This window comes from Amyelois transitella, chromosome 29 (genome assembly GCF_032362555.1).
Source record: "Amyelois transitella isolate CPQ chromosome 29, ilAmyTran1.1, whole genome shotgun sequence".
NCBI lineage: Eukaryota > Metazoa > Arthropoda > Insecta > Lepidoptera > Pyralidae > Amyelois > Amyelois transitella.
Window position 1 is genome coordinate 75001 of NC_083532.1, and position 230695 is coordinate 305695.

A 230695-nucleotide genomic window follows, 5' to 3' on the forward strand; every position below is an offset into this window, starting at 1 on the left:
CGCCGTTAACCTAACCCGCCGTTAACCTAACCCGCCGTTAACCTAACCCGCCGTTAACCTAACCCGCCGTTAACCTAACCCGCCGTTAACCTAACCCGCCGTTAACCTAACCCGCCGTTAACCTAACCCGCCGTTAACCTAACCCGCCGTTAACCTAACCCGCCGTTAACCTAACCCGCCGTTAACCTAACCCGCCGTTAACCTAACCCGCCGTTAACCTAACCCGCCGTTAACCTAACCCGCCGTTAACCTAACCCGCCGTTAACCTAACCCGCCGTTAACCTAACCCGCCGTTAACCTAACCCGCCGTTAACCTAACCCGCCGTTAACCTAACCCGCCGTTAACCTAACCCGCCGTTAACCTAACCCGCCGTTAACCTAACCCGCCGTTAACCTAACCCGCCGTTAACCTAACCCGCCGTTAACCTAACCCGCCGTTAACCTAACCCGCCGTTAACCTAACCCGCCGTTAACCTAACCCGCCGTTAACCTAACCCGCCGTTAACCTAACCCGCCGTTAACCTAACCCGCCGTTAACCTAACCCGCCGTTAACCTAACCCGCCGTTAACCTAACCCGCCGTTAACCTAACCCGCCGTTAACCTAACCCGCCGTTAACCTAACCCGCCGTTAACCTAACCCGCCGTTAACCTAACCCGCCGTTAACCTAACCCGCCGTTAACCTAACCCGCCGTTAACCTAACCCGCCGTTAACCTAACCCGCCGTTAACCTAACCCGCCGTTAACCTAACCCGCCGTTAACCTAACCCGCCGTTAACCTAACCCGCCGTTAACCTAACCCGCCGTTAACCTAACCCGCCGTTAACCTAACCCGCCGTTAACCTAACCCGCCGTTAACCTAACCCGCCGTTAACCTAACCCGCCGTTAACCTAACCCGCCGTTAACCTAACCCGCCGTTAACCTAACCCGCCGTTAACCTAACCCGCCGTTAACCTAACCCGCCGTTAACCTAACCCGCCGTTAACCTAACCCGCCGTTAACCTAACCCGCCGTTAACCTAACCCGCCGTTAACCTAACCCGCCGTTAACCTAACCCGCCGTTAACCTAACCCGCCGTTAACCTAACCCGCCGTTAACCTAACCCGCCGTTAACCTAACCCGCCGTTAACCTAACCCGCCGTTAACCTAACCCGCCGTTAACCTAACCCGCCGTTAACCTAACCCGCCGTTAACCTAACCCGCCGTTAACCTAACCCGCCGTTAACCTAACCCGCCGTTAACCTAACCCGCCGTTAACCTAACCCGCCGTTAACCTAACCCGCCGTTAACCTAACCCGCCGTTAACCTAACCCGCCGTTAACCTAACCCGCCGTTAACCTAACCCGCCGTTAACCTAACCCGCCGTTAACCTAACCCGCCGTTAACCTAACCCGCCGTTAACCTAACCCGCCGTTAACCTAACCCGCCGTTAACCTAACCCGCCGTTAACCTAACCCGCCGTTAACCTAACCCGCCGTTAACCTAACCCGCCGTTAACCTAACCCGCCGTTAACCTAACCCGCCGTTAACCTAACCCGCCGTTAACCTAACCCGCCGTTAACCTAACCCGCCGTTAACCTAACCCGCCGTTAACCTAACCCGCCGTTAACCTAACCCGCCGTTAACCTAACCCGCCGTTAACCTAACCCGCCGTTAACCTAACCCGCCGTTAACCTAACCCGCCGTTAACCTAACCCGCCGTTAACCTAACCCGCCGTTAACCTAACCCGCCGTTAACCTAACCCGCCGTTAACCTAACCCGCCGTTAACCTAACCCGCCGTTAACCTAACCCGCCGTTAACCTAACCCGCCGTTAACCTAACCCGCCGTTAACCTAACCCGCCGTTAACCTAACCCGCCGTTAACCTAACCCGCCGTTAACCTAACCCGCCGTTAACCTAACCCGCCGTTAACCTAACCCGCCGTTAACCTAACCCGCCGTTAACCTAACCCGCCGTTAACCTAACCCGCCGTTAACCTAACCCGCCGTTAACCTAACCCGCCGTTAACCTAACCCGCCGTTAACCTAACCCGCCGTTAACCTAACCCGCCGTTAACCTAACCCGCCGTTAACCTAACCCGCCGTTAACCTAACCCGCCGTTAACCTAACCCGCCGTTAACCTAACCCGCCGTTAACCTAACCCGCCGTTAACCTAACCCGCCGTTAACCTAACCCGCCGTTAACCTAACCCGCCGTTAACCTAACCCGCCGTTAACCTAACCCGCCGTTAACCTAACCCGCCGTTAACCTAACCCGCCGTTAACCTAACCCGCCGTTAACCTAACCCGCCGTTAACCTAACCCGCCGTTAACCTAACCCGCCGTTAACCTAACCCGCCGTTAACCTAACCCGCCGTTAACCTAACCCGCCGTTAACCTAACCCGCCGTTAACCTAACCCGCCGTTAACCTAACCCGCCGTTAACCTAACCCGCCGTTAACCTAACCCGCCGTTAACCTAACCCGCCGTTAACCTAACCCGCCGTTAACCTAACCCGCCGTTAACCTAACCCGCCGTTAACCTAACCCGCCGTTAACCTAACCCGCCGTTAACCTAACCCGCCGTTAACCTAACCCGCCGTTAACCTAACCCGCCGTTAACCTAACCCGCCGTTAACCTAACCCGCCGTTAACCTAACCCGCCGTTAACCTAACCCGCCGTTAACCTAACCCGCCGTTAACCTAACCCGCCGTTAACCTAACCCGCCGTTAACCTAACCCGCCGTTAACCTAACCCGCCGTTAACCTAACCCGCCGTTAACCTAACCCGCCGTTAACCTAACCCGCCGTTAACCTAACCCGCCGTTAACCTAACCCGCCGTTAACCTAACCCGCCGTTAACCTAACCCGCCGTTAACCTAACCCGCCGTTAACCTAACCCGCCGTTAACCTAACCCGCCGTTAACCTAACCCGCCGTTAACCTAACCCGCCGTTAACCTAACCCGCCGTTAACCTAACCCGCCGTTAACCTAACCCGCCGTTAACCTAACCCGCCGTTAACCTAACCCGCCGTTAACCTAACCCGCCGTTAACCTAACCCGCCGTTAACCTAACCCGCCGTTAACCTAACCCGCCGTTAACCTAACCCGCCGTTAACCTAACCCGCCGTTAACCTAACCCGCCGTTAACCTAACCCGCCGTTAACCTAACCCGCCGTTAACCTAACCCGCCGTTAACCTAACCCGCCGTTAACCTAACCCGCCGTTAACCTAACCCGCCGTTAACCTAACCCGCCGTTAACCTAACCCGCCGTTAACCTAACCCGCCGTTAACCTAACCCGCCGTTAACCTAACCCGCCGTTAACCTAACCCGCCGTTAACCTAACCCGCCGTTAACCTAACCCGCCGTTAACCTAACCCGCCGTTAACCTAACCCGCCGTTAACCTAACCCGCCGTTAACCTAACCCGCCGTTAACCTAACCCGCCGTTAACCTAACCCGCCGTTAACCTAACCCGCCGTTAACCTAACCCGCCGTTAACCTAACCCGCCGTTAACCTAACCCGCCGTTAACCTAACCCGCCGTTAACCTAACCCGCCGTTAACCTAACCCGCCGTTAACCTAACCCGCCGTTAACCTAACCCGCCGTTAACCTAACCCGCCGTTAACCTAACCCGCCGTTAACCTAACCCGCCGTTAACCTAACCCGCCGTTAACCTAACCCGCCGTTAACCTAACCCGCCGTTAACCTAACCCGCCGTTAACCTAACCCGCCGTTAACCTAACCCGCCGTTAACCTAACCCGCCGTTAACCTAACCCGCCGTTAACCTAACCCGCCGTTAACCTAACCCGCCGTTAACCTAACCCGCCGTTAACCTAACCCGCCGTTAACCTAACCCGCCGTTAACCTAACCCGCCGTTAACCTAACCCGCCGTTAACCTAACCCGCCGTTAACCTAACCCGCCGTTAACCTAACCCGCCGTTAACCTAACCCGCCGTTAACCTAACCCGCCGTTAACCTAACCCGCCCCCCCGGGCAATTTCGTTTCTTTAGATTGTATTGAACGTGAAACCACATCGCGTGTTACTTTGGTTACAGTGCCATCTAGTAACGAATGTTTGTAAACAAACACGTAGTGATTACATACTCTTTCCGTTGTTCATGTTTGTTTTTGTTTGCCGATTTGTTTGCCTAGTGTTCGTCATCCTTCTTGCGTTAATTTTTGTTAAATTCTCCTGCATCGCGGAGCCCAGTGCCCAGGGTGAGCTATTTGCCTTTTTTTTCCTATATATTAGATATATAGATGCGTTCATTTGATGATTTGTCTACATTATTGATTATTTATGTAGTAATTGTATGGAGTGTAGGTAGTTATTATTACACTTCCATCTATCTAAATATATGACCAACTGAGTGGCGGACAATTAACGCACAGCCCATGTCATTAGATCGAGACATTTGAAATTTGACATGTAGTTTCCTTCTGCAGTCTAAATATGCACTAAGAAATCGAAAGAGGCCAGTTGCCTATTTATTTCAAGTTGTTCCTAAAATTTATTTTAAAAAATACATGTTCTCTTATAATTTATCTCGCTTCATAGTAAAAACCAAAAATTTACGCTTCTTACAATAACCCGAAAATTCCCAATCGGAGTGACACCGAGCGTCGCGTAATCAGCTGCGCGTGGATTAGACAGGTAGGTACTTACATACTACGGGCGGCAAAGTCCGTTGACCGCTGCATTCCTACCATAACTAATTACGAAAATTTTCATTGATAAAGCTAGATCTATAAGTCTCAATTTCTTTGAGTCATAGAATTATACTATAAGTTACATTGTCAGTAAACTTGCATAAATTCTCTTTCATTTCTCGTACCATAGAGTTCAATTCTTGTTGACTTCGAAGCGACAGCGTCACCGAAAACAAGCGAGTGTCGTTGTGACTACGGACATTGTGAGACAATTTATTTGTGTTTGGTATGAATTGTTATATTTTGCTATATCATGCTAGGTCGGCGTTCGCGAATACATAGCAAATGTTATTTTTCAATTTTTTATGGTAAGTCTTGTTATTTCTGTTCACACTCTCAACGCGAGTGCACTAGGCAATCCCTGGCCCGCGTCAGATCTCACGGAATGGGCCATTGTTACGTGAAAAGTAGGAACATATTGACGTACATGCGTATACAATTCCATACATTAATTAAGCCTCTTACCTACTTCTCATCATTCAAATGCCTTTTAAAAACAGCGACCTTATCTATATAGTGTAGCCTCTCGTAAATTCAATGAATTCTTTGTAATTAGACTCTTATAAAAAATGACAAAAAAATAAAAGATTTAAAATATATTTATTGCAATAAACTATGGAGAGCCGTGTGGTTCCCGGCACCAGTACAAAAAAGAATAGGACCACTCCATATCTTTCCAATGGATGTCGTAAAAGGCGACTAAGTGAAAGGCATAAAACGTGGGAATCTTCTTGTAGGCGACGGTCAAGAAACATGTCAATTCCATCATTAAGCCAGACAGCTGTACGTGGCTTTCATTCTTCCCAAGACTGTTGGCTCTGTTTACTCTGCCAGGGATACAGGCGTGATTATAGGTAGTATGAAGCCAAGACTTCCCGCGCCCCTTACGGTAAACTTCCATGTCAGTTGTCACTTTCTTTTCAGGTTATTTTATCTGATGGTGCTCGTTAACGGCTACACTATATCTAAAAGTGACGCGAATGAAGACTCGGCCCCGGACTTTATCGACAGCGTGCACGAGAAGGAAGTCGCGCGCCAGCACCGCCCGCGCCGCCCTCGGCTGCAGCAGGCAGGGGTCGCGGACACCACCCCTCCCGAGCCCGCTACAACCACATACCTGTCTTTGACTTCGAGGCTTAGAAACTTGCCGTTTTGGAAAAAACTCCATCACGGAAAAAAGTGGAAGAGCAGAAGTAAAGAAACTAAACTAGTTAGTGATAAAACAACCACACCGGGCTTCACGGGTGATCTCGGTTTGAAGGATGTTCACAGCAAGGATAAGAACAAAAGGGAAATACCAACAGAATACAACAGCAAGAAATTTGACAAAGTCTTCGTTGGAGATATGCCTGCAAGCCCGAAAGACTTTATAATCAGTAATAAAAATGATAAGATGCGATATTTCAATTTGACGAACTTACTTCCGACATCAGCTCTAAAAAACAATACAAGTTTAACAAGTTTGAAGCCAACGGAGAGATATATGACCAGTTCGACGACTCTGAAACCGACGAGTAGTTCTACCTCAATAGCAAGCCGTTTACGGACAATACTAGCGAATAAACAGAACAAGGTGAACTGGTACACGACAGCCAAGACAACGGTTGTGACCCCAGCGGAGGAGTGGGTGGGCACTGCGCAGCTAGAGATTCTCCTGGACAACATCAAAGCCCACACACTGCAAATCCTCGTAGATCAGAACCCCGCCGTGTCGAACCTCATCACGTCGTCGGCATACGAGGCCAGCTTCGAGGCGGATCCCATCCTCCGCCACTTCGAGAGCACCACGCCGATGCCGCACTCCGCGATACTGGGAGCTCGTGATGTTAATGATATAATTGCACAAGACTCGACAAATAACATCTTAAGTACAGAGGAAACAACACATTATATTGATCGACGATCTTGCTCCGAAGAAATCTACTCTGTAGCGCAAACGCTAGAAGACGCAATTCAAAAAGAAATTAAGAAAGTGTACAAGAAACTGAAATGTAAAGTATGTCAGGGCGCTAAAGCCACCATGAGAATTGCACAAAGTAAAATTTCAGATAATAGCCATCATGCTTCTCTGTCATTCCATTCGAAATGGGGAGCTAAACATTCCAAAACTCCCACAATGCCCATATCTCATGATAAATCAACTGTTTATACAACTCCGGTGTCTCACACAGCATCTAGTGTTCATAAAACATCAACAAGTGATGACAGAACGGGCGGAACAAAAGAGTTGAAGAAAGATAGGCATTTCCGAAAACTGCAACATCGAGTTGCAAAAGCTACGGGTTATCAAAACCAAAAAGCAGTTAAGTCTATAGATGTGAGTGCGCGGCCGAGTTCTTTTGTGGCCGTCATTGATGACGCCACGCTGCTGGGTTTGCTCGAGCAGATGCTGACCAAAACCAATGAGGACAATCTATTGAGAATACTTACGACACCAAATTATTACCGCCCTAAACCAGATATCGATAGACTTTCTAAACGTAATATTGAGACCTTGTCGGATTTGAGGCTGAAGGAGCAAGTGCGAGGCTACGAGCACGGCGACCTCGCGCCCGGCATTTTTGATTATCGTATCGAGAATACGCAGCCTGAGACAACAAGTCCATCGTACTTGGACCCTGATTCTACGCAGCCGCTTAACTGGCAAAGCATAAGTGAGAAAATATCGTACAACGATTACGTCAACGGATACAAATACTACTTGAAGTTCCAGAAGGAGCAGGAACTGGACGACGAGAAGTTCTCCCCGATGGTGCGCTACCAGGCGCACAGACACCACCAGGTGGACGACATCGGCAAGTTCATCTTGCGCAAGTTGCCACAGATCCGCTACGCAAGGAATATTCTCGACGAGATCGACATCGACGACCAAGATGTTTCCACTAAAAGCGACGAGTCCTGGTTTAGGAAGCACTTCTATTTTTTTGTAGACAACACGCCGAGGAAGTTCCATACGTCAGAAACTGTCGCTTTGAAGTCTTTTCAGACCGAAATTCCGCAAAGTGGAAGTACGCTCGCTGAGCTCGGTAAGCCAGCAAATACAGCATCGGCTCCGGTCGCGGACCAGTGGGCCACGATGGCGGCCCACGAGGACAAGGCGGTCACCGCGCAGGCAGGACACAGCGTGAACCTTGACCAGCTGGCGCGCACTCTGAAACACTACAAAGACACACTCTTGACTTCACCACAATCTCCAATGAGTAAGTAGAAATTGTTTCAGCTTTGAGATTTTTCTTTGTTTCTGTAGTCATCAAGAAGTTTTTATAGTTTTTCTATGTTCGTCTATTTGTCTGCAGGGATTTAGAAACTCTTAAACACTAAATGCATAATGTAGCGGGCTCTTGTTTTTTACCGAAATTACACATACATATTTTACTCTCCAGATATAGTGGAAGCTATTGAAGGAAAACCGATAGACCCGAATGAGAATAATTTCATACATAAGATGATCGACCTACTGCTTGGAGATAAGAAACGCCGCGCGAAAAATGCACGGCTTAAGTTGACAAATACGGAAGAAGAAACTGAAGAAAGACCAAAAAGAAATACTAAAAAGTCAGGAAAATATAAAGATAGCCACTTTATATCTCAGAAAAAGACTGAAATTAAACCTATAAGCGAATCTACTGAACACAAAGATAAGCTAAGCAAAATGGGAGTCGTACAAATGATTGCACATCCTACAACGGTAGTCAAGGTACAAAGCAAAAAGAAAAATAGATTCAAATACTTATTAAAGAAATTGCATTTAAGCAGAGATAAAGAAAAGTCATATAAAAAAGCGACACAGCAGCGTTCGAGAAATCGCAGGTTTGTGCCTTTTAAGAAATTAAAAGACATTTTTTTAGGGACGCAGGATAGACACTCCGCAATTTTGCGCACGAGCACAAGTGACTACGACATGATGACGTCAGACATAGACACGTTCAAGGCGGTGAAGTTTGACCGCATGTCAAAAATCGAAGATATTCGTAAAGAAATACCAAATATCGCCGAAGATCTTCTAGCTCCTGACATGTCTGATTACACAACTGGTTCGCACACTTTTGAATCTAGCAGAATGGATGACCATGCTCCTAGGATTAATTCAAAAGCAGTTCAGTCGGATAGCATAGGGCAACAAGAAACTGGTTATCTAGAATCTGAGTCACCGACAAATAATGACATGCCAACATCTCAAAGCAATATACATACATACTCTTCGAGAAAAATGCAACACCAAGAGTCTGGTAACACCATGGAATCTGATGCCGCTCTAAATAGTCAAGCACCATTTCAGAAACAAGAGTCAGATTCTCCGTCAAATAAAGAAAATGAAGCACTTAATACGAACCAATCCAATTCAAATACCGCCGTAGAAAATATAGATTTTATAACCAGCAGTGAAATGGATAGTCGGAACAATAAACTAAAGACAATGACGATGACACAACTTGAGCGTTACTTGTCCGGCTACCGAGCGTCGCTGATTACCAAAGGTGTTACAAAAGGACTACAGAGCGATGGTAAGTACCATACATTTAATATATGAATGGTTCACTCGAGGATCTCCATCTAAATGAGTGCCAGATGAGATCTTACAATATCAGGCCTGCAATCTATTCGAATCCCGATTCCATCAAAGAATCATATAGCTAAGCGTGGCTTTTCAGTCTTTTCAAACTGTTAGCTCTGTCTAACCCGTAAAGGGATATAGAAGTGACTAAATGTATGTATGTATAAATGTACAATCTTGCAGTTTGTATGATGTCTGCTTTTCCGTTTCGTAGTAAACAAGGAACCCTCACAAGTGGTAGAAATCTGCAATTTGATATGTGTATTAATAATGGCAAAAAGATCATTGAAAACAAGTGCTTATAAACTTAAATATAAAATTACGAACTCAGTTACTCACTATTCTATTCTTTTCTATTCTAAGTTTAATTAATATTGTAATGTTGATGTTGTTGAAGAAAATGCTGCAGTGCAGTTTGTTACCGCTTCTTCTGCACTGACGCCTTGGAAGCGGCAGTAAACTTAGTTTTTAAGTAATTTATTTGACGTCAACCAATGTTGTTAAACCATACGTTTTGACAATTATTAAGCGATTTTGAATTGAATTTGAGTTAAGTTTAAAAAAAACATAAAATTAAAGCAAGGTTAAGAATAATAATACTAATGGAATAGTAGGTACCATGTATTGAACTCCATAATGCGCGTCGCCTGCTACGCACTTGATTTATTCCGACACAATATTTAAATAGTCTGAAATAATATAATATTTTTTTTTAATAGGCAAAACGTCACCAAAAACCTTAGACAAAATAAATGTTGAATTTCAAAAAAACGAAAATAAGAAGGATTTGCAAACAAACACTGAAAGGGAAACTGAAGGGAATGATGTGGTGTCTGCCGATTCCTTCACGAAATCGGAAATGGATGTCGTCCGCGAGGAGGTGGACAAGCTTCAACGAAAGCTAACCGAGTACTATTCCTATCCCAAGCGATCTCAAACAGTTAACAAAAAGATGACTGATGCCAATCGTATAGCCAGAGTTATGTTTGTTCCAGAAAGAATTACCCGAGTAACGGAGCGAGCACGAAAAGGTCATGAATCTCCCTCTCCTAATAAAAAGAAAAAAAACGTAGTGAGGTCAGCGTCATTAAATCTTCCACGATCAAAAGATATCGATGTTGATTCAATTGAGCTGCCGGAGATTCCGATATTTTCAAACCAGAGATCTCTAAAAAAGAAATCAATATCATTTATACCTATGAAAAGAGATTCAAAGGATACTAATAATTCTAAAAAAGGAAAAAGTTATTTGAGTAAATATTCGTTGAGTCCGGACCACTACCAGGAACTGCTGATGTGGCACGGCGACATCTTGAACGCGGACACGATCACGACCACCAACTTTCTGTTCGACGAAGAGTTGGGGCTGTCACAGTACACGACGCCCAACGCGCAAGTTCTGGCACACGAGGTGCAGGACATTAAGCGGTTCATGAGTGACTTACAGGCAACATCCAACACTAATTTGGCATCACGTCGCTCAACTCCAGGACGACTTGTCTCGAAAGATCCCGTTATAGTAGGTGAGCACGAAGTGGTGACGCTGGAACAGTCGAATCTAATTAAAAACAAGGAAAATAAAGTGACTAGCTGTTATAGCACTCCAGCAAAGCATGTTCTGTCGCCCGCCACACAAAACAATGGAAAAGATGACAGTGAACTAGTGTTTATGGGTAAATCCCAATACTTATCTATTAGCAAACGTGGAAAAGTCAACGTTGGTTCGGAATCGAACGTGTTGGGATATGCTAATAAAAGGAAAAGCAAATTCACACCGAAGCCGGTCCTTTTCTATGCCGAGCGAATAAGTTCTCATTCTAACTGGTCTAATTTGTACCCGCGGCGTAACATTTACGCTATTTCAACTACCAAGCGCCATGCCACTAGATTCTGGAGAAAACATACTAGCAGTCTTAGTAACATTAAAAAAGCACAAACACTGGTTCCGACGTCGAAGATGATCCGAGCGCCCGAACAGCACTTCTCTACGCCGGTGCCCATGAACTCGACTGATTTCCAGAACTTTCTCAAGCAGTCAAATCTAGATGTCGACTCTGTGACGGCACCATTCACTGAGGCAGACATCAATATTAGATCCGATAACGTAACAGTGTATCCTTCGACTGTACACAATGCTAATAGTGATTACGATGAACTTAACGACGGTGAGTTTTTGAGTAAAGCTTTTAATCAAATGAAGACTAAATCATCTAACATGTCTCATGTTGGGATTCCCAAAGTAATCGATGATACCAGAATTAAAAGACATCGTCTACAATCGCAAAATATTAATCGTCAACTAAGACGAGATAGGAATATTAAGCAAAGAGCTTTACTATTTGGTAAAAAAGAAAAAACATTTATAACAATGACGAATCTACTACCAGATGATTTTACTGCTTCTGCGCCTAGAAAAAAATTAAAAGATGTAACAAATTACGATACCAATGTGTCTGATTATTTAGAGGCCGGTGAGTATCCGACTGTAAGCACTAATGTGGAGACGCCAAAACATAACAATTTGTTGTATTTCTTTGTCACCGGGAACATGACTTCGAAGACTACCATGATGACGCCTCCTGAAATAAGTCCTGAAACGACCACCATGACGATGACCACATTGACAGATGACCAAACGAAGCCTGCAGACGAGTTCAAGCCAAACAATTTCACAATCGACCTGATGAGGCAGCAGACTCCAGACAAGCTGTTCCACCGCTTGGGCTTGAAACCGAAGAGTCCGAAGAGAGTGCGCATCAGTTACCATTACGACATAGTGTATGAGAATAAACCTAAGAAAATTAGAGGACACAGTAAGTTGGTTTCTGCCTATTTTTGTCAAGACCTAATCTACATACATAGCTAGAGGATGTTCGTTAGAGCCGTTCGTATTCTCTATGAAAGTTTTACACTATACTATTCGTACTTCTATCAATAAATTATATAAATTCAGATCTAACAGGGCTTTTTTTATAATTTGTGATAGAATATTTTTCTGTGAAGTCACACACTTGGCGTGTTCTGCATCTAATTTTGGTTTTACTTTGATAGTAGGACTTCTTTTTAGAAAACATAGTTTTAATCTAGTTTCCTTCCATTTATATGACTGAGGTAAATGACGTAGCACATCCATTTCAGCTCGAACCCCAGCCAACAACAGAATGGAGCGCGACAGACTTGACAGTGAGTAAGTTTCCTTACATTATAAGTTCAACTCCCGCACTCGGATAATACATACATAGTTGTGGAAGATGTAACTGAAAATATGCAAAGAGAGAGAACGAGATAGACTGAGAGGCACTTATAGCTGTCAGCATAGCTAAGGTCCAGTTCCAGCCCTCGCAGCAGGGAACGCGCTGGGCCGTTTTTATCGCGCGAGAAACTATCTCTGTTTTGCTTCTTATTATAACTTTTAAATTTCTCTCTCTCTCTCTCTCTCTCTTAGCCAATTTTCAGTTACATCTTCCATAACTCAGCTTCGAGGCCTGGCTACCGCTGGAATGCCTTGCAATCTTTATTCATATTTAAACTAATAATTATAGAGGCGTACCTACTCCTGTTATTTTTGATCTTTACCTCTAGATACTTAATCCTTTTTACTTTGTATTGATTGTATAAACTACAACACACATATTCAAAAGATAATAATATTACTAAAGTTTATAGTGACAAAGAAGAAATGGATAGATTCGGATTCAATCATAAACCAGTAATGCAAAGAGACGACATTGATAACTACGCAGGGAAGGTAAGTACATACATACATAAAGTCACGTCTATATCCCTTTGGGATAGACAGAGCCAACAGTCTTGAGAAGATGTTCAGCTGCTTGGCTTAATGATAGAATTGAGATTCAAATAGTGACAGTTGCTAGCCCGTCCCCTAAAAAAAAGATCGCAAGTTTATAAGCCTATCCCTTAGTCACCTTTTACGATATCCACGGAAAAGAGATGGAGTGGTCCTATTCTTTTTTTATTGGTGCCAGGAACCACGCAGCACAAGGTAAGAACACTGTTTATTTATAATTGCCGAATTCCGAAATCACAAAATATTAAAAATTATTGTATATACATTATACTTCGCTTTGCAGCTTCCCGACGCAAGGCCTACAAGAAAAATATTTAGGCTTAAAAGTAAACAGAAACGTGACGCAACCGCGCCCAGCTCGACCGAGCCCGCGCCGGCCAAGCGAGACGCCAGTGCAGCGGTGTACACCGCACAAAACGTGGCCGCGTTCGAAGTTTACCTGGACGTCGGCCCGGCGACGCCCGCGGCCCTGGCGCCAGCAGAGGGCAACGCGATCCACGTCCACATTGCGCTCCCACATGAACTGCCACATTCAAAAAGACAACTGAACCCTTCCCGACCCATATTTAGTGCTAAAATGTCAGATCCAGTTAATTTGGAATACCGAATGCCGGCTATAGATGAAAAAGTAATCACAACAGAATATGACTCCTTGCTGTCTCCAGGGTTATATATGGTGGTTGACAATATGCTTCAATCGGGGCGTATAGGATTGAAGCCAATTTTGACAGATCTTTCAGTATTAAAATCGCGACAAGCAGCGTCTGTTAAAGTCCCTGCAGTAAGTACGACACAAAAATGCGCCACAACCACCAATGACAATGATTTAAAAAAAGTGACGTTGAATAAGGATTTCATAGCAGCTGTCAATAATCAATTAGTTCAATTGTACAATAATATATCATCCTTAAACCTTAGCAAGAACGATATCAAGAAGAATGCTGTAACTGATCAAAAACCTATAACCAAACGTGACCGGCGAAACATTTGGCCGTCCCTGGCGGAGATGTTCGGCGGCGACCGCACGTGCAGCTGCCACTTCCGGGCGAACCAGACGCTGTGTCCCGCGTGCGTCGCTACCGACAACGTCATCGATGAACTCATTTTTGAATTTAACAACATGGCGAGTTTCATGAATGATCACTGCACGGAAATTCAGACTTATTTTTGGATGAATCCTACAGGAGGAAAGAAGCTTTCAGACGCAGTCCACAAGTTAGATAGCATGTTGAGGGGTTATTATAAACGAGTGAAAGGAAAATGCAAAGGAAAAATGTGTCAAGCGCTTGCTAACACCCTGTCACTCAACAAGCGCGCCGTAAATGAGCGAAGAAGAATGCTTAATGAGGTTAATTTTCAACCTGAGTTCATACAGGATATCGCTAATGATATCACGAAAATCTTGAAACATAGACTACCTTACAATAAACGCTTATTAGAAAATAGTGACCACTTCTTTAATGTTGTAGAGGATTGTTTGCCTGGAGTTCGCAAAAAGGAATATCTTGTTAAAAGTACTCAACCGTTTCATAGTATAACTAACACCAACAAAAAACTATTTCATAAACGCGAAATTACTCAACTTGAAAAACCAGATTTATTTGATAGTGATACAGCGTATCTGTTCGATTACGAAAACAACTTCAGCACAGAAAAGCTAAATCTGGAAGAAGAACTTAAGATTACAACTGATACTACGCTTCATGCTCTTACTCATAGTTTTAACGAATTATTTTTGATGTTTAATAAAATGAATAAAACAGATACTATTATTGATAAAAAGGAAAAGGATAATAAGGAAAATAAGAAAAAGAAATATAAAAAGAGAAAGAAACACAAACATAAACACAAACCCAGAAAAAAGATTAATGACAAAATATTGAAAGATAATACATCGACTAATAAACCAAGGGACTTAGACATCGAGACGCTACTTGCGCCACAAACTGATAATACCCCCACAACTCGTGCTCTTAAAGTGTTTGTATCTAATATAAAAGACAAACCTTCCTTTTACGTTACAGTAGATAACATACAATCAACTGTTAAACCTAAGCTTATACCAATCATCTTGCCTGCCGTTGAGCCACCTATTGACCCGACTATTACACCACCAATTTTAAAGCCAGAAATTGCTCCAAAAATAATGAAAACTAAATGTTGGCCCTGCAAATGTAAAGATAGAGTTCAGGTCAGTGACCAACCGACAAAATTACTAGCGGGGGAGATTATTTTATTTGAAGAAGGTTGTGGCGATAAATATAATTTCTTTCATAAGCTGCAAAGGTTGATGGGTAAGGCGATAAACAGTACAAAGGACGATTTTAATAAGAATTTTGGTGTGAGCTTATCTGGGTTAACCAAAGTCCGCTCTGCAAGGACTCCTAACATCAGCAAAGACAGTATTACAGCGTCTAGTCATAATTATATAGCAACGAATTCATCAACAAACGAAGATACCAAATCCACAACAATAGAGTTTGGTCTTACTAATAATCCTACAATAACTCAAAAAGTTCACGATCCAATTTATGTAAGCGATAAGCAATTATTAGGAGTAAAAAGTGTATCTACAAGTGAAGACGTGATCACTGAAGTAACACTAGCAGAGTACCCCACGATCATAATTATTGACGAAGCGTCGACAGACACACCTACTGATGACGTTAATATATATGTTGTGCCTTCTTGCAACGCGTCGACCTCGACCACGAATCCCAAGGACCTTTTGATTGATGTGCTTACGTTTGTAAATGATAAATTTGAAAAGGATTGGTATAAGGCAAGAGATTCTAGAGAAGCGAACGACAGTATTGGCGAGAAATTTGAAAAGTACTCCTTAACAAGCAGTAAAAGTCCAAGGTAGGTCAAAATAAAAGTGTCAATGACTTAATATTTTTTTTATATGTTTGCATATTGAAGATCCCATATAAAAAGACCCCAACGTAAACTTTCTTTACAACTTAATTAAGATCTCTTTTTACAAATCACCCAACAATCCAAAATCATTATCCACCTACAAAATAATATTCATTATATCTTGTCCAGTAGCTGCAATGGTTCTTGCTAATGAGTTGGGTTCTTTTGTCTAACAGCTTCTATAATTAATTGATCACCACTCCTTTATTATAGCATTCAGCGCCGGGAATCCAGCATGATCCATGATCTCCTCAACGCGATTAATTTTAAGGACAGAATTCTGGGCAAGAACCATCCGAAGATGGACATAACACAGCAGGTACATATATGCTTTAAAAGATTACAGGTAATTTTTACTTTTTGCATTTGCCACCTCGATGGTTACAGATATAAGACATCATTCAATTATCCCATTGTACAAACGTGCAGACAATACGGCGAATTGAGGCATCGAAACGCTCAGCTTGATATTTTTGTTTCTGATTATTTTCCCATATAAAAGATGCTTATTTACCACTTTTAACTTGTAAATGAAATACCTATTCTTTAATTGTACAAAATACTTCGTTTAGACAAAGATATACATATTAATGCATGTGCCACACCTCCGCTAAGCCGCCTAAAGGCCAATAAATCCTGGCTTGACGTCGCTAGGGATCGCCTAATCCCGCTCCAGGTGCGCTCTGTACCGCGGGTGACGGTCGTTACACTTGAGAATAGATACTTAATATATAAAAAAAATATATTTGTTGCCCGCAACTTATTTCGGAGTAAAAGTGAAGACAATCTTTTACCCCCCTTTAAACTCCACTAAAGAAAGACTACAATATGTTCTTCATAAGGGAACTTGTAACTATTTCTGTATCAAATTTCACCAACATCGGTTCGTGGTTTAGACAAAATTCAAATTCAAATTTTTTTATTCATTATTATAGGATATTATTATATCGCTTAATAATTGTCGTATGGTTTAACAACTTGGTTGACGTCAAATAAATTACTTAAAAACTAAGTTTACTGCCGCTTCCAAGGCGTCAGTGCAGAAGAAGCGGTAAAGACATGAAAGTGTATTAAACAAACCAAAAGACAGAGTTACTTTCGCATTATAACTAGCAATTATAATTAGTGATTAGTTTGTGTGTGTTTTATTCTGCTGCAATCATCAGGACACACCGAATTATAATACTTACATTCAAATAATTATCAATCAACTACTTTGTTTCAGACGCCTACAGAAAAGTCTACAACCACAATAGCCCTAACTACATCAACATCATCCCAAAAAAGGCAATCCAAGACTTCGTCAATCAATCCATCGCACGCGCCGCGTGCGCTATCTGTTCCCAGCGAGACCCTGGCGACAACGGCAACACCACTCCAAGTTGACCGAACGAAAGCGAAAATTAAAGTGACCACGGTCAAAGAAAAAAGTAACTCGTTATCGTTGCCTTGTATCTCTTCCTCCTGGCTTTAGTCCCGGTTGGATCCTCATCACTCTGGAGAGGAGCCCGGGGTATGCCTTTAACCATGGGTCCTGGATTGAGTGAGTCAGGATTTTACACGAAACGACTCCCATCTGACCTCGGCAACCTTTGAAGGGGAACTTATTCAACAACCAATTCAAATAGTGACAGATTGATAGCCCATCGCCTACAAGAGGAATCCCAAGTTTATCAGCCTAACCCTTAGTCGCCTTTTATGACTTCCATGGAAAAGATGTAAAGTGGTTCTATTTACCACTGCACTGACGCTTTAGAAGCAGCCAGCAGTAAACTTATAAGTAATTTATTTGACGTCAAAAATTAATTATTTAATAGTGTTTGAAAAATCCCATAATAATTAATAAAATCTTTGAATTTGAATTACGTGCCGAAAACCACTCGGCACTTTAATGCGTTTTAATCTGAAATTAGTAACTAGATAGTTGTTGATGACTAGTTGTAACCTTAATTAACAAAAATGAAACAGTGTGATTTGTTTCAAGAGGCCAGTGACGCGCGTCGCGTCTCCCAGACCTGCGACCTCAGCGCCACCGTCCGACACATCCTCCAAATGAGCCGTTCACTTCCGCGAAGAGACTTCGAGGCGTTTATCAGAAATCTTCAATGCTACAGATATAGAAGAACGCCAAGATATTTCGTCGTAGGGACGCACCAAACATATTCGAGGAGTCCTGTAAGGAATAATACGATGAGATTGAAGTGGAATTGGATGGGAAGCGATAAAAACGCTGGTGAGAAGAAAGATTTAATTACTTCTATTGAAAATAATGCTCAAGAAAGAACTGAATTTAAAGATGAAGCAACGATTGATGATATTGTAGTTAATTTTCTTATTGATGACCATTTTGAGAGATTCTATAAAGGAGAACACGGGATCTACAAAATGGAAGACAATAAGAGAAAGAGAAGGAAAGTGGAAACCATAGATTTGACGAAAGAGTTGTCCGATCTGACTCCAGTGCGGCCGGCGCCAGTAAGAATTCAAACTTATTTTTTTTAATAGTTTCGAGCCAGTAAAAAGATCTTCGTTATTTTATGTGCATTCCCTGTTCCCATATTGCCCAAAATATAGTATAGTAGAGTTAGTATTCCATAAGTCTCAAACTTTTTAGAAGCTAGTTCATTTTATGAAATGTTTCTATCGCTTTATTAATTTTTTCATAAAAGCTCGTCGGTTATGGGTATTGTTGACTTTTTATGACCTTTCTCCATTTGATTCATTTACAGAATGAAATTCTTGTCATGGCTGGCGACTCAACAATAGTGCATTGCAGAGATGCGAGCAGAGATGGAAGATTTGATAGCAATGTGCGATGGGTGAGCGAGCCGGCGGGCCTGCTGCGGAGACCCAACGTGAAGCTGAGGAGGAACAGGATTTACGTCGACCACGCCCGGGCTGACAATGCTGGGGTGTATATCTGCATGGAGGTTAGTGTTAACTTTGTATCGCTGAATCTTAATTTCATCATTAATTCCTCCACTGAAACTGCCTTCGTGTCTGGTGACTATTGGCCCTGTCTACCTCGTTAGAGATTAAGATGTGATAACGATACACGTGCTAGTTTTGTTTTTTTTTTTCAACGTGTTCTAAGACTTATTTTTGGCGATGTTATTTTATCATGATGCGAAGAATCATACTATAGGTACTACACCTATAGTATGATTCTATTACTTTTTAGATTATAACTATCTAAACTCGTTTCTGTGAATATCTGAAACACAAAATAAAATATGACTATTTCCGAAGTTATGTACATTAGTTTGATAACTAACCGATGCTCTTACGATGAGGGAAATAATTGTGAGGAAACCTGCACGTTCAGGCAACTAAATGTGTAACCATATGATGCGATACGAGTTAGCTTCATGTAGAAACCTGACTCCCCCAATCCAGGAGCCATGGTCAAGGGCTTACCCTGGGTCCCTCACTAGTGGGTGAGGATGCAACCGGGAGTACAGCCAGGAAGAAGAGGGTCATAGGCATTATGTCTTTTGACATTATATATTTTGGTTACGACACAGAGAAGAGATGATGTTCGTAGTTCAATTCGGACTTCGATTGTTCAAAGTTACTATCATGACATAAATTTCAGGGTAACAAAGTACATAGAAGAGTCCAAATGTCGGTGGTGGCCGTACCGACGTTCCAGATCGTGTGGACGCCACTGTACTTGGTGCGAGAGGGGACCTGCACACACCACGTCAGTAGTAACTCATTCCAGATTACTTTGATTATAAAAATAACGTAGTTTGCAATAGAAAGATTACTGTTAATCATTTAAATAATTATGAAAAAGCCGTTGCTAGTTTTAATTCACATATTAGGTATCTATTTTTACTTTCGCACCAAAAAAAGACAAGAAAACAAAGAGAAATAAGTATTTTGTCCTATTTTTGTCCATACAGGATTTACGGGCGCTCCGGTCGCTGTCGGCGGCCATGAGCCGGCTGGTGTGCCCGGGGGGGCACTGCTCCGTGGACATGCACGGCCCGCACTGTCTGACAGATGTGGTGAGTGGCTTGCTGGTATGAGGTATTATTTTGCAGCTGGTAAGCTTGCGTGAACCTAACTTACCCACTCAGAAGCATGATCAAAAGACACGAGTATCCCGGGCTCCTCTCAAGTGAGCTTAGGATATAACCAATTACCTGTTCGCTATTTTCTTTTAATGTAGACAATGTGCATTTGACCACAACTTAGATTTATATATATGTATTTGTAATATATGTATATATGTATTTGCTTGCGGTAAAAATGCTGCAGTGTAGTTTGTTCTGCCGCTTCTTCTACACTTGCGCTGTGGAACCTGCAGTAGACTTAAGTTACGTTAACGTCAATACGTGATGAAAAAGAAATCTATTCTATTTTACCTCACTAACATAATTACCGCCAGGAGGTAGAAAAAGACAATCAGGTAAGTCTGCTAGTCGAAAGAATATTGAATTTTGTCGTGTTCAAAGGACCATCGAGATATTCGAGTACGATATAAAATCCACAAATTAAAGACATTGTTGCAGAGCTACCAAAGTGGATAGGCAGCAATTTTGTTTAGTTCTAGCATCTAGCGCCTTACTATCGTGCTATGGAGTCTTGCCATTCAAACCATTCTCTTCCATTTCATCGCAATACGTGACCTATCTTTAGTTGTGCCCTCCATCGCTATGCTTCGAAGTATTACAACAATTCTCTTTCCACTTCCTCCAGTAATTTTAGGACACCACATATTTCGTGTTTATCCATTACTCCATACACACACATGTCGCAGAACGACGGCGCGGTGCTGATCCGCGGCGCGGCGTCCCTGGCGGTGCCCGCGCCGGCGGTGCGCTGCGCCGCGGGCTGCCGGCGCGACCTCGCGGCGCGGCTGGCCAGGCTGGCTGTGGAGGACGTGCCCGCGCTCGTCAATGTCCCTGGTAATCATTAACTCTTTTATCTTATTTTGCCTCAGTCGGTTGACCTCTGACTGTCGATGGTGGCTAGTAACGAAGCCCGAAATCCACTAATGAAAAATATTTCTCGACTTCACTTTTGTCTACTTCAAAAATTTGACAAAAGTTTTGTAAACCTAACAGTTCACGGAAACAGAGGTGTCACATGAGAAGTAGATAGTACAAGCATACTGTATGTAGTTTTAAGTAATAGTATTTCAAAAAACCGTGACAGAAAGAAGATGATAATTGTTTTCAGCCATATCAAATGCAGCATGTGTTAGTCATTTATAGCACAATATTGTTGTGCATTAGCACAAATTAAAGAAACTGAATTTTTTTTAGAAAAAATTTGAAGAAGACCAGTTTATGATTCTTTAAAAAGTAAATCATTTGCTTCTGCTTAGCAACGATACTGAATTCTGATGCTGCGATTACATCTCCTATATGTTGCAGTGTTAGTGGAGGGAGCAAAAAACAAGACTCTGGTGCCGGTCACCAGGGAGGGCCCGTTCACAGTGACCCGCAGACTGAGAAGACGAGGTAATTAAATGACGTAAATCTGTATCAAAGCAGTTTTGGAAAATCTCCCTGAAGCCTTAGGGAAGCAACTCTCTAGAAAGAGTTCGCTATCTTCTACGATACGTATACAAGTCTTCGGTAAGTCTGTAAACCGTCTAATAGAATCATTTATGGGGAACCTGACCATGAAAAGAAAGGCTTTGGTAACACAATCATTTACCATCGCAAGTTTACCTTACGATGTTTGCTATTACCGTTATTAGTTGGAAGTCATATTTAAACACATTCAACTTCCTTAGAGGAAAGTCTATTAGGTAATTTATACTCTTGATTCTGAACAAGTCTATCTCTCGGTTCCAGGGTTCAGCAGCCGGGCCTCGCTTCACGCAGCGTCTCCGGGCAGCGTGGACGTGACCGTGAGCTGTCCGCGCCGGTTCCGGCTGCTGCCTGCTCTCAAGATCTGCGGTCAGTAGCTTTTGTTGAAACACTTAATAGGAATACATACATACATACATACATATGATCACGTCTATATCCCTAGCGGGGTAGACAGAGCCAACAGTCTTGAAAACACTGATAGGCCACGCTCAGCTGTTTGGCTTTGTGATGGAATTGAGATTCAAATAGTGACAGGTTGCTAGCCCATCGCCTAAAAGAGGAATCCCAAGTTTATAAGCCTATCCCATAGTCGCCTTTTACGACATCCGTGGGAAAGAGATGGAGTGGTCCTATTCTTATAGGAATTAGGAATACTGAAGCCTTACGATACATAAGGATATAAAGGAGATACGTAAGCAGCACGTCGGCTGCTCTATAAGCTTTTTCTGATGTTTACAGTTATACATAGTAGTTATACAAAGTCACGCTTCTCCTCAGGAGAGGTATTCACAGACTACATCTTTCCACTTGCCACGATTCGTCCACATTTATCCTTTCATAGAAGGTATAGTTGAGGCACTTTTAGTTCTAACAAAGTCTTTGTGCGAAAAGGAGGAAACGTATGAAGAATTCAAGAAGACCAGTGTCGTGGTTGTCAAATGCCTGGACACACGCTGAGTACTGTTTTACTTTCAATTAGTACTTAGTGTTATAAGATATAACATTTCCTTGATGAAAGCCACAATTCATTCAATTCTTCTGAACATTAGCTTGTTAAGTTAGTAAGATTGAGAGACTAGGATATCCCTAATTTTCTACAATGATGAGTTTGATTTCAGTTGCGGACAGTCCTCCCGTCCCAGCGCGGACACAGAAGTCCAGCGGCCGGCACAAGCAGCGACCGACGCGAAGGTACGATGTACGTAATGTTGATGTGTTTACAGTTTTGTCTTTGCTAAGAAAATATTTATTCCCCTTAAGATGTTTATGTTTTTGGCATACGCTAACAGGGTATAACGTTAAGACTACTACACTAAATATTGTATAACCACCGACAATTATTACCTATACCTACTTATCTGCCTATTTTGTGTTGTGTGTATTTATAGTGTATAAAAGTGCCGTGTGGTCTCCATAAATTTCGAATAGAACCAATCCATCTGGTCTCTAGACCATGATACAAATTGGGTTCGATACTTCATGGAGTCAGAATGAGAATCGCTGTTTTTTTTCGTGCAGTCAGTTGTTCGTGTGCCTGAGTCACGAGGAATTTGATGTGTGTCTTATACAGTGGTGGCGGTCCCCGGCGTGGTGCTGCGTGTGCGGCGCGGCGGCGGCGTGCGCGTGCGCGGCGGGCGCGGCGCGGGCGCGCGCGCGCAGCCGGCGGCCCGACTGCACCGGTCCGTAAGTTACCGTTTGTTATGCCTACTTTTTAGGTATCCTAATAGCTCAAATTGAATTCAGAACAGGACTGTTGTAGTAGCAGGAACACCTACGTGACGTACCAGTAAATAACATTGTTGCACGTAGAACACGTAGTACACTCACAATTTATCTTAGTACTCGGACATAAGCTGTTGATTAATGTTAATAAATATCATTCATTCATATATTTTATCTCTTTACCGGAACTTTGGTTTAATTTACCATCGTCATAAGGACTCAAGGTCGATTAAAACAATAATCGCTTTAGAACCATTTAGTATTCTGCTGCGGTGCTACGATTGTAGAATTGAAGATAGTTTCTCAAATGTACCTAGGCCTAAAGCACCGATGCTCAAACAAACGCACAATGGTGTATAATTGATTCCATTTATTTACTTTTTGGGTTTGCTTATGACTTTGAAACATCACCGCTGACTCTGTCTACCCCATTAGGGATAAAGACGTGATTGTATGTAGTTACAAACAAGCTTGCATAATTACTTTGTGGGTGTATTGACAGGGTGCCGTGTGGTTCCCGGCACCAATATAAAAAAGAATAGGACCACTCCATCTCTTTCCCATGGATGTCGTAAAAGGCGAATAATGGACAAACATGGGATTCTTTTTTAGGCGATGGGCTAACAACCTGTCACTATTTGAATCTCAATTCTATCATTAAGCCAAATAGCTGAACGTGGCCATTCATTCCTTTCAAGACTGTTGGCTCTGTCTACCCCGCAAGGGATACAGACGTGACCATATGTATGTATGTGTTGACAGGAGGGGGTCGTCGGGCCGCGTCGCCTTCGCGCGTCATCCTCGCGCGCCTCTTCAAGAGGTCCCTCTCCGCTTTCGTGAACACTGGTCAGTTCCCGCCTTTACGAAATCTGTTCAAAGCACGCCCTGAACAACCTACTACAGTCAATCGCATATCCTGTTACCCTGCGTGAAACTCGTATGTCGTGGTGATAGAGGCGAATTTGCAGTGCATTTGGTAAGGTTGATATGGTGTTGACTGTACGGTACATACACATAATTTGAAATATTCTGAAAAGCCAATCAGATTCGTCTGCAAGTAAGGCTTGGAATACTTAGCCTAATGTCAAAGCCATTTAATCACACGCATATGTTAGTTTAGGTTTACAATGATTCCATGATAGTTTTTAGCGATGAAAAAAATACTGCCCGCTCCGTCTCTTCCCGCTTGTACAAATCAATCAAAGCTTTTAAATTATGAATTATTAACAGCAATCTATTTTTTTATAGAGCCAGTTTCTTTCCCATTGATGTCGTAAAAGGCGACTCAGGGATAGATTAGGACCTAATAAAGCAATACAGCTGAACATGGCCTATCATTATTTTCAAGACTGTTCTGTTTACTCTGTCTTCCCTGCAAAGGATATAGTCGTGATTATATGTACCTATGCATCTATTTTTGACCTGCCATTGCCTTTGAATCTAAATTCCTTTCCGAAACATGACCTTCGAGCCTGACTATTCGGACTATATCATCTAGACGTATACATAATCTTATTACGAGTAATAACCTATTTTGAAATAATTTTCTTTCGTCTACAGACTCTCAAGAGACGCGATCGTCCCCCTCCAAGCCGGTGCCGCCTCCGCTTCCGCCCATTGATTTTGATTGACTTACTGAGTGGTGTGTGTAAAGATCATGGTATTTACGAGGCCATTGATGCCTCAATGAAACACGAAATATATAAAAACAATAAACACAAGACGGCTGCAGAAGATGAAAAAACACGAAGTTTAGCACCAATGGAGATTTCAAATAAGAAAACAAAAGGACCTATGTATTTGAGTAACAAGGGTAATTGCGAATGAAGAAATAACTAGGAGTGGAAAACCAATGGAGGTAAAAAGTACGAGAAGAGAACAACTGAGTTTTATGTAAAACCAAGAAGTTTGTGACCAATGGAGACTGCGGATGAAACGAGAAAAATAACTGAGTACACGATTTGTTTTGTACGTCCTAGCGATGTTACTTAAATTTCTAGTTAATCGATTGAATATAGACCCATTGTAATAGTAATAAGGCCTATTTCCGCTCAGACCTTGCCAGACACGTATGAAACCAAATCGTGTACAAACTAATTAGTAAATAAAGTGTTTGCTAAATAATGTACTAGTTTTGTATTTAAGAGTATTGCGATCTTTTAGATATAGCGTTGGTTAAGAGGCCTCTAGTCGCTATCTGTATTTTCTAAGTGTTATTTATTGTGTAATGTCGTATAATAAATGTATTTAGTATTAATTTATTGTTTGATTTTATCTCCCCGTGGTTTGGTTTACAAAAAGGCGAACAAAGCGGGAGGCCTTGTTCGCCTCTTTGTAAACAACATAGAGGGATAATTCTGAAGTTTACATTACTGAAGAAAATACTGGAGTGCTTTGTGTAACCGCTTATTCTGCGCTGACGCTTTGGAAGCGGCAGTAAACTTAGTTTTGAGTAATTTATTCGACGTCAACCAATGTTGTGAAACCAAAAGGTATAACAATTATTATGTGATGTTTGAAATGCCCCATAATAATGAGTAAACATTTTGAATGTGAGCAGTTAAACAGTATATAGGCTAATAAAAAGTACATCACCTAAAAAAAGGGAAAGGCTACTAAACTTTGTAGGTTTTCTTCTTGTAGGCTGGCGACCTGCCACTGAATCTCAATTCTATCATTAAACCGCTGAACGAAGACGTGGCCTTTTTGTCTTTTCAAGTCTGTTGACTCTGACTACAATGCAAGGGATATAGATGTAATTTTATATTTAAATCTTGTCCGATTGTCCGTGTGTAGGTACTTCTTAAGTACTTAACCGATTTTAGTTTTGCCTAGCTTGGGCAACATTCAGGGTATTCATTTCCGTTATAAGACACTCACGCGTACCAAGTCGCGGGCAACAGCTAGTGTTTAACATTGCTGTGATCAGTTTGGGAAACGTCGGTTGGCAAAATATGAAATATAAACAAATAATGGATGTTCCAGTTTATTATGTAAAAACAGCTAACATGCATATTCAGCATACATTGCGTACAAAAGCTATCGTTACACACGCTTACATATTGTGCGGTGCAATATGAATGAGAAACACGCAAGAAATATATGAGAAAAAGCGAGAAACTTTATAAATGTAGCGGGAGCGGTGATTCTGGCTCGAGCGCCACAAAGGGAATATCTTCTTCCAGGCTAGTTCTGATGTCTGGGATACCCCGCGACAGATGATGTTATGTCGAAGGTTGTATATATGCTCCAATCTGTGAAATCTTTGCTTGAGCGATTAATACTATTCGCTGTTTTGGACTGATAGCGTCGCGTGATTGGTTGTTGTGACTTGTGGCGTAGAGTTGTCGCCACATAAATATAAAGGCAAAATAACTGGCAAATATTTTCGCAAATTTGAACCATTTCTCGCATGTTTCTCACAACTTTATTAACACATTCTTTTACATTTCTATAGAACCCGTTCAGCGCTTACAAAAGCCAAGCATCAGGATGTTTGGCCTACACTCGATGGGTCGAGCTCATTCGTGCTTCGAGAAGCAAGTCGAACCGATTTAAACTCTAAATGGCAGTTTATAAGTATGTGGAGCTTATGTACAGCTGTCCTTGTCTTACAAATTCGGTTAATATAAGGCAGCCATACTATTCCAACTTTACAAAACATGGTTTAATAACGTGTCGTTTCCAATTCGCTAAAAATAAAGAATTGATTCAATTAACACAGGAATAGATTCCATTTTTCTGAAGCAATTATTTCAATGTTTCAGAAAACCTCTTAAGAACATAATAATTGAGTCATATAAGTAACATTTTAACGTGGAAGTTTGGTCTGCAAATAAATTATTTTGAATTTAATTTCTAGAACTGTTAGCATCATGAGCTTTTGATGTAAAATTTGTATTTTTGCTAACATTTTTACCACCAGAGTTTTGTAGGTCTGAATTTTAATTTTAAAGTTAAATAAAAACATTTGCATTGATATTTGATTTGTTTTAACATCTTGGTCATATTCCCATGTTATTCGCTTATTCACCTCCTAAATGGCGTGCCCACACGCAAATTCGTATAAAATTCCACCGTTCGATCACAAACACAACGCCATGAACATCAACACGACAACCCTACATCACTGCGGCTCTTCATCCGGCGGGGGGTCCCCGTCCTCTTGCACTTCCCCCCGCTCCACCCCCACGTCCCCCCGCTCCACCCCCACTTCCCCCCGCTCCACCCCCACATCCCCCCGTTCTACCCCTACATCCCCCCGCTCCACTAGAACGTCCCCCCGCTCGACAGCCACGTCCAGTCGCTCTGGGGGGACGTCTACTCGCTCTATGGCGGGGTCGGCTGTGGCCTCAGCTAAATTGGTGACCGATTTGGATTTGAAGCATTGGAAGTCCACGTGGCGGCTCTTGGCTTCCTCCTGTGATGAGAGAAAATGAATAATGTGAGAAAAAACATTTAAAAAAATAAAGCAAACCCGATACAATTTTGTCACAGCGTATTTTGATACTCTGAGTCGTAATATGAAATCGGACATTTTGTAGCGGCGGCCATCTTGTACCGCGACTTCTTTCAGACTAAAAACATTCTTGACTGACTTATTGTACTTTCAAGAACTAAATCAAAATCGGTTCTCCAGTTCCCAAAGCCGCGGTTCCCCAGAGATATAAATTAGCCTGATATATGAATACATGTATATAAAATCCGGCCACTTTCCCAGAGGGTAGACAGATTATATAGACTACATCTTTCGCTTCATCCACATTCAAAACTCTGCATGCAAGCTTGTGGGTTTCAGGTACCTTTGACCTGACCTTCGCCGGGACATACCCGATTTGATCAAGGTCCGTTAGACTAGGCCTTCCAATGTTCGCATTTACACTCTCCTAAAGGTACACTCGACTCCATAGCCGTAATATAATTACCTTCTCCCAAGACATGTGTATGAATGGTCTTTGGACATAGTTGTATATGACCTCAGCGCGGCCGCCCGGTCTCTTGCGCACCTTCTCCTTGTACGTGGGGTAGCCCTCCACCCCCAGGCGGATCTTCTTCAGGCCGCGTTCCTTCATCACCTGCTTGGCTACGTCCCTGTAAGATATAAATAGGATATTATAATATAAATAGTTAGTACAATAAAGTTTAAATAAATAAATAAACGTTGAAACAACGTAAAAGTGTAATATGGTTCCTGGCAACAATAGAAAGAAGAATAGGACCATTCCATTTATTTTCTATGGATATCGTAAAAGGTGACTAAGGGACAGGTATACAAACTTGGGATTCTTCTTTTAGGCGATGGGCCAGCAACCTGTCACTATGTGAATCTCAATTCCATCATGAACATGTTTTTTTCAGACTCTACGTATGTATGTGGGTGTGTAGGCGACCTGTTCTCGATGTACTTGAAGAACCTGTAGAGCGGGGTGGACAGCACCGTCTGGCTGTACTCGTCGCCCATCTGCGGCGGGTACTGCTCGTCCCACTCCACCGCGTCGTCGTCCAGCAGCACCACCACGTGGCACTCGCGGTCGCCGCGCTGCGCCGACCGCACCTGGCGACGCACGGACAGACACAATAACACACTTGTATTCTCTATGATTGTGAAGTTGACGTTAGTGAAGAATATGCTGCAGTGCGGTTTGTTACCGCTTAATAACTCCTTGCTCTGACTCCTTCGAAGCAGCAGTAAACTTAGTTTTAAGCAACTTATTTGACGTCAACCCAATAATGTGAAACCAAAAGATTTACAATTTTTAAGTTGAAATGTCCCATAATAATGAATAAAAGAATTTGAATATATAAAACATTGGTTTTCATCTATCAAGAAGTAAGTACATACATACATACATATGATCACGTCTTTATCCCTTACGGGGTAGACAGAGCCAACAGTCTTGAAAAGACTGATAGGCCACGATCAGCTGTTTGGCTTAATGATAGAATTGAGATTCAAATAGTGACGGGTTGCTAGCCCATCGCCTAAAAGAAGAATCCCAAGTTTATAAGCCTATCCCTTAGTCGCCTCTTACGACATCCATGGGAACGAGATGGAGTGGTCCTATTCTTTTTTTTTTATTGGTGCCGGGAACCACACGGCACGAAGTAAGTACATAGAATAATTACCATGAGCGGCAGTATGAGCTTCTCCAGGAACGCCTCGAACTGTCTGCGCGCGCCCTCGTTGGACAGCTCGTGCAGCAGACCGCGGAGATTCTGATACAGACATACTTATATTACTAGTGTTCTAGAGTGCACAGAGATGTTGGGTACTTTTTTAGAAGCGAAGCTGTGGGAGAAATTTTGTTTTTGCTTTTATTTAAATCCTTTTTGTTAGCTGACCTCTTACTTATTTCTATGCTGGCAACATTAAGTGACAGAATAGGGGAATCCCACATGTGTGTATGTATACCACAAATTTGTGGCAGATTCTCAAGATCTAAACTGACGCTACCTACCCTGGAGGTGCTAAATGTATGTGTATGTACCTGACATCGCACAGTATCAGCATCGAACGGCACGAGCAGGTAGTCGCAGGCCTCCCGCAGCTCCTGCACGGAGACCGTGGGCGGGCAGCGGATGGTGCCGCCGCGGTAGTACTCCAAGATGGCCCGGAACACCGTGGCCGAGATACCTTCCGCGACCTCGTACTCGCCTCGTTCGTTCGGGTGGGTGAATTCCAGTCCTAAATTAATCAAATGAAAATCTCTTTAAAACCCTTGTTACTGGGAAACTGACATTAAACACATTGTGATACCATTTGAATCTCAATGCCCTCGTTAAGCCATACAGCTGAATGTGACCTTTCAGTCTTTCTGCCTGTAAGGGCATAAAGACATAATTATATATAGGTTTGTATGTGATATTGGTGCAGGACGATTTTCATTGAAATGCATACTTAAAACTAGACCCACTAGCATTCGTATGCTGAAATTTTATCGCATTTTCTGTTGTATGTCAGAGACAGTAAAATTGTCCCAATGTATATCATAATAACAAAGGCATTTTATGTGAGTTCATTTAACTATAATGCATTTTGTTAACTCCTCACAACTGTAAATAGTAAGTTATCACTATCTGATAACTTACTATTTACAGTTCATGACCTGAATAGTTGGGTACATGTTCTAATTGCAAACATTGTGTCATCATCAAGCTAAAATCGATCGAGCTATGCCATGAACATGAATTTCACTCACCTGAACTAAACATCCTTCCAAGCATGGTGTTGGGGTGGGCGGTGAAGTGTGCCGGGTCCACCACGAACCTGGTGTTGTCCACCACGAGCGTGATGCGCTCCTCACACAGCTGCAAAGGCTTCCCACACTTTTCCTGGATGCCAGACGTGGAAGGCCCAGCCGCACTGGGGCTCTGCTTCAACGAAGGCATCACGGGCGCTCGGCAGCGAATAGGAGGCATGTTTCGCTTGGACAATCTCTTCCTTCGTTCTTCCGCGTCTCGCCTGTACTCTTCCGTGTCGCTACTGCTGTCTGGGTAGAAGAATCTGCTGCGGTCGGTCATGGCCTGTGGGCCATCGAGGTTCGGGTCGGTCATAAGCGCGCGCTCGTCCCCGCGAGCGGTCACATTACGGTCCACGCTGTCTCCCTGGCTTCCTCGCACGTTTTTCCCTTTAGATTCCGTTTTGTTGATCGAAATCAAAAATTTCTTTGTTGTGAAATGAAATTGTACGTCAGCTCAGCTGAGTTGACAAAAGATGACAGGTCACGAAAATTCTACTACATAAATGTTGTCAGATATGATAGGAAGTAAGTACTATCAAAAAACATTACAATACGGAACCAACGAAATAATACAATACAAACCATCCAAATAACAATATTGAAGAGGAAGTATTATCATAATTTACTATTTTGTTTTATCGTATTGAAATAGTAACAGGTTACTTAGCCATCGCCTAAATGAAGATTCCCGAATAAATTATTAATTACTACATAATAAAGTCCTTTAATTTTCTCTGTGTGCGCTAATCTTGGATAGTCATTGACGGATTTGTTGCTGTTGAAAATGTTGCAAAGATCTATACCATATACTACCCTTGCGAAGAAAGGACGGATCGAGCACATTTTGACGAAATTTGTTACACTTATACTGGAAATTCCCAAAGGAGCGAAGCCCCACATAAAAGCTAGTACTACATAGAAGTACTTATGAATTTAGAAAAATTATTTATTTTAATTGTTTTGTACTGTAAAAGTAGAAATATTATTGTTTTGGTATGGCAACATCATAATATATACCATGCGAAAAAACACTAGAAAATCCGTGAATGAAACGGCTGTTGACCTTTCCACTGTCATTTATACGGAAATTGGTTAATTTTGTGAATTAATACTTCAAGAAACCATGGTATTTAGATTTTTAGGCCATTCTGTGATTTCAAATGTGATAACAATTTGCTAACAGCAGTTCTGTGATCCGAAAACCAATAGTTACTCATCGAAGTTCAACTGCGCCTTGTAAGGGCGTTTTACAATTTTTGCTACAAAGTTATTATAAAATGGATCAGAGTGAAGAGTACCACGATCCTGATTACGCGGGTACCTCTGAAAGTGTTAAAGAAGATACTCCAACACTGTCGGAAGACGAAAGAATCGAAAAAATCAAAAAGATAATACGCCGGGAGTTTTCGAATGAACTGGAGGTGCGGGAAAATGAAGTAATGACGATAGATCAGCGGTAAGTACTATGTTTAGGTCTATGAGTGGCGTAGAGGCCGCGTAGGGTCCGCTGACTTGCTGTATTTTGCTTCTACGAACAAAACATGACCCATGTGGCGATGTTGTTTTGGCGGCTTTCTTTGAACTTTCGGTCTTAGTGACGTGAACACCACAAGGCGATCAGCGACCTTGCAAGGTTCTCTAATCAATTGTTTTAAATTACAATGAACTTGCAATGATAACTCTGTACTTATTTATTATGTTTGAATGTATTATCTACATTCATTCATGTAGGTATCTAAATTCTTTATTGTAAAAAATGCAAAAAAATAAATCTATCAACGAATTTACTTGAGTCAAGTTGATATCTTCTTCAAGTTCTAAAATTGAATGAAAATTAATCAAAACCAGTAGAGAGCAGCTTACTCTTACTATTAACTGGAAGATATCCCATCTTCTGATCAAACTTGTTTCTTAGTCAATGTAAATTATTTCATCACATTATGATTGTGCGATTAGACTATTCTTTTCACACTTTTAATGTTAGATCTTTATCCCTTACGGAGTGGACAGAGCCAACGGTCTTGAAAGTCTGATAGGCCACATGCAGCTGTATGGGTTAATGATGGATTGAGACAGGACAGACCAAATAATAACAGGTTGCCATTAGCCGCTGTAACGCTTCTAATCACGCCATCTATTCCAGCATGACTACCTCCCGCCGCCTGCTGCACCGCCTCCGCTACACGCTGGTGAACACGTACTACCGCGAGCAGAAACTTCAGCTCAGCACGGAGCAACTGCGGGACGAGCTCGCTGCCAGCAAGGATGAAGACCGCACTCGGCAAGAGGTAAACTCTGATAGTGAGGGGAGGGTTTTTTGTATATCAGCCCCCGTAGCTTAGCTCGCGCGATGGCATTTTAGATTGCGCGAAAAACTATCGCTGTTTCGGTTTTTATTATGACAGCGCTAATTTTTCTCGCGATAAAAACGGCGTCGCGCGCGCCTTGCTTCAGGGGCTGGTGATGGTAACATCCGCAGGTCTCTAGAGAAGAGCGCGGGATGCTCCTTCGACCACGATTCTGGAACGGCGGTGTAGGAAGTATAGTTGAGAGTTCAGTTGAATATAGGAAAGAAAGAGAACAGAAGAGAAAAGAAATAATCAAATGTAAAGCATTACACTGTATTTAAGGAAAACAAAGAATTTAAAGTGGAAAGAGGTAGTCTCTGCGTTCCCTTCCGGGAAAGAGGCGTGATATTATGTATGTAAAGAATTTAAATATTTTTCCAATGAATTAGATCTGATGTTTTCTCTAACAACATGTCATGACAACCGTTGCTATGACAAACATATATATGTTTGCTTTGCCTGTTAATATTTGTAAATAATATGTAGAATATAAATAAAGTAGGTTGCCTACAGGTGAGTCGGGTTTTTCTTGTACATCAGCACAGCCCCCTTAATTCACGAAGTTCGACAAGGCATATGCATTCTATCTTTCTATTACTTGTGTCAGCAAACATTGTCTTTGCGAGACTGTCGTCTCCGTCCACCCCGCTATGTGTATAGACGTGAGTAAGTCGGGCCGTGTGTCGCGCAGATGTCGTCGGTGCTGCGGTCGAGCCAGCGCCGGCTGCACCCGTCGCTGCGCAAGCTGCTGGGCGCGGCCGGCCTCGCCGAGGTGTTCAGCGCCGGGCCGCGCGCGCGCGCCCGCCCCGACTACTCGGTGAGTGCGCGTCACGGATACACCTATATTACTATTGGTGTAGCGGCCGTTCAGCCTTCATGGACAAACACTTTTTGACTTGACAATTTAGATGACCAAAACTGACTGACAGACTGTGAAAAAAAGGACAATCGACATCGAGACTAAAACGATAAGACGACATCTTGAACAGCCGAAATTCTATTTTATTTAGACACAGACAGAGAGACAACAGACCCGGCCCGTTCAATTGGTAACAAGTAGACGCTCACCTTTCAAAATAAATATGTTATTTCTATAAAATAAAACACATCTTATTTTTAAATTATCTGTTTAGTATACAAACAATGAAATAATAAATAAAAACATACGAGACAAATTATACAGATGTAAGTTCGTGACTTGTGTAACGAAATACTAACTCAACGATACCATATTTTATAATAAGTACTTATATATATAAACATGAAGACTCAGGCCAATCAGAGAAACTTCTTTTCTCATCATGCCCTGGCCGGGATTCGAAACCGCGTCACAGAACATGTATCTGAACCGGCAGGCGATGCTGGGCACCCGCAACTACACCATCGCCGCGGACTCCACCAAGTCGCTGCGGCCCGCCGGCGAGCCGGGCGCGGCGGGGGCGGGGGCGGGGCCGGCCGGGGCGGGGGCGGGGGCGGCGGGGACGGCCGGGGCGGGGGAGGCGGCGGGCCCGTCGGGCGGCGCGCGGCGGGCGCCCCGGCGCCTGGAGCCGCGCCTGGACAACGTGCTGACGCTGGCCGAGCAGACGAGGAACAAGGTCAAGCATCGCTATAGGATCGTTATTGGTGAGTTTTATTTTTATTTCGCACAAAAAGAAATATAATAAACTAGAGGCCGCCCGCGAGTTTGTCCGCATGGAAACCCTATCAATCCCGCGGGAAATCTGGACAAAAAGTAGCCTATGTGTTATTCTGGGTCTTCAGTTATCCATATATTAAATTTCATCGTAATCGGTTCAGTATTTTTTGCGTGAAAGAGTAACAAACATCCATACTGACATCCTGACATAACTCTCGCATTTATAATATTAGTAGGATAACAACAGTCAACAATCATATTATATACCTTTAGTCCCATGTAGACTGTTGGTTCTGTCTACTCCGTAAGGGATATAAACGTGGTGCCAGGCGGCAGTCAATAACTCGAAATAATCTGAGAATAATATAATTCAGTAGACAGATTACACCACACAACCATGTAGTTGTTAACTAACAAATTGTTCCTACTCCCAGGAAATACATCGAAATACGTGCCACCCGCGTCCCGAGCGGACCGCTCCACTCACAAATGGCTGCTGTACGTGCGCCACTACCCCAACCCCGCCGGATCGGATCCCGCCGGATCGGACCCCACCGGATCGGGTTCAACGGAGCCGTGCGCGGGCGGCGTCATCAGCGCGGTGACGGCGCGGCTTCACCACTCGTACGCGCCGCACCACAACGTCACGTTGCAGTGAGTACATTTGTTGGCGAATTCACAACATTACCAAGTTTCTCTTCATCATCCTTAAAGAGGAACTTACACCCATATTCGTAAACGTTGCCTTATAGGCCGTGTGGTTCCCGGCACCAATCAAATTCACAACATTACAATGTTTCTCTTCATCGTCCTTAAAGAGGGACTTACACCCATATTCGTAAACGTTACCTTATAGGCCGTGTGGTTCCCGGCACCAATCAAATTCACAACATTACAATGTTTCTCTTCATCGTCCTTAAAGAGGGACTTACACCCATATTCGTAAACGTTACCTTATAGGCCGTGTGGTTCCCGGCACCAATCAAATTCACAACATTACAATGTTTCTCTTCATCGTCCTTAAAGAGGGACTTACACCCATATTCGTAAACGTTACCTTATAGGCCGTGTGGTTCCCGGCACCAATCAAATTCACAACATTACAATGTTTCTCTTCATCGTCCTTAAAGAGGGACTTACACCCATATTCGTAAACGTTACCTTATAGGCCGTGTGGTTCCCGGCACCAATCAAATTCACAACATTACAATGTTTCTCTTCATCGTCCTTAAAGAGGGACTTACACCCATATTCGTAAACGTTACCTTATAGGCCGTGTGGTTCCCGGCACCAATCAAATTCACAACATTACAATGTTTCTCTTCATCGTCCTTAAAGAGGGACTTACACCCATATTCGTAAACGTTACCTTATATTTTTTTTTTTATTTTATTTATTTATTCGGTAAACAAAAAATATTGTGTTCGAATTTATAAAAAATCTTAAATCTAGGTACTTATAAAAATAAAATATAATGTTACTACTTACTTACATACATTAAATTAAATTAAAATTCACTTAGGGAGTAACAACATTTTTTAACAAGAAGGGCCCTCAACTTTTTATTAAAAATGTTTCGACTGCGTATAGTCTTTAACTCTATAGGCAACTTGTTGAAAAAAACCACTGTTTGTAAACGTACACCTTGCGTTATCACTCTTAGAGTAGGATGTATTCCTGTCCTTAAGTTCTTTCTACGGCTGTTTTCTCTCTCAATCATTTCTTCTTCAGACTCGTAGAGATGCCTTTCTTTATAAAAGTTATTTAAAAGGACCAGGATATACAGACTAGGTACAGTTAAAATTTCTAATTTTTTAAAAAAACTTACACAAGACTCCCAAGGTGGAATTCTCGTCATGGCGCGTATAGCCCTTTTTTGAGCTATAAAGGCTCTTTGCAGATTACATTTAAAACTGTTCCCCCAAAATGCAATGCTATAACGCAGTTTTGACTCGACTAATGCATAGTACACTACCTTCAGCTGTTGAGTTGTCAATTCGTCTCTGAGACTACGGATTGCATAACATGAAGAATTAATTGATTTTTCTACAGCTTCAAGTTCTGTTTTCCAGTTCAAGTCTGAGTCGATATGTACTCCTAAGAATTTAACGTTTTGAACACAATTAATTATTTTATTTTGCAGTTTTATTACTAATTTATCCTTGTTCCGTGATGTTGCTCTAAAAAGAAGAATATTACTTTTGTTGACATTAAGCTCTAAATTATTTATCATAAACCAATTGTTAAACACTGCTATGGTTTTGTTTGCTATCGTTTCTAGTTCATTTATGTTACAACCCGTCAAAACAGCATTTGTGTCGTCTGCAAACAATATAAGTTTTATGTTGGGAATTTCATTATATAAATGTTTTATAACATCATTTATAAAAATTATAAATAATATAGGTCCCAAAATGGAACCTTGTGGTACCCCTCTATTAATTTGTCTCATTTCTGACTTGAAAACGTTTTCAGTTGAGTCATATTTCATACTTCTTATCTCTACAAATTGTCTTCTGTTGCTCAAATATGACTTAAAGAGACTTAATTCTTTGTTTCTTATACCGTAATGCTCTAATTTATGGATTAGTATATTATGATCTATAGTATCAAACGCTGAGCTTAAATCTAGAAAGAGACCCGCGACTTTCTGTTTTTTATTCAAATTTTCATTGATGTCATTAATTAAATTTTCAATTGCATTATGCGTACCAACATTGTTTTGATATCCAAATTGCCTTGGGTTGATAATTTTATTCAAGTTCAAATGCGACATTAATCTAATTTTTAGCAGTTTCTCAAATATCTTTGATAGAACCGGAAGCAACGAAATTGGTCGATAGTTTTTTGGGTCAGATTTAGAATGTTTTTTAAAAATTGGTATTATCTTTGCAAGTTTTAATTGATCTGGGAAAATATTTTTATGTATGCAATCATTAAAGAAATTCGCCAAGGGTTCCGCCAGTATTTCAATATTTTCCTTAATTATCGAAACTGGTATATCGTCAGAACCGCATGACTTTTTGTTTTGCATCTTACTCACAATTCTCTTGATCTCAATTGCATTAGTACGCCAACAAACCATGTCTCTAGTAGTCCTCTCCGTATTTTTTTGAAGTAAGTTCATGGCCTGTTTCAAGTTACCTTGTCCGTTTGAATAACTGCTATGATCAAATATGTGACTAAAAATTTTAACAATTTCTTGTGGGTCGTCAACTATTTGATCATTCCATTCAAGTTTGATATTCTCCTTTGTACTTGTTTTTCTTTTATTTGTAACTTTATTGACGACCTGCCAGATTCCCTTTGACGTAGTTTTTACTTCTTGTATTTCCGACTGTATCACTAGTTTCCTTGCTTGCCTTAGTACTTTTCTATATATTCTTATGTAATTAGATTTATAATTTACCAAGGTTTCATGACTGTGTTGGCTGTTAATTTGTGACAATACTCTTTTCATTTGGCTGGACACTTTGATTCCCCTAGTAACCCACTTAAGTTTATTCTGTTTGCATACGTTAATGTACTTTTCGGTTTTTTTAAAACATTTTCCAAAAATGTTTTTGAATGTTTTTAGGAATGAATTTAACCCTATGTTAGACCAATCTACCTCCAAAAGTTTTTCCTTAAATAATAGCCTATTTTTAAAACTAAAAAATCGAGACTCCACACACAATTTTTTGTTATAGTTTCTTCTTTTCAGTTTTATTGACTTGATACTAACAGATATCCCATCATGTCCATCAGATAAGCCATTATTATCGACTTGAATATTAGCTAGATTTTCATGTTCAATATTTGTGATAATGTTATCGATGCATGACTCTGCACCATTTCTCCTAAATGTGATTTCCTTGACAAGATGCCTATAGTTGTAACTTTCCAGTATATTCAAAAAATCCATATTAATTTGTTCATCTTTTAACATATCTATATTAAAATCCCCGCATATGACAGTCTTCTTGCTAGAAAAATGCTGAAGCAGCCCATCCAGTCTTTCAAGAAACAAAGATGTTTTTGTGCCATTTTGATAACAACAAATTACATTGATACCAGTATCTAAATCTCTAAGACCACAAACTTCAAAATAATCTAATTTACAAAGGTTTTTACATATTTTTAACTCTTCAACCAATCTGCCTTTCTCAATCATTATTAAAGTACCACCTCTTTTTTTATTGGTTCTAGTATAAAATGTTCCTACCTGATAATTGGAAAAACTAAGAAATTTTATAGATGAATTATTCAAAAAATGTTCACTAATACAAACAAAGTGTACTAAGTTTCCAAGCGATTCTAAATATAACTCTAATTGATCTTTTTTTGTATTTATGCCACATACATTCTGATGAAAAACATTTAGCCATCTAGTTTCACAATCAGCATTGTAAGTTAAATTACTATTAGTTGACAAATTAATATTATTTACATGCGTTTGAATAGGATGATTGTGAACGAAAAAACACTTTGCTGTCATTTAATGAAGTTTTCTGATTCAAAAGACCATTATCCAATCTACTTTCATACCAGTTATATTCAGTTCTATATTTAATGTGCATAATAGCTCTCCAGATTGACTTACAGGTTTCTGATCTATTAATGTTATAAGTATTGTCATGAAGTATAACTTCAAAAAGACTCATGTCATAATTTTCTAGACATACTGACTTAACACATATATTTAACATATCCATCTTATCATTAACATATTTTGAGACTTTACCTATGACAACATTAGTATTTTTTAGCGATTCTACAGCACTTAATAAGGATGTATAATATTGATGAGGGTTTTGGTTACTTATATCTGCTAACACAATAACAAAATCCTGTTTCGTAAAGCCGCGGCAGTCCTCATTACACGTATCTAGAATGTGATCTATGGTTGCATACGGTTTAAGTATTGATTTTACATTAAATTTGCATCTTAATAACTTCTGGAGTATGCGCCTTAGATGTCTGCCACTTTCATCAGCATAGATCATAACCTGATGGCATTCATTGGATGTGTCACTGCATAATTTATTTATTTTATTCCTCTTTGACTGTTGGGGTATAGCTTGCACTGGGTCAGGATTTTCACCAATATCAGTATTGCCGGACTCTTCAAGATTTGTAAACTTGATTTTGTTTTTAATCAGACTTGATCGTCTTTTGGTCTTTCTGATGCTGCACGGTGTATCTTTCGATTCAGAGTTACAGATTCTGGTTAATTGATCAATACGAATATCGCGTTTCGCCAATTGCTTTTTCAGGACTTGTATTTCCGATAACAGATTTACTATTTCCTGATCCGAAATCCGTAGTAAATATAGGCCGTGTGGTTCCCGGTACCAATACTAAAAAAGAAAAGGACCACTCCATCTCTTTCCCATGGATGTCGTAAAACGCGACTAAGGGATAGGCTTACAAACTTGGGATTCTTTTTTAGGCGATGGGTTAGCAACCTGTCACTATTTGAATCTCAATTCTTTCATTAAGCCAAATAGCTGAATGTGACCATATGTATCATTGGAGGAAGCGTCAGGGAGTTTCTCAATCTTCTTCCACCTGGCTGTAGTCCCGGTTGCATCCATACCTCTGGAGAGGAGCCTGGTGTAAGCCTTTGATCTTGGATCCTGGATTGGGTGAGTCAGGTTTTAACACGAAGCGCCTCCCGTCTGATCTCCGCAACCTTTAAAGTAAACCTAACCCATATTGGATCCACGGATACACATCCAGTTGCCTGAATATGTAAGTTTTCTCAGGATGTTTTCTCTCAACGTAAAAGCATCAGTTAGTATTCAAACTAATGTACATAACTTTAAAAATAGATTATTGGTACATGGCCAAGGTGGGATTTTGAACCTGTGCCTTTCTGCGCATCACGCAAACTTGCATGAAGAGAGTTATGAATGTGGATGAAGCGAAGGAAGTATGCAGAGATCGTGGCAAGTAGTAAGGCAGTCTCTGCCTACTCCTCCGGGAAAGATGCGTGATTTTATGTATGTATGTATGTAGAAATGAACTGTAACATTCTGTGTGGTCCCAGCAAGCCGCCGTTCCACATCTCGCGGCGCGGCTGGGGCGAGTTCACGGCGCGGCTGCAGCTGCAGTTCCCGCTGCCCGCGCTCAACCCGCCCGCGCACGTCCACCACACCATACGGCTGGACAGGAACTACACCGGCCTGCAGACGCTCGGTCAGAACATATCTTAACACCCATATTGATCAAGGAAAAGATTTTTTTTATAAAGTCCCGTATGGTTCCCGTGTTGTGTGGTTCCCGGCACCAATACAAAAAAGAATAGGACCACTCCATCTCTTTCCCATGGATGTCGTAAAAGCCGACTAAGGGGTAGGCTTATAAACTTGGGATTCTTCTTTTAGGCGATGGGCTAGCAACCTGTCACTATTTAAATCTCAATCATATCTTAAAGCCAAATAGCTGAACGTGGCCTATCAGTCATTACAAGATTGTAGGCTCTGTCTACCCCGCAAGGGATATAGACGTGATTTTATGTATGTATGTATGTATGGTTCCCGACCCCAATATAACATTTCACACATCACTTAATAATTGTCATATGGTTTGGTTTCACAACATTGATTGATGTCAAATAAATTACTTAAAACTTAATTTACTACTGCTTCCGTCAGTGCAGAAGAAGCGTTAACAAACTGCACTGCAGCATTTTATTCAATAACGTCAACTTCACAATTATCTAAACTGAATATTAGAATAGGAATGTGAACGAGAGAACAAATTGTTAGATTAGAATGTCTACCCCGCAAGGGATATGGACGCGATTGTGTGTATGTACCTACATTAGAATTGTAATCGGTCTCGGAAGATTCTCAACAATTAGTAATAATACCACGACCGGCGGAATAATTATCTGACAGTTGCTATTTTTTTTATTTATTTATTTAAAACTTTATTGGTAAGAAAATGTACAAAGGGCGGACTCAAAACCGTTTGGCATTCTCTACCCGTCTACCGGCTGACCAAGCAGATAAAATTTATTTTCTTTTGAATATTTCCATTTAATGATGAAATTGTCACTTTTAATTCCAGGCGCCGAAACGATAGTGGACGTCTGGCTATACAGCACTCCGGAGATGCTGAAATACGCTTTCGTAGACACGGACACACAGCCGGACACACAAGCGGACAAGCCGGCAGACACACAGACAGACAAGCAGACAGACATAGTTCTAGACTTGCAGCCGGTGAAACAGGAGCCGGAGGACAGCTGGATGGACTTCCTCACTCGGGACACGGCGATGGATGTGGACGAGATGATCATTAAACCGGTGAAGAGAGAGCCTGAGGTTGGGGTTGAGGTAATGGGATTTAATTCACAAGAAACTACTACATTAAAACGATATACATACATACATATAGTCACGTCTATATCCATTACGGGGTAGACAGAGCCAATAGTCCCGAAAAGACTGAATGGCCACGTTCAGCTGCTCGGCTTAATGATGGAATTGAGATCCAAATAGTGACAGGTTGCTAGCCCATCGCCTAAAAAAAGGATCGCAATTTTATAAGCTTATCCCTATCCCATTAAAAATAAAATGGCTTAATTTGAAAACATAGAATATCTAGTTTTATAAATCAAGCAAATATACAAAGTTACATCTACATAACTTTAGTATGATAATATACCTATCTACTGAAATCATAAACCTACACGTATAGTTACCTTATAAATTGATAATAAATACTAATAATAAATGAACAATAAAATTAATATTTACAAATAAAGATTCAAACGCCTCGCCGCCTCGCCGTGAGATAGGTGCCCAGTAAGCTGGCAGCATTGGTAATAGGATGGTTTGTTTGACCACCGTGACTTTGTCATGGCATCATACTTTAATAACCATGATGATTAAGATAAGTTTACAGTGGGGGAACTGACGTGGCCCGAAATATGGATGGTTTACAAAAAAAAGTGAAGGTTCTCTGAAGTGTGGCGATCATCATTCAATCCGGGATCGTGGTCACAGGCGCGCCCCACCTACTAACTAAACAACGTTTTATACTGCAACTATTACTTCAAGTTGTAATATTATAGTATGTAAGAATAGTTTCGGTATAGTAAAAAAAGTGGGATAAAATTAAATAAATAATTGGTTATTATTAAAACAATATAATTCTATATTTTTAGGTATTTTGTATGAGGATTTAATAAAGCAAGATTTTCAGAGTTATTATGCTCTTATTTAACTATCAACCTCAATATTCTAAAACTCCCAATTTCCAGGGAGAACCGCAAATAAAAGAAGAGCCGATGGAGTTCGAGGAGAACCTCTTGCGGTCTCCCTCGCGCGCGCGCTCTGTCTCGCTCTCGCACGCGCGCACGCGCATCATGAAGTACCTGGACCCCGACACCGGAAAGATATACTACCTCGAGATGGACAGGAACCTGGACCTCAGCACGGTGCAGGAGATCCTCATCAACAACGCTACCACCAGCCCCGTGAAGAACGGAACAGTCAAAAAGAAAAAAGTGTCACTGCTGAAGCCCGAAGTGAAGAGTTCTTTGAAAACGGACCAAATCAACGCGTGCTTCAGACATATAGCTAACGATCATTGCTATTTAGGGTCGGGTTGGAGTCAAAAACAGTGTAGTGACGACACGGTGTCAGTGTTAAAAGAATCTAAGTTAACGTATCTCCGGTCATGTCTGTGTAGACTGAGTGATGTGCGCACCTCTGTATATTTCCTGCTCCGGAACATTCCACTAGTGGACTCGAGGGCCGCGGACCCGGAGTACAGGAGTGAGTTTCCGTTTGTAGTGGAGAGTGATGAGAAGTATTGGAAGTTGGATTTCGCTAAAAGAAGAAATATTGAGGTGAGTCAAGGCATGCATTTTGATAGCGGCGATGTTATCAAACATAGCTAAACACTTCATCTAATTCAAATTTCAATCTACAATGTTACAGATAGGCACACACAAGGTAGATAATAAAACACACACAGATAGGCGGGTCAGACTAATAACACGTCGTTGTTTTACGTAGGAGTGTAAAAAAATATATATATATGTTTCCAGTGGTCGCGCGCCAAGCTGATCTCTCGGCTGCTGTCGGAGCAGCCTCGGTCCTCAGCGACGCCGGCCTGGAGAACCAAGCAGGTGCTGGTGTTCGCGCGCTGCCACGGCTTCCAGCACGCGCGCCCGCAGCCGCCCGCCGACATCCGGGCCGAGCCCTGGGAGGGACATAGCACGTCTACCATTAAGGAACTGTATCAAGCCAGTGACATTAATACGTTGAGTGTGTTCAACAGTGACAGTTATAAAAGTGAAGTGACGGAAATAGATTTAGTGGAGTCTGATGAGGAGGTGGACGTGGAAGTGGTGGGGAATGCGCGGGGGAGGGGGAGGCCGCGGGGAGGGGAGGAGAGTGGGGAGGAGTTGGAGCCGCTGCCGCCCAGTGAGGAGGACCGGCTGAAGTTCCTGTTCGTGGAGCAAGTCTGTGCGGATATAGGCATCGAGTTGAGGAACGAAGATGTTGGCAATGGGTATTCTTATAGGTGAGTCATTTTGCTGTACAGAATTATGCAAGTACATTAACCACTTTTTTTAGTGACTGTCTATGTGACTTATTGCTAAAAAAATATAATCAATATTTTGAAAAAATGCGTGTCATTGTTGAGAATATTCTATTTTATTTTAATAATTAAATAAACATTAATAATTAGTCTAACTTGTATGAAGATTGCTCATAGTTTTAATAATATTTTACAACTTATGTATTATATACAAGGGTGACATTTAAAACAATTGCATCCTTTTAAACATAGACTATACCCATGCTTCTGAGCTGTTTGAGCCTATTTTTATTTTAATTAAATGTCATCATTTTCACATTTAAAAAACCCTCAATAACTATGTCACACGCTTTATTAAAGACCAATACTACAAAAAGAAATTTAAACTAAACATGTAAATAAATGTCTGAAAAATAAATTATTTTTCTAGTATCAAGATCAAGTAAAGTACATAGTTGTCGAGATCGCTTAGCTGAATGAATTGTGTCGTTGACCTCTGAATCTTACGCGTCGCTTTGCCGCCGGCCGGGGTGATCGTGGATTTTAAAATTTTTTTATTTTTTTTTTGTACTTTCTGAAATATGAACTGATATTTTTCTTTTAACGTTTTTAAATATCCTTTAGACGAGTACACTTAACAGTTAAATTTATACAGTTGAATTAAAAGTCACTCTGTATAACTATATATTACTTACTATTCATGTCATTTTACATTTCAATAAATTAAATATAAGTGATACCTTAGTATTTGTCAAAAATGGTACAATCCTCTTCATGCCTATGTAATGTGTGTCGCGCAGCGCCGTGCACGCCGCGCTGCTGTCGGCGGCGCGCAGCCTCGCGGAGGAGCTGCTGCGCGCCGCGCTCGCCGCCGCCCGCCTGGCGCGCGCGCCGCCCGCCGGCCACGTCTGGGCCGGGTACGTTCATGTATATATATCGCTTCAATTATTTCTTATCTTTGATATCTTTGACTTTTATTTATCGTCGCAGGTAAGAGAGATGAGAGGTAATTTAAAGAACCATAGAAATACGAAAACCATTTTTAGGGCTAGTTCACGTGTCACGTCGTAATAAAAAGCGAAACAGCGAGTTTTTGGGGCTGGCGTGTGTCCCGGTTACGTTCGTGCCTCGGAAATTTCGGAAAATCCATTCTTTACACACAAACACTCAGGTTTCAAATCACTGGACCCAGCGATTCGGATCTTGCTGTAGCAATAAGTCAGTCAGCATCTTCTATTTTTACCGCCTTCAAAAAGGATAGTTCTCAGTTTGATATGCATGTATGATTTACCGCGATTATCTCGCATTTTACTGAACCGATTTTGGGAGGGATTTGTTACGCAAGGAGAGAAGGTTTTAGAAATTTTACCGATTACAATAAAGAAGTGTTATATTCAATTCGATATGTTTTTCCCACAAATCAACTCTCTTCTTTATTGTATAGTGTATTATGTTTTCAAGTCAAAGCGAAAATTTTATGAATATTAATTTTTGTCAAGTTCGTAGAATTTTGTCAATATTGAATGTTCTATAGCAGTGATATAATTTGCAGCTGGTCATCGTCCGGCGCGGTCATCAACCTCGAGCACGTGTACCAGGCGTGCGGCGGCCGAGTGGGGGGAGCGGGCAGTGGTGGGGGGAGTGGGGGGAGCGTGGCGGGGAGGCTGCAGATGTTCAGCGCGCGCGCACTCGGAACGGAAAGAAAAAACACGTCCACTCTATAATAAATTGACTGAAAATGATTTTGTTGTTTTATTTACTTAGGAACTTATGCTTTTAAAGTACCAAGTTATCTGTGTTTCTTCCGAAATATGAACCAGCTACTGACAAATTATTTTATTACTTAATTCATCGTAACAATGTATTCTCTCGTCCACATTTCTATTCTAAGTTTGGATAGTTGTGAAGTTGACGTTATTAAAGGAAATGCTGCAGTGCAGTTTGTTACCGCTTCTTCTGCACTGACGCTTTGGAGGCGGCAGTAAACCAAAAGATATGACAATTAAGTGATGTTCAAGATGTCCCATCATAATGAATTAAAATTTGAATTTGAGATGATAGTCTGAAAATACTGGAAACAACAAAGAATTAGGAACTTGCAAGGAACTCGGGAGTTTTCAAATAATAAAACTAAAATTTTTCGTCAACATTTTATTTTGATACCGCATATTTTAATTCGTGTTGTACATCAGGTCTTGTTATAATTAAATTGCCCGAACAGAACATAACAGGCAGTCGCTTTTTTCTCATTAGAAATATCCACTAGATATTTCTCTATTTTCTATAGTATAGTCAAGTTAAACCCTATATCTGTAATAATTCTTGTGTTTTTATTTTTATACAGTGATGTAACGGCATTACTCGGGACTCGGGGCCCAATGAACGCCTAAACAAATATAAAAAACAACCCTCTTTTTTCCGTCAAGCATTTTAAAGCAATTCGGAAATTTACCAGAACTATTCTCTATTCAAAGAGAATTGCCTGATATTATTTTTTAAATTAAATAATTCAAGTCCGACACTAAGAGTTGTATAGCTTCTTGTAATAATGAACGACACTTCACAAACCATTAATATGCTGTAGTTAGAGTTCCTTATTAAATTAATAATATTCTTAACAAACAGTAGTAGAATATAGCTATGAATATTATAACAGAATCTAAATATATTTTCTTTACCAGCGTGGAGTGCAAAGGAATCGAGAAGTCTTGCTAATTTCTAATTGTGTTTATTTACTCTGTACAAGCTAGACCTTTTTGATTTGTAGGTATTAAAAATTGTACAAACATCACTTTTTTATCCGTTGTAGGGTAGACAGAGTAGACAATAGTCTGCTCGGTATACTACTTTGCAGAAACATTGCTTTATTGAAATGAAACAGCCGAAATAACTAGCTATATTTATTCAACTTCATATTTACATAATATTTACGTCACAATAACCCCAAGTCTTACGAAAAGCGAGTTACAAATGAAATTTTTAATAACCCGAGTTTAACTTCAGATAAAACGAGAACAAAAAAGTCGGTAGTTTACACGTCTAAACCGTTCTACTCACTTTGCAATTTGGTTGCTTACCAAATTGTTCATTCATTCATATAATCACGTCTATATCCCTTGCGTTGTAAACGGAGCCAGCAATCTTGAAAGACTGACAAATTGTTTCTAAATAAGTTAGTGGTGTTGCAAAGTGAGATTTTTGATGCAATTTGATCGCAATAACAAATTAAAGCCATTAAATGAATAGCGAGGCAAGGTGAGCAGACCGTTTTAAAACCCTCTAAATCTTAAACGTCTATTTGCACTGAATAATAATCTTCCACAAAACGTGCACCTCATAAAAAAGGGAAACATAATGAATTTATGTTTTCTTAAAAATCGGAGTAATTTTTACGTGACAAATTCAGTATTGGCATTCAAGACCTTTCTTGTATTTTGGTATATAATTTGCACATCGTGAATTAGTTCAATACACCATGTATTGAACTAATTCACGATGCTAGCAGATCACTCCCTGTACTACACCTTCACAGCAGAAGCACGATACTATTCACATTTTTTTCAATGTTATTTAAACTGTGACAAGTATTTCTATGTAAACGTAACTTTATGTCGCAGTGTCAACGACCTTTATTTAAAACAATAATCTACAAACGCGTGCTCTGTACCGACTATTGGGTTATATTTGCTAAATTTTAACTAATCCATTCTTTTATATGCACTCCATTTTGCACGTATAAATCAAGGTAGAAAAAAATAGAGGGTGTTATGTCATAAAGAAAAACAGGCGCTGTTTTAATGATTTTGATGTGGTTTTCAGGAAACCGTTTATTACACTAAGGAGAAGGATTTAGAAGGCTTTTTGCTTGGCGCCAAAACTACTTTTACAATAAAAAACAGAACACTCAAGAGGACTAGTGAAAAACAGAACTTTTTTCTTATTTTTTTAGGTATTTAATCATTCAGCTTCAAAAAAATTCATGATAATTTCCTCACAATTTATCGGTACAGAGCCCACAGGTCTAGCTACAATGAAAACTCCGTTAGTTTTGCTTATTTTTATTGCTGTGTCGCGGCCTGCAAAATTCTCAGTACACTGTGGCGGCGGGCGTCTGAAACAATACATTTATGTTAACTGGGATGGGTCACTAATGCTAACATATTTTGGCTCTTTTTAACTCTGACATCAAAAGGTTCTCAATTAAATTTTTTTTTTATTTAAAGGTGTAAATTTTTCTTTAAAATATTTATAACTAGCGACCCGCCCCGGCTTCGCAAGGGTGCAAAATTCGGAAAAAATTATACATAAAAACCTTCCTCTCGAATCACTCTACCTGTTAAAAAAAAACCGCATCAAAATCCGTTGCGTAATTTTAAAGATTTAAGCATACATACAAACAGACTAAAATAGCGACTTTGTTTTATACTATATAGTGACGAGGAAGAAATTGCAGAATTGCTCATGGTTTGAAAAATATTGATGACGCAAGAGCATCGGTTAGCACCGAAACGAATGTAGGTGTGTGCGCACTAGGCGGTGGCGGGCAGCAGGCCGGCGTGCGGCGCGGCGGCGGGCGCGGGCGCGGGCGCGGGCTCCTTGCCCTTGCTGCGCTCCGCCTTCAGCTTCTCGCCGTTCACGATCGCCTTGATGTCTTCGGCGTCCAGCGTCTCGTATCTGGCGGAGAGTGACAACAATACATTTCAGGTTGTCTTCTGCACTGACGCCGCGGAAGCGGCATTAAACTTAGTTTTAAGTAATTAGTTTGCCGCAATCAATGTTGTGAAACCAAAAGATATGACAATTGTTATTAACTGATGTAAGAAGTGTCCCATAATAATAAATTTGAATTGGACCTTACTAACGCAAGGACTTTTGCAGTGAGCTGGAATCTACACGGGATTCTTGTTGCGACGGGCTAGCAGCAAGCAACCTGTCACTATTTGAATTTCAATTCCACCAATAAGGCATACACCTGAACGTGGCCTCTCAGTTTTTGGCTCTGTCTTCACCGTAAAGACGTGATTACATGTATGCATGTTGTCAATGTCAACACAATTCTTTCTATCACCAACACTAAGAGATCGTGGCAAGTGGAAAGATGTAGTCACTGCCTACCCTTCCGGGAAAAAGGCGTGATTTTTTGTATGTATGTAACAACACTAACTTGAGCAGGGCTTCGGCCAGCGCCTTGTGTTCCTTGGCGTGCGTCTTCAGGATCGTCTTGGCTCGCTCGTACGACTCGTTCAGTATCTTCTTAATTTCCGTGTCCACCTGTTACACAATAACTAATATGAATAGGAATATAAGTTCCTTAGATTACATACATGTTATGTTCTTCCTAAAATCGTGTACAATGTTTATGAAGATGGCTTATTTCGAACAACTCACTATATACATATCTCATTATATTATTCACATATTTCTACATGATTTATAATATTCGTATTGAAATAATTAGATTTACATTAATTCATGTTTTTTTTAATGTAAACAATGTGCATTCGTCCACGATTTAGATTTAAGAGATCTACAGGGTGACTTTTAATTCAACTGCATAAATTTAACTGCTAAGTGTACTCATTTAAAGGATATTTGAAAATGTTAAAAGAAAAATATCGGTTCATATTTCAGAAAGTACGAAAAAAATTAAAAGTATCAAAATCCATGATCCTAAATACGTCATATCACCCCGGCCGGCGGAAAAGCGACGCGTCAGATTCAGAGGTCAACGACACAATTCATTCAGCTGAGCGATCTCGACAACTCTGTACTTTACTTGATCTTAATACTAGAAAAATAATTTATTTTTCTGACATTTATGTTTAGGTGTGACGTAGTTTTGAGGGTTTTTTTAAATGTGAAAATGATGATGTTTAATTTAAATAAAAATAGGCTCAAACGGCTCAGAAGCATGGGCATAGTCTATGTTTAAAATGATGCAGTTATTTTAAAAGTCACCCTGTATATTAGTAAATAGTGCGGTGAGAGTGTCGCAGTGCATACGCACCAGCTCGCTGGTGGCGGGCCCGAGCGCGGGCGCGGGCGCGGCGGGCTCGAGCGCGCGCAGCCCCACGCGCTCGCTCATGCCCCACTCGCGCACCATGTGGCTGGCGATCGACGTCGCCTGCTGCAGGTCCGACGACGCGCCTGCGGGCACACGCTGTCACTCACACATCTGACATCCGCAACCTTACCCGTATTGCATCATGATAGATGAATGTGTTTATTGCCTTAGTCACCTTTTTATGACATCCAATGGAAAGAAATGGAGTGATCCTATTGTATTGAATAGGGATGTGGACTATTTTTGGGAAAGTGTTTAAATCCATGCATAAGCACCAAATATAACCCAAACTATTTATTATTATTTTTTTATTTCAAATAATTCCTTTAAAATAATTTATTTAAAATTCCATTTAAAATATCGCGCCAAAACGCGGATACCTGTCAAACGGCCGCTGTGACGTCACGCGTTATAAAATATTGTCGAAGTTGTATCTAATGAATAGTTATTTCGTAGTTGTGTGATAATAATATGAATTCAAAATTTTATGAATATTGTGCGGTGCGGCAGTATAAAAGTACAACTATTAAAACACCTGAAAAACTGTTTATTTACGTTCCACGTACAAAAACAATGCGGAAAAAGTGGCATCAATTAGCCCGTCGGGATCCGGCACTTGTATCTACACAAAGTAAAATGTATTTCTGTAAGGATCGTTTTGATGTAAGTTTGATAATATTTGTTACATTTACTTGTATTAAAATAATTTTTCTCTTCAAGTTTTCAAAGACGAAAACTCGAATTTTTAGGTTAGAAATAAAGTAAACAATGTTTCGTTCTTTCATTATAGTTGGCCAATGATATGTCAAAATCATATTATTTCATTTTTAACTTATAATTTATCTTTTCGAGTTTAAAAATACCTACTATTACTATTATAATGTATCTTGAGTATATTACTTACATGGATGCCTTCACATTTTATAAATTCAGCAGAGCAGAAGTTTTTATTTGTTGCGAAGAAATAAGCCACCGTAAAACAATCAATTCTTGGCAAATTTGAACTATCTGCCTTAATATATCCACTTTCCATTATGGGAAAACCTTTAAAAATTTATTCAAATATCAACAAACACCATAGTACTTGACAGCGAAAATTCTTGTATTGCAACGCGTGACGTCACGCATTTTGATTGGTGTTCATTGTCACGTGACTTGAGAGTGATATATTTAATTACATTTTATTAAATAAAAAAATAACCCATTGTTTATTGAAGAAAATATTGTGTTTTTTATTAATTTTACTATAGAAACTACCTTTTTGTGGTAAAATTTTATACTTATTTGAGTACAGTCCACATCCCTATTAAAACATTTGAATTAGACCTTATTAAAGCAACAACTTTTGTAGTTACATCGCGGACATCTTGAAATATGTTTCAAGATGATTCCTTATATTAAGTTTTATTTTTGTTTGTGTTATTTTTTACACTATAATTTTATATTTTATTTAGTTTACATTTAAGTTTATTATATATTTATGGATGACACTCTTGTTGATGAGGTTTGATAGTTATCTCTATTGCTCGTCTTGTAGTGACTTATATAGTTTAGACTGTGACAATGATTCGCAGTTATTATAAAATTGATCTGAAAACATTTCATAAGGATTCAAATAGCATCAAATATATTCTTATTACATTACATTTACATTGATGTACATAAATAAAAATGTATATATATAAATAATAGGTAGTTAGTTACCAGAGGTAATCTTGTCGTTCCCGAAGATGAGCTCCTCGGCAGCGCGGCCGCCCATCATGGTGTCCATCATGGCCAGCAGCTGCTGCTTCGTCACGTGGTATCTGCAACGGAAATTATGTCAACTCCGATTGTACGGACACAAAAATGTCCTCGTATATATCATCACGTCTTTACCCATTGCGGGGTAAACTGCACTAATCAAAAAACACTCACACGAGTATAAATAAAACCTTACACTCTTATATTTACATTTGCAAGAGAAATTATGTTTTTAACCCTTGCTTACTTAGATGTCTTTTTTTTGTCTGTATGGACAAAAAAAGACATCCAAGACAAACCTCACTTGTATTCGTAATATAATAACATATTTGATAATAACATAATTGCGAGAGTGACTTTACTTATAATACGTACCTTTCCTTAGCCGGTATGTACGCCGTGTGTCCCAGAGAGGCCCCCCGCGGGATTATGGTCACTTTGTGAAGCGGGTGGGAGTCCTGGAATCAATTTAACTAAACTTCTTAATACTAGATGTGCCGTGTGGTTTCCGGCACCAATAAATAAAAATCTTATCCTCAAGCCAAAAAGCTGAACGTGGCCTATCAGTTGTTCAATGACTGTTGGCGCTGTCTGTCCCGCAAGGGTACACGTGACTATATGTATGTATGAAAAAAAAAAAGAATACGACCACTCCTCAATTTTTCCATGGATGTTATAAAAGGCGACTAAGGGGTAAGCTTATAAACTTGGCATTCCTCTTGCAGGCGATGGGCTCTCAACCTGTCACTATTTGAATCTCTTCTACATCATGAAGCCACACTGCTGAATATGGCTTTTCAGTGTTCTCGAGCCTGTGGTCTCTGTCCATGTTTATGTACAGCGGTGCGATGCGAGCGCACCTCGGTGTAGTAGGTGTGTATGTGTAGGTACGCACCTTGGTGTAGTAGGTGTGTATGTGTAGGTACGCACCTTGGTGTAGTAGGTGTGTACGTGTAGGTACGCACCTCGGTGTAGTAGGTGTGTATGTGTAGGTACGCACCTTGGTGTAGTAGGTGTGTATGTGTAGGTACGCACCTTGGTGTAGTAGGTGTGTATGTGTAGGTACGCACCTTGGTGTAGTAGGTGTGTATGTGTAGGTACGCACCTTGGTGTAGTAGGTGTGTACGTGTAGGTACGCACCTTGGTGTAGTAGGTGTGTACGTGTAGGTACGCACCTTGGTGTAGTAGGTGTGTATGTGTAGGTACGCACCTTGGTGTAGTAGGTGTGTACGTGTAGGTACGCACCTTGGTGTAGTAGGTGTGTACGTGTAGGTACGCACCTTGGTGTAGTAGGTGTGTATGTGTAGGTACGCACCTTGGTGTAGTAGGTGTGTATGTGTAGGTACGCACCTTGGTGTAGTAGGTGTGTACGTGTAGGTACGCACCTTGGTGTAGTAGGTGTGTATGTGTAGGTACGCACCTTGGTGTAGTAGGTGTGTACGTGTAGGTACGCACCTTGGTGTAGTAGGTGTGTACGTGTAGGTACGCACCTTGGTGTAGTAGGTGTGTACGTGTAGGTACGCACCTTGGTGTAGTAGGTGTGTACGTGTAGGTACGCACCTTGGTGTAGTAGGTGTGTACGTGTAGGTACGCACCTTGGTGTAGTAGGTGTGTACGTGTAGGTACGCACCTTGGTGTAGTAGGTGTGTACGTGTAGGTACGCACCTTGGTGTAGTAGGTGTGTACGTGTAGGTACGCACCTTGGTGTAGTAGGTGTGTACGTGTAGGTACGCACCTTGGTGTAGTAGGTGTGTACGTGTAGGTACGCACCTTGGTGTAGTAGGTGTGTACGTGTAGGTACGCACCTTGGTGTAGTAGGTGTGTACGTGTAGGTACGCACCTTGGTGTAGTAGGTGTGTACGTGTAGGTACGCACCTTGGTGTAGTAGGTGTGTACGTGTAGGTACGCACCTTGGTGTAGTAGGTGTGTACGTGTAGGTACGCACCTTGGTGTAGTAGGTGTGTACGTGTAGGTACGCACCTTGGTGTAGTAGGTGTGTACGTGTAGGTACGCACCTTGGTGTAGTAGGTGTGTACGTGTAGGTACGCACCTTGGTGTAGTAGGGGTGTATGTGTAGGTACGCACCTTGGTGTAGTAGGTGTGTACGTGTAGGTACGCACCTTGGTGTAGTAGGTGTGTACGTGTAGGTACTTACCTTGGTGTAGTAGGTGTGTACGTGTAGGTACGCACCTTGGTGTAGTAGGGGTGTATGTGTAGGTACGCACCTTGGTGTAGTAGGTGTGTACGTGTAGGTACGCACCTTGGTGTAGTAGGTGTGTACGTGTAGGTACTTACCTTGGTGTAGTAGGTGTGTACGTGTAGGTACGCACCTTGGTGTAGTAGGGGTGTATGTGTAGGTACGCACCTTGGTGTAGTAGGTGTGTACGTGTAGGTACTTACCTTGGTGTAGTAGGCGACGATGGCGTGGCCGCCCTCGTGGTAGGCGGTGATGGCGTTGGCCTCCTCGTCGGGCAGGCGCGCGCGCCGCTCGGGGCCCATCAGCACCTTGTCGCGCGCGTGCTCCAGGTGCCGCATGCCCACCGCGCTGGCGCCCTCGATGGCGGCCCTGGGCATCACGCACGGTTATACGAAAATAAAAGTATCAAAATCCACGATCCTAAATACGTCATATCACCCCGGCCGGCGGAAAAGCGACGCGTAAGATTCAGAGGTCAACGACACAATTCATTCAGCTGAGCGATCTCGACAACTCTGTACTTTACTTGATCTTGATACTAGAAAAATAATTTATTTTTCGGACATTCATTTACATGTTTAGTTTTAATTTCTTTTAGTAGTAGTTTTTGAGGGTTTTTAAATGTGACGATTAATTTAAATAAAAATAGGCTCACACGGCTCAGAAGCATGGGTATAGTCTATGTTTAAAAGGTTGCAGTTGTTTTAAATGTCACCCTGTATTTACACTCGCCGCAGATACCCGGTACAAGTGCGCAGTACGCCTTACTTGAGCGCCGCCTGGTTGACCATGTTCTCGAGGTCGGCGCCGGTGAAGCCGGTGGTGGCGCGCGCCAGCACGTCGGCGTCCACTCGCCACAGATACTCTGGTACCTGGTATACAGTACCCAGTACCCGGTACGCAGTACGCCTTACTTGAGCGCCGCCTGGTTGACCATGTTCTCGAGGTCGGCGCCGGTGAAGCCGGTGGTGGCGCGCGCCAGCACGTCGGCGTCCACTCGCCACAGATACTCTGGTACCTGGTATACAGTACCCAGTACCCGGTACGCAGTACGCCTTACTTGAGCGCCGCCTGGTTGACCATGTTCTCGAGGTCGGCGCCGGTGAAGCCGGTGGTGGCGCGCGCCAGCACGTCGGCGTCCACTCGCCACAGATACTCTGGTACCTGGTATACAGTACCCAGTACCCGGTACGCAGTACGCCTTACTTGAGCGCCGCCTGGTTGACCATGTTCTCGAGGTCGGCGCCGGTGAAGCCGGTGGTGGCGCGCGCCAGCACGTCGGCGTCCACTCGCCACAGATACTCTGGTACCTGGTATACAGTACCCAGTACCCGGTACGCAGTACGCCTTACTTGAGCGCCGCCTGGTTGACCATGTTCTCGAGGTCGGCGCCGGTGAAGCCGGTGGTGGCGCGCGCCAGCACGTCGGCGTCCACTCGCCACAGATACTCTGGTACCTGGTATACAGTACCCAGTACCCGGTACGCAGTACGCCTTACTTGAGCGCCGCCTGGTTGACCATGTTCTCGAGGTCGGCGCCGGTGAAGCCGGTGGTGGCGCGCGCCAGCACGTCGGCGTCCACTCGCCACAGATACTCTGGTACCTGGTATACAGTACCCAGTACCCGGTACGCAGTACGCCTTACTTGAGCGCCGCCTGGTTGACCATGTTCTCGAGGTCGGCGCCGGTGAAGCCGGTGGTGGCGCGCGCCAGCACGTCGGCGTCCACTCGCCACAGATACTCTGGTACCTGGTATACAGTACCCAGTACCCGGTACGCAGTACGCCTTACTTGAGCGCCGCCTGGTTGACCATGTTCTCGAGGTCGGCGCCGGTGAAGCCGGTGGTGGCGCGCGCCAGCACGTCGGCGTCCACTCGCCACAGATACTCTGGTACCTGGTATACAGTACCCAGTACCCGGTACGCAGTACGCCTTACTTGAGCGCCGCCTGGTTGACCATGTTCTCGAGGTCGGCGCCGGTGAAGCCGGTGGTGGCGCGCGCCAGCACGTCGGCGTCCACTCGCCACAGATACTCTGGTACCTGGTATACAGTACCCAGTACCCGGTACGCAGTACGCCTTACTTGAGCGCCGCCTGGTTGACCATGTTCTCGAGGTCGGCGCCGGTGAAGCCGGTGGTGGCGCGCGCCAGCACGTCGGCGTCCACTCGCCACAGATACTCTGGTACCTGGTATACAGTACCCAGTACCCGGTACGCAGTACGCCTTACTTGAGCGCCGCCTGGTTGACCATGTTCTCGAGGTCGGCGCCGGTGAAGCCGGTGGTGGCGCGCGCCAGCACGTCGGCGTCCACTCGCCACAGATACTCTGGTACCTGGTATACAGTACCCAGTACCCGGTACGCAGTACGCCTTACTTGAGCGCCGCCTGGTTGACCATGTTCTCGAGGTCGGCGCCGGTGAAGCCGGTGGTGGCGCGCGCCAGCACGTCGGCGTCCACTCGCCACAGATACTCTGGTACCTGGTATACAGTACCCAGTACCCGGTACGCAGTACGCCTTACTTGAGCGCCGCCTGGTTGACCATGTTCTCGAGGTCGGCGCCGGTGAAGCCGGTGGTGGCGCGCGCCAGCACGTCGGCGTCCACTCGCCACAGATACTCTGGTACCTGGTATACAGTACCCAGTACCCGGTACGCAGTACGCCTTACTTGAGCGCCGCCTGGTTGACCATGTTCTCGAGGTCGGCGCCGGTGAAGCCGGTGGTGGCGCGCGCCAGCACGTCGGCGTCCACTCGCCACAGATACTCTGGTACCTGGTATACAGTACCCAGTACCCGGTACGCAGTACGCCTTACTTGAGCGCCGCCTGGTTGACCATGTTCTCGAGGTCGGCGCCGGTGAAGCCGGTGGTGGCGCGCGCCAGCACGTCGGCGTCCACGCTGGGGTGCGCGGCCACCCGCGACAGGTACATCTGCAGGATGTCGCGCCGCCCGCCGAAGTCCGGAGTGGGCACGTGCACCTGCAAACGGTTTTATTTCAATAAAGACCGACACCAACCTATAAATAATCCAATAGAAATACAGTTAGCTAGCAAAAAAGCTAATTAATGGTCCTCGCAAACAAAACACAGAATATGTAACTCAAATTTAACATTGAAAACAGAGTCGAAATTGCAACAGTTACTTTCATATATGTTACCGGAAAATATCTGTTACTATTATAAGTTAAATCATAGACATTAGAAATGTAGCAAATTAATCCCTTTATTCAAAAAAGAAGAGAAAACAGACCTTGGCAATTATAGACCTATTTCTATATTATTTCTGTTCACAGGATTCAGTTGGAGTCTCTTGCGATCTCTTTAAAGCATTTGATTGCGTTGATCATCAGACACTTTTGCGCAAACTTCGTCAATATTTAAATTAGATCGCCAGAGCGAAAATGTAAGTTCTTTACCTAACTGTTTCTCAACCAACAATCTTCTTTTAAATGCTAATAAGACCCAATGCATAAAATTTACCTTTATTCTTAGTTTATTCTATACATTTTTTAAATCATCTATCATTTCTCTTCCCTGCGACGTTTTACTTAAACGGCACAATGAGACGTTCAGTAAGTACAGATCGCGTCATGTAAAAAGAACGCTAACGGTCAAGATGCGCATTAGACGATTTATCGGTCTATTTGGTGGTATGAGGTGAGACGCGGGGCGGGCGAGACACGCAGCGATTGGCGGGGAATGCTTGCAGGATGCTCTATTGGTTTGTCAGTCGAACTTTACCATCCGAGTTGAGGTTACGTTACGTTTGTTCTCGAAATACTATCGCGCACTAAAGTTTTGATTATAAAATGGTATTACATCGACAAGTCAGAAAAATGATTTATGACGTATATTGTTTTATGAAGAGAGAAGCTGATAATAATGCAGTTGATAACTTAAAACAATGCATTAAACGGACTGCAGCGGCAACAAAATGTTCCGAGTCTACAGTGAGACGGATTGTCAAAGGAACAAAAAATTCAGAATTCCTTGCTGTTTTTCGAACTCCCGGCAAAAACAAACGAATAAAGAAAAAGCCCATAACAGACATTGACAACTTTGACCAGGGCGTTATAAAAAGAATCATTCACAATTTCCACATCACAGAAAAAGAATTACCTACTATAGGTAGGTTGCAAAGGAAGCTAAAGGATGACCTAGATTTCCTAGGTTCTGCAGCCAGTCTAAGAAGAATAATAAAAAAAATTGGTTTCAAGTGGAAAAGAACAGAAACCAATAGAAAACTTTTGATTGAGCAGTCGCAAATTCGCTTTCTAAGAATTGAATATCTCAGAAAGATAAAACAATATAGAGAGGCCGGAAAATCTATTATTTACACCGATGAATCATACATTGATAGTTCCCATATATCTCACCATTCTTGGACAGATGATCCCACCAAAGGCATTAAAAAACCTCTATCTAAGGGCAGCCGCTTAGTCATAATACACGCAGGTGGTGAAGATGGTTTTGTGCCGAACGCTCTACTTACATTCAAAGCTGGGACAAAAAGCGGTGACTATCACGACAATATGAATTATGAGAATTACGAGCGGTGGCTCCGTACTAAACTTGTGCCAAATTTACCTCCTAATTCAGTCGTGGTAGTGGACAATGCATCGTACCACAACAAACAATTTGATGCTGCACCAACATCCAGTACAAAGAAAGCAGAAATGCAAAGCTGGCTTCGTCAAAAAGGAATAGAATTTGAAGAATCAATGCTAAAGCCGGAGTTGTATAATATAGTAAAGAAACACAAAGAACAATTTAAGAAATTTAATATCGACGCCATATTGAACGAAGCAGGCCATTCTGTACTTCGTTTGCCCCCATATCACCCGGACCTCAATCCTATAGAAATGGCCTGGTCGCAAATTAAGGGATATGTCGCCAGCAAAAATGTAAGTTGGAACCTTACACAGATAACTGACCTGGTTAATGAAAAAGTAAATTTAATGGGAGCAACAGAATGGGGAAAATTATGCACCAAAGTAAAGGAAATAGAGGCTGATTATTGTAAAAGCGATCATGTTGTCGACATGATGACGGAAACATTTATTATTCGGGTAGGGGATGATGATACTGAATCTAGTGATGATGAAAACTCAAATGATGATAGTGACGACCATGAAATGGCCACCTCAAGCAATAACACAGCCTCCTCGTCTGGTTTTCACGTCACCGATGGCGATTTAATGGAAGGAGTTTCAACATTATTATAATTTTTTATCTTCTTTCTCACCATAGTTCCACTTTATATGCGATCGATAAAGTACCTGCTTAAGTTACTTTATTTTAATTTTATTTTGATTAAACATTTTATACTGAACCAAACAATTCTATCTTATTTTTTTTTTATTTAAACTAATAATTTATGGAAAAAGCCGAGTGCGAAAGGTAAATGTAAAAAAAACAATAGGTTACTACTTTCTTGCGCGAATGTACCGATGCGCAAACACAACCCCTCCACTTTCTTCGAGCGTTCTTTTTAGATGACGCGACCTGTAATACCCAGCATCCAATTTTGAAAATAGATCTATTCTTTATATGTGTGTGTGTCTCTCTCTCTCTGTGTGTGTGTGTCTCTCTGTGTGTGTGTGTCTCTCTGTGTGTGTGTGTCTCTCTGTGTGTGTGTGTCTCTCTGTGTGTGTGTGTCTCTCTGTGTGTGTGTGTCTCTCTGTGTGTGTGTGTGTCTCTCTGTGTGTGTGTGTCTCTCTCTCTGTGTGTGTGTGTGTCTCTCTGGTTGTGTGTCTCTCTGTGTGTGGGTGTCTCTGTGTGTGTGTGTGTCTCTCTGTGTGTGGGTGTCTCTGTGTGTGTGTGTGTGTCTCTCTGTGTGTGTGTGTCTCTCTGTGTGTGTGCGTCTCTCTGTGTGTGTGTGTGTCTCTCTGTGTGTGTGTGTCTCTCTGTGTGTGTGCGTCTCTCTGTGTGTGTGTGTGTCTCTCTGTGTGTGTGTGTCTCTCTGTGTGTGTGTGTCTCTCTGTGTGTGTGTGTGTCTCTCTGTGTGTGTGTGTGTCTCTCTGTGTGTGTGTGTGTCTCTCTCTGTGTGTGTGTGTCTCTCTGTGTGTGTGTGTCTCTCTCTGTGTGTGTGTGTCTCTCTGTGTGTGTGTGTCTCTCTGTGTGTGTGTGTCTCTCTGTGTGTGTGTGTGTCTCTCTCTGTGTGTGTGTGTCTCTCTGTGTGTGTGTGTCTCTCTGTGTGTGTGTGTGTCTCTCTGTGTGTGTGTCTCTCTGTGTGTGTGTGTCTCTCTGTGTCTGTGTGTGTGCCGCCTCACCTCGACGTCGAAGCGGCCGGGGCGCAGCAGCGCGGCGTCGAGGTCGTCGCGGCGGTTGGTGGCGCCGAGCACGATGACGCCCGCGTTCTGGTGGAACCCGTCCATCTCCGACAGCAGCTGGTTTATCGTCTGCCGGACATTACTTTCATGATTATATCTAAAACTTTATCTGTACAACAGAATGACTCCTTAGTGCCGTGTGGTTCATGGCACCTATATAAAAAAGAATAGGACCACTCCATATCTTTTCCATGGGGGTCGTAAAAGGCGACTAAGGGATAGGCTTATAAACTTGAGATTCCTAGGCGACGGGCTAGCAACCTGTCACTATTTGCATCTCAATCTATCATTAAGCCAAACAGCTGAACGTGGCATATCAGTCTCTTCAGGACAGTTCGGTCTGTATACCCCGCAAGGAATATTGCTTACTTATCACGTGCAAGAAGGAATTCCAAGCTTATAAGCCTATCTCTTAGTCGCCATCCATGCGAATTGAATAAAATCAAATCATACTTAATTAAACTGAAAAAACCGCTTGCCGTTCCAATAATAATGTTGCTATGCCCTACAGGGTTCATGATGCACCCATTATTATACCAGTGACTATTTTAGTAGTTACAACTGTAATGTATAAAATGTTATGCCATAAATGAATTTAAATTGAAGGATTGTGGTTCAGTAAAATGTTTGATGTATTTATTATTTATATAGTCATCGTCTACGTATACGACACAATGTATATTGTTTTAGAAATTAAATTAATATGAACATGTATGTAGCCCACCCGGTTCCAGGATTTTAACTTTCACTACCCAAAGGTTGGCTGGAAGAGATTGCTTAGCGATAAGTCCGCCTTTGCTCAACATGTTCATAATGTATGTTTTTACTATGTTTGTATTCTTTTTTTATGGGCAATAAAGATAATTTGTATTGTATTGTATTGTAGTTGTCACCTGGTTGGCGTACGGGTGCAACACACTGTTGGTCCGCTTGGCGCCGACAGAATCAATCTCGTCAATGAAGATCACACACGGAGCGCGTTCTTTTGCCGCCTCTGTAATATAATAAATTAATGGCACCTTTTGTAAACCCTAGTCATAAGCCAATAAATATTCTATTCTAAAATTCTATATACTATTTGCCTTTGGCGCATTGACATCTCCACATTATAAGAACTTTTTACAGCCTCTGTACAGCAGCGGTAGTCTGTGACACCGGAGGTCCCAGGTTCGAATCCCGGCCAGGGCATGATGAGAAACGAACTTTGTCTGGTTGACCAGGGTCTTGGATGTCTATATAAGTAATCATTTTGAAATATTTGCGTTTTTTTTAAAGTATAAATTATGCTAATTTAGATTTTAATTTTATTATTAAATGATTAAAATTTTATTTGATTGAAGTTTGTCTTATGTCTTTTAAGTATATCTTCTGAAGACAGGTAACAGTGACATGAACTGTTTGTAACGTCTTCTCTACCTGTGTTTCTACAAATTCAATTCTCTCTCTTCAATAAAGAGATTTGTATTTGTATTTTCTTCCTCATGAAACGTGTTCCGTGTGCTCTTTGACGCGACGGGCTAGCAACCTGTGTACGGTGTACGATGTACGGTGTACCGTGTACGATGTACGGTGTACGGTGTACGATGTACGGTCGCGTTCATAATTGCAGTCATAGTTCGCAAAACTTTATAGCTTGCAGTCACCGCTGTCACTCACACATTCACACAAATAACACTATAAACAACAAGCGGTGATGGGTTGGGTAACGCGCCATCAAGAAGAGGGTAGTGTAAAAAGTCGACCGCGCAGCGGCCGTCGTCCGCTTATCAACACAGCGACACGCCACACATCGGAGATCCATGGTGGAACAGTACGAAAATAATGGCTTCATACCGACCAGAATATTTGTGGAACAATTCGACACATCAGTGGTCACTGTTCGTCGAGTTTGCACCGTGAGGGACTATTCCACAGACAGCCAGCAAGAAAGCCGTATTTATCCGAAATAAATAAGCAAAAACATTTAGAATTTGCTCGGCAGTATTTGGATTTTTACTGGAACAAAGCGATATTTACGGACGAAAAGTTCGTTTACGTCATAGCAACACGGTAGGCTTCATTTATGGCGAAGAAATGCAACTCGGTATGAAGAAAAAAATATTGTGCCAAATATGGAGTCTGGACGCATATCTGTAAATATGTGGGGCTGGATGAGTGCTGCTGGACCTGGAGAACAGATGTGGATAGCAGGACGCGCTACAGCTGCTCATTATGTGCAAGTGCTGGAAGAAACCATGTTACCAACTGTGCGGTGTATTTATCCGATTGATGGTATGCCAACAATATCATTTGTGCAAGACAACTACCCTGTGCATCGAGTCCATATAGTGCGTGAAAGGTTCTGCCAGTTTATATTAAAACTACTACTTAGATAGTATTTTAAGGACAGCTTCAATATCTTTTCTTTATGAAAACGAATAATTAAGCTGTAACCTTAATAACAGGAGATAAGTAAATGAGAAGTAAATTAGTGTAATATTCTTTATGTATACCTTTATATAATCATCAATATGTAAACAAAACTATAGGTAAACTGTTTCAATAAAATTTACTAATTTTAATTATTGAATGTTTTATTTTGCTCCCTCTTGTTTAATATGTCTTGCTGATTTCCGTGTTTGAAGACACGGGTATTGTAATTCTTAGATATCAGTTAGTTAGTTAGTCAGTCAGTTACTTAGTTCATATGGCACCTTGAAACATTAAAAATTGTCAGTAACAATATTTTTTTTTTATATAGACAAAAATTCCTTGAATAACTTCGGAATAACGCTAGTAACTAGAACAAGCGAGTGTGAGCAAGCGAGATTATCTAATATATCTTAGATCTCACTTGCACACACGAAGTAATAAAATTGTTACCCAATAACTTTCAAAGGAACCACATCTATGTTAGGGTCGTGTGCAGACAAACTTTCAACTTTATTGAAATGACATAAGTCTGGCAGTCGCAGGCTTCCCTCTATAGGCAAATCTTATGCAAATAATGAGAGACGACGATATCTCGATCGACAATAATCGGGCCCAGTTCGGCCATCGTTGATTACCGTCTCTTTCTGTTTTGTTATGTTATATGTCATAGAATAATAAACTGTTTTACTTAGTAATCATTGATATTAAAGACCGTATTCATTTGATGGAATATTTATACTTTTTAAATATGCATGTGTGTGTGTATCTAGTGGAACCACAGTGCACGCTATTTTAACCCGTAAGAATTTTAAAACTATGACTGCAGATATGAACGCGATCGTACGGTGTACGATGTACGGTGTACGATGTACGGTGTACGATGTACGGTGTACGATGTACGGTGTACGATGTACGGCGTACGATGTACGGAGTGTGGAGTGTGGTGTGTTAGTGCATGGAGTACACTGACTGAAGAGGTCGCGCACGCGGCGCGCGCCCTGGCCCACCAGGATCTCGTCGAACTCGGGCCCGGCCGCGTGGTAGAAGGGCACGCGCGCCTCGCCCGCCACGGCGCGCGCCAGCAGCGTCTTGCCGGTGCCGGGCGGGCCCACCAGCAGCACGCCCTTGGGCAGCTTGCCGCCCAGCGACGAGAACTTCTCGGGCGACTTCAGGAACTCCACCTGAAGGTAGATCATGCAAACTCATTTTTAAACTTTCGCGATATATATCGGTATATTTGACTTATAAAGAAGTCAGGTTTTGGCTAGCAACCTGTCACTGTTTGAATCTCAATTCTATCACTAAGACATACAGCCGAACGTGGATTTTCACCCTTTTCAAGACTGTTGGTTTTATCTACTTCGCTAAAGATATATAATAGACTGTCAATGTTATAAACGTCTCTGGCTACCCCGCAAGAAATATATGTATGTAAACCTTCTGCTTCTTCGATTACCCAATTCAGAATTATTGTCAAAACCGCAGCCTTAGTTCCTCTTCACAGAGATGAGAATGTAACTGTGTCTGACGCCAGAAGAAAGAACAAAAATAAGAAAAAGAAGAAGAAGAATAAGAAGATTGAGAAGAAAATAAGAAGAAGAAAAAGTAAAAGAACGACAATGGCTCACCACATCCTGCAGCTCCTGCTTGGCCTCGTCCGCGCCCTTCACGTCGTCGAACGTGACGGAGATGTCCTCGGGGTCGACTTCCACCTGGTTGCCTAGTTGGATCCTGTCAAATAAAACATTCATCCATTTTATATGCAAATTCTATTTACAAAATACCTGTATTTCTTTGTAGGTAGCGCTAAATTCGCGCGGCAGGCTGAACCAACAGTCGGCTGAAAGGCCCCAATTGAGATCTTTTTTAGGTGTTTGCAAAGTTTTGGTATTTTTTTGTTTGTAACAAATAAACACTACTGGATAGATTTTGATTATTTGCCCTTATTTAACTGACTGACTGACCGGAACACGGTGCCGCTGACCGACGCCATCAGACTGACGAAGATGGCCAGGAACAGCACGATGGTCAACAGCTGCTGCACCAGCTTCAGGTACTTGGACGCCTTGGTGCCGCGCGCGTTCTCGGGATGCGAACCTGGGACAACGAGAAGATAGGAGTTACCTTCTGGGAATATTTATGTGCACCTTATGGACTTATAGCAACCTGTCAGAATCTCTGCATCAAGTGAGGATCATGATTCATAACGGTTTTTTTTATTATTTTATTTGTTGTATAGCTTTAAGTTTGTTTCAAAATTCAAATTCAAAATTCATTTTTTTTTTCATTACTATAGGATACTTCATATCGCTTAATAATTGTCAAAACGTATGGTTTAACAACATTGGTTGACGTCAAATAAATTACCTAAAACTAAGTTTACTGCCGCTTCCAAGGCGTCAGTGCAGAAGAAGCGGTAACAAACTAGTGTCTTATTGTCACTAGTGTTTAAAAATTTATCTTTAGCTTTCTGGTTTGTTTGCTATTTGATGCAACTCAAACCCAGTTGGCTAATTTTTTTTAGGTTTGATGACACAAATGGTATTATCCAATACGGGTTAGGTTCCCTGCAAAGGTTGCGGAGGTCAGACGGGGGTCGCTTCGTGTAAAAACCTGACTCACCCAATCCAGAATCCATGGTCGATGGCGTACCCCGGGCTCCTCTCCAGAGAGGTGAGGATGCGACCGGGACTAAAGCCAGGAGGAGACACAATTATAACCTACTAACGTAAAGAAACTATAAGTACCTATGCAATAATTGACGTGAAAGACGAACAAAAAGACACATTATTAACCACCTTAAAAAAATGTATGTTTGCATGTTTGTCCGCGATTATCTCGCGTTTCGCTGAATCGATTTCGATGCGGTTTTTAGGAAAGTGTTTGCTACACTTAGGAGAAGGTTAAGAAATTATGACTTCAAAAAGAGGTGGATATCAATTGGATTCGATTCTTTTTTTACAAAAGTTATCACTTTCATAACGTTTAATTAAATAAGCTATCTCACCGGCCATATACCCTTCAGCGAACGATATCTTCACTTTGTCCTGATCGCCGGCCGCGCCGTCAGTCAACAGGTGAGTCTTCTTGTTCGTTCCTTCGGGACCGGACGCGGTATGCTTCGTGTTACCTTGCGATAGGATTCGCACTTAGCTAAAAGATGGGTGGGACTTTTGTGGGACATGTGTGGGTCTTGTGTGGGGGCACTCGTGGGTAGTTTTGGTCATTTGTGGGTTCGTTCATTAGTGAATCTATATTTGGACATTTTTGGGCTAAGTGTGGAGCATTCGTAAGTCAATATGTTTGTTCCTCCAAGTCTCGCGGTCTTTTACGTTACTTTACGATAGGATGCGCACTTAGCTAAAAGGTGGGTCGGGTGTGAGACGTTGGTAATGTATGATTTGTTGTAAGCAGTTTTGGAAATTTGTGGGTCGTGTGTGGGTTCATCTACGGGTAGTAATGGTAATGTGTACTCCTGGGTATTTTTGTTGAGGGTAATGTCTGAGACATTGGTGGGTAGTATTAGATATTTGACGGCAGACTGTGGGACCTTCGGGAGTTGTACATGAGATATTGTGGGTAAAATGTCGTGTTTTAGTGAGTTGAGTTTTGGACTGGTGTGATTAGTGTTTGTAGCATTCGTAAGTAGTTTTTGACATTTGAGGGTAATTTGTGCGACATTTGTCTAGTGTGATATTTTTACGATTTACCGAGTGGGACTTTCTATGACAGTATTTGGGACCTAGTATGGGAAATTCACGGGTCACACAAGAGACTTCTTTGGGTACCTACATTCGCGAGTTATGTGTAAGTAATTCGCGGACCGCACGTAAGATATACATGGGTCATTTATAGCACATTAGAAGGACCTGTGCGAGACATTCACTGCTCGTGTGTGGGACATCAGTTGTTCATGTGTGTGACATTATTGGATCATGTGTGGGGGAGATGAAAATAGGAGATAGAGGAATATTCAATAATGCATGCATAAAACTAAGCGATATATGGTTGTTGGCCTTTCAAATAAATAAAATAAATAAATTAAATCTCACCAGCCAAGTATCCCTCAGCGAAGGCGATCTTGATCTTGTCCTTCTGCTGGCTGCTGAGGTGGTGCTCCTCGTTCAGCAGCTTCTCCAGCCTCGGGGCCACGTCTGGTCCGGACACCGCTTGCTTCTCTGTGCTCTCCGTTGTGTTCAAGCCTGCAAGAGGGAATGAGGTTATTTAGTATTAACACACATTCGTAAAGTCACATCTATATCCCTCGCGGGGTATATTGAGCCAAAAGTTTTGAAAAGGCAGATGCCATGTTCGGGTGTATGGCTTTATGAAGGAATTGAGATTCAAAGTGACAGGTTGCTAGCCCATTCCGTCGTACAATAACGTCAACTTCGCAATTATCCAAACTTAGAATAGAAATGTGGACGAGAGAATACATTGTTGTGATTTATTGGTTTATACGAAATTAGTAAGTATTAGAAGCGAATTGTCAAAAAAGTGACAGTCAATAATAAACATCCTTTCTGCGCGATAGACATACTGCGACCATGTGTTTTGATATCTCGTCACTTATGTGAGTGAAGTCGCGGGGAGAAGCTAGTCATTCAAAATAACATCGGCCCTTTTTCTAGAACATCGTCGCGTACTATTAACCGTTATCACGCTAACGACCACAAACACTGAGTTGAACCCGCCGACCTTTGATAACACTGTTTTGTTTGAGAATAGAGGCTTGTCAGTAAATTCTTTTCATTCTAATAATTGTACATACCGAAAAAAAGTGTTGTGTAAATTTCGGTTGAGAAAGGATCACTTTACTACACTAATGTCCGCCATTGTACATATTTTTTAATAGAATTAACTATATTTCTTTATATTATTGTATTGTATAGTTGCGCTTCTCTATGAAATCAGAGGTCAAGGGTTCTCATCCTGGCCAGGGCATGATGTGAAATAAACTGTCTTTGATTGGCCTGGGTCTTGGTTTTTTATTGCTAAAAAACATGAGATTATTTATTGCCAAAAAAATATGCAGGTATTGCAGCAAGTGGGAAGACGTACTCTCTGTCTACCCCTCCGGGAAAGAGCCATGTTTTTATGTAGATATAGTACACTAGAAGTCCATACCAACCAAATAACTTACGCAGTCTGTTGACCAGGTTGGGGTTCCGCCTCTGGTCGGCGGTCACCCCGCGCTGGGTTTTGAACCCGCGCAGCTGGACCTCCGGCCGCCAGTGCGCCACCGACCGCGAGAGCACGCCCAGGACAGAGCCTGTTAGTGTTAGTCTGTAAGAGACGAAAAACTGTTTTATTTGACTAGCTTAATGATGTTTAAACAAATGTTTTAGTTAATATCAATAAATAATTAATATAATACATATACAATAGTAACAAAAGATTCTGTACATTTAATATATTAAAGACTACGTAGAGCTATAATTTGAAAAATATCTGTAATTTGGAACACAGGCAGACTAAATCTAGGCAATATTAAAGGCTATAAATCATATAGAGAACTAGAACACCCCATGGAGAACCATGATTTTCCAGCAAAATTCTATACTAGAGAGCGCCCGTGGCTCTGCCTACATAAAACATAAAATCCCTCTATCTCCCGTTCTCTATCATTAGGGATGCTAACATCAAAGCAACTATCTTGTGTAGATAGATCAGTCGGTCACCCTTGCATTTTAAAGATATATATAAATATAAAAATGACACATTAAAACAGTTGGTCAGCCTCAGAGGAACAATAGAAAGAACATTATAAATCCCCAAGAGGACTTGTTGACATTCAAACTGTACAAACTTTGCCAAATCTTTTCCCAAAATATACCTATACAAAGTATCACTCACATGCATTTATTTAGAAGACCCTGAACTTAAAGATAATAGTGAGATGCAATATAGAAATTTAAATACTAACAATATGTGCGATTTCTGGCAATAACAAACTGAAATTAGTGCATAATGTGGATTGTTAGTTCATACATAAGATTCATTAGCTTAATAAACCTACTTAAAGCCCTACCTGGTCTTGCTTCCACCAAATTCGACTGACACAGTCGGAGTGAATCGCTCTGACCACCCATTTTTGTTTTTCTCAAATGAATCCTCAGAAATGTATGAGATTTTCCGGGAAGACGTCCCCGAGAGCGCCGCGAAGGCCGAGGTGGACTGCCGCGGCGCCGTCAGCAGAGCTACGCTCCGCAAGTCCACTCTACGCATCTCTTCTAGGACATTCTTATCCAAATTCCTCAACGTCTCCTCCAAACTTTCTTTGCAAATTGTTGCATCACGCAAATATGAACTGCTCTCCTTTTGCTTCACATCTTTGTGTCGGCCACTACTTTGCTTTTGCCGCTTGAAAACACTGGAATATCGAGACGATAACTGACTAAAACTAATTAGAATCTGCAAGAAGAGAAATAAAGGTTATACAGATGACAAACAAAAATATGTTTTGTTATTGTTAAAGTGTGTTTTACCAAACCGGTACGAAGAAGGAGACTCACCTGATTTTGTGTATTTATAGAATTCAATGAGAACATGTTACATGTAGGTGGTAAAATGTGTGTTTTCGTTTTCTTGAAGTGCACTCGAAAATTTTGTCAGGCTCTTACGTCAATCAAACTTAATTTTCGTAGCAAAAAAATGGCGCATTCTAAAAGTCTAGAATTGTTTATGGAAAAGCTAAGAAAATAATGTATGCGTACAAATCCCCAGTCACGTATTTAAGATTACATGTTGTACGAATTATTTTTTGTCTTTTATCCAATGTATATGAGGATAATTTAACGATTGAAACTTTACTTAGGAGGAGACGGTCATATAACATATTTTAAAATTAAAAATAACTAGACGTGTTTGTCTTGTAGGTATGCAGTCGAGAAATTTTCTTTTACTTTCTGAAAAACGTTCAGTGATTAAAATCTATATTCTCTATGCTTTATTTGGACAGTAAATTCCAAAATGGCGACGAGCGATGACGAGCCTATGCATTTATATGAAGTTTTTCAAAACTGTTTTAATAAAATAGCAAATAAACAACAAGGTGAGTGAGAAATTGCATACCGAGGCTCGTCTCGCGGTCCTCAAAAGAACTTTTGCGGTGTGGTGAAGTGTTTCATAGTGAAAATCAACCAAAGTGATCGCGTGTTATGCCATTTCAGTGTTCGAAATCAACAGCATTTTTTCAAAATACACCCAGTTATCGCTACTTGTTTGTTGAAAATGCATCGTACAACATTCTTTGATATCTAACGCAAGTATTGAATGTGCCATAGTAGCTTTTTTTTATTTCCAATTGGCACAAAAGGCTATGTTTTGATCACAAAGTAGATTGTCAAATGTGGTGGGTCCCATTGTGCCACTGTTGGAATTATGGGCGAATATGAATTGTTTTATCAGTAATATTTACATTGACGTGCCTATTGATGTTTCAAAAACTGAAATCTACCTCTGCATCGTATAGCAAAAGAATTATTTTCTTCGTAAACGTCTGTTCTAATACGATATAATTTGTGAAGCTTGGTGGTGAGTTTTTTTTTTATAAATGCGTCAATGGGTGCCATCGTCGTCATTCAGGGTATGTAGCGTTACTCCTCGAGGTTTCCGATCACGAATCACCGTTTTTACGATCTCTTTATGTCGATGTTTATAGTATGAATTTGTTTATTTACACATGTACTCGCTTCATAGTTCTAGCTGCGATGTCAGTAACAAATCTTGCCCATTGTAAACATTACCAGGCTGAATCAAGCATAATTCTTCTAAAATCTTACTATAAAGATCAGTGAGTCGTAAATTAGTGATATTTTTCTATGGAAAAGGTTTTAAAATTTGACTTGTTTCATGGTTAGTTGAAAAATCATAAAATCTAGACTAGTTTGTAACAGAACTTTGTTATAATATAATATTTATATGAATGTATATGAATATTATAATATTTATTTACAATAAATTATTCTCCAAATCAATGTAAGCATAACATCACCTTCCATGGATTGTATAGTTTGCCAAAAAAAAAAAAAAAAATTCTGAAGAAGTAAACAATCATTAGGCAATTATGAAAACTTTATTACTATTAAATAAAATGCCATAAGCTTACTTTTATGATCATTTAAAAACTGCCTCTTGTTCCAATTAAAAAAGAATTAATTTTTTTTATTAATTTTCAAGAATCCATGGGAAAGAGATGAAGTGGTCCTATTCTTTATTATATTGGTGCCCGGAACCACACGGTACTTAAAATCACACATGTAATCACACCTCTTTCATTAGAAGGTAAACAGAGCCTATATTTTCCCACTTTGCCACAATCCCTGCATATGTCTTTCCTCTCTTCTTACAACCTTAAGGGTACTCTTGAGCTGACATTTGTCAACATAACCCCAATTTGATAAAAACAAAACAAACATACCAAACATTAGGAACATACATGCCTAGAATTGTATTGCAATTGTAAATAATCACATCAAAGTATGCTGTGAAAAAAAAGAATGTATGCTGTGAAAAGAAATGCCTGTGCAATCTCCAGCTTCATAAACTAGCATAGATTAGATATATTTGTTGCCTACCTATTGCTATTCCATGTGGGGCAAGGTTACACTGATTGTGGCAATATTACTTATAAGTTGTTGGAATATTTGTTATTTATAAACTTAGTGATCATAGTATATCACATCTTTATGCTTTACTTGGTAGACGGAGCCAGTCTTATACAGACTCGCCACTTTGAGTTTTAAGTTAATATATATATATATAAGGAGCAGATTACACATATTGAGTTAGCTTCAAAGTAAGTCAAAGACATGTTTTACAAGATATGAACTCAATAATCTTATGATAAATACTTGTATAGATAAACATCAACACTCAAGATCTTCGGAAAAAGTTCATATGTCATCATGCCCTGGCCGGGATTCGCACCCCTCGCATGTCACAGCCAAGTAAGAGTTGTGTGTTTGGTTTAATTTTTTGGGCACACTCATTCCAGAATTTGTCACCTTAGCTGTAATTTTACCTTAAAATTCCAAAAAAAAAACTTTTAAAAGTACCTAAACTAAACTTATGTACTCTGTAAATAAGCCCATGACAAGAATATTAGTTCTGTTCTAATCTACCTACACAGCCCATTCTAAAGCTTATCTGTAATATTTTATTACAAACCTCTTCACATTTTCGGTTTCCAACTAATTAATAAACGGATAAATTATGGTTTATTTGTTCAAGTGTTCGCGAAATATACGCGTATTAATCATACATCCGTTGTTTTAGAATACCGACCTGAAAAAGTGGTGTTATGACACACACACGCTTACAAGTAACCAGAAAATAAGTTGAACCAAAATATCAAAATAATTCACATACAAATGTTCAGTTCCTCAATAGTCATTGACCATAAAAAGTAGCCCACGTAAAAAGTCGGGTCTTCAACTGTAAATAAATAAATTTCATCAATATTTGTGCAGCAGTTTAGCCGTGGGATCATAACATACAGATTTTCGCATCTACAATATTTGTAAGGATAATTGTTTTCACATTTAGTCTGAGGGATAAGGGGTAAAGGCGCCATCCGGCATACTAACATAGAAGAAGCGATAATTACTTTATTGTTAACTAGAGGCCGCCCGCGACTTCGTCCGCATGGAAACCCTATCAATCCCGCGGGAACTCTGGGATAAAAAGTAGCCTATGTGTTATTCTGGGTCTTCAGCTACCTACATACCAAATTTCGTGGTAATCGGTTCAGTAGTTTTTGCGTGAAAGAGTAACAAACATCCATACATCCATACAAACTTTCGCCTTTATAATAGTAGTAGGATTTTTATTTTTAATGATGGTACTCACAGAAAATCAGCGTCATGGCCTAGCCACGACACGTGCTGAGCGAGGACCATTGGTGCATATTTAATGAATAATTTTTTTTTGTGGTCTGTTTAATTACTTTTATATGAATGTACCAAACAATCAATTTTTCTTTCTTTCATATGCAAAATAAACAAAAAACACAGTGTTTCGGTCACCGTCCAATCTACCGAGACTTGTTGACACCGAAACCGCAGCTTTAAAATCTAATAATAAAATGAACTGCCTAAAGACCAATAACAATTTACGATGACAATTAAATGGACGAATAGTTCGCTTTATGACTAAATAATTTACGGATTCGTTGCTCATCCCTGTTGTATCTATTGGCCGTAGTGAATGGCGTTGTCGATAATATTCATATCGATATTTTGACTACGATAACTTTTTTCTTAAGTTACCTACTTTAAAACATGTTTTTGCTTTAGTTGTATAACAAGGCTATCCTAATGTGATGCTAAATGGCTACACATCCACTGCTGCAAAACTTGATTATGCGTTTTACCTAATAATTTTCGAAAAACATTGAGCACATATTTAGCAGTAGCGTGAAAGTACTGGCTTAAATTTGTAGACAAGCAATGCATCAAAATTTTGTTTCAATAATGAACTAATTTTCGGCATTGAAAAATTTTGCTCCATGAATTTTTATTGCTTTGCTAGTTGTTTTATTTAATTTTATCGTCTAAGCACTTCACTTTATAACCTATTTTTCACACTAATTTGTAATTTTGGTTAGAAAAATATTTCCATTCGATTTTGAGGAGGTATAAAAGATATGCCTATATCGTTTGTTCGAATACATTGTTTACAATTTCAACAAACTTAAAAGTATTCGATCGATATCGACAGCCGATACTCGATGCAGAAGCAACATTATACGACGCGTCATTCTATTTATAAGTTTAAATTTCATATGTAATGATTCATTTATTCTCAATTCGAATATTCTACCAGCAACAAGTATATTTTTTAACGTGACTCATGCAATAACTAAATAATTAAATTCAGATGGATTTCAGTTGTTACTTTCGACTGTTGACGCTAAATGGCATTTATTTTTTAAATATACAAAAGAGGAGCTTTATTTTAGTTAAATTAATAGTTAATATATTGGTTATATTTTATTGAAAAGTTTCATGTAAAAATCTAATTTGAATAATTTGTTCAAGATTCGTCTAAACAACTAAATACTAAACATTGAGCGTCAGCGGCCCTAAGTAAACATACAATAACTAGTTCATTTATTCATTCATGTTATCACGTCTATATCCCTTGCGGGGTAGGCTGAGCAAGCAGTCTCGAAAGACTGACAAGCCACGTTTATCTGTTAGGCTTAAGGATATAATTATTGAGATTCAAATAGTGACACGTTGCTAGCCCATAGCCTAAAAGAAACTCGAGAAAAATTACTGATCAGAAAAAGAAATTTAGGAAAGAAATCCATCTATATAAACGATAAATGCGAATGTTATTAGTTATTGCCGTGTGGTTACCGCCACCAATATAACTAAAGAATAGGGCCACTCCGTCACTTTCCCATGAATGTCGTAAAAGGCGACTAAGGGATAGGCTTACAAATTTGGGATTCTTTTTTAGGCGATGGGTTAGCAACCTATCACTATTTGAATCTCAATTCTATCATTAAAACAAATAGCTGAACGTGGCCTTTCAGTGTTTTCAGGACTGTTGGCTCTGTCTACCCCGCAAGGGATATAGACGTGACCATATGTATGTATGGATTTCTTAATATCTCGCCATCTATTTCATTGATCTGTCGCCTAACCCAACGTGCGACAAAAACGCGTATACGCTTCATATACGCAATCAGTCACTCCGTATTAGGAGGTATATAGACAGGCTTCAAAACTTATGGGTTAAGTCAAAGGCGGTAGCGGGAAGCGGTTTTTAATGTAGGGCCCAAGTTTGGTTCCAACACAGCTATGTGCTTAGGCATTAGAATAGATTAGTATAGATTTATTTTCAAAATTAGATACAAGGTATCACTTATTGACGTCACATCACTTAAATTTAATTATAACTACTACCGCTTCTAAAGGTGACCGTATTTGTTCCAGGCTTAAGTTGCTAAACAGTCTTGAAAAGACTGAAACATTCAGCTGTATGGCTCAATTATTTAATTGATATTCAAAATCAATTCTACAAAAATTATCCCAAGTGTATTCGCCATCCTCTTTGTCGCATTTTACGACATCCACAGAAAGTTATGGAGTGGTCTTATTGTAAAATGCCGGGAACCACATCCTACTACTATTATAAAGGCGAAAGTTTGTATGGATGTTTGTTACTCTTTCACGCAAAAACTACTGAACCGATTACCATGAAATTTGGTATGTAGGTAGCTGAAGACCCAGAATAACACATAGGCTACTTTTTATCCCAGAGTTCCCGCGGGATTGATAGGGTTTCCATGCGGACGAAGTCGCGGGCGGCCTCTAGTGCCACTATATATACATATTTAACATTTTTATGATATTTTTTCTTAATAGGTATATGTAAAATCGCTTGTGACTTGTCCCCCACACGAATATGTTCTACAATAGATTGACACATTTTGAACCTGTATGAATTAACGCTCGTACGTGCAATACTGAGGTACAGGATGTTTTTTTTTTCTCGACCGTGAAAAAAGTCTTTCTTATTTTACCGTCCAGTATTTTATTTAGAGTAGCAGTCCCTCTTAAGTATGCGAAAGTTGTGCGGATGTATGTGTGTGTTTGTTACTCTTTTACGCAAAATCGATTTGACGGAATGAAATTTAGTATAGAACACAATCTGAAATAACATATAGAGATATCCCGATTTTCCCGAAATTCCCACGCGAGCGAAGCCCCGAGGTGACAAAAATATACACAACTTGCTTTTACACGCAGATCATTACTATAATTTAGGATCGAAGATAAAATCCAACAATTTGTTTTATCAAGAAAATCACCTCTAATGTAATAAAAAGATAACTTACAAACGATGCTATGTTATTTATATAATAGGTATATTCGTAGGAAGCTGATATGCTGCTGCATTCCACCATAAAGCTATACAGTTGAACTGTATACAAAAGAATAGAAAAAAAAGTGTCGTATAAGGCGACTAAGGGAAAGGCTTATAAACTTAGGATTCTTCGTTTAGGCGATGTGCTAGCAACCTGTTGCAAAAACTACATATTTGAATCTCAATTCTATCTAAGCCAAACAGCTGAACGTGGCCTTTCAGTCTGTTCAAGACTGTTGGCTCTGTCTACCTCGCAAGGGATATAGACGTGTCTATATGTATGAATGTAAGTATATCATGCTGTATAAAGGATAATATTATAATACGTGTCACCAAATATAGCGTGTCACGTAGCGGTCACGTCTGTAATGAGCCGTGGCGCCCGCGCCGTGAGAACTGACCGTTGAGATGAATCTCATTTGGTGTCGCATTCATATACTTCATCTTAAATATTAGGCTTTTCTGTGAGATCATCATCATCACTTGTTTTCAGAAAGGAATCTTTCACCAGGCTGTTGGTGTTTTACATGTTTCAATCTGTGAAAATGCCGTGTGGTTCCCGGCACTTAGAATAGGATTACTCTATATCTTTCCGTGGATGTCGTAAAAGGCGACTAAGGGAAAGGCTAATAAATTCGGTATTCTTCTTGTAGGCGATGGGCTAGCAACCTGTCACTATTTGAATAACGATTCCATCATAAAGCTATACTGCTGTGGCCTTTTAGTCTTTCCAAGACTTTTTGCTCTGTTTACCCCGCAAGGGATATAAACGTGTATATGTATATGTATACGTATGTATGTAATGCGACCTAGTCCCACTTCGCAGTCGGCTCGCAAGTTTTTGTCGTAAATGTCTGCAATAACTTTACGTGCACAATGAATTACAAATGATCAACGTGCGACATATTAGTTATGTCACAATATCATGCTTGTTTCGATGTTAAAATCTTCATTTATCTCATATCTTATACTCATACGGACAGTTGATCTAATAATCCCTAGTTTTTGACATTTGACAGCCTTTGTGGCGCTTGTCAGTGACGTTTCCAAAATACTTATAATTAGTCGTTACAATTATTGTTTTACTTAAAATGTTTATCCTTTCATTATCTCTCTCCTCTCGTTATCTCTTTTTCTCGTTAGGTGTAAGTTCGAGCTGCGTCCTAACTTTTTTTGGAGAGAAGCCCAAAGTGCGTTGGAGAGAAGCACATATCACAGCTATCGTAGATTGGGGCAAGTCAGGTTTTTCACGAAGCGACTCCAACCCTTCTTGAAACTCACCCTTCTAAGGTCATGGTTACACCCAGTTGCCTGGTTGTGCAAGTATCCTGACGATGATTTTGCTCACCCTATACTGTCTGTCTATATTTTATATAAATATGCCTTTAGCACTTACGTATAAGGTAGTTTTCTAATATTAAAGGGTTTTTAAGATAAGGTTTCAGTTAATAGTTCAGTAATTTTTGAGTTTATTCGTTACAAACATATAGAAATAGTGTGGATTGTTCGTATGTTATTAGCATCCCTTTTGACATCTTAAATGATAGACTCCTAGCAGGGCCGCTCGAAGGACCATATATGTAATTTTTGGTCCTTCGAACTAAATATGATATGAACCATATATTATGTATTTCCTATGCCATATGAGTGTAATTAAATATTGAATTAGGTAAGTGATTATGACGACGCAGCTGTTACGTGCCTATCCAAAAGATAGCCTTTTATTGTACTTTTGAACGTTCGCGGGCAGAACTTGTCTGGAAATATGGTGTATATATATATGTTCTAGTGTCGTAGTATATGTGTATCGCTGTCGACTTTCGCCCTGAGCGTCGTAGTAACCCTAAGGTTATCGTAACACTTGTAATTGATAAATAGTTTGCTCTCGGTACTTACTGTTACAATACATGACCATTATTGTTGTGCTGGTTGTACACGGTTTATAAAATGTGGTGACAGAATTACGAAGCTTCGGTATTTGAGTGGTTCATGGCTAAGCGGCCCGTAAAAGCGTGATGCCCAGGTTGGCACAAATTCAACACGTCCATGTATCAATGAGTTTTTTCCGTGTTATGTACATTAGTTACCGTTGCTCTAACGGTGTCGGAAAACCTTGTAAGGAAACTGCACATTTAGACAACTGGATGGGTAATGGAATGGAATCATTATCCAATATGGGTTAGGTTCCTCTGCGACTGTTTAGGAGAGCAGACGGTAGTCGCTTTGTGTACAAAACTTGTGTTACCCAGTCCAGGGTCGTGGGCTTAGACGCACCCCGTACTTCTTCAAAGAGGTGAGGACAGGAGTGGTGACGACAAGCGGATGATGTGACCCGAAGGGAATCCCTAGATTGCTTGTTCATGTCGATGAATGAAAGCAGCAGATACAAGGTATCACTTATTGCCGTCAGTTAACTTAAATCTAATTATACCTACTACCGCTTACAAAGCACATGTGTAGAAGAAGCGGCGAAACAAACTACGCTGCGGCATTTTCACCGGACATCAATTTACAAATAGTATTTGGAAGTGGAAATATGTAGTATTTACCTACTGCTGTATTTTATTGTAAATTGATGTGTCACACAAACTGTACCTGAATAATTAAGACCTATTTTGTAACCATATTCAAGGTACAGTAAAAGCTCCCTATTCGCGCTTCCGTCATTCGCGTTTTCACTATTCGCGGTTTAAAAAAATGCAACCCAATTTCTTTATTCGCGGCTAAAAATTTCTTTATTCGCGGATCTAAAATTTCATACAAAATTCCAATAGGTGTTTAAGGCAATATCTTTTGCAAGTGCCGTCAAATGGTACCGCCGAGCACTTTGACCTAAGCCGCCTTTGTCACATTTGCCGCAAACACCGCGGTTGGCGTTTTTGAAAATGTAAACAAACAGAAGAAAGCAACCTTATTTCTGAAATAATAAAGTATATTTTTAAATGTTGCTGTTCCGTTCTTTGGTAAAAGCCGCTTTGCCTATTTTATTGTTTTATCTTTCACATTCGTTACTTAAAATTGTGATCGAGTAACACATCTCTACTGCTCTCTTCGTTCTTCGTAATTGATAATGTTAACTAAAAAAATTGAAAAAGCGCGTTTTCTACACGAAAAAAATCTGTGTTACTGCTTAAAGTGAAAATAGAAATGCTGGATCGTTTACGCCTTGGAGAGTATCTAGGAACGTATCCCCATAAACCTATATAAATTACCATTCTGTATTCACGGTTTCTGTATTCGCGGCATATTTATGGAACCTATACCCCGCGAATAAAGAGATTTTACTATAAATGATTATGATGTAGTCTATGCCTTAGATTGTTTATTATTATCCATCGGCTGCATGCGGCCCCGTGACCTCACTGAGACGCGGCGGTCACACGCATTCAGATAAAAAGTGAATTAATTACAAACAATTACAGCGCGCGTGTAACTATCATTTTAAGTAATTAATTTGTTAACATGTTTTATTAAATAAACAATTCGTTATTTGTGGTAATCGTGTGTAATCTTGCGATCGTTACAATAGTAAGTTAAGCAACCCTAAAAAATAATAGTCCAGAGTAAATTTATTTACTGTTACGTGGTTTAAATTTTTATATTTATTTATTTATTAGAAGACGGCTGACGTATTTCAGCATGCACATTGATTTTCGATTCTGGTATCAGCATATTGACGAGGAAGTATGCAGGGGTCGTTGCAAAATGTAGTTTGCCTATCCCTCTGGAAAATAGGCGTAATTTTATGCGTGTATTATACTTTGATTTAAAATAATTATCTCGAATCTTAACTATGTGCGACAGCAAACAGTTTAACTCCAAAAAAGTGACACTTTGTTTACAGAACAAACACGGGTGTCGGGGCCTATACGACCCCAACGGCTAACGCTTTCATTTGATAGGGTTGCCAACTATGTAAATTAGTTTATGGGCAAAATCCTGCAAATTTTTTTATAAGTAATGTTTAACCTTAGTCGGTCAATGCATCCTTTGATTAATAAATGAGCTGAAATTGTAAACATCAGGGATATTTTATCTGCATATCGGAGCGCAATACTATAACATAGATCGGTAATTTACGATATACAGCGTTTTTGTATGCTGTAATAACTTAATACTTTTATCTATCAGCACTTAAAGTGCCGTTTTGCCGTCATTAAGCGATACATTGTTCTTCTATTTTGAATATTTTTTTATTTCATGACATGCTATTTACAACTCAGTTTAGCTTGCGGCGTTCGTAGGGTTAACTTAGTGGCCGCTAACCCCGCGCGTGCTCGTGCTCAGCAAACAGAACGCGGCGGTGTTTGCTCGCGGTCCGCAAGCGGGGTATTTGTTGACCCTTTATTTAATTATAATATACTATACAGATTTTTTTTATAGGGTCGGGTCTTCGATCTTGTATTTATAATAAGGCCAATAATCACAGGCCACGTTTATATAAATAGTTTAATGATGTAAGTGAGGTTTTGAGATAGAGAAGAATCAACATATACTATGGTTTTCGTTTTGCAAACATGGTAGAAATTGAAGAAACGTCATATTTATACGATCGTTGAATAACTAAAAAGTATATGCTTACTTTCTACAAGTTACGTTAAGGCAAGAGTGAAAAGACGCTTCTTGAGTTGAAGTCGTGCTAAGCTAAGGTAACCTGTAATACAAATCTTACAAAATATAAAAATATTAATTTAAATCGATACAAAAAATGTATGTACTAGTTAGCTAGAACTATCATTATAATATGTATAGCTTATTATGAAAGCTACATAACCCATTGTTAAGGCTAAAGTACTGGAACAAAGTGGATTAAAAATCATCAAATCTACCCCGGTACTAGTACATGCAAAAGTGCAATAACAAGTCCCCTTCACGGGTACTGTCGCGCACAAAAGACGAGCGGAAAATTCGACGCGATTAATCATAGAGAAGTTACGCCCCCGCCGTATCTATAGTCGGATCCGAAATAATATTTAATATTTAAATAAAAAAAACTTAAAAAATAATAAATTAAATACTTAAAAAAACGACAAGCCCGTGTGAAAACATTGCATTTCAATGCAGATGAAGATTTCATTAATTTATATGTGAATTGAAAATGTAAAGCTTCCTTGACGATTTGGTAGCGAAGAAAATATATTATATAATTTTATGTATTATACATAAATAAAAATACATAGCGTGTACCAGCTGTTTGTCTACCCGTGTGGATGGTAAAAGTTAGTCAAGGGAAAGGCTAATAAACTTTTGATTCCTCTTTTATAGGATGGGCTAGCTAGAAACCTATCACTATTTGAATCTTAATGGCATTTTTAAGCTATACAACCTAGCGTGGCCTTCTAGTCTTCAAGAATATTTGCTCTGCCTACACTGTAAGCGATTTGACGAAATTTTTTTATGGTTCAGAATAAACTCTCACCGTGCGCACTATGAATACGCACCGCGTCGCCCCTGGTAATCACTTCAGTTCACGGTCGGCAATATTTGTTACATTACGACAAATCTCCCCAACTTCATTTTTCCCCGTCTTTGTCTAACACGCAAATTTTTACAAACGTGCGACAGAGACGGCATTCAAGACGGGAGCGGGTCGCGTACGCGTGTAATTATTGAAATTAGCGTGGAGCGACTGAGCTCGACTGTAGTAAAGCTGTATTATTGGGTTTGTCAGTTTTAATTATGTCCGTGTTCTATTTTTGAAATTAAACTTATTTTTACGTTTATTTCGTATTGAAATATTCACCTGAGTTAAAGTTTAACTTATGTATTAACCGTATAAGTTTTAGATAACTTTGAAACTTTTGAGGCGATTGGGCTTACCTTTCACTATAACTGAATCTGTTACTATTGAATTCCTTCAGAAAACTATCCAACTAAATATGGCCCTCAATACCCTTAATATTTACTCTGTTAGCCCTATAAAGTATAAAGACGTGATACGTGTGATTTGGAATTCCCTCCCCGTTACATTGGGAGTTTACACCACCTTATGCCTCATCTTACGTACGACCAGGCAGATTGAGGTCAAACGCACTCAAATTATTGCTTAAATCATACATACATACATATGGTCACGTCTATATCCCTTGTGGGCTACACAGACAGTCTTGAAAAGATTGAATGGCCACGTTCAGCTATTTGGCTTAATGATAGCATTGAGATTCAAATAGTGAAAGGTTGCTAGCCCATCGCCTAAAAAAGAATTCCAACTTTGTAAGCCTATCCCTTAGTCGCCTTTTACGAAAAATCATACTTAAATCATTATTAAAAGAAATGCGTATCCCCAACTTTCGGTGTGTCGCATATTTTAAAGATCGATTATAATGTTCTCTGAAAGTATAAAAGGCGCAAAATAATTAGCTCTTTTTAACTAGTGTCGCCTGCGGTGCCGTCTGCTTTTTATTTCTCCCCGTGATCGGCTCACCGCAGCACCCGTATATACCATCTTAACCAGTCAGTGTTGCCACCTTAGCGCTTTTTGCACTATTCTTTGCGCCTTTTTGCTATGTTCATTTAAATTCGGATTCTAATGCCTAGCGTCTAATTTCAGCAATCTGTGGCATTTTTAAATGATCGGATACCTATTTTAAAATCTAAGGCTTATTTGAGTGCAGAAACGGCAAAGGCGACAAGAACGAGTTATTGAGGAAGTAGTTTTTACTCAAATTACTGTATAATTTGTTACAAAATGGATGAGGTCTTCTTTTGCTTGCAAAAATTTTTCAACAGAGGATGTTGGCAACAGCACAACCATTAAATGAATGCACCGATGGACGGTTCAAAACAACATTGTTGCATCTCTTAAGAAAATATTTTCAATGGACGTGTCATTAATTCTGTAATTTGTTACCGTAATTCGCTTGTGGCGGCTTTTTTAATTCATTTTTCCTCATTTAAACGGATATCTTGTCGATATGTATCATAATGCGATAAGGCCTTATTATGTATATTACCTTAAAATAAGTTTAGGATACATTTATTGTTATTCTTCTTTTGGGCGATGGGCTAACAACATGTCACTATTTGAATCTCAATTCTATCATTAAGCCAAACAGCTGTCGTGGCCTATCAGTCTTCAAGACTGTTGGCTCTGTCTACCCCGCAAGGGATGTAGACGTGATTATATGTATGTTATTGTTATTATTTTATATGCAATTAAGAGTATTATATCTGTCTTATCGGTAGGTATAGTATTTTTTTTTGGTTCTGTCGTTTTTTGTTAACAAGACTGTGAGTCCTCTTTATCAGCTCTTCATTTGGCACCTGTTAAAATGTAGAAACGAAACGATACTTTTTTCGTTCGTATAAGGTTTCAATAAAATGTATGTTTTGTATAGGTATGAAAATGTAGACCATAATTTTCAGTAAAAATAAAACATGGATTTTTGTTTATGTTTAATACTTAACAATAAAAACTATATGAACTCCAATGTAGGTCACACAGAATGTATCAGTAAATATTAAAGAATTTAAACGGCATTAATTCTCAAGAGGAATAAAATATTCACAAGGAATGTGTCGCCGATGTCTGCGATACAATTTTTATTGGAATTCTATCAATGTTGATCTTTTTTTATTTATTTTACGAATAATAAATATTTTTATGCCACATTTGATAGAAACTCTACTAGTCCTTGCCGTGTAGTTCCCGGCACTAATAAAAAAAAGAATAGGACCACTCCATCTCTTTCTCATGGATTTCGTATAAGGCGACTAAGGGATAGGCTTACAAACTTGGGATTCTTCTTTGAGACGATAGGCTAGCAACTTGTCACTATTTGAATCTCAATTCTATCATCAAGCCAAAAAGCTGAACTTGGCCTGTCAGTCTTTTCAAAACTGGTGGCTCTGTTTACCTCGCAAGGGATATGGATGTAGCTATATGTATGTATGTACTACATAGTCTGAACAAAATGACAATTAAAACATTTATGTTCCTGACTGTGTAAAATAAATGTGTTATTTTATTATTGCTCTTACCAAGTTATGGCGACAAATAATTACCACACATTAACCTTCAAAGAACCATAGACAACACTCGAGCCGACGCGCGCCCGCCACGTGCCAAATTTTCTTTTTTTTTTACTCCACCCGCATTGAGGCAAAGGCTCGCCGATTTTACGGCATGATCCTATACAATTTTCCCGCCAATTCACTGCAGAGTTGATTTATGTCATTGTGTATTTTTGACAAACGAGGGTGGGCAGTGTAGTGTATGATTTTGTATTTTTATTTCGGGTTTTAGATAGCGCTTCCCTTACGGTCGTACATATTAATTAGCTTATTTTAACTGATTATCTTTGTCGAGGGGTCGTGTTTTGTCGTTTATTTGCTATTTTAATCGTTTTTAAGATGGCTTTGCGATTGAACGGCATATCCATTTTATTCTGTTTTATTTGTTTATTTAAACTTTATGCACGTAATAGGTACGTACATATTGCTAGTACAATAAGTGGAATTAATGCCACAAGGTATTCTCTGCCAGTCGAACCTTTGGACCAAACTAAGATGGATGTCCGGGTATGTTTCGAGTTTCTAAAAAAATAAATTGTTCATATTCCCATGCCTTACGCTCAAAATGTGTTATTAATCTCATAGTTAAATTGTTTGGTTATAAAACTGTGACGTTCTCACATATATAATGTCACCCGTTTAGCGTGGACGAGTTACCTGCGGCCACGTCAGCGCCTGTCACTGAAAGTATACTCGGCGGTCCTGTCACCCTCGTCGAATTTAATGAAAATGAGGCGATGTAAATTGAAATATTCGGTGATAAGACATTAATATTATTTTTATCTGCTTCGCCCGCGTTAAACAAAAATTATTGTTTTCCTTTTACATTTTCAAAATGAATTACTTGTAGCTTATTTTCGACCACTGTTTATAATTTTTTTCTGGAAAATCCAATGATAATGGCGATAAACGAAAATATTATGACCTAATAATGGCATTGTATTTGCCCGCATTGTCGATCAAATGTGTAACTTTTGCTTTGTCAAACAAATACACTAGTATAAAAACACCATCTTTATCTGACTCGAAAGCTCAACTCATCATTCACAAATTATATAAAGCGAAGTAAATTGACTTAATTATCAAATTGTTTTAGACAATAAGATGGTTTATAGCGCGAATCGCGTTCTCCCGCTAATTCGCGGCAGGCGCAAGCGATTATGAATTAAATTGTAACACATTTGTACCAGAGTGTACAATCTTACTTTGACAGTTCAAGTAATCCTATATTATTCGGTCTTAGAGTAATTTTTATTTTCATACTGGTCTGGTAGCAGAAAAATATACTTTCGACGCAGTTACAATTAAACTCAATCAAGGAAAGATTATAAACTTGATAATCATGTAAGCACGAAACAGAAATTATGTTTCTCTATTACATAAACATACACCCATATTCCTCACGGAGAAGACAGAGTCGATAGACACGATAACGTTTATCGGGGATGGCTTAATGATGGAATTAGAGCGACTCCGACAGACTGCCAACCCATCGGTGAAAAGAAGCCTTTATCTCATTAAATGTGCAAAAAAAAACATACAAAATTAACTGAATTGTTACAAAATAACACATAATATTAGTAACCCTTATAATACAACCGGTTTTGAAACTTCACAGTATCGAGGGTGTATTAAAAAGGATTATCTGATGAATGCGTTTCCAAACAATTAATTCGTTCGCTGACAGGCCGCTGCACCTCAAACTACCAATTTTTATTGTTGTTTAGTATGTAGGTATTGCTTCGATTTAAGGGCCAGTATGTGGACAACGGCACCAAGTTGGGCGCCATTTTTAATATTATTCATTGTGGTTAATCTTTTTTAAATTTATTGAAATGTTACTATGCTTAGTAAAATAATTTCGTAGTTCATTTTCAAAAAATGTTTTGTAAACTTAAGGGGTAGGGGTACGCAGAGACTATGGATTTCCACTTGCAACTACGATCTATACAGACTTCTCCCGCTTCCTCAACACTCATTACTCTTCATGCATATTCGACGATTACGGGTACTCTTATTAACTTATAACTCTTATTTTTCAAGACATTCGAAATTTGATCTTTATAAGTTCGACTAGGCCGGCCCTGTCCCACTTTTACAGTCAGCTCTACCTTATATATTATTAAGTAGTAATCATATTTTTCTTATTCCTTGAATTTTAATTATCTAGGTTTGTGTGCACACATATTCTACCTCTCAAGGCGTCGGAATTATGTTTTTATTTTAATACACAGGGTATGTATGCTGTCTAATTATGACCATTCTGTCGATGTGTCATTTTCAAATAATAATGACCTTAATTAAATATTAAAAAAATATGACAAATATATATGTTACAGTCAATGAAATAGTTTCCAAATTTAAAAGTATGACTTAACTGTAAGCGTATTAAATTGTCGTATACTTGACGATTTCGCGTATATCGACGATGCGTTTTCAACGAGCTTAGAAAATGAGATGGCATAACTCTGCGTCACTTACCACACCGCAATACTCGAGGATCGCAAGACAGAGACATCTACCGTGATCAAGATGAAACATTTCTTTTTTTTTTTTAAATTTGACATTAATGATTTTGTTTCTATTGACAGTCACAGATAAAGCCGGTTACCAGTCGCCATATGGGGGCATGGACAATGGAATGGTGAGTTCTATTTTTAATGATTATTAAGCATGAACCTTTATTTTTTTATTTTTTTTTCTCAAAGTAAATTGATTTAGATATACACAGTTACAGGCAGTATGGAAGTGAAAATTATTACAGGGTACTATAAAACTCTGCTACATCAAAAAATATTTAGCATAGAAGGTATATAATTTTATAATGTTCAATTTTCACTGATAGTTATGTAGACGACATTCTTCACAAAATACGCAGCATACACAAGTCACAAGAAACTCAAAATAAAATGTTTAGGGTTGGATATACATACAAACATATTGCGGGTAGACAGAGCCAATAGTGTTGAAAGGATTCAAAGGCGACGTTCAGCCAGCTCAGTTCAGCTTCATGATGAAATTGAGATTAGAATAATAACAGGTTGCTAGCCCATCGCCTTCAAGAAGGTTAAACATGTTTTGCTATTTCGTATAAAAACGTGTTTCCTATATCAAAAATATTATCCACACTACAGTATCATGATGAAGACCCAAACCGAATGATATATATCCCGGATTTGCATCGGATGTTTTTCTGCGGTAACCTTTTTGTCGCAAACTCCGCGTTTTTAAAGCCGACCGCGCGGATCTCAGTCGGGAAATATACTTACATTGGTTGTGTTAGGAATTTCTTTTATTGTAGATCTTTAGTTTTTACTGAACTTAGCTTTGAAATTTTATACAAATACTTTATCCGCCATTGCAATTGATTTGTTTATTATACTATCATCAGAACAAACATCAGTGAATAATCCTACTCCACAAGTTGAAGATGAACCTGGTTTTAGAAGAAGTTAAATTTTATTTTAATATCCTAACATGCCGTTTGGTTCCCGGCACTAAGAATTGGACCACTCCATCTCTTTTCCATGAATGTCGCAAAAGGCGGCTAAGGGATAGGCTTATAAACTTGGGATTCTTCTTTTATGCGTTGTTCTACCAACCTGTCACTATTTCAATCTCAATTCTATCATTAAGCCAAACAGCTGAACGTGGCGTGTCAGTCTTTCAACACTGCTGGCTCTGTCTACCCCACAAGTGATATAGACGTGTTTATATGAATGAATAAAACGAAGCCAATACAAAATACATGCAATTTTTATTTCTTACGGGGTAGACTGAGCCAGCAGTGTTGAGTGAGAGAGTGTAGTGATAATAAGTGACAGGTTACTAACCTATCGCCTAGAATATTTTTTTTAATAGATTAAAGTTTTCAATAATTCAGCGGGTACTTAGCGCAGTGTGTTATCGCGCAATAAAAGTTTATTATTTATTTACCGGCGGAGGGAGCGCGGAGGGATGTGACTTGCTTTTAATTCGCGTCCTTGCCTTCGCCTCGTAGCCGGTACAGTTGGAGGGAAAAGTGTTGAATCTCATGTTTTTTATAATATATATATAAGCAAAAGCTCCCGTGGAAATTTTCAGGAAGGAAGTTATTTCTGTTTTTGTTTGCCTAATAACATCTTACTACGTGGTTAAGCTTTTCCTAGTCCAAAACAACTTGTGAACATGAATTTATGTATATACGTAATTCGTTAGTATTTATACAGATATATATGTAGGTTTATCCGATGATTACTTTACCACTTAATTTCTCTGCTTAAACCGAATGTTGACTGTATGATAATGCATTTAACATTAAGTATGCCCCATTGTATCAACATTGTTTGGGCAATCAAGTTAATAAACATCAATAAAAGGTCCAAAAAAAAAATGCGAATCTATTGTTTAGTGATGAACTAATGTATAAGTTTGTCACTTGAAAAAAAAGGGGAAATAAGTCGAGATAAATAAACTTGTGATACTTGAAATCAAGAAATCTGTATTATCTCACTATATTTAACACTATTTGTACTTATTTATTATTAAACATTGAAAACATGCACTCGTGAACTATTGTTGTGTTACAATTTTTGAATTATTTTCATTATGTTCCATTATGAAACAAAACATATTAATTTTCTCTAACTGGCCAGTGACATGTAAGGAGGTTGTATATTAAATATTACAAACATTCTGAACATTCCGCCCGCCAAGGACATCTATTGCGGAATGTCCTTTATTTAAACAAAAAATCGTTAATTAAAAATGATGATTAGTTACTAGAAAACTTATTATATTACAGACTTTTGTTATTTAAAAACTAAAATTGTTATATGAAAACATTTTCGACCTAAAAACTAATAAACTTTAAATAATGTTGGTTATGAAATACCTAGCCAATGTACATATTTTAACTATAATTTATCGAATCAACTGTGCCCGATACAATCCAACCAAAGTTTGTGTTTTGGGCTACTAGGGAACTGGATGGAAGCTTATATATACCTTTTTTTAATGCAATGCAGTAAATATCTGCGCCTAGCAAAAGATCTATTTCTTTGGGTGTATCAAACTCAGGATCAGCTAAACAAAAACCGTTGAGAAAAGTCTTATTTAAATTATTTGTAATAAAGTCATGTGCCGGTAGATACGATGTGATGGAGTCCAAAACATATGCGTTAATGTTTAGTTTAAAATTAAAATCTATTCTGGACCCAAGGGTTAGTTTAACAATTCCTTTGACTCTAGTTGACATTTGATGTCCGAGGCCACCAATATATCCACAAAATGGCATTATTTTTAGTGACAAACGTCGTGCTGCAGCTTCACTGATGAAGCAAAATTGTGATCCCTGATCAATTAATGCCCTTGAGATATATTTTGCTCCAGTGCTAGACTTTGTATGTACCAAAGCAGTTGGCAATAAAGTTTGGTTTGGATGTACATGTGGCCGTGCTACATGAGTTGTAAATAAACGAGCATCTCTTAACTTAGGTTTACAATAACTGTCTCGATATCTGGACTTTGCATCATGCAAAAGAGAATGATGACGATTGTGACATATTTGGCAGTTTCCATATTTTTTACATTTATATACAATATGATTGCTACCTAAACAATTTAAACATAGCTTGTTCTGAATTACAAACTTATACCTATCTTCTAATGAGAGTTTATGAAACTTTTTACAAAAGCATAATTTATGAATATCAGTGCAATATTCACAATGAAGTTTTGATGATAGTTTTGTGGCTATCATGGATTTAAATTCATATGAAGGTAAATTTGTGGACTGATATTTTAAAACATTTTGTTCTATCGTTTCTAAGGCTCGAAAATGATTTTCAATGAAAGATTTGAGTTGTAAAAAAGAAGGCATTACATTTGGATCTGAACTGTATGAACTTAACTCCCACTCCTTCCTAGTTTCTAAATCAAGCTTCTCAACAACTATGTGAATGATTATAACATCCCATGTTTCTATATCTACACCTAAATTGCGAAGCGCACTTAAACAATCAATGCTTGTGTCCAAAAGAACTTTTAACGAATCACCTGATTCTTTATTGATCGATTTCTGACCTAATAATCGCTTTAATATACAGTTGATAAGATATTTTTTATTATTGTATCTCTGTTCAAGTTGTTCCCAACATCGATCATAATTTGCATCAGTAATAGGAATATTTCTTATCAACTGTTCTGCTTCCCCAGTAAGATGAGCTTTAAGATAGTGTAATTTTTGAATTTTATCTAATTTACAATTATTGTGAATGAGAGAAACGAACATGTTATGGAACGTCGTCCATTCTAAATAATTTCCTGAAAAGGTAGGTATTGAAACTTTGGGTAATTTGACATTTGATACCGAAGTATTTACGTGGCTGTATTGTGATGTGGAAATTAAAGGGTTAAATTTCTTTAAATATGTTTGCATGAGCGTCTTACACTCTACATAGCTCTCTTCTACTTCATCATACATACAGTCAAGTACATATGATGTGTTCTCTAATTCCGTTTGTAGTGTTTGTATCTAGTAATGGATACAAGACGCTGTCTCACACACACAAGTCGGTATTATAAATGTCAAGTTGACAGTTGCGTGCGAGCGGCAATCGCAGACAGACGTGTACTGGTACTTGGTGTGGTAGTGAGCCGGTGACTGTACGTAGTATAAATAGCATATACTTTACAAGTGGCGACGAGATAAAAGGTAAGTCATATTATTTTGATGCGTGAACATTATTACTGGTTATATATACATATATACACATAATAATTAGATGATGTTTTATCCAATGTACCAGCGGCATGTAGCCAAGCAATCTTTCCGAAATAAGACGTTATAAGTTTACGAAAAATAAAATTTCTTCGACAGTTAAATCATATTTATAATTTTGTTAAGGACTAAATATATGCTTATTAATATATTTTCTATGCATCTTTCATAAGAATGGTAATATACAACAGTATATGTATATATTTGTACTAGTTTAAACTTTGGATTGTTTTAACATTAAGCCACAGCTGGTCGCGGCATTTAATTTTTTTCGAGATTGTTGACTCTGTCTGCCCGTAAAGGATTAGGATGAAATTATGTTTTTAGTTAAAAAACCCTAAAAAAAATTTTCAAATTTGGCGCGAACTCTAAAGTGTAAATATGCAAAAAAAAAAAAAAGTGAACGGGCACAGACAATAGGAAGGTTGCGTTCAAGATACAGCCTATTATTAAAGAGTGCTATTCACAAAATTTCCTATTACTTTAATTTATTAAAAAAAAATGTTTAGCCTACCAAGTCATTATTTCTGCGGGTTAGACAGAGCAAAATTATTATGAGACTAAAATAATACGGTTTTAATAACAACTTCATATAATTATCATGACCTTAAATACTTAATTGTATAAAATTTGTAACTTTTATTGCTTATTTCAAGTATATAAACACCAATTCTTTTTTTTTAAGTGATACATTCATAAAATATATAAAATAAATAAAATAATTTATCTAGTAACAAAGAAATAAATAATAAAATTCAATATTTCTAGTTTTAGGTTTTTCACTGATCAGAGCAATTCTTCGGCGTCCATTAAATTGGACGGGGCGTCCATTAAATTGGACGAGGCATCCATTAAATTGGAAGAAGCGTCCATTGAATTGGACGAGGCGTCCATTGAATTGGACGAGGCGTCCATTGAATTGGACGGGGCGTCCATTAAATTGGACGAGGCATTCATTAAATTGGAAGAAGCGTCCATTGAATTGGACGAGGCGTCCATTGAATTGGACGAGGCGTCCATTGAATTGGACAAGGCGTCCATTGAATTGGACGAGGCGTCCATTGAATTGGACGAAGCGTTCATTGAATTGCACGAGGCGTCCATTAAATTGGACGAGGTATCCATTAAGTTGGACGTAGCGCCCATAGAAGCGTATGTTTAAAGAACAACTGGAGGTACATAACGGTCATAACGGTAAAACTTTACCCCTCCACTCTTACGGGTCGTCCCATAAGACAACATTTTGGATAAACTACCGCCGCCTGATAAACTGGACTTAGAAGGAGACAGCGCTTCTGTTGGTATAAGGTGGGAGAAGTGGAAAAGGTCGTTAGAAATTTATTTTGAAGCAGCCGATATCTCTTCACCTAAAAAGATGAGAGCAACATTACTTGTGTTAGGTGGTGCAGGGCTGCAGGAGATTTTATTTTTCAACCTGCCTGGCTCAAGTGTCGAAGATAAAAAAGGAGTGAATGTTTTCAAGATGGCAATCGAAAAGCTTGATTTATATTTCCGTTCCAAACAAAATAAAATATACGAAAGACACATTTTTCGTCTCATAAAGCAAGAAGAAGGAGAAAGTTATGATAAGTATTTAGTGAAACTAAGGGATCAAGCTGTTAAATGCAAATTCGAAATCACTGACGAACACATTATCGACCAAGTCATCGAAGGATGTATATCTGCAGAACTAAAGAAAAAGATACTGACAATGGGTGATGAAGGAACTTTGGACAAAATTATAATAGAAGCAAATACACTGGAAATTGTGAATCATAAACTGCAAGGGTACGGAAGTCAATCTAAAGAAAATAAAACCAATGAGATAAACGCAATCACAAATAAAAGTACACATCAATCAGGATGGAAAAGTGTAGAAAGAAGGCAGGGAAAGGCTAACGAGAGATGCAGCAGATGTGGGGCTACATAGCACCAATCTCTTGATTTGAAGTGTCTTGCGAAAGGAAAGAAATGTAATGGATGTGGAAAAATGGGTCATTACCAGAGATGTTGTAAAAGTGGTGGTACTTCTAAACTCAATGGACAAAAACGGAAACTGCAACAGCAAGAAAATCAACAATAATAAAAGGGTTCGACAGGACAAAAGGGAAATAAATGCTGTAAATGATGAAGAGATAGACTACATCTTTAACGTCGATAATGATGTTTTGATTAAATGTGAGATAGGTGGGTTACAATTGGAAATGTTGATTGATTCGGGCTGCAAAAAAAAATAAAAAAATAAAAACAATATTATAACGGAAAAATCTTTGGAGAATTTAAAAAGTCAAAAGATCATTTTTGAGAGGCAAATTAGAGAATAAAATAAGGTTATGTTGGCTTATGGCAGTTCGGTTCCATTAAATATAAAAGGTTTCTTTGAGTCGAAAATAAAAGCTAATGGTAAAGGGCTTACAGCTAACATCTATGTTGTAAGAAATGGATCGCGCAACCTTTTAGGAAAACACAGCTATTAATTTAGGTGTTCTCAAAGTTGGCCTTGGAGAAAACCAATTATCGGCAGGAAAGGAACTTTTTCCAAAAATTTAAAGACATTTTAGTAGAGATTCCAATAGACCCATCAGTCAAACAAGTTATACAACCGTACCGAAGGATACCCATTCCTGTTGAGAAGAAAATTGAAGGAAAACTTCAAGAACTGTTAGATTTAGATATTATCGAATAAGTCTATGGGCCTTCCCCCTGGGTTTCACCCATTGTACCCATTTTGAAGGACGATGGCGAAATACGATTGTGAGTAGACATGCGTCGTGCAAATTCTGCAAGCTAGCGAGCTAAAATCATCAACATCTGGCTCGAGCTTGGCACAGGAACCTCGTAATTAATTGTAGTTTAATTTGAACTTAAATCAAAATTTCAGTACACTCTGTACATAAATCTTTTTAAAATTGGCAATCCATAATATATATATATATATTTTTTTCTTTTTTCAATATTAAATCTCATAAATATATAAATCTCCCGTGAACAATGTATTCTCCCGTCCACATTCTATTCTAAGTATAATTTAATATTGTGAAGTTGACGTTGTTGATGAAAATGCTGCAGTGCAGTTTGTTACCGCTTCTTCTGCACTGACGCCTTGGAAGCGGCAGTAAACTTAGTTTTTAAGTAATTTATTTGACGTCAACCAAGTTGTTAAACCATACGACAATTATTAAGCGATATAATAATATCCTATAATAATGAATAAAAATTTTGAATTTGAATTTTGAATTTGAATTTGAATCCGTTGCCCTGTGTGGAACATCTGTTGCCGCAAAGTTGAGAAAGTTCAATTTTTAGGTCATGAATTAAGTTCCAAAGGGATGAGACCATTACTTAAATACTTGGAAGGCATATCTAATTTTAGAGCACCAAAAACTATAGAGGAATTACAAAATTTCCTGGGGCTTGTTAATAACATTATCAAATGGATACTGAATCTAGCTACAAGAACAGAACTGTTAAAAGAACTACTAAGACAGAAGCTGGGTGAAAAGGCTAACGTAGAAAACTACTGGGGAAAGGAACAAGAACATGCATTTCAATTACTTAAGGACAATTTAACTCAAATACGAACTCTAGGATACTATGACGTTAATGACAAAACACAGGTAATATCTGATGCTAGTCCTTTTGGGCTAGGAGCTGTTTTGGTGCAAACAGATAAAAATGGTCAGAGAATTATTGCGTATGAAAACAGGACTCTCAATGAATGTGAACGAAAATATAGCCTAACGGAAAAAGAAGTCTTGGGTTTGGTTTGGGCGGTAGAACATTTCAAGATAGAAATTATTAAAGTAAAAGAAGGAATTCACAATAGTAAGTGGGATGAAACGGTTAAAAACTATAAACTTTTTGAAGACGAGTTATGTTTTTATGAAGACATACTCCTAAGAGGAAATAGAATAGTTATCCCGAGTAGCCTCAGGAAACGTGTATTAGATGCAGCTCACGGGGGCCACCCTGGAGTCGTGGCTATGAAAGGAAGGCTCAGGAGCAAGGTCTGGTAATCGCGAATTGATAAAGACGTGGATAAGTTAGTAAAAAGCTGCAAAGGATACACCCTAGTGAGTTTGCCAAATAATCCGGTATGAAACGCCGTGACCTACCTGAAGAGCCATGTGTGGATGTTGCAATGGATCTATTAGGACCATTACCTAGTAACGATTATTTATTGGTAATTATTGATTACTTTAGCCGTTACAAAGAAATTAAAATTATTTGTACAATTACGAGCACACAAATCATTAACCTGTTAAAGGAAATATTTTAGCCGTTTAGGATTTCCGGTCTCCATAACCGCAGATAATTGGCGGCAGTTTACTAGTCAAGAATTTAAGGAACACTGCGAAGAATCGGGCATTAAATTCTTTAATACTATCCCCTACTGGCCTCAAATGAACGGAGAAGTAGAACGACAAAACAGAGACATCTTAAAGCGGTTGAGAATTATCTATACGGAAAAGAAAGATATAAAAGAGACTGTATGAATATTTGATGATGTATAACTCAACCCCTCATGCTGTAACTGGAAAATCTCCATCAGAGTTGCTTTTCAAACAACAAAATAGAGACAAAATTCCAATGTTGAAAGATATTAATGGAAGAGGTGATGACTCTGAAGTTAGGGATAGAGACAAACTACAAAAAGAAAGAGGGAAAGAGTATGCTGATCGGAAACGAAGAGCTACAGATAATGTGATAGAAGAAGGTGATAAAGTTTTCATTAAAGAAATGGAAAAGGCAAACAAATTATCGACTAACTTTAATCCTACACCACATGTAGTAGAAGAGACCTCAGGTGGAGATATTATTGTTAGTAACAAAGTAACTGGTCAGAAATTACGTAGGAACGTAGTACATTTAAAGAAAATAGAGCGGGTTTGGAAAACAGTCCAATACCTGCAGTTACAGATGAATATAATATTAATAAAGATGATTGTGAAAGTGATAGAGTGGTTATAATTATTGATTGCTGATTTATGTCTATGAATTGAAACTTATTCTTGGTATGTTGATTTTATGAGTAAAAAAGTAGAACAATATATTTGTCTTATATTTATTGAAAAAAATATTAATAAGGAAGGGATGTAGTGTTTGTATCTAGTAATGGATACAAGACGCTGTCTCACACACACAAGTCGGTATTATAAATGTCAAGTTGACAGTTGCGTGCGAGCGGCAATCGCAGACAGACGTGTACTGGTACTTGGTGTGGTAGTGAGCCGGTGACTGTACGTAGTATAAATAGCATATACTTTACACCGTTAATAATAAATTGTACAACTTGTTATCATTTTCCCTGAATAGTGTCCAATCTCGTTCTAAGTTCTCTAATCTAATTTGTATATATTCAGAGGAAAGTTTGTCCTTTGGATATTTATTAAATTTTACATAGGCTTTATCTATTGAACACTTAAGTTTTTTCTGTAAATTGAGTATAGATTCCATTATAACAAATAATAACTAAATAAGTACGTGTAATGACAGAATTAAGAACTAAGCACTTAGTAAATAAAAATATTTAAATCGTTTTCTGTTATGTAACTGGCACTGGCACTATTTTCTTGATGTAATAATCGAAGAAAAGTAACTCACTTTTAACACTGGTTAAAACTTCAAACTGCTCGTTCACTAAACGCGGTAGATGAAGCCCATCTTGGCTGATGTTGCAACTTCTTACTGTAATCACTCCGCTGCACTGGTGTGCCGCCCTGCGACTCTTAACTTGCAGTTGAAGCCCCTTTACGATGGTAAAATATGCGAAAAGCAGTACCTTTTGCACATTTGTTGTGTGTTCTACTTCCGAAGCAAAATATGCACAAAATTATTTACAATTATGTACATCCAGGAGGACTCATGAACTTTCGAAATACACAGAGGATATGTATTTTAATGAATAACCAAAGTTTTCGAAGGACTAAAATGTATGTGGCTCGATTAGGACCAATGTTTAGTGATGAACTAATGTATAAGTTTGTCACTTGAAAAAAAAGGGGAAATAAGTCGAGATAAATAAACTTGTGATACTTGAAATCAAGAAATCTGTATTATCTCACTATATTTAACACTATTTGTACTTATTTATTATTAAACATTGAAAACATGCACTCGTGAACTATTGTTGTGTTACAATTTTTGAATTATTTTCATTATGTTCCATTATGAAACAAAACATATTAATTTTCTCTAACTGGCCAGTGACATGTAAGGAGGTTGTATATTAAATATTACAAACATTCTGAACATCTATTCTCTTAATAATATTATAATTTTTGTTTATTTTTTGTCTTATGTTAATGATAATTGTTGTGTAATTTTGTTAGTTTCAAATCAAAATATTTATTGCATTTCATTATCGTCATACAAAAGCGGATTAAATTTTATTCTTATCGAAATCAAAATTTAGATTTTTCATTTGCAAATCGTTATGCGTAGAGATCTTCTCGAAATTCATACTTATATTTAACTTGTTTCAAAGTACCTATTTACCTACTAACAAACTGAGTCATTACTACTTAATAAATAAATTTCATTTATTAATTCTGTTTTTTTGTTTTTCTTATTTAATCAAAATTGTATTTAATATTTTAAGCCCACAAAGAACCAGTACCTCAAAGTCACTCGACACTCTCGTGCGCGACTGTATGCGGCGGTCATAAAACTGTGAAGTGGGGAGCGTAGTTGCAAGGGGACTTTTTGTTGGTGTCTGTACCCGCGAGTTTTGTGACATGGAGCTGGAGATTCTATCGCTATAAATGCTATGATTTGTTAGCCGACGCTCTCATGGTCAAAAAAGCAAGAAAACACCGTCACTATTAGGCGACAATCTGAGTTTCCCAAAACGTGATATTGTTCCAAGTTAAAGTCCAGAGTGCTGGAAACCGTCGTGTGTGCATGAAGAGAGTTATGAGTACTTATGTATGAAGAGAAAGAAGTAGGCAGTGATCGGGGCAAGTTGAAAAGTGGTCTCTGTCTACCCTTCGGGAAGGAGGCGTCATTTTATACCTTTTATGATGTATGTATGTATGATAGAGGTCATGGACCGTAGGACCGTATTAACGCAAAAAATATGGTATCGTTAGTGCTGGTAATTGGATACACAGTGAAATTAAAATCACAGACTTTTATATAAAGAGAACCGCCTTCAATCGATATCCTCCTTTCTTAAACCTTCTCCTCCTCCTTAGTGTAAGGAATGCTTTCCCGAAAACCGCATCAAAATTGGTTAGCCGAAACGCGATATAATCGCGGACAAACATACATACATACATTCAGGCCAAACTGAGAACAACGGCTTTAAGAAGGCGGAAAAACTTTTCAAAACCTACAGTCAGGCAGCAGACACTTTGATGTTAAAGCCTATTTTTTTCTTCAAGCTTTAAAACTTAAACGCTATTTAGAAACATTACCGATTGTCGTATAATTATAAGAAAAATTCTATGCCCCGCCCATTTCCTTGACCGGCTTTTCAGATATAAATATTTGATTAGCGATTGGCATAATTGTTGTATTGGATTTCTTTGCATAGGAATTTTCGATAAAAGATTTAGGGTTGAATCGGATATACCGCTCAGGTAAAGTGTACCCTAAACGTACGTCTATATCCCTTGCGGGGTAGACAGAGCCAACAGCCTTGAAATGACTGATAGGCCACGTTCAGCTATTTGGCTTTAAGATAGAATTGAGATTCATATAGTGACAGGTTGCTTACCCATCGCCTAAAAGAAGAATCACAAGTTTTTAAGCCTATCCCTAAGTCGCCTTTTACGACATCCATGGGAAAGAGATGCAGTGGTCCTATTCTTTTTTCTATTTAGCTAAACGTATGCTGATGATGATAAGATAAAGTATTCTGGTACCTTGGCAAGCGGGAATATGTAGCCTCTGTCAGTCCCGTCATCAGTCAGTCGTAATTTAACCCGATTTCGTTCAATCACAAAAGTGCTACGCAAGTGGATGGCCAACACTATCGTACAGTCAACAGCAATGCAATCCTATATTAACACACATATAATCAAGTCTTTATTCCTTATGAGGCAGATCTCAGGAGGAGACAGAGCTTAGTCTCAAAAGGACTGATAAGTCACGCAATGAACGTACATGCATCTACATGTTCGTTCATACGCACCAAAACCATAGAGAGACAGGTTTTTTTGGTTCTCATCCTTTGACTGTCTCTCTGCTTGTTCCCGGTCGAACCCTCCACAGAAGTGTTTCGGGGCCCGGGGACCGCCTTCCGACTTTTCTCTCCACTTGATCCGGTTTTCGGTGTCCTCAGATCTCATCCTTTGACTACCTTGATTATTGATTGTTGGTATGGTCAATATACCCTAAACCAACAGGATTGCATGATCTTAAAGACGACGTTGGTACATACATACATACATACATATAATCACGTCTATATCCCTTGCGGGGTAGACAGAGCCAACAGCCTTGTAAAGGCCACGTTCAGCTGTTTGGCTTTAAGATAGAATTGAGACGACGTTGGTCCTGGTAAGAGTTTCCTCTTTACTTTCAATTTTCGGGATCCTCTCCACATATTCCCGGCGTCCTTCCTGTGACGTCACAGCTCGTAATCACATTAGACGGTCGTCGTCCGACCTTTTTACTGCTCACTTACAGGCGTTTCACTTTTACTGCCCTCTCGACACTCGAAACTCACCCTCGTCCTTATATCTTCAACGATAAGGTTCAAGATCCCACTTCTGATGTTCCTAGAGAATTATATCAGTGATAGAGTAATATGGACCTTATAAAAATGAGGGTATAGTAGAATTTCCCTCGGGACCTAAGACATTAGTTACATGGAGGGACGATTTGTTAAAGATAGCGAGAGTGTTGTAGAGCTAGGAAAAAGTAGACATGGTTGAAATAAAAATAAAAGGTATTGGAGCAAAGTAGCCAAATTAAATAGATAGTTATTGCGCCTTAGGAGTTTAACATGACAGAGAGGGTAGTAAGGCGGACTTGTCGCTAATTCAATCTCTTTTACTCTACCTTTGGATGGAAGGAAATCAAACAGGAGATTGGCGTCGGCGCAAAGCACAATATATAAATCCATTAACATAATAACAAATTACGAGGCTATAAAGATTTAGCCACAGTTAGATTTCGCATTTCATTTATACATACATAGATACATGTATTCACGTCTATATCCCTTGCGGGGTAGACAGAGCCAACAGTCATGAAAAGACTGAAGGCCACGTACAGCTGTATTGGTTGGCTTTTTAATGAAATTGAGATTCAAAAATTGACAGGTTGATTTTGATTGTTTAGTAATGAGGCATTACTTGTCTCAAGCATTTTTATCAATTCCCTCGTTAAATAATAGAAGCTAGACGTATCTGTCTCTTCTTAACTCTGTGGGCGGACGGTAAACGGGTCATGTAAGTGTAGTTAAGTAAAGTCAGTATTTAATTCGGAGATGGCTTCGGGACAATTACCAAGTTGTTGGCCCTTCGTAAATATATGGAATTAGATGTCTTATAACACAAGATTGTACTAGCTTTTGTCCTGGGCTTCGCTTCCTTATGTCACTGTTACTGTCATCACGGTCATACATATTTTATGTTTACTTGTTCTTAATTGGAATCACTTAAACTTGTTTGTTTGTTAATTGTAACGAGAAAGAAAACACGATACATTAAACACATAAATATATTATATAGTTGTCTACACTCTCTGCATTTTCCAATATTTTTCACACTTACCATAAAAACTATCAGAAAATTGTCCACATCACCATGCAAATGTTATGTCTCTGTCTGTACATCTGTGTCACCTCTGGGTCACGTTTCCTCCAGTACGGCGTGGCGGCGACCTCGTGCGCGGCGCCCAACGGCCACCACCAGCCCGACAGGCGGCACCACCAACACCACCAACACGCCGACGTGCCACCGCAATGGGTGAGCGGTTGTGATCGTCGCACGAATTGCTTGTTTTTTTTTTTTTTTTAAGTCGGTGTTGCGTACTGTTATTGTTTTGTTTTTGTGGTGTGCTGTTTTTTTTTTTTTTTTGCTAGATGTTTTGGTTTTCAGTTAGTTTTTGTGTGTAGAATGTATGTCACCATCAGATAGATTAGACGCATCACCAACACCCAGCCGTGCCACCGCAATGGGTGATCGGTTTGTTCTTCGAACAAATTGCTTATGTGTTTTAAAGTCATACTACGTCAAATGTGGCTTATTGTTTTGTTTTTGTGGCGTGCTGTTTTCTTTTTGTGTTGTTAGATTTTGCGTAGAATGTATGCCAACACCATATAGATTGAATCACCAACACCATCAATAAGCTGATGTACCACCACTATGGGTGAGTGGTTTACGGGCCGCACTAATACGTTTGCCTCTCTGTTTTTGTAGTGTCTTTTTGTTCATAGACGTTTCTGTTTTCTGTGAAAACTTGTAAAGATTGTATGCCATTACCAGTTGCATTGGAGACATCATCACCACCACCAACACGCAGACGAGCCACCACACAGTGGTTCGATCCGCATGATTGTTTTTCCTTATTTACTTAAACGCCGTTTAGTTTATGGCACCACCAACGGACGAGCTGTGATGAACGTACGAATTAGTTTGCACGACTTTGTCTGTTTTAGTAGTGTTATTTATTTGTTAAATGTTGCTGATGTTTCTTAAAACATTGTATAGATTAGAATTCAGACAATTTTTTTTTAATCTCTCACTTCTCCCGGGCGTGAGGCATCACCGACATGTTAGGTTCCATTTGTATTTTATGGGTTTATACCAGTAGATAGTTTAGTGTAGTATTTATTCGCTTTTTATTGATTACACACAGCAGTTCACAGCACCAGTATTTTGCTGCTTTACGGCACCATTTTTTTACTTCACTTTTAGAATTTAATCTCGTTATCGTTTTATTGTTGTGTGTCGTATATTAATTAGTAGTAATTTTTATTTAAGGAAGTCTTTATTACAATTATAAATATTAATAAAATATAGATTAAAAACGAAGTCGGTTCTAATATACCTGGAATTTTCCAAAACCTGAATTCTGCTGGTCAGAGCTAAGATAATTGATAATTTTGGACAGTTAATACAAACTGTTTATTAATTCATTCATTAGGAATAACAAACAACTATGTGAAAAGACCATATTAAAAATTATTTCCATGTTATAATTAATAACAAGAACGCCCACAGCGTTATTCACAGATTACATAGATACATATAGTCACGTCTATATCCCTTGCGGGGTAGACAGTCAACAGTCGGAATTGAAATTCACACAGGTTGCTAGCCCATCGCCATAATGAAGAATCCGAAGTTTATAAGCCTATCCATTAGTCGCCTTTAACGACATTGAACGGGCCGAGGGTTCTGGTGGGTCAGTCACAATAAAACACCAGATTTCCTATAGTTCAAGGCGTCTTGTCTGGGCGTCGTCTTAGTCAAAAATACATTGTCCTTTTTTCATAAATAAGTCAATCAGTTTTGTTCATCTAAATGTCAAGTCGAAGTGTCTGTCTGGCTGTCCACGGAGGCTGAACGGCCGCAACTGACATCCATGGGAAAGAGATGGAGTGATCCTATTCTCTTTAAAATTTGTGCCGAGAACCACACGGCACGAATTACACAATATCGTCAAGAATTCACAGATTACTTGACAATATTGTGTTCGATCTTATTTCACTGTACACGGAAGCCATCCGATCTATAAGTAATTGTGACAATAATTATAATACAATAACATGAACCCATTGATACCCACTCACCAGCGTGTCGCGGAGATAGCGCACGTTCGGAGCTGATCAACCTTGGAGGTTGAGTAATGTCGCCCATTCAGTTGCGCATAGGTGCGAGATAACAGATTTATTGACGGCCTCTGTGGCGCAGCGGTAGTATGCTTGTCTGTGACACCAGAGGTCCCGGGTTCGAATCCCGGCCAGGGCATGATGAGAAACGAACTTTTTCTGATTGGCCTGGGTCTTGGATGTTTATCTATATAAGTATTTATTATAAAATATAGTATCGTTGAGTTAGTATCTCGTAACACAAGTCTCGAACTTACTTCGAGGCTAACTCAGTGTAATTTGTCCCGTTTATATTTATTTATTTATTCATTAATAACACCAAGTGTCTTCCCCTGCACCAAAAGAAAAAAATATATATGACCACTCCCATGGATGTCGTTAAAGGCGACTAAGGGACAGGCTTATAAACTTGGGATCGTTCTTTTACGCGATGTGCTAACAACCTGTCATTACTTGAATCTCAATCTATTATAATAAAGCTAAACAGCTGAACAAGACCTGTCAGTCTTTCAAGACTTCTGACTCTGTCTACTCCGCAAAGGATATATGTAGATGTGAATGTTCAAGTCAATTAAGGGAAATGCTTTTGAACTTGGGATTCTTCTTTTAGGCAATGTAGCATTCTTCTACCTACTGCCTGAACACAATTACATCATCGAGTGTGACCCTGATGATGATGCTGATTACCCTCAGCCTGACCTGCATCTGCCTACCTTTCGTCTTATAATTTTGTGATGTTCCCGTGGGGGATTCTGATAAACTACAATTTATACGAGCGAACGCATACCTACATACAGTCACGTCTGTCCCTTGCGGTGTAGACAGAGCCAACAGTGTTGAAAAGACTGACTGAAAGGCCACGTTCAGCTCTGTGACTTTATAAGAACGAGCGAATCCGCGGTAAAAAGTTGACTGATATTTTTTTAACTTATTATTATCATGCATATCTCCGACGGAATGCCTTCCGCAGGGTGGGCGGAGCGCCCTTCGAAGCTGTTATCACATTGCGTTATTGTGTCATGATCAAAGTGATTGATATGTGATATAGTAATGAAAATTTATGCTAGCTAGACTTCGCCCGTTAAATTAAAAATTATGTTATTTATATTCCATTCTCGTGGGAAGTTCGGGAAAACTTCTCCAAGTGTACCACTCCATCTCGTTCTCATGGATATCGTAAAAGGCGACTAAGGGATAAGCTTATAAACGTGGGATTCTTCTTTTAAGCGATGGGCTAGCAATCTGTCACTATTTGAATCTTAATTCTATCATGAAGCCAAACAGCTGAACGTGGCCATACAGTATTTTCAAGACTGTTGGCTCTGTCTACCCAGCAAGGGTTATAGAAGTAATCATATGTATGTATGTTTACCTCTGGAGTACACGAGGAACCTTCAAAGACCCAGCGGTTTGGGGTGTATATTGATACGTTCGTCGAGGCCCGAATGAAATTTCGGAAGTTGACAACACCATACGCCCACTATCACCTGCGCGCTATCACCGCGACGTCTGCGCTGTGACCTGCGTGACCACGTCTCCGGCCACGTGACACATGTCATCAGGAACTTGCAATTTTTATCGAGTTGGTCGCCATTGCTACAAAGGACGTGAAGAAAAAATATCTCGGAACGCTTCGAATCATGTTACAACTAGCTGTGCCCGCGACTTCGTCCGCGTGGAATAGTTATTTCGGGCATCATTGAAGCCCTCAAGGATGAATAACTTTGCCCGTTTTTTTCTCATTTTCCATTACTTCTTCGCTCCTAATAGTTGCAGCGTGATGTTATATAGCCTAAAGCCTTGCTCGATAAATGGTGTATTCAACACAAAAAGAATTTTTCAATTCGAACCACTAGTTCCTGAGATTAGCGCGTTCAAACAAATAAACAATCTCTTCAACTTTATAATATTAGTATATAGCCTAAAGCCTTGCTCGATAAATGGTCTATTCAACACAAAAATAATTTTTCGATTCTAACCAGTACTTCCTGAGATTAGCGCATTCAAACAATCAAACAATCTCTTCAACTTTATAATCTTAGTACCTACATATGTATAGATGATCCGTGGTGACCGATAAATTAGGGGAAGGTTACATGCGCGTTTAGTACCTGTATTTTGTAACTAGTATAATGCAATAAGTGCCGTGTGGTTCCCAGCACCAATACAAAAAAGAATGGGACCCCTCCATCTGTTTCCCATGGATGTCGTAAAAGGCGACTTATGGATAGGCTTACAAACTTGGGATTCTTTTTTTAGGCGATGGGCTAGCAACCTGTCACTATTTGGATCTCAATACTATCAATAAGCCAAATAGCTGAATGTGGCCGATCAGTCTTTTCAAGACTGTTGGCACTGTCTACCCCACAAGGGATATAGACGTGACTATATGTATGTATGTATAATGCAACGCGAAAGTTTAACATGAGTTATTCCACCGTAATCCATGGGGCTACCAACCTACCGGTTATACTCGTACGAGCCGAATGGTGGGAATGGTGAAGGCGCTACTCTCGTGTTTGATTCCACTCTCTGGCCTCCGAGAACGGCATCTTGCCTCTGCAAGACCCAGGTCAATTAGAGTTTGTTTGCCGTCATGACTTGACCGGGGATCGAACCCGTGACCCGTGTTTTTTGTTTATTTAAGTCATTTTCTGAGGCTTACATTCATGTTTCTTTTCGTACATAAATTTCTTATGGAATACCAGCGCCCTAGCAAATTCTCACGAAATGTTCTTGTGGTTGCCTGGAAGAAATTACATTATGCAATTAGGCAGCCTTTCTTTAAATTACCTTAACATAAGCTTAGAATAAATCTATTGTCATAATTATTTGTGCAATATAAGGTTTTCTATCTTTCTGTCTAGTACAGACCTCAAAGATATTAAGTTCAAACATTTTTGAACCTAGCAGCGGAGTTGAAAGTCCTTCGTATCAATTCCTCCGTTTATCCGGCGCACGCGAAGTGGTCCCGCTTTTGTGTACCGTATACCTGTGTGCACCCGTTTTGTTTCATAGAGATGTGACGCTATCGATTATTAATTATCGATAGTTAGTCGGTTTCAAGGGTTAAATATTTAGACATAAACCAAAAGCCAACTTTATCAAGTCTTCTTCAACCGCTTGTGTCAGTTAATTCTGTAGCTATTTTCCGTTCAATTTCTGTCAAATCGTCACCCTAACATTAGTCACCTTATAGATAAAACAAGATCATAAAATATCATCATCAGTCTCTTGACTTGCGTTCCAGTTGAGTCCTCTCCTTGCGATGGAGCCCATGATCCTGGAGCGTGCTTGAAAGCGCGCACGCATATGAAGACAAACTACACAGTCTACCGACTCCGAGTAAATTGTATTTTTATTGCAAAACTGGGATTCAAATCCAGATCTTAATTGCAGTTCACAAGGCAAACATTGTGATTAATAGGTACTTACAAGTGAGAAATGTAGCGGAGACTGCCTAAAGCCCGCGGCTGTACGTGTGTGGTCTTATAATCACCATTCACTTCGCAATCAAAAACCGATTTGGCGAATTAATCGACCGTTTTAGCGATCCATAGTCGATGTAACTTGTAAAAATTTACAATGTAAGTTGTGTATAGTTAGATTATAGGTAGACATCAGATCAGTGATAATCTGATGCCTATCTATAATCTAATATTAGATGTAAAAATAAAACTTGCAACAACTTTCAACATGATTTTTCCTTTGCTACTTCATATTGGCAGAAACCAATAAAATACGGAACCACTCGCGACTAATGTCACAGATCCATTATTTTCCTTTTTTTTATAACACAGTCGGCACAAGATCATTCAGACTATTATTAAGTTTTATTTTTTGTGTGAATGAAATCTTTGAAAAAATGTTTGAACTGTAAAAACAGTAAGACATAATTAAATACTGAATGACAAATTTCTTTTGATTTCGGAAACATTTATATTGATATTCTTGAAAGTATTTTAAATAAAGTGTTAGAATTTGAAACTATTACTAAATCTTGCTATACGTAACTATCATATTCAATCTTATCTCCATAAAGCCTTCACCCAGCTCACTTATAAATATTATAATTATTAATTTCAATTCTTTATCTTAATCAAAGAATGTAATCTATCGATATCATCTATCGATATTAGGTCATCCCTAGCAACGAGAGGGGTGCGCGGGAGGCTAACACCTGGCGCGACCCGCCAATCGGCGCTCGCGCACACTTTCTAGGGAAAAATGCTTGGATCATGATACAATGTGTGGATATGTCAGAAAGGGGGTGATTTATTGATATAAAAGTACCGGTGATATATTTCAATAATTTGTTGCGTTTGGTTAGTTAAATGCCCAGAATAGCTTTAATGCCTGAAGCATCAGAAAACTCTTACTAAGTTAGATTCTTATTCATTCTCCTGCTATTATAAGAAACATTTTGTTATAGTTTTAACTAGAAGAAGCGTCTTTACCACACTCCCATATCACAAGGGTCCTATACAAATCTGCCGTGGGTTTCAGACCTGTCAGAGAAGCTATTTTCTTTGTATCAGTCAGTTTGTGAGGTCAGGCCCCGCTTACCCAGCTTGTATCCTGGATTTTGCACTCGTTGAAATTGATAATTCTAATTTGCCGGAAATAGAAAACTGCCAATGTGTAAAGTAGGTTTCAAACGTTCATCAGGTGTATATGACCTGTTCCTGCCATAAAGCCAATGAATTTTCCCCCTCACGCACCATAAACAGTATTGTCTTCAAAATATCGACAAAAAGCACAATAATCTATCTACTCCCTCGGCACCCCAACACAAGAAAGGGACAGAAATATGATGTTATGCGTGTGCGACAGAGTTATATTAAAAGAGGGGTGCGCGCGCGCCGGAATCGAGGCATGTATTCAAACGTGAGCCCTATTTTTAAGAGCGTAAAGTCGTATTCGTTAAATTTGTAGCCAATTCTCATATTATACTTTGAATTCATAGCAAAAACTTTATGTGTTTCGATTAAAACTCAAAGTTGAATGACATAAAAGTTAAAATTGAATGTGTTTGAGTGTGCGAGGTAACCTGTAGGGTGCTACACAGTGTATATCAGGTTCCTAAAGGGAATAATTTACAGTAACATTTAGATAGTGCCGTGTGGATCCCGGCACCAATATAAAAATGAATAGGATCACTCCATCTCTTTCCAATTTAGACATTTTTATGACAATATTTTTATTAGATGAATTATAGACATTTAATAGTAAAAACATTTACAATAGAATAATTGATTTTCAAAATTGGATACAATGTATGACTTATTGATGTTAAATCACTTAAATCTAATTATATATACTACCGCTTCCAAAGCGTAAGTCATGTGTAGAAGAAGCGGCGGAACGAACTACACTGCAGCCTTTTCACCGGACGTCAATTTACAAATATAGATCTCTTAAATCAAAATCGTAGACGAATCCACATTGTCTACATTAAAAAATTTGAATGAATATAAAAATTATGATGTCAATACGAATATTTAAGACATTGACTTAATATTTCAACAAGATGGTCGCTGGAACAAACAACGAAAACAATAATTCTACAGCCCCCAATGAACGAGTTTACGTTTCATCACCTGTTGCTTCGATACGCTGTAATGTAGGTCTTGTCCACCATTTTGTTAACGTAGACTTGACTCTCTTCTTTACCTGCCAGAAGATAATTACTAAAATTATCGCTACCCTATTAAATTAAATACATTCTTTGCCGTGTGGTTCCAAGCACTTTAGAATAGGACCACTTCATATATTTCCTAAGGATGCACACACACAATTTGACACTTTTTAGTTAGTTCATTGGTATGAAAATTCCTTTCTTATTCTTGTATACCTGCTTTATACAAGGACAGATATGTGTGCTTACAAATGTCGCATAGGGAGGGAGCGTTTCGATAGACCTGGCTGTCGATAATATCGATATAATTAATGTCATCTCCCGAATGAATCTTACATGAAGCCTGAACTTCACAAAACGCGATATGTACAACCTCCAACAAATTATATTGATATACAATCTCTTTATAACTGTGTCCAGGAACTTGTGCCAACTAGGCCTTTCCCTCAATCGATAGATCATTGCAAATAATCATAATAATGCACTGTATTTCTGTGACTCCATACAATCGATACTTTAAGTCACGTCCCTACATTCCAGCGTTGGCGGGACAGATGTTCCTAGTGACGTTTATATGCGGGTTCTTTTTTTTTAATAGCACTCAGGGTTGCCGCTTCCTGCCCGCGTGGGAATTTGTCTATATCTAGTCTGTGATGCGTCGGCGTTCATCCTTTTTGCTTTCACCCCCATTTCTCTTCCTTTATTTTGTTCAAGTTCTTCTCTGTTTAGAGTGAATCGATCTTTGATTATTTGGTATTTCAATAAACGGCCAACAGTATGATCTAAGTGACTTGAAAATTTAAACATATTGTCACAAATTTGGGTTTCTGCATGAGTAGACACGTTAAGTTGCTATTCCCATCAAGCGGTTGAGACAAAATATGAAGAACAATCCGCGATTTTGTCGACTAAAACTCTTGGGAATATTGGACCACGAGCCTTTATCTAATATCATTTTAAATTTTATAAATCCGTACAGCAGTCATACGTTTATTAAATAAACTGAAATTCGTTTAAGTTATTAGTATAGGTGAATGTGATTGAATAGACTTCTGATCTTGACATCAGTTCAGGGCATGCAAGATGGATAGCTCCATTCATTAACCAATAAATGAATTCTCAGTCATCCCGAGTCCACGGCAAACGAACCCCAAGCTGAACCGAAAGACAGCAATACGACTTTATTTACTTTCCCACCTCACAATGCACCAGATGTTGCGTTTTGAGACAAAAGACTTGGCAATTTTTTGCGTCCACAATGAGCAGACACTGGAGGTGTGAAACGAGATGGGAATTTACAACAAGGCAGTAAAATGACGTCTTTTTGTTATTAGTTGCACTTGTAAATATCAAATTGTCAAACGAATAACTGTGTGAATTGTAAAACGGAACTTGGGTTCCTCGAAATCTATTGTTATTAAATTGATGAATTGACTAACAATTCGCAGTTTATATGAAGCTATTAAGTTAGTGACTGAAGAACAGCTCGGCTAAAACTTCTGCACATTTGGCATGTTTGATCCTCAGAAAATTCTGTCTGACGTAAGATTAACGGATATCCCACAAGAAAGTTACGCGTGAAAAGCTTAGAGCATAATCAAGTGACTGTATTCATACATACGTATGATCGTATTTACGTCTTTATCCCATCCGGGGTAGACAGCAAACAGTCTTGAAAAAACTTAAAGGTCACGTTCAGCTGTATGATTTAAAGGTCGAATTGATTCAAATAGTGATAGGTTGCTAGCCCATTGTCTAAAAGAAGTAACGTAGGTTTTATAGCCTATCCTTAGTCGCCGTAGAAGTAGAAGAGATGGAGTGGTCCTATTCTAAAGGGCTAAATTACTATACATTTTCATTAAAATACGTTATGGTATTGAACTCTGATTTGCCAGTCGGTCCCGTCCATGTGGTGTCATTCTGGGCCTTTTCCTTCTCCAACGCTACGTATAATATTTATTTATCTCATACAATTTGTACAGTTATCCTTAAAACTAGGCAAATACAAAAGAATGGATTGGATGGGAACTTGTGAGAGAATGGTTTCTGAGATATGTTTCTAAAGAAACCCGTAGTATATATCACGTATATGTACGCATATGACTACAATTTTAACATAACCTTGCCTGGTGTTACTGATTCTAAAACAAACTTGATTTGTAAGTACGCCTCAATCATCCTCACGAACCACTTTGCCTTCTGGCGAAATCTACGTATTTGTTCCAGGTTCAACATTAACAGACCAGCAGACATACAAGAAATTAACAAGATTCATTTCAAAATATTGCAATAAATACATATTTCACCATCAGCATTCGCCGCCGACGACCCACCGTATCAGAACCGAATCACCTTTTCATAAACGCAAATCCTCGAAATCAAAAAAAAGTAATGGTTGTACCGAACCATATGTCTTGAAAGCGTGCTTCCATTGTAAATTGTAATAGGTTCGAACCCGAAGGGCAAAAACTTTAAAACTTTCGACCATCTGCCGTCTACCCGGTCAACCCCTCTCTCTACCAATATGTGGGAGTTGGCGAGTGCGAACGAGACGGAACTAACAAAGGGATGGCAAAAAATGGATGCGTAGGCGCAGTTCGGTGTTCCGTTTCCGAATCTGAGGTTAATCTTTGGAATATTCAAATGATATATGCTCAGCTTGTTATGTTTGAAAGGATTTTAAACATTTCCGAGCTGTTTAACTTTGTTGTCTGCAATTCGCTTAAGACGTGGAGACGTCTCAAAAAAGGAGTTTTTTTGATAAGAAACAGCATTCTGGCATGTAGGAAACCCAGCAGCCACTTGCAAAGTCTTTGCAGGTCGTTACATTTTAGACAGCTTATGTGGACCCGATTGTAGCCAGATTATTTGCCCAGTAAGCTCATTAATGAATCTATTTTATAACAATGCTCTTATTCTCCTGGAGTTAGTTTCTTTTACATCCGCCCTGAGTGTGTCTGTCTAGTAATAACAGCCATGAAGCGATCCCCTCTGATCTCCGTGGTCCTGCTAACTGTTGTAGGAACACCATTATTCCCTTACGATAAAGCAGGATCCAGATTAATATTTGATTAGACAAAGGATGTTCTGGCGAAAGGTCAGATTGCATGAACAGAGTTATGAATGTGGCTGAAGCGAAATATGTCACGATCCCTGGCAAGTGAAAAGATGTGCTTTCCCCTCCGGAAAAGACTCATGATACATTCCGAACTAACATTACAATAATTTAATGATGTCCGTTATTAATGTGATACATTTCTTCTCAGGTAAGTACTCTACAGTTACGACATCCGGCGGACGCGAGCCACGAGCGGTGGCGGGCGCGTGAGTACTAGTTTTAAGTGGACGAAAACCTCTTTTCCAAATTGTCTCTAAATTTCTATTGTTTAATGTTCTGCGTCCGCCCAGCCAGATATTACCCTGCAAAAGTATTACGCATAAGATCTACTTCGAAGAAGTATTACTCCTTTATGCACAAGCATATGCGAGGCATAGCATAGTCTCGTAAATAATAATTCCCGACTCGAGACACCGGGCTAACAGGTAGATAGGGAGAAGGGCTGTAGATATTGCATGTGTTATATGTCACATGTAATCTAGAAGGTGCACAGAGGAAAATTTCCAAAGGATTAATTTACACTGCTCATTCTCTTCGATTTGAATAAGCAGTCAGGGATTGGACTTATTTCGTTCCAATCTAAAATGTTCTGTAAAAATATGTCGGTTCATAACGTTTCTACGAACTCAGTTTCTTTAATGTGGCAGTTATTGTGTGAGCATTAAGATTCTCTTAATTTACTTAGTCGACATTTCAATAATTTTACATACTGTTAATATTAATAATATGTGTTTGTACTGTAGTATTTCATAAGGTTAACGTTACTGCCATATTTTCAGGGACTTTTTCTTAAAATTCGTTGTGAAAATCTAAGTACACCGAATTACACATGTTTTTTTTTCTGTTTACGTCAAGTTTATCCAACTGAATTATGTTCATCAATAGGCTATTTGACTGTATTAAAAATATACATTTCTTTTATGTCATCAGTCTTAATATTATTTTTTTGGAGCGATTTGTAATAACGCGAGATAAAAATATTGCATTATTTAAACAAAATCCGTCTCAGAAAATTAGGTTTTTATATGCAGCTGTCACGTGACTAAAAACGAACGTGATTGGCTATTTCTATTATGACGTCAATTATCCATAAACAGACTGTGGATCGTACCGTTCCTTAGTGTTCGCTATTATTTTTCAAGATTTTATAAGTGTTTGATCGCTCAGGTTTACTCAGATAACATAGGTATTTAATAATGGAAACCAATTCCGCGAAAGCTGACAGTTGAAACCTACCAAAAGTGGACGCAATAATGGTTGGGAAAAGAAATCTGGATTGTCTTCTTCAAAGACAATCCAGATTTCTATGCTGCCGAACTGAGGAATGTGAAAACATCAATGTAAGTATATCTTGGTAACCACTGATCTGAGATCATGATCTGAAACCACTTCTTACGAATATTCAAATCCATCGGCATAGAAAAAAACAGTTTCGTAGGAGATTTTATTGTTGTATTAGTGCATTGAGGCACTGCACAACATTTATAGGAACTCATTTTAATAATTTTCACACATATGACGTGGCACAAGTTAAATAAAACAAGAGGAAATCAAAACTTTTCGAAACACCAACAAGCTTTGTATGATATTTACACGAAATTTACGTCACTGCATGCTATGGTCGCCATATTGCTAAAAGTCGCGTTTTGGCGGCATATTTGAATATTTCATTTTCTTTTTCGATTTTTTAATGAAATAGCTGTAATAAAGACAGAAAAGTATTTTTGTAGGGCTCCTTATAAACAAATAAATACCCTTAGATAGTTTTTAGAACTTTGTCAAATAGCCTATTCTCTCTTCTCTTATAAATTGATCGTGTTTTAATTTCGCCCGGTCGCTCCCTTCGGGCGATAAAGTGTCGCCGGAAATAGCGCGGTCAAGAACCTGCAAAAATTCTGCGCGCGCGCCGTTTCGAGTATCGATATTGTGCGCGTCACTACGGCTTAAAAGAGGAGCTGTATTACGACTCAATAAGGACTGTTATCGATTTCGTCTGTCAGTTTAAATTACTTTGAACATTGGTTTGGACATGACGAAAAGAAAATACACATACATAAAATCACGCCTCCCAATTTAGAAGAATATTACAATAAGTTAGCTATCGCCCACGGCTCCGAATGCACCAAACTTGTCTTAAATTTGCTAAGTAGTACATTAATTTGTAATAAATTGGAGTACCCGAAACCGCCGAGCTTGCATGAAGAGAGTTATGAATGTGGATGAAGCGAAGGAAGTATTCAGAGATCGTGGCTAATGGAAAGATGTAGTCTTTGCCTACCTCCAATAAAAAGGCGTGATTTTATGTATGTATGTTTTTATTGAAAATTGTTTTTTTTTTATATCATTGATAACTTAATATAGATTTTAATTCCATTTGATGGGGACTATTTTGTAACATATTAATTCTTGTATGGTGGTAAGTGTAAATTATTCTAGCTTCGAGTGTAAAGTTTGCTAAGTAGTTCATTAGCCTTCCCTCCACTCCGGACGATCACCCGTAGTCTTATCAATTCAATTATTTGGAATTGGAGCATTGGATGTGACGAGAGGGGCGTATCGTGTCGATACGGGAAAATGATGTGTAGCATGATAATTCTGATTTGTCATACATAAGAGAGAAGAGAATGAGACTTTCAAAATTCCATATCCTTTATCAAAATGGCCGACATTTAGAAAGTCAAATTAAGATAAGTGTTTATTATGTGCGACGTCGTTTTATCGCGCGATGAACACCACACGATAGTTATTGGCGCGCGATAATTAAGCGATAGTTTTTCGCGCGACAAAAACTGCGTCGCGCGTGCGATGCTTTGGAGTCATGAGTTTATTTTTATGAATTTAAAAATATATGACACGCGCACAAGATTTTTTTAAAGATTGTAAACTTGTAAAAACCCCTTTGAAAATCATATTATATCAATTTTCCTTAATATAATTGTACATGATAATACTATTAGCATTTGGGACTCACGCTCAGATACCGCGCACGTGTCGAGAGAGCCAACACGATAACGTTGTACAGTCGGCTACATATTGATCCTTCGTACATTGAATTCAATAGCATTGAATTCTGAATAATACACATTAACAATATTACTAGGCATATTAATGCCTAGTAATATTGTTAATGTGTAAATTTATAATTTGTTTGTTTGTGTTGATATGTGTGTTTTTGTTACGCCTTCACCCAGCAAGTCTTATGAAAATGGATTTTTATGAAAATTTCCAGTAATTTATATAGCTTTAACATTAGTTAAGCTATATATAACTTTTGGAAAAGAAAACCGCTTCTACTCGATATCCTCCTTTTTATGAGTTGGTAAAATTTTTAATATAAGTATTTCCCTAAGTGTAACAAACACTTTGAAAATCGGTTCAGGAAAACACGAGAGAATCGCGGACTAACATAGGGTAGTATGTTAAATTTATAGAGATTTAAGACGGACGAACTCGCGGGCAACAGCCAGTGACAATATTAACATTAAATGATTTCTATCAAACTCTTCAACGGTATGATGTTAAATTGGTCTGGATCAATCATTTTAATGTGCAATCGACCGTACTTGCCCAAACATGGCCAATACTTGTTTACTACAGCACACACAGGTGACGGGATATGGACACTATGAAATTAAAAAAAAACATACATATATATGATTCACCCGATAAATACGATTAAATTATAATGCGTTCGGATAGCAATCATGTGAATAATAATATTAAGAGTTGTGTAATCACGTGGCGCCTAGCGACTAAGAATAACATCTTCTTTTCAGAATAAAGAGACAACGTCAAGTTGTACAAACATACATATAGTCACGTCTATATCCCTTGCGGGGTAGACAGAGCACGCAGTCTTGAATGACTGAAAGGCCACGTTGAGCTTTTAGGCTAAGCCCAACTCTTAGTTATAATTTACGTCAAATTTGAAGAATAAACATCGTCAATCACTCGTCATCGTCAATGAAGGGAAAGGCTTCTAGAAATGGTTCTTATAGGCGATGGGCGAGCAACCTGTCACTATTTGAATCTCAATTCTATTATTAAGCCATACAGCTGAACGTGGTCAGTTTTGACTTTTCCTTTTGTGAAGGATAAGGACGCGATTATGTCTAATATATTTGTATAAATCTGGATAAATGTGATCTTTGCTACACCCAAATCGATAAAATCTGTATAAAATCTTTAAAATAATGGTATGGTCACAAAAATGAACAATTAATAAAATATATCGCTTAATACGACTGTAGGTCGTAACGTGTCTCATCATATGACCGGCGATGATCATAATTCTCTCATTTGTATTCCGACTCGTCCCGGACGAGTCAAGATCAAGGCTAGCGATTTGCATAGCCGCTCTCGGGGCCTTTCTCAATCAATAGGTTGCCAATTTAGACAACGACACGCGAGAAAATGGACGCAATAATCCAATATGAAATCTGAAAATTAACGTCCGGCGAAAATGCTGCAGTGTACATTTTTTCGCCGCTTCTTCTGCACTTTCGCTGTGAGAGCGGTTGTAAATATAATTATACTTATGTTGACGTCATTAAGTGATACCTTTTATTCTATTTTGATATTATATTAGATATAACATAATTTATTGAAATATAAAATTACGTGAAAAAGTGCCTGCAAAGGCCCATTTTTTTAATAATATTTTGATTTTGATTTCTTATATTGTATAAATACTTCAACTAACTAAACAACTAACGGCCGTGGGCTGTACGCCTGTTCTGATGCTTTAAGATATAAAATATGTGCGTCCCTTTGTACGGTACCTCCCGTATGCTAATACAGCCAGGTGCGGTACAACCGGACGGACACACGTTGATTTCGTAATCTATAAATTAATATTCATATTATATCAAAATTGTATTTCGTAATATACATTTTTAAGGACATTCGATGAGAAATGTATCGGAAGGACTTTGTTCTATAGATTCTTTATTGCACCAAGCAAATCAATACATCAAATCATCAAGCATCAAGCATCAATATCGGTGAAGTCGTTTTTGTGATAAACACAATTCTGTCAGTCGTTTACGAGGGCCATGTTCAATTAGTCAAATAAAAGACAAATCTCAATAATAACTCAATATTGGATAGAGCCATATGTTAACCGGCGTTTAATACGAGGACATTATGAAAAAACTTGTCTAATATTTAAACAACAACAACATATTGACCACAACCAGGAGTCGAATAATTGACACCCAGGCATCCTGCGGTCCAATTACCCACTCCGATGGAGAACACTGCTACAATTAACATAACTTGTCTCACACTGTAATGATAGACGCGGGGGAACCAGTAAACGAGGCTTATTTGTACACTTCTTTGAGGAATTTTATTTAGTGGCTCTCAAACTGTGTAACTTTATTTCTCAACTAGAGAGAAATCGCCCGTGTATCACGAATAGTATCTTTAACTTCTGTTCTCTCCATTAATGTCCCAAGACTCACTAAAGTAAGTCACACAGTCAGTAACGGAAGATTTTTATGAATTTAGATTAGCATTTCTGCCCGCAGCAACAAAAATCAGCTCAATGCGCTCTGCTTACTTTGTAAGGAATATAACATGCCTCTCAGCATTCTTATTCCCTTTCTGGTGTTTGTCACAGAGCCCTGGGTCCGCTTCTGATCAGTAATCAGAAGCGGACCCAGGGCTCTGTGAAAACAATGAATACGTTACTACAGCGGGATCGTGATCACTGGATCACGATCCCGTATTAATTACGCGGGACGACCGCCGTAGTTGCCCGGGCTCGCGTATAATGCAAGCGTTGATTTATAATTTTGACCTTTTAATTTTTTTAATATTTTTATTACTTATTATGTTTGTAACTCAATACGCATTACCTGTTAAAGTATTTCTTTCACAGACGGAGTCCCACAAGGCTCACACTTCGGCCCCGCTAAAATAATTCGAACTTTGACAAGCACTGTTCTATCAAACTAGACTAGTCTCTAGGCGCTTATCGACAAGCAATTAGTGTATTATGAGAGACAGGTGCCACCGACTATGTCTGGCCTGGTCGGACGTCCGTCGCGGTCCGGATCGGCCAATGTCAATGCTAAATGTGATCTTGGACATTAAAAACTTCTTTGAATGCTTAAATTCGAGTTGATAATTGGTTGTCTGGTCTCGCCGGTCTGGTCAGAATAAGAAGTTTATTAACTTTGTTAACTGGGGAATGAGAAATTGAGAATATTATCATGCCAATTTGTCCATCTCAACATAGCGTTTTCCCAAATCAGCTGTGTGTTTTATAAAGCTGTCATTCATACTTCTTGTTCTGTAAAAATGTTCGGCGTAGTTTGCACACTGCTTGTGTCTAAAATTTACTTGCCTTGGAGACCTGCCATTTAGTAGCGGTTAGTGCTTTCGTCTTTGACGGCTTTCTACAATCGTATAGTTGTAGCCGTTTTCCGGCATGAAAAGAACTGTTCCATACCTTTCCCATGGATGTCGTAAAGAGCGACTAAGGGATAGGCTTATAAACGGGACTCCTCTTGGAGGCGATGGTCTTGCAAACTGTCACTACTTGAATCTCACTTCCATCATAAAGCCATACAGCTGAACGTAACTTTTCAGTCTTCAAGTCGAATTAAACTTTTGTTTGTAAAATTATTGTACAGAGTAATGAACGAATAGACACGGCCACAGTGTAGCGACCAGCTCGGCCGCAATAAGTTGCGCAACTCGCCACGAACAGGCTCTTGAGCACCTGTTGCACTGACGGGGCGCGCTCACACTATGGACTTTATCAATCTTGTATGTTAGAGTTAAGTTTTTCAATTCCATGGTGTTTAGGAAAATTTTTGTGGGTTTAAAAAAAAACAAACTACCTTTTTCTAAAATTCTGAATGAAAATGCAATCTTATTATATATGCAATGATGGTTGGAATGCCTCTCTCTCTCACTCTCATCTTAGCGTGTTCCCATCCACTGCTTTGTCCGGACTTCCGCGTCCTCTTGTCATGTATGTTGGTTCGCATATGATCATTTACGACATCTAGGCGGGATTTTTCGGCTTGCCTTTTTTTACCTGGGCCCGGCAGCAGCTGTATGGCCAGATATCTCAGTATTGTCCACTTAGTGCTTTTTGTGCAAAATTAAGCGCTATTTGGCGTACGCGGCCTAAATTTGGAATTATTAGCGATCATTTTCAACAAAAGCTTCCGCATGACTTGTCCGAATGTACAAACGTAAGCTCTCTTGTCATTTCTCTTCTATGCCACGGCTGCCGAAAATGAGAGCTTAAATGAATAAAAATAATGCTATGTGTGAGCACAGCCTAACGCCGCCCCTAGCCAATCGGCCAGCTGGGAATCCGGCAATCCTTGTTTTAATTGTTACAGGTTGCTGGCACGCCCGTAATGTGCCACGTTCTTATTGGCGCGGTTTTGTATTCATTTGAATTTGGAATTCATTGCAAAGGTCACTTATAGGAGCTGCCAGACCTGGATTTCTTTTTTTTTTCTTAACGGACTTCTAAAAAGGAGGACATCTATGTATAAAAAAGGACCTGACTGTAAATTCCTTTTTTTATTATAGACCATAATTTGAAATTTATGTGTTCCAAAGTGCACTAAGCGAGGATTTCTCGAAATTTCCGCACAAAAGTCGTGGGCTTACTCCAGTGAGCTGTAAGTTTGATAAAGTAACGTTTCTTACGATTGAATATTCTTTCAAGGGGGAATTGTAAAAAAGTTAACTTATCGAATTTAACTTTCAATATGTATTTTTATGTCTGGTCTTCAATAATTGAGATATTTTCTACAAATATGATGCATCTTTACGTTCCCTATATACCTACTTATTTATTTACTTGTACTTTTAACCCGGTCATTCAACTTAACTACAATTAGGTGGTCTTCTCGATTCAGCGGGGATCTATACAATTTCTTTCAAGTTTAAAAGTCAATTTTAACATCATCAATTTAAAGTCGATTATCGTGTGTAATGCTGATATTAATTTGAATATGAATAAGTTTAATATTAGAGCTATAGTGGGGTTGTATGTCTTTATGTTCGTATAATGGCGTTTTAATGAATTTCTCTCTGTAATGCGGCGCACATTCGGACAAAGGCGTTTTTTTATTGGTTTCACATGAAAAGGATGTTAAAAACGGGAGCAAAAATATGATGAGCAATTAAAGTTGTGTAATTACCAAGTTGCGCGCGGTTTTCTAGTCTTTCTTTTTTTTAGATATAAGAAGCAAGGCTTATAAACTTATGATTTTTCTTTTAGGCGATGGGCTAGCAACATGTGAATATTTGAATCTCCATTCTATCGTTAAGCCTAACAGCTGAACGTGGCCTGTTAGTCTTTCAAGACTGTTGACCCTAAGAGTCTCTGGACAGTAAAAACCCTTGTAATAGATGCCAAATAATTCTAAGACGAAGAAAACCATCCTCACACGGTCATCGACTCGGCTATCTACCCCCAACCCCACCTGTGCAAACGCGGGCAGGTAATAATACCGACGCACGCGCCCCGCCCGGCGACAGATGTTCGCGCTCGGGAGACTTCGGGCGAGTTCGGCCGCGCTCGCTCGCGACGGGGCTGTTCGGGTTATGTCTTCAGTGCTATGGAAGAGGGGAAAGTAGCGAATTTTAAAGTGTTTAAGACTCTTGAAGAATGAGCCATATTCCAATAGCTATTTTTGTGGACTGACCAGATAATAAAAGCCCTAACCAGCGTCTCGGTCAATGAAAATGGCCGCCAAGCGTCTGATCTAGGTAAAAGGTGAGACCACGCTGACCACGACTGTTATGTGAAGAAATTACGAAGAAGAATTATTCTGGCTATAGGGCGATTCTGATTTTAAAAATATTGGTCGTTTGCTATGCCGTGGCGACATCTCTACGCCACAAGTCAATAACAGCGTTAATCTTAAAACGCGCAAGCAATGTTTCTTCAGATTGGAGCATAAACACAACATCCGACTCAACGTCGTCGGTGAGGTAACATACTCGTTTAACCTAGCGGAAGATCTTCTCTTTATGGCGGTCGAGCCTGGACCATCGCTCGCGCTACACTTCCCTTTCATGGAAGCAAGTAGCACGCTTCTTTAAATATGCAAATTTTCTCGTGAGTTCTAAAAATGTGAGATTTTGACGACACACTAACTTGCTATCAAGTTATCTTATTCACACACATTTCAAATCATTGGCTAGCATTGTATAAGATTCTTATTGTGTTTTATTTCGAATAGTAACTGAAAAATTGCGTTGTGCAAAAAAGAAGCCATCTTAATTTTTATATGAAATGAAACTTTTATATAAAAATTAAGATGGTTGATAAATTTCCATCTTAGTGTAGTATATAGCGTTAGCGAACAGATTCGCGGGAATCACTTTACGGTGCGCACATGAGCCCATATATCTCGCTGCCATGGATCGTAATCGCATTTGATTCAACGTATTTATTGAGATGCGTGTGGTTCCCGGCACCAATACAAAAAATAATAGGACCACTCCATCTCTTTCCCATGGTTGTCGTAAAAGGCGACTAAGGGATAGGCTCACAAACTTGGGATTCTCTTTTAGGTGATTGGCTAGCAACCTGTCACTATTTGAATCTCAATTCTACCATTAAGCCAAATAGCTGAACGTGGCCATTCAGTCTTTTCAAGGCTGTTGGCTCTGTCTACACCGCAAAGGATATAGACGTGATCATATGTATGTATATATTTTAGTTGCACAACATTGTTTGACGTCAAAGAAATTACTTGAAACGAAGTTTACTGCCACTTCCAAAGCGTCAGTGCAGAAGAAGCGGTAACAAACTACACTGCAGTATTTTCTTCAACAGTGTCAACTTCAGAATTATCCAAACTTAGAATAGTAATGTGTACGAGAGAATACATTGTTGTAATTGACTTATACGAAATAAAAATGATATTTTTTTTTACGTATTTGATTGATTGATTGTGACAAAACGTACCCTTTACATTTTCATTCGCATAATTTACAATTAAAATTGATTCGAAGAGTCTTTAAAAGAAAGACAGACATGAATCAAAACGGAATTGAAATGAATTCCTAAATTGAGAGCTTTTAAACGGTCGTCCATCGATTACAAAATTACAAAGCCGGCCGTTTCACGATCTGTAATTTAGCGTCCGCCACGAAGGCGGCTTTTGATATCTACCATTTCTATTCTACCTATTTCACTTGATCGTCACTTATTTACATACATCACGCCACGAGGTAGACAGAGGCTACACTTGGCACAATCCATGAACTCATCTTATTCTACATACATACATATGGTCATGTCTAAATCCCTTGCGGGGTAGACAGAGCATTGAAGACTGAATGGTCTGAATTCAGCTATTTGGCTTAATGAGAGAAATGAGATTCAAATAGCGACAGGTTGCTAGCCCATCGCTTCAAAAAAGAATACAAAGTTTGTAAGCCTATCCCTTAGTCGCCTTTTACGACATCCATGGGAAAGTGATGGAGTGGTCCTATTTTTTTTGTATTGGTGCCGGGAACCACACGGCACATCTTATTCCGCTTACTCGTTACCATTCACCAATCTTTTCCACTCCCTACGATCACTGTATACTTCTGACACTGCATTCTTTAATCGAAAAATACGAGTTTCGTCAGTAATCGGAGACGTTCTAGCAAAAGGTCAGGTCAAGAGTACACAAAACGATTAGCTTGCATTGCTAAGCCCGAGTTATGAATGTGGATGAAGCGAAAGAAGTATGCAGAGATCGTGGCAAGTGGAAAGAGGTAGTCTTTGCCTACCCCTCTGGGAAAGAGGCGTGATGGCATATGTTCATACATGAATCAAGCCTCTTTCCCGGATCAGTAGACAGAGACCACATCGTTCCGCTTGCCGCGATCTCTGCATACTTCCATCGCTTCATCCACATTCATAACTCTCTTCATGCAAGCTCGGCGGTTTCGGGTACTTTATGTAGGTATGTATGTACAGGTAATTCATTATACACGAAATAGGAAAAGTGTTTTTTTCACGAACGCAATAACACAAAAGTACAACTTAATGAAGGTATGACGTCGCCTGATATTTGCGCAGGTGCGCGTGCGACGCAAACGGTTACAGATAGCCGGTGAGAGATGCGATTGTGCCGACCCAGGTGGGGATTTTTGGGGCATATTCTGAATTCCCATGGATATTTGACATTTTATTAATAGTCTAAACTTCATTTTATTCAAATTCGACCATTATGTTTTACCTGTTCTGTGTGGTTACATAAAAGAATACATAAAAGAATAGGACCACTCCATCTCTTTCCCATGGATGTCGTAAAAGGCGACTAAGGGATAGGCTTAAAAACTTGGGATTCTTTTTAGGCCATCGGCTAGCAGCCTGTCACTATTTGAATCTCAATTCTATCATTAATCCAAGAGCTGAACGTGGCCATTCAGTCTTGTCAAGACTGTTGGCTCTGTCTACCCAGCAAGGGATAAAGACATGACCGTATGTATGTATGTATGTTATTAATAGTCTTAACTTCTTTTTATTCAAATTCGACCATTATGACTTTCCTGGTCTGGTAGCTAAGAAAGAACATGGTAGGTAGGTATTTACCGTATTGGAATTAACTTTGGTAAAGGGTCAGGTCAAAAGTACCCGAAACCGCCGAGCTTGCGTGAAGAGATTTATGAATGTGGATGAAGCGAAGGAAGTATGCAGAGATCGTGGCAAGTGGAAAGAGGTAGTCTCTGCCTACACCTCCGGGACAGAGGCGTGATTTTATGTATGTATGAATTAACTTGGAATTCTTTGAGGCGATGGTTTGGCAGCAAGTAAACAACCTGTCACTGTTTGAATTAGGGCGTACAGTTCCAATAGGCCGTGTAGTTCAATGCACTTTAGAATAGGACCACTCCATCTCTTTCTCATGAATATCGTAATAAAGCGTCTAAGGGATAGGCTTGTAAACTTGGGATTCTTCTTTTTGGCGATGGGCTCATTAAGCCTTATAGCTGAACGTGGCCTTTCAGTATTTTCCAGACTGTTGGCTCTGTCTACTCCGCAAGGGATATAAGACGTGAATGTATGTATGTATACTCTCTTGAAATGTAAAACTTGAAACGACTTTATGTGAAGTAGTGTGTACAGAGTCCCAATAATTACACGTTCGATGGAATGGACAATTATCGTGGTTATTGTCAGGTGAATGTTTCATGCGAGGGCTAAAGATGGCCTACTTCCTGAATTACAGAAGTATTCCTTTTGAGTCGTGTAGAAAATGTACCGCGCCGTGTGGTTCCTGCCACTTAAGAATAGAATCACTCTTCACTTAACAATAGAAGTACACACGTCACTATCTCTTGATGCTGCAGTGTAGTTTGTTCCGCCACTTCTTCTACACATGCGCTTTGGAAGCGGTAGTAGTTTTAATTAGATTTACTCGTAAGTGATGTAAAATAAATCTATTCTATTCTCCGCAATCCGTAATGAAGCCATCGACCACTTCGAGACTGTGGGCTCTGTCTACCTCGCAAGTAAAAGATGTGACTATGTATTCCTGTTGTTGTTGACTATTTTTGTCTACTCTTTAAGGGATGAAGAAGCGGGAGCGATGTTTCTGGCTCGACCGCCACAAAGGGAAGATCTTCCTGTAGGCTAGGTGTGATGCCTGGGGAACCGCGCGGCAGACGATGTTGAGTCGGAGGTTGTATTTATGCTCCAATCCGTGAAATTTTTGCTTGCGCGATTTAGACTCTTCGCTGTTATTGGCCGATACCGTCGCGTGATAGTCTGTTGTGACTCGTGGCGTAGAGATTTTGCCACAAAGTCATACCCTACTTCGAGTTCGCAGTTAGTCCGGTTACACCTTGTATATGATACAATAGGTATGAAGTCGTTTCTTCTTTTGGTTGGCGATCGATGGTATGGCAACCTGTCACTATTTGATTTCAATTCAAATCAAATCATGTTTAGAATTTAAGAATACATTAGTGTAACATTTCAATACAGTGTTCAGAAATAAATTAATTTAATGAAATGAAATTCTATCCTCAAGCCAATAAGCTGAACGAGGCCTGTCAGTCTCTCAAGACTGTTGGCTCTGTTTACCCCGCAAGGGATATAGACGTGACTATATGTAGGTATGTATGAAGTCGGGGGTTATAGCTACCTGATAAATATTTCGTGTTGGTATTTAGAGGCGGCGGCGTTTCCATGATTCGCGCCGGAATAAATAATGTTGTTACACGGTAAAGTGTTGCCAGGCTGACTCGTTCAATAACCTCTTGAGGGCTCCGAATTTCTTATTTTACCGCCATAAAAGAGGTGGTTCTCATTTTGATCTGTATGTATGTATGTTTGTATATATGTTTGTATGTGTACCTATGTATGTATGACTGATAGGCCAAGTTCAGCTGTTGTTTTTTATTTATTTATTTATTTACTCATTTATGTACACAGAAAACATCAAGACTGATAAACACAAGAAACAAAAGTTGTTTTACTTAATGATAGAATTTAGTCTTCAAATAGTGACAGGTTCCATCCATCGCCTAAATCCCAAGTTTACCAGCCTATCCCTTAGGCGCCTCTTACGACATCCATGGGAAAGAGATAGAGTGGTCCTATTCTTTTTTCTATTGTTGCCGGGAACCACACGACACTATAATATAAGTCGGGATTATTTTTTTATTACTCTAACTCAAGCGATAAATCTGTGTCTTTGTACGATTTTTTCTACCATTATAAACTTAGCCTACATCTTAAGATATTAGAATTCGGCTGGCAGTACAGTGGCGCCCCGCGGCGTCGCTCGTTCATCACAGCACAATGGCCATCCCCGGCACACACCAGATTTATGGGGGTTGGTTACCTTCACCAGCATTATCTCCAAAGTACGGGGGAGGTAGTCATCTAATTTACACACTGACAAACTTTAGATTTGTGCTATTTTGTACCAACTTGTAATCGAGGTGATTGGTCTTTGCGTAAAATTTATTTTTTTATCTATACTAATATTATATAGCTGAAGAGTTTGTTTGTTTGAACGCGCTAATCTCAGGAACTACTGGTTTGAATTTTGCGTTGAATAGACCATTTATCGAGGAAGGCTTTAGGCTATATAACATCACGCTGCAACTATAAGGAGCAAAGAAATAATGAATAATGTAAATGTGTAAAAATTATTCATCCTTGAGGCCTTCAATGTTGCCCAAAATAACTATTCCACGCGGACGAAATTGCGGGCACAGCTAGTTTATAAAATAAGTTACAATGGAAATTATACTATAGGTTGCCATTATAAATATTGTGTTTCATCACAATCATCTTGATTGTAAGGAGGATAAGGTCTAAGGTGGTGAATGCAATATCAAATAATGTCAACCTATAACTATACATTTCTAATTTCATTGAAAGAAAAGCCCACTTTCAGCTGTTTGGCTCAATTATAGAATTGAGATTCAAAAAGTGGCAAGTTGCTAGTCCATTACCTAAAGAAGGATCCCAAGTATACATAATAAGCCTATCCCTCAGTTGCCTTTTACGACATCCATGGGAAAGAGATGGAGTGGTCCTACTCTTTTTCTATTGGTGTCGGGAACCACACGGCACAAACAAAAAAAACATATTTTATTTTAATATCACGTTGATCTAAGTCACAGATTACCCCCAATCTGTGATATAAGTACACACTACTACGATATCGCTTTTCAAAAGTTCACGGAACGCTTTTCAAAACTTTTAAACTCGCCTACCGAGCGGCGCGCGAGCTTCTCCCCAGCCTGCCGTCCCGCTCGCACACATCCCCGTCCCACTCTCGAGGGGAGGACGGGACGGCAACGCGGCATGTTTTGTTTCTGTACTGTTCATACGAGCGTGACCTAGATGTGCGTATGATACTGAGAAGTCGCTATCAAATGAAATAATTATAAGTGTTTTAGCTTATATTAATTGACTTTTACTCAGGACTTTGCCCGTTAGGGAATATCTAGATTAGGTATTTAATTAGAGATCTTGTAGGCGATTGGCTAACAACCTGTCACTAATTGAATGTCAATTCCATCATGAAACCATATAGCTTAACGTGATTACGTGACCTTTCTAAGACTGCTGGCTCTGTCTGCCCCGTAAGGTTTAAAAAGTCGTAATCATATGAATGTAAATTATAGCTATTTAGGAATTTCGGGAAATTTGATTCAGAACTATGATGATACTGTAAGTTAGACTGCAACTTTTTCAGACGAAAGTCATCTGCGAGTTTCGCTTTTTCAAGTCGGCTGCAAATCAGCTGTTTCGCTTTTTATAATGACGTGAAACGGGACAGCGATAAAAAGATACTTACAAGGCCTGGACTGGACTTATAGAGATCATTTCACTTCGACTGGGAAGTGTCTTACATCTTCCTGCAATGAAAAACATGTACACTACTTAACCTACTTACTGGGTCTAAGGTTCGAAAGATTACGTTCATATGAATTGGTTATTTCGAATACATTTATAAGTTGGGATTTCTTAAGAATTGGTTAGGATTGCAACAAAAGAAGCCACGGACACTAGTCTATGTGTTTTATGCTAAAAATAAGTAAAAAAAAAACAAGTTAATAATACCTAAGAGCATATTATTGTGTTTGAAAGAGTTATGAATGTGGATGAAGCGAAGGAAGTGTGCAGAGATCGTGGCAAGTGGAAATATGTGGTCTCTGCCTACCCCTCCGGGAAAGAGGCGTTATTTGATATGTCAATAAAGGATTGCATTTAAACCACACCACGGAGCAGGCTAAAAAAAAGTTTTTTAAATTTGTAAAAAAAAAACTGAACCCACGAATAACACCCCACTAGTTACGGTCAGGGAGTACGAAAGTCCGCGAACAATATCCCCGTTTCCAATAATTGTCGTTACAAGTTCCAATGTTGGGCGCGATGTTGGGGACAGTTGTACGTAATATCGTCGTCGAGTGCGAGTACAGGATGTAACAAATCGATGACATCTTTAATAAGTTTCCATCTATACTAATATTATAAATGTTAAAGTATGTTTTTTTAATAATAATTAGAGTGCATCATCCACATTCTACTCTATTCTAAGTTTAATTGATATTGTGAAGTTGACGTTGTTGAAGAAAATGCTGCAGTGCAGTTTGTTACCGCTTCTTCTGCACTGACGCCTTGGAAGCGGCAGTAAACTTAGTTTTAAGTAATTTATTTGACGTCAACCAATGTTGTTAAACCATACGTTTTGACAATTATTAGGCGATATGAAGTATCCTTGAATAAAATTTTGAATTTGAATTTGAATTTTGAGTTCATCTGACCTCTATCTGCCTGGTGGCAAGCATGATGACTCTTGCCTTTAAAATTACCAATTTGAATGTATCGTGGAAGAAAGATACGGGGATGGAATTCTAAATCATGTTTGTTTGTCAGTTACGGAACTTATCATGAAATTTTGCATAAGTATTATGTACGGACGGAGAGGGACATAGCATATCACGACACCACAGCAGCGTGCGAAAGCTAGTGGAGAAAAAAAAATCTAATTGTATGATAAAAGAAACAAAGAATCTGAAACTAAAAATAATGGAAAGCGACTAGACTGACTAAAATCAAATTGAATAAGCCTATGGAATAAGCTGACTAAAATCACAACTAAATCTGTGTTAGAGGTTTCCTGGGCTCACGCTACTCTGTCGACTAGAAATCTGACTGACCAAATTGAGCAGAAAAGCTACCAGTCTTATCGTGCTGTTGAACAATTAGTCACTGGTCGCCTTTTGCGGTAACTTGTAAAATAGAGCAGTTTTAATTGCGCGAGCGCTGGCGAAATCTCATTGTTTGGACTTGTCACGTTGTCGAGGGCCTAAGGGGCCGTTACCGCATCAAGTGTCCAAAATTACTTTCGTCCAGCGATGCCAAGTTGAGATCAAAAACTACAATGATCACTCCCTTTTAACATGATGATGAGATAGTAATACTTTCCAAATAGGTACACCTTTTGCTCCTGAAATTTCCAGGAATTAAAGTAGGTTATGTTACTCGTAAACATTTAAGTAGTTAGCAAATTAAATCAAAATCATTAGAGTTTTCTCTGAATAAGGTTATATGAGCCGAACACTGCATTTTATTTTGTACTACAATCAAAATCACAACAACCTACCCAAATTCACTGTAATGTCGCTTATATGCGTCATACGAGTTCCATGAAGGGTAACTTGATGTGCGGTTGACTGTATTTCAAAAACTTACAAAAAATTCACTCATATGCATTTAACACAAAACATATTATGTTTTGTGTTAAATGCACGTATCACAGTAAAAAAACAATATCCCATCAATCTTTAACATTCCTTACGGATTCTCCGCGAAAATATTCCGTGCTCAGATTCCGCTGTCAGCAGCACCCAATGTTTCGGAATTGTCCCGTGTTTGAGTCACGTTGCGTCACAAGTCACCCCGCGTCGCCGTGTGCCGGTGATGTAACACCTCCGTTATCTGTTATCTCGTGTGTTATAACACTTGCTTCAACTTCATTGTTTTCATCTGTCTCTCGATTGATCTGATCTTTGTGGATTTCCTCTTTTTTCAGCTTTGATACAGTGATTTACATAGATCCGTATTTGAAGACCTGAAGTAAGATTTTATGTTTTTTTTTTTTGTATATTATTTAGAGAATTATGTGTTCGCCATGAATAGGTGTGACTGTTGTAAAATCCAAATTCATTGACCTGATCTTTCACCAGGTCGGTTCCTTTCTGAACAAGGAATACGTCTGACCCTGTGACTATTATAATATATGAGATTGAAGATGATGTTCTTGAAAAAAATTTTGTAGTGCAGCTTGTGACCGCTTCTTCTGCATTGACGCTTTGGAAGCGGCAGTGAACTTAGTTTTAAGTCATTTATTTGACGTCAACCAATGTTGTGAAACCAAAAGGTATGGCAATTATTATGTGATGTTTAAAATGTCCCATAATAATTAATTAAAATTTTATATAAGGTATTTTGAATTTTACAGATATCCTTTGCTTAGTGGAGATGGAACTCGTAGAAAAAACTACCAAATATCTACATCAGTGTGTTAGCAATTCCTTAAATATGTATATATATATATATATATATCTTTTTTTGCAAAATATCCATTAATATCAATTTTACTGCGATTCCGGCCCCAAGAGACTGAACCTCATTATTTATTATCCAAGTTCCACCATTAATCACTAATCTGCTGGATTTAAAAAGGCTAAGTATTAAACCTCAATGGAGAGCCTTCAAATATTAATATTACGTTCATAAACGTCTTTCCTGTAACTGTTGCCCTTCTTTTAAGTTAACAATTTAATCTCTTTTAAGAATAAAGTTATTCATATAAAAGAATTGATTTAATTCTTTTATATGAATAACTTTATTCTTGACCTTTAGTGTTTCTTATCTATTATTAGGTTCCGATTTTATTCAACAAAATTCATAAGTAAGTAACTTTTTAATCTAATTTTTCCGGCACCTTTATAACCTTTACATCCCTGATGTAGCCGTGATTTAATGAATGTATGCGATAGTATTAATAACTTTTAATCAGGAGTACTTGCTAACATTATAATTCCATTGCTTCAGTCATCGTCATCATTACTGAATCCTTATTTATTTTTAGCGAGGTCATTCACTTGTTTTGGGTGTATATATTAGTAACCCATCCTTTGATTTTAAGATTGGATGTGTAACCATGGATTCAATATGGGTAAGTTTTACCTGCAAAGGTTGCGGGGATCAGATGGGAGTCGCTTTGTGCGAAAACCTGACTTACCCCATCCAGGATCCATGGTCAAAGGCAAACCCCTGGCTCCTCTCCAGAGTGATGAGGATGCAACCGGGACTTCTTAGTTTTTTGATGTTTTAAAGTCGACTGACAAAGTTAAGTTTTAAATAAATGATTGTGACTGATCACTGTTACACTCTCTTTCATAGACATTCATATCTGAATTTGCCCTAATCGCGAAGGGCTTTAAAAGCTCCTAAGTTTCAACCTCGCTCGGCAGAGTCGCGCGGCGGATTGGCAACGCCGCGCCGGGTTGCCGCGTCCACAGAGCTTCCATTACCCGAATTTATGGGGGAATACAAAACGCTAATGGTGAAAAGTTTCTTTCATTGTGATATTATGAGATATTGTGGTGTTGAAATTGATTGACGGCCACTGCGCAGCGGTAGTGCTCTGGTCTGTGACATCGAAGGATCAGGGTTTAAATCCCGGCTAGGGCATGATGAGAAAGGAACTTTCTCTGATTGGCCTGAGTCTTGGATGTTATCTATGTCAGTATTTATTATATACTGTTCTCATTCTTATAATTTTTCTTTGATCAAATATCAATATTTATAAATTATCTACGACAACGCATGTCAGAGGTAAGAACGAAGATAAAAAATAAGCAACTAAATTTTGTAAATCAGTGCGGTACCAAATGTCACATCATTTATAGAACTGAAATATACCATAATAAGTTTATATAAATAAACTAGCAATTTCGATCCCTGTAATTAAAATATTTTAAATTCTCGATTTAAAATCTCCCGCATTAAAATTAACATAATTTCAAATTTCATTTACAAGGAAAATTTCTTTTTTTTTCTGTGTTCTGCTATTGACGTTATGCTTTCATGTAGACCTTTATCACTTCCAAAGCGCAAGTGGAGGAGACTTTAAGTTTATGTCAAACGTGTTTCCATACGGGTAACTCGCACAATAGATACTGGAAACACAGCCGCGAGTGAGCGGCGGCGTAGCCCCGACGACAGTCCCGACAGCGCCGCGAAGCCGCGCGCACGCCGCGTTCCTATTTCAAAAACTTTGTGATGTAACGTGATTGTTAGTGGCCAGTGTTGTTTACGTTCCTACCACGATAAACCTTTTTTCGCCGGATGAATTTGTTTCTGTGAAGTGTTGAGAGGTTTGATGAAAAAAAAAAAATGTAGTTTGTGGCATCATGTGTCTTTGATAAAATTGTTGTGATATTGAATTTGTTACATTTTATCTTTGATAAATTGTTGATTATTCTAAAATATTAGTGAATCATTCTGATTTTTGTCTTGATGTTTATGACGACACTGGAGGTAATGATAATCGTTTCAATTACCTATATAAATTACATTATCAATAGTAAGAATTGTAAAATAAAATATTACAATGGAGGCGAAAATTTCGAATTTTGAAACTGGAACGTAAAAAAATGTTAAAAACAAAAAAGAAAAGTAAGTGGCAAAGGCAGGACAAAAGTTGGGGGACGCGTAGTTTGGAAGTTGGCATCGTAATGGCGGATGCGAAATTGTTAAGTTTCCAACGTTCGAGTTGAGCGTCGCTTGAAATACTGCCACTTCGGAGTTTCATATAAATAACGATACATTTTGGAAGAATATTTTTGAGTTTTTTTTTTTTAATGAACGATGCAAGAAAGTCCAAGAATATGTTATTTTTCAAACGGTAGATTTGGTTTTTTTTCGAATAAGAATGGTTGTTACATACATACACACATAAAATCACGTCTATATCCCTTGTGGGGTAGATAGAGCCAATAATCTTAAAAATACTGGTAGGCCACGTTCAGCTATTTAGCTTAATAATTTTCCATCGAATGTCGTAAAAGGCGGCTAAGTGATAGTCTACATAACAAATGACATAAATAAACGGCAGGTAACCTATACACAATTTACAATTACACGGGTAAAAAATTACGACAGAGTTCTTTCAGACAGGCAATGATTAATTAAAATAATCTACAGTTATTTGCGTAGATAAGTTCAAGATTATTCAAAAGTATAAATGTTGAATCATAATAATGATAATCTTTGCCATACCTTGTGATTCAAACATAAAGTACCGATAACTAAAATAAAGCAGGAATGTTGGTGGATAGTGAAAAACGATAGGATATGGATAAAAAAATTACAATTATGAGAATACTTCTATTCTTCATGTTTCCACTTGGCACGGTCCCCACATTATTTTTCTACTTTATCAGCAACAACTTTTTCAATTCCATTATTATTTGCTATGCGATCTCCTCTTTTGTCGACCCATTGGCAAAATATCTTTTTCTGATTGGCAGTCTCTAAAGCGGTGTATATTTAATCAATCTGGTATATAGATATAGGCACGTCTATATGCCTTGCGGGGTAAACAGAGCCAACAACCTTGAAAAGACTGAAGGGCCATGTTCGGCTGCTTCACTTAATGATAGAATTGAGATTGAAATAGTAACAGGTTGCTAGCCCCTAGCCTAAATCATAATTTCTAGAAAATTTGAAATTTCTTGAAAAAAAAAGTACATTCTGATGATGACTTATCAGTTATCAAAACTATCATAGTTTACATAAGTATCGCATAGTTGGCTGTGGCGTGTCTCCTTATTGTTATTGTTTTAAAATAACGGGCTGAACTATCATAATATTATATGTTATCTTGCATAACTTGCTCAGATGCTGTGGGAGCACAGGGCGGGGTTTGAAACTCATTATAATACCTACACGAAATAACACACTATTATTTGAAGGGCATATAACAGTGCCCAACAGGCGAATTGTTTAAGAGTTGTAAGCTTTGACTAGGATTTCTTTATTTAGAAATAAAATATAGGAATCTAGGGGTAATTATATCATCAAAAAAAATAGCTCAACATATAATGTGTGTTTTCGAATTATAAAGTGAATTAACTCTTTCTGTCTATTCTGCAATAGCTTCTTAATTAATAAAATGTTATAGATATATATGTTTCTTTATGTATGTAGAAGGCAGTCATAGCTTTTACTTTTTGAATATTACTTTTTATATTTTTTGGGACTCTTCTTTAAGGCGATACGTGAACTTGGCCTATGAGTCTTTTCAAGACTGTTGGCTCTGTCTACCCTGCAAGGGATATAGTCGTCATTAAATGTGTATGTATTACATTTTCCATTATTAAATCTTCACTATTCTCGTTATTTTATATAATATAATTACCGGTTGCTTTTTGGAAAACAAGTATTTCGTGGGAAATCAAGCACTAAATTCTTTGAAAAGAAGTGATTATGATAGCTGATCACCTCTTATCAAAACTTTAAATCACTATACGAGTATAATGAACACCCGACAAGTTAGCCCTTTTGACGTGAGACAATCTAAACCTAACCGGCTTTACAGTGCACCAAACAATACAACTATATCAGCGTAACATTCAGGTTTAAACTACAATTTTAAAAGCAGTATATATTTGTAGGTGAACAAGCCCAGTTAACTAGGAAGGCCTTGTGAAAGTGGACCTATAATAGAGCCCTGAGCGACTCCGCCGTTCAAGTTGTACGCGACACAGATTGAGACTTTGAAAACTTTATACTCATTTTATTATCAGCTTATGTTTTACGATAGAAAGATTCTAATGTCGGAATTATGTTCAGCTTATGTTTTACGATAGAAAGATTCTAATGTCGGAATTATGTTGCAGAATCTTTTTTTTTATGTGATCATCATGTTGACAAGTTTATCAAATGCTGTATAGCAATCCTTTAATTAAATTTTTGCCATCGCACATTAGAAGTATGCAGAGACTGTAAACTTCCTCTTGCTACGATCCTCACAGATCTCGCCTGCTTGCTGCTCACAACTCTTTTCATACATACTCGACTATTACGAGTTCTCCTTACATTTTTGACTTAAAATGCAATAAGAAACTGGAACTTTCAAAAATTTAACTTTGAAAATAATGCAATGCGAAAGTTTAAAATCAGTTAAAGTTAAACGTTAACACGTTATGTGTTGTATTACTTGCTATATAGGTAACTATGGAGATTATAATTTTTGTTCAAATTAAATCCAATCAGTTATTCTGAGGTGTCAGAGTCAAGCGATAATGAATTATTGTTATCTTTAACACAACTTTCTACGGTCACGTCATATGATAATTTGATATCTTGATATTTTTATGTAAATGCCTAAAACTTAAAAGTTCTGCTATTTACACCTGTATCATAGATTAATCATTCCAATAAAATAGTTTGATAAAATTTTACTCACATTATTATCGTTTTCAAATGGACAGTAATTATCCTCTGAATCGTTATAGCCTGTTGTGACGTCATTAATATACTTACCGTCTAACGTATCAGGTTGCCGTGGTCATTACCATGTATTAATATTAAAATCGGACAGGTGGCCGCTTCGTCCTCTTGACATTGCCAGTTATGCGAGAATTCGCGAAAAATCATCGATTAGTAATCATTAACTATTTATTGGTCACCTTTTGTCGTCGACGCGTCTCATGATGTCGAAGAAACTTTTTTTTGATTTAATATTAATTGTAAGTTTTAATATTAATTGTAAGGTACCCACAATGTGTTTGGGCTATCTAGGTAAACAAATTCTCTGAACCCAAAGTAAGTTTAATAGTTTTTTTATAGAAATGTATCTGAAACTGAACGATGGAATATATTATTACCAATTACATAATAGATAATCGTTTTGATCCAACTTGAAATAAAACTTGGAACTTGCGGTTCAGAGGCACTGCCACCAGCTACTCCCTCTCTTTTCCTACGGCTTGTTATAAGAATTTGTATTATGTTCACTTGAAGCATGTGCCGTGTGGTTCACGGCACCTATAGAAAAAGAATAGAACCACTCCTCTTTTCCATGGATGTCGTAATAGGCTAACTTAGGGTTATAAAGGGCTTAATTCTTCTTTTAGGCGCTGGGCTAGCAACCTGTCACTATTTGAATCTCAATTCTATCAAAAAGCCAAAAGGCTGAACGTGGCCTATCAGTCTTTTCAATACTGTTTGCTCTGTCTACCCCGCAAGTGTTGAAAATATTTACTGTTAATCCCAAAAGATTAGTTTGTGTTTTGTAAGAATGAGTCTTTCTTTTTTTATTTCCTTTATTTGTCCCTTGTCTAATTCATACTCGTATCTTACATCATTACATCTCCTTTCGTTGTCAGTAAAGCGGTCATGAGAAGAATCCGCAACCCAGTCAGATCAGACGCGCCGGAGCCGGGAGGCCCTCGTGTTGCTGCCACGAATATAAACTTAATCGCTCATACATATTCAACGTCTGCGCGTCCGTCCGTATGTATTGCAACGTGTTAGTTGTATTTAGCTGCGTCGCACGCATTCGACCTTATGGTTTCCGGCAGAGAAGGAAAATCACCACCACTGACTAAAGAACTGTTTAATCTGAAGCTTTGACTGACAGAGAATGTCTTTTGATATTAAGTTCATTGTCTTCTTCCTCCCGGCTTTAGTCCCAGTTGCATTCTCACCACTCTGGAGAGGAGCCGTGGGGTATGCCTTTGACCATGGATCCTGGATTGGGTGAGTCAGGTTTTTACACGAAGCGACCTATGCAGGGAAACTTAACCCGTGTTGGATCGATCATGGTTACACATTCAGTTGCCTAAATGTGTAGGTTTCCTCTCGACATTTTCCCTCACCGTAAGAGCATCGGCTAGTATGCAAACTAATGTACGTAACTTCGAAAATAGTCATTGGTACATGGGCCAAGGTGGGATTTGAACCTGTTCCTCTTCTGCGTATCACACATTTTCACCGGGCACTTTTATCGTTTAGAATCATGTTACAATGGTCTGATGACGCTGTGAGGGGTGGAGTTAAAGACAGACGTTACCTCTCTTTTCTTTCTCTTCATCCACATTCATTACTCATTTAAGCAACTTCATGTAAACTCGATAGTTTAGGGTTCTCTTAACAATCTTAACGTTGAGCCAAATAACATAACCCTTCAAATAGAAACAGTCGAGTAGAAATATAAATTGTTCTACATATAATGACACATTTCCTCGGTGAATTTAATCAAAAAAACACTTAGTGTTAATTAAAAATATAGCAATAATACTACCAATCAGGCACCAATCACGACGAAGCGTTTAACCGGTATACTATTACGGTGTAATTTAAGGCTTATTAAGTCATTACACGTGTGTTATTAAACTCGCATACGGTAAATGTAAGCTTAATATAATTTAACTTTTTCTTAGAGCGAATGCCGTGACCCAAAATGGGTTAGGTCCTCTGCGAACAAAACGGCCTCTGTGGCGCAGCGGTAGTACGTTTGTCTGTGACACTGGAGGTCCTGGGTTCGAATCCCGGCCAGGGCATGATGAGAAAAGAACTTTTTCTGATTGGCCTGGGTCTTGGATGTTTATCTATATAAGTATTTTATAATTATAATAAAATATAGTATCGTTGAGTTAGTATCTCGTAATTCAAGTCTCGAACTTCCTTCGAGGCTAACTCAATCTGTGTAATTTGTCCAGAAAAAAAAAAACAAGATGTTGAAAGCTTGGCTTCAAAGGCGGCATAATTTTCCTATTCTTTTTCTATTGGTGTATTGGGGAACCACACGGCACGGTGATGTGTGACTTAACTCTTTTATCTCTGTCTCATCATTACCATATCAGAACCGATTACAGCCCTGATGATTCGCCTTGGAGAACCCTGAAAAGAACCCTTGTAGTACAGAAAGCCACGTCAGTGAGTCCCCTCCCCCGCCCCACCCTGCCCGTCCCCACCATAAGTACTGGTTGTGCGCTCAAATACATTATTTTCTCTAATGAGACGTTGCTGCCACTAGAGTAACTATATAACTATAAGCGCGATTTTTTTTTACTTAACATTTCTATAGTTTTGTAATTTTAAATTTAAAGTTATAATCACAGTTTCATCAACACAGATCGGTATTAATTTCATTGCAATTATTTTTGAATAATAAAACTGTTCAATTTTTATTGAATTCATTCAATAGGTTTAATACAATACAGGTTTTAATTTGTTTTGTAAAAAATAAAAAGATATGTAGGTAAGTCTTCTATCTGAAATGGCAGACGTGTGATTTTATTATATCGTATCTAATTAAGGTGAGAAAAAAAGCAGATTATGATTTCTTATCTTTTCTGTTAATTTAAACAATAAAAGAGCACTTAATTTTATGAGGATTTCAAGATCATTTGATTTAAAAAAAATTTTTATCTATTAAAAAAAAAGGTGCGCTTGACATGCGACATTGCTTGGCCATATATCTCACGAAAATAGTTTGTTTTTTGGAATAAAAGCCGTCAATATATTATATATTTTACGAGTCAAGACGCGTTCTATGTCGTACGTCTTCTCTGCGGCTTCAGTCCGCCGCGCCGTCCCCGACACACGTCAGTCTTCATGCATTTTAGATTCGTTCGCGAATAACAATCGATTTATTTGACAATTTTATTATCCATTTTAATTATTTTACGAGTCAAGACGCGTTCTAAGTCGTACGTCTTCTCTGCGGCTTCAGTCCGCCGCGCCGTCCCCGACACGCGTCAGTCTTCATGCATTTTAGATTCGTTCGCGAATAACAATCGATTTATTTGACAATTTTATTATCCATTTTAATTGGATAATCGCATTCTGCTAGATGACCGGTACTGGGCCGACGCAAATTATACATTCTGATTGATTTAAGTATCGGTTGAGGAATTGATGATCCACATAAGCGTTTTATAAAGAAAAGAAACACTTTTCGTATTCATTTTCTTTTTGTAGAATTTTATTCGTGAAATGAGAATTTAATAATCTCTCATTGGAATAGAGGACAAAAAAAATGTTTCTTTATAAAAGAGGACATTTACTAACCGTACAGCCCAAACCGCTGGGTCTAGATATTTGAAATATGGCATGGTACATTCCGTACATGTGTTTTATGGGGTCCACTAAGAGAAGATTTACCGAAATTCTCGCGGGAATGGAAATTTACGGAAATATTTGTATTACGCGGGCGAAACCGCGGGCGTACTATAGTGTAAAATATTACACAAATTAGAAATTACTTTAAAAAAATCGCTATTATACGCGAGGTACATACACGACAATCTACTGTATAGTTATACATCTCCCATGTGTTAAGTCGACGCTTACTCATCCCGTTAACGTGACTCATTTTCCGGGACTCGTTCCCGAAACCAAACGGCGGCGTCATAATACAACCGAACGGATGTCCAGACCTTCGCGTGGGAGAGTCGCTGGTCGAACGGTCAAGTCATCAGAAATGTGATGAAATGCACAGGTTTTAAATCCAACCGTAGCTATGCATCATGTTATTCTGAGTTCGATTGTTAAACAATGCTCTTATGATGAGGGTAAATATCGAAACCTGCACGTTCAGGATCATGTTCCAATATGGATTAGGTTGCACTGCACAGGTCGCGGAGGTCATACGGGAGTCACTTCGTGTAAAAACCTGACTTACCATATCCAAGAACGTGGTCACAGACCGTCCTGGACTCGTCTCCAGAGTGAGGACACAACCGGATCCAAAACCACGAGGATGGACTGTACTTTTTTGTATGTCTTTCCCGTAACTATGCTCAGCGCATTATGCGCAAACGCGGCTGCGTCCGCATTCCTACATAATGTGTCGCCAACAGACCTCGTTCATTTATGTCTGTATCCCTTCGTGTTGCCTTGCCTCTCGAAGGTTCTCTGTTCACAGTACCAGCACCTTGAGTCGTGATCACAGGAGTTTGTTTCTTTTACAGGGGAGCTTCTACTGTAGGATATAATACCACGGACAGGGCACTCCAAATAATTGTTTTTGTTTTCCATTTCCCAATTTTCTCGAAAGTTGTAACGAATAAAGGTTAAAACTACTGGACCACTTTACAATGTATACAGGGACAGACAAAGCCTTTAGTAGCATACGCTGTTCAGAAAGAAATTCCCACCCAAAAGCAAGTCTTCAAATAAAAAGTACTCCCGTATTAATTAACTTTTACGTTTGATCCGCATAAGTTTTCCTCATATCCCTTTACGCCTCATACATACAAACATAAAATCACGCCTCTTTCCCGGAGGGGTAGGCAGGGACTACATCTTTCCACTTGCCACGATCTCTGCATACTTTCATCGCTTCATCTCATCGATTTCGGGTACTCTTGACCTGACCTTATGCCAGGACGTCCTTAAAAAACGCGTCATTACCATATTTTATAACAAACGTGACCATCACTAGGTTCTTGTGGTCAGGCCTGCCCATCGACTTGGCGGCTCGCAGTCTGCCATCAGTTCATTGCGCATTCGCAGAGCGACATGTGACGCGACACCGGAATCTAAACACACGTGTTATGCACTCGTTAGATGTATGAGACAATGAAAATATTAAACAATTTTTTTCTTTATATCGTTCATTAGTTATCGACGGCTTAGATTTATGTGGTTAGTTGTAGTACGTAAGTTATATAGTTAGTGTTACATAGAACACGTTGTTACACAAACTACATCGTATTCCTGGATGGGTAGGACCACATCGTTCCACTTGCCGAGAACTCTGCACATATCCCTTTTACCCATCTTTTCACAGTTGGTTTAGAGTAATATTGACCTGACCTTATTCGCCAGGACATCTCCGATTTGACCGAGAACCAACATTCCCATTCGCACTTTTCTTGTACATATTTACGTATACATACATACGAGTATAATCACGTCATTATGCCTTACGGGTAGAGCCATCAGTCTCTTAAAAACAGAAAAGCCACTTTCAGCAGTATAGCTCAAATGTGAAATTGAGATTTTAATAATGACAGGTTGCTAGCCCATCGCCTAAAATAAGAATTTGCTTTGTCAATTATTCATCCACTCCCCATTCCGACCAAAACCAAATGGAAAGAGGAATGCTTGGACCAAACCGTCCAAGCATTCCTCTTTCCATTCCTTTCGCTATATCTTCTTCCATTACAGCATTTCCATATCACCCTGTTTCTCAACCTATTTTTCAAGGCTTAAAATACAAAACAACAGACAATGATCACACTGTACAGTGTGAGCACTCATGCGTAGCCTTTAACGAACCAATTATGGTTGAAATATCCTAGATATGCAACTCGTGGACGTCATCGCATCTGCGCATGCGACTATACACAGCATCCATACTTACACAAACTTATGTACAAAGTAAACTTGGTTTTACTAAGAAGTGTGAACAATAAAGATTCTAAACTTGGGATTAATGTAGGCGATGGACCTATTTATTTTATTGAACCAATCTTCATTTTACTAAAAAGTTAAAAGTGCGAACAATAAGGCTTCTAAACTTGGGATTACTATTTTTTCTTTATTTGGGTCCATTTTGTTAGTAGCCAACACTGGTGTTATATTTTTCAGACCGCCTGAATCATATGACATGGCTTTACAACTGTCTTTAGTGATGGCAGCAGGTTAAACGTGCCTTCCGACTTCTGAAATTTTGTGCTACTTGCGGTCAGCCATCCAAGTGGGGCCTACACCCGTGGTTGCTAAACATGTGTAAGCGGTTCAAACCAGTTCAAACGTTCACGCAACGGGGCTATTTGGCTCCTGAGGTGATGGGGTCACAACCTGTCACTATAGATTCCCCGCAAAACCTCTGTCTAAACCGTAAAGGATAAAATCGCGATATGTGTAGAGACTTGAACTTTAAATGTATCATTCACCAGCATAAAGAATACTTCGGGAAGGGAAAGGGGGGTGATTTTAGAAAACGTGTAAAAAATCCGGGTCATCCGACGCGGGACCGGTCGCGGCGCAGCCGGCGGCAGGTGCGCGCTAAGTGTTGGCCTCGGGTTGGCCCAATGTTGGCCATGTATTGGGCCAATGTTCTTAACAGCCAGCCCGTTATTGGGAGGGAAATGTTTATTATTTCAGTTGAATTTTAATTCAGTTTGATTTAGTAGTCTATGTTGATATGGAAATGTACTGAATCTCAGGGTAAAACAAAAATTTTATTTATTTTTAAGAAATTGGCTATATAGGTACTTTTTATTTTAATTCATTTATTCAAAATACAGAAAATGGTTTCGATTAGGATTATCAGGCGGTCAAAGCGACCGGATTATTATTCTCGAACTATTCGTGAAATGCCTGTATTGAAAAACAGATATTCCTAATTCTAATAAAGAAATCTTATTTGACAACAGGTACGATATTACAATTTTGATTAAAAACCGAGTAAGACAGGCAAAATATACTCATTTGACATTAAAATCTAATTTAAATCGACAACCACCTTACAGCTGTAAGATCGTAACAAGTGAAAACCAATATTCGGTGCAGATCCTGCCAACGTTGGCTCCAACATTGGCGCGGCGGCAGGATGTGACAGCGGCGCGCGCGCAGCGATCATTGACTCTCCGATCAGATGTTATTTGTATGTGAACCGCGATGTATCGCTTTGTTTCCTTCGCTTGAATTCGATGCGGGTTTTTTTATTCGCTTCTGTATGATAATTGTCGCCTGAACACATTTAATATATGTCTCTTCAGAGTGTCTCCTTCGTATACCGATTTAATTCTTCGAACGATATTTGACTTCTTTTCGATCTTCTATATTTTTATGATTTTACAAAAGTGAGCAAAAGTTTGGCTTCGAAGCTCCAGATCATATCTAATTAAACCATTTCCTTATTATTGCCATGTCATTTCCATTTTCCTGAAGAGTGAAGTTCTAAATAATTCAATTCGTAACGTGACGACCGCTGCGTGCGGTGCGGGCAAATGTGCGTTCATATCGCCAAGGGCTTCCTTTTGAGATTGCTAGTTAGACGCGGCGTCACCTTATATTATCAAAATTCAAAATTATTATGAAATATTTCCAACTTAGTAATTGTCATATCTTTTGGTTTCATAACATTGGTTGAAGTCAAATTAATTGCTTAAAACCAAGTTTACAGCCTCTTCCAAAGCGTCAGAGCAGAAGAAGCAGTAACAAACTGCACTGCAGCATTTTCTTCAATACCTTCAACTTCTATTTGAATATCTTTATATTGATTCAGCGTACGGGTTCAGCTTTCCGGAAGCACATGGAACTTTTGGGTTGTATTGAACTCACCCCACGCATTATACCCTCGCATCAGGCCTTCCGAACAAGAACTGCATGAACTTCACATTGTTACCTGTTGCGAAGTGTCCGTAGCCCTCCAGCTCGGAGTAAGCCGATCCAAAGAACCACACCCTGAGAACCAAGCCTTTGTTTCTGCTTTTTTTTGGTTTCTCCTGCAAAATCATTTCCCCCCATGTTTTGTACCCACCTGTCAGTAGCTATCGTGCCAGTTGTGGAATGCTGATGTTTTTGCTAATCCCCCTCGTGACCCTGACCTTTGGTTTCTGCCACTTGTTTGTATAAACAAACATACACCTGCCTCGCACATGTGGTGATTAGAATGTTATACTTATAGGGTTTTGTAAGGAGGAAAATCGTGTGCTCTAAGCCGATGAGCTAGCATGAAGAGAGTGATGAAGTGAAAAGACCTCTGGTAAAGACGTGTGATTTTATATACATATGTAACTATTTATTTATCATCACTCTTCAGTCAGACTGTTACCATGAACAGCAGATGAGTAATGCGCCAACTGATAGCGAATCAGACTTCTAATTTACCAAAATCTCGATGATCTCGTAGAATATTCTCTTGAACTCAGTCTCACATCAAGTTACAGTGTAGTTTGTTGCGCTGCTGCTTCTACACTTGCGGCAACGAAGCGGCAGTAACTTCAAGTAATCTTTGACGTCAATATGTGATACCTTGTATCCAATATCCACATATAGTCCCGTCTATATCTCTTGCGGGATAGACAGAGCCAACAGTCTTGAAAACACTGAAAGGCCACGTTCAGTCGTATGGCTTATAAGCTGTGTAATATCTTCCAATTCGTCAATAATCTTGAAACCATTTCCTGTCACGCCAGTTGTGGAATGCCGGTGTTTTTCCCCTAATTCCTCGCGTGACCCTGACCTTTTGTTTCTGACACTTGTTTGTACATACAAACATACACCTGCCTTGCACATGTGGTGTCTAGAATGGCTGGAACTATGAGCAGGGAATTCATCCCCATGAAAAGTTAAAAGGTCACTTAATTACTGCTTGGGTTGCTTTTGGCTGTAGTACTTCTTTACTTACCTTCTTTCTTCTACACATGCGCTTTGGAAGCGGTAGTAGTTATAATTAGATTTAAGTTATGTGACGTCAATATGTGGTACCTTGTATCCAATTTTGAAAATAAATCTATTCTATTCTACCAGAGAGGGTAATCGCTGTACTTCCTACGTTTCTAGTTGACAGTTGTCCCAATCGTGTGACCTTGCCCCCCCATCTGTCAATGTGTGCGTTTGTTTACACACACCTGTCTCCTGCACAGATGGTGGCAGTTCGACACCCGGTGCAGCCACTTGTGCTGTAGACATTGTAGCTGTAGGTGTGCCTTGTGATTTGGCATAATATAAAAATAGAAAGCTTCCTTCGTCAGGTTAAAAGTACCCGAAACCGCCTAGCTTGCATGAAGAGAGTTATGAATGTGGATGAAGCGAAGGAAATATGCAGAGATCGTGGCAAGTGGAAAGAGGTAGTCTCTGCCTGCCCCTCCGGGAAAGAGGCGTGATTTTATGTATGTTAGTATGTAAAGCTTCCTCCGGACTAACCATACAAGTTCGATTTTAAGAAATAGTTGTTATCGGTGTATACAGTGTCAAATAGACGCTGATGATTGTTTGATTATGGACAGACAGAGATTGTTTATTTATAATGCAAGTTCGTGTGGTTCCCGGCACCAATGGAAAAAAGAAGCTGACCAATCCATCTCGTTCCCATGGATATTGTAAAAGGCGACTAAAGGATATACTTATTAACTTGGGATTCTTCTTTTAGGCGATGGGCTAGCAACCTCTTACTATTTGAATCTTAATTTTATAATTAATCCAAACAGTTGAACGTGGCCTATCAGTCTTTTCAATATTGTAGGCTCTGTCTACCCCGCGAAGGATATAGACGTGATTATGTGTATGTAAGTAATTCTATGAAATTAAATAACAAGTGGATATAATGCAATAGGGCATTCTCTGCTAGTCGACTCTTAACAAAACTGATACGGGTTACGAGTATAACGGCAAGTAGAAAAATATGGTCTTGCACTTTAGATCTAACCAGGATGTATGTGTTGTGTTTGTGGGCTGAATATTGAAAAATATAAATTAGCTTAGCTATTGAACACAGATTATAAAGCTTCGTCAACTCGCCCCCCACGTAGCCCGCCGGCGGCGCGGCAACTCGACACCGGTTGGATCAGCTGAGTGCTCGCGAGCACGCCTGGGAACCGAGCGCGGATGCGTCAGCGCATTCGGGCTGGTATGGCTTCCGTGCGAACACTTTGGAATGGGTTCCATCGTATATTATGTAAAAGAGGACGCTGGCGCCAATATGACCCTTCCAGTATTCAGATCCATGGTACGTCGGAGCTGTTGGGCTGGGAGGATTTACTAATATTCATTCCCAGAAAAAATCCGTAAACCATACCGCCATTCAGAAATGCGAACCATCTGAATTCAGGTATTGTTTTCGTTGTAGTGTTCTGGCTGAAATATCGCTAGGTCTAAGGGTTTGAGACATGTAGGTTCCATATGTGATTAGGCTGCATATAAATATCTTTTTTTTTGTCACAAATTTCAAAATCACGGTCATCTGTTGAAATGAAATTAAAAAAAAAGAACTTTTTCCAACTTCATCTAACTCTCACACAATACAAAACCTGGCATACCTGGTGTGACAATAATGATGTATCGCGAGCTTTGAAAGCCGCCGGTGCTTTGTCGAAAGCTCCAAATTTAGTAGCTTTGTCTGCGTTGTGTGAAGAATTAAAAAAAAAACGCAATGTGCGAAATTTTTGACCTTCACTCGTGTGGAATACAATATATTTTTTTTCTTTAATGGTGTTTTTAGCTGTCTCTTTTAAAATTTAATCCAAGTATGAAATTCTGCTTTCTTATTCATCGTTGCCTTTTCTCGCTCTGTACTTGAGGTCGAAGACACTATACCTTACCTCCAATAAAATGATTTCAGTTTGGAATTTAGTTTTGAATAACTTAACCCGTCATTAAATGTAGGCTAACTTTATGTCGAAGAGTCGATTATTTTACGATTATCGCAAGGTAAAGAGTATCTTAAATGAAAAGAAAGAATGATGAATGTTGATGATACAAAAGATGTACGCAGGGGATAATCATGGTAACTAAATAGTAGATGTGACATCACAAAACATCAACATCTTCATTATCATTTCGAATTCTGGAATGAATAGACACCATTTTGGTTTTAAAAACTGATGTCTGCTACAAAAGCTACCTCAGTCAATATCATTGTATAGCCCTGAAAAAAGACTAATACATAATTATATTGTATTTACGCCCGGCTTTTGCAGACGTGAAATTTGACATCTCAAATGTCACTGTCAATCATAGCCTGGCTGTCTTTGTCATTATGTAACACTATATGTCACTTCCGACATTATTATCAGATTCAAAGCCGAATTATTAAAACCCTATTGATATAAAATTTTTACATCGTATGTATAGCCTCGTATTAAGGTACTCTATGTCGCGGTAATAGGTGCGAAATTGCAGTGGATTTGCGTAGGTTGATGTGGTGTCGACTGTACGACTGTAAATCTGGCTTTACCTGCTTTCTCTGGGGTTACAATTGAAGGGTTAATTCTCACGTCGCAAGGTGTTCCGGTGTCAGTCCCTTGGGTGACTCGCTTAGTGCACGGTGCATCGCGGATGGGTGGTCTCTCTCGATTATCGATATATTGCAATTTTCAATTTTGTCGTGTCACCGTGTCAGTATTAATAACTCGATTCTGTGAATAAAATTTCAATATTAAAAAAAAAAGATGATATGGACATTCGCTAACAAAATGTAAAAAAAAAAAACTAAGAAAGCACTTTATACGATAATTTATAATTTATATAAATGACAGATTCCAAATTCAAAAATATTATTTTGTTATTTTTTTATTGTATCAGTATATTTATGGCCAGGCAGGCTTTGTTATAAGAAAGTATCGTCAACATTTCTAGATATCTCTTCTTCTTAAATTTAAAAGCTATCTCTTGTCGGGGGAGTTAAGTGGAGCGTCCTCCATTCAATTATTTTCTCTGCAATTTTTTGATGATGCGCTCATATTTCCTTTATTTTATCAAAATAATATAGCATTTCAAGATATCATGATGCCCTAAAAGAATTACTCACTTTTATCGTGGAACGGAACGTGAATACCTCATGCTTTCCAGTGGATGTGCGATACGAGCTCACGAGTGCAATGAAGTGTAAAAAATTCAAATTCAAGTGAACAGTGATGTCGCTGCGGCATGAAGTCATGGACGCCTCGTTCCTCCCGGCCGACCCGCCGCCCGAGCAGCCCAAGGACCTGGCCTCGGAGTACTTCAACACGTTCAGCCAGATCTGTGACAACTACAGGCCGGAGAGTGAGCATTTGAGGCAGACGTCGGACAGTCTGCGACTGACTTCAGAGATATTGGACGGCCGGGAGTATGTGGACTATAAGCATAGTGAGTTTGTGACTACGGACTTTAATGAGAAGGTGTTCCTGGGTAGGGAGCCCAATGTGTTCTCGTTCGGGCAGCCGGATGCCTCGGCGTTGCTGAAACAGAGGGCCCGGCGGCGGTACCAGGAGGAGCACGGGCTGCAGCCGCCGCCCGCCACCAGCCAGGAGAGTGGGGTAAGGTCATCATGCAATCAAAAGAGTACTTCTAGTTATAAGTTCAATGTGTTATAAACGACTGTACTCTTAAATTGGTAAGCATTTTGCTACGATGTGTTTTACCGATTATGTTCTTATCAGCTTCATCATTATCTACATGACCCCTCCATCACCCACTGCTGGGCATAAGCTTCCTGTCTAAGTTTAAGAAAAAAATCGATCGTCGAGAGGCACTGGCCAGTTAACGTTTTACGGCCAAATCCCTTCTGGTACATACCTACATACATATATCCCTTGTGGGGTAGACAGAGCCAACAGTCTTGAAAAGACTGATAGGCCACGTTCAGCTATTTGGCTTAATGATAGAATTGTGATTCAAATAGAGACAGGTTGCTAGCCCATCGAATGAGAAATGAATCCCAAGTTTGTAAGTCTATCTTTTTATCGCCTTTCACGACATCCATGGGAAAGGGATGGAGTGGTCCTATTCTTTTTTTGTATTTGTGCCGGGAACCACACGGCACATACTGCCTTCTGGTATAAGATAGCTATAAGAAATGGACTTTGACAGGCATACAGGCATTTTTCTAAAAAGGTATTTATTATCTGGCACGTTTACGCGTAATTTATAATCTATTTCTTTAGGTAATATAGGTAAAGATCTTGTTGACTTGAAAACCGTTTGAAGAATCATACGGTTCCGTCAGCCCAGTGGCTTCATTCAAAATTAATTACTTAATTCAATACACTGCAATTTACTACAGATTATCATACTGAACCTTTTGCATACATACATAAGGTACAAATTAACTCACTTTGTGCTCCGCTATTTCACGCTTCTTCTAAGTAATGTAATTATCTTACTGAACCTTATCTCACATGCATAAAGTACAAATTATCTTACCTTTGTCTCCTCTATTCCCGACTTAGAAGCAATGCAATGACACATAGATTAGCATACTGAACCTTGTATTTACCGGCATAAAGTACAAATTAACTCGCTTTCCTTCCTCACCGCCCGTGACGTCACGCGTCACAAACATGGCCGCTATTTGTACGCGTCTATATTTACACTGTACTACGATAGTAACCGTGGGCGTTTCGGTGTAGGTACCGTTGTTTTTATGGCGATTATATTATTAATTTATCTGGGTCTCGAGACGAGCGCCACGAAATGTTGCATTTTCTCTAAGTGCCGTTTCTGTGTTTTGCATATTGTCTATGTATTTATACATACATACGTACATACATACAATCACGTCTATATCCCTTGTGGGGTAGACAGAACCTGCAGTCTTGTTAAGACTGATAGGCCACGTTCAGCTATTTGGCTTTAAGATAGGATTGAGATTTAAAAAGTGACAGGTTGCTAGCCCATCGCCTAAAAGAAGAATCCCAAGTTTATAAGCCTACCCCTTAGTCGGCTTTTACGACATCCATGGGAAAGAGATGGAGTGGTCCTATTCTTTTTTGTATTAGTGCCGGGGACCACACGGCACACACCAAACCACATTTAGGCGATGGGCTGGCAACCTGTCACTATTTGAATCTCAATTCCATCATTGAGCCGTACTGTCGAACGTGGCTTCTAAGTCTTTGCGAAACTGTTAGCTCTGTATACCTCGTGAGGTATGGAGACGTGAATATATGTATGTAACATGTTGTTATTTTCTTAAGACCTCCATTGCCACTGCTAAGCAAATCACTCCCATCTGCTAACATCTATTTCAATTGTATAATTTTGTAGTACCTAGGTAGGTTTTATTGTAAGTTGATTAAAGTTATAATTTATTTTTGGTGTTTGTAAAATGTGCTTAAGATTAAGAAAATCCCATTGTATATTTATTTCACTATTCTTTATGTGATTCGTCATGTTTTTTATTATTAATATATTATATATTATAGATAAAAATCTTTCTCTTACCATTCCTCCACTCTCGATTCAGTGCATTTACTTTTAAACCATAGGCTAAAAAACAAAATAGACGTGTCAAAATTTATCTTTCCGAAATTTAACTACATTTTTTACCTTTAAAGTAAATTACATTACAATACTAACTTAACAGATTGTTATTGATCACAAATAAAACTTACAATACACCATCATCGATTCCCATCATTGTCTTGAAATCACTTAAAATCCCTGTTATTGCGTGGTACGTCCGGCGTCACCCGATATTTTTCGCCCCTCTAATGGAACGGTAACATGACACCTATCTGTTGTGGGCCCGATGTGTTATAAGTACAGTCGACAGCGAATCGACGTACCAAAATTCAATGCAACTTCGCCTCTGTTACCGCGACAAAGAGTTCCATGCGGGGATAACTTGATATGCAGTTTATTGTTCCGAGTCATTTATTTCAATAGCTTATTGAATGTGTTTTGAAGTCGGTTTGATTGATCTAGTATGAAGATACTATATATGTAATCACTTCTTTATATCTAACGGCTTAGGCAGAGCCGGCAATCTCAAGAATACTGGAATGCCATATTAAGCTTGTCTTCATGTTGAAATTGAGATTCTAATTGTAACGGGTTGCTATCTCATCGCCTAAAAGAAGAATCCCAAGTTAATTAGTCTTTCCCTTAGTCGCCTTTTACGACATCCATGGGAAAATGTTGGGTGGTCCTGTTCAAAAGTGCAGATAACCACACACACCTTTATTTCAGTACCTAAAAAAATTACTGTCTGTACATAATTCTATTCTAAGTTTGGATAGTTGTGAAGTTAGCGTTGTTGAAGAAAATGCTTCAGTGGAGTTTGTTACCGCTTCTTCTGCACTGACGCTTTGGAAGAGGCAGTTAACTTAGTTTTCAGTTTTAAGTAATATATTTGACGTCAACCAATGTTGTGAAACCAAAAGTGATATGACACTTATTAAGTGATATGAAGTGTCCCATGATAATGAATAGAAATTTTGAATTTGAATAACTCACTCCTTTTATAAATGTATGTCAATAAATACCTACTAGTTACACCTAAGGCCACCGAGATACAAGAATCGAATCGACGCAGGCGCGTTATCTCGACGCACAATAGTGTTTACCCCGACCGGGCGCACAATAGCGAGAAAGTGCACTCGCTGGCCGGGAAACTGGTACACTGCTGCAAATGTATGTATGTATAATGTTAAATAAATATAAATAAATATATACGGGACAAATTACACAGTTTGAGTTAGCCTCGAGGTAAGTTCGAAACTTGTGTTGCGAGATATTAAATCAACGATACTATATTTATAATAAATACTTATATAGATAAACATCCAAGACCCTGGACAAAGTTCGTTTATCATCATGCTCAGGCCGGAATTCGAACCCGGGACCTCCGGTGTCACAGACAAGCGCACTACCGCTGCGCCACAGAGGCCGTCAAAAATTTATTTATTATAAAAAAAAAGGATAGGACCACTCCATCTCTTTCCCATAGAAGTCGTAAAAGGCGACTAAGGCTTATAAACTTGGGATTATTCTTTTAGTCGACAGACTAGCAACCTGTCACTATTTGAATCTCAATTCTATCATTGAGCCAAACGTGGCCGTGGCCTATCAGTCCGCAAGGGATATAGACGTGACCATATGTATGTATGTATGTACGGATAATAACGTAGGCATCCTCTAGTAAATAATTTGTTTTAAATTCTTAAAGCTAGATATAACAGCGAACACTGTCGCAGCCCAATCGCCATCTGGTAAGCGTCGACGCTAACGTGTGTATCGCATAAATTCGTTCGGTTTATAGTTTAAAGATACGCGGCAGTATATCTCTTAGCGGGCGATGTACTAGCTGTTAGTATTATCCTACTACTATTATAAAGGCGAAAGTTTGTATGGATGTTTGTTACTCTTTCACGCAAAAACTACTGAACCGATTACCATGAAATTTGGTATGAAGGTAGCTGAAGACCCAGAATAACACATAGGCTACTTTTTATCCCAGAGTTTCCGCGGGATTGATAGGGTTTCCATGCGGACGAAGTCGCGGGCGGCCTCTAGTTATATATATAGGTACTATGATTTATCGCGATATCTAACTGGAACTCACAATGTTTTCGATCACTGGTTTGTCTGATATTGTTTGTATGATCCATCACCACATACATACACACATATAATCACGTCTATATCCCTTGTGGGGTAAAAAATGCCAAAGATCTTGACAATACTGATAGGCCACATTCAGCTTTTAGACTAGAATTGAGATTCAAAAAGTGACAGGTTTCTAGCCGATCGCCTATGGCCTAATGGAAGAATACCAAGTTTATAAGCCCATCCCTTAGTCGCATCTTACGACATCCATGGAAACGAGATGAAGTGGTCCTATTCTTTTTTTTTATTGGTGCCGGAAATCGCACGACACCATCCATCCTACCATCACGACATCTTACATCATATTACTTACTAACTTAGGATAAGTGTATTGTTACTAACAAAAATGAGTCAATGGTCACTTGAATAAAAACATTTATTATTATTACATCATACCTAATTGCGAAAGTAAGTATTATTTATTTTCCTACTGAAGCAGTGTTCTTAAAATGCATGCAAATCAAATGTTTTTGTTCTATATTTTCTTGTCCCCCAAGTGTACACGCGGCGACAATGAGAGCAATCATCGCGTGTCGCAAGTTATCAGCCGACGGTATGGCCAAGTGGAGTGAGTAAGCGGCCTTTTACGGGCGGTCCGTTGGTTCAGAACCAACGGTGTACGCGGACAATCAATCTAATGTTATTTTTTTCAATTTCGTCATTAAAAACCAATACAATTGAACGAACTAGACGAACGTATCTTGATCAAATTAAGGACGTCCTGGTAAAGGGTCAGGTCAAAAGTACCGGAAAGCGAAGGAAGTGTGCAGAGATCGTGGCAAGTGGAAAGAGGTAGTCTCTGCCTACCCCTCCGGGAAAGAGGCGTGATTTTTTGTATGAACGCGGCCTCTTTCAAGACTTTTGGCTTGGTTTACCCCGCAAGGGATACAGACGTGGTTGTGTGTATGTATGTAATTTATTTTAAGATAACACAAAAAACAATTAAGCTGTGTCAAAAATAAAGATAAACTACACCCGTAATATGACACGCGAAGCTACATCGTTTTTATCGCGCGATTAACTATCGCCGTCCCGAAAGCGAAATACTGAGAGCTTTGAACGCGATGAAAACGGCTAGGCGCGTGCCATACGGCGGGAGCTGAATCAAAATCTTACAAAATATGAATGTGAAGGAATCGATAGAATTATTCATGGAAATATATTAATACACGCGTTGAAGCTGAATTGTTTATTTGTAGTCCGTCTGTCTGGCTTTCCCGAGAAATATAAAATACTTAAATTTAACTGGATCATAGAAAATTGTCTGAATTGAATGAGAGGTCTTATAAAAATATATTCAATTGTTTCATAGGAACCAATTGGACCTATGAATCAATTGGATTTTTTTTCTTATTGCTTTATTTCATTGATGTAACTGTTTTATTTTACTTTTTATTAAAAAATTAATTGCTAAATGTTCAATTTGTCACATGTTTCATCACCTGATTACTTAAAAAATACTGATAAGTTAATTAAATTCCTGTGTCGTGTAGGTTAAATAGTTGTGAAAATAATCAATCCATATTTATATTATTAGATAATAAATGTGAAAGTCTGTTTTTTTTAAAGTCTGTATTTCATTGCACTAGCCCGATTTTGATGAAATTCAATAACAACTAATAACTATTCACAGTTACACCACCGAAGCAATTTGGATGTAATTGGTACAAATATAGTTGTAATCTTGGGAAAGAAAACTGCTTTTCCTTTGGTGATTCTGACGGAAACGGAAGAAACGGCAATTTCTATTGGACGCGGTCAGAGCTGCGGGCGAAAGCTAGTAAATAATAATTTGGAAGTGTTTGTAATTAGCCTTTATTGGCTGAAGCAGGATACGTGCTCGCCGCCATTATCTGTATCGTATTTGGCGTATCACTCCCCAGATTAGGACGAACAATGAGGTGACTCAGACATCTTGTGTAATTGTATCGCTACGCCGGCTAGATATGGGAATAATTTGTTGTCTATCTAGTCTTTTAAAGGTGCCGTTGGCCTATTTGTTTTGTAATTGTTTAGCGTTTGTGTACGCTCGCTTATAGTAGTGGGTTCATTGGCGTAAAAGCAGATAGGTAGATAAAATGTTTGAGAGTCACCTTAACAATTCAAAATAATTACCGCAGTCAAATGTATAGGAAATGTAATCTAAATGATCTAGTTTAATCTGGAAGAGATCGCATATGCGATAAAGCCACTTTTGTACATTAACTTAAAATAGTGAAATAGAGGTTAATCTAATTTAAATCCAATAATAACTTGACGTATACCGGCCTGTAGAACTGAATTAAGAACTCCTCGTATTTTCGCCATTGATCTTTATCGAAGGCAATCAATATTCTATCCAAGAGAATATGCTTTAACAATCTGAGCTAAGAGAACTGAGTAAAGTCTGAATCTTGTCGAGAAAGGCTCATCAGATGCCGCCAGATTGACTAACTGTTTCGACTACTCATTTTCGTACTCTCGCCTCTTTATAATGAATACCCTGTAATAATACAAAATAAAATCTCCTAACGTTCATCTTTCTCTCTCTTTCCAGTATGGCAGCGATGAATTCGGGCACGACTCGCCCAGCCGGTTCGCGTCGCCCAAAGGCGCCGGCGCGGCCGCGTACCAGGAGCCCTACTACGGCGGCGAGTGGGCCGCGGGCTACTATCAGCCCCCACCGCCGTACCAACACGACCCTTACGCCACGTCGCCAGGTAAGACTTCAACTTCGTGTATTCCAAGGAAAGATTTCTATTAAAGAGGCTTAAGAAGGAATCAGGAAGAGGGCAGTTACCTTCTTGGTTGGCCCAACTACACAGAATAGTTGGGCGTTCGATAACACTAACTCCTATCACTGAAGCCTGTTTCGATTTTATCTAAAAGTTATTATTTGTATACTAAAGCTGCTACCTCTACGACGTCCCAGCAAAGCAATCCTCGATCGGGTAAGCCAGGTTTTACACGAAGCGAATGCTGCCTTATCTTCGTAACCTTTGCGTCAACGTAACCAATATGTGATCATGTTACTCAAAAATATTGATTTTAAACAGGAACTTCTACTGAACCTAGTATTTGTCATATTCCAGGTATAGCAGGCGGCGCGGTAGGCGAGCCGGCGGGCGGCGGCGGCGGAGGGGAGCTCCCGCTGCCGCCCATGTCCTCGTTCAGAGCGGCCGCGCCTCACCACTCGCCCACAGACCCCATGCTCGTCGCCAAGCCTGCTCTACAGCCGGTGAGTTTGACATATATCTCTCTCACATTCATCAAGTCTTTAACCTTTACGTAGTAGAGAACTCCAGCTAATTTTGTAATCATTCGACTATCATATGATTTAGAATAATTTACGATCCCGTTTACAGCCTCTGGTTTAAAGACTTATCTGTTCTTGAATGGTGGTATTGGAAGGGCATTGTGTTCTCTCCAGTGAAGGTGCAACCGGCCTGCTGGGATGATTTGATCACGATCCTGGACTAAGTTAGGTTTTTACACGATTTCGTTGATTACCAGATCTAAATAGAGTAAAGATATCGATCCGGTAATGAATGTAATGTCTGCCTGTAGATGTACGCGGCGAGCAGCGTGGCGGGCGGCGCGGGCGCGGTGGAGGCGGGCAGCCTGTCCTCGTACGGCTCGTCCCCCTCCACGCCCGTGCACTCCCCCCCACCGCTCCACGCGCGCCTCTACCCGCCGCTGAAGCACTCCCCGCAGCATCACCACGTGCACCATCACAACGGACAGGTTGGTTATAGCTCGTCCCTCTCCACGTCAGTGCACTTCCCCCACCAAGCTAGGATAATAATGACTCGTTCTTAAATAATAAAGTGGCTTTCCTCTGCTGGCGGCCGTTCAGCCTCCATGGACAGACAGATACTTTGACTTGACATTTTAGATGAACAAAACTGTCTGACAGACTGATGAAAAAAAGGACAATCAAAATTTGACTAGACGACAATAAGACGACGCCTTGAACAGCCAAAATTCTGTTTTATTCAGACGCGACCTGTCATACCCTCGACCCGTTCAGCTGGACATGTCCACCTTCGAGCGTCTTCACCTTATGATCCATCATAAATACTTAATCTTTTTAGCATATCAAATTATTTGCATTAAAATTCATTACAATGTTCGAATTTCCTAGTTATCTAATAAATATATTTTTCAAATCCATACCTACATTATACACCGGTACATACATTAGACTACATGACATCATTCTGTATATTTAAAAACATCACAGCCTATTATCTAGACTTAATTTATTATGAAATGTTTCTATACTGATTTAAAATCAGCAATCCAGGTGTCTATAGAGCTTTGTATTACAATCATATGATGATTGATTCAAATCGTATGGCGAGTTAAAGAAACGCATTTGTCAATTTGGACAGATGAGACACATTCGTTCTGGGGTGCATTTCAATTGCAGGTTATATATTTTGTAATTGCCAGATGCTGACATAGATATAAATCTGTTTTTTTTTAAATTAAAGTAGGAGGCCTTTTTTGGTTAAATTAGTTGTTCCATATTGACTAAGATGATTGAATAAGATAGATTAACGTCCACGTGTATTACACGTGGACTTCAATCTAATTGGCAACTGTTCCTTGTATGAATATCCTAATACTCAAAATTTTCAGTTGACACGGTTCTCATTATAAATATTTCCTTGTATCATTATCAATTAACTATTTCATTTCTAATAATTTCCAGCAATCAAGCTGGGTGCCCACCGGCGTGTCATCCCCTCCAAGCGCGTCCACCCCGCACGCGCTCCCCGCGGTGGGGGGCGTGGCGGCCGTCACGGGGGTGGGGGGCGCCGCGGCGGGGGGGATGCCTAACGGACACCACCAGCATGTCGCCGTGTTCCCACCACCGGTTATGGTAAGTGGAGGGTATGTTGAGAGATGGGAAAGTTCAATTGGTTGATAGGGATGTGAAATTGGTTCATACTGAGGTTCAATTTGTTAATAGGGAAGATCAATTGGTTGGCATTGACATGCAATTGGTTCAGAGGGAGGTCCAATCATCCGATAGGAGGTTAAATTTGATGAATAGAAAGGTTCGCATGATAGAACAGACACAAAAAAGAATAGAAATGCCTAGAATTTACGTTAAATATAAATTAGTGCATATTGTAAGACCAGTAATAATAAATACAAGTTGCGATAGATCATTACGGTAAATTGCAAAAGAAAAAAAAATTGCAAAGATGGGGCTCGAAATAATTACATTGTTTGAATTATTAATAGTAAATTTGTTAAACGTGTTACAAAAATAAATTCGATGGATTCAAGGTATCAAAACTGTGATTAAAATGTATGAAATATATAATTAAGTTACCAAATAAGATGAAATCAAGTTATTAATCAAACCAGATATTTAAATATTGTTCTTTAACAAGAACATTTATCTTAATTTGCGAATTATTTAAATCGCTATTTTTCAATACGAAACTAGTTGAAATAATATTAAGAATTTAATTAAACCTGATTGGCTATAAATGCCGCCGTTCTGTGTATCTATACGGATAAAGTACTCATTTAATGATTTTGTGAGTTAATAATTACTTGATTTTCTCCTTTACGATGAGGGCAAACATCTTGAGGAATCCTGCACATTCAGATAGCTGAAAAGTGTGGATGTAGGCCCGCTCTTAGATCACGGGCAAAGGGGGAATAACTTAACCTGTATAAATGTCAGGAGAATCACGAAAATGATTGAAATTTGGTTATGCGAAACAAATCTTTTCATGATTCAATCACTAATTTATATATGTTCGTTGGTCAGTGTATGTGTCTTATTTTGTGCAGTAAGATCTATGGTACTCTAAAGTATAAAACTCCGGCGTCGCCTTCCAACCACCAATTAATATAAAGAGTATTTTCTATTCCTGTCCCGTTATCAACCAATTGAATTTCGGTCTTTTGACTCGACCATTTCGAGCTGCGTAGTATAGAAAATCAGTGTATTAATGTAAATAATTCTAAAACTCTTTTTTTAGTCGCATGCGACGTGCATGTATGTACTATAATAGATTTATTATCTTTTTCCAAATAAGATTGACAACGTGTAGTTTGCCCACGTGCGACACCCATTTTGTTTCTTCACCTTGAATGAATATGACACGTTCAAATATGAATTGAAAATTAATTATTTGTGTATAAATTAAAATAAATTTAATGAAAAATTTTTTTTTTATTTAATTAATCATAGGTTGCGCATGTAGTGGCCTGACTGCACGTTTTATTATTTTTTTGAGAAATTTTTATCGTTTTCTTGAGCTTAAGTAACATTTTACAAGTTTTGTTTTTAGTAAGATTTGAAGATTGACTATTTGTTATTTAGCATTAATATTAGGTGCGGTGCAAACTTTCAATTTTTATTAGTTCAGTAAATGCGATTCATTTCAAATCGTGCAAATTATTTTTAACGACAACCATATCGTGTCATATCGTACTTACTGTTGATACAATTATGAATCCTGTTGTTGTACTGAAAATCATAAGAATTAATGTAATATGAAGTCGAAATAGCAGATTAAATTTGTTGTTTAAAATTATCCGTCTTATTATTGATGTGTTTCTGACGAACGTTTGCGCCGCACCGTGTTTGCGTAACGTCTGTGTTTTGATCCCCCAGCGGGCGCGGTCACGCGACATACACACCTTGTATACATAATCATGTAGTTCAATATTGTGCTAGTATGTTAGTATCGTAGTTAGACATGTTTCAGTTGATTCCGCCATCCTTTATACTTTCAATATGAAACTGACAGTTATATCTGAAGTCAGAGCTAAAACGGAGCGATTTTGTTTCTCCAAAATGGATTCATCTGTTCTAATCACTTCATTTATCTAAGCTGAAGCGTAGTAGTACAAATTCTTTGTGTTTAAATTCCTTGGTACTGTGGTGAAACATTCTCAGTCCTTTCTTATCAAATTATTCCGCCCTTTGGTGTCCTCCCACTGGTTTTGTTTGCCAAATACTTTACTTTTTCTTCTTCTACCATTTCTAGTCATTATTATTGGACATTTCGAACATCGCTTAGTAATTGTCACAACATTGATTGACGTGGAATTAATTACCTTAAGCTAATTCGCTTATTCTTGTCCCACTAAAGACTTATTTTATCCGTTATTGGAGTAGTCTCTCCCCTTTTTGCAGTAACTTCCCCTCCCTAGTAGTAGTCCCCCTGATTTGGGCATTGCCGCCCGCTAGTGTAGTGTGTCGCGCGAGCGCCCGCTGATCGCCGCATGCGCAGGGCGGCGCGGGCGACGCGCGGCAGCTGGACGAGGCCATGGTGTTCCTGCGGGACCACTCCGACGTCGGCGTGAGTACCCCCACTTGTTTGTCTACCCGCGGGAACTACAACATCTTGCTAATTACACCCATTATTCAGATTATTGTTTTAATTTAAGCGACATTGCATTTTTTCCGGATTAACGGTAAAATACAATAAAATTTATAACTATTACTTGTTTAGTGCAAAATTGCTCATTCACGACGGCTGTTACTTATGATTGTGACATTTAAATTAATAAGATGTTTTAGATTCCCCTGTTAATCTATAGCTTTGCCTTAAGGAGTCGATCGACGGAAAGTGATACAAAAAGTATTAGCAAATTTGATAGTAACAGGTTTACTGTATTTGTGTTACTATTGCGAGAGAAAATAAATATATATAATACATAGTTAAAGTATATTTTTACAGTTTTCGATGTTATGATGATGTAATTAAACTTTAAAATGATACATAATTTTATTTTAAAAAATTACTCTTCCGCCGTCGTTTTCTTATATGCAAAGTAAGAATAATTTAGATTGTAAAATATGTGAAAATTCTACGCTGTATTATTTAATTGAAACTTATTCTTAGATTATAAGCATGAGAGTTGAATAGTTTGCAGTGGCCTTCTCTTATTTTGTGTTTTAAAAATCTTGCATTTTGTACTTGTAGAATGTGGAGTTCTAATTTCTATCGCAAATTTTCGTTTTTAAATATTTTAATTAACATGTCCAGTTAAAATATAATAAAAAAATGTATATTTTTAATCTTATTTTATATTTTTTTTATATACGGGACAAATTACACTGATTGAGTTAGCCTCGAAGTAAGTTCGACACTTGTGTTACGAGATACTAACTCAACGATACTATATTTTATAATAAATACTTATATAGATAAACATCCAAGACCCAGGACAATCAGAAAAAGTTCTTTTCTCATCATGCCCTGACCGGGATTCGAACCCGGGACCTCCGGTGTCACAGACAAGCGTACTACCGCTGAGCCACAGAGGCCGTTATAATCTAATTCAATTGATTCATAGGAATTAATGGAATTTACTTTTTATAGTCAATACAATTGACTGTGAAATAATTAAATTGAGTAACAGAATAAATTGGAAACCTATGAATAAATTGGATTATATTTAGTAATTGAAATTGTATGTAGTAATTCAATTGAATTTTAATTGATTGAATTTTTTTGACATATGTAGCCAATACTTGAGTAATAAGGTGACGATAACAGCTTACCATCAGGGCAACGGTTTCAATAAGAAAAGTTGTAAGTTGAGTCAACGACTTATGCCATCACCAATCGGTCGTCCGAATCGTTCACTAAAAGATCTCCAGATATAAAAATCACAAACACCGTCCTATTTTAATGAATTTGGCGGCCTCTGTGGCGCAGCGGTAATACGCTTGTCTGTGACACCAGAGGTCCCGGGTTCGAATCCCGGCCAGAGCATGATGAAAAAAAAACATTTTCTGATTGGCCTGGGTCTTAGATGTTTATCTATATGAGGTATTATAAAATATAGTATCGTTGACTTAGTATCTCGTAACTCAAGTCTCGAACTTACTTCGAGGCCAACTCAATCTGTGTATAAAAACAAAAAAAAAATTTGGTGGACAAAAAGAATGATCTATCACGAATGATGTGTATCATGCGGTGAGTGTGTGTGTGTGTGTGTGCAGGGCGCGCGCATGGAGGAGCGGCTGGACGACGCCATCAACGTGCTGCGCAACCACGCCGAGCCCGACCTGTTCGCGCCCGACCAGCTGCCGCACGCGCCCGCCGGTCTGTCTGTTACCACACTATTTTGTGGCATCATTTTACATGGCATACCTTTGTATAGCCTAATAATTGTTACGCATAATAGTATTTGACATATTTCCTAACCTAATCTAACCTCACCTAACCTGGGTAAAAAAAAAATTAGTCTAAACTATATTTATGCCTATTGAAATAGTATGCCAAAAAACTATTATGACAAATAATAGTATGCGTATACTCTTTATGCCAAACTAAAATAGGTCAAAAAAATTAGTCGAATGAAAGAGATCCCTACATGTCTCGAATTTATGTCTTGTGGGGTAGACACAGTGGATGTCATACTGTGTGACAAGTCTTCTCATTGTGACAGTGAGGGAAATCATTGTGTACAATGCTACACATTCAGGCAACTGGATATTAATATGTATTCGAGGTTTTTCAAGAAATACTTTCGAAGCAGATGAAATTTTTTTGATGGATCTACCCGTTTTTTGATTATTTAATCATTCGATGTTGGATCGTGGATAGCATATCTATAAAACAAATTTATGCCGCCTCCGTGGAGGCTAGGCTGAACTGGAAAACTAAAAGTGATGCTAGCTTGATACTTATAGCTAAAGATGATTTTAGTTAATGGTGTCCATATTTATAGCGTTGGAGGCACAAGTTCAAATCCCTCAAAATTTTCTCGATGGCCTGGCTGCAGTATTTTGTATGTTATAAAATTAAAATGACATCTAAAACAATACTTTTTCTAGGCTAGCTCAATTAATGAATTGTACATATTAATTTGTATGTCTGTGCGCAGTGGGCGGTCGGCTGGTGTCGGGGCTGGCGGCGATGCACGCGGAGCCGCCGGTCAAACTCGAGCGGCATCTGCTGCCCAACACAAGTTAGTATCACGTTTCTTCTTTTTCTTATATTTAATCGTTCTCAGTGAATGTCTCTCTAACGTACAAAAATAGCAAATAATAAAAAAATATCAGAGATAAGAAATTGTTGATAGATAGATATTTTTTATTTGTAGCTACAAAACACATACTAATTAATATAAAAGTAATACAAGTTCGTTTATAGACTGAATGTTCTTTCAGTGATATTGACTGTTAAATATAAATAGATAAATATGAAGATTAAATAGTACGTCTACTTTTTTGACAACAAAATCTTACTCCGTTTCAAATAAAAGGTATTAAGTTAATCAAAAAGTTTGCCCGCGATTTGGAGAAGATAGTCTTAATAGCAGCTTTTTGCTGATGCATGTGTAAGTTACATGATATGATGGTAGTACTATAAATAATATTGATGTTGAATGTCGTTCTGTGTGCAACAGAGAAGCGCAAAGAGCCCCCGGACTCCGGGCTGGACTCGAAGCCGTCGTCGTCGGGCTCCGCCGACCTCAAGTCCGCGCCGCCCGGCTCCAAGCGCGCGAGGAGATAGTGAGTATACTAGGAATATATATATATATATATACGTACACTTACTACAAATACAATACTCGATAATACTGTACTTACACATATAAATAAATAAATAATAAATATATACGGGACAAGTTACACAGATTGAGAGTTACCTTAGAAGTTATACATATTATTGTATATCACTTAGCGAATTTTAAGCCCCGAAGCATAATGGCTTAGGCAACTGGGAACACGCAAATGTAAGAAAGAGAGCTCTAGCTACAAATCTTTCTAGGGATAAAACACGCTTTTACACTCGATATGCAAATTTTGATAAAACAAATGAGTTGCCTTCACTTTTTAACTTCTTTTTAAGTATCATTTTTTAATCTATTTCAAAACGTTAAAGCGTTTAGCGTGTTACTGGTCGTTGCATTAATGTAAAACTTCTACCAATGTTTTGTGCGTGTTGTGGCAGCTGCTCGTCCGCGGACGAGGACGACGTGGACCCTGACACCAAGGCGGCGCGCGAGAGAGAGCGGCGCCAGGCCAACAACGTGCGCGAGAGGTGCGGCTTGTATATGTTGGGTTACAGGCAGCGTAGGGCTGCCGTCCGATTTCAGTTATATTTTGGGGACAGTGGGGGGATAACACTAATAGGGGGCAGCGGCGGGATTCTGTTATACACATGCATAGATATGTCTAGCTCACCATTGTTTTAAAACAAAGAATGTCTAGGCTTTTATGCTCACACCGTGAAATCAATTCTTCAAATAAATTTCGTATATTTAACAGATTTTATACTTGTTAGTGACGTACACCAAGAATGTTAAACAAAAATATTAAATAATTTTAGTAGTAATCCTTTTTCCACGCGACTTACTCGCGAGTACGCTCTATACTATACGCTCATGGGGTCTAGCAGTATATCTATGTTTGTGTCACCATTATATATTCTATCCAATTCATTTCTAAGCTTATTGGAAAATCAAGAGATGTTTCTGTTAAATAATGTGCATATTTCAGTTGTTAAATATTTTTCTTGCAGATTTTCTACATCAGGTATATGTTTTATTTTGTAATTTCTTTTGGAATATCTCTTGATTTTCAACATTTAAAAAGTCAGGATTCCCAAGTGAATGCTATGTACTCAGTAAACTGTATTTTATAAATTGATTATCTTTTCAAGATTTTGTATGTAGACTGTAAAGTAATATTTAAAATTTAGACATTACAAGTTTTGGAAGATAATATAGCGCTATCGAATATACTTGGGAACTCTACGTGTATATGTATTTCCCTGCTTTACCAACTGTCAATCTACTAACAAAACAGTGTATAGTTTTAGTTTCAGCCTCATCGTACTAACAGTCGGGTCACAGTATGTCGAATATCACTTGTATTGTTTACGCCATTTTCTTCTCAATCTCAAGGCACAACGTTCCATATTTCTTTGTGCTAAAATGCACTTTATATGTGTAAAATGCACATGTGATGTGTTACGGCCGTGTCAATGAGTTACCTATGAACCAATTGAATTGGATTCCTATGCGTCAATTGGTTCAAAATAATTGGAACCAAAGATCATAAGACATGAATTGACAAAAGTGAGTTTATTATTTGAGATTGCGTGTTTACCTCACATCTTATTGATTCAAATCTCAAACGCACTAGAAGCCAATAATAAAAAGAACCCACTCCAACAAAAAAAATATAATTTCTTTAGTAAGAGCAAAATTTAATCATAATGAATCCACAGCATACACTTCAGTGAATTGTTATATAAATAAAAAATCGTGAATTTTATACATTGTCTTAATTTTGAGTCTTAAGTTTAAGATTTGTCTGTTTTCCTACTCGTCTCTCGTCATGCTTACATTTACCTGTCTAATATAAAACCATTAAACATTTCTCCATTTGTGACTAATATCATCAAACGTTGACGTCTTCGTACTCGTAATTGTCTCCGCAACTAGTTTAAATCTTGTTACTATTACTCGTATCTAAGAAATTTTGGCGCCGATTTCACATAAGATTGTTTCTTTTATGTTAGAAAAAAATCTCGTAAAGTATCTATTCAATAATAAATGAGAATTATATCACAGATCAAAAACAATGTGACCATGGCATGGAGGAGAAGTCTATTGACTAATATATTTGTTTTTTATAGAAATATCCAGCACCTATACGCAAGGGTTTCTTGTGAATACTGTCTTTCTTGTATATGTTGGTTTTGTGTATCTATCTGTGATCTAAGTAAATGATAGTGGGCATCCAGTGTAAAGTCGGCGCCAAAACAAAATGTCGAAATAAAGAGCAGCACCATCTGCAATCATCAACTAAATTCACACATCATTGTCTATAGTAAGTTTTACACAGGAGGTCGGCGGTTCTCTCTCGCGCGCTGCAGTCGAGGTAACACGTTCGATTCTCTTCCAGGGTCCAGCTGTAGGCAGTTGATATGTGTAAGGCGATGATCAAGTTTTGAAAATATTAATGACTACGATATTTTGTTGATTTCGTATTTTTATGACTTGCGAATAGCTTAGTGTGTATCAAATTACACATACTTTTCCTAATTGCTGTCATAGACATAAGAAAGGTAGGAACTCCGTTCAGAATAGTCTGGTTGAAAATCAAGGTGTCGACAAAAAAAGAGTTCACTCATAGAGAGTATAGGAAATTATAAAATAAAAATTGAAGTACTGAAACAAAACTTGATTAACGCTCTGAAACGCCATCTTACTTTAAGGTAACTCAGTCAATTGACAATGTTGATATCTGACTAGCTGTTCATCCGCGGACGAGTGCGACGATGACGCGGATCCACACGCGAAGGCGCTCCGGGAGAAAGAGCGGCGACAGGCCAACAACGCGAGGGAGAGGTAAATCTTCAAAATAGCAATCAATGATAGGTTTTTGTTACGGCTTATAGTAACAGAAGGCAACAATAGTAATACTATCATGACGTTTGCTGTCAACGTCACTTGTCAGCTTGCGATCGATATCGGCGTTTCGATTTTAATTTACGAACCAGATACGGTTCTATTGGTATGCGTTAAATACTCATTTGTAGCCCAAAACTAATGATCACTTAAGTTATGCAATGAATTTTCGGCTCTGAAACAACATCGTGAAAGATTATGACTTATTCGTTCTTTATATGTACATAAGTGATCTATTGTTGAATTCTTCCCCTTTTAGTAGACAAGAAATATGGAAAATTTTACTTTGATAAATAAACAGAAAGATGTACCAAGTATTGATAACATACTGTGACCATTATTCTTTAATTTTAATGTATTAGTAATGAGTTGTTTTTGCAATTACTAACACGTTTTTTTTTTATTTTCAAGTGTTCACTTCCATTCAAGAAAATGTAAATATTTCTTCGATGTGTTGAATGTGAACTTTAGTAATTTATATTAAATTTTTTTTAGAATCTTATAATAACATTATTTATCATTTAACAAATTGCAAAATCAACGAAAATACAGGCTTGTGTTTCTAAAAAAATTATAAATAAATGACGGTTTGGTGTACAATTGTTCCGTGGGATATTCCAAATGATAATTTCCCTCAGGATACGGATAAGAGATATAAACGAGGCGCTGAAGGAGCTCGGCAGGATGTGCATGACGCACCTGAAGAGCGACAAGCCGCAGACCAAGCTCGGGATATTAAACATGGCTGTGGAGGTCATCATGACGCTGGAGCAGCAAGTCAGAGGTAAACCATATACATACATACATTCATGTCTATATCCCTTGCGTGATAAAGAGCCAGCAGTCCCGATAAAACCAATAGGCCACGTTCAGCTGTTTGGCTTAATGATAGAATTGTGATTGATATAGTAATAGTAATGTCGTGTAAGGCGATATCCATTGGAAATAGATGGAGTGGTTCTGTTCTATTTTCTATTGGTGTCAGGAACTATACGGCACAGAGGTAAATGAATTCTGGAGGTAGACAGAAAAGAAAACAGCGCATTTTTAAAGGCTTTTTGTATGTTTGCTTTCGAAAAAGCGACTACCTTAACGAAATGATGATGATTACCGCAGTTGTTAGGAGTTTGCCCACGAAGTTTGGGGAAAGAACTAATTATACTAATTAGTACAAAATAATGAACGGGAGAAACATGTAATTTTTTCCTTTTACAGTATCTTCTCTCGCCTAGAATTATATCGCTGAACGACTAAGGTATCTTGACTATAAGCAAGAGGTACCCGGGTTCGATTTCCAGAAATGCCACTATAATAATGACGAGGTATTTCTTCCGCAGAACGTAATCTGAATCCGAAAGCAGCGTGCCTGAAACGACGCGAGGAGGAGAAGGCGGAGGAAGCGCCCAAGCTGTTGGCGGCGCCGCTACAGCACTACCAGCCCATGCCGGTACACATACACTCTTCTACGCGTGATCCCGGTTGCACCCTCCACAGAAGTGTTTCGGGGCCCGGGGTCCGCGTACCGACTTTTCTTTCTCTTGGTCCTGTTCCCGGCATCAGTGGCGTATTTTATAATTCAAGACAGACTCCACATTTTAATTCTTTTGAACTAGCAACACTTTCCGAAATACCCGGAACTATTAGAATTAAAACATGATTAAAGGACTAAACTTTACATTATATATACAATTATTTTCCTGTGTGCATTGTCTGTTCACGATAATCTGAACTGTGTAACTTGACAACACTTTCCCGCTCGTGGATCGTGGCGACACGATAGGGACTAGCACATTAAGGATGATGATTTTCTGAACTAACTTGACAATATTTTCTCCAGGGTATGGGCCAGCTCCCCGGGCAGCCCCCCGCCGGGCCGCCGCAATAGCGACAAACAAACACGCACACACACTACGCGCTGCCCTAGCGACACACCGCGGACGCAATCCAATTGAACCAATTGCTCTAGCGGGCCGGTCCAATTGAACCAATTGGACCATCGGGCCGATACAATAATTTTCACCGTGTAAATATAATGACTTATATTTTATCGTACTTATTTTCATTTTTATCAATCGAATTTAATTTTTTTTACGACATTTAGTTATTTTTAAAAGCTTTTATTTTTTATAGTTTAAATTTTTAAGGTCATCGTATTTGATTGTTGCTCCACGGAGCCAATCGGACATATGTAAATGGAAATAAAACGTGAAACGGTGGCACAATTCAATGTGTTTATTTATATTTTTTAACGGCTGTAGAATTAAAAATATATATATTTATGTAATGTCCTTAAATTTTGTAATTTTCAATAAATTTAATGTTAACGGTAAATTTAGCCCATGATATACCAAACTGATGGAATATTTCGGATACTATTCATCAATAAAATTAAGTAAAATATTTATCAAAATTCTTAATCTTTCTGTGATCCAGTTTGCAAATATTATGGATTGAATTTGCCTTTAATTATTTTTTTATATTAAAACTGATATGTATAAATAATTAAATATGTTTAAATCTGTATGTATATAATCAATTGTATTGTCTTATCGTTTCGCGCACCCAAAGAAGCGAGCAGTGTGTAGTGAATGGACTCTAGTGAATAAGAGTGTATATTACTAGCGTAGTCATAGTTCGTCTGTGGTCTCCCGGCGCCATGGAATTTGTAAAATATTAGTCTAGACATACGTTTATGTATAGGTACATAGTTTAATCTATCGAGAAAGATATTTTTAATTACGGTTTAAAATTTTTTTTTCGCTGCCATAAGCGTAGATATAAGCCGCGAGGCGATGCGTTGCCGGGGATATATTGATATTTATAAGATTCTCACATATTTTAATCACACCCTTTTAATAAATTCGTTTCAGTTTAGCCGAGTCATAAGTTGAAAAACATATTATCAAGTATTTTTGTACTTAAATGTCCCCTTGATGATCTGTTTTTGTCGGGCGAAAACAGATAATATTTAAAAAAAATACTGTACAAATCACAAAGATCTAGTTTGCTTGGACGAGATGTTCAATACTCAGTACAAAATGTACAGCTTGTCCAAGTATATTAGACTAATAAAATTGTATCATCGACCAGTCGTGACAATAAGACCCCGGCCAGGCATTTTCTCCCGTTTTAAGAATATTATTGTGATTATTTTGATTGAGAATGGTGCGTTATCGTGTATTTGAGTCGAATATTTATCGATTTGTGGAAATGTGTGAATTCAGTCGATGCGAAGTCGGCGCCTATGAACCAATTGGATTTTTACCTGTGAATAAATTGAATTGCTTTTTGAAAAATACATGTCCCAGTTATCGATGTAAACAGTGAAAAACTACTTACAGTATTATTTATTTATGGTTGACTGGAGTTTCATACATTTTCAAAAGAATGGAATTTTATTGTTCGTTTATTTTTTAATAAAAAGAAATGGCTGCTAACTTACGAAAGTACTTAAGAAGAGTTTTTTTTCTCTTTCGTACCAAGACTCCAGTGCGGATTCGTTATATTTTCGGTTATCTTTTTTCTATTTAGACGTTTTTTTATCGCGTCGGTCCGGGCGACCGACGCTAGTATTATTTTTATACACATTTATATATACTTTAAGATTTATTTGGTAGCTGTTTAAACATCAAATCATGGTAAACACGAATTTTTTTATTATTATTATTGTTTTTTTTACGTGGCCTTAGTTCACCACCTAAATTAAGAATTGTAATACATTTATACCACAGATACAATTTGAATTATGACTTTTCGTTCAAATTTGACAGATATATTTTTAGACTTACAGAGTAATATCATAATTTGTGCGGTGAACTATTGCTTCGGAGTAGCTCAAGCTGTTGACATTGGATCGAAACTAGTTTTAAACCTTACGTTGCCATTATATAAATCAATTTCTCTTATTTATGTATATTATATAAATAAATCATACGTGCCTATATATAATTGACAGTTTGACAAACAAAATGGCGGACTTATAAATGTCAGTTTTGTGTACACATGAAGAAGAAACACATTGTTTTATCAAAATTAGAATTAATAGTCATCCATTATTTGCAAAATGCGTATTCCATTTGACTTGATTCAGATATGTGATTTACCATTTAGCAACTTCTTAACAACAGTGTGCCACTTGTCTGAATCAGTTGACCGATTAACTTGACGTATAAATCTAGTCGAGCGGAATATACATAAGTTCTAATGTTGTATTTACAACATTAGTTAATGTGCGTACAGATTATGTAACAATGTTGTATAACTTTGATGTGCAGCACGTCCGTATTATCTCACATTGTTTTTCAACTTTGCAACCTGTAACAATACTATTTATATTATTATGTTAAATAACATTTGAAATTAACAATAATTACGTGTTATACAGTTAAATACATTTAGTGGCCACATTACATTATATTTATAATCTGTACGCCCCGTTCGATCCACATGTCACCAGCGGCGGCTGTATGACAAAGCATAATGTTGTATATAAAAAGCTCAATTACAGCTTCTCTAAATTATTAGACCCGCTCATGACACCATCATGACACCGCCGGCTACTCGGCGTATTGAATCATGATGAGCGATATACGCCGTTGAGAGCCGGCATTTTAAATTGTATTATATAGATAAGATTATTTCATTTTTGATTTATAAAACTAACGTGGCGTGAGCGTTTTATCGATGTGCTGTTTTATCGACGAGACTGCGACGCCACGTCCGCGGTCGCATCTGTCTTTGTGTGCGGTTTCGACCATGACGCCATCTGTTGTTTAATTTTGGAGTAAAGTATACGTGATTTGTAAATCCGTATGATAACACAAATGTAAAAACAAATGTCAAATTTGACAGATGAAAATCGCCTGAAAAAGAAATATTTGTTCTCACATTTTTTGGAAGAAATTAAAATTTGTAATCAAAGATCGCTGCGCAGTGAAGACACGCGCCGACCGCCGCCTGCGTCGCGCTCCGGCGCGTACCCGAAGTTCAAATATTTTTTTTAATAATCCTAGTTTTAAGACAGCTTACGAGCCACATTTAAGTTTAGTTTTTACTTCTCTTCCAGTTAGCGTTAATCTAAGTTCTTATCGTTTATGCTAAGACATTTTTTCGTATGAGTAATGTTAATTTATTGACTCGGCACTGTCTTGGAATCTGTGCCGGATGAGGCTTTTAATTTTCCAGCCGCGAGCGTTTGGTGGTTCATTCAAATGCATAGATTAAAAATATAATTACAAGAAAGGTCTAATTATAAAAATGAATAATTATAATTAAATGTGCCATGCATTTTGCTAATTTCGTGTTTTATTTTACTTTTTTGTTTGCAGTGTTGATAGTTTGTTTTTTTGACAAAAATGTGGTAGGTATTTTAAAATTATGATGCAAACAGTTGAAAATCAATATCTTCTGTTGCTGAGTGTTAATGAGGAAAAGTGAAAAACCTCATTAAGGAAAAAAAAATAAAAAAATACTATTACATATTGGTCTGATCATAACATCAAATAGCACAATGCTAATTGTACTGTAGGCGTTTTTAGGGAATGGAATGCGCCGAGGGGGTCTCGAACCAAGCAAAGTTGAAGAGTACCTCCACACATATAACCACGTCTATATCCCTTGCGGGGTAGACAGAGCAGTCTTGAAAATCTGAAAGGCTTAATGATTAGCATAGATATTCAAATCCATGGGAATAAGATGGAGCAGTCTCATGGGTGCCGGGAACCACACGGCACTTTAAGAGTGCATAGTTTTTTGATGATTTCAATGTGTTACATAAACACACACACGTGTGGTATTCTTTCGGGATGGAAAGTGCCAATCGTCAAAAGACATGCTATGAAAATGTTTCGAGTAGGTCAACATTGTTACTTTGGTTCTCCACCCGACCCCACCCGCCTTATTTGTTTTAGAATTCAAGAAATGCAGAGGTGGAGGCTAAATTCTTATGAACAAGGGAGAACAATTATTAAAAGTAATATTCTGGTAATAAAAAATGTTATTGGGCTGTAAAAATATACCGACGTGACAATTTTATACTAGGTTCCAGCGAAATCCATTTGTAGTTCCAACAACCCTATAATGTATTAAAAAATTTTATACATACATATAGTCACGTCTATACCCCTTGCGGGCTAGACAGAACCAACAGTCTTGAAAAAACAGAAAGGCCACGTTCAGCTTTTGGCTTGATGATAGAATTGAGATTCAAATAGCGACAGGTTGCTAGCCCATCGCCTTGAATAAAAACCCAAGGTTATAAGCCTATCCAGTCGCCTTTCAAGATATCCATGGGAAAGAGAAGTCTCAATCTTATCTCTTTAGAATTAAAACTTTTGTTTTCTGCAAGTTTCACTTCGAACAATGTTTAAAGAACGCAAAAACAATTGAAAACTCACCAAATCTCGATACATACATACAAACATATAGTCACGTCTATATCCCTTGCGGGGTAGACAGAGCTAACAGTCTTGAAAAACTGAAATCTCGAGCTCTTAAGAAATGTTATATGAACTTTAAATTGCTAGTTTCAAGATAATTTCTGACTGGTTACAAACCATTCTAAGGACAACAAAGTTATGGCGGTTACAAGGGGAGCCTGTTACTTTATTTGTTTTGATAACGGCTTATCAGTAGCGAGGCGATGGCGCGGGCCGCGGTCGCGTGGGCTGTACTTTTTTTGAACTTACATTGTGGCGGTGAGTTATTTTTGACATAGTTAACAAGTGTTTAGCGTTTGTTTATTTTGTTATAACCGTTATATAAGACACTCTAAGCCCGCCACGTCTTCGCCTGTAGAATATACCTACGTCCTACATAGCCTAAAACACGCGCATATAATGTACCCTTTTAACAGTGAGAGAATTTCATGATCCGTTCAGTTGCTCTTAATAATTCCGTATAGTTTCCGTCACTTAAAAATGAGAGCCCTTTATTTCGGTAAATGACCCTAGTTACATATTATTTTATCGTGGAAATAAAATTACATTCACATACATGCATACAGTCACGTCTATATCCGTTGTGGGGTAGACAGAGCCAACAGTCTTTAAAAGACTAACTTATCAATTAAATAGGTACCTATTGCAATATTTGCGAATTGTTTGCGCGATTAAGATTCCTCGCTGCTATTGGCTGAGCGGCGAGCGCGTTAATTTCTTTGCGATGTTTGACAGTTGGTGTTTGACGTTAGTGATGTTTAAGTCTAAAGATGTCTCTGTAAGTTTAACTGTCTACTTAAACCCCTTTACTTACCTAACAGCGTCGAACCCCTCAGAAGAGCCGCCTATCCCGTTCATAGCGTTCCTCACGTCCCCGGGGGGCGGCGTCGTGTGCAGTGCCGCCATCGTGCATGAGAGCTTCGTGCTGACCGCAGCTACCTGCTTCGTTGGTAATACAGGCGAAATGATCTCGTGAGTATAGAATAATTAGTATATCAAGACTATGTCACATCTTTATCTCTGACGGGTTAGACAGAGCAACCAAACTCGAAACTTGTGTTACGAGATACTAACTCCACGATACTATTATTTTATAATAAATACTTATATAGATAAACATCCAAGACCCTGACCAATTAGAGAAAGTTCGCGCGCAGGAAGGAGAGGTCATCCTCCAAGGGGAGAAGACTGACCTACAATATTATCTTAAGTTTCCAGCACAAGATCCTAGTGGATAACAGCTACCGCGCGATCAGCCAACTCCTGCCTCACCCGTCATACCGCCTCCTGACTAACTACTACGACGCTGGTCTTATCAGACTGAAAGACAAGATAATATTCAGTCCGGCAGTGGGCAGAGTGGAGCTGGCCAGGACTGAGATGATGGAGGTCGGAGATGAGATGAAGACCGCTTGTTGGATGATGGTAAGGAAAACTTACATCAGATCATGTTGACAAAACTGTTATTTCCATGCTGTAAAATTCCACTTAAGAGATACCAACGTGATTAAAAACAGAGTCCACAGACTTGAAAAGGCTGAAAAGTCATAGACGTTAAGCTAAATGGATTCGTGATCGAATTGACATTCAAATAGTGACAGGTTGCTAGTCCATTGCATAAAATAGAATACCAAGTTTATAAACCTTGGTTTCATGATGGAATTGAAATTCAAAAAGGCATAGGTTGCTAGCACATCGTCTAAGATAATAAGCTCTCGATTGACTTGTGTTCAAACATCTTCTTCCTGGCTTTTCAGAACAGATGGAAGATTGAATTCGATGAATGAGCATATTCCCTTATCCATGACAAAGAGATAGACTGTTTTTTTAATATTATTCAATATTGCATTAGGGCATTTGTCTTCCATCTCACCTGTTGGTGAGTGACGATGTAGACGAAGATGTTACATGTCACCTACATATTATCTACCTAATCTAGTTTGAGAGCAAGTCAAATATGTATGTTGCAAACTTGACTACGGCAAGATGGCTGCATGCTACATTGGTTTCTCAGGATAACGAAAGGAGCTGGCTCCAGGCCGCGCCGGCGTACATCGTGATGAAGTCCCTGTGCGGGAGCACCCCGCTTGTAGGCTTGTTCACAGCACCCGTCGTTGTTTGCGCCAGCGCCCGTGACGAATGTTTTGTATGTGATGTTACTATATATAGTTTGTTCCGCCGCTTCTTCTACACATGCGCTTTGGAAGCGGTAGTAGTTATAATTAGATTTAAGTTATGTGACGTCAATAAGTGATACCTTGTATCCAATTTTGAAAATTAATCTATTCTATCCTTTTAATTTGGTTTCTTAACATTCTTTTCGAAACTGCATACTGAATGGCTTCATTCGCCCTGGGGAAGACTCGTGCAGAGTTGTATACACGTTATTGATAAGGATATGTCTTCCCTTTTTTATCTGTCTTTATACAACAGAGAGAGATAAGAGTTATATTAATTAAAATTAAGACAGCTTTCTAGTGAGGAGCGTCTTTACGACCATGATACTGGATTAGGTAAGGTTTTTACACGAAGTGACTCCCATCCCAAGTGTCTTCCGAAATCTTTGCAGGTGAAAGTAACTCTTATTGGATCATGGTTACATTGAGTTGCCTGAATGTGCTGGTTTGATCATTCAAGCTGGTTTAGGCATTCAAACTAATATACATTAGTCAGAGTAAAATCATTGGTACATGGCCGAGGTACAGAAATTAGAACCTGTTTCTCCACACGCGTTTCTTGCACATTTTAGTCTAGAACTGAACGAGGCCCTTCTTCTTGTCTATCTTCTTCCTCCTGGCTTTAGTCCCGGTCGCATCCTCACCACTCTGGAGAGGAGCCCGGGGTGTGCCATTGACCATGGACCCTGGATTGGGTGAGTCAGGTTTTTTCACTCTATTAATATTATTTTCAGGTGGACATTGGAAGCCCGCTGTACGAGAGTAATCTGTTGTACGGCATAGCGACGAGACGCAGGAACAACAAAAGTTTGTTCACTAAGGTCAATAACATTCGAGGCTGGATTGTCAATGTTCTGTATCAGGGTCACATGAAGGATTACTTTGAGGACAAGTTTTCTTAGGAACGAGGAGGATTTTAGGACGATTTATATGGTTTTATGCTAGGCCGGGATTCGATCTCCGGTCAGGTCAAGATGGAGGATTGACTTTTTAGATTGCTGTCAGTCAAGTTTAATAACGTATGTCAAAAAATTCGTTTGCACGTTACAAACAATTTCAATTTTAATTTCATCTACATACCTATACAGATTAAAGACTGTCTTTCCGTTCGAGGTCAAACATGAATACCTTCATAGAAATTCGGGAAAAAAGACATCGAAGGCCCGGAGAGATGATAATTTTATATAATTTGATTCATGAAAAAAAAGCATTTTTGTGGGCAACAGCAGATATAAGAATAATAATTTTACTTAAAATATGTGTTAATACATGGCCGTAGAAAGCAGTTAATGTGAATAGCAGCAATTTTGACACAATGTGAACTCCTTGTTAAAATATTTTTATATTTTTTTATAGGCGGTTTTAATAGCGACAGTTAATTATAATGACGTAAAGGTGCAGAAAATAAATCATCAAATTATTTATATAGTTTTATTTTATCAATTATAGTAATTTGACACAATCTGAATAGATATTTAGACACTTCCGACGCCCCTCTTGGCAGCGGTCATTCCCGTTCGTCCCACTGGTGCGATAAAGCTTGGTGGGAGGAACGGGATTAACCCATAATTTTGGGATCGGTAGTAAGAAATTCTGTGCCATGTTCAATCTGCAAGAAGAAAATGCTGCAGTGCAGTTTGTTACCGCTTCTTCTGCAGTGACGCCTTGGAAGCGGCAGTAAACTTAGTTTTAAGTAATTTATTTGACATCACCAATGTTGTTAAACCATACGTTTTGACAATTATTAAGCGATACGAATTATCCTACAATAATGAATAAAAATTTTGAATTTGAATTTTGAATCAGATTATTTGAGTAGGTACCTAGAATCAAATATGTTTTAGGTTGCCAACATAAAATCACAACACGAGTATTTAGTAACGTGACGTATATGCAGGGTATTTTGTTTATCTGTTCCTTTGTTTGAGCATCACGTAAAAATGAATTATGCCACTTAAATCACCTGAGCTTAATCACCTGGGTAAAAAGTCAACCAATCGGTGGACTTGTAAACAAGGGAATAGAGGCTTTAAAGCGCATTTCAAGACTGAAGTACCAGGGTAGCAGAAATTGAAAGGAAGTATATGAGATGGTATGGGATAGTTTTGAGGTGAGTATTCGTATATGTATGAGATGGTGTTGGGATTTTTTTTGAGTGTCGTCCAACCCAACTGATTACTTATTTGGGTTGGATTCTTCGTAGTCAAAAGTACCAGGCTAACATAAAGGTAAATTCAAAATTATTCCAAGATACCTTCTTTCCAAAATCTACCCTAAAACCATCTCATACACTACCTTTCAATTTGTGCTACCCTGGTACTTCAGTCATATACATATTACATATACAGGGTGACTTTAAAATCAACTGCATAAATTTAACTGTTAAGTGTACTCATCTAAAGGATATTTAAAAACGTTAAAAGAAAATAAAAGTATCAAAATCCACGCGTCAGATTCAGAGGTCAACGACACAATTCATTCAGCTGAGCGATCTCGACAACTCTGTACTTTACTTGATCTTGATACTAGAAAAATAATTTATTTTTCAGACATTTATTTACATGTTTAGTTTTATTTTCTTTTTTAGTATTGGTCTTTAATAAAGCGTGTGACGTAGTTTTTGAGGGTTTTTTATATGTGAAAATGATGACGTTTAATTAAAATAAAAATAGGCTCAAACGGCTCAGAAGCATGGGTATAGTCTATGTTTAAAAGGATGCAGTTGTTTTAAATGTCACCCTGTATATAAAGCACCAAACTTGCATTTTTAAATAAACAATCATTATCTTTTAAATACGACCCAAATTTCCGTATTAGTGGGACGAACGGGAATCGTATAAAATATCCTTTTTAACCATCATTCTTGGTGGGACTTGGGAATAAAAATTAAATATTTTATTAAATTCCCGTTCGTCTCACTGGTGGGACGAAGCTTGGTGGGACGAACGGGAATAACCCACCGAACAAATATCTCGTCAGCTTAGTTACAACAAAAAAAAAAACAGTTTTATTACAATTACCTATACACGTCACTGAAGTGAAACAAAAAAAACAACATTTATTTATCCATACTTTTATTAAACAGTTATTTGACACAATATGAATAGTATTTTTAGGCACTTTACAACATCTAACGCCTGTCGGTCTTCCCCACGCCCCGCTTGCCAGCGAACAGGTGTTTCGGCATCTTGGTCCCGATAAATCGATCTGCTTCTCCTTTGAGACCCATCTTCTTGGTCTTCTTCGAGATGGCCACGTGGGCGAGTTTCTTGACTTTCTTTTGCATCTGTTGAATAATTGTTTGTATTAATATTTGTTTTTTTTTTTATTTTTAAGTAGAGAACGCCCCACAGCTCCGTAAAACCATAAATACATTTAATCACGTCTTTACCCCTTACGGGGTAGACAGAGCCGCACATTCTGGCATAGACTGAACGGGCACGTTCAGTTTGACATTCAAATAGTGACTGCTAACCCATCGCCTAAAAGAAGAATCCCATCTCATATCGGGGAATACCTTGTATCCTATTTTGTTAACACATTTATTTCTATGCTAGGAAGATATAAATAAATATTGAATCAAGTGGAAATTGCTCAAAACGGAAACTGTAGGAATTAGGAAATTTGAACAAATTGAGATCTGGGAAGAAACTGGGCCCGAGGCGAACTGGACCAAATGTACAAGACAGTTGGCTTTTTTTTAATACAACACCTCTGAACAGTTGAAAACAAAATCTCCAATATTTTTTTTAATATATGTATATATATTTTTGGGAAGTTTGATCAAATGAAATCTAGGAAGAAAAAAGGCTAGAGGTGAACTGGACCAAATATGCATTCAGTTGGCGTTATTTAATAAAATACCTCCGAACAATTGAAAACAAAGTTAAAATTATTTATTATTTGGGAATATATATTTACTTAATTTTTAAGTTACATAATAGTGATAAGTTTACTTTGAATACTATAAACTTCTATCAACGAACAATCAAACTGAAAACTTCTTCTTCAGTAAACGTAATTTTACAAATCGTACATATCATTGCTGTAGGCATAATTTTGCGAAACATACATACATTTAGGGAGTTAAGTACTAAGGTAGTTTGTAGCTTTTTGACAAATAATAACCTAAAATTAAATTTATCGAAATGTAAAATTACGTGTAAAATTTACTTTCTGAGTTAAATTTTGATTTCGATTCAAAATCACACCTCTCACATTCACAAATCACTTCGTAAGCTTAACAATTCGTGTAAATATATATAAAAACTAGCTGTGCCCGCGACTTCGACCGCGTGGAATATTTATTTTGGGCATCATTGAAGCCCTCAAGGTTGAATAATTTTCCCCGTTTTCTTTCACATTTCCCATTATTCCTTCGCTCCTAATAGTTGCAGCGTGTTATTATACAGCCTAAAGCCTCGACAAATAGTCTAATCAACACAAAAAAAAATTCAATTCGAACCAGTAGTTCCTTCAAACAAACAAACAAACTCTTCAGCTTCACAACATCAGTACAGATACTCACGACAACATCCTTGACGCCGACCTCGTCGCGGGCGGGCCGGCTGACGGAGCGGCCGCGCGCGCGCTTGGCGGGCGGCGCCGAGCGCGAGCGAGAACGAACGCGGGTGAAGTGCGCCTGCTGGCTGGCCGACATGTCCACGCCTGGGGGACCACACACGTACATACATATCGTCACGTCTATATCCCTTGCGGGGTAGACAGAGACAACAGTCTTGAAGAGACTGATCGGCCACGTTCAGCTGTTTGGCTTTAAGATGGAATTGAGATTTAAATAGTGACAGGTTGCTTGTCCGTCGCCTAAAAAGAGAATCTCAAGTTTGTAAGCCTACTTAGGGACAACATTGCAAAGGAATTTACAAATAACCTCTCGTCACGGTACACATACAAATTACATAGTGGAATCCGGTTATAACGACGGTCAAGGGACCAGTGATATTACGTCGTAATAACCGGAAGTCGTACTAAACAATCATTTTTTTTTTAATAATCATATGCAAAATTTATGTACATACGTATTAATACGTATTAAGGTGACTAACAGACAAAAAAAAACATTCACAAAAGGTTCTATTTTGTGTTTATTCTTTTTTATTGTGGATATAGTCGAGTGATTTACACCAAGTTTCTTCGCAATAGTTACATTCGACTCGCCAGCTTCTAAACGTTGTAAAATAAAACTTTTTTCTTCAATAGAGAAACTTTTTCGCTTAGCCATTTTAGTACGCGCACTCACTTGTCACCCGCAAATTAGGAAATGTAACATAAACAAAACAGACAGTCTGCGATGCATGGGCTAGGTAGGTGCGCGGGGCGGGGATAACTTCTATTATGTACCTATAACTTAGATTTGTTTGTAAACACGTCGACGCACGTCGTTATAACCGGACAATGTGCGTTGAATTCCGTCGTTAAAAGCGGTCGGTCGTTATAAGCGGAGTCGTAATAAACGAATGTACTTTCATAGTGGCTCGATACGAAACCAAACATATGTCTATAGTTGCGTCGCTAAAAACGGTTGGTTGTTATATGCGAAGTCGTACTAAACGGATTCTACTGTATATGTCGGATAGTGGGAGCACCTCTGTAGCATAAGTTTCGTATGATCATCGCTAGATGGCGTAGCTAGATGGATTTTTCGCTAAGAAAACATTCAATGGCGTTTGTTTACTTATTTTTTTTGTTATTGTGTTAAATTAAAGATTATTCAGTACTCAATAATATATACCCACTCAACGTCCACGAAATGAATAATGAGAAAACAAATGTTTGCAATGAGCCTCCGAAGTCGCCTCCGGCCACCGTAGACGCGACATATAGATGTTTTTCAAATTTAATAAATAAAACGAATTAAAATGAGTGAGCTGAATGAGAGTCGGCGACCGAAACGGTATGGTGCCCGGTTAAAAAGCACAGAAAGGCACAGGTTCGAATCCCACCGCGGCCATGAATCGCTATAGACATTTCGCGTGCCTCTTTTTTGGAGATTCAGAGTGACATTTTTTGGTAACATTTCATAGCATTTATCGGAAATTCTGCATGATAATGTTAAGACATTTAGCGTAATAATGGACATTTTGCGACACACTTTTAGACACTTACCCAGTTTCTCCATCTCGTTCCTGAGCTTGGAAGCAGAGCGGTCTCTCTCCCTCGCGCGGGAGTTCCGCGGCATCACCGGCTTCGTGGACTGCTTCGTCAGGCGAGACTCGTCCTTCAGTATTGCCTTCTTGTTGCTGGAAGATGAATTATATATTATTAGATTCCTTTTTTAATGGAATGAATCAATTTTGGGTTTTGTGAAATTTGGGGACCTTAAATAAATAAATATATTACGAGACAAATTACACCGAAATATAATCTTGTCAGCTTGACCGCATATCTTGACGCCATTATCTAATCTTGACCAATAACACATCTCGTACAGAATAGCAGCTTAAATTCTTGACAAATCTTGACCATAAAAGCCACTTTTACCACCACTACATCCTTAACCGCTACATCGCCGAGCATTCGTCCAGGTTCACATCTTGACTGTAGTATCCATCTTGACCAGGTGCACATCTTGACTAGTATCCCATCTTTACCAGTTTCACATCTTGACCGTAGTATCCCACCTTGACCAGTTTCACATCTTGACCGCAATATCCCATCTTGACCGGGTGCACATCTTGACCGCAGCGCCGACGTGCACACCTTAAGCTGCACGAAAGCGACATGACGCGGCACACACGTCGCCTTCGTGCAGCTCGCGGCGTACACGGCATCTTTTGTTCTGTGTCTTCTCTTCAGTGTCTTTGGCGAGCGAGCAATGTATGTGTGTAATATAATTCCGCCTTTGCTCAACATATTCATGATGTATGTTTCTTCTACATGTATATATATTTTTTAATGGGCAATAAAGATAATTTGTATTGTATTGCGTGGCGTTGTAGTTAAAACGTCCAAGTAAGAGAAACGAGATATAATAAAAAAAAAATAGAATAAAGACAATCTCTATTTGGACTAGACTTACAAGTTAAAAGGGGAGGTGGGTTTAGCTATAGACACGAGATCCAGCAAGTAGCCTCCAGAGATATTAATGTATATCAGTTTTTAAGATGGACCCAGGCATCCATCTTCTTTCTCCTGGCTTTAGTCCCGGTCGCATCCTCACCACTCTGGAGAGGAGCCCGGGGTACGCCCTTGATCATGGTTTGGGTGAATCAGGTTTTCACACAAAACAACTGTTTTATTAGTTAATTTAGCAGTTGATTGTGACATTGACTGACTGTCTGACTCACCGTATCTGCTGCGCCAGCCGCCTGACCTCCAGCACGGTGTCGTCCAGCTCCAGCTTGGGCACGGCGTACACGCCGCCACTCTCGCGCAGCTCCTCCTCGCGTTCTAGTTCGTCCAGTTTCTGGAAAACATTCGTCAACCAATTCAATATAATATATCTATTAATACATACATACATATGGACACGTCTATGTCCCTTGCGGGGTAGACAGAGCCAACAGTCTTGAAAAGAGTGAATGGCCACGTTCAGCTATTTGGCTTAATGATAGAATTGAGATTGAACTAGTGACAGGTTGCTAGCCCATCGCCTAAAAAAGAATCCCAAGTTTGTAAGCCTATCCCTTAGTCGCCTTTTACGACATCCATGGGAAAGAGATGGAGTGGTCCTATTCTTTTATCTATTGGTGCCGGGAACCACACGGCACTTTATATCAATTTATATCTATAAATAATATATCAGTACCCGGTTGACCGAGCTTTGGTCGGTCTACCAGAGATGGCGCTGATATAGTTTTTTAAAACGCGGTTTTTAAAATGTTTATATATCTTGGGAACCGAGCTTTTCTCGAACCTAGGACCGAAAAGCCCCTAATCTGTAACTTTCATGAAAATCGTTGGAGCCGTTTCCGAGATCCTGATTATATATATATACAAGAATTGCTCGTTTAAATATATTAGATGTCTCTTATATCGGGTCTGATGAAAGAGATTTCTTTTGAAATTTTTGTTTATCAGTCTCGATGTTAACTGTGTGCATAAATTTTAAAATAAATAAAAACATATTAAATATATATATGTATATACAGGACACCGTGTCTTGTGGTTACTGGTACCAATAGAAAAAAGAATAGGACCACTCCATCCCGTTCCCTAGATTGTTTTAAAAGGCGACTAAGGGTGAAGCTTATAAACTACTTCTTTAAGGCAATGGGGCTAGCGACCTGTCACTATTTGAATCTCAATTCTATCATAAACAGCTGAACGTGGCCTTCCAGTCTTTTCAAAAATGTAGACTCCGACTACCACGCAAGGGATGAAGACGTGATTATATTTATGTATGTATGTTTTTAACATCCAAGATCCACGAAAATCAGAGAAAGATCGTTTCTCATCACGCCCTGGCCGGGATTCGAACCCGTGACCTCCGGTGTCACAGACAAGCGTTTCGTTTCACATCTGGCTACTGTCTCACTGGAATAATGTATGTATGTATGTCTCACCTGGAAGATATCCGGATCTATGTAATCGGCAATATTGTGCCCCTCCCAGAACTCCGGGATCGGGTCGTGGCGCTCCTCCTCCGGGATCTCGCTGTAGTTCTTCTGGAGGTCTGAAATGGGCAAAATAGGTAAAATTACATTCATACATATAATATATGCACGCCTTTGTCCCTTACGGGGTAGACAGAGCCAACAGTCTTGCAAGGACTGAATGGCCACGCTCAGCTGTGTGGCTTAATGATAGAATTGAGATTAAAATAGTGATAGGTTGCTAGCCTATCGTCTAAAAGAAGATTGGTGTTACAAAAAGAGGTTCCTCTCCAGAGTGGTGTCACAAACAGAGGTTCCTCTCCAGAGTGGTGTCACAAACAGAGGTCCCTCTCCAGAGTGGTGTCACAAACAGAGGTCCCTCTCCAGAGTGGTGTCACAAACAGAGGTCCCTCTCCAGAGTGGTGTCACAAACAGAGGTCCCTCTCCAGAGTGGTGTCACAAACAGAGGTCCCTCTCCAGAGTGGTGTCACACACAGAGGCTCCTCTCCAGAGTGGTGTCACAAACAGAGGTCCCTCTCCAGAGTGGTGTCACAAACAGAGGTCCCTCTCCAGAGTGGTGTCACAAACAGAGGTCCCTCTCCAGAGTGGTGTCACAAACAGAGGTCCCTCTCCAGAGTGGTGTCACAAACAGAGGTCCCTCTCCAGAGTGGTGTCACACACAGAGGCTCCTCTCCAGAGTGGTGTCACAAACAGAGGTCCCTCTCCAGAGTGGTGTCACAAACAGAGGTCCCTCTCCAGAGTGGTGTCACAAACAGAGGCTCCTCTCCAGAGTGGTGTCACAAACAGAGGTTCCTCTCCAGAGTGGTGTCACAAAAAGATGGTTCCTCTCCAGAGTGGTGTCACAAACAGAGGTTCCTCTCCAGAGTGGTGTCACAAACAGAGGCTCCTCTCCAGAGTGGTGTCACAAACAGAGGTCCCTCTCCAGAGTGGTGTCACAAACAGAGGTTCCTCTCCAGAGTGGTGTCACAAACAGAGGTTCCTCTCCAGAGTGGTGTCACAAACAGAGGCTCCTCTCCAGAGTGGTGTCACAAACAGAGGCTCCTCTCCAGAGTGGTGTCACAAACAGAGGCTCCTCTCCAGAGTGGTGTCACAAACAGAGGTTCCTCTCCAGAGTGGTGTCACAAACAGAGGCTCCTCTCCAGAGTGGTGTCACAAACAGAGGCTCCTCTCCAGAGTGGTGTCACAAACAGAGGCTCCTCTCCAGAGTGGTGTCACAAACAGAGGCTCCTCTCCAGAGTGGTGTCACAAACAGAGGTCCCTCTCCAGAGTGGTGTCACAAACAGAGGTCCCTCTCCAGAGTGGTGTCACAAACAGAGGTCCCTCTCCAGAGTGGTGTCACAAACAGAGGCTCCTCTCCAGAGTGGTGTCACAAACAGAGGTCCCTCTCCAGAGTGGTGTCACAAACAGAGGCTCCTCTCCAGAGTGGTGTCACAAACAGAGGCTCCTCTCCAGAGTGGTGTCACAAACAGAGCCTCCTCTCCAGAGTGGTGTCACAAACAGAGCCTCCTCTCCAGAGTGGTCTAACAAACAGAGACTCCTCTCCAAAATGACGGGCACGACAGAAGCGTAAACCAACTCACCCAGCACGTAGTCGTCCCCCAGCTCCAGCTCGATCTCCCTCTCCAGCTTCCGCTTCCTGTCGGCGCGCTCGCGGCGGGCGGCGACCTGCGGCGGGATGACGGGCGGCCGCGGCTTGGTGTCGCGGGGCGCCGGCATCGCCACGTGGAGGCGGTTCAGGATACCGTCCACCTAGAGTATATCGTGTCATTAATTATTTATTATTATTAGACGGCCTCTGTGGCTCAGCGGTAGTACGCTTGTCTGCGACACCGGAGGTCCCGGGTTCGAATCCCGGTCAGGGCATGATGAGAAAAGAACTTTCTCTGATTGGCCTGGGTCTTGGATGTTTATCTATATAAGTATTTATTATAAAATATAGTATCGTTGAGTTAGTATCTCGTAACACAAGTCTCGAACTTACTTCGAGGCTAACTCAATCAGTGTAATTTTTCCCGTATATATTTATTTATTTATATTTAGTATTTGTAATACATACGTGCAGTGCGGTTCTCGGCACCAATTTAAAAAAAAAGAGAATAGTACTATTCTGTCTCTTTCCCATGGATGTCGTAAAGGACGATTGAATGATCGGCATATGAACTTTAGATTCTACTTCTAGGCGATGGGCTAGCAACCTGTCACAATTTGAATCTCAATACTATAATTAAGCCTAAGAGATTTTATATAATTAATCAATTTTCAGAATATTTATACATATAATTAAAAGAAATTCTTCTTGTAGACAACGGGCTAGCAACCTGTCGCTATATGAATCTCAATTCTATCATTAAGCCAAACAGCTGAACGTGCCCTATCATCAGTCTTCTCAAGATTGTTGGCTCTGTCTACACCGCAAAGGATATAAACGTGATATTATTCATTCATTCATTCATACATATGATCACGTCTATATCCCTTGCGGGTTAGACAGAGCCAACAGTCTTGCAAAGACTGAAGGCCACGTTCAGCTATTTGGCTTAATGATAAAACGTGATATTATGTATGTAAGTATGTCTGTTACCTTCTTGCCCCTCATCTTCTCAGTGACCCTGTGGCCCAGAAGACGCTCGCACGCCTCGATTTTAACTTCTTGCACTCCTTCTCCAGTCAATGTGGACATACGTAGCATTGGCACTTTGGCCAACTCCGTATTTGTTTCTACGCTGTAACAATACAAACACATACATACATACATAAAATGCACGCCTTTTTCCCGGAGGGGTGGGCAGAGACTACATCTTACCACTTGTCACGATCTCTGCATACTTATTTCGCTTCATACACGTTAATAACTGGCTTCATGCAAGCTCAATGTAATATTTAAAGTGAAAAAAAATAAAATTATTTTTTTTCTTTTTGATTTACCGATGCCATTTTTTCACCAATTCATTGGTAAAAAAAAATCGCATCAAATTAATATAATTAACTTCAAATTTTTATGAAAATTAATTTATAATCACCCAAAAATATTTGTCATCATGCCTGTTAGTACAGCTGACCTTTCAGCCTTTTCAAGACTATAGTCTCTGTCTACTCCGTAAGGGATAAAGACGTGACTGATAAAGTTGTCATAGAAAATTGTGTTGGGAGGTTTAGAAAAGTCACGGAGGTCAGATTGTTAGTGGTCAGATGGATATAGGGGCCATAATGTCAGACGTGATTTTTAATCGTGCTACAATGACTTCGCTAATTTTATGAAATTGTGTTGGAGGTCAGCAGAGTCACGGAGGTCAGATTGTTGGTGGTCAAAAGGATATAGGCACAGTTATCATCTGATAATATCAAATAGATAGTCACAATATCAAAGAGAATCACTACCTATATAAATGATAAAGGTGTCATATAAAATTGGGTAAGAGGTCAGAAGGGTCACGGCGGTCAGAATGTTATTAGTCAAAAGGGTATGAGGGCTAAAGACATAAATGTCAGATAGTCAGAGGTCAGACATGATTTAGCCACTTTTTAAAAATATTACTAAAGTCAAATTGATATGGAAAACAAGAGTCAGATTGTGGTCAGACAGTTATGTGGTGCCAGGTAAGAAGGTCACAGAGGTCAAAAAAAAAAATTTTTTTGTCATTTTATCTAAATATATGCAAGTTTCCACGCTATATACAAACAAACAAACAGACGGACACTCACGTGATCAGCCCGCCCCTGTCGCAGGTCTCCTGCAGTTGGTCGAGCAGCGCTTTCCTCTCCGGGTCTAATTGTTCGGGTGTCATGACGTCCATCTTGTTCAGAACTACCAGCAGCGGCTTGTTCGCGAACAGGGGTTTGATGCTTTCTAGAAGAGAGATCTGGGGAACAAGAGATATTTATTAGATGAATTTCTGCAATCCACATTATTAATGAAGAGATTTGTAGGTATGTTTGTGACGAATAAACTCCAAAACATCTGATTTTCACGGAATTTGGAACAGATATTCTATAAAAGATCTTCGGAAGTGACCATAGATTTTTCTGGAATTTCCCACGGTAGCGAAGCGCCGCGCAAAAGCTAGTAAACTATGTACTAAACTATACGACGCCTACGCTTTATATGACATGAAATTTAACCATCCATAATGGTCAGAGAGGTAAAAAGACAAATCACTTACTCTTCCAATAAAATACCATTTAAATAACATAATATATTACCACCTAAAAAAAAGGTCACGGAGGTCAGGGAGGTCACATTACCTGGTCTTGGAGGCTGTGCCCGCACTGCGACGAGATGTCCATGAAGTAGAGCACGGCGGCGCGGAGATGCGCAAGCGCAGTGACCGCTTGCATCTCGATAACGTTGCGCTCCTCCAACGGGTGGTCTAGGATTCCGGGCGTATCTATTACCTAAGAAATGTATCCTATTAATCAGATCTAGGATGAGAAATAATAAATAACATACATAAAATAACGCCTTTTTCCCGGAGGGGTAGGCAGAGACAACGCTTCATCCACATTCATAAGTCTCTTTATGCAAGCTCGGCAGTTTTTGGTACTCTTGACCCGCCTGACCTTTTCGTCAGGCAGGTCAAGACGTCGAGTCCAAGAGGCCAGGACGTCCTTTATTTGATCAAGGTATGTTCGTCTATGCCTTCCCACTCCTACGTTTTCACTCACTCTCCTTGTATATTTGCTTAGTCAACTTGTATTTATTCATCCTCTCCACATGACCAAACCATCTTAACCCTTATAAAAACATAACTTTTGCTAAAACAAAATCAACGCGAACATCTTGCGAGAAAGAAAATTAAATCGACTTTCAATACAAATCTCAATTCTATCATGAAGCTAAATAGCTGAACGTGGCCAATCCGTCTTTTTAAGTCTGTTGGTTCTGTCTACCCCGCAAGGGATATAGACGTGACCATATTTACGTATGTATGTTCAATACAAATTGTGAGTGCATGTTGATATGTCAATCAGTGCCTTCTATTGATATTTAGAATTATTGGTGTCAGCGGTGGGATGCCGATCCACGTCTTTTCAAATAAAACCTACAAATACTAACCTGCCATCTCAGATATTTGTAATCGGTGTGGCCCACATACAAACTCTTTGTTGTGAAAGCGTAAGGCTGGACTTCTACATCTGCTCGGGTTATCTGAAAAGAAATATAGAATTAAGCATCGCCTCATTATATTAACTTTGTACCCAGCTATTACAATTGTTATTTCTTTCTTTATTTCCTAATGGTGGTCCACGGCACTAATAAAGAAAGAAAAGGATCACTCTTTCCCTTTCCCATGTATGTTGTAAAAGGCGACTAAGGGATAGGCTTATAAACTAGGGATTCTTCTTTTAGGCGATGGGCTAGCAACCTATCATTATTTGAATCTCAATTCTATCTTAAAGCCAAATAGCTGAACGTGGCCTATCAGTCTTTTCAAGATGGCTAAAGGCGTGATTTATGTATGTTTAATGTTATTTGTTCTATCTCGTATGATTAAGGTATTAGTTTTCTGTCAGACCAATTTGCCCGCGATTATCTCGCATTACGCTTAACCGATTTTGATACGGTTTTCAAGAAAGCGCTTGTTACCCGTGGGACAAGGTTTGAGAAATTCAACTGACTTAAAAAAAGTAAGAAATCGATTGAAGAGGTTTCTCTGCTTTTAGAAAAGTAAATTTACAACATGGATTTAATATAGTTACCTTGTTTATAAAACTAGACTTTCCAACATTGGGGAATCCGCAAATTATGATGGTCCGAGTGTAAGGATCGATGGACGGCAACCGGGCCAGATGTTGACGGACCTGTTGTAGATAAATACAGATATTAGTTTATGTACTTACACAAAAAAAAAGCAAATTTATTATCATAGATAACAAAATACAACTAAGTACATGTAATAAGATAAAAATAAATAGTAAAATTAGATCTATATTTGTAAATTGAAAATGCTGCAGTGTAGTTTGTTCCGCCGCTTCTTCCACACATGCGCTTCGGTAGCGGTTTTAGATATAATTAGATTTAAGTGATGTGACATCAATAAGTGATACCTTGTATCAAATTTTGAGAATAAATTTATTCTAATCTAGTAGGTTAAAAAGATATAGTAGAATCAGATCTGGGAGAAAGAATCAACTAAGGGATAGGTTAATTGGAGACGGCCTCTGTGGCGCAGCGGTAGTGCGCTTGTCTGTGTCACCGGAGGTCTCGGGTTCGAATCCCGGCCAGGGCATGATGCGAAATGAACTTGTTTGTCTACATAAGTATTTATTATAAAATATAGTATCGTTGAGTTAGTATCTCGTAACACAAGTTTCAAACTTACTTCGCGGCTAACTCAATCTGTGTAATTTGTCCCGTATATATTTATTTAAACGTACCGCCGATTTCTTTTTTGTTTATATACTTTTTTATCAGCATTGTGGATTGACTACAAGTTTTACGTCCGAGGTGTCCGTACCGTGTGATTCCCGGCACCAATACAAAAAGAATAGGACCTCTCCTTCCCATGGATGTCGTTAAAGGCGACTAAGGGAAAGGCTTACAAACTTGGGATTCTTCTTTTACGCGACGGACTAGCAACCTGTCACTATTTGAATCTCAATTCTATCATTAAGCCAAATAACTTAATGTGGCCTATTAGTCTTTTCAAGACTGTTACCCGGTAATGGATATAGACGTGATTATATGTATGTGTGTCCGCAAACACTGTATGAGTTTATCAAGTTCACCTGCTCCAGATAAGTGAGGTTTGCCGCCTGCCGCTTCATGATGGTGGCCATGCGACCCAGAGCCGCTTTCTTGAGCTGCTTGCAGCGGTACAGAGAATCACCATACTTGAGGAGACGCACGTAATCTTTGGCGACGCTGCGAAAATGTTGTTTGTGTCGGAATTTTTTTTTAGTGACGATGTGCGGTTCCCGACACCAATACAAAAAAAAGAATAGGACCACTCCGTTTCTTTACCGTGGATGTCGTAAAAGGCGACTAAGGGTTAAGGCTTACAAACTTGGGATTCTTTTTAAGGCGATGGGCTAGCAACCTGTCACTATTTGAATCTCAATTTTATCTTGAAGCCAAATAGCTGAACGTGGCCTATCAGTCTTTGGAAGACTGTTGGCTCTGTCTACCCCGCAAGGGATATAGACGTGATTATATGTATGTATATAGATTTTTTTAAGTACAAAAGAGCCCTCCTCATTCATAACTCTGTGCTGTATTACAATATTATCTAGTTCCTTTATTGTTTGCCGGTCGACTGGAAGAGAACCCTTCACGGGATAAGCCTGCCATTGCAAGTGATTCGTTTCTTTTATAACTAAGTATGTACTATTTTCTTGTTACTGTGTAAATTTACATACATACAACACAAGAGAATCGGTCAAGCCGTTTCGGAGGAGTGCGGGAACGAACATTGTGACACGAGAATTTTATATATATACGACTAGCTGTGCCCGCGACTTCGTCCGCGTGGAATAGTTATTTTGGGCGTCATTGAAGGATAATTTTCCCCGTTTTTTTTTCACATGTTCCATTATTTCTTCGCTTCTAAAAGCGTGATGTTATATAGCCCAAAGCCTTCCTCGATCAATGATCTCAATGTAATCAAATCTATTTAGCACAAAAAGAATATTTCAATTCGAACCAGTAGTTCCTGATATTAGGGCGTTCAAACAAACTCTTCAGCTTTATAATATTAGTATAGATGCACTCACGTGTCAATAAGATGCCTGGCTGTGTTCAACTGGCCGAGACCCAACTTGTAATGGTCTTTGTCGTACAATACGTTCATCAGGTCCGCGTAGAACGGATGCACATCGTCCAGTTTTGGGAACTCCTGTTGGGCAAAAATTTGTTTAAAATCAATGATACTTAAAATTAATGAGAGTTATGAATGTGGATGAAGCGAAGGAAGTATGCAGAGATCGTGGCAAGTGAAAAGAGGTAGTCTCTGCCAACCCCTCCGGGAAAGAGGCGTGATTTTATGAATGTATTAAAATTAATGATAATACAATCACGTCTATATCGCTGAACGTGGCCATTCAGTCATTTCAAGACTGTTGGCTCTGTCTGCCCCGCAAGGGATATAGACGTGACCATTTGTATGTATGTATGTATATCCCTGACAGGGGAAAGCAGAGTCAACGGTCTTAAAAAGATTGAACGGCCACGTTCACCTGTATGACTTAATAACGGAATTGAGAGATTCAAATAGTGACAGGTTGCTAGCCCATCGCCTGAAAGAAGAATCCCAAGTTCATAAGCCTATCCCTTAGTCGTCTTTTACGATATCCCTGGAAAAGAAATGGAGCGGTCCTATTCTCTTTTTTTTCATTAGTGCCGGAATCGCACGGCAAGAAAGAAGTCAAGAAAAGTTGTTACAAGTAAACATTACTAAGCAGGGCATAATACCTGTCATCTTGGAAAAATTACGGTTCCTTGTCTACAATAAACACACGCAAACACACAGTGACTTGCCGCTTTTTACTGAATTATCTAGTTCCTTTATTGTTTGCCGGTTGATTGGAAGAGATCCCTTCATGGGATAAGTCCGCCGTTGCAAGTGATTTGTTTCTTTTATAACTATGTACTATTTTATTGTTAATGTGTAAATTTATATGCAATAAAGATATTATAATATTACAAAATTAACGCCGCACAACATTTTCTGCTCAACGTTGGAACACAACTGGTATATGTTCCCACGGGAAGAGGTTACACGACCGTCAATAATAAATTGTTTCAATTGAATAAGTGGATGGTAACAGGTCGAGAACCATTGTTGAATAGGAATGGATGTTATTAGCCAATATAAATAAATAAATAAATATATACGGGACAAATTACACTGATTGAGTTAGCCTCGAAGTAAGTTCGAGACTTGTGTTACGAGATACTAACTCAACGATACTATATTTTATAATAAATACTTATATAGATAAACATCCAAGACCCAGGCCAATCGGAGAAAGTTCGTTTCTCATCATGCCCTGGCCGGGATTCGAACCCGGGACCCCTGGTGTCACAGACAAGCGCGCTACCGCTGCGCCACAGAGGCCGTCAAAATATATCCTACTAATATTATAAGTGCCATGTGGTTCCCGGCACCAGTACAAAAAAGAATAGGAAAGCTCCATCTCTTTCCTATGGATGTCGTAAAAGGCGACTACGGGATAGGCTTACATACTTGGGATTCTTTTTTCAAGGCGATGTGCTAGCAACCTGTCACTATTTGAATCTCAATTCTATCATTAAGCCAAATAGTTGAGCGTGGCCTATCAGTCTTTTCAAGACTGTTGGCTCTGTCCCCACAAGGGATATAGACATGACCATATGTATGTATGTCATCCTGGAACAAAAAGGAATGTTCCCGCGGGATCGTTTATGAACGACTATGTTCCGGGCTACACCACGAGAAAAACTATTTGCTTGAAATATAATTATTGTTAAACTGGCATCTTTGTTTTTAAGATAGTGTAGTGAATGACACTTATAGGACTCCCGATAATTGGGTTATTGTGCATACAAATTTGCAGGACAATAATAACTAAAACAATAATAAAGATAGCCAATTAGTATTAGAAGTACTGAGAAGGTCACAAGTAGGTCATAGCTTCTATCTAGAAAAAATACTATTTTCCTAGGATCTGCGCTATACAACAATGTGCATGAGTGAAGCTGCGGGCAACGGCTAGTAATATATATTTTACATACATACATATAATGACGTCTATATCCCTTGCGGGGTAGACAGAGCCAACAGTCTTTAAAAACTGATAAGCCACGTTCAGCTGTTTGACTAAATGATAGAATTGAGATTCAAATAGTGACAGGTATTCAAGTAGTGACAGGACTAATATAGACATTATCTTGACTTTATCCCTTACATAGCAGAGAGAGCCACATACATACATAAAATCAAGCCTCTTTCCTGGAGGGGCCAGAGGTAGCCAGAGACTACATCTTTCCACTTGCCACAATCCCTGCATACTACTTTCGCTTGATTTACAATCACAAGTCTCTTCTTGCAACCACATCAGCCCTTTTTATGATCCAACAGTCTCTAAGGATAATTTGTCTCTTCATGATGATTACATGTGCCGTGTGGTTCCCGGCACCAATAAAAAAAAATGGGACCACTCCATCTCATTCTTATGGATGTCGAAAAAGGCGACTAAGGGAAAGGCTTATAAACTTGGTATTCAATGGGCTAGCAACCTGTCACTATTTGAATCTCAATTCTATTATTTAGCCAAATAGCTAAAGGTGGTCTTTCAACAGTCTTGAAGACTGTTGGCTCTGTCAATCCTGGAAGGGATACAGATGTGATCATATGTATGTATGTATGATGATTACATTTATTTGCAATAAAGTTTTAAATATATAAACATGAACTGATGATGAAAATCTTTGTTATTGAAGATACTTTTCAACATAATAGACAATCAATAACTCAACACCTACATACATCTTTGTCTTGCAAAGTAGGAAGAGAATATTATCTGTTTTTTCTTCTAAAATGAATAAATATATTGAGGATCTCGTTTACCTGGCTGGCTCATGACGGAACAGAGATACACAAATTTCAAACAACCAACATTTATGTAAAACTAAATGTTTAAGTACAGTACAATTTGCACAGTAACTTCTGTTGGGTGCTCTATAAATAGAGTAGTTACTTAGCAACGTGATGAACTCCTTTTGAGAAAATCAATAAAGTCTGATTCAGACGCCATCTATAAATCTTTCACAATTTTATGTAAATTTTATCTTAGTTAGATCTTTTTTTTATAAAATGTATATTAATAAAAATTGTATTGGAATGAAATTGTGTGATAATTAAAGCGAATAAACAGATAAATACCTGTATAATCCGAGATAACCTGTCGTGGAAATTCTGTTGTGTAAATTTCACTTTTCTTATATAAAACGCACGTATTCTTGATATTTTGTAGTGTTTGTGCACTACTGTCGGTGTCTTCCTTTGAGTTTTAGACAATATTATATCAATAAAGTCCTGAAAACGAAAATAATACACGATATTTATAAGGGTCATAATTCGATGCAATACTCGTATTTCGGAGTATGATAATTAGTTAAAAATTAATACCTTGGCCGTAGGCACTACGGCTATTTTCTTAAAGTTGTATAAACTCATTTTGTATTATTTTAACACCTTTTTACAGTATGATAAATAATTTATGTGCATACATCACGTAAACACGTGTTTGAAAAGAATGACACAAGAAAGAAATCTGCCAATGTCATATTATTCAAGGAACATGATAAAAAATCAAAATGCAAGGAAACGGTGTTTAAACGTTTCTCATAAATCGATCGATACACTATTAATAATAAATTCATATAGCCATTTTCATGTTTAAAATTCATATATGGCCGTTCCTTTGGATCGAAATATTGGGCGTTATATATAAGTATATATAGAGCAATATAATCACTACGTTTAAACCAGAAATCGTATTACGTAAATATCTACATACACCACGCCTCTTTTCCGGAGGGGTAGGCAGAGACCCACAGATTTAAAAACATAACACATATTTATATGCCTGAGGAAGAGACCACATCTTTCAGAAATTGTGTTTGGTATATTTAGTAGATATATATGTAGAGTTAGCTGGTGCTAAGTGATTTTGCGGCTTTATCAAAGGATCAAGGATGCCCCAAAATTCCCGCGGGATTTTTCGTATTACATGGTCATAGCCACGCACTAAGAGTAAAAATACTGCCATTTTTTTCAGTAATTCCATTTATTTATTCTGGCAACTTTGCTAGCGTACCGAACGATACTGTCAATGTCAAAAATTATGTGTCAATTTTCCCGTGTCGTGAGCCCATAAACATCTGCGAGGTTATTTTAATTGAACTTTTATAAAAATATGCCGGAAAACTAACAGATCGACAATCGAAATAGTAAACGCTTGAAGTGGTTGAATATCAAATATTTTAAGGAATTTAGATTCAATTTTTATCCAAGTAAGTAATAAAAATTGCATCATATTTGTCATTTGTTTCCGTAGGTGAACCATAGAAAAATTTATACTAATTTATTCTGTTAAACAAAATACATTTTGGTATAACAGTTGGAAAACTTAATTTATGATTAATTACTAAACTTAGATTTATCATAAAATTTCAACCCTATTTTTTGGCGACCAAATCTTTTCTTGCTCTCCAAAAAAATCTTTGAACTACCTACTTCTTGGACCTTTTGTATAAATTGCAACTTATTCTAATTAGTTCCCATCGAAGGAATTAGCATAAAATTTTAAATTATTCCTTGCTTTATAATTACTTAAATTTCCCATAGAATAATAAATGGACCTTGATTTTGACTTTAAAATCATTTCATTAGTTGAATTTGGGATACACTAGTGAGAATTATTAAAACAGTGAGTGCTATGTGTCCTTGCAGGATAAGTGTGGCAATAAAAGCTGAAAAATGTACGCAAGATTCCCCAAACACGGATGGAAACACTTCCGGACACGGTTCTCGTCCCAAAATGCTAGTCCATATAGCAATGGGATTTTAAAAAAGAAAGAAGCAGTCTCCAGGCCCGTTCAACAAGGAAAAGTGCTCCATGGCTTCCTCTGTTCTGAAGTCGAGTTTATTAAAGAATACAACATGACAGCGTACTTCTTAACTCATGAGAAAACTAAAACAGAATACTTGCATTTAGAAAGAGAAGATGCTAATAACGTATTTTCTGTAGGCTTCCGGACCACCCCCTTGGACTCCATGGGAACTCCACATATCCTGGAACATACAGTGTTGTGCGGTTCAGAGAAATATCCTGTCCGTGATCCGTTTTTCAAAATGCTGAATCGGTCTTTAGCAACTTTTATGAACGCTTTGACGGGCCCAGATTATACGTTCTACCCGTTTTCGTCTCAGAATGAAGTGGATTATAGGAATCTGCAAAAAGTTTATTTGGATGCTGTTTTCAAACCAAACTTGTCTAGAATGGACTTTCTTCAAGAAGGCTGGAGACTGGAGCATACAAAATTAGAGGATAAGAAGTCTGATCTAATGTTTAAGGGAGTAGTGTACAATGAAATGAAAGGAGCATTTTCTGAAACAAATTCCCTGTTTGGACAAAAGTTTATTAACACTATCTTACCAAAAGGCACTTATGGCTACGTCTCAGGAGGTGACCCATTGCACATTCCAGAATTGACACATGAGCATTTAAAGAAATTCCATGCTACGCACTACCACCCCAGTAACGCTAGAATCTATTCATACGGTAACTTCCCTCTAGAAGCTAATCTAAAATTTGTAAATGAGGCATATTTAAGCAAATACACTTATTTAGATCCCAAAAACACTATAGTAGCAAAACAAGAGAGATGGAAGATGCCAAAAAAGGCAGAAATTTCTTGCAGGGTTGACCAGTTTGGTGGCCCAATAGAAAAACAGAACCAAATAGCTATAGGTCTTGTCATGTCTGATTTAACAGACATCTATGAGACATTCATGCTTTCAGCATTAGCTGAACTTATGATCCTAGGCCCAAATTCAGCTTTTTATAAAAGCCTGATAGAGAAAAACATTTCAGGAGGATACAATGGGCTAACTGGTTATGATAATCAAATTAGAGATACATTGTTTGTGGTGGGACTAAAAGATGTTGAGACTAACAAATTTGAGATGGTAGAAAACATTTTTGGTAAAACGATTGAGGAGATATTCGAAAAGGGCTTCGAGAAAGATCATATTGAAAGTGTGCTTCATGGATTTGAGCTTTCCATCAAACACCAATCGCCAAAATTCGGATTGAATGTACTTTTCAATTTAATGTCCCTTTGGAACCACAACGGGCCAATATTGGGCGCTCTAAAAGTAAATGATCTGCTCACTAGGCTAAAACAGGACTTGATGAACCCAGCTTATGTTAAAGACGCCATAGAAAAACATTTTATTTTAAATAATCACAAACTTACAATGACAATGACGCCTGATCCCAAATTCGATGATATTTTCACTGATGCTGAAGCAAAGCTTCTAAAGTCTAAGACTAAAGCTTTAACTGAAGAAGATAGAGAAAGGATATATAAAGAAGGAATAGAGCTGTCTAAAGCACAAAAGAAAGAAGAGAATTTAGATGTACTGCCATGTCTAAAATTAGAAGAGATTGCTCTTACTAAAACTGCGCCGCCTCTGAAACACACAGTATCGGGCACTATTCCATTACAAATGTGCGAATCTAATACAAATGGTGTCACATATTTCAAAGGAGTATTAGGCACAGAAAGCCTTAATGAAACTCAAAGACCTTTGCTACCATTTTTCAACTACATTTTAGGCAAATTCGATACGAAGAAGTACAACTATAGAGATTTCGATAAATACGTCAGTAAAACTACGTCGGGATTGGCCGTTCTTACTCACGTCACCCAGCATATTGACGAGAAAGACGCTTACGAACAGGGAATAGTCATTGACAGTCATTGTCTCGACGAAAATCTCCCGAAAATGTTGGATATCTGGCGTCAGATCTTCGATAAGCCTAATTTCCAAAACACCGAAAGAATGTCGATGCTTTTAACGAACTATTGCTCGTCACTATCAAATGGTGTTGTTGATAGCGGTCACACGTACGCGATGCAAGCTGCTAGGTCGCTTGTGTCTGCTGTAGACGAATGCAGAGAAAACCTCCTTGGTATCCATCACGTGATTAAAATGCAGTCAATACAAAAGAATAACATATCTGAAATCCAAAGTACTATAGATGAAATAGCTGAAGAAGTTCTCAAAGGTTCTAATTTACGTGCTGCATTCCACTATTGTAATACAAATAAGGATATAGAAAAAGAGGTCGACGCGTTTTGCAAGGATCTATGCGAAGACGAAGGGAACGATTTGAATCGTATTAATTGGACAGATTGTAAACCTATGCCAAAAGAGAATCGCGGCTTGCAGATCGCAATGAATATACCAGTAAATTTCTGCGCTAAAGTTGTACCAACAGTATCTTATACTGATCCAGATTTCGCTAAGTTGAGGGTACTTTCACGTCTATTAACTTCCAAATATCTTCATCCTATAGTTCGGGAACAAAATGGGGCGTACGGTGGAGGGGCGTCGCTGTCTATCGACGGGAATTTCAACTTTTATTCATATAGAGATCCAAATACGCGATTAACTTTAGACATTTACGATAACGCGTCCAATTGGCTAGCTAATAACACCAAAATCATCGACGACCAAAACCTATTCGAATCGAAATTATCCATTTTGCAGCAAATGGACCAACCGGTAGCAGAATACATGAAAGGAATTGATCTATTTTTAAACGGACTCTCGTATGATATTTGGAAGACTCAGCGTGAAAGAGTATTAGCTGTTAAAAAGGATGATTTAGTTGAAGTCTGTGTAAAATATTTACGCCCAGATAAATGGTCGGGGAAGTGCGTTATTGGGGACATTGATATTAACGTCTTGAAGAAAGGAGATGAAGTTTGGAGCAGAATCAGTGGCCCTCAGCAATAGACAACTGTGATACAAAATTTAACTTTTTAGACGGAGCATTTAATTTTAAAACGCGGGTAGTGCGAAAGATAATGTAACATCAGAATAGTTAATTTTGTCTCAAATGAAGAAAAATAAATAAATAAGGGAATATCTGTGAAGATATCCGAGTTAATAAGAAATTGATCTGTTGCAATACTGAGAGTTTGTGGTACATTTATTAGACGAGAAAAAAGGCGGTCGTGCGCTTAGAATATAAAAATTTTTATCAAAAGAGTTATCGAGATATGATCACGAGCAAGTATAGAATATGTTAATTCACTAAAGTGAAACTTTAATTATATTCGTTGAATAAATAACCTTTTGCAAAGCAGTAGCTTTCTTCAAAAGTAGGTCATAGCTCTTTCTCGGAAAGGTAGGCAGAGGCTTCATATTGCTTGTAAAATTAATCGCTGTAAAATCGCCAAAAGCGGAGCTAATGAAAACTAAAGACAAAAGCACAATTTTGTCATAATAAGCACAAGTTTGAGTTGGTTCTATTCCAAAATTCAGAAAGGGGACTTACAACACAAACATGCGTATAATTTTTACCCGCCTGCCTATGCCAGTATAAATGGTTCTAGGTAGAATGGCTCTAGCTTCGTGGTAGCGTGGGGCGAAGCCTCATTAAAATGCTCTTGGCAATACTTATTTATTTGATGTAGAAAGTCTAGTATGTTAATAAAGAAAACTTATATCTCACCATTTGTTTTATTCAGAAAATTAATTTCAACTTTCTTACGATTTAGAGGCAGGAACACTATATCAATGCGCCAAACAGGCTGTCTGCCAAACAGTGAGATGGCCACTTAACTCGATAATGAGGAAATGCCTGAATGAAGGAGTATTTGTTATGTTAACAAGAACATTACAAGACAAATTGAGATTCTTCATTTAGACGATGGGCTTTCAGAAGAGAAGTCTTTCACTATTTGAATCGCAATTCCATCATTAAGCCGTGGCCTTTCAGTCTTTTCAAGACTGTTGGCTTTGTTTCCCGTTCAAGGGATATAGACGTGGCTATATGTATGCATGTACAAGGCATTGTTTTATTAAACTGGGAATGATTTTCTTTTTACAGAACTTGCCCAATGTCTCTACCTCCTAACAAGACATGCGAAGAATACTTTGAAGAATCCATATCATTTTTCGAAACTTATCAATTTCTATATAACTCTCCTAACACAGATGTACTGATAAATGGGTCTTTAGATAAAATAAATATAGATAATCTTGAAGAAAAAAATGTGTTCAACGAAAACTACAAAATAACAGAAGACCAAGATGAATTTTTGAAGACATTCTTTGATAAATCCTCCAAATTGATGGTAAATTATGGAGAATTTGAGGGTAGTTGCGAAGAAGTCGCAGACGTGCCGGTAAGCGACAAAAAGAGACATGAAATAACATATTTGACGAAAGAAATAATTGATGTTTGTACAGCAAACGAATGCGATACAATCGTTGATTTTGGAGCCGGGCTGGTTAGTATTATAGGTTAGGTACCTATTCTACTCACTTTTTGCACCTACCCTTATTTTTTCTTGTCTTTTTCACGTGTGGTTTAAGAGTGTGGTACACGAAAAGTATTCTAAGATGAATAGTAAGTCCTGTCCTAGCCTGGTGCCCCCAAATTCCTCTGGGTCTGGCATTTTTTTCCTTCCCAGACCTAATTCTCATAATTTACACAAGTTCTCTTGGGAATTCAATAGTTCAATTGGGAAGAACACCAGATTTCAGGCTTGGACGCAAAACACAAGGAAAACCAGCTTATTAAGTTGACGTTACCAATATCTATTTCAGGGATACTTAGACCAGTTTCTTCACCAGAAAACGAATTACAAAGTTCTTGGAATAGAAAGCAATAGTAACCATTACATCGGGGCAAAGAAAAGGCAAAAGAAATACCATATGGACTCAGCGGATCGTGTAAAATATTTAAAACATACGATAAACGAAGATTCACATACAAAAATACAGGAATCTTTGGTAGAAAAGTTTCCGGAAGCAAATAAAGTCTGCATAACTGGCCTCCATGCTTGCGCGGATTTAACTGTTACCGCCATAAATTTATTTTCAAAAATGGCCGCCGCGAAATCTATGGTTTTGATACCGTGTTGCTATCATTTGATGTCGAAAGAAAACGGTAGATTTAAAAACTTCCCGCTGAGTCGGAGTTTGAAAAAGATTGTGGAAGAAAGAAATTGTTATGGTTACTTCGGAATTCCGTTTTTGAGATTAGGCGCTCATCCTCAAGATTTGAATGGGAGCTTGGAAGACATGGTTTTCAATTTGCTTGTGAGAGCTGTGTTGCAACTTTATGCAAATAATCGTAAGTTCATTGTCGATTCTGGTAGATATTTGCGATCCTAGGATCCTTCAGTATGTAGGTGGACAAGATGGAAGTGCTCCACAGCCTGAAGGTAAACGCCACACGGGTGAGGCATATCCTAGCTGGAGCCTCATTTGAATATGTTTCTTACAGTTCATAGCAATGGCAGACTACTACCTACCGAGGCTATAGGAATCAATATCGGTCATGGTTGATCGTGTTCAGGAGAAACTGCTACCCAACTTATCTGTTTTTTTCTTGACTGTAAATATTTGTTATATGAGCTCATTTTAACTAGAACGTTATATCTTAAATCAGGACATGAGTATGATACAATAACAATGTGTTCTTAATTTCAGATAATTGCAAATTGAGAAGAAACAAAAGAAAAGCTGTCAATGTTAAAAACACGGACCACAATTTTGAATCTTACATACAAGACGCGATCACCACTGGTTTCTCTTTAATATCCATACAAAACGATGAAAATATAGTTAACTTCGAGTTGGAAGAACTTAGAGCAATTTGGCGGGAAACCTGTCGAAACTCGACATTTAAAAAAGCCGCCATATTTGTGATGCTGCAAAATTATTTGCAAGTTATCGTTGAAAACTTTATTTTGTACGACAGATTGAAGTATCTGCAAGATATTGGGATAAAAAATTGTAGATTCAAAAAGATATTCAATCAAAGTGTGTCACCCAGATGTTTGGCTTTGATAGTTTGTAAATAAAAAGTATATTAAGTTTAAGTATTCACATTTATTTTATTTCTAACCATGTTAGCTGTTGACTTTGTAATGTGATGTTTTTAATAGATATAAATTTTCTTGTCCAATAGTTGGACAATCAAAAAACATAATTTGGGCCTAATACTAGCAAGGAAACATAATAAATTAAAAAATACAAGACTGCATTACACTAAAAGTAGAAGTGTCTTTGCCCCTTAATAAAAAACATACAGTATACAATAAATGTTTCCAGTCTCATTTATTATACATTTTTAAGTTTAAGCTGCCAATTACAACAACAAACTTACATTAAAAATATTTTACAACAGATATAATATTAAACAATAAACATCAACATTAAATATAATATAATACATACTATATCCAAAAAACAACTATATATCCTTGGGATTTATGTAACAAAAAAATTGTAAAATATTGCCAAAAACCTGAATTGCAATAGAAAGTTGAAAGGAACATATTAAATGAGATAAAATAGGTTCCTTAGTCATACAAAAAACAAAGTATGACAATAATTTCTGCCAGTAAATAAAGCTGCATACATAAAGTATGATTTGTGCTACAAATAGAAATATGAAAACAGACAAGACATTAAAATTATAATGTGGGTTGCATGGATATTGCAATTAAGCCCACATAATAATTAATTTTTGCATTTCATTTTAAACATTGGTCACTGAGTCTTAAATAATTTTAAGTAGGTGTATTTTCCTTTTTTACCCTGATTTACTAGTCAAGTTCAAGATTTTAACGACCTGAGTTTCCAACCCTACTTATTTTTACATTAATTTAAATCTTACAATCCTAAATTAATTCTTTTCAATTAACTGATGCTTTGTCCTTCAACAACCTCTTGTTTATTCACTATATCAGAATTGATATTTTCTTCTAATTTGATATTCGCCTTGGGTCTACCAGGCCTTCTCTGCGTCATCATTTTTTTCTTCCATTCCAAAGTACTGTCAGTTTCCGGATAAATTATTATCTCGCCTGTCGTCGGATTTATTGGATATACCCCTTCAGGAGTATGCTTTTTCTTAGCCATGTCCATTCCATGGCGTCTTTTCATGTGTTTGTTGTAATTTGGCCAATTTGTGAAGTCTCGTTGACATAACTCGCACGAATAAGGTTTTACACCAGTGTGTTGCCGAATATGTTGGTTTAAAATAGTTTTGAAACGGAAACCTTTATTGCAGTACGAACAAACATAAGGCAGTAGGTCTGTGTGGATGATCTGGTGCGACGATAGCTGCTTCTGCAGGCGGAAACATCGCCCACATTGATCACAAGCAAACGGTTTATGACTATCATGTACTCCGACATGGTTACGTAACTGGCTCGCAGTTTTGAAGCTTGCTTTACATATTTCGCACTGATGCGGCCTTGTGTCCTCGTGTAAAATCATATGGCCGGCCAGATTCTGTTTATTTAGGAAACATTTACCGCATTTCTCGCAAGTGTGATCCCGTTTTCTTTCCGTGTGAATTAATAGATGTGTGCTTAGGCTGCCCTTGTGTTTGAATGTCTTTTTACATAATATGCAGGTTAGATTATCATTCAGCGGCAAAGAAGGAACTCCTCTAGTTTTGTGATCCTTGTAAAACGAGTTTATATGCTCGGACATTTGGTCTGAACTCTCAAATAAACTATTGCATCCTTTGCACCAATATTCAGATGTTATATGAGTGGTTTTGTGCAAATTAACTTGATGTGGCGATGTAAATTTCAAAAAGCACTTATAACATGACAGTTTAAGGAATTTTCGATGTCTTTGAACATGCACTAGGAAACTGTCTAGCCGTAACTTTCTGATATTACAATCCGTACATCGATATGCATTACAACTGTTATGATATTGTATCGAGTGCATTTTCAGCTCTTCAATGGTTTGGAACTGAGTTTCGCAATACGAACAGGTCCAGCTGTAATCTTCCCAGGTCAGTTTTAATTGAGCTAAAGGCAGGTTATCTAAACTTGTGCGAGAACAATCTTTATGCTTCCGTTTTAACCGTTTCTTCGTTGCTTTCGGTAATAAATCTTTATTTTCTACGGATTCGTTTTTAAAATCTATTCGCATCTTCTCTGGTTCGGTTTTGATAATAGTTTCATCGCACTTAATATCTTCTGAAGCGTCGTAATCGAAATTTTCTGTGTCCGAAGAAGTAGATTCCTTTTTAATATGTTGAACTAAAACTATGTCGTGTAACACTGTTTGCGCCTGCTCCACACCGGAAACAAACTCGAAAGCCTTCTGTAAAGCATTGATACACACAAAACAAACTGTTTTCGGCAGTAATTCCTCAGTGAGATCCATCGAAATGTTGACTTTTGCAAGTTGGTCTAAAACGTCACGTCGTTTTTCGTCGTCCACGCTCAGATTTATCAGTTTTGAGTGTGTTTTTAGTTCAGCGCATAGTCGGCAAAAGCCAGGCTCTGATTTACTCATTGTGGAAATTCACAGGAAATCGGGTTCTTATTAAAAGATTATTTTATTTCACGATCACAAAAAGACCCTTTCTTGGTTCCTTTTCCTTCAAAAAACCATTTGTTGACATTAGTTAGTTGACAGTAGCCATAGACTAAAAACAAAAAACAATAGTGTAGTAGTGAGCAGCCCATAAGGAAATTAAGTTTTTTTGATAAAGCTGGACATTCAATGTGAACTTTTTTCTACCAAACTTAGTTTCTACTACATTTTCTATTCTGGCAATAGATATGCCAACTTACAGAAAATATTAAAATCAGGTGCTGTCACTCAACAAGCCGTTGTCAATATTTGTGTCAAACTTTGTTGTATGTTTATTTAATAACGAATGAGAAAATATCTAATTTAAATGGATTAATAATGGAAAAGTTAGTAAATACTTACTGTCGCCTTTGTGCAGAACCCAAGAGCCCAGAGAAGCTGCTTAATTTGCGTGAAGACTGTTTAAAACACCAAGAAATCTTATTAAAGTTGACGTTCTTGAATGCACATTACGTCGAAATAAACTGCGACAATATTTTGCCTAAAACAGTCTGTTTCATTTGCTACGACTCTCTAAATAAAGCTTACGACTTCCTCGACAAGGCGAAGAGAGCTCAGAATACATTAGCAGTATTATTTTTGAATAAAAATGCTGCGAAATACGATGACTTATCAGATGATGATCGCATGGTTTTCGACGATTTCCTATCCCAGGAACCCGCAGAAGACCTTAATATTGAAGTTAAACAAGAGAAAATCAGTCCAAAGTTAATAAAAAGTGCCTCGACAGCATTAGAAACTGTAATTGAAGTAAAAAATGAACCTAAAGAAGAATACCCGGAACAGCCTAATTTATCAGATATATTAAACGAAAATGTCACTAATAATTGCGAGCAGACGTTAGATGTCCAAGATATAATAGAAGCGGCAATATGCAATATACCGATGAACTCAAATGTTGAGATTTATGCGAAGGACTTACCAGATTTGGACAAAAGTGTCATAAAGACTTGGAAAGATTATCCATGGCTGTGTGCCTTATGTAACATTGAATTTTTAGATCTGGACACGTTGAGGTTGCACGCGAAGGCAGTACACGGCAAGTGTGCTACGTTCCTGTGTATCGACTGTAAGGTTGCAAGAAAAGATAAATTTACTTCCTTCGTTAAGCATGTTAGAAAACATTGGAAAAGTTTGAGGTAATAAAAATATAGTTTTCTTTAACTACCAACATTCAATCACGTCCTCATCCCGTACAGCATAGACAGGGCCAGCAGTCTTTAAAATATTAAAGGGAATTATGCCAGCTCTGTCTTCCCTGCAAGGGATACCACAATATTATGTGAATAAATGTTTAGATCTTGTGCTGACATCATTAAATGACATATGTATAGTCACGTCTATATCCCTTGCTAGGTAGACAGAGCCGACAGTCTTGAAAAGACTGATAGGCCACATTCAGCCGTTTAGCTTGACAATAGTTGAGATTTAAAAAAAAAAATATGGGTTATTAGCCCATGGTCTAAAAGAAGAATGCCAAGTTTTTGCCTATCCCTTTGTCGCCTTTTACGACATCCATTGAAAAGAGATGGAGCGCTCTTATTCTTTTTTTAAGATATACCTAAGCTCTTGGCAACTATTCTTAAACATTATTCAATATATTCCAGAAATTACTGTTACTATTGCAACGAAATAATCGACAAAACTGAATCATCTGGTACCCACTTGAAGCTACACTTCTTGAAGTCCCAACTGCCTTGCCCTCTATGCGGAGAAATAGTCCAGAACGAGGAAGAACTGAAACTACACCTCCAGGAGTACGGAGCTGTGAAAACTAAGCGAAAACCACGAAGAAAGCCTGGAACACCAATCACAGTCGAAGACCTGACGTGTTCGCTATGCAAAAAGGTCTACAAAAACCCCAACAGCCTGAGAGATCACATGAAACTTCACAAGATTGACAGGAAAAGGAATTACACGTGCGAACGTTGCGGCAAAATGTTTTATAACAAAGGTACTCTAACCTCTCATATAATGTCTCACGACAAGATCAGACCGCATGTTTGCAGGATATGCAACAAGTCGTTTCTCTATCCGAACATGTTGCGGAGACACGTTGAAATGCATTCCGGTGTTAAGCCGTTCTCGTGTGAACAATGTGGACGTTGCTTCAGATTGCAATATCAGTTGAATGCCCACAAAATTGTGCACACAAACTCGATGCCTCACATATGCCAGTATTGCAATAAGGCGTTCCGTTACAAGCAGATTTTGAAGAATCATGAACGGCAACATACGGGTGCGAAGCCTTATTCTTGCCAGCAGTGCGGTATGGAATTCACGAATTGGTCCAATTACAATAAGCATATGAAACGTAGACACAATACGGACACATCGAAGAAGAAAATCACTCCGGAGGGAGTTTTTCCTATCAATTCGGAGACAGGACAGATAATACGGGTTGAGAACAGTTTGGGAATGGAAGAGTGGAAGAGTAAGATCATGATTCCGGCCAAGCGCGGGAAGAAGAGAGTGATAAAGCAAGAAAACAATGATTGAATTATCCCTTGGTAGACAGCCACGTTAAAATTGAGATTCAAATAGTGTCAGGTTGCAAGCCCATCCCCTACAAGAAAAGTTTACGACATACAAGGGAAAGAGATGGAGTTGTCTGTATATATGTATGTATGTTTCACGAGTGAATGTTCAGTTGTAAAGTGCAGTATTTTTTTAATGTGTTAAATTTTATATAAAGACACTTGTACTAATGACGACATAATGTAAGTCTCGAACTTACACTAAGGCTAGCATAATCTGTGTAAATTGTTCCATATATGTATAATTGTATATATTTATTTGTAATATCTTTCTTGCACAGAAATTTACACAGTTACAAGAAATAGTACGTATTTATAAAAGTAATAAATCACTTGCAATGACGGAGTTATCCAGTGAAGGGATCTCTTCCAGTAAAACGGCAAACAATAAAGGAAATAGATAATTCATTTAAAAATTGTCGCATAATATATTAGGATACACTCTTCACGTCTATTCCTTACGGGTTAGACAGAGCCACGAGCCATTAGTTGGATCTCATAAACATAGATTTGAGATCTAGACATGTCTAATGGTAAATATTGTTCTGTGGTTGTTTCATTTTTGGTCAAGATATACTAAACATTATTCTTATTATATTCTGTTCTTTTATTTGTATAGTTGGTTTATAATTTTGTTTATATTTATAGGGTCTAGCAGATAAAACGGCAATATGTAAAATATTTTTTTAATAATTAAGTTACGAATAAAATTATGCCATAATTTATTTTCATTAATTTGTCCTTCATTCATTCATTCATTTTGTAGCGGGAGCGATGATTCGGGCTCGACCGCCACCAAAGGGAAGATCTTCCGCCAGGTTGATATGTTATGCATACGCGGCTCCGACAAACTTTGCTTCCGCGATTTGGACTGCTGTTTTGGCTGATGGTGTCGCATGATTGGCTGTTGTGACTTTTAGCGTAGAGATGTCGCCACAGATATACAGAGTCAATAGTAACAACTAAGTACGTTTATCTGGAACATATTGGCGGGAATTAGGTGAACGAGTATATTCTTTTAGTCGCCTTGTTGGTCTGGAAGCAAAAAGAACATTTCAGCTATACATCCTACATATAATCTGTAGGTGATCTAAAGATGTCCACATTGACCGGAGAAGGAGTGCAAGAAGTTAAAATCGAGGCGTGCGAGCGTCTTCTAAGAAGGTAACTTACATACGTTATGTCAAGTCTATATCCCTTGCGGGGTAGACAGAGCCAACAGTCTTGAAAAGTTTGGCTTTATGATGGAATTGAGATTCAAATAGTGACAGGTTGCTAGCCCATCGCCTAAAAGAAGAATCCCAAGTTTATAAGCCTATCCCTTAGTCGCCTTTATTTCAGCTATATTAAAAGTTAATCTAGGGAAAGGTTTATAGTTAACTTAGATTCTACTAGGTAGTGAAGTAGTAACTTATCTGAATCTCATTAACATCATTAACCGACCCAGTTGAACGTGGTCTTTAAGTTTTTGACTTTGACCTCGTATTGCATTCATGGTTGCGTGCTACACATACATGTGCGTGCATACACAAAAAAAAGGTTTTGTTAACTGTCAATACTGTCATTGTCAGGCAGTTTACCATGAAAAAAAAAGCGTAATGTCAACAAAGCCAAGCTACGCTAGAATTTTGTTAAAAACTTTATAATTTTGTTAAAAATATCAATTTAAATAACTTATTGTTTCAGTTCAAGCTTATGAATGATCTATGTGATTGTGTAAACGTTATCAAAACAGAGACAATAAGGCTACAAAGTAAAATAATGTAGGTACAAAATGGCCTTCCACAACTTACGTTTCCCTTCAACACTACTCGCCTGAATGTTTCTTAAACTGATGCTTGTCTAAAACTGTAATAAGCATGTCAGAAGCTACAGAATTTAACAAAAACGAACAATCGTTCATACCTGTCACTGATTTAAATGATGTGAAAAACATGGATTATGGACAATCTATACGTGAGGAGTCGTCGACGGTGGTGTCCGCAGACACTGCAGGGGACAACGCCAATCCTGCTGAAACAAAATATAGGGAACCACACGACACAAGTCCCGTTTCGCGGGGCCACTGTCGTTTCTGCGCCACCGAAATGGCTTCTGGCGACCTCTTCGACTTGTCCACTGAAGACATCATAGAGAAATATCAAAAACTACTGGTGTACCTCAAGTTGGAGGTAGATTTCTCGCCAACCAACAAGTTGCCTAAACAAGCGTGCGGGTCATGCCACAATACGTGTTTAGAAACATATCGGTTCTTTTTAAAAGTGAAAAAAGCTCAGGACGAGTTGAACGCAATATATAATAATGTCACATATGTTCTGGAAGTGGAAGGAGCTGGCAATAAAGAGGTTCCAATGGAAATTGATGTGATACAGAATATGGTGGTCGGTAAAGGCGTAATAAAAACGGAAGTCGAAGATGGTTATGATGATGCGCACTTGGAGCAGAGCTCGTCCGATGAGGAGGTGCAATTGACAGGTACACAGCACATATTATATACCGTAGGTACACAAGACTTGGCTCTGTCTACCCTGCAAGAGTTGGTTACTCTTCCACGCAAATACTGCTGAACCAATAACGATGAAATTTGGTATGTAGGCAGATGAAGACCCAGGATAACATAGGCTACATTTTATCCCAGATTTCCGTCAAGATTGATTCAATGCGGACGAAGCGGCTGGCCTCTAGTAATATAATCCTTTACTCTTGGTTTTCACAGATTTGGATGACTTAAAACTAAGCAAAGACACCATCACCCAAAAACCTGCATCAAAATCCCTTAAACAGCCAAAAACTGAAGCAACACACGACGTAAAGCCCAAAAGACGAGCCAAAAAGACAGCGTACAAAGTCAAGAAAGTGCCGATGAAAGTTTTGAAATCCGAGACGAATGTTAAGAATGTCAATTTCTCGTGGGCAAGTTATCTGTGGTCGTGTGACCATTGTAAAGCCGAGTTGGATACGATGGAGAACCTGAGGCTGCACAGCAGGTTCTCGCATAACTATTGCTACGGGTTCACTTGTGTGGACTGCAACGATGAGTTTAACACTTTCAACGCGTTCGTGGAGCACGTCCGTATGCACAGGGAGTATTTGAGGTAATTTTAACAGGTGAATGTGGCCTATTACTGACTGTTGGCTCTGTCTGCCCCTCAGGGGATATACCTAGACGTGATTATATATGATGGACTGGTAGCGTAGAGAAAATAGCTGGCAGCAGCTTTAAGTGCAGATCGTAAGAGTCAATCAAGGTATGGGCTTGAAATACTACAACGAGAGTTGTTGCTAGCCCAGGGAATCCCAAGTTAATAAGCCCTTAGTCACCTTTTACGACATCCATAGGAAAGAGATGGAGTGGACCTACTCTTTTTTCTTTTTTCAATTGGGCACAACACAAAAAAAAAATATATTGGGATATTATTAAAAAAGTCTTAAAAATAGAAAATATAAAAGGCGGACCTCCGGCCCCGAAACACTTCTGTGGTCCGGGAACAGGCAGAGATGAGAGAGAGATTTGAATAAAAAAAATCCATTCAAATTTTCAGACTGTACTGCCAGTATTGCAACAAGAAGTTTAGAACCAAAATGGAGTGTGTCGCCCACACTCTCACCCACTGGAGCGACGGTCAGAAGATATGCGAGCTGTGTGGTGAGATATTCCCCAGTCAGGGCGCTCTGACACAGCACAAGAGCTCTTACAGGTATGTGTGTAATTATTTATTTGGAAGACCTACGACTGTTTACAAAAAATAACGCTACGCATGTGAAACAAATGGTCCAATTACATGTTCTCACTGAAAGAAACACTAATATAAATAAAATAAAGTAACATCAATCTCTTTGTGCCGTGTGGTTCCCGGCACCAGTACAAAAAAGAATAGGACCACTCTATCTCTTTCCCATGGATGTCGTAGAAGGCGACTAAGGGATAGGCTTACAAAGTAAGGATTCTTTTTTAGGCGATGGGTAAGCAACCTGTCACTTTTATATGAATCTCAATTCTATCAGTAAACCAAACATCTGATCGTGGCCTATCAGTATTTTCAAGACTGGTGGATCTGTCTACCCCGCAAGGTATATAATCGTAATTATATATTTGTATGAATGTATAATAAAATATAGTATCGTTGAGTATGTATCTCGTAACACAAATCTCCAACTTACTTCGAGGCTAACTCAATCTGTGTAATTTGTTCCTTATATATTTACTAGATGTGCCGGCAACTTCATCTGCGTGGAATAGTTATTTTGGGCATTATTGAAGCCGTCAAGGATGAATAATTTTCCCCGTTTTTTTTCACATTTTCCATTATTTTTTTTGCCTTATATTTGCAGCGTGATTTTATACTATTAGCACGGTCAAACAAACAAACTCTTCAGCTTTATAATATTATTAGTATAGATTTATTTATTTTACTTACAGAACGAAGCCGTTGACTCACAACACGAGGCGCAAAAGACCCAGACTGGTGGAGGGGCATTCGGGCTCGTGGGACGATTACATTTACACGTGTCAAGACTGCTATCAGGTAACGTAATACTACGGCGGCCACTCCAATACGTCACATGCCATTAGCCAATGACAGCGAAGCGTGCGTCGCGGTTAACCAATAAATAAATAATACATACATACATACATAAAATCACGCCTCTTTCCCGTAGGCAGAGACTACCTCTTATAAATAAGTAATAAATAAATATATACAGGACAAATTACACATATTGAGTTAGCCTCGAAGTAAGTTCGAGACTTGTGTTACGAGATACTAACTCAACGATACTATATTTTATAATAAATACTTATATAGATAAACATCCAAGACCCAGGCCAAATCAGAAAAAGTTCTTTTCATCATGCCCTGGCCGGGATTCGAACCCGGGACCTCCGGTGTCACAGACAAGCGTACTACCGCTGCGCCACAGCGGCCGTCAAATAATATAATACCAATAGCGGCAAATTCACGGATTGGAGAATTAATACAAACTTTGACCTAACATCGTCTGTCGCGCGGTTCCCCAGGCATCACACCGGCCTACAGGAAGATGCTCAGCTTATAAACAAAATATCCTGTTAATTGCCGTCTCGAATTCCCACGGGAATTATTTAAATTTTATATAAATCAATTAATTACAACGATGCATTCTCTCGTCCACATTTATTTTCTAAGTTTGGATAGTTGTGAAGTTGACGTTGTTAAAGAAAATGCTGCAGTGCAGTTTGTTACCGCTTCTTCTGGAAGCGGCAGTGAACTTGGTTTTAAGTAATTTATTTCACCAATGTTGTGAAACCAAATGATATGAGAATTATTAAGTGATATGAAGTGTCCCATAATAATGAAAAAAAAATGTTAAATGAATATATTGATTAATATTTTTCAGGTGCCGTGTGGTGCCCGGCACCGATATAAAAAAGAATAGGACCACTCCATCTCTTTCCCATGTATGTCGTAAAAGTCGACTAAGGGATAGGCTTACAAACTTGGGATTCTTTTTAAGGCGATGGGCTAACAACCTGTCACTATTTGAATCTCAATTCTATCATTAAGCCAAATAGCTGAACGTGGCCATTCAGTCTTTTCAAGGCTGTTGGCTCTGTCTACCCCGCAAGGGATATAGACGTGACCATATGTATGTATTTTTCAGGTTATGCCCAACGTACATACATTAAGAAGTCACGTCAGAGAAATCCACATGAAATGCTTTGCGATGAAGTGCGCAGACTGTCTGAGGGTGCATCGGTGTCACGGCGACCTGGTGAAACATGTACACGGACACAGGCCGGGCTTGAAGTGAGTGTAATTACGTTTGAAGTATGTGTAATTACGTTTGAAGTAAGTGTAATTACGTTTGATGTAAGTGTAATTACGTTTGAAGTAAGTGTAATTACGTTTGAAGTATGTGTAATTACGTTTGAAGTAAGTGTAATTACGTTTGAAGTAAGTGTAATTACGTTTGAAGTAAGTGTAATTACGTTTGAAGTAAGTGTAATTACGTTTGATGTAAGTGTAATTACGTTTGAAGTAAGTGTAATTACGTTTGAAGTATGTGTAATTACGTTTGAAGTAGGTATAATTACGTTTGAAGTAAGTGTAATTATGTTTGATGTAGGTGTAATTATGTATTATTATATAGTGCCGTGTGGTTAGCGGCACCAAAAAAAAAAAAAGAACAGGACTAATCCATCTCGTTCCCATGGATGTCATAAAAGGCGACTAGGGATAGGCTTATAAACTTGGGATTCTTCTTTTAGGCGATAGGCTAGCAACCTGTCACTATTTGAATCTTAATTCTATTATTGCATTACCAAACAGCTGAACGTAGCCTATCAGTCTCTTTAAGACTCCGTCTACCCCGCATGGGATATACGTGACTATTGTAGCATTAGTATTTGATCTTGTGGAACATATACACGGACACAGGCCGTGCTTGAAGTGAGTGTAATTATGTTTGTAGTTGGTATAATAATGTTTCATTCGACGGCCTCTGTGGCGCAGCGGTAGTACGCTTGCCTGCGACACCGGAGGACCCGGGTTCGAATCCCGGCCAGGGCATGACGAGAAAATAACTTTTTCTTATTGGCCTGGGTCTTGGATGTTTATCTATATTAAGTATTTATTATAAAATATAGTATCGTTGACTTAGTATCTCGTAACACATGTCTCGAACTTACTTCGAGGCTAAACTCAATCTGTGTAATTTGTCCAAAAAAAAAAAAACATATTGTGAATGTGGATGAAGCGAAAGAAGTATTCAGGTATCTGCCTACCCCTCCGGAAAAGAAGCGTGACTAATAAATTGCTATTCATTCTCATCCCAACAGGAATTACTGCCATTATTGCAACCAGCACTTCACCAACCCTGAGGATATGGACGCCCACGTGGAGGTCCACTTCTCAGGGCCACAAACCGACCGGCCTTGTTTCGGCTGCGGAGAGATATTCCAGAACGAGGACCAGCTCAGGAAGCACATCTTCGAATTCGGCGCTCTGAGGCGGCCGGGCCCTCACTCCGAAGACGAGGTCACTTGCGACATATGCTCCAAGAACTGTGTGACAGTTGGCAAATTGAAGATACACAGGAAAATACATGAATACAAGGAGAGGTGTTTTGTGTGTGATACGTGCGGTAACTCCTATTTCAACTACTGGACGTATCAGTCCCATATAAAAGTGCACGGGGAACGGACGGAGATATGCAAGATTTGCAAGAAAGGATTCCCGACCAAAGTCAAGTTGAAGAACCACGCTAAAACCCATTTGGTGGATAGGCCGTACTCGTGTGAGCAATGTGGCAGCGCTTTCAAAACGAAGACCAAGCTGACTCGTCACCAGATGATCCATACGGATGCTAAGCCGTACGTGTGTGTGATATGTGACAAGAGTTTCAGACAGAAGAACGGTTTGAAAGTGCATTCGGCTCAGCACACCGGTGTCAGGCCGTATCAGTGTGAGTTTTGTGATAGGACGTTCACGAATAACCCTAACAGGGATAAACATATGAGACGGAGACATGGTGTGCCTCTGTACAAGGCTAAGGAGGCTCCCAAAGAGATAATGGACTCGAACGCCAAGGAGTGGTTGAATCAGGTGACAGCGAATCAGAAGAAACGGAAGGATGTTAATGAGACTGTAGTTGAAATGAGTGGTGCAATGTAGTGTTATATTGTCTGTGGTGTGTTTATATCAGTTGTAAATAAACGAGCTGTGCCCGCGACTTCGTCCGCGTGGAATAGTTATTTTGGGCATCATTGAAGCCCTCAAGGATGAATAATTTACCCCGTTTCACATTTTCCATTATTTCACCTAATAGTTGCAGCGTGATGTTATATAGCCTAAAGCCTTCCTCGATAAATGATCTATTCAACGCAAAAAGTATTTATTTTTATATTTTTTTTCATTACCATTTATTTTTCAAATATAAACAAACTTTTCAGTTTTATAATATTAGTAAAGATTAATGTGAAATACAATTAAATGATTTAAGATTAATTATTTTAGCAAACTGTTTTTACTTAATAATTGTATTAACTTACATTTAAACTTTTGTACGTTTACTTGACGGGGTAGGCAGAGTCTTCAATGTTGATAGCAGAATACAGTTTTATTTTATTATATTGTTATAATTATATTTTTATTAAGTATGTACAAAAAAAAAAGTTGTAAACTCTGTTTTTGTCATAGGAATTTGTCATTTGAGGGTAAGAAGTAATCTGTCGGAATGTTTGTTCATGCGTCGTGCAAAAACTATGTTTCGATTTTTATTTTGTTTATAAATAAACTATGAACAAACAATTGCCGTGTGGTTCTCAGAACTATAGACTAGGACCACTCCATATTCTTTCCTTTGGTAACCGTTAGTTGCGACTAAGAGAGATTAATAAATAAACTTGGGATTCATATAATCACGTCGATATCCCTTGCAGGGTAGACAGAGCCAGTAGACTTGAAAGACTGACAGGCCAAGTTCAGTTGTTTGATTTGTGATGAACTGAGATTCAAATAGTGACAGGTTGCTAGCCCATCGCCTGAAAGCAGAATCCCAAGTTTATAAGCCTATCCCTTAGCCGCCTTTTACGGATGTTATGGAGTGATCCTATTCTTTCTTTTTTCGTGACGGGAACCAACACAACAAACTATTCTGCTGAAAAGTTACTAGTTGTAATGTCTGTGTACTTTAAAAATCTTATGTATTTTGTGCAATAAAATGTTTTTCTTAAAATACATGCCTATCTTAGTTTTATTTTTGACGGCCTCTTGTGGCGCAGCGGTAGTGCGCTTGTCTGTGACGCCGGAGATCCTGGATTCTAATCCCGGCCAGGGCATGATGGGAGACGAACTTTCTCTGATTGGCCTTGGTCTTGGATGTTTATCTATATAAGTATTTATGCGCTGTGTGGTTCCCGGCATCTAGAAAAAAGAATAGGACCACTCCATCTCTCTCCCATGAATGTCGTAAAAGGCGACTATGGGGTAGGCTTATAAACATGGGATTCTTCTTTTAGGCGATGGGCTAGCAACCTGTCACTACATATTTGAATCTCAATTCAATCTTTAAGCTAAATAGTTGAACGTGGCCTATCAGTCTTTTCAAGATTGTTGGCTCTGTCTGCCTTGCACGGGATATAGACGTGATTATATGTATGTATAAGTATTTATTATATAGTATCGTTGAGTTAGTATCTCGTAACACAAGTCCCGAACTTGCTTCGAGGCTAACTCAATCTGTGTAATGTTTTCCGTGTATATTCATTAATTTTATTTATTTTCTCTCGTAGTCAGCCTACTGGCGTTAGTTCCGATTGCGTCCCTACCTCTCAAGAGGAGCCCGGGGTCCGCCCGTTAACACTGGATTGGGTGAGTCAGGTTTTTACACGAAGCGTCGAACTACCGTCTTACCTCCGCAAAAAGCAAAGATTTCACGGATTGGAGCATATATACGACCTCCGACACAACATCGTCTGTCGCGCGGTTCCCCAGGCGTCACACCAGCCTGGCGGGAGATCTTCCCTTTGGTGGAGGTCGAGCCGAATCATCGCTCCCGCTACAAATTGTCAAAACACCGACGCCCATCTCTCTATTATAAATTTATACATACATAGTTACGTCTAATTCTCTCGTGGGGTAGCAGAGTAAACATTTTTGAAGATATCAAAGATCTCAAAACTTTTTTATAATTAGGTAAGATGTAGATGATTTATATTAAAAATAGTAAATTTAATCATTGTGAATTGACAAACTAACAATTAATGGAAATAAAACGAGTTTATTATGCATATTTTTTATTTTTATTTCAGTACAACAACCTAACATGAATCTACTATATAAATTATCAACATTTAACTACGCGCATTTCTATAAATAACATTCATAAAATCACGTCTATATCCCTTGGGGGGTAGACAGAGGTAACAGTCCTGGAAAGACTGAAAGGCCACGTTCAGCTGTATGGCTTTATGATAGTATTGAGATTCAAATAGTGACAGGTTGCTAGCACATCGTCTATAAGAAGAATACAAAGTTTTTTAGCATATCCCTTAGTCTTCATTATATAATTATATAAATTTATTAAAAATATACCTACAAATAAAAAAATAACAGTATGTAGGACGCGTCACTTAAATCCACTGATACACAGAGAAAACTATTAAATTTAAGAAAAAAAAAACAATTTTGACATTTCGTAAGTAGTGATGTGTCTAGATGGCCCATCGCCTACTAGAAGAATCCATAGTTTAATCACAACATAGTATAAAGCAACGTCGCTTCTCGCGTCTGTCCCTATCTCTAAGTATGTCTGTATGTATACATCTTAGATCTTTTAAACTACACAACGAATTTTGATGAAGATTTTCTAATATATAGTGATTCAAGAGGAACATACAGGTGAACATGGCCTTTCAGTCGTTTCAAGACTGTTGGCTATGTCTACCCCGCAAGGGATTTAGACGTAACTATAAGTATGCCTGTATGTATTCAATAGGAAGGTTTATATTTTAGCGGGAGCTATTTTTGTGAATTGTGGCGTAGAGATATCGCCATCTTATGTAAAAATGCTACCCGTGGTAAGCCGCGGCGGGTCGCTAGTAAATTTAAATGCAAATCTCTTATCTGTCCATTAACATTTCAAAGCTAAACAGCTGAATCAATTTTTATGAAAATGTTGAATAGAGCAATTATATCTATACTAATATTATAAAGCTGAAGAGTTTGTTTGTTTGAACGCGCTAATCTCAGGAACTACTGGTTCGAATTGAAAAGTTATTTTTGCGTTGAATAGACATTTATCGAGGAAGGCTTTAGGCTGTATAACATCACGCTGCAACACTAAGGAGCTAAGAAATAATGGAAAATGTGAAAAAAACTGAAAGAAAATTATTCAATGATGCCCAAAATAACTATTCCACGCGCACGATGTTGCGGGCACAGCTAGTCAATTAGGTACTGCTGGCCTTTCAGTGTTTGCCAGACTGTTGGTTTTGTCTACCCGGCAAAGGAAAAAGACGTTATTAAATGAAGATGTCTTTTTGCTACCTACATAACTGCTGTATTATAAGCTAGCGAAATGGCGAGAACTCTTCACAAGATAATAAACTAAACAAGAAAATCACAGACAAAGTATCCTATGCGCCTACGCCTACACACTAAACATTTATAATATCTTTTTACAGAAGCATTGCTAAAACACGTAGATATATGTATGTATATTTACATAATTTTCGCTTATTTTTATTAAATAAGTAGGTATAATATTTTTTTAATTAAGAAAACCTTGATTTTTATGTAAATTTACGTAAGTAGCTAAAAAAATAAGTAAATAAAAAAAATATTAACATTTGGAGACGAGAAGATCTAAGTAAAAAATGAATAAAAATATATACAGGTCAAAGTTAAACCCAAAATGTCCTTCCAAAGATTTAAACTTAATGATAATAACATTATTTTTTGAGGTTCATTTCATACCTATGTATTTTTATTCAATGTAGGTAATTTTTAATCTTAACACTAAAATCCTTAAAATCTAGAAACTTATGATATTTTTCTTTGATATGGAAACGATAAACGCAATGTATTCTGATTTAAAATTATCACTATATACCAACATTATTTTAATCAACGATTATTTACTAAGGTATGATAGGAGCGCATAAAAGCGGAGATGTGGATTATTTGTCAATGTAAATTGACCAACATCGAAGTGAAATCTGGAAACCTTTTAATTACATTTTTAAAATTTTAACTTCATTTGAAGTCTGTGAACTTTATTCTATATTTAAGTTTTATAATATGTAGGTACTTTTAATTGGTTTATTTTCATACTTACTTACCTAGCTTCAATATTATTTTGGCGCTAAAGTACACCAGTAGGTATTTATCTATTTACACTATATCTTATTATTTACTAACGAGTATTTTACCTTAAGCTATTGGAAGACTTTCGTGATATTGTTTGTTGCGATTATTCTTGGTTGGCACCATGCAGGTAGAAAAATAGATTTTCTTACATCAAAATGTCAATAAAAACTATAGATTCTTAGGTATATACATTCTTGCGTTAATGAGGTAACTGATAGACAATGTGTATTCAAAACTACTGAGTGTAGGAAGATGGATGGTAGGTAAATTATTTAAGAAAAAGGGAGCACTAAAATTAAATTAAAATATTTATATCCCAAATTCTAACGGGAACGGCAAATAATCGAGATTTAGTTCTGAATTGAATGACACAATTCCCGCCAAAATCTTGTTGATAAGATTCGTGTCACAAGTTCTTTCTTTTTTTTAATGATGTCAGAATATTTTTTTTTCTACCTATTTGGTTCACTACACTATGTTAACCATACACATACATACATCGCACTTTTATACATACACTCGTAATTAAATAAATATAAACCAAATATATTAAAAAATTAGGTTTATGAAATAAAATATAAAAAAAATATTTAAATCGATTACTTATCCGTCATCTTTGATTCATGCAAAGATAAAACATATCTAGTAATGTTTGGTATTACAGCGAAAGTAGGTAAGTTTGCTTAAAATAACGTCATAGTTTGATTAAACTGAACAGCGACTCAACAGCTGACAATACCTAATCAAAGAATGGTGGCAATCCTTAATTGCTGTATTTAGTCAATGTAGAGTTTATACGGCAACAGACATGTCAAAATTTTATTTGCCCGCCGAGCTAAAAAAAAACTGATAACTCTGATTATTAAGGAATTAGCTTACATGTGGAAACTTGAATATTTCCAGAATGTCTTCACTGTTGCGTCGCCTGGTAATTACTTATTTCTAAATAAGAACGAAATTATGATGAAAAGACAAAAACTTAATCGATTAAATAAAATCACAATCATTATTTCACTTTCCCATACATACCTCGTCAAAAATATAATATTCTCTCTTACAATATACTTGCCTATAATGTTTATTTAAGTACATATAATTATATCTTAAGTACTTACCTAGTAATACTTAGGTATTGGATATTAAAATTATGTTACTAATTATGCATATTCTATAACTTTGGGGCACAATCTGGTTCGCATATTTTATAGGGATTCTAATTTTGCAGTGTTATTGTTATGTAAGGCTAATCGATTAAAGAAATTAACTACAAAACTTATATTACATGCTTTTTCACGCGGGATCAAAAGTGCCCACATTTTCATAACTGTTAAATTTAAAAGGTGGTGCTTTTTAACATTTACGATTTATTTTTTAGTATTTTCGACAACTAAACTCAACTGCACTAAACGGTTGCGTCATAAATTTTATTCATGTTTAATAAATTTTTTTTTATGTGTATTAAGTATACTGTTTATAAAAAGTTACGATTATAGACCTGGTCCAAGCCCTTTTGACCCCGACAAGGCTATGTCTCTGTTTCTTATTTACTATTAAGAGAAGTAATTTCTGTCGATTCTATAACTCTATATTTTTAATAAATGGCTAGATCTAGATCATTAGTCTCGAGTGATTTAGAAACATGTGAAATTGTGCGTTGGTTGAACTGGGATTTATTTTGAGGGGTAAGTACTAACTAATTCAATTTTAATTACTTATTTTTAAAAATTTGTAGCACAGGGAATCTATTTGCTTACTTTGATTATGCTTTATTATTGTCCTATCGTTTATTTAATGTGGTTTTGATGAAGAGATCTTGGAGAACCGACTAAAAATGAAGTGAGTCAAGGCAAAGAGACTTTATCTTTACTCTTAATTATTATAAATCGCCTTATCACCTGCATGCAGCAAATTTTTTGAATTAAGTTATATGAAAATTTTGCCTTACAGGAGACTCATAATTTGTATTATTGTGTGTTTCTTATATTTTCGTATCTAATTTATTTATTTAAAGATGCAGTATTTTCAACCGTTATGATCACATCAATAAAAAATATTACGAAATATTCAATGCAAACCAATTTTGAGATACAGAATATAATCGTCAGCTAATTATAGGATTTTTTTTTATTTGTGAACTCGATTTAAAAGTGCACGCTATTTACAATGCGTATAATACAGTTTAAACAGATATTGCACCACCCAATTTTAGGGAAAATTTAGGGAATCGTTGTAAAATTTTCTATATATTATATTGTTACATTGTAAATTTAAGGTACAATATTTGAGAAGAAATTAATATTAACTTAAATAAAACGAAAACTTTTTTATTGTAAAATCCAACGACGTGGTTAAGAAATATATACGAGATCACTTTGGGAATTATCACATTTATCAAAATGTAAACTTAGGAAATGAAAGCAAAATTACTTTGTATAAACATTTAACTTGCAGACGCCTCTTTAAACTAGAGTTTCCTAAATATATTCCTTAAAATTGGTCGGTGTAATTCTTTACCTGAATATTATTATTAATTACCTATAGAAATTGACAAAAACACCAAAACTACAAAACACCTATTTTTTCACTATGACAAATTCGTAAAATTGAAAAATTTAGGGAGTCAAACGAATTTTGTAATTGACTGGTAGGTGAAAATCAAAGGATAAATAAAAAAAAGAAACTAAATGAAAATAAATTTTAATAAGTAAATAAAAAAAAAATGCCTAATTCACATTTAAAATACAGTTTGACACTGATATTTATAAATATAACGATTATATTGTCATTCACACAGTATCTTTTGAAATTACAATTTATACACTTATTTTATGGAATAAACATGATTACTTATTACTTAATTTAATACAAAATATTTTAAGCCATATACATACTTTACCTAGTTTTATTACACTTAAATTGCAATTTTTACTTAATAAAAATAAACGTCTGCTTAATCTAGATAACTTACTTACAACTTGATAAAAAATACTTAAATAAAGTAAATAATATTCAAAAGAATATGCCGGGATAAAATAAAATTAATAACGTACAAATGTATTTTTTACAATTTGGATTTATTAATTTAAAAAATAGTAGATAGTATTTCAAATTCTGAAATGCCTATGTTGGTTTGGTAACGAAATATTTATTCAAGAATATTTTTTATCAAGTGAAAGTAATAAACATAATGTTAACATTGTGTATTATTAACAATATTTTATTAAAACTTTCATATATTTTACTTTTATTGAAAAAGTTTACTAATAAAATCATTTAAAATCGCGGTAAATTAAGATATTTTTTAACATAAAGCAATTAAATTAGAATTATAACAGACAGTATTTCTTTTGAAAAATCGATAAAAGTACAACAATCGTCTTTGTTTCCAGCGGTTAGAACAAATATTTCTTAAACGATAATCAAATCATATTTTTTTTAAACTGTATGAATAAATAAATACACGCAATAGCAATTTAGCCCGACCGTTTCACCCCAATTTTACTGACACAGTCAATGGATGCTTATTTTTTAATTATATAAAAAAATATATTGTACCAATAAAAACAACAGATGTTGGTTCCAGTAATTTAGCCAGACTATTCACACTACATATCTAACCGAAATATGTAGTCACAAAATAGATTTATTTACACCAATAAAAATAATCTGAACGTGGCCTTTCAGTTCAACAATGTTGGATCTATTTACCCCCTGAGGGCTCAAGACGTTATTATTTCTAATAAAAAATGTAAATAAAAAAATGAAAGCTGTGAGTTTAAGTAATTTAGCCGTTATGATATGTTAGTAATAAAAACAATAGGTAGTTGTAGTCTTTAGAAATGAAACCAGATCGATTGACCCCTGTTACTGGAAAGGTGCGCGATCGCAGTTACACGCCGCCCCGCCTTGGCCCTGTCGACATTGCACGTCACACCAAGCTGCCCACCCTTCCGCTGTATCCAACGTCCTGGTCAGAGCCTGTCGGGGCGAAGCGGAAACTTGGTCGCAAACTGGACATCCTATTAAGGAGATAATTATTAATTTAGTATTTATTGCATTATTAAATATTAAGACCATTGATATAAAAAATACAATAGGTGACCTTATCAGGATCTTTTCACGACAGATTTTACGACATCCATGAGAAAAAGATGGAGAGGTTTTGTTCTTTTTCCTATTGGTGTCGGGAACCACACGGCACCATTGTAATTAAGCTCAATATGTATGTTACTACTTACCAAATTTCTATTTGTTTTGAACTATATTTTTTATCAGTAAACGTTTACGACTTAGAAACAATGTACTTACCACCGAGCACATATAGGTCAGAAATGCAAAATGCACTACAGATGGCGCTCCAGTCAATAGTTCCATTGTTTTCCGCGCCCCCCATTAAGGCAGCACAGTGGCATAAGGGGTCACCTGCAACAATATGTATACATACATAATAACGTCTTAATACCTTACGGGGTAAACAGGGCCAACGGTCTTGAAAAGACTGAAAGGCCACGTTCAGCTGTAGGGCTGAAAGATAGAATTGAGACAGGTTGCTAACCCATCGCCTATAGTTATTTTATTATATTAACTTGATGAATTTACCCGACTCGCCTACTTTTGGAAAATGGACATAGATGGACCCCGGGTTCTCGTCCCATTATCATTATCTTTGTAATAGTTTAAATTGCGTTCACAACTCAGAAATCAGAAACATTTATTTTTCAGAATACATTAGATATAAGACCACCGTCCCGGCCACGGTCTTGGCTTGGGTTAGTCAGGTTTTTACACGAAACGAAAACGCAACTATGTTGAATCATGGTTACCTACGGATTCAATTGCAAGAATGTGCAAAACACTAATTAATGCAAGTACAGAAACGTACGCAACTTCGCGGTAGGATTTAACCATTGAGTCACGTTTTTTCGAGTTTCCCGCTTGAACCCAGGCTCTTCTATAGGCCCCGAAAATTTACATACATACATATGGTCATGTCTATATCCCTTGCGGGGTTGACAGAGCCAACAGTCTTGAAGAGACTGAATGGCCACGTTCAGCTATTTGGCTTAATTATAGAATTGAGATTCAAATAGTGACAGGTTGCTCGCCCATCGCCTAAAAGAAGAAACCCAAGTTTTTAAGCCTATCCCTTAGTCGCCTTTTACGACATCCATGGGAAAGAGATGGAGTGGTCCTATTCTTATTCCTATTGGTGCCGGAAACCACACGGCACTTATTATATTAAGCTTTAGTTTTAATTTGAGTTAATTTTAAAGTTAATTAATGATTCATAATAAAAACGTTAAAATGTTTTAACTGGATATGATGAGTTCAAAAAGATTCTTTTAGTATCTTCAAATTGGTGCAGACCCGTTTTCAAACAGCGCCGCTGTTGATGTGCCTCGGGCCTTAAGAACGCCTCTCTTTACCATATACATTAAATTTAAAGATAAAGACACACTCACCCAATTTGTTTTGACAGAGCGTAGGGCACACTGCGTACCGCGGTTGTCCGTAAGCCGAATGGGTTTCATTGGCTGATGATAGAGCTGATTTGAGACCCACGGGCACCAGGTCCTTGCAGGTAGCTCCGCAACCCTCGCCTCCAAGACCTGGGTAGAATATACACACATATGGTCACGTCTATATCCCTTGTGGGGTAGAGCCAACAGTCTTGAAAAGACTGATAGGCCACGCTCTAGCTATTTGGCTTAATGATAGAATTGAGATTCGAATAGTGACAGGTTGCTAGCCCATCGCCTGAAAAAAGAATCCAAAGTTTGTAAGCGTATCCTTTAGTCGCCTTTTACGACATCCATGGGAAAGAGATGGAGTGGTCCTATTCTTTTTTGTACTGGTGCCGCGAACCACACGGCACTAGATATTATTACGGGTAGAATATTTTTATCTTTAATGTAACACTAGCTGTGACTTCGTCCGCGTGGAATAGTTATTTTGGGCACCACTGAAGCTCTCAAGAACTGATCGTTTTAGTGGTAGAATTTATCCACTCTAAAAAAAGGTTGACGACAATGCTTTATAAATGATAACCAGTAAATACACTTTAAAAAATTAGTGTAAAAAATTATATATAATTATTTAATTGTTTTGTTTTTTTAAAATGGGTTTTATTAATTTTGTACTCATTAAATTGAAAAAATAAAAACATAAATCAGAAAAGCCGTCTTCTTAAAAATAAACTGTTAATTTATCTTAATAAAGGTATTTTATAGGCAAATTATAAAATAGTTTTATGTTATTTTTTTGCATGGTTTTCCAATGGCTTAGTTATCGAAACTTTTAAATATTTAAATTAGTTTTTACTATAGAATTAGTTCATTATGTTTATATTTAGTAAGTACATACCAATTTTGTTATATTTTTATTTTTGTTATATTTTAATTGTTTATTTAAAATTTATTGTACAAAATAAAATGTGCTATACCTACAATTTTATCTGACATGCAACCAATGGGTCTGACAGAGTTTTAAAAATTAGAAAAATTAAGATCTAAATTTTTTTAGTTGTGTTTAAACTTATTAATTATTTATATTGAATTTAAATCGTAGGTACCTAAGTTTATGCGATAAACTTTTTTCGGGAACTCTTTTTAATAACTTATGAGGTTGTTTAAAATTTATGTTAGTAGGTATATACAATAAAATATTTGTAAGTATTTTATATCTTCGGTATAGCTAATATTATTAAGATAAATTAACATCTAATCGAAAAATTTAATTATTTTGCAACATCACTTAGAACAAAGAAAATAATTTTATGAAAGATTCTGAATAGGTACCTAATAAAATATCAGGCGTTATTTAACTATGTAGGTAAAATTTATTATACGTGTGCGTGCCTTTTATTTTTGGTGCGTTCTATTCTGCGTAGTATTCTAAGTCCACTTTTTAACCTTAATAATTTCCGTAAGTGTATTATTAATAAATTAATTTAAAGCGAAGTGATTTAAAAATAATTAAAGAGGTTGAAAAAGCATGAATAGAATCAAAATGATTGAGCAGTCGTTGGTAGGTAAAGTGGTTTCACTTATCGTTGTTAATCGTCAGAACCATATATAAATTGAAGTAAAAATACAATACAAATTTCTTAAAAATTACACTGTGTTTCCAAAAATAGTACTTATATATCTTAAATAGAGACTTACCTCCAAAATAAACAAACACATAGGCACACAAAAATTTACACAAGCTTCACAAAACCACAAACGAAAAAGAAAAAAAAAACAAACAAAAACAAAACCAGACCGGCGTGACAGAGGTCCGCACACAAATTCGTCCGCGCGGGCACTGAAGGGACCCACTGCTTCGCGCCCTTTCTAAACTGCGCCAAATATATCCTATTCAGTTCCCCGCCATTATATTTCAATTGCAGAACAACCTCCGGCGTCTCTATCTGACGTTTGTCGATATTTGAATCAGGCGATCCTATTGGATCGTCTCCGGTGATGGCCGTTTCTGATTGGTCGGCGCCGCATGACGCAACCCCTAATAGCGCCACGCCCAAGGCAAAGAAAATAAGAGTTTTCAATCCAGCCATTTCTGAAAACAAAGATTTTCATCTTAGTTCGTGATTAAAAATTGTTGATGGCGAAATCTTACTACTTGATAAAGACTTTGGAGGTAAATGAGTCTGCGCTCCAATTTATTCCGAACTGAAAACGTTTTAAGATTATTTTTTCAGTGAAGGATTTGTTATTCTGAGTTCCGTAGATGGTATTAATTCTCTGAAAATAAGATTGTTTTTTTAAATACGATCCCTATTTTTCAGATAAGTACCTATTTATTTACTACTTACATACTTGCTGCATGAAATATAATAGGTATAAGATGTACCTATTCTAGAATAAAATCACTGCTTGAATAAAGTTACTTTACTCATAAGTAGTAAGATAGGAAAAAATAAAAAAATATAAATTACGAAATTTTAGTGAATTGCTTCAGGATACTGAGAAAAAGGTGCAAAAGTTGAAATGCTGCTGTCTACCTATAGATACGTATAGGTCTGTCTGTAAAATTGGTCTTCTTCCTAGCCTTAGTCCCGGTTAGGTAATCCTCACCACTCTGGAGAAGAGCCCGGGGCATGCCTTTGACCATGGGTATATAATACTAGATTGGGTGAGTCAGGTTTCTAAACGAAGCGACTCCCATCCGAACTTCCCAACCTTTGCAGGGAAACCTAACCCGTATTGACATGGTGACATTGTTGTCTGTCAGTTCATTAAAAACAAAAATAAATATATACGGGACAGATTACCCACTTTGAATTAGCCTCGATGTAAGTAAGAGACTTGTGTTACGAGATGCTAACTCAACGATACAATATTTTGTAATAAATGTTATAGGTATGGATAAACATCCAAGACCCAGGCCAATCAGAGGAAGTTCGTTTCTCATCATGCCCTGGCCAGGATTCAAACCTTGGACCTCCGGTATTTTAATCTCTCCTTTTCACAACGGAACCCTAAAAGTCCCTTTGACATTTCATTTTATGCAACTTCCCGCCAATATTGCAAATGACAACCTGTCAAAATACACTAAAGTTCGCGTGAAGATTGAAAAATTTATGGTCGTATGCTCTCGAATTATTGATAAGTCTACGTATCGACTTGGAGGCAGACGTACATATGATACGTATAGTCACGTCTGTATCCCTTGCGGGGTAGACAGAGCCAACAGTGTTGAGAAGACAGATAGGCCACGTTCAGCTCTGTGGTTTGATGATAGAATTGAGATTCAAATAGTGACAGGGCAAAAATATTTTTATTGTATGTATGTATGTTTGTAACGCGATAACTTTCGAACCGTTGGCTTGATTTTGAAGAAATTTTCATTTTTTCACGATATATTACATTTGTATAGATAAAATAATTTTATTTTAAGCCTAATAAGTATGTTGGTACTTATTTGTCAAAAATTGCCGTGTCGTTTCCGGCACCGTTAGAAAAAAGAATAGGACCACACTATCTCTTTCCCATGGATGTCGTAAAAGGCGTGTATGGTTTATAAACTTGAGATCTGGCTCTGTCTACCCTTAGAGGTAACTAAGGAACCCTAAAACATAAGTACAATTGCACACAAAAGGAATTATTTGATAAAACTTTCCAATAAAAAACTCAAGCTGTCAAAGTTAGAACAAAGCTTTTGTAAATCGAAATTATTTCATAAAAAGAATTGGATTTTTTTCATCATGTTCACAGATATGAGAATGAAAAAAAAAATTGTTGTAAAAGGCAAATAAAATTGTGATTATTCTTTTAGGCAATGGGCTAGCAACCTGTCACTATTTGAATCTCAATTCCATCATTAAGACAAACAGCTAAACGTGGCCTGTCAGTCTTAGCGAGACCTGTTTGACTCTGTCTAACCCGTAATGAAGACGTGAATATATGTAAGTATGTATGTTAACACCAAATGCGTCACGCCAAAGCTTTTCAAAGAAAGAGAGAGCCTACGCGCGGGAAAGGGACAGTAATATCCGGTATTGATCCAAGTTATTAGGTATGTTATGTTACTTATGTAAGTTTACATTATGTAATACCTATGTAGGTATACCTAGTTAACAGGTGAAAAGTTTAAGGTAAATAGATTTTGTTGAAACTAGAGTGTATTTTTCAAACCGACTTCAAAAAAGTCCGTGTGATACATACATACATTTAATCATGTCTATATTTCTTGCGGGGTAGACAGAGCCAACAGTCTTGAAACGACTGATAGACCACGTTCAGCTGTTTGGCTTTATGATAGAATTGAGATTCAAATAGTGACAGGTAGCTAGCCCATTGCATATAAAATAAGAATCCCAAGTTACCCCTTAGCCGCCTTTTACCACATCCGTGGAAACGAGATGGAGTGGTCCTATTCTTTTTCTTCATTTTTGCCGGGAACCACACGACACGCCCGGCACGGCAGGGTCGTGTGATTCTCGGCACTTTTGAGCCCATCGCGTACAAGAAGAATCCCAAGCTTATTTTGACATTTCAGACCCTCCCTCGTCCCTCGGTCACATTTTACGACATCCGTTGGAAAGATGGCCTAAATTATATTTAATTTTTTATTATAAATAGAAAACTTAATTAAAATGACCTCAAATTATTACCATTTAAAATTTAATTTACAAATTGTAGGTACAGTCCCTGCATTGCATCAACATGCTGGAGTGTGCCCAGAAGGCTGGCAGCGTTTCCATTTTGAATGGCAATGCTGATTCTCTGAGCCAGATAATTTCCAGCCCTCCGGTCACGAGATACCTCAATCAGCTTTTTCGAAAAGTGTCGGAAAAGCTGATGGGCAGTTGGGTTCAAAGGTCTCAGAGTTTCTACCCCAAAGGTTCAAATATATAGGTACTTCCTACACCCGCGACTTCGTCCGCGTGGAATAGTTATTTTAGGCATCATTGAAGCCCTCAAGGATTTACAATTTTCCCCGTTTTTTTTTTCACAATTTCCATTATTTCTTTACTCCTTATAGTTGCAGCGTGATGTTATATAGCCTAAAGCCGTCCTCGATAAATGGTCTATTCCTCGCAAAAAGATTTTATCAATTCGAGCAAAAAAATTACGAATTTCCATACAAACTTGCACCCCCTATTTCATCCCCTTGGGATAGAATTTCAGGATAAAAAGTAGCCTAAAGCTTTCTTCGATAAATAGGTTATTCAACGCAAAAATAATTTTTCAATTTGAACCAGTAGTTCCTGAGATTAGCGCGTTCAAACAAACAAACTCTTCAGCTTTATAATATTAGTTTAGATTACTGATACCTACATAAACTATTATTTAAATAATATTTACAAAAAACTTACCTACGTAATATCTTCCGCACTGTGCTGATGTGAATGAGTAAGGAAATTGTTTTGGCGGGCTACCTAAATTTTTCACTTAAATGAATACAGAGTATTATAAATATACAGAGCGGATTCGCAAAACCCGTCTCCCAATCCCAACTTTAACTGATTTTTTTTAGATTAGGTTTAATTGTATTTAGTTTTAGTATATTTTAAATTAGTATGAACTTAACTTACGTATACATACGTTAAATCACGTCTGTATCCTTTGCGAGGTAGACAGAGCTAACAGTCTTGAAAATACTGTGGTCACGTTCAGCTGTTTCGCTAAATGATGCAATCGAGATTCAAATAGTGACAGGTTTCTAGCCCATCGCCTAAAAAAATAGAATCCCAAGTTTGTAAGCCTATCACTTAGTCGCCGTTTACGACATCCATGGGAAAGAGATGGAGTGGTCCTATTCTTTTGTATTGGTGCCGGAAACCACACGGCATCGGCATATAATTTTGAAAGTAAGTGAAGTAAGTGAAAGTTGAAAGTAAATGAAGTAAGTGATTAATATTTGAAATGCTTTTTGTTTGTTTGTTACCTCATTACAGATTATGTACTGATTTATTCTTCTTGAAATATAACTTATACCTATTAAAATTAAGTGTCTGGAGCAGCACATAGGGTGCCTTTCATCCAGGTAAAAGCTGAACCGTGGCCTTTCAGTCTTTCAGAGATTATTGGCTCTGTCTACCCCGTAAATAGGGGGATGAAGACGTGATTATATGTTTGTATGTGTAAAAAAAAGAACAGGCTCTAGATTTTCCCCCTACACTATGTTTAATCTAAGCTTTTTAGCGAAGCTTTCAGCTGATAAGTTATCAGTCACAGCCACTCTTTGATAACGCTGTCATTGATACCGGCCGTGTTAATGCATTCTATCACGTCTATATCCCATGCGGGGTGGACAGAGCCAATTGTGTCGAAAGGGCTGTAAGGCCACGTTTAGCCTGAATGGTTTAATGATGGAATTGAGATTCAAATAGTGACAGGTTGCTAGCCCATCGCCTGTAAGAGGAATCCCATGCAAGTTAATAAGTATTTCCCTTTTTTGGCTTTTACAATATGCATGACATGAAAAGCAGCTGGTACACACTAGTTATGTTTTTGTGGGTGATAGAAATACTTATCCAATTTCTAAGTTTTATATTAAAATAATTTGTAATTATTGAGGTCTTTCATATCTTTCGACACTGTTGGCTCTGCCGACCCCGTAAGGAGTAAAGACGTTATTATATATATGTACATATATATATATACATAGTCACGTTTATATTGTGGGGTAGACATAGCAGTCTTGAAAAAGTGAAAGGCCACGTTCAGCTGTTTGGCTTAATGATAGAATTGAGACTCAAATAGTGACAGGTTGCTAGTCCATCGCCTAAATGAAGAATCCCAAATTTATAAGCCTATCCTTTAGTCGCCTTTTACGACATCCATGGGAACGAGATGGAGTGATCCTATTCTTTTTTATATTAGTACCGGGAATCACACGGCACAAATATATATTTTTTATATGTTGTATGTTATTTAAATTAAGATAAGGAACCTAGTTAGTACCATAATGAGTACTTATTAATTTTGTAGTACTATGACGTACTTACGTTCAAATCAAAGATGGCGTCGGGGGCGTGTCCACGTCACGCCCCCTCAGATCCAGGGGGTGAAACTCCCCCGAGGGTGGTCTAACACGGACTTTCCGTTATTGTAACAAGTTAGAAAGATTTATCATTTAAGTGTAAGTACTATCTTTAACACGATGGTTCGTCCGCGTGGGAATTTTAGGAATTGTTAGGATTCAATTTTGTATTGAATGTTACATACATACATACATATGGTCACGTCTATATCCCTTGCGGGGTAGACAGAGCCAACAGTCTTGAAAAGACTGATTGGCCACGTTCAGCTATTTGGCTTAATGATAGAATTGAGATTCAAATAGTGACAGGTTGCTAGCCTATCGCCTAGAAAAGGATCCCAAGTTTGTAAGCCTATCCCTTAGTCGCCTTTTACAACATCCATGGGAAAGAGATGGAGTGGTCCTATTCTTTTTTGTATTGGTGCCGGGAACCACACGGCTTTGAATGTTTTCAGTGTGCTGTGTGGTTCCCGGCACCAATAGAAAAAATAATAGGACCATTCCATCTCTCTTCCGTGGATGCCGTTAAAGGCGACTTAGGGGTAGGCTTATAAATTTGGGATTCTTCTTTTAGGCGAAAGGCTAGCAACCTGTCACTATTTGAATCTCAATTCTATCATTAAGCAAAATAGCTGAACGTGGCCATTCAGTCTTTTCAAGGCTGTTGGCTCTGTCTACCCCGCAAGGGATATAGACGTGACCATATGTATGTATGTATAATTTTTTATAGCAAAAAAACGTGAAAAATTCTTTTCAACTGAAAAGGTCAAATGTTAAAACACATTTTCCCTACATATTTCCAATTAATAACAACATCTAAAGCTTAAAAAAAGGGTCTCTTAAAGGCACCGGTTCGAACCCCACCTCGGCCATGTACCATACATGTCTATATTCCTTGCGGGGTAGTCAGAGCCAATAGTCTTGTAAAGGCTGATAGGCCAAGTTCAGCTATTTAGCTTTAAGATAGAATTGACATTCAAATAGTGACAGGTTGCTAGCCCATCGCCTAAAAAAGAATCCCATGTTTGTAAGCCTATCCCTTAGTCGCCTTTTACGACATCCATGGGAAAGAGATGGAGTAGTCCTATTCTTTTTTGTACTGGTGCCGGGAACCACACGGCCATGTACCAATGACTATTTTCGAAGTTATGTACATTAGTGAGGTAAAACATCGTGAGAAAACCTGCACATTCAGGCAACTGAATGTGTTACCATGATCCAATATGTGTTAGGTTCCCCTGCAAATGGTGCTGAGGTTAGACGGGAGTCCCTTCCTCTAAAAATCTGATTTTTGAAAAAGCGGACCTAGCTTGGGTATTTTTGTTGTAGATGCATACTACATATAGATACATACTCATACATATTCACATAAAATCACGTCTATATCCCTTGCGGGGTAGACAGAGCCAACAGTCTTGAAAAGATATGAATGAAAAGAATGATAGAATTGATAAACGTATCACGTCTTCATCCATTACAGGGTAGGTAGGAGCATACAGCCATATTAGAGAATTCTCCAATTACAAAATTTGAGCTGCTGCCAAATGTGG

General features: G+C 38.6%; 12 protein-coding genes across 22 annotated transcripts; 7 read left to right on the forward strand and 5 right to left on the reverse strand.

Moving 5' to 3' along the window:
- Nucleotides 1-27379: 27379 nt before the first annotated feature.
- On the reverse strand, nucleotides 27380-30971 carry LOC106139803 (BTB/POZ domain-containing protein 10). The gene is made up of 6 exons (XM_060952578.1): nucleotides 30453-30971; nucleotides 29742-29938; nucleotides 29380-29469; nucleotides 28644-28807; nucleotides 28179-28344; nucleotides 27380-27673 (listed from the first exon to the last, which is right to left on the reverse strand). The coding sequence occupies exons 1-6, from the start codon at nucleotides 30805-30807 to the stop codon at nucleotides 27380-27382; spliced, it is 1266 nt and encodes a 421-aa protein (XP_060808561.1). The 5' UTR covers nucleotides 30808-30971.
- Nucleotides 30972-31526: 555 nt separating this feature from the next.
- On the forward strand, nucleotides 31527-45745 carry LOC106139804 (uncharacterized). The gene is made up of 11 exons (XM_060952579.1): nucleotides 31527-31950; nucleotides 32638-32782; nucleotides 33534-33659; nucleotides 34198-34465; nucleotides 34913-35132; nucleotides 40510-40658; nucleotides 41535-41803; nucleotides 42733-43323; nucleotides 43525-44003; nucleotides 44822-44938; nucleotides 45574-45745. Exons 1-11 carry the CDS (start codon nucleotides 31772-31774, stop codon nucleotides 45743-45745), a joined length of 2715 nt encoding a protein of 904 aa, XP_060808562.1. The 5' UTR covers nucleotides 31527-31771.
- A 1163-nt stretch (nucleotides 45746-46908) lies between these two features.
- LOC106139814 (uncharacterized) lies at nucleotides 46909-69441 on the reverse strand. Its single transcript, XM_060952632.1, is given in 27 exon segments — nucleotides 46909-48132; nucleotides 48552-48695; nucleotides 49186-49292; nucleotides 50029-50168; nucleotides 51790-51890; nucleotides 52204-52286; nucleotides 54229-54394; nucleotides 54794-54897; nucleotides 54933-55043; nucleotides 55079-55189; nucleotides 55225-55335; nucleotides 55371-55627; nucleotides 55663-55910; nucleotides 55948-56065; nucleotides 56101-56503; nucleotides 56539-56649; nucleotides 56685-56795; nucleotides 56831-57001; nucleotides 60295-60423; nucleotides 61248-61348; nucleotides 63737-63947; nucleotides 64395-64497; nucleotides 64731-64863; nucleotides 66819-66968; nucleotides 67910-68052; nucleotides 68798-69180; nucleotides 69282-69441. Coding segments are annotated over 27 exon segments (3987 nt in total). The 5' UTR covers nucleotides 69318-69441; the 3' UTR covers nucleotides 46909-48131.
- Nucleotides 57616-59527, forward strand: LOC132903764 (uncharacterized). The gene has a single exon (XM_060952796.1). It carries the CDS (start codon nucleotides 57832-57834, stop codon nucleotides 59245-59247), a length of 1416 nt encoding a protein of 471 aa, XP_060808779.1. The 5' UTR covers nucleotides 57616-57831; the 3' UTR covers nucleotides 59248-59527.
- Nucleotides 69442-69704: 263 nt separating the features above from the next.
- LOC106139812 (protein daughterless) lies at nucleotides 69705-169238 on the forward strand. Of its 9 annotated transcripts, XM_013341316.2 has the most exons (15): nucleotides 69705-69820; nucleotides 86253-86305; nucleotides 100240-100341; nucleotides 153085-153247; nucleotides 153620-153765; nucleotides 154095-154271; nucleotides 155245-155415; nucleotides 157796-157864; nucleotides 159517-159619; nucleotides 160404-160487; nucleotides 160929-161034; nucleotides 163788-163883; nucleotides 164582-164727; nucleotides 165281-165390; nucleotides 165781-169238. In XM_013341316.2, the coding sequence occupies exons 1-15, from the start codon at nucleotides 69739-69741 to the stop codon at nucleotides 165826-165828; spliced, it is 1656 nt and encodes a 551-aa protein (XP_013196770.2). In that variant the 5' UTR covers nucleotides 69705-69738; the 3' UTR covers nucleotides 165829-169238. The 9 variants fall into 9 exon arrangements, with proteins under 9 accessions (XP_013196770.2, XP_013196771.2, XP_060808789.1 ...); XM_013341317.2 differs by lacking the exon at nucleotides 100240-100341 and having other exon boundaries at nucleotides 69730-69820; XM_060952806.1 differs by lacking the exons at nucleotides 69705-69820; nucleotides 86253-86305; nucleotides 100240-100341 and adding exons at nucleotides 130698-130885; nucleotides 146028-146476.
- A 1262-nt stretch (nucleotides 169239-170500) lies between these two features.
- Nucleotides 170501-173977, forward strand: LOC106139811 (azurocidin). 2 transcript variants are annotated; one of them, XM_060952745.1, is made up of 5 exons: nucleotides 170501-170638; nucleotides 171202-171352; nucleotides 171592-171805; nucleotides 172395-172526; nucleotides 173292-173977. In XM_060952745.1, the coding sequence occupies exons 1-5, from the start codon at nucleotides 170584-170586 to the stop codon at nucleotides 173457-173459; spliced, it is 720 nt and encodes a 239-aa protein (XP_060808728.1). In that variant the 5' UTR covers nucleotides 170501-170583; the 3' UTR covers nucleotides 173460-173977. The 2 variants fall into 2 exon arrangements, with proteins under 2 accessions (XP_060808728.1, XP_013196764.1); XM_013341310.2 differs by lacking the exon at nucleotides 170501-170638 and adding an exon at nucleotides 170663-170879.
- Nucleotides 173978-175614: 1637 nt separating this feature from the next.
- Nucleotides 175615-192390, reverse strand: LOC106139809 (nucleolar GTP-binding protein 1). Its single transcript, XM_060952761.1, has 15 exons — nucleotides 192239-192390; nucleotides 191993-192145; nucleotides 188844-188965; nucleotides 187860-187995; nucleotides 186831-186932; nucleotides 186187-186279; nucleotides 185376-185525; nucleotides 184836-184993; nucleotides 183715-183856; nucleotides 182714-182882; nucleotides 181083-181192; nucleotides 179865-179983; nucleotides 178684-178817; nucleotides 177086-177225; nucleotides 175615-175843 (listed from the first exon to the last, which is right to left on the reverse strand). The coding sequence occupies exons 1-15, from the start codon at nucleotides 192284-192286 to the stop codon at nucleotides 175688-175690; spliced, it is 1932 nt and encodes a 643-aa protein (XP_060808744.1). The 5' UTR covers nucleotides 192287-192390; the 3' UTR covers nucleotides 175615-175687.
- A 569-nt stretch (nucleotides 192391-192959) lies between these two features.
- Nucleotides 192960-197362, forward strand: LOC106139308 (presequence protease, mitochondrial). The gene is made up of 2 exons (XM_060952650.1): nucleotides 192960-193125; nucleotides 193565-197362. The coding sequence occupies exon 2, from the start codon at nucleotides 193592-193594 to the stop codon at nucleotides 196640-196642; it is 3051 nt and encodes a 1016-aa protein (XP_060808633.1). The 5' UTR covers nucleotides 192960-193125; nucleotides 193565-193591; the 3' UTR covers nucleotides 196643-197362.
- Nucleotides 197363-199546: 2184 nt separating this feature from the next.
- On the reverse strand, nucleotides 199547-202304 carry LOC106139810 (zinc finger protein 253). Its single transcript, XM_013341309.2, has one exon. The coding sequence runs from the start codon at nucleotides 202187-202189 to the stop codon at nucleotides 200567-200569; it is 1623 nt and encodes a 540-aa protein (XP_013196763.2). The 5' UTR covers nucleotides 202190-202304; the 3' UTR covers nucleotides 199547-200566.
- Nucleotides 202305-202514: 210 nt separating this feature from the next.
- Nucleotides 202515-205504, forward strand: LOC106139805 (gastrula zinc finger protein XlCGF26.1-like). The gene is made up of 2 exons (XM_013341304.2): nucleotides 202515-203409; nucleotides 203878-205504. Exons 1-2 carry the CDS (start codon nucleotides 202589-202591, stop codon nucleotides 204767-204769), a joined length of 1713 nt encoding a protein of 570 aa, XP_013196758.2. The 5' UTR covers nucleotides 202515-202588; the 3' UTR covers nucleotides 204770-205504.
- An 891-nt stretch (nucleotides 205505-206395) lies between these two features.
- LOC106137459 (zinc finger protein 431-like) lies at nucleotides 206396-213522 on the forward strand. The gene is made up of 6 exons (XM_060952752.1): nucleotides 206396-207282; nucleotides 207524-207902; nucleotides 208350-208505; nucleotides 209228-209333; nucleotides 210448-210593; nucleotides 211625-213522. The coding sequence occupies exons 1-6, from the start codon at nucleotides 206667-206669 to the stop codon at nucleotides 212457-212459; spliced, it is 2238 nt and encodes a 745-aa protein (XP_060808735.1). The 5' UTR covers nucleotides 206396-206666; the 3' UTR covers nucleotides 212460-213522.
- Nucleotides 213523-219410: 5888 nt separating this feature from the next.
- On the reverse strand, nucleotides 219411-227525 carry LOC106137776 (uncharacterized). 2 transcript variants are annotated; one of them, XM_060952677.1, is made up of 5 exons: nucleotides 227480-227525; nucleotides 223920-224213; nucleotides 222119-222265; nucleotides 220965-221078; nucleotides 219411-220675 (listed from the first exon to the last, which is right to left on the reverse strand). In XM_060952677.1, the coding sequence occupies exons 2-5, from the start codon at nucleotides 224209-224211 to the stop codon at nucleotides 220521-220523; spliced, it is 708 nt and encodes a 235-aa protein (XP_060808660.1). In that variant the 5' UTR covers nucleotides 224212-224213; nucleotides 227480-227525; the 3' UTR covers nucleotides 219411-220520. The 2 variants fall into 2 exon arrangements, with proteins under 2 accessions (XP_060808660.1, XP_060808661.1); XM_060952678.1 differs by having other exon boundaries at nucleotides 227476-227507.
- Nucleotides 227526-230695: the final 3170 nt, after the last annotated feature.

Coding starts and splice junctions, on each gene's coding strand:
- LOC106139308 (XM_060952650.1), top strand. CDS start 193,592: ATGTACGCAAGATTCCCCAAACACGGATGGAAACACTTCCGGACACGG.
- LOC106139812 (XM_060952806.1), top strand. CDS start 146,093: ATGTCGCTGCGGCATGAAGTCATGGACGCCTCGTTCCTCCCGGCCGAC. Junction 146,477..153,084: donor CCACCAGCCAGGAGAGTGGG/GTAAGGTCATCA, acceptor CTCTCTTTCCAG/TATGGCAGCGATGAATTCGG. Junction 155,416..157,795: donor TGTTCCCACCACCGGTTATG/GTAAGTGGAGGG, acceptor CCGCATGCGCAG/GGCGGCGCGGGCGACGCGCG.
- LOC106137776 (XM_060952677.1), bottom strand. CDS start 224,211: ATGGCTGGATTGAAAACTCTTATTTTCTTTGCCTTGGGCGTGGCGCTA. Junction 222,266..223,919: donor TGCGGACCTCTGTCACGCCG/GTCTGGTTTTGT, acceptor TATTCTACCCAG/GTCTTGGAGGCGAGGGTTGC. Junction 221,079..222,118: donor GCTCTGTCAAAACAAATTGG/GTGAGTGTGTCT, acceptor ATATTGTTGCAG/GTGACCCCTTATGCCACTGT.
- LOC106139810 (XM_013341309.2), bottom strand. CDS start 202,189: ATGAGTAAATCAGAGCCTGGCTTTTGCCGACTATGCGCTGAACTAAAA.
- LOC132903764 (XM_060952796.1), top strand. CDS start 57,832: ATGGTATTACATCGACAAGTCAGAAAAATGATTTATGACGTATATTGT.
- LOC106137459 (XM_060952752.1), top strand. CDS start 206,667: ATGTCAGAAGCTACAGAATTTAACAAAAACGAACAATCGTTCATACCT. Junction 207,903..208,349: donor ATGCACAGGGAGTATTTGAG/GTAATTTTAACA, acceptor TCAAATTTTCAG/ACTGTACTGCCAGTATTGCA. Junction 210,594..211,624: donor GGACACAGGCCGGGCTTGAA/GTGAGTGTAATT, acceptor TCATCCCAACAG/GAATTACTGCCATTATTGCA.
- LOC106139805 (XM_013341304.2), top strand. CDS start 202,589: ATGGAAAAGTTAGTAAATACTTACTGTCGCCTTTGTGCAGAACCCAAG. Junction 203,410..203,877: donor AAACATTGGAAAAGTTTGAG/GTAATAAAAATA, acceptor AATATATTCCAG/AAATTACTGTTACTATTGCA.
- LOC106139803 (XM_060952578.1), bottom strand. CDS start 30,807: ATGACCGACCCGAACCTCGATGGCCCACAGGCCATGACCGACCGCAGC. Junction 28,345..28,643: donor TTCAAGTACATCGAGAACAG/GTCGCCTACACA, acceptor TATATCTTACAG/GGACGTAGCCAAGCAGGTGA. Junction 27,674..28,178: donor TACACATGTCTTGGGAGAAG/GTAATTATATTA, acceptor CTCTCATCACAG/GAGGAAGCCAAGAGCCGCCA.
- LOC106139804 (XM_060952579.1), top strand. CDS start 31,772: ATGGATCAGAGTGAAGAGTACCACGATCCTGATTACGCGGGTACCTCT. Junction 32,783..33,533: donor AAGACCGCACTCGGCAAGAG/GTAAACTCTGAT, acceptor TGTGTCGCGCAG/ATGTCGTCGGTGCTGCGGTC. Junction 44,939..45,573: donor GCCGGCCACGTCTGGGCCGG/GTACGTTCATGT, acceptor TATAATTTGCAG/CTGGTCATCGTCCGGCGCGG.
- LOC106139811 (XM_060952745.1), top strand. CDS start 170,584: ATGGCGCGGGCCGCGGTCGCGTGGGCTGTACTTTTTTTGAACTTACAT. Junction 171,353..171,591: donor AATACAGGCGAAATGATCTC/GTGAGTATAGAA, acceptor TATTATCTTAAG/TTTCCAGCACAAGATCCTAG. Junction 171,806..172,394: donor AGACCGCTTGTTGGATGATG/GTAAGGAAAACT, acceptor TTGGTTTCTCAG/GATAACGAAAGGAGCTGGCT.
- LOC106139809 (XM_060952761.1), bottom strand. CDS start 192,286: ATGAGTTTATACAACTTTAAGAAAATAGCCGTAGTGCCTACGGCCAAG. Junction 185,526..186,186: donor ACAAATATCTGAGATGGCAG/GTTAGTATTTGT, acceptor TACATTTCTTAG/GTAATAGATACGCCCGGAAT. Junction 181,193..182,713: donor GGGGGACGACTACGTGCTGG/GTGAGTTGGTTT, acceptor TGCCCATTTCAG/ACCTCCAGAAGAACTACAGC.